General features: G+C 41.4%; 6 protein-coding genes across 6 annotated transcripts; 5 read left to right on the top strand and 1 right to left on the bottom strand.

Moving 5' to 3' along the window:
• Positions 1 to 5,981: 5,981 nt before the first annotated feature.
• On the bottom strand, positions 5,982 to 6,602 carry LOC147437282 (uncharacterized). Its single transcript, XM_086486540.1, has one exon. It carries the CDS (start codon positions 6,600 to 6,602, stop codon positions 5,982 to 5,984), a length of 621 nt encoding a protein of 206 aa, XP_086342666.1.
• A 107,089-nt stretch (positions 6,603 to 113,691) lies between these two features.
• LOC147437281 (uncharacterized) lies at positions 113,692 to 207,916 on the top strand. Its single transcript, XM_086486539.1, has 2 exons — positions 113,692 to 114,527; positions 207,676 to 207,916. Exons 1-2 carry the CDS (start codon positions 113,692 to 113,694, stop codon positions 207,914 to 207,916), a joined length of 1,077 nt encoding a protein of 358 aa, XP_086342665.1.
• Positions 207,917 to 208,550: 634 nt separating this feature from the next.
• On the top strand, positions 208,551 to 218,216 carry LOC147437280 (protein AUXIN SIGNALING F-BOX 2-like). Its single transcript, XM_086486851.1, has 3 exons — positions 208,551 to 210,617; positions 210,724 to 211,216; positions 217,354 to 218,216. The coding sequence occupies exons 1-3, from the start codon at positions 210,145 to 210,147 to the stop codon at positions 218,104 to 218,106; spliced, it is 1,719 nt and encodes a 572-aa protein (XP_086342977.1). The 5' UTR covers positions 208,551 to 210,144; the 3' UTR covers positions 218,107 to 218,216.
• A 4,200-nt stretch (positions 218,217 to 222,416) lies between these two features.
• On the top strand, positions 222,417 to 223,453 carry LOC147437279 (transport inhibitor response 1-like protein Os04g0395600). The gene is made up of 2 exons (XM_086485905.1): positions 222,417 to 222,503; positions 222,591 to 223,453. Exons 1-2 carry the CDS (start codon positions 222,432 to 222,434, stop codon positions 223,341 to 223,343), a joined length of 825 nt encoding a protein of 274 aa, XP_086342031.1. The 5' UTR covers positions 222,417 to 222,431; the 3' UTR covers positions 223,344 to 223,453.
• Positions 223,454 to 227,667: 4,214 nt separating this feature from the next.
• LOC147437278 (transport inhibitor response 1-like protein Os04g0395600) lies at positions 227,668 to 228,704 on the top strand. The gene is made up of 2 exons (XM_086485904.1): positions 227,668 to 227,754; positions 227,842 to 228,704. Exons 1-2 carry the CDS (start codon positions 227,683 to 227,685, stop codon positions 228,592 to 228,594), a joined length of 825 nt encoding a protein of 274 aa, XP_086342030.1. The 5' UTR covers positions 227,668 to 227,682; the 3' UTR covers positions 228,595 to 228,704.
• Positions 228,705 to 232,908: 4,204 nt separating this feature from the next.
• Positions 232,909 to 233,945, top strand: LOC147437277 (transport inhibitor response 1-like protein Os04g0395600). The gene is made up of 2 exons (XM_086485902.1): positions 232,909 to 232,995; positions 233,083 to 233,945. The coding sequence occupies exons 1-2, from the start codon at positions 232,924 to 232,926 to the stop codon at positions 233,833 to 233,835; spliced, it is 825 nt and encodes a 274-aa protein (XP_086342028.1). The 5' UTR covers positions 232,909 to 232,923; the 3' UTR covers positions 233,836 to 233,945.
• Positions 233,946 to 288,358: the final 54,413 nt, after the last annotated feature.

Below are 288,358 nucleotides of genomic sequence, written 5' to 3'. Positions count from 1 at the left end.
AATGATTTTTCTCTCTTAATTATGTTATATTTATGTTCTTTTGATTATTCCCTGCTCTAAATTGGGTATGCTAATTTATTTATTTTTTACTAGATTGGTAGCCGCATGGAGAGCACGATTCAAATTGAAAAGGCGTGGACGACGAAAGAGAATTTGATTTTATCATTAGAGTAGTTATGTTTTGTACTTAAATTTTTTATAATATCACAATTGTAAGTTCAAGCAGATGGTTGTATCAAATTTTGGCAATACACATTATCTTAAAGTTGTAGTGATGTGTTTTTTGAGTTAAATGATTGTAATTTAGTTTGTAAGTTTTTTATAACTTCTTGTTATTTGCGTTACTTTATGAAAATTGTTTAATATTTTAATTATTGTTTTTTTTTTTTTTTTGGGGGGGGGGGAGGGGGCGCGTGCTATATAAAGCCTCCTAAACCCTACCATTTTCACACTCTTTGTCTGTTCACACTCTCATTTGAGCTCCACTACTCTTTGCATTCCTACTTTAAGAGCTAGCATTATGGCATCCTCCTCCACCCCTCCCGAAGCCACGGCGTTACAACGCTTCCAAGCGTTTTTACAAACAACCGAGTGGCAAGATCGTGACGATCTTCACAATTTCTTCACCCAATTCCCTGATGTGAATGTAACTATTCACCTAAACAGCTAATCTTTTCAGCCTATCTTAGAATTTTTTGAATTTTACATCGACAAGTATGCTGTACCAATTGTCGGACAAGGGGAATTGTGGATTCCATGCGATTTGCTTCGCTACATACACAAAGGCGATTGGCCTTTCACCCAGCGACTTCAACGATTTTGTGCAATTGCGGGTGAGGTAGGTCAGTACATTGAAGATTCACGTTTGAAAAAAAAGAAAGTCGGCACCCAGTTTCTAAGTCGCTTGGTGGCTTTTGTGTTTCTTCTTGCGGAGGAGCCTGAAAGATCTGAGGTGAGTTTGCCTCATTTGCGCCTTGGGGGTGTCGTCAAGGACACAAAGGAGGCCATTACAACGCCTTGGGATGCAATCAAAGAGGGAAATATTCTTGCCCTAACCTACCCAGGAGGTGTCATGGATGCCGCCAAATCCATGGGTGATGAGGGTGCAGAAGCATCCTTTAAGCCCGTTGCAGATGCGCCGGAGGAGACATTAACTCCGGAGGTTTTTTTTGAACACCTCTCCCCAATTGTGATAGATGGGGAGGAATATTTTTTTTTACATGATCTTGAAAAGACTTTTGACATCCGCATGGATGAGTGTCTGTCCATCCTCTGTGACACTGTAGAGTCCTCTGCCATTGACCCCTCTTCCGATCCTTTGGATCGAAGCCTCCTTCCCCTTGGAGAGAGTGTGGTAGATACAGTGGAGTTGGCAATGGTGGCGGTGACAGATGCACCGCACTCATCTGTGTCAGAGGATGAGTTTGTAGCTACATGCGCATTGCTTGAAGCCCAACGCACTCCTATGCATGTTCATATAGATGAACTTGAGAGTGTCGCTATGGCTCCCAATTCATCTATTTCTCTTGACAGCAAAGGCATAAACGATGAAGATGACGAAAAACAAGAGGTATTAATTGATTTTTGTTTTGTGATTACGTTAATTTTCATTGTTGCATTCTGAAATCTTATTTACCTATTGATTTCTTTGTAGAATGTTGTGGAGCTGGATGAGCATGCAGGTCGGGGAGGAGATGGTAGGCGCCAAGCTTTTGGATGGCAGTTGTCTCTTGTGCATTACCTTGGCAAGCTCCCCTAGGACGGCTTTGCGATAATCCACAAGGGGTACACTCCTTGTGGTCAATTTTGGGTGTCAATGATGAAAGGAATGAGCCGCATCCTATGCCTCCCAAGTTATATATCTTGTAAATAAATCTCTGGCCAGTGCTGCATTTGCGACACACATTTGTGGTCGTGTGCTTTGTAACGTGGCCTTAAGCCAAGCCATAGGTCTAAGCAATGTGGAACAAATTGCTTGGGATGTGCTGCACAAACTGTTTCCTTGCGCCCAAGAGCGCCGAGAAAACATTGCTCGCCATATCTTAGATGGCTCAAGCAATCAATAGCTGCATAAATCTTGTAATTAACTCCTTCAAATATGTAATGAGATATATCACATCTTTGTACTTTGTTATTTCAAAATTCGAATGGAAATTGATTTTAACTGCTACTTTCCAACTTCTGTATTGAGTTTATGGTACGATAGATAGTATATGATTGGTTCTATCTTGTGATACACTTGTGTAATTCTTTGAATCAAAATATATTTTTTTTTAAGATAAATAGCATCAATAAAAACATAATAACATTGTATTCTTATAATTTTAGCATAAAAAAGCTTTAATTAGGCTGTCTAGAGGCCTGCCGCAGAGGCGCGCGAGAAGTCAAAAGTAACATTTACTTTTGACTTCTCGCGCGCCTCTGCGGCAGACCTCTAGACAGCCTAATTAAAGGTTTTTTAAGCAAAAATTATAAGAATACAATGTTTTTTTTGTTATTCAATCAACCAAACTTGGTTGACAGCTCTTTTATCCACATCTCTCTCTCTCTCTCTCTCTCTCTCTCTCTCTCTCTCTCTCTCTTTCCCTCTCTCTACTTAGTTTTACTTATCACTTAAAACAAATGTACACGACTCGTTATATTTCAAAAAGATATCTTTACATTGGCAAAATTGCCTAAAAGTCAAATTCAATCTCTTTGTCCTCTGATTCGACGCGCAAGAGCTAAATCCTTGGGCATTATTGTCACCCGTTTTGCATGAATAGCACACAAGTTGGTGTCTTTAAAAATAGAAATTAGATGATATTCTACCGCTTCTTGCAGAGCTTCTACGGCGATACCTTGAACTCGAAACGCCATTCGATAACTTTGCATGATCTCTTTTACCAAACGTGCGAATGGTGCATTGCGTATGAGAAGGTCTGAAGTTTTTTGATAGTGACGAATCTCTTGCAACGCCTTTGGAATGCGTCGCTTCATAGCAGGGGACCGTTGTTGAGGGATGGTAGGATCTGGGACATGGGCCTTGCGAGGGCGAACCTTGAAAAACTTTTTCTTTTTACGAGAGAGCTTGCGAGGGGGAGCTTGCGCATCTTCAAGGCCACCATGTGCTTCGACTGGCTCTTCAACTCCACCCTGCGCTCCAACGGGCTCGTCTGCTACATCCTCAAAATCCTCTTCATTTAGTAACCCATGATCACCTCCAAGATAATCTGACGGCAGAGCGCCGAAGCCACGTGGTAATGTCTTCCCAGCCGGAACTCGATGATTGCTTCGGATCTCCTGTCCGCTCCATGGTGGGCTTTGTGCTTCGTTGTCCGTTTCGGTTTCTGTGTCTGATGTCACTACCCGTTTCTTCTTGCGTGAAGGTTGTCCATCTTGTTGCTCTTCACCTGACCATTCTCTCTCCATCTCTTCTAAAAGCTCTTGTTCGTGTATCCAAGGTGGTTTTTGAGCACCTTGGACGGTTGAGTGACGGTGAGCAAAAAAATGTTGATCTTTTCTTGATGTTTTCTTTGTGCGTGCCATGGTGTAAGAAGGGGCAAGATTGAAAATGAGACTCCTTCTTCTCTAAAAGCCCTCTATTTATAAAAACAAAGGTCTCTTCACACTTGACCAAGCCACTTAAAAAAACTCTTAATATCATCAAAATATAAAAAACAAAAAATAGATAAATGGAGAAGTATTATATGCAACTCAACAAAGACATCTACAAACATAAACATTACATTGCATAGCATCATTTGTTTTACATGTTGGGTAACAAACGTTTGCCCACTCTATGGCGATTTTCACACCACCTAGCATGATTAAGGGGTCCGGTGGAGTTTCTCCATTTCTCTTTAGCAATAAGTCGAGATTGTCTCCTAACCTCCTTGGAAAGACTTGACTTTCGTGCTCGCTCTATGGCATGACATCTCCCCAAAGAACAACGAAATAACCAATCAAACATCTCCTTCATGTAGTTGGATCTCGTAGTTCCACCACCGTGACGTGTATTTTTAAAGTAAAGACCTTTGGCTCGATAATGTGATTTTTCCATTCCTTGAGTGCTCCACATGTCTAATGAACCATATTTTGACATAAAGAATGCTCCATGCGCAAACAAAATATGTTGCATCAAGAAAAAATGCTTAGATCAAATAAATATTTATGTATAGCATCAAAATTTGAACTGAACAAAGTAACTTACCATGTAGTGTGTGATATTGCTCTCTCCCCACGCTTGCACAAATGCTTTAGTGAAATTCGAAATGTGATCTTTGAAAAAATTTTGTTGCTCGCTCGTGGTTTGGGGTTTCCACATGATTTGAAGCACTAACTCCAAGTGGTGCCACACTTGCCTACGCAGATTTACAAGCACGGGATTTGAATCTTCATCGATTGTACACTTGCAAAGCGCTTTCCATAGCTCCCATGGAGCATCCTCTTCACCCCTCTCCTTTCGCATCTCTGGTTTCTTGAAAAACCTACGTGCTTTCACACCATTCATAGATACTTTTTGTGGCACTTCATGCATATTATCCACCTCACCGATGATAGAAACATTGCCACCATGACATCCAATTGAATTTAGAATTGTTTCAACTATTCCAATGGCTTCCACGGATCTAGAAAGTGGTTTCATTGTGAAAGTGTACTCTATGTGAAGCTTTAACAAGCGATCAAATATACGCATAAAGGCATGCAAAGTGTAAAAGTGTACATTTGTAAGTGGAAATTTGATAATGGGATGCCATGTTTTATCTTTTGTCGACCGATTGGGGACCTCCATGATAGGACACTTCAACACTGAGCACACCCAATCCCTTGCATCATCATCCATTGACCCTGTTGCCTGACTTCCCTTGACATTTTTCTTTGAAGACGTGGAGCCACGAGTACTCTCCTTGTATCCTCGTACACAATATGAACAAGGAATAAGTGATGAAGCACCTTGTTTACACCCAAGTATACATTTGATTGTTTTTAGATCACCTCCTAAGTGCCACTCAACATCAAATGTACCTACTCCATCTACTTCTAGCTTTTCTCCCTCTAGTTGTGCCTTAATAACCTCTGTAATCCACGAGATTATAGAGAAGACCCATGCCAACACCTCATGAGTCTCCTTCGGAACTTCAAAACCTTCTAACCACCATATTTCTTTTTCCGATTGTACACTAAATGATGGTTTTTGAGAATGATCACCGATACATCGACTTTTTCAAAAAACATTGCCTCATTCATGAGTGTCACACCCATACGTTCCAATCTCCGTCCTTTGACAATTTGACATTCATCTAGCTTAAGAATAAATATGAGCTTCTCTCCAAGTACTGAAACAACACAAGAATTGAATTGTTATACTAAATGATATTCAATACAAATAAAAAACGACATTACAATTTGTATTACCTTGTGGAGACAAAGCATAAAATTTAACCATAGCTCGTTGTAATCGTTTCAAGTCAACAAAAATATTGTTGAATTGATGATAACTAAAAGACTTTGTCCCATTAGGAATAGTATTGCCTCCCTTTATATTACCACGTGACTTGGCACTCGTGGAAGAGTACACCATGGATCCTTCAATGTGTTTGTATTTGCCAAGGGATTCCCGAACGAGATCATTGTTTGCTTTTTTTGCAAGTCGGACCCTATGTGGAATAGGAAATAAATTCTCACTGATGCCTTGCACTTGTAATGCATCTTTCATCAATCCATGAAGTGCATGGTATGCATTTGTGTTGATCCCAACCTCATCACAACCTCTCTGGACATCATCCTCAGACACAAGGTTAGAGATCTTTTTTAGGATCTCCTTTGTGATGGCATCTTTCATGTGTTTGTCCTTTTCACAACCTATGATGTAAAGTATATCTTCCTTTGAGATGCATCCTAGGAGAAGGTTGCAACAGTCCTCTTGTCTAAAACTTCCACACACATCTTGTATATATGTCCTATTTCAAAAGGTGAACCGAGTTACAAATTGATGAAAATTATTTGAGAGTTATGAACACTGTGAATTTTAAAAAATACCTGGTTGTCGTGATCCTCTTCTTACGTGCCCCTCCATTAGATGCTAAGTTTTCAATGGAAGAGAACTCCCTCTTACGCTCACGCATGCCAAATGGAGTGTCTTTTAGGTGCATCATTGCAATCTGTAGCTTAGTTACCTCTGTTTCTGTAGCTTTCATCTCCTCTTTAAGATCTTTGAGTTGTTTCTCTGTGGAATGTAGTTGTTGTTGGAGATTTGTGGAATGAATGTGTAACACTTGACATTGTTGTCGGAAATATGCCGATACACCTGCGTGATTGGAGTCCAATCTCTTACAATACCCAAGAAGACCACGTTCTCCTTCTTCCACATATTTGATTAAGCTTCGGAGTGTACGGAATGTTGGATGACAGCCCACGAGCAGATCTTTTGGATACAACCCTCCATCAAGCCACAAGTCAACATTGGTTTCTCCTCGAAACTGTCGTACGGATGCCGGTTGAGATGCTTTCTCGTCATTTTTTTTTGTGGGAGCAAATTTGATCGGTAGACGCAGACTGACATTAGTTGACCTAGTAGATGACGGTGCAGGTGATTCATTGGTTATGTCGTGAAGAGACATGGTGAAAAGTTATGATGGGGAAAAAATTTGATAAGATATACTTTTTGGGATAAAAAGACTTAAAAATATATTTTTTCATATATAGGTTCAATTTTTGAGTCAAAGGAGGGAAATTTTAAATTTTAAAAATTTCAATTTTTAGTCTTTATTAGATGGACATTTTGATGATGTGGCATTATCTATTTATTCTTGGAGTTAATGTAGAGAGGGACCCAAAGAATTTTAGATTTGGAGGTTATAAAAGCTAGATTCTTCTAAAAAAATACTGTTATATATATATATATATATATATATATATATATATATATATATATATATATATATATATATAGGGACCTTTTGAAAGCTTAAAAGATCTAATTTGAAGATTTTATTAAAAAATCATTTTTTGGGGGTAAATTGATGCACGAACTGAAAAGTGACTTTTGTCATAACTAATTACTCTCTTTGTTTGGTGATAGGTAAAGAGAGAATGGTTCTTCTCTCTACTTTTACTCCTCTCTCTCTCTTTTTACTCCCCTCTCTCTCCTACTTTATCCCCCCTATTCCTCCTACTTTACCACCCTCATTCCCTACTTTCCCCCCCTCTCCTATCTAGAGAGAAGTTAGAGAGAGAGCTACAAAAGTAGCCCTATTTATTGTCTTTGTTCCCTCCATCCCCTACAAAATTAGCTTTAATTCCTTAAAATTAGGGATCCTTACATGGCCCAAAGGGGGTCCAATTTTTTCCTAATGTTGTAGTATGATTATTTTGTAGTACAGGGGTGCTCTTTAGCTCGGGGTCAGAGATCTTACATCATCCCCAACGTGAAAAATTTGAGATGTCCTCATCTCAAGAATTTATTAGGTTAATCCTTTCTGAGCGTTGGTTCTTCCTCCCAAGTAGCGTCTTCTTCAGGATAATCTTTCCATTTCACAAGGTGCTCGGTAATTGTCCTGTTTCATAGCTTTCTTTCTCTTGATTCAAGGACGTAATCAGGTTGAAGTTCGAGAACTCCTTGTGCTGGGATAACTATTTGATCTGAGTCCAAGAGTTGATCGGGGTTAGGAATGTAGGGTTTGAGTAGGCTGACGTGAAATACATCGTGAACCTTTACGCTTCCGGGTAACTTGACCTTGTAGGCCTGGTCACTCACAACCTTAGTGATTTCGAAGGGTCCACAATATCTCGGGATTAATTTCTTGTACCTTCCTAATGATAAGTTGCTTTTCCTCGGTCGGACTCGTAGAAAAACTTTTTCTCCTTCCTTGAAGGTCCGTTCTGATCGATTCTTATCTACGTAATGCTTTTGTCTATCCTGAGCGGCTTGGATATCTTGGCGAATGGCTTTAGTCTGAGCTTCCATGTCTTCTAGCATCTTCTTAGAGGCTTCTACCCTGATGGTTGGGTCTGAAAAGTTAAGCGTCTGAAAAGTTAAGCAGTGCTAAACATTCTTGTCCATAAAGAGCTTTGAAGGGTGACATTTCAATGCTTCTGTATTTGGAAGAATTGTAAGCATACTCTACCAAAGGAAGATATTGTAACCACTTCTTTGGCTCTTGCGAACAATAGGCCCTGAGAATGTCCTCAATGACTTGATTTACTCTTTCAGTCTGCCCATCTTTCTGTGGATGATACGCTGTGCTGAAGGCTAATTGTGACTCAATAGATTGGAAAAGAGAAGTCCAAAACTTTGATGTAAAACTTGGCATCTCTATCACTGACGATACGCTTGGGTAAACCATGTAACCTAAAAATTTCCTTGATGAATACTCGGCTAATGTCCGAAGTAGTGAAGGTCGTCTTCACAGGTATTAGATGAGCCACTTTTGTGAGCATATCAACAACCACAAATACAGAGTCATAACCTCCTAAATAAGGTAATTTCATCTCGGGTATGTCAAGAGGTTGAAGTTGCCCTGGTAACTTGATTCTTTCGGCTTTTATCCGTTGACAAGAAAGACATTGCCTCACATAGTGAAGTATGTCTCCTTTCATTCCGGACCAAAAATAACTCCTCCCGATAGCATGAAGAGTCTTAGCATAACCTGGATGTCCTGATATACGGCTATCGTGTGCTTCATACAGAATAGTCTTCTTTAAAGCTAGGTCTCTGGGTACATAGAGTCTATGTCTGAAGTAAAGACATCCTCCCATAAGAGAGTAATCTTTAGCTTCAGGCATCTTATTCTGTTGGACCACTGATACTGTTGGTATTCTCGATCTACCAAAGATGCTTCTTTAATTCTATCCCAGATAGGGTTATTTGGAATAGAGATAGCTTCGAGAAAATATTTTCAGCTAAGTCCATCCGCAACGGCATTTTCCTTCAATGGTCTATACTTTATGTCAAGGTCATATTCTTGTAAGAGTTCTATCCATCGATGTTGTCGCATATTGAGAATAGGTTGAGTAAAAATCCATTTTAAGCTCTTGTGGTCTATAACTAGCTAAAACTTGTGTCTGAGAAGATAATGTCTCTACAACTTCAGCGCATGTATAACCGCTAAAAGTTCCAAATCGTGAGTAGGGTAATTCTTCTCATGATCCCTCAGCTTTCGTGAAGTATATGCCACCGGTCTTTCTTCTTGCGTAAGAACTCCACCCAAAGAAAATTTGCTAGCATCGGTCGCTACTTCAAATTCCTTACTGAAATCTGGAAGTTTTAAGATAGGAGCTGAGACCAAGAATTCTTTTAGCTTAGTAAAACTAGACTCATGCTCGGTCTTCCACTCGACCCTCATTCCTTTCTTCAAGAGTTCCATCAAAGGTGCAGCAATACGTGCATAGTCCTTGACAAAAATCCTGTACCATCCCGTTATTCCAAGAAATCCTCTTACTTCGCTGACGGTGAATGGTTGAGGCCAATCAACAATATCCTTGACTTTATCTGGGTCCACTGAAATCCCCTTCGGCCGATATGATAAATCCAAGATAATTGACCTTTGGTGAGCAGAAGGTACACTTGCTCGCTTTAGCATAAAGTTGGTGCTCTCGAAGAAGATCAAGTACTTTGCGAACATGTTTTTCATGATCTGCCTCGTTCATAGAATAGATCAGAATGTCTTCAAAGAAAACCAGGACAAAATCGTCCAGATAAGGTCTGAAAATATCTTGCATAAGTCGATTGAAGCTTGTAGGAGTATTTGTTAGACCAAAGGACATTACTGTGAATTCGTAGTGTCCATACCTAGTGTTGAAAGCTGTGAGATCCCCAACCCGCCAATACCAAGATCGGGATGGGATCCTTGACAGGTCTCTAGGTCTGATAAAAATCAGAGTCTCTAAACAAGAAAAATCCAAGGAGTAGACCTTTACCATTGACAATGGCTTGGGTCTATAGCCTTAGAAGAAGACCTAGTCCTGTCTCGTAGCAGAAACGCGACAACGTATTAAAAGTCCAAAAAACTATTTCGGCTCTAGAACTTCCACAAATTGGCTAAGGTATTCTCAACCAACGCTTTTTTCCCTCTAACATATGTGAGGGCACAGCCGCTGGTACACTACTCTTCCAAGTGAAGAAGTTTTCTAAATATTTTAACGCACGGGCATGGATAGTTAACTACCTGACTAATCAGGTCCACCCATCCATGATTGACAACCTTAGTCAATCCCCACTTACCACCCCGCACTCACACATGATTCTTTTGTTATTTAATTACTACCACGTTCTTATCACAATTAAAATAATGATTCTTTTTATCCTTCATAACAAGATTTTATTAAAACAACCGTTGAAAACAGTATTGAAAACATTCTTTTAGCAAACAGACATCTTTAAACTTAAGACAGGGTACTGTCAATCAAAACATTGTCCATAATAACCATGACCAGTACTCTTCTAGTCTCAAGACCACCTAAGGGTGAAAAAAAAACGGCACACATTCCTTATTCATAAATCCGGAGTGGATAAACCCCCACCCAAGGTTCCGGGTGCCCATACACCAAACCAGTTGCCCATACAACCGGGCGGCTCCCTTAGGATTAAAAAAAGTATCCTAACTTATGTAGAAACATCATGACACGAAGTAGAAACTCAACGTTCATGGGGGTAACCGACTTATCCGTGGCTAGAAAGCCAATCATTATCATCAATTTACACTAAGGAGTTGGAGGTGTCTTGAGACAAGCTGTCTTAAGGATGGTCAATCATATCTTTCCTAATTCAACCAGTTTTAACCCAAACAATTTTTTCCTACTTTATAAACAAATTCACGTTGGAAGTTACCTTCCGTTTTTGGTCAATTATTCCTTTCTTGATTCTTACTCACTCCTTACGTATGCAATGCTAACTTATAAAAGAACTTAAACTATTTAAAGACTTAATTGAATAATGGCAAACCCACCTAGGATTGATCGGCCATCGGCTGTTGTGCTGGTGCCTGGAGACTCTCCTCCGTAGGCTTATTACTAGGCCAAGCTTCATCGTCGTGCGACACTCTAGATCTTTTTAGAGTTCTGCCCTCCTCATCAGATGTAGGATTGGCTTGGGTCCTTTTAGGTGCCATAACTTCTTATCTTTATAAAAAGGACGTCTAATCATTAGGTAAATAATTCAAAATCTAGACTTAACCTTTGTATTCAATCGTAACCCATCCAAGGTTAAATTTATAGTCTTAATTGATAAATTCTTGACCTAGTAATTTCTTATTTTCTTATATAGGCATGATAACTCTTTCCAAAGCTTCCTTAAGGGTTTTCTAAGCTATCCTAATTTTTCTTATAATTTTGTATATCTTTTTCCTAATTTTTCCATCGAATTTTAAGCTTGGAATCTGCTTATTTTGAGCTTAATATTTATTCTATTTATTTTCTCTCAAAGATTTCATTTCCTCAACTTTATATCCTAGGTTGACACTTACTATAATTTTTCTAAAAACTTTTGACCACAAAGTTTATTTACTTTAATTAATCTTTTGCTAAAAATAGGACTTTTGGTCAAGTATAATTTCCTAATCTCACTAATTAACTATGGTATAATTACCACAAGTCGATTAGAACTATTTTGACCTCTGGTAATTATCTTATTATTTCCAACTTAATTATATAATTTCCATCTTCAATTTTCAACTAAAATTAGGATAATTTGACTTAAATAAATACTTATACTAATTTTCTAACCTTGACATAATTATCACGGCCTTTTTATTATGTAATCTAGCTCAAATAAATAGCATGTAATCATATAGCATGATTTACTAATTTCCCCATTTAGTTTTTAGCTAGAATTAGTATAATTTGACTTAGATAAATATCTATACTACTTTTCTAACCTTGACACAATTATCACAGCCTATTTACCCTATAAACTAGCTCTCATAAATAGCATATAATCATAGCACATGATTTACTAATTCCCCTGTTAATTTACCCTCAATACTATATACTAGGATAATTATCTCAAATAATTCTCTGTGCTTAAGATAATTATCACGAGTTAATTAAGATGTAATTTATCTTTGATAATTATATCAAATGTTTTTGGGTTAATTTACTAATTTCCCTCTTTTATTTTCCCCTAAAAACAGTGTAATTCTGCTAAGATAATTAGGTAAACTAATTATCCAAGGTTAAAATAATTATGACAGGTTTACTAAGATGTGCTAAACCTTTGATGATTATCTTAAATCATTTTCAATCAATCTGATATTTTCTCCCTTTTAATTTGTCCTACAAATAGTGTAATTCTACTAAGATAATTAGTTAAACTAATCATCTGAGGGTAACATAACTATCACAGGTTTCTTAAGATGTAATTTACCCCTAATAAATAACTCACAACATTTTGAATCAATTTTCTATTTTCCCCCTTTTAATTTGTCCTTAAAACAGTGTAATTCAGCTAAGATAATTATGTAAACTCATTATCTGAGGTTAACATAATTATCATAGGTTCCCTAAGATGTAACTAACCTCTCATAAATAATGTCAAAGCATTTTCAATCAGTTTCTATTTTCCCCCTTTTTATTTGTCCTAAAAACAGAGAAATTCTTCTAAAATAATTAGTTAAATTAATTATCTAAGCTTGAAATAATTATCACAAGTTTCCTAACATATAATTAACTTCTGATAAATAACTCAAAGCATTTTGAATCAATTTGCTAATTTTCCCCTTTTAATTTGTCCTAAAAACAGAGTAATTCTGCTAAAGTTATTAGGTAAATTAAATATCTAAGCTTGACATAATTATCACGGGTTTTCTACCATATAATTAACCTTTGATAAATAACTCAAAGATTTTTGAATCAATTTGCTGATTTCACCCTTTTAATTTGTCCTAAAAACAGAGTAGTTCTGATAAAGTAATTAGATAAATTTATTATCTAAGCTTGATATAATTATCACGGGTTCCCTAACATATAAGTAACCTCAAATAAATAAATTAAAGCATTTTGAATCAATTTGATTATTTTCCTTTTTAATTTTCTCTAAAAAATAGTGTAATTTTGCCTAATTAATTATGAAAATTACTCAAAAAATTATAAGATAATTTTTTTAGCTTAATGCAGCTTTGATAGTTATCTCAACTTAATCTAAACTTAATTAATATATTTCCCATTAATTTATGGTTAATTTGGATAATTTCAACCCTAATATGATGTAATCATTAATTATCTTAATAACCCTAAGCTTAATTACCACATTCAGCAGAGAATATTTAATTAAGAGAGTATTTTTTATTATACATAGGCCTAATCTTTAATTTATTAAGAAAATAGATTAATCTAGCCTTGCTAATTAAGAAGGATTAGGCTAATTACCGTTTAATATAATCAACTAGAGCTTAATCTTTAGTGATTTCTGCGTAGCGGTCTCTCTAGATGAGAGAGAGAGTGTCAAGGCTCCGAGTCTGTTTGAAATTGTGAAGCAAGGGTCATATTTATAGGTTTTTGGGCACTCACAGGCTGGAAAATGGCAATAACTTACATCCCAAGCAGCCCTACAGGTCAAAAAATGCCCCCTGCTGCTAAATCTAGTCCGGGAGAGTTCATCATCATTACCCCACACAGTCCCCCCAGCTAAATCTAGTCTGGGAGAGTTCATCATCATTACCCCACACAGTCCCCCCAGATACACAGAATCGATTTTTACTAATTTCTCTAATTTTTAATGATGAAAATTGGAAATATCAGTAATTTCTAGAGCCTTAGGATAAGAAAGTCTTTGTTAATAATAATTACTGAAACCATACAATTTTACTTAACTAATTAAATTCATAGTGTAACCTTTCAGAGCTCGTAACTTTTCCAGATTTTATTGGAATTCTATTCTAAAAATTTCTAGCCCGGGGTTTGCTGTGCTTAAGATTCCAAAAATACCAATATTTGCCACGGTCGGCGGACAATTCTACATTGGTTTTTCAATAATCATATCAATTTGATTAAGCTTTATACAATCTTTAAGGTTTCAGAAATTGAAAACCTTACAAAAGCTGTCTTTGGAATGTCTGATTCCGTGATCCTGATTTGGTAATATCCTGACCTTAGATCAATCTTTGTGAACATTTTGGCACCATGGAGTCTATCCAGGAGTTTGTCAACCCTTGGAATTGGATACTTGTTTTTGACAATTACCTGGTTCAGTCCACGGTAATCTATGCATAGCCTTAAGGTCCTATCCTTCTTCTTATGAAAAAGAGCTGGTGCGCCCCAAGGAGAAGTACTGGGTCGAATGAATCCTTGTTCAATGAGTTTCCTAAGTTGTTCTTTGAGTTCTATGGCCTCTGGAAGTGACGTTTATAAGGTCGCTTTGAGATAGGTTCACATCCAAGAACAGTCTCGATCTCATGATCTACCTCTCTATGTGGTGGAAGATTCGTAAGGTCTTCAGGGAATACATCATCATACTCCCTCAACCAGTTTGGCGTCTGATTGGCCCACCTTGTTGAGCTTTACCACATAAATTTGATGCCCCTTTCTCAGTCCCTTCAAAAGTCTGTTGGCCTTAACTAGAGTAGCCCTAGGTCTCCCATTTTTCCCCTTGATTAAGACTTCATTACCCAAGTTATCTGTAAAGGTAAAGTTCCCTTGTGTACAATGGATGTGGGCCTGATTCTACTTTAGCCAGCTCATCCTTAGTATCCCATCAAACAATCCTAAAGGTAGGGTTCGAAATTGAGAAGACGTTGGGTGTCCCCCTAGATCAAAGTCGATTATACCTGCAAAGTGTTGAGATACTACTTCCTTGCCGTTTGCTAAATCTACAACTAATTTGCTTGTTGGGATACTTATCTAGCTTTAGCTTCCTCATGCATCTGGGTGAAAGAAATGAAAGAGTACTACCACAATCTATAAGGAAGTTAACTTGTTCACCTCTTAGAGATCCTAGCGTATGAATGACTGCGTATTGCTCGCAACCATTGGGGTTGTCAATTGCAGCATGCAAGGTTGCTCTCTCCTCTGCTTCATCTCCCACAGTTGGTTGTACCATTGCGGCATTCACTCTGGCGGTAGCTCCACACCCTCGCCCCCTGTTTACCCTTCCACGTTCTCCTTTTCCATTAGGTTGTCCTCGCCCATAGACATTTAGAGGTATGGCATTGGCGCTGGTTTCTTGAGTCTTCTTGGGGCATTTAGATCGGTAATGCCCGAATTCATTGCACTCATAACAACGTACATTTGGAAATTCCATAACTGCGGTAGTTGCTCCTATTGGGCGCTGTTCGTATGCTTGGTTGGTTGGTCTATTATTCCAAACATTTGTCCTTTCCCTTTTCTCCAAATGATTCCTCTTATTCTGATTGACCTTCTGAATTTCTGTAGCTAAGGGTTTAGCTCTTAGCAAGGCATCGTGAAGAGTTGACGGCTGGGAGCTTCTAGCCGATTGTTCAAGGGGTCGATGAGCCCTTGGCAGAATCGTGCTACTTGCTGATCCAGGGTCATTCTAGGAGCATATCTTCAAAGAGTAAAAAATTTTGAGTAATACTCCTCGAGTGAAGAAGTCGACTGAAGAAGGGAAAATAACTCATTCATCTTCAAGGTTTTATACGCGGGTGGTAAGTAACGCCCCATCACTACAGCCTTGATGTCTTCCCACGAGTGAGAAGATCCCTTCATGTTTAGATCTCTACAATGCTGTTTCCACCAAATCTTGGCATCGCCAGAGAGGCGGAACATTGCGAGCATGGTCTGGTTCTCGGGTTGAGTCCCTGCAACCTCAAAATAGTCATCCATCGCTTCCATCCACACTTCCGCATCTCTCTCCACATTAGCTCCCTCGCCCCTAAAGGTCGGAGGTTGGGCTTGTTTAAGGAGGGGCTTCTTTTCTTGTGCTGTCGAATACAAAGCGACAGGTGGTGCCTACATACTTTACACGGAATTTGATATGATTACTAGAGTTCAAGATTTAAATAAACACGAGACTTTAGTAAAATCCAAGTTCCAAATCACCGAGAGACAAAAACTCTTCCTTTATTGATAGAAATTTTATTACAATCGTAATCTTTTGAGGTTTATGATAACTTTTGGTCAATTTTTTACATGGCATTTGGGATATCTATACGATACGTCTGGCAGGGTGTCCTGGGATATAATGATACATACGATGTTTATGTGTTGTCACATTCTTACAATCCTCTATTTCTCCTGAGAAATAGTCCCTATACTTATCCTTAAGCGGGTAGTAAATTATGGTGTTCATACTCTTGGATAAGTGTCTTGGAACACCAAAATTTCTAACTCTATTTGCTGGAATTACATCAGTGACCTTGTCCCAAAGCCACTCATTGAGGGTTTCCTCGTTGCCATCAGAAGTAGTAACAGTGACGCCTGAATGTGAAGGCAACAAGTAGTATAAATGCACTACTCTCAATTCTTCTCCCCAACGGATTTTCTTTAAGTCAGTAGCCAGGCATCCTAACTTTCGAGCGTTGATGTAGTAAATCCCACCTTCGTGGGTCAAGTCGATCTCCCATCCTTTATCAATGCGAGTAGAGTTCAGTGTATTGACCTTTAGCAGCATCTCCATCACGTCTCGTCGAAAACTATAATTTGGGGAACGACGTGCTTGCTCGTAAATAAGCTTAAAGACTTGAAACTTTTGGTATTCAAGTGCGGGATCTTCCTGCAACACCAATGCAACTGAGTTCGGATTAGCTACCTAGATTTCCTTAGTTCTGAAATTTTCAAACAGTACGAATTTTAGTTCCCAGTTTATCCTAACCTTGCTCTGATACCAGGTGTGAGGTCTCCACCCCATCATCTCAAGCGACGGTTTTGATGGTAAACCTGGTGGCCACTAGATCTAGCAAACAAAGTGGTTTAAGGGATCAACTAGCGGACGAGCTCTCATCACCAAGTGAATAGAGTCGAGCCTACTAGCAACTGGATCTAGTTCCACCCCGCAGGGAGAAGCGTGTCTAACCAATCATTGGTCCTAAGACTCACCTTCCAGAACGAGAGAAGTCTCGAGTGCCTTTTTTTCCATTGCTTTCAGAGGCACGTACACTTGGGACTTCATTGCTTTTGGTGCAATGAGCAATTCTAATGTCATTTACCGTTCTATAAGGACAGAGGGTTCCCGACCAATCGGGGCCACCCTTCTCATAGGCATTGGCAACTTGAGCCAAGTCCCCACTTTCCACATCCAAACTCATACTTTGTCTTATGTGTCCTAATTACTAACACATTTCTTGTTCAACATATATATTCATTGATTAATTCCGATTCACAGGTTGTGTTAAGACAGCCCTTCAAACAGTTTTTTCAAAGCGGCACCAAAACAATCTTTCTAGTAAAAATTCACTCAATAACTCATTTCATTTAAACTTCCAATGTCCAAGAGGCACGAAATTCCCAGCGAGTGTTAACTCCACCCGTTGTCACCTAGTTGCCCATACAACTAGATTTTTCCACCGCATAAAAAGCACGACATGGACATCCCACCGCAAAGAACGCAAGTCGTGTGTATCCACTGCAAAGAACGCAATACGTGGATCAAAGCCCTAAGCTAGGTAATCCTAGCTACTGCGAGAACCTCGTGAGCTGCCCCTGTGATCAAGAGGGGGATCATGACTAACACTAGGTTGGTAATGGGACACTTTTATGTCCTGGGACACTTTTATGTCCTGTTAAGTGACTATTTTCCTTGAATTATGTCAAGAGTTTCAAAATGGATTTTGAGGTGCTATCTGTCTAGAAAGTTGTCTCATGAGCTGAAAAAAACTCGACATTTTTTTGGAATATCAATTCCATCTCTAACCTTGTCCTTGCACAACATTTCACAACCTAAACTGTGTGAAAAAACGGGTCCTGTTTTTGGTTTTTTTCAACTTTTTGCAACTATACCACTCTAGAATTCATGTTTGTAAGGTCTATAATGCTAGAGAACTATCTTTAGTAGTCCTCAACATGTCCTGATGCTTCTAGGGAGAAATAAATGTTAAAGTTGTAAGTTATGACCAAATTACAAAAATTGTCAAATCCTGTTTTTTAGCCAATTTTAGCTCTTCTATGATTTTTTTGGTGGCTTTTATGATATCCAAATGAAGTTTTGATTTTCTATGTCACATATTGTAACATAAAGCTAATATTCCTTGAGTTTTGGGGCACCTAATACCCTATTTTGCATAGTAAACAACGATGGTTGATTTTTTCAATTATAGAAGAAAACGAAACATTCTAGTATATCAAGTATAGCTTTTTCAATATTGTTAGTTTCTTGTGACAACTACATGCATTTTGTAGGTAGTAACCATATCTAGTCATAAGGATCAAATTTGGCTAGATATTGAATAGTTTCTATGGGATTCTACAACTCATAATGTTGAACCCAGTTTTTTCATGTTTGCTGTATTTAGCACTTCATCTTTGTCCCCAAGATTCCCCTTGGTAAGAGATGTATTATTCTTTTGACATGCTCCATGGCTCCTTATGAACCTAAAGGACAATAGGGAACTAAGAAAACATGCATATATTATTTGTATTGAGCGTGGCTATAGAAACTTTGATGATAGGTTTGCAGAATGGTAAAAATTTAACTTTTTTGTACCTATATCTTTTGGCAAAACAAAACTAGTGAGTGAGGAGCAATCATATGTTCTGATCACCAACCCATTGAAGTTAACTAGGGAATTTATCTCAAGTCCTACAAAAATCCCTAATCTTATTTTTATGCAACAAAACGTAAGAAATGACTGTTTTGATGAAAATGTACTTGTCCATCAACTTTGGAGGCTTGGTGTGACCAAAAGATGAGAAATTTTACAAGTTTCTTATTTTTTCCATGTGTAGTAGGCCTTGAACTATAACCTCATGAAAGGATTTTACAAAATGAGTGGATCTACTATGGTTTTGGAGGTTTTTTTCAAAACCTTGAAAGGACACTTTTATGTCCTGTTAGATTACCAACCTAGTGCTAAATCAACATTGGAATTAAAAATGAACTGGCCGAGTTAATTTTCCCTAGCAAACAGTCTTTCCTACTTCAAACAGTCTATTCCAAAAACATCATTTCCTACTTGAATTTAAATACGCTAATTAAAATACCATGATCTCCATTGGATTACCAACATGTTTGGGGTAATGATATTTTCCTATTTTATCGAGATGCAATGTTATTAAATTGTACTTGGATTAAAATTTAGGTCTACCTCGATTATTTCCTCCTCATTGCTTCGTGAGATGACCGGTACTTGCTTGACCATGGGAGCCTTCCCCTTTCCGTTGGTGTTGCTCGTCCCGGCCTCATGGACGTGAGATCCACCAAAACGGGTCCTCTTTGGGGCCATTTTTACTCACTACTTAAGAAGATGATTTCGGAAAAGAGACTAGAGTACAGTATACCATGACAATCCACAGTTGGTCAGATAACAACATGATTAACTCTAATAAGCATTTCTTCTTATACGGAAGAAACAAAATCATTTCAAGGGTATGATAATTACTCCTCTATCATAATCTATCTTGGGAAAAGTTTAGATGAACACATTGACAGCATCTTCACATGATCTTATGAGAATTGGCCTTAAAATTAGATGTTTAGCTCGGCAATTGGAAAATTCAGTTTCCTGTGATTACTTGCTTAATTAGAGTAATTGAATGATGAATTTGCTATACTAATTGCTTCTATAAGGTGAACAAAAAAGTACAGAATTAACTTGTGCACATGCGGAAGAATTTCCTTTTCTACAATGACAATAATTGAAGAGGGTGATTAGTTTTTCTAATTTACACATTAATCTCTTGTAATTAGAGTTTAATCCTTCTTAATTAAATTCATTCCTAATGCAATGACCGATTGAAGTCGTTCAAATTGCTACTTTGCTAGAGATTAACTTATTTCCATCATTCATGCATTGATCTAATTAGCTGGCAATTCACTATTATTAATCATGGATTAATTGATGATTAAGGAAGTTGATTGGATGCATAATTAACTAATTGGATTAAGATAGTGAAATAGATTAATCACATATGTGATTTAGAGAGTTTACTACTAGATAGAGTAGTTAGATTTTGCATAGAATTAGCAGGAGATAAGGAATTCATAGAGAAATCGAGATGAAAACATAAAATTGACTTTGGATTACCGTAACTAGGCCAGAAATGCTGATCCGATGAAGCCTAATTGACGAGAGATTGGTAGCACCTCCCCCTCTTAATCCACTTCTAGAGATTGTGAATGCCGGCAGCACCTCGCCCAAGGTGTGTGTGTGAGGGAGTGTGTGTGTGTGTGTGTGTGTGTGTGTGTGTGTGTGTGTGTGTGTGTGTGTGTGTGTGTGTGTGTGTGTGTGTGTGTGTGTGTATTGAATATATGTGTGTGTGTATGTGTGAGCAGGTGCTTATATAGTGCTTAGTCGCATGAAAATCGAAATCTGCTACTAAATGCATCTGAGTGAGCACTTGGTCTTGCATAGGCAGCTTGGGTGAATGGCTTGCAAAGTGTCCAGCTAGCTTTTCCAACTACCTCTCACACTCTCTCTCAGGCTTGGTAAGTCTCCCACAAGCTCCTAGATGAGTGTGGGAACCCTCTAGCTGCTAAAGCAAGCCTCCAGTGGCCTAGAGTCTGTGCACACACCAGCCCCCGAGTGCCGGTGCCCCCGCTAGTCTTAGAAAAAACAATATTTGTAAACTTAGACAGTCGTTACAGCTTGGATTTTAATTCTGAAACTTTGTGTGCTAAGACGGAACTAAGGTGCATCATCCCAAGTACCTGCCATATTTAGCGCTCTCGGTGTCCGAAAATGCCTTTTTTCTTAATTCTGGGTACGAGTGCAGTTTGTCGAGCCGGTCAAAACTAGACGGGTCGGGTGACCAAAAACTTACTATTTTAGGAAAATTTTCACAAAAATTATTTTTATTCATTTTTGAAAGCTCTATAACATTCTAAACATCTTGGTACCGACAGATTTAGAAAAATTGCCAAAAATAGTAACTCTTTGCAGTATGATTATTTTGTAGTACAGGGGTGCTCTTTAGCTCGGGGTCAGAGATCTTACAATTCCAATATGTATTTATCAATGATATCCCTATGGAATTACCTCCAAAACAAGGGGATGATGACCATCACATTGAGCTTCTACCAGTGAGCTTCTACCAGGAAGCTCAGCGCCTAGCAAGCTCAACAAGAGGAGATCATGAGGCACGTACAAGAATTGGTATCCAAAGGGATGGTGAGGGCTAGCTCCTCTCCCTTTTGCTCTCCAGTCCTTTTAGTGCAAAAGAAAGATGGTACATACCATATGTGTGTGGACTATTGAGCACTAAACCATATCACTATCAAAAAAAGATTTATTGTGCCTCGGGTAGAAGATCTATTGGATTGACTCTACCTACTTTAGTAGGATTGACCTTAAAAGTGACTATCATCAAATAAGGGTAGTGGATAAAGATATCCTAAAGATCGTGTTTTGTACAAAGCAGTGTCCTTAACACTACTTGTGAGGCACTTATAATTGGGCCTTTAGCATACTTTTGTAGATGTTCTTGTGAGACTATGTTGAGTTTTTTTTTTTGAAACATTGGCTCCTATCACTTTAACAAATTCTTGGTTTTTGTATATCTGTCTGCCTTTAACATGTGTTGTTGTAGCTAAGCATCTCTCTCTCTCTCTCTCTCTCTCTCTCTCTCTCTCTCTCTCTCTCTCTCTCTCTCTCTCTCTCTCTCTCTCTCTCTCTCTCTCTCTCTCTCTCTCTCTGCTTGCATGTTGTTCAAAAATCTACCTCCATCTCTCCTTCTCTTGAACCAAGCAAGCATGGGTTGCACAACCATCTGCCTCAATGTCTATCGGGCTTGATTACAGTTTCTTCTTTTCCTACCCATTTCAAGTAGAGATTACAGTTTCTTGAGCCTTGAGAAACATGTTTGGAGAGTATCTGCAATAGGGTATTGATGTGGCTACGATGTGGAAGTAGGAAATTCAAACGCAGTAGCCTTCTCACTACTCTCAAGGTGGATGGATGCCCATGAATAGAAGCATCAATAGTTTGGGAAAGGAAATTCAGCAGCAACATTTTTGGGTGGGTATAAGCAGCTTGGAAGAGGGGGTTGTGTTGCACCAATAGTATTGGAATCCATGATTACAAGTGTCGATAGGTTGGGAGAATAAATTTAGCACCAGCTCATGTGCTCAAGTGTGAATAGTTTGAAAAGAAAGGGTTGTGCTACACCAGAATCATTATCTACACAATCTTAAGCTTGGATTGCAACCCATGTCTGTGGAAGTAGAAAATGGACACCAAAAACATCTTCCAAATGATCGCCACATTAGATGACAGCCCATAAATGTAGACAATGGTTTTGGGTACTATTAGCAAGCTTCAAATCCAATGGAATGGTCTCATTCATCTCAAGATTATGTTGAGGATAATCCAAGAAATGATGGGTTGTGCCCTCATGGACGCATTGAGTACTCAACCATGATTTTCCAGGAAGCCACACATTGGATGCAGCAGTACTGGGCCATGATGAAATGAGATATTTATCAAAGGAAAAGAGAATGTGATGCATCATGCTTGTCAACGCCTAAAGATGTGAGTACAACTTGCAAAATAATGGTGATTTGTTGGAAAGAAACTACAAAAGGCATGAATTCTAAAGCTAAGAAATCCACCTTTTGATTGCTTCTAGAGAAGCCAGTTTTGTACGGTTCCACTGTGGATTAGTGAAGTCTATACTCTCCAACATACAAGGCACAATCATCAAATTCAAAGCATCCTTATTTAAAGAGGATCTGATGCTAAAAAGAGTTGTATGCATGATGTTGGTGAATAGCAAATGGGATCCATCAAGGTCTCTAAGAAATTCAAAGATGGCGAGGTTCACAGACTTGCATCGATGAAATTTTGCAGCAGCTAATTCACGATTAAAATAGGCTGAGGCAGGAGAATTTCCATTATAATTATGCTGACACCAGCAGCCTCAAAGTCATTGCATCACACAAGAGAAAAGAGATATTGTTTTTTCTTTTTGGCCAATGAAGACGTAGTTGGGAAACAAGCAAACTGAAACACCTCTATAGCGATGTCACCCAAGAGCGTTGAAAGAGAACTACAAGAACACCAAAAGATTTGGAAAAATCCCTTTGAAACACCACAAGTCCAACAAGAGTAGTCCCCTTGGGAATTTACTGGCCGTCGCCCACCCAAGAGACTATGTCACATAGGAGCAAAACCCTGCCAAAGTATGGATTTACAGCACATGCCAACCAATGCATAAGAAGACAAGGGCCTCTCCTTTCATCATTAGATATCACAAATCCACAACTTCAACATCAATTCCACAATTCCTAGATACATACCCTCCCAATCTGCCTGCGCACAATTTGCCACTAAGCTGCCATAGCCATAACCCTGCAGAGAACTAGTCGTAACCTGAAGAGCACAACTCCAATTGGGGCACTTTAAAGCTTGGGAGAAATCTTGCAAAATGACTGGCGAGAAATCTGAAGATGACCCAATTTGAATCCACACGCCGCTACATGCAAAATTGATGCGAACAGGGAGCTGTCCCAACACGACTACACGTAGAGTAGGCAAGACGAGGGCAAAAACTGCAACAAAAACCATCAAGAAGGCACAACGAGCACAAACCTGCAATTTTCTGATCTTTGGCTGAAATGTTTTAAGTTTTTACATGAGTTTAAGTTATGGACAAGTCTCACTTCAAAAAACTCACTCATGGGCACTTATAGTAGCCCGACATCTGCTGTCACTAGACTAGCGACTTGCAGTGCATGTACATGTGCTTGCTAAAGCAAGATAAAAAAACCCACAAAAATAAATCCCACACGCTCTTTTGACATCAGGCGTCATGTTGCACCCAACATAGTTTGCCACACCCCAGCCTGCTAGATCATTCATGATTAAGAGCACAAAAGAGATCCTGTAAACCACATGAGGGAGCCTTCACTTCATCTTCATCATTAGCCACATGATCAGAAAATTCTTCGAAATAAGTCTCATTTTCAATCACAGTCATCAACCTTGCAATATACTTCTTTAACCTGTAGCCATTCACACGTGCTTTATGTGGGATACCATCCAAGTCAGCAAGCTGATATGTGCCATTTGGAAACCGGTTTAAGACCAAGAAATGACCTTGCCACTTGATTTGAAATTTCTTTTGAAAAGTTCTATCAAGCTTACTATTGTAACGAAGCACCCTTCTTGATGTCCTTGTACTTCACCTTCTCATTTGCCTTTGCTTGATTCTTCTTCAAGACCTGCTCATAATGCTCAAAAGCCAACAACCTATCCAACTGTACACATTGCAAATATAGAATCCTTTCCTTGAATGCATCATTGGTCTCTTCTTCAAGCTTTAGCATCATCTTCAAGGCTGGTATCTCCACCTCAATAGGAAGTAAAGCCTCTTTGCCAAAAACTAGATGGAAGGGAGAGAAACCAGTACCTGATTTGATGGCAGTCCTGTAAGCCCATAGAGCACAAGGTATCTCTAAATCCCAAGTCTTCACATTGTTTCTTGTCATCTTTGTAAGCATCCTTATGAGCTCTCCATTAAACCTTTCATTAATGCCATTGCATCGGGGATAATATGGAGTAGTAAACCTGCGATGCACATGAAACTTCTCACATAGATAGTCCACTAGCTCTCCCCTGAAACCTGGACCCTTGTCAGAAATTAACTACAATGGCATGCCAAATTTGCATAAATATCTTCATATATAAATAAGGAAACATCTTTACACATGATGTTCTTAACAGCCTTGGCTTCAGCCCACCTGGATAGATAGTCAACAGAAGTAAGTATGTAACATTTGCCTCTAGCTGTCATAGGTAGAGGACCTATTGCATCAATACCCCACTTCTCAAACACATCATAAGCCATAATGGTGCCTCTAATATATTTTTGATTTGAGAACCCTATTTTTCATGGTTTGACACTCTTTACAAGACTTGCACCAATGATGAACATCACGTGCTTGGCCACACATACCCCTCCTGCAAGACTTTATGCAAACTAATCTTTGAAGCAAAGTGACCACCACAAGAACCGTCATGATTCTCCTCTAAAATTTTATAAATTTCCTCTATCCAAGGAACTTTTCTCATCACAAGATCATCCCCTTTCATATATAAGGCATCACTAAGTAGCACATACCTTTTGGCACGACGTAAGGAGTACTTTTTTGAATTCTCCAACTCTGATGGAAGCATGTACCTCTTTGTAGAAACTCTTCCTCCCTCTCTAAAGCTTCCCTTCCCAAATAAAGAGGAGAATCATCCCTTATCACGTACAATTGCCCAATTGAAGCTTGCGCTGCACCATGTGCTTCTTCATTTTGAGACATGTCCGCATGCCTTTAACTCCAAGCTTCAAAATGCTTAAGCAGATTCTTCACTTGAAAACACATATTTTTCAGCCTTGGATTCTTACTTTGCCACACCCCAAGTACTTTCTTAACCACCAAAAGAGCATCACCTATTTCCCTCACACGACGGATGCCAAGCTCAAGACAAAGGTTGAGACCTTCCTCCAAAGTAGCATACTCAGCTTCATTGTTGCTTTGTGCTGTAAGCTTCAAAATACTTTTAGTTACCAACACACCTTGACGTTCATAAATTACCACACCTCCTGAAGCTTCACCATGCACTTTCTTGTAAGAGCCATCAAAAAACAATAGATAGGCATTGTCTATGTCAGGAGCTTCCATGTGTTGCCTCTTCACTGCATCCTCCTTAAGAAGAAGAGGGCTTTCCTTATAAGTAAGAAAATCATCCAATGTAGCCCTCGTACTCTCCTCAACAAGAAAAGAGAATTGGAATTCCTGTAGCTCCACAATCCACTTCATGAGCCTGACAAAGTAGGGCTGTTCACCAATTGAGGTAAAAGAGTGTAGCTAGTGAGGAATGTGAATGGTTTAGGGAGAAGGTAGTGCCTAAACCTTCTACATGCATAAATCACACTTACCATAATGATCTCGACCTCAGTATAGCCTCTTTCCACCTCTAGCTTCACCCTGCTAGCACAATAGATACCTTGAAAACCCTCTTCACATTCATTTGTCCATTGGAGAGGATCCAACCTTGCTACTTGTTGTAGAGGATAAAGAAGTTGAGAGGACAAAGGAATGAACCTTGCCATATACTTCACCTTTTGAATAAAAGTAGAAAGTTGCTTTGTATATTTAGGTGATGGGAGGAGCACCAAAGCCTTCACTTTGTCAGGATCCACTTCAATCCCATTCTCTGATATCATATGCCCCAAAAACTTCACTCTTGGTTGAGCAAGATGACATTTCTTTGGGTTGAGTTGACCTCCACTTTCATCATATTGCTTCAATGCCATCCCAAGATTTACACAATGATCCTTTCTAGAGCTATAAACACAAAAGTCATCAATAAGATACTTCACAAACTTGCCAAGAAAGGGAGAGAGCACCTTATTGACGCGCTTTTGATACCACGCATAGCCATTCATAAGACCAAAAGGAAGCACACAATAACAAAAGCATCCCCATGGTGTGATAAATGTGGTTTTCTTTTGATCTTCTAAAGCCAGGGTAAGCTGAAAATATCCAGAGAATCCATCCATACACTATACCTCTCATGCCCTGCAATAGAATCAAGTATGTCATCTATGAACGGAAGAGGGTATGGATCCCTCTTCATGGCTGCATTTAGAGGCTTAAAACCAACACATATCCTCCACTTTCCATCCTTCTTGGGTGTGACAACAACAGGACTCACCCATTCTGCAGTACTCACAAGAAATATGAAACCTGCTTCAAGAAGCTTGTCTACCTCTTCCTTTATAGCATTAAGTTGTACCTGTCCCATTCTCCTTAGCTTTTGGCATACGGGCTGAGATCCTTCCTTGATTGTAATGTGGATTTACTCTCCCTTAAAGCCTCTAATTTCCTCATAATAAGTGATGAATAAACGGGAAAATTGTTGTATCATATGTAGGTACTCACCCTTCTCATGATTAGTCAAGTCGGGAGACAACATACCTTGTATCAGCTCTTGTTTGACATTAGGTTGAACTTTGGGTTGCATCAGCTCTTCAATTTTCTCATTAGGACCAGAAATATCCTTATTCTCCATAAGGCCAACAAATCTTTGTTTCTCATCATGCTCTTCTTCAAGAAACAAGGAGGAAACATCTAGATCGCTATCGCTGCTATCTCCACTTCACTGCCATCATCCCCATTGTCTTATTCTTCACTTGAATACTATTCTTCATCACTTTTCTCATCAAAATCAGCATCAAAATATTGCTTGCTAGCCATGTCAAACCTCTTCTTATCACCCCTTCTATTGTAGAGAGTGATGGTACCATGTCCCCAATCCTGTACAGCTTTGGTTGCCTGTAACCATTTTTCTTCCAAGGATAAGAGGGAAAGCACCAATACCTATAGGCATAACATGGAAATTGACTATTCTTCACCATGTTGAGTCCCAACTTTGATACACACGCTTGAGTAATAACACATACATGTGCACATCCATCAATATAAGCCTCTCCAATGCACTTCCTCTTATGCCATGCATCCATAGTAGGGCATATATCAGGTAGCTCATTCAAAGATAGGACTCTCACTGACCCCCTTGCAGGCTCCTTCTTCATGGGGTTGACTACATGCTTCCATTGCCGCTTTAACTTAGGACACATCTCAATGAGTTTCCCAAAGGTAGCATCAGCCTTTCTACTCACCAAATCAGCCCATAAACTATAATTTCGTTGCCCTTCTCCCAAAGGGAAGTCAAATGCATTGTAATGTTTCTTTGGTTTTCTCTCTTCTTCTCTTTACCTGTACCTATTTCAACCTGTTTCCCGCTTTTATGGATGGGACTTGCATCACCCATATCATGATCTCTCGTAACCTTCTTACCTACAGGCATGACAATAGCTCATGAATCATCCTCTTTCTTCTCCAAACGGATTATGCTTACCACTTTTGTTTTTCCCTTCTCTTCAGCTGTTCTGTCAAACCACTTGGTCCTGCTTCCCCTTTAATCTCAATACCATAATCTTGAGCTCGAGAAGGAATTTGTGGAGGAAGAGAAAACATGTCACCACCCATTCTCTTTGGCTTGTCACATTGAGGGCTTTTATGACCCCATTCACCACAATTGTAACATTGAAACATATCCCCTCTTGCAGCCATGCCTCTTCCTCGACCACCTATAAAACCCTCATTGTTTCCATAACTACGTCCATATCCACATCTTTGACCTCTTCGGGCCTCCCATCATATGCACACTAAGATTCTTCATAAGAGCTACAACCTCTTGCATCTCCTTGCGAAAATCATTCACATCATGAGAAGCTTCTTGATCATAACCAGGCTCCCTAATGAGGACCCTTGGTTGCTCTACCGCTTTCACTTCAACCTTTGGCTCGACATTGACTCCAAGTTGATGAAGACGCTCTGCTTTCCACTCTTTATTCTTTGCAATTTCAACTGCCTCCTCAAAGGTCCTTGGCTGCTTAAGCTCTACCTTCAAGTGTATATTACTCCTCAAGCTTGCCAGAAACCTGTCCTTCTTCAACATGGTTGGATGAATTTCAGCCCCCAAAGATGTACACCACTTTGCCTAGAACGCATTGAATACCTTCACAAAGTCTTCTATGGTATGGCCTTCACCCTGTACCAAGCCTTGAATAGACTGACATACCTTTTGTGGGTCTTCCACCTGTTGAAAGTGTGTAAGAAAAGCATGCCTTACCATTTCATAAGTCATAACTTGAGGAGGTTGGGCTGATTGTAGATCCTTTTTGTAACCTTCCAACCATTGCCTAGCATCTCCCTTCAAGTGTAAGGCAAAGGGAACTGGAACATGCTAATCTCCACCCAGCCATGCCCTATGTAGGTCCTTGGCCTGCTAAATATAGGGACCCCCTTGACTGCATGTCCATCCTGGCCATGACTGGTCCTACCCTTTTCCTGACATTACTCCCCCCTTGGAGAAGCATTTTTTTCCACGAAAACACAAGTGATGTAATCTTCATAAGAACACTAATGTTTGCTACTGTAACATCCCTCATGGATCCAACGGCTCATTTGAGCGGAACCCGGTTCAGTAGGAGGTTCAATGAAACCAAGAGTAACATCTTGATTTTCTACATTATTGTCCATTTGTAACCATCTGACGGTATTGGTTCCTATCCAAACATAGTGTGTAGACTCCATTTACAACTCTCATCAGCATGGTAAACGAGTTTATCACAACAAAGATGTACCAAAAAGAGTACCTCTTGTCACTTTCCATGAAAGTAACTTGCTAACATAACTCATCAGCCAAGTTTAAGTCTTGACTTGTTTCCAATTTTCATCATCAGTAAACAACCCCACCCTATTGAGTGTTCAAGGTTGAGAACCTAAGTTATACATGAAGAGACTACACCTAGTCGCAAACATGTTGTAACTTATAGTAAGCAAACTCTAAGTAGAGCAATAAATGATTACTGATTGGATCGCTTGGTGCTAATGTACGCACTTACATATCCTTTAGCACAAGATTACACTTTGTAATCTACATATCCCCTTGAATAATCGATAATACTGAGGTGTGTTTCCCCCACAGTTTACAGACAGTCTTTCCAGATGGCCGGTAAACAGGTATTGAAGATGATGAAACAGGAAACAGAAGGAAGATAGCAACTCAGAGTAGGAAGAAGATGGAGAAGGAGAAGACACAGAGCTTGCGTACGAGATCTATGTAGTCTACCTCTGTGTATTAGAATAATAGAGTATATACAAACTCAGAGCTACAAAGCTTATATGAGACCCTAAGAGATAAGGTGTCCTTTCACACCAGATGTCTAGGGGGAAAAACCCAGTGGGAGAAAAGTGCCCCTGGTGAAGCGCGTATACACACTAACACTACTACATGTCCACAAATCCCCCCTGTAGTGATAGTGTGAATCCGTACAAGGTAGCAGATCATCATGTGTATGAGAGTAAGCCCAAAGCTTTTCGGAAAGCTTCAAACTTTTCTCGTGATAACGCCTTCGTAAATAGATCTGCAATGTTATCCTGTGTAGGACAATAAGTTAGTGTGATCTCCCCTACATGTAGCCTTTCCCTGACATAGTGGTAGTGAACCTCTATGTGCTTTGTTCTTGCATGAAATACTAGATTCCTTGCAACTGCCATAGCACTCTGACTGTCAGTGAAAATGGTAGTGGGTGCCTGTTGACACTCACAAAGATCTGCCAATAACCTGCGTATCCATATACAATCAACTGTTGCCGTGAAAGCTGCCCTGTACTCAGCTTCACAAGTTGATGTAGCCACTGTGGGTTGCTTCTTGCTTAGCCAAGATATACATGCATTTACCAAGAAAAAACAATTGCCACTTGTGGAATGTCATGTGTCAAAATCACCAGCCCAATCTGAATCGTTGTAACCAAGAAGCTGCATAGAACTGTGCTTTCCATACATCCCCCCTTGGAAAGAACATGGAAAGATTAGGGGTACCTGAAAGGTAACGAAGTATGCGCTTCACAGCCTGCCAATGATGCATACCTGGGCTGTGCATAAATCTGCTTGCTTGTGAAACCCCAAATTGAATGTCTCGACGAGTGTTGCCTACCAAATATATCAAGCAACCAACCATTGCTGCATAAGTATGTACATCAAAAGGTTCTCCAGCATCGTGTATGCTCAACTTTGATCCAGTTTCTACGAGTGTAGAGATTGTTTTACAATTTTGCAGACCAAACTTGGCCAAAATTTTATGCAAATATTTTTCCTGCAACATGTATATGCCATCCTCTGATTGCACAAACTGAATACCCGAGTAATAATGTAGCAAACCAAGAGCAGACATCTCAAAGCATCTTTAAACGCTTCAATTTCATATGCAGTATTGCCTGTAAGAAGCATATCATCCACATAAAGTGTTAGCATAATGAGAAATCCATCTCTCTTTTTTACATACAAAGTACTTTCTGTTGGACTATTCTGAAATCCCTGGCCAATCAAATAAGTATGTATCTTCTCATACCATGCTCTTGGAGCCTTTTTGAGACCATACAAAGCTTTACGCAATCTACATACCTTTTACTCTTGACCTTTTACAACAAAACCACTTGGTTGACTTACATAAACTTCTTCCTGCAAATCACCATTCAAAAAAGCAGTTTTCATATCCAACTAATGCACTTTCCAACCATGATGAGCAGCAATTGCAACTAGTGATCTAATGTGGATGCACGAGAAGTAGGAGCAAAGGTTTCATCATAATCTATGCCTTTCTGTTGCGCATCGTCTTTTGCCACAAGCCTTGCTTTGTACCTGTCAACAGTACCATCTTGTTTCCTTTTTACCTTAAAAACCCACTTTGTACCAATAGGCTTTTTACCTGTAGGCAAGTCCACTAGATCCCATGTATGATTCTTATGAATAGAATCAATTTCTTGTTGCATAGCATCTTTCCACTGAACACACTCTAAATCTTTTTCAAATGAATCAGGCTCATCTGCATCACAAAGAGTGCTAAAGCAAGCCAAATCTACTTGCTCTCTGCCAAAAGTAGTACCAACACGTGTTTTTCGTGGCAACGGTGCATCCAACTTGCTATCCTGCAAAGTTTTTTGAACCCATTTAGGCAAGGTTCTTTCTTCCCTGAGAACTTCTTGCTCTTCACGCACAATTTTCTCTACATCATGAGGTGTTGCATGCTGATCAAAAGATTGATCAAGATTATCAACCTATTGTGATTCTTGATTCTCCACAAAAGAAGGAAGCAAACCTTCAAATACATCATGTGTCTGCATATGAGGTACATCAAAAGCAACCATAGGTTGAGCAGTAGTTTCTGCAAAAATTACATCACGACTTTCAAAAATCTTGTTTGTAGCAGGATTGTAAAGTCTATAACCTTTACTTCCACTACTGTACCCCACAAATATACATTTGATTGCCTTATCATCAAGCTTCCCATGTAACTGCTAAGGGATGTGAGCATAAGTAAGACAACCAAAAACACGAAGGTAACTGACTGAAGGTTTTCTGTCATACCAAGCTTCATATGGAGTAATGGTCTTCAAGGCACGAGTAGGACACTTGTTCAAAACATGTGCTACACAAGCAATTGCCTCCATCCATAGCTTATGAGGCAAACTCTTAGCCTTGAGCATACATCTAGCCGTCTCCATTAAAGACCTGCTCTTCCTTTCTGCAACACCATTCTGTTGTGGTGTGTATGGCATAGTGCATTGGTGTTTAATGCCTTTCTTTCCCAAAAAATCCTTAAATGCACCTGACATGTATTCACCTCCTCGATCGGTACGAAGAGTCTGTACTTTGCAACCTGTTTCATTTTCAACCATGGCGACATAATGTTAAAAAATTGCAAATACATTTGACTTTGCTTTGAGTGGATACACCCAACAAAACCTGGAAAAGTCATCAATGAAGGTCACAAAATAAAGGTTGTTTCCCAAAGATGGCATCCTCATAGGACCACATACATCACTGTGTACAAGCTGCAACTTTCATGTCCCTTTAACTGAACCATCCTGCAAAAATGCAAATCTATGCATCTTTCCAAGAACGCAACCTTCACATACATGTCTTGGTGGCATCTCCAATAAAGACAAATCATGCACCATATTATGACGTTGTAAAGTCACAAACTGCCATAACCAACATGCCCAAATCTAGCATGCCACAACTCAGCATCCTGCATGGCCTGAGTCTTTGTTTCTGCAATACATACCTGAATCTGCTTTTCATAACGATCTAACACAAATAGTCCATTTTCCAGCGTACTGTAGTGATAAGAGAATAACCATTCTCTCGATCTTGTACAACACATCTGTCATCCTCAAAAATGACCCGAAGACCATTTTTTGCAAGAGAGGATACAGACAACAAATTCTTCTTGATCCCTGGAACATATAAGACATCTGGCAAGCATAAATCTGAACCATCTGAAATGGTAATCAAAATCTTACCAACGCCTTTGATTGGATAAGAAGCATTATTTGCACATGTCACCTTCTTTCCTGTTGGAGCTACATCCAATGAACAAAACAAATCCTTCCTTGAAGTAATATGCTTGGATGCACCACTATCAAAGTACCAAATCATTTGTGTCTCGTCAACACTGTAAGCAAAAAAATCGGAACATACTATGAAAGCATAAGAATCCTGCACAAAGTTTGCAGACTCTTCTTTAGCTGTAGAAGAATCACCAGAAGCTGAAATAACCAAACTTGACTCTTTCTTCTTTTCTTTAGCAATTCGCTTTTTACACTCACTAATGTAGTGACCAAGTTTCTTGCAGTAGTGACATTTACCTTTCTTCTTGGACTTGTCGGAATCACCTTTAGACTTCTCTGAAGACTTTCCTGCACCAGACTTGGAGTGATGAGCACTCTCTTTACCCTTGTTTTTTTTCTGTACAACAAGAGCATGATCCATACCATCACCTGTAAAGACTTGTTCTTACGTGATTGATCCTCCTGCAATAGCAAAGCCACTAACTCTTCAAAACAAAGAGGCTCAGGATTAGCTCACAAAGACAGAGTCAAAGAAGTCTGAAAAGTCAAATAAGATGGTGGTAGTGAATTGAGTGTTTTGGAAACCAAGTCCTTCTCTGGAATCACTTCATCAATGCTAAGCAATTGCTCTTTAAGATCCCTGATTTTTGTAAGATGCTCGACGATATCGTCACCTTCGTCCATCTGTATTTTGTCAAGTTGTTTCTTCAAAAATTCTATTCTGGCAGTGTTTCTTCCTCCAAACATAGCTTGCAGAGTGTCCCAAGCATCCTTAGAATTTCTGCAAGATTTGATATGTGGTGTGATTGTCTTCTTTATGGTTAAGGCAATCATAGCCATACCTTGTGCATCTTTAGTATCCCATTTCTTTTGCTCTGGAGTGACTTGTGAGGGTCTTGCACCAACAGCTGCACCACGACCAGGCGTGGCAGGTGCAATGCTACCTGGACGAAATTCATCTCCAGATACATAATCCCACAATCCTTTACCAACCAAAACATTTTTGTCCATAAAAGACCAAAGAGAATAGTTGGTACCATCCAATTTGTCTTCGGATGTAAACGCACCAAAAATCTCTTTCTCCATAGATTGAGCCATACTGTGGATGCACACAAAAGAACCTCCAAGAGATTCACAAATCTCCTCTCCAATGCAAGAAAAACTCTACACAAAATCTCAGCACAAAGCTAAGACAAGCTGCTTCCCAAAAGAACTGTTTACCTGAAGAAAATCTGTCAAAAAGCACACCCTCTTTATCTAAACGCCTCCGAAAAGTAACTTCTGCTACGCTGCTCACAACAAAATTCTGAGCGCTCGAACGGCTTTAAAAAGGGGGTAAAACCCTAGGTCACCTACTAAGAATACTTCCGGAACGTCGAGGATGATCCCACGAGCAAATTTTCTGAAAACTACATGAAAACTGCGATTGTATGCGCGGACGTGAAAACGCAAGTAGAGGCTCTGGAAATCACCTTGCTCTGATACCAATTGTTGAAGATGACGAAACAGGAAATAGAAGGAAGATAGCAACTCAGAGTAGGAAGAAGATGGAGAAGGAGAAGACACGGAGCTTGCGTACGAGATCTCTGTAGTCTATCTCTCTGTATTAGAATAATAGAGCATATACAAACTCAGAGCTACAAAGCTTATATGAGACCCTAAGAGATAAGGTGTCCTTTCACACCAGATGTCCAGGGGGAAAAACCCAGTGGGAGAAAAGTGCCCCTGGTGAAGCGCGTATACACACTAACACTACTACATGTCTACAACGGGGATCACAATATCATACCACATTGCTGAAAAATCAACAATTGGATAAATAACCATCTAGTGAACTTTGAGAGATCCACAAGCACCCAAACCGAGCCATGACCTCTATGGGTGATTGGTAGACTGAAAAGTAAACTCATTGAGATACTGCACATAGAGTGCAAAATGCTTCATAAGCAACAACTTGAGGAATATGCATGCCATTCCAAATCAACCTTTGCTAAACACTAGGGCCCATAACACCTAGTGTGCATGCATTTAGCAAAAAATAGATACGAACATGTATATCCATGGTGATCCTTGGCAATACTTATGGCAAATGTGATGCGCCTAGCACACAATAAAAACGAATGTAAATAGTTTTGAAAAGAAACTAAATACTTTCAGTTGCAATCTTTTGCAAGCCTTACTGAAACGTCTGAATCACAATAGAAGGTGAAACATTGATCACTTCTAGGTACAGACAATGAAACTTGTTCATTAACAACTTAGAGCCTTGCTATATGTATAAACAACCATCTATAATGTTGTTTAGCAGTACTTGTACGTGAACAAGTCATTCTAAGTATCCGACAATTTTTGGCCACCGAAATTGTTCTTGATACGTCGTGCTGAAAATGGTCTAGAAAACAGATTTGACCAGCACCTAGGGACTTTTTCATGACACATATTTGAAATAGTGGGCGCCAGTGTCAGTCCAAAGACTCATATTCTCCACATGTGGAATATGTCTCATGTAAGGATGTTTAAAAAAGAACATCATGCAAGTACAAGATGTACTTGTGTGTGGAGGTAACACTAAACACTCCACGACAAGAGTGAGAGGGACCCTCATTCATTGCTCCACACTGGCTAAACCGAAGTCCTTGAGTCCCTAGACCATGTTGTATCCCATGTGACAACATGTGCCAAATCGAATCCTACAAGTGGATTCATAACAACATAATGGACTTTGGACACTACGATCCAAAATACTTGTTTTGACATGCCCTTGGCATGGCCCTGGGAATTGAACTGAAAGTTCAGCTACCCGTATTCAAATGCATAGGAGTACGTCTCTCACCTGTGAAAGAAAAACAAGCAACATTGCACTGGGAACCCAGGGTGTTGCCTTCGCAATCCAAACCTGTTGGGTGGAATCTACGTAGTCAAGCCACTTGGTAAGACCCTTTGTAGAAACTACTCAACTAGTAGGTAACGGTAACCAACATAGTTAACCGTGTACATAATTATGAGAATCAACTTGAAAAGTTGAATTTTTCCGCTACCGCATGATACATTGCAGAATTCTTTCTTTGAAAGTATAACAAGAATAGATCAAATTGTGATCCTCAATGTCTATGGGGTGATTTAGTATGCACCCACTGGGTCGTACCCCAAAATTGTGATGCCATAAACACTCGTAGTGCTATAGAGAGAGCAAGCAATCCACACAAGTGAGATGCCTAGCTCGTATTAACAGCCATGCTATCTCAACTGTTTGCTGCCTCTAGACTCCATGGTATAGATCAGCTGGTGTGAGTGCAAGACTATCAAAGACTCAACTTGAGCGTCGCACTAGAAACATGTAGTGCAAAATGAGACCCTAATCATCCAAAATGACAAGACTCTTGCTCGTCCATTAACGTCAATGTATTCGATGTGTATTCCCTTGGGTAGATCTATTCGGTCATAAGAACAATCACCCAAGTAATGCCAATAGTTGGGTCCTACGCAAAATCTGACAATGGCTCTTAGCCAGCCTATGTGTGGCTTGTAGATCTTATGGCAATTAGTGTTCAATCGATAAACCAATGAAGACTAATGTGAATGGCATCTTGGCCAATTGCTAGCTGAGAGTTAGAGCACCTTAGCTCATGATGACTCCCAAAAAAAACATGTATCAAAAGCTTCTTAGAAAGTTTTCATTATTCTTGAGAGAATTAAGAAAAAGAGAGAAAAGAAGAGCATGTTGGGCTGATGAATTTTCCTTGAATTTCTAGAGTGTGTGCTCAGAACATGTGCTCTTAGGAATCTTATGCCTGATTTGCAGCTTATCCTTGAAGCATACCCCAGTTTTCTGGTATGACGCTCTCATCAAGCGAGGTAACATAAAAACACAAATCACATCTTGACCATCTACTGTGTATGGGGTCATGATTGTACTAGGATGACTTGAATAGGGCACTTTGCCAGTGAATAAATTCCAAGTGTTAAGTTCTTTTTAGTAGTGTTGTGCGTGGACAGCAAACAAAAATCATATCAAACAATCTTTAACTCATCTTGTCCATGTCAAAGTCTCTGGTGTTATAGCGGAAGCTTATTGCATAAGGTGGAAAAATTGAATCTACCTAGCTAGCATGTCGTGCAAGTAGAAACCGAAGCCCTTGGCAAAAGTGATGGCCTCAAACATGAGAGCCAAAACCATAAGTGCCTTGCACCGATGTACTGGAGCGAGTGATATGCCATATTTTGGCGGTTCCCCAAACTTGTGTGCCACTGTCCGTGATGCCAAGTCATTGAGCAGTACCTTGGCACAAGGGAGAATCCTTGCTTCGTATTAAATTGTCAAATTGCTGGGGTATAAAGCCCAATGTAGTCGCCCAGGTAAGTGGGCGGGCCGCCAGTTATGTACACATATTCTTTTGTAAAAACCTAATAAGAACTCACTATGCTCTACACATTACAGTAGAGAGATTTCACCATATCATCGTCCTCTTCTTCTCGCACTCTCTCTCGCGTCGCACTTCCGCTCGTACTCCTTCAACTGGTATTAGAGCTCAGATCGAGGCTCGGGGCAGCATTTGCAGGTAGCCAGAGTCACCTGCTCAGATTGGAGTGAGATTCGACAGGCGAAGACACGGCCCCAAATCCTGTGGGAAAGCTCGAAGGGCTTGGTGTTCTCAAAATTTCATTTTGAGGTCATCTCGACCACCGTTCGGCTTCGACAAAGTTCTGCGCAGGCCATTTTCGACTACGTGGTCTCGACAGGTGCAGATCCGACTCTGCAAATTTGGGGTTTGGCCTACGACTACAAGTGCTGAGGATATCTGCACTTCTAGAGTGTTGATTTGTGGTTGTCTACACAACAAAGGACGGCTCACAATTCTTGGAGGCGTGTCACATACGACACGGACGCATCTACACACAGATTGTAGGCGACATCCACTAGTTCATCAGGTAGCTTGTGTTTGCTGCTTGATATTCCAGATTTCATCCTGACATTGTAGGTACTTCCACATGGGATGTATTTTCAGAGATGATGTATGTCTGTTGAGGGTTTGCTGGCTGTGAGTCACGCAGCAAACAACCACTGCAGCGGTTACAACATACAGTGGGAAATTTGTGGATGTATGACTTTGTGGGAAGTCTATGTATTGTCAGATTTACTGCAGCCTTTGTTGAGGATCGAGTGAGGTTTTATTGAGCTGGGGGATTCTCGAATATTGAGATCCTTTCGGTGATACAGGTCTTGGAGCGATCCCTCGAGCACCCTTAGGTAGGCAGCTATCCTTTCAGTGATAGGGGTCTTGGAGCGATCCCTCGAGCACCCTTAGATAGGCAGCTAGGATGTATTGAGTGTGAGTTAGACAATTGGGATTGCATCTTTGCATTACTGCCATTGAGGCATTGTCGCAGTCTATGCTTACAGGACAAGTTTACCCACAGCTTACAGTGTTAGAGAGATAGTGGTTTTTTGAGCTGTTTTTGGTCTGTTTTTTAGTCATCAGAGCCATTTTACAAAGGAGACTCTGCCGAAATTTCTGCAGAATCTAAAGCTTTCTTGGTTCATTTGACAAATTGATATTGGTTCAGAGGTTAGTTTACAGGGGAAACTCTGCCGAATTTTTCCCAGGAAAGTAAACTACTGTGAAGCGTAGCTATGGCTGGATCACAAGACACTGCTCTTTACAATATCAAGAAGCTGGATGGAACCAATTTCCCATTGTGGAAGAAGCAGATTTGGCACGTGTTGGTACAAAAGAAGCAGATAAAACCTATAAAGCTCAAGGGGATAAAACCAGAAGATATGGACGAAGATAAATGGAGCAAAATGGATGAATTGGCACTTTCTACCAGCTGACTTTGGTAGAAAGCGTTTACTTCAATGTAGCAGACGAGATGTCGGCTTATGAAGCATGGACAAAGCTGAGTGATCTTTATGAGAAGCAGAGTGCAGCTTCACAGGTATACTGGCTTAAGAAGCTTGTTGACTTGAAGATGAAAGAAGGGACACCTATGTCCAATCATCTGAATGAATTCAACACGATCTACATTCAATTGTCAGCTCAAGGTGTCAAGTTTGATGAACCTGTTAGAGCTATGTTCATGTTGATCACATTGCCGAAAAGTTGGGACACTTTTCGCACAGCTTTGAGTAATTCTGCACCTCCAGATGGTTTGACCATAGCAGGTGTAGAAGGCAGTTTGGTTACTGAAGAAACCAACAGAAAGACAATGGAAAAAGGCAAAGGAATAGCCTTAGTTGTCAGGGGAAGGACCAAAGAAAAGTACAAAGGTGGAAAGAGGGAACAGTCTCGTAGCAAGTCTTGCAGTGCTGAAGGCAAGAGTGACATAGAATGCTACCATTGTGGCCAGAAGGGTCACATGAAAAGAGACTGCAGAGAATGGAAAGCAGAAAAAGGCAAAGAGAAAGCATAAGACCATGGTGAGAAGAGCAAGTCCTCAGTGAAGATTCAAGAAATAAATGTGACAAACGTTGTTCTAGAGGATGACAGTCTAGTGTCAGGAGACATCTACTTCTTGAAAAATACAATGGACTCAGCTCTTCTTACAACATCTGATGGAAATGCACTGAGTGACTGAATTATAGACTCAGGGGCATCACTTCATGTGTCTCCAAACAAGGAATGGTTTACCTCTTATGTGACCACTAAAGATCATGTTCGGCTAGGCAATGGGCAGACATGTGAGATCTTAGGTGTTGGAGATGTTCAATTGAAGTTTCAGAATGGCTCTTCTTTCACACTGAAGAATGTGAGACATGTTCCTGCAATTACAAAGAACTTGATCAGCACAGGTTTACTTGATGATGTTGGCTACGTCACCACTTTTGGACAGAACATGTGGAAGATATCCAAGGGTTCTGTGACAGTAGCACATGGAGTAAATTTTGGTGGACTTTACATGATTTATGTATCAAATGTATCTAAAAATGTAATCAATGTAACGGAGCAGCCGAACGTTTCTTTGTGGCATAGCCGGTTAGGACATATGTCCAAGAAGGGAATGGAAATCTTGTTATTTGCCTGGCTTGTCATTTAATGATTTTGAATTCTGTGAACATTGTCTGTATGGTAAGCAAACACAGCAGCCACATAAGCATAGAAGCAGTAGAAGAGATACACAGTTGGCACTTGTTCATAGTGATTTGTGTGGACCTATACCTAACCTATCTCTAGGGGGAGCTTCTTACTTTATGACATTTATAGATGATTACTCGAGGAAAGTATGGGTTTACTTTCTCAAGCACAAGGATGAAGTGTTTAGTGTTTTCAAAACGTTTGTGATACTTGTGGAGAATCAGAGTGGCGAGAAGCTTAAATGCTTACGCACTGACAATGGTGGAGAGTATGTTTCAAAGGCCTTTCAGGACTTTTGTGAGTCAAAAGCTATCAAACGTGAACTAACTGCTCCTTACAATCCTCCTCAAAATGGTGTTGCTGAAAGGATGAATAGGACTATACAAGATAAGGTCAAAAGTATGTTGTCTAATGCACAACTGCCAAATGGGTTTTGGGCTGAAGCTGTATCAACAGCTGTTCATCTTATAAATAGATCTCCTAGCAAGGTTTTGCAGAAGGATTCAGTGCCAAAGATGGTATGGTCAGGCAAAATGACCTCATACAAGCATCTCAGAGTCTTTGGCTGTGAGGCATATACTCACGTTCCAAAGGAATTTAGGAACAAACTTGAGCCAAAGAGTAGAAAGTGCATCTTTCTAGGCTATGGTGATTCTGGTGAGATGGGGTACAGAGTTTGGGATCCCGAATCCAGAAAGTTTATCCGCAGCAATGATGTTCACTTTAATGAAGCCAAATATCATTCTAAACCAGAGAGGGTTGAGGAGATTAGAAGAGTTGTCTTCCAAGAAGATGGACCTCCACAGGTTTTGGCTGAGCTTGAGCCACCTATTGTGCGTAGATCTGGACGTATCACGCGACCTCCTGATAGGTTTGTTCCATCTATGAACTATGTCATGTTGACTGATTGCAATGAGCCTTCATGTTACAAGGAAGCAGTGCAAATGAAGGACTCTAGGCATTGGCAATTGGCCATGCAGTCAGAGATGATAGCTCTGCATAAAAACCAGACATGGAAGCTAGTTAAATTACCACAGGGCAAAAAGGCTCTACCTTGTAAATGGGTTTACAGGTATAAGATCACTGCTCATGATAGTTAGCCAAAGTACAAAGCCAGGCTTGTTGCCAAGGGCTTTAAGCAAGAACAAGGCATTGACTTTGATGAAGTCTTCTCTCCGGTGGTCAAGATGACTACATTGAGATGCTTTCTTGCATTGGTTGCCATATTAGATTTGGTGTTGCACCAAATGGATGTCAAGACAACGTTATTGCATGGTGATTTAGATGTGGAAATTTACATGCAGCAGCCAAAAAGGTTTGTTGAGAAAGGCAAGGAAGATTTGGTATGCCAGTTGTTAAAGAGTCTTTATGGCTTAAAACAATCACCGAGGGCATGGTACCATAAGTTCCACAAGTTTATGCTTTCTCAAGGCTACAAACGTAGTGAGTTCGATCACTGTCTATATACAAAGAAGGCTAAGGATGGCAGTTGGCTGATCCTTATTTTGTATGTGGATGACATGTTGATTGCTGGCAAGCACTTGGAAGAAATTTCAGCTTTGAAGTCAAAGATGGCAAAATCGTTTGACATGAAAGATATGGGTGAGTCAAGTCATATACTTGGTATGCGCATTGAGAGAGACAGATCAAAGAAGTTGATTTGGTTATCTCAAACAGAGTATATTGACAAGGTTTTGCAACGTTTCAATATGGAGAAGGGAAAGGCATGGAGTGTTCCATTGCCACCATATGTGAAACTTAGCAAACAAGATTGTCCAGTGTCTGAGGAAGAACAGGCTGAAATGGATAAGATTCCATATGCGTCTACAGTGGGTAGTTTGATGTATGCAATGATTGCTACTCGCCCAGACATTGCATTTGCAGTGGGAGAAGTAAGTCGATACATGTCAAACCCAGGCAAGAAACATTGGGAGGCAGTGAAAGGAATATTAAGATACCTGCAAGCTACAAAGAGTATGTGTATATGCTATGAGAGTCAAGAGCTAAGTGTAAAGGGTTTTACAGACTCAGATTATGCAGGTGACTTAGACAACCGAAGGTCTACTTCAGGGTATGTCTTTACATTGGCTGGTGGAGCAGTATCATGGCGTTCTAGATTACAAGATTGTGTTAATCAGTCTCCTACAGAGGTTGAATATGTTGCAGCATCAGAGGCATGCAAAGAATCAATTTGGCTTAATCGACTAGTAACAGATTTGGGAATCAAAGAAGAGATGCATGTGTTATATTGTGATAGTCAAAGTGCTATACAATTGGCTCGCAATCCAGTTTATCACTCAAAGACAAAGCATGTGGATGTGAAGTATCATTTCATCAGGGAAATGCTCGAGGATAAGCAACTTCAGCTTGTCAAAGTTCACACCACAGAAAATCTTGTTGATCTACTTACAAAAGGACTTCCCTCGGAGAGCTTTGCGCATTTTTGCAAGCAGTTAGGTGTAGGGTGGTACATCACTTCTCTACATCTCTTGTATATTAGCTTGTATAGTAGCTTCTCTCACACTTAAAGTACCACATTGGACTTTAAGTGGGAGGTTGTTGGGGTATAAAGCCCAATGTGGTCGCCCAGGTAAGTGGGTGGGCCGCCAGGTATGTACACATATTCTTTTGTAAAAACCTAATAAGAACTCACTATGCTCTACACATTACAGTAGAGCGAGTTCACCATGTCGTCGTGCTCTTCTTCTCGCACTCCCTCTCGCGTCGCACTTCCGCTTGTACTCCTTCACAAACCACTTTGGTTTGCACAAAAACAATAATTTCCAAGTAAACATGGAAAAATAAGAAGAACTTAAAATTGGCTAACTTGGTCGTTGCGGTAACCAGTGGTCCAGAGATTTGGAAGGAAAAAAATCATTCCAAACCAGCTCTTAGCCATTTCTGCTTTGCAAGAGATTGTTGCAAGAGAGTTACTGTATATACACATACACCCCTTTGTATCATATACGTCTGTCTTGTACGTAATGAGACAACTTGCAAGCATATTGTCAAATCCTTCCCAAGTGTCTATGCTCATAGCATATGCCAAAAGTGGGAAGTCTCAATGAAAAATGAAGAAATGGAAGCCTTGCTTCACATAAGGAAGGATTAGTTAGTCAACAGATGCTGCTCTCAACATACAGATATCCTGGTAAACAAAAATTGACCTTGTCAATGGAAATTGGTTAGTGTTGTGTGGCTAGCATCTTTGCCGGTTTCTGAAAGTAGTGACAAGAAGTTGGCCATGTTGACCCATATGTACCCTTCATCAAGTCAAGTCACATGGTGTGTCGATCGCCTTGAGAGTCCATTGGCACCAAAAAAAATGAATTGTTGATGATCCGTGTAGTAGATCAATGCGGCAGGTACCAAGCCATGCTTGAGTCGATTTCGCAACATAAGCATTGGGGTGATTTCAACAATGAATGCCAAGAGCACCATGCTAGGCGCATACCTTACTAGGTGTGGAGATACCTCAACTACCACGTATCACTTGAGGAGTCAATACAAGCCGTGCTTGTAAAAGACAATCAAGCTGTGCTTGTTACATGTCAGCGAACCATAATAAAAAACAATTTATTGCATAACTAATTCAAAAAGTAATGCCAAAATGTAGATAGACTTACCTGGAATCATGTCGAAAATATGTGAAGGCAACAAAGTACGGGAAGATTCCTGCTCTTAATCGAGCATGCCAAACATCTTCTCTGTCTTCATGAATCCTTGGAAATATCTTTCTGATGAGATGCGGGAGCACTTTGCTTCCTCGCTATTGCCATAGCCCCTTTGCCGAGGCTCGAGAATGAGCATGCATGACAGGACATGCATACCTTGGAAAATCCGCCTTTGCCTCCCATCGAGACATCCTGGCAAACCAGGCAAGGCGTCCGTGCATGGCGCTTCTGCCCCTTCAATCCTTTAGCCTTTGGCCGTGCCTTCAATCCTCATGTGCAGCCAGGGTGGCCTGGCATGCGTCTCATGGTGAGGCGGGCCGCTTGGATAACGTAAGGTTGTTTTCTTTTAAATAAAAAATAAAAAAAATTTCACTTACTCTGTTGTGAGGGATGGCGGCCCTGTTGCGTCGAGCAATAGAGACTTACCAAGGACGCCACATGCCGAGTTTGGCCTGGCTGATGAGACATGATCTCCTCCGGGGCTTGGGGCACATCTGACAAGCTCCTTATTGGCAGGTTTCAAACAGGTCGACCTGCGTCCCCTTTTCTTGCTAGCGACCGATCCGCGGTAGCTTGTCGCATCCCCTTGGCCTCAAGCAGCCCGTCATGGCTGCGGCTTGAAGAAGAGATCGGGATTTGGAACCGCATGCATATTCCTCAAGTGGTTCCTTATGAAGAATTTTGCACTCTATGTGCACTATCTCTATGAGATTACTTTTGGGTCTACTAATCACCAATGAAGGTCATGGCTCGGTTTCGGTGTTTGTGGATTTTTCATGTTAACCACGATGGTTATTCCGGACATTGTTCATTCCTCAACAATGTTATACACTCTTGTGATTCCCCGTTTACCAGTCGTCTGGGAAGACTGCGTGTAAACCGCTAGGGAAACACACCTCAGTATTGTCAGTATCCAAGGGGATTGGCAAATTACAAAGTGTAACCTTGGGCTAAAAGGATATGCAAAGAGCGTACATTAGCACCAAGCAATCCAATTAATAATCCATTATTGCTCTTCTTGGAGTTTAATTACTATCAGTTAACGCATGTTGTGACTAGGTAGTCTCTTCATGTATAAGTGAGTTTCTCAACCTTGAACACTCGTTAGGGTGGGGTTGTTTATTGATGATGAAAATTGGCAACAAGTCAAGGACTTAAACTTGGCTGATGAGTTTTGTCAGCAAGTTACGGTTATTTGAAAGTGACAAGAGGTACTCTTTTTGGTACATCTTTCTTGTGATAAACTCGTTTACATGCTCATGAGCGTTCTAAATGGAGTCTACACGCTATGTTTGGATAGGAACCGGTACCATCAGATGGTTACAAATGGACAACAATGTAGAAAACCAAGATGTTACTCTTGGTTTCATTGAACCTGCTACTGAACAGGGTTCCGCTCAAATGAACCGTTGGATTCATTAGAGATGTTACGGTAGAAGACATTAGTGTTCTTATGAAGATACCATCACTTGTGTTTTCGCGGACGAAAACACTTCTCCAAGGGGGGAGTAATGTCAGGACAAGGGTAGGACCATTCACGGCCAAGGGCTAGGATGGACATGCAACCAAGGGGGTCCCTATATATAGCAGGCCAAGGGTCTATATAGGGCATGGCTGGGTGGAGATTAGTAGGTTGAGTCCCCATGCCCTTTCACTGGTATCAGTGAAAGGACAAGGGGAACTAGGATATGAGATTCCACCACCCAACCACCCTTTTAATAGGCAAGCCCTTGACCCTTTGCCCTAGTTGGACTCCCCGTTCCACACTGCCTAGCCCGGCCCTGCCCTTGTCTTGTCCGGCCTTGCCGGTGTCCTGACATTACTCCCCCCTTAAGAAGAGTTTTCGTCCTCGAAAACAAAAGTGGAAAGTTTCTTCTTAAGAACACTAATGTTCTCTCAAGTGGCATCCTTCATGGATCCAGCTGTTTGGTTGACCGGAACACGGTTCTGCAGGAGGTTCAATGAAACCAAGAGTAACATCTTGATTTTCTACATTGTTGTCCATTTGTAACCATCTAGTATGTAGACTCCATTTAGAACGCACATGAGCATACTAAACGAGTTATCACGACAAAGATATACCTGAAAGAGTACCGCTTTTCACTTTCTGTGAAGTAACTTGCTGACCTAAATCATCAGCCAAGTGTAAGTCCTTGACTTGTTCTCAAACTGCATCAGTAAACAACCCCACCCTAACAAGTGTCAAGGTTGAGAACCTGACTTATACATGAGGAGACTACCAAGTCGCAACATGCATTAACTGATAGTAAGTAAACTCCAAGAAGAGAAATAAATTCTTACTAATTAGATCGCTTGGTGCTAACGTACGCACTTTGCTTATCCTTCATCACAAGATTACTCTTTGTAATTTGCCTATCCCCTTGGATAACAGATAGTAGTTAAGTGTGTTTTCCTCACGGTTTACAGACAGTCGTCCCAGATGATTGGTAAACGGGGAATCACAGTAGTGTATAACATTGGTGAGGAATCAACAATGTCCGAAATAACGATCGTGGTTAACTTGAAAAAATCCACAAATGCCCAAACTGAGCCATGACCTCTATTAGTGATTAGTAGACCCAAAAGTAATCTCCTAGAGATATTGCACTTAGAGTGCAAAATGCTTCATAAGAAACAACTTAAGGAATATGCATGCCATTCCAAATCAGCCTTTGCTAAACACTAGGACCCATAACACCTACTGTGCATGCATTTAGCAAAAACCAAATCCAAACATATATATCCTTGGTGATCCTTTCCAGTACTTATGGCAAATGTGATGCGCCTAGCACACATTAGAAAGGAATGTAAATAGTTCTGAAAAGAAACTAAATACTTTCAGTTGCAATCTTTTGCAAGCCTTGCTGAAACGTCTGAATCACAATAGAAGGTGAAACATTGATCACTTCTAGGTACAAACAATGAAACTTTTTCATTAACAACGTATAGCCTTGCTATATGTATAAACAACCATCTATAATGTTGTTTAGCAATACTTGTAGCTGAACAAGTCATTCTAAGTATCCGACAATTTTTGGCCCACTGAAATTGCTCCTGATACGTCGTGCTGAAAATGGTCTAGAAAACAGATTTGACCAGCACCTAGGGACTTTGTCGTGACACATATTTGAAATAGACTCGCGCCAGTGTCAGCCCTAGAGACTCATATTCACCACATGTGGAATATGTCTCAACTAAGGATGTCTGAAAAAAGAACATCCTACAAGTACAAGATGTACTTGTGTGTGGAGGTAGCTCTAAACACTCTATGACAAGAGTGAGAGGGACCCTCATTCATTTCTCCACACTGGCTAAACCAAACTCCTTGAGTTCCTAGACCATGTTGTATCCCCTGTGACAACATGTGCCAAATCAAATCCTACAAGTGGATTCATAACAACATAATGTACTTTGGACACTACGGCCCAACATACTTGTTTCGACATGCCCTTGGCATGGCCCTGGGAATTGAACTGAAAGTTCAGTTACCCGTATTCAAATGCATAGGAGTACATCTCCCCCCTGTGAAAAAACCAAGCAACATTGCACTAGAAACCCTGGGTGTTGCCTTCGCAATCCAAACCCGTTAGGTAGAATCTACGTTGTCAAACCCCTTGGTAAGACCCTTTGTAGAAAATGCTCAACTAGCAGGTAACGGCAACCAACGTAGTTAACCGTGTACAGAATGATGAGAATCAACTTGAAAAGTTGAAATTTTCCGCTACCGCATGGTAGATTGCAGAATTCTTTCCTTGAAAGTAGGTGATTTAGTAAGCACCCACGGGTTCTTACCCCAAAACAATGTGTCCATAGACACTCGTAGTGCTATAGAGAGAGAGAGAGAGACAGACAGAGAGAGAGAGAGAGAGAAAAAGAGCATGAGGATACACATGTGTGTGAAGCATAGCTCTTATGGATAGCTATGCTGTCTCAATTGATTGCTGCATCGATACCTCCTTGTAGAGATGAGCTGCTGTGAGTTGAAGATGATCAAAAACTCAACTTGAGTGTCGCACTGAAAACATGTAGTTCAAATTATACTCTAAACATCCGTAATGAAAGGAATCTTCCTTGTCAATTAACGTCAAGGTGTACTCCACTGGATAGAGTTGTTCAATGCAACCAACAATCATCCAAGGAATACCAACAATTGGGTCTTACCCTAGATTTAACAATGGCTCTTAGCCAGCGTGTGTGGCTCATAGCCCTCATGGAAATTAGTGTTCAATTGTCGAACCGATGAAGACTAATGTGGCTGGAATCTTGCCCAATTTCTAGCTAAGAGTTAGAGCATCTTGGCTCAGGCGGACTCACTAGTGAAACATGTAGCAAAAGCTTCTTAGAATCTATGCAGTATTCTTTGAGAGAAATAAGAGAGAGAGAGAGAGAGTATGCTGGGCTGAGGAACTTTCCTTAATTTTTAGAGTGTGTACCCAAGCTGTGTGCTCTTACACATCGTATGCCTAATTGCAGCTTATCGTATAAGCATTCCACAGTTTTCCGGTATGACTCTCTCATCGAGAGAGGTAACCGAAGAACAGAAAACTCATTGCGACCCACCTACCATGCAGGGGTCGTGATTGTATGAGGATGACCGATCATTGGCACTTTGCCCGTAAAATAAGTCCTAGATTTAGGTTCCTTTTAGTGGTGTTGTGTGTTGATAGCAACCAACAATCATATTAAACAATCTATCACTTAGTCTATCCTTGACAAAGTTGTGAGTGTGATAGCGGAAGCGTAATGCATGAAGCGGTAGAATTGAGTCCACCTCACTAGCATGCATGCAAATTTGTAAGCCCTTGCAGAGAGTGATGGCCTCAACCGTGAGAACCAAAACCATAAGTGCCTTTCACAGTTTAGACTGGTAAGGAGTTTGTGAGCTGATATTCGCTATTTTGCCAGCTCCCTGAAACCTTACTTCGTATAAAACTGCCAAAGCACTTTGCTTTGCACAATGACAATAATTGACAAGTAAAGTGTAAATACGAAAAAACAAGAAAAACTTAAACTTGGCTAACCTGGTAGTTGTTGCTACAACCAGTTGTCATGAAATTTGGAAGGAAAAACTCATTTCGAAACGGCTCATAGCTATATCTGCACAGACACCCTCGTATATCCTATACACCCGTCTGGTACATAATGAAATAACCTACAATATGAAATAACCTGCAAACATATTGACTATTCCTTTCCAATTTTGTATGCTCATAGCATATGCCATACGTGGCCAGCCTCAATGCAAGATGTATAAATTGAATCTTTGCTCCATAGAACTATGTATGGCCTTATTGCCAATAAATGCTATTGACGACAGATGTCATAGCAAGGAGACTCGACCGTGTCGATCATGCAGAAAAAATCGACCTTCTCTACTTGTAGATCTGCTGGAAAAACAGAATTATACGTGCAATAAACAAATACCAACCCGTACCTCATGAAGTACACATGCCGATGAAATGGCCATCGTAAGAATCGAATGAGTTGGAATCAAGGTTCACAGCTGTTTGATTTCGTGCTGCCAAGGGCCTTGCCCGATTTGCAAGCAATTTCAAAGCTTGTGAGAAACTTCAATGCTCTAGTGGTGTTACACAAACCATCCTCATGACCATATTTGACGAGCCTTGCTCCCGTATAATCCCATTGAACTGCTGACAAGTGGTGCTTTAAGTCAAGGTGATAGAGACTCAAGCCATGCGTGAGTCTAATCGCTATGTCAAAAATGTATGCCAGTAAACGCATACATTCAACAAATACTTATCATTTGAAAAGGAAATACAAGCCTGGCTTGTCATCAATCGTCAAAATTTTAATGCAGTATGTCATGCATTAAACAAATTGTGCAAATGATAAGAATATTGCGGATGCATAAAACGTATGCATGTGCAAAGCTGTAAAATAATGATCAATCATACGTGACAAACGATGCCGAGAATCGGAATTGGCTAGCTCTAGTAAAATAGCCTTGCTATAAAGACATGCAAGCCATGCTTGAAAATCCAATACACCCCTTGGGCGACAATCACGGCACAAATTGGCATTCGCAACCCAACAAAGTGCAGATGATTTCATAACCAGATCAGCAGTAAAGTGTAAACAAGAAACCAGTACCAGAATCTCTTGTATCTGCAGCTTAGATTTCTAGAATGCGTCGTAGTATGCCAAAATACCATCAACAAGTATCAATTCCGCCTGAATTCTTGATTGCGCTATCCCTTGGATAACCATAATTAGAAATTCCCGTCCATATGTCGACTATTGCTATCTCATGCAACAGCTTGTCGCATGTTGTGCATGTGATACCAAGATCCTTGAGGACACGCGCTTGATATGCCCTTGATAGGCCGGGCATACCCGTCAATCGTTGTGAGTTGTCGATCCCCAAATTTTGCGGTGGGACAAGCCCCTGAGGGTGGTCTTCAAACATGCCCGCCTTGCAAGCTATGTAGTTATACATGTCATGCAAGTATTGCCTTGACAACATCTGATAAGATATGCATGCCTTGTGTTGGTACCCGTTAAGTGAATACCATCAGTCATACTCAAAGGCAATTATCTAGCCAATGCTATTGCATGTGGCTTGCAACCATTCAGTTCTTGCAGGTTATGTAGCTACACATGCCAGGCCCGTGCAAGCTATGGAGCGATACATGCCTTGCATGTATGCCTTGAGTTGGTGATGCATGCGAGGAGATGTTGACTACGGCCTATGGGAACCACATCATGCGTTTTAATATCGAAAAAAAAAATAATTTTTTTTAAAAAAACTTGTTGCAGCGATGGTAGGTTCGGTCGCCTACGCGCAGGAGATTGGCGAAAGAAGGAGAGCGACAGTACTCTGTGTAGCGTGACGAGCTCTCATCCTTGGCCCAAGGCGATCCCAGCCATGCCACCCTCATCAACTCCGATGCAGATCGGAGTTCCTTCTCTTCCCTGCAAGTAGCCGTGCACATGCTCTCCGACTTCGACCTCCTCCTTAAACAAGCCACCGATCCCACGCCTTCTCTCGGTCTCTTGATCGCCATCAACCTCCCCATAAGGGGTTACTCCTGCGGCTCCTCCCTTGGCTACTCCTTCATGCACGCCCTCATGCCCACACTGCGGCTCCCCTTTCTTCCCGACTTGCAAGGGTTTCTCTCCTCGGTTCTCCATGAACGATCGAGAGAGAGAGAGAGAGAGAGAGAGAGAGAGAGAGAGAGAGAGAGAGAGAGAGAGAGAGAGAGAGAGAGAGAGAGAGAGAGAGAGAGAGAGAGAGAGCAAGGGTTGCTTTCCACGATTCTCCATGAACGCCCAAGAGAGAGAAAGAGAGAGAGAGATGCACAAGCCATGCAAGGACCCCTTCCTCCATAGCTCTCCCCCCTGAGCTCTGATACCAGTGAAAGGACAAGGGGAACTAGGGTATGAGCGTCCACCACCCAACAACCCTTTTAATAGACAAGCCCTTGGCCCTTTGCCCTAGTTGGACTCCCCGTTCCACACCGCGTAGCCTGGCCCTGCCCTTGTCTTGTCCGGCCTTGCCAGTGTCCTGAGATTGAAATTGTTGGATACTTAGTAGTACTTGTACTTGAACATGTCATTCTAAGTATCCAACAAATGTCAGGACAAGGGTCAAACCTAAGGATTAGGATGGTCATGGACTTCGGCTAGGGGCTGGTCTAGACAGTGTGAACAGGGGATCCGTCTAGGGCAAGGGGCTAGGAGCCCGCTTATATTATGGGGGGTTGGGAGGAGGATCCTTTGTCTAGCTTTCCCTAGTTCTTACACTAGTATCAGAGCCACTCTTTTTTGGGTGAAGACATGCGTGGTCCTCTCATGATTTTGCATGTGCATGAACAAGGAACCGTGGAAGCGACCCCTAGGCAAGTGGGAGGAAGACGATGGTTGGCCGCGGCGTGTGCAAGGCCTCTTGAGGCGAGAGGAGATGGCTCGTCGACAGGCTCCAAACCGCTCATGGTCAGGTTGAATGGGAGTGCGAGGCGGAGCTGGAGAGAACCCGACTCAATGGGTGGGTGCATCCGAGCAACGCGTGGAGCCCGACCTCCCTTTCTCTCTTGCAGCGGCTCTGTGGAGAACTCCATCGCCCAACTTCATGATAGTTTCACATCAAGATGCCCTAAGGCCTCTGGCCTTGGGAAATTTACTTACGATAGGGTGCATGCCCACCTCGGCATACACCCCATTCCAATTACAACCACGGCATACACAGTACTTTGAGGTCATGCATCTTGACACATCCGACAACTACGAATTCAAGGAAATTGTAGAGCTCTGGAAAACCAAGTTTGGGCAAATAAGTGGCAGATTGTCTTCTTCCAACATTGCTATTGGGCAAGATGACTGAATGCAAAGCAAGGCCTAAAACACTTAAAGCTCGATAACAAGGAGCAAAAATTGAATTCATTGAATGTCCAAGGTGAGCAGCAATTGCAAAAGATCCAAAGCAAGTAAGCAGCCGTAAAGGCAATGAATAAGGGCAACAACAACTGATGTAGCTTTTGGATGACATGACTACAATTCGTCTTTGACCTTCAAAGGTAAAGTATGCATAGTTTTGGTTTTTGTTTGCCAAAATTTTTGAGTCATGCCATGAAACTCTCGTATGCACTAGCCGTATACGTGCATCCAGAAGCAAGGCTTGTACCACACACAAGGTGCTTCTGTGGTTAGCATAATCATAGCTAGGCACGATCAGATGTATTCCGTCATTAAGGTTTTGCAATAGATAATCCATGTAGCAGCAAATCCTTTAAGGTAGGATTTGTCTGCGCATTAGGATGCTTGTACTTTATTGTAATCTGTATAACTAGTTACACAATTCTGGCCGTATCTCTACATAAGGTAATGTATGAGACTGGCATGAGGCACTTAGCATACATCTTTTGATCTTCGACCATGAATTGATGTAATAACAGTAGGGCTGTCAATTGCTTATGAAGCATTTGACCTAGATGGAGCATGTATCACCTCTATTGCATATCTCTAACATGCATCAAAGGTGATGCACTTTCTCCACACCAAGCAGGCACGATTTCTGACAGTTCACATAATCACTCAAATTTTTTTTCATATATTGATGGCAAGCGCCAATTTTTTAGTATCTCAAAGAGACAGGCATGGCCTCTTACTTGACTTGTTGAAGGAAGCAAGTTGCTCGAAATGGCCGACTCCTTGTCACGTTTTCTACAGGCTGCCGCGGAGGATGCTTACCACATAGTTCTGGTTACTTTCAATTGAAATTGCTCAACACGGTTGATTCTCTTTGTCATGATATCTGCAACCACATCCATTGGCTCTCAGCACAAACATATTTATGTGAAGCAAGGCTTCATTTTATGACTCTTATATTGAGATTTTACCCATTTGGGGTATGCTATAAGCACACTCCTTTGGGGAATTTCTCCATATGCCTGCAGGATATTTTAGGCCAACTTTCTCTTGCGCAACAGAGATGGTGTAATGTCAGGACAAGGGTCAAACCTAAGGACTAGGATGTTCATGGACTTCGGCCAGGGGCCGGGCTAGACAGTGTGGACAGGGGATCCATCTAGGGCAAGGGGCTAGGAGCCTGCCTATATTATGGGGGGTTGGGAGGAGGATCCTATGTACTAGCTTTCCCCGTATACCAGTCGTATGGGAAGACTGTCTGTAAACAGTGTGGGAAACACACCTCAGCACTATCAGTATCCAAAGGGATTGGCAGATTACAAAGTGTAATCTTGGGCTAAAGGATATGCAAAGTGCGTACATTAGCACCAAGCAATCCAATTAATAAGAATTTATTACTCTTCTTGGAGTTTACTTACTATCAGTTAACGCACGTTGCGACTAGGTAGTCTCTTCATGTATAAGTCAGGTTCTCAACCTTGAACACTTGTTAGGGTGGGGTTGTTTACTGATGAAGAAATTTGGGAACAAGTCAAGGACTTAAACTTGGCTGATGAGTTATGTCAGCAAGTTACTTTCATGGAAAGTGACAAGAGGTACTCTTTTTGGTACATCTTTCTTGTGATAAACTCGTTTACCACGCTCATGAGTGTTGTAAATGGAGTCTACACGCTATGTTTGAATAGGAACCGGTACCATCGATGGTTACAAATGGAAAACAATGTAGAAAACCAAGATGTTACTCTTGGTTTCATTGAACCTCCTATTGAGCCGGGTTCCGCTCAAATGAACCGTTGGATCCATGAGGGATGTTACGGTAGAAAACATTAGTGTTCTTATGAAGATACCATCACTTGTGTTTTTGTGGAGGAAAACGCTTCTCCAAGGGGGGAGTAATGTCAGGACAAGGGTAGGACCAGTCACGGCCAAGGGCCAAGATGGACATGCAGTCAAGGGGGTCCCTATATTTAGCAGGCCAAGGGTCTATATAGGGCATGGGTGGGTGGAGATTAGCATGTTCAGTCCCCATGCCCTTTCACTAGTGTAAGAACTAGGGAAAGCTAGACATAGGATCCTCCTCCCAACCCCCCATAATGTAGACAGGCTCCTAGCCCCTTGCCCTAGACGGATCCCCTGTCCACACTGTCTAGCCCGGCCCCTGGCCGAAGTCCATGACCATCCTAGTGCTTAGGTTTGACCCTTGTCCTGACATTACTCTCCCCTTAAGAAAGAGTTTTCGTCCTCGAAAACACAAGTAGTAATATCTTGTTAAGAATACGGATGTTTTCCTTATTGACGTCCCATACGTGGGCTAGTTGTCTGTATATCCGATAATTGGTGCAGTGAGGAGGTTCAATGAAACCAAGAGCAATATCTTAATTTTCAACATTGTTGTCCTTTTGCAACCACTTGTATCGAATTGGTACTCAATTTGTAACTTACTTGAGTACTTGAAAGGAGTAACCACAACTAAGAGTTATTCAAAGGCATAACTTGTTTTCAAATCTTCTGAAGGTACTGGAATAATGCAAGAAAACCTTGGCATAACTTTCCATGCAGTTGTGAGCCATATTTTCTACTCGCGTGAGTATGTTGAAAAGTTCATAGCCTACTGAGGGATAGAATAGGGAGTGTCCTCTTGTCAGACTTCTGAATAGTTTGGAACACAAAGAACTACATGTTCATCCCTAATGAAGGTTACTTGCCAACATACTTTGTCAACACAACTGGTAAGTCCCTAGCTTATGAAACTATTGAAACAATATCCAACCCCACCACAACAGGTGTTCCAAGTTAAAAAACCTTACTTAAGCAAATTCTAGAATAGGGAGAAAATCATCTATTCAGAAATGCGTTGTGCTAATGTATGCTCTTAGCAGATCCTTTAGCAAAATAAATACTTGTAAGCTGCCCATCTAACCCAAGATGAATAGCAACAGTAAGAGTGAGGTGCTTTTCCCCAACCACTTACAGACAGTCTTCCATGACTGTCGATAAACTAGAACTCAATCATTGAGTATCCAGCCATATATTTGATATGGAGTGGAGACAACCAACTAGGTTGAAAGTGGGTTGGACTGGAGAATCTTATAGGGTTTAGACCATCCAATCACAAACATCCATCCTGAGCCAGTACCTTGTATGGCAGGGTGTAGACTCATAATAAAGCTGTAGTAGAGATTGCATTTGTAATACAAACAAGGTGCAGAAAGAATAAAGTCCATGAATTTGCATGCCGCTCCAAATAAATCAGTGTTAAACACTAGGGCCCATAACACCTAGTGTGCATGCATTTAACACAAATATATCCGAACTACAATTTCATGATGAGACTTTACACGATACGTACATGAAAGTCTTGCAAAAAAAGTTGGACCATAATAGAATGTGACAACCCGGTCACACCTAGGTACCAACCATGAGACATTCTCATGAACATAGCATACTTTGCTATATGTAGAAACGACCCTCCGTTAAGGTGGTTTCACAGCACTTGTAATCACAACAAGTCTGTACTTAGTACCTGACAATTTCTGGCCACCACTGAAATTGTTTCTGATACGGTGTGCTCCAAATGGTCTAATAAACGGATGTGACCAGCACATAGGGACTTCGTCGCAACACATCATTAAAAATCGGGCGCCAGTGTCAGTCCCAGAGAATCATATTCTCCACATGTGGAATATGTTCTCAAATAAGTATGTCAGGAGAAGTGACATCCTTCAAGTACTAGCAAGCCTCCCTGCTCTCGGCAGCGCGACAGAGAACGCCATTGCCGTTTTGATCTCTCTTTTTTTTTAATTTTTAGGGTCCACACATAGGCGCCCAAGTTTGGGCACCTTTATCTAAGGGCTTTCGCCCACGGCAGAAACCTCTAAGCCAAGGGCCGGCAAGCTTGCACCTTCGTACAAAAGTCGAGTTGCATTCGGCAAGGCCAAGGTGCAGAACTTTCAGCAGTACACAACCGAAGAACATGCAAGTCTTGATGAGGACACAATCCTCTACGGGGAATTTTTCACGGCTTCGATTTCTACTCACGGAAGATCGACATTGGCCTCGTATTGGTGTTCGGCAAGGTTACAAGACAATATGGTGATAGATCCACATGTTATGCACTCGAAGCATGGCCTCTCTTACACTTGACATCATGCAGGGAACATCAACAACATATGCTCTTAAGGTTTGAGATTCATACTTTTTTTTAATGAGTTTTTTAGTGATATGCATGCTTTCATCTTGCAGGAAATAGATCTACTTCCAGGATGACCATGGATACTTGGAACTGTTAGCAAGGCACGGCCTATTTCTCGCTTTCAGCAAGAGTATACAGATGCTCGGCATGGTCGCTTACGATGTAAGCCGCCAACAAGAGTCTCTCTTCCTCCATCTTTCATCTCTAGAATTTGAATTTTGGATGGGGCAAGCCTCCTAGGACGATCTTAATGACCAGTTCCAAGATTACGGAAGCTCAAACACATCAGCCAATGGTCGACAAGGTCGACGATTGTACATCATTGGGACAACGGAGCAAGGCTCCATCCAAACGTTAATTGTTACAGAGGCAAGACTTGTCGGTTACTGTACTTAATAAGGTCTTCCCGTACTTCAAGCATGGCAAGTAACGGTTGCCTTAGTTCAACAAGGGCAAAGTACGACAATTCATTCTTTTGTTATTTTCATCGTGGACATTAGCACATGTACTTAATACCAAGGGTAGCATCCAAAGTTGGGCTACTAAGCTATATCATACATTAGCATGTGGGTGCAAAAGCATGGAGACTCGAAAATGTTTTGGCATCTCCTGGACATCAGCATGGCCGATTGCTAGACTTGCAACAAAGGATTTGGAATTTTGCTTCAACATAGCTTCTCGGTTTTTACATCCCACGAGTGTATCTCATCCATACGCTCACTCACTTGAGCAGATTTGAGCGCACTACTAGGAACTTTGCCACAAGTGGGCGACAAGGTTAGTACATTTCAAGTTCTGTTTGTTCTTGCCTATGTTTTACTTTTTGTTTTAAAAAAGGTTTCTCTGCTATGCAAAGCAAAGTGCTTGGGCAGACTCCATAAGACGCTGCTGTACAAAGCAAAGTGCTTTGACCGACTTCATGTGATATACGGCTTCTCTTATGGGCCAAGGTATTATTGATTGACCTTAGATCATTCTCACGCACACATCTTTGGCACTATGCAGATATAAGCTCACAGTTTCCGCAACGGTACACTGTGATGTATCCATGCCAGTGTAATCGTGCACGGCACGTATACCAACGACTCCCAAGGTTGAGGCTATCATGGCATCCATGGGTTTTTTATTCTATTTTTTGCTAATAATGCATGGCGTACTAGTCTACTGGACGTCGGACACTCCATTGGGGTATACGCTTCCACTATACACCAGACACTTTGTCAAGGACAAGATAAGTTCTGGATTGTTTAACATGATTTTCGGGTTGTTGTCAAAATACAACAACACTAAAAAGAACCTAAAACTCGGACTTAATTCCAAGGCAAAGTGCTATTCTTAAGTCGCATTCGTGTCGTCACAACAACATACACGGTAGGTGGGTCAGACTGTGACTTGTTTGTGTCTTTCTGTTACCTCTGTCGATGAGAGTCGTAGCAGAAAACTATTGCATGCTTATAGGATAAGATACGCGTTAGGCATAAGATGCGGAAGAGCATGGCAATCCACTATACACGTCATAGTTGTTTAAGGAAAGTTCCTCAGCCCAGCATGCTCTTCTTTTCTCTCTTTCTTATTTCTCTCAAAGAATTATGAAAACTTTTTAAGAATATTTTGATACATGTTTTGCTCGTCAGTCAGCCTAAACCAAGGTGCTCCAACTCTCCGCTAGTAAGAGACCAAGACGCCACTTCAATTAGTCTTCATCGGTTTCTCGATTGAACACTAATTTTTTATTGGCGCAGGGGCTATGAGCCACACAGGCTAAGAGCCATTGTCAGACCTAGGGTAAGACCCAAAGCTGGTATTTCTTGGGTGATTGTTCTACAGCTTGAACATATCTATCCCATGGAGTTCCCACTGATGTTAATGGCCAAACAAGAGTCTTTCCATTCCAGATCTTTTGGTTGTTCTGTACGCACTACATGTTTCTAGTGCGATGCTCAAGTTGAGTTTTTGATACTCCTGAAATCACATCGGCTGATCTATACCATGGAGTCTAGAGGCAGCAAACAGTTCAGACAGCATGGCTGTTGATACGAGTTAGGCATCTCAATTGGGTGGATTTCTTGCTCTAGCACTACGAGTGTCTATGGCATCACAGCTTCGGGGTACGACCCAGCGGTGCTTGCTAAGTCCCCCCATAGGCATTGAGGATCACAATTTGATCTATTCCGTTTATACTTTCAAGGAAAGAATTCCGCAATCTATCACACGGTAGCAGTAAAATTCAACTTTTCAAGTTAATTCACATCATTCGGTACACGATTAACTATGTTGGTTACCGTTACCTGCTAGTCGAGCAGTTTCTACAAAGGGTCTTACCAAGTGGTTTGACTACGTCGATTTTACCCAACGGGTTTGGATTGCGAAGGCAACACCCAGGGTTTCCAGTACAATATTGCTTGGTTTTTTTGCAGCTGGGAGACATGCTCCCCTGCTACAGGTAAGTGACCATTAAGTTGAAATCTCCAGGTATGCATCTATTGATTTGGTGTTACTCCATTTTTTAGTATGCTTTGCTTGGTTCCTTCAAGTCGTATAAAGCTGTTTGAATATTCCTGAGTCATGCCTGGGGCATGTTGGAACAAAGTATTTTTGGGCCGTAGTGTCCAATGTACATTATCTTGTTATGAATCCACTTGTAGGATTCAATTTGGCACATGTTGTCACATGGGATACAACATGGTCTAAGGTTCAAGGAGTTCGATTTAGCCAGTGTGGAGAAATGAATGAGGGTCCCTCTCACTCTTGTCGCAGAGTGTTTAGAGTCACCTCCACACACAAGTACATATTGTACTTGTAGGATGTTCTTTTTTCAGACATCCTTAGTAGAGACATATTCCACATGTGGCAAATATGAGTCTCTGGGACTGACACTGGCGCCCACTATTTCAAATATGTGTCACGACAAAGTCCCTAGGTGTTGGTCAAATCTGTTTTCTAGACCATTTTCAACACGACGTATCAAGAGCAATTTTGGTGGCCAGAAATTGTTGGATACTTAGAATGACTTGTTCAGGTACAAGTACTACTAAACGACATTACAAATGGTTGTTTATACACATAGCAAGGCTCTAAGTTGTTAATGAAAAAGTTTCATTGTCTGTACCTAGAAGTGATCAATGTTTCACCTTCTCTCATGATTCAGACGTTTCAGCAAGGCTTGCAAACGATTGCAACTGAAATTATTTAGTTTCTTTTCAGAACTATTTACATTCCTTTTTAATGTGTGCTAGGCGCATCACATTTGCCTTAAGTATTGGCAAGGATCACCATGGATATACAGGTTCGGATCTGGTTTTTGCGAACTGCATGCACACTAGGTGTTATGGGCCCTAGTGTTTAGCACAGGCTAATTTGGAACGGCATGTATATTCCTCAGGTTGTTGCTTATGAAGCATTTTGCACTCTATGTGCACTATCTCTATGAGATTACTTTTGGGTCTACTAATCACCTATAGAGGTCATGGCTTGGTTTCGGTGTTTTTGGATTTTTCAAGTTAACCACGACGATTATTCCGGACATTCTTCATTCCTTAACAATGTTATACGCTATTGTGATTTTCCGTTTACTAGTCGTCTGGGAAGACTATCTGTAAACCGCGGGGGAAACACGCCTCAGTACTGTCAGTATCCAAGGGGATTGGCAGATTACAAAGTGTAACCTTGGGCTAAAAGGATATGCAAAGTGCGTACATTAGGATATGCAAAGTGCCCTTTCACTTTGGGGACTGAACATGCTAATGTGCCAATCCCCTTGGATACTGACAGTACTGAGGTGTGTTTCCCCCGCGGTTTACAGACAGTCTTCCCAGACGACTGGTAAACGAGGAATCACAATAGCGTATAACATTGTTGAGGAATGAACAATGTTCGGAATAATCGTCGTGGTTAACTTGAAAAATCCACAAACACCGAAACCGAGCCATGACCTCTATAGGTGATTAGTAGACCCAAAAGTAATCTCATAGAGATAGTGCACATAGAGTGCAAAATGCTTCATAAGCAACAACCGGAGTAATATGCATGTCGTTCCAAATCAGCCTGTGCTAAACACTAGGGCCCATAACACCTAGTGTGCAAGCAATTAGCAAAAAACAGATCCAATCCTGTATATCCATGGTGATTCTTGCCAATATCATAGTGTAAGGCAAAGGGAACTGGAACATGCTAATCCACCTAACCATGCCCTATATAGGTCCTTGGCCTACTAAATATAGGGACAGTGTAAGGAAAAGGGAACTGGAACATGCTAATCTCCACCCAGCCATGCCCTATATAGGTCCTTGGCCTGCTAAATATAGGGACCCCCTTGACTGCATGTCCATCCTGGCCCTTGGCCGTGACTGGTCCTACCCTTGTTCTGACATTAGGGAACTGGAACATGCTAATCTCCACCCAGCCATGCCCTATATAGGTCCTTGGCCTGCTAAATATAGGGACCCCTTGACTACATGTCCATCTTGGCCCTTGGTCGTGTGACTGGTCATACCCTTGTCCTGACATCAAACAGAAGTAGAAGATTCGCAGCACCAACGTTGGGTCTTGCTTGTCAGCAAGAAGGCAAGTAAACTCCATTCTCTCAATGAAACCTTTGGAATTTTTATTTGATTTCCCACTAAACTCCAGAACATTAAACGCCATGACTTCTAAAACGTGTAAACTGAAGGTAACTTGAAGCAATTCCGCGGGTGGGGGGCACCAAAACACGGTTGGGAAACAAGCAAACTGAAACACCTCTATAGCGATGTCACCCAAGAGTGTTGAAAGAGAACTACAAGAAATATTTGGAAAAATCCCTTTGAAACACCACAAGTCCAACAAGAGTAGTCCCCTTGGGAATTTACTGGGCGTCGCCCACCCAAGAGACTGTCACATAGGAGCAAAACCCTGCCAAAGCATGGATTTACATCACACGCCAACCAATGCATAAGAAGACAAGGGCCTCCCCTTTCATCATTGGACATCACAAACCCACAACTTCAACATCAATTCCACAATTCCTAGATACATACCCTCCCAATCTGCCTGTACACAATTTGCCACTAGGCTGCCATAGCCATAACCCTGCAGAGAACTAGTCGTAACCTGAAGAGAAAAACTCCAATTGGGGCACTTTAATACTTGGGAGAAATCTTGAAAAATGACTAGCGAGAAATCTGAAGATTACCCAATTTGAATCTACACACCGCTACATGCAAAATTGATGCGAACATGGAGTTGTCCCAACATGACTACACATAGAGTAGGCAAGGCGAGGGCAAGAACTACAACAAAAACCATCAAGAAGGTGCAACGAGCTCAAACCTGCAATTTCATGATCTTTGTCTGAAATTTTTTAAGTTTGTATATGAGTTCAAGTTATATACAAGTCTCATTTCAAAAAACTCACTCACGGGAACTTACAGTAGCCCGACAGCTGTCACTAGACTAGCGACTTGCAGTGTATGTGCATGTGCTTGCTAAAGCAAGCTAAAAAAACCACAAAAAAAAAGACCACACGCTCTTTTGACATCGGGCATCATGTCCATTGAATGTCCCCAAATAAAAAGGATGTGTGTTAGAAACGTCTGGGATGAAAATCTTAACAAAGCATCCAATAGATTTTCTTGACAAGTCACAAGTATGCTCCAAAAGTGGCCAAAATATTTTGTTCTCTTGCATGCTCTAGTATAGGTACCATGCATATAGGTAGTATTACATCGGGTATAATATTGTCTGTGAAGCCCCAAAGCTGTGTACGATCCAAAAGGCAATCTTTTGGTACTCTTGGAGCACCAATATAAACTCAAATATAGTTTACTATCACCATTGCAAGCACCATAGGTATAGTATATACGAACTCTTCAACCACCAACATATACTCAAGGATCTCTTAACATACTTGGAACCATGAATAATACCTTCACCCTGGGTAGCAGCTAGCATGAGGTCAAACAAGTACTTCAAACATACATAAAAGCAAACAATGATGCATTGGACCAAAGTGCATAGAATAGGTTCTTCAACATTACCAATTTTGCTACATGTGCCTTGTAGAAATATATTAGCTTGATTATTACGTAGAGTACCTACATGTCTTGCTAGTAATACTACTATGTCAAAGGGGTTGATGCTCAAAAGCACCAATGTAAACTCATAAGTTCTATTAGGTTCCTCTTGGACAACCAATGTACTAATGGTAGTTTGAAACCACCTTTTTAAATTTATAAGTCCTTTACCATTAGTACATTGGACAACCAATGTACTAATGGTAGTTTGAAACCACCTTTTTAAACTTATAAGTCCTTTACGAACATGACAATAGATACAAATAGGCTCTCTTGGGGTACTTGGAAGCTTCAAAAGTACCTAGGGGTTAGGTAGAATCTAGTATGAGACCAACATGTACTTCCAAACTACAAACTCTAGGTATATGGGTACTTTAGATGTACTCTTTGAGGTACTTATTAAAGTATCCATTTCAAGGACTTGGGTACTTTGCAAAAATTGGTACTTCATAAAGTACCATTTACAGTGGCTTAGGTACTTTAGTACCTAACAAAAGGCATAGAAAAGTACCATGTCAAATAGCACGTTCAAGTTGCCGATGAATTTAACTTTGTCTTTACTACAATGTTTTATGAGATTTACTTTTCTTTGGACAGGTGGAACTTTATAGGAGATTCCACATGCAATGTTCATACATCAAGATCTCTCTCAGATGTTTTGAGGGATTGAAGCCTTAGTTTGTTTGCAAGTTGAAGGATAGATACACTTGTTGTTGCATTGCTCACATATAGATGATATACCTCAAGGATGCATTCACCAAGATGATACAAAGTAAGAAAGGAGAGCACAGTGAAGGGTGTGGATGCAAGTGTGATGTATGCTTAATAGAAGAGGTCCTTGAAAATTTTGGAGCTGCTGGGTACACACACAATAGCATCAACAAATTGGTTGAGATGGTATTACATCCGAAGCCAAATGAGTCTACATTTCATAAGTTGTCTTGCTTGAAGGGAGAATGTGATCAATGTGGATCGCAGGGGTTAGTGCTCTATCCAAAAGAAGAATCTAAAAATGAATTCTAGATTTCAGTAAAGGTGTTTGAAGACGTTGCATCATCCCATCAATAGGGCAAGAAGCGTAAGGATCTAATAGTCAAGGAATTGGGATGCAAGGATTTTACATCCTTCCTTAAAAATCATCTAGCCACCTACATCAGACATAATTTTATTTCCAGGTGGCAATCTCAGCAATTCAAAGACTGCATTTAAAGGTTTCCTAGAGACATGGTAGTCTCTATTATAGATTTTGCTCCAACTTACTCTTTAAAGGACCAAAATGAAATCCAATCAATGCATTGGTGCTCTTCACAAGTCACAATCTTGGTGCACATCGCCTGTGTTCGAGATGAGGATGACAAGGTGTTGAAAAATATAAATTTTTATATCTCTAATTAGAAAGAGCATGACACATTGTTTGTGCAGCATTGCATGCAATTGCATAGTGTGTGGCTACATGAGAAAGATTCAACTCCTTGAAGCGGCACTACGTTAGACGGAAGTGCTTCTCAATTCAAGGCATCCATAACATTTTTCTTTGTGTCAAGGTATTCTAGCTTCTCTGATTTTGTGAACATGATTTCAAGTTGCTTTTTGCCTAGCTGCTATTGAGACAGGTCATTAATCTAGGTACTACTCTCTGACTGGCATTGAAATGCTATCGAGTTTCTTTGCATTGGGCCATGGCAAAGGAGAGCATGATGGGGTCAATGCAACTTTTAAAAGGGCTCTAACACATGAGCAATTAAGACCTGATGCATGGCACATGAAGTGTGCCAAGGATGTGGTTAGTTTCTTGAAACATAAATATCATGAGATGAAAACACCCAGTCAAAGGTGACTTGAATTTTTTGGGAAGTTGGACTAACTGATGTGACAAGGGAGAGGAAATGGAATTGTAACTGAGTGGAAGGGTTACTCTCTCATTGTATTGTGTGAATGAACACTACAAGTGTGCACTTCAATACAGAGCTCTCTCATGTTTTTGCTTGTTTTGTATGTCAACGTTGAAGGCGATGCCTTAACTACACACATGTCAAAAACTGATAGTACATCACCATCAAATTCTTGGACGATAATGATAAAAAAAAATTGATCAGCCAAGTGATCATATTTGCCTATGTATGGTGGACATCATGATGCAATTAGTGATGCTCTGCATGTAGGTGACAACTTTTCCACAAAGAGGAATGAAGATGGAGCAGACTTCTACCTCTTAAGGTGCTCAAAGGAGAAATACAAAACAACACAAGCTCTAAGAGAGTCTTGGGACAACTTCATTTTTCCAATTCCTATTTGGTTGAGAGCTACTACTAAGAGCTACTTACGGTATCAATGATGTTTATTACATACCTCTTGACCAACCAAAACTGTTGTTCACATCACACTTGGTTTGATCTACAAGAGACCTTTGGAACCCTTGCATGGTGACCCACATAAGTTTAGATTATCTCTAGAGGTTTATGAAAATGTGTACAAATAGCATGCCAATAGTGTTGTAGGTCTTTGTATCTTTGAGTCTAATAAATAAATGTTTTGTTGCAATTACTGCTTGTTGTACATGAGTCCTCCAAAAAACATCTAATCACAAATGTAGCCTCATGATTGCTATTTTTCTTTTTCTGTAGTCCATGTGTTGTGTGTTTCTCTCTCTCCCACTACCACTTCTCACATGATATCAAAGTGCTAATTTTCAACGAGCATATAAGGCATATGCATTAGTGTTTTCAGGTTGGTAAAGGGTGGGAGACCCTCTCTTTCTCTATAAAAGGGACTGAGAGACTCTTGGCTATGTTTTCAACATGTGGAAGACCTTGGTGGTGCTTGCATTTTTCAGCCCTCTTGCAGAGCATCGTTTGGAAAATTGCAAAGGAGAGGAGGTTGTGTTTGTGCAAGAGGCAGCTTGGGAGGGGGACCTTCCCTTGTCCGTGTTGTTAGTCTTTGTTCTGGACACTCTGACTTTAGAGACATATTTTAAAAAGGTTGACCTACATGAAATCAAATTGTCTATCCACCCATTTACTTAAAGTACCAATTACAGTAATTTTAGCTTACTACAGTGTAGGTTTCAGGTACTTAAAGGGGGTATCTAGGTAGTCTCAAAGTACCAATCATAGGTTTTTAGTGCATGTTCTACAATGTTGAAGTGTGCAAATTAGGTACTTAAAGTACCATGCATGGAACATATCTATAGATTAGGTAATTTAAGTACCATTGTTGATAGTCTCTCAACATTCTTCACATGTATTTGTTTGTAGATAGGGTACCCTAAAATACCATTGTGGGTGGTTTCATAGTTCCCTTTCAAAAAACATGCCTACACATCAGGTACACCAAGTACCTTGGTTGGTACTTGTATTTTTACTAGTGCTAGAATGCTAAAATACAACATGATTGTAATGACGAGAGGCCTCCAATATGTTGACACATAGCATGGTCTTAGAAGCCTTAACTTACATGTCTGAAACACAACATCCACAGCCACAACCAAACACACACTACCCACAACATAAAATGAGCCCAAAGCACAAAAACTAGAGTTGAAATCATATTAAACTCACATAATGGAATAGCTATAAATTTAACTTTCGTGTCGCCAATGAGTTACATGCTAATCACTCAGTACAGAGGGCATTCAAAATGTTGCCAAAAAAACCATCCCTCATAGGAAGTAGGCATATGCATGGCCTTGTAGAGAGCATTAGCTTACAAATAGGTAGCTATAATGACAAATATTCTTATATAAGGATTTTCTACAAAGCTTGGCTTCCAAAAATTACATAAGCATTTTACAAAATTCATAACAAGGATGAGATACTAGTGCTTAAAACCATTGGCATCAAATGTGTCCCTTTCAAGTATCCTTCATGAGTGGTCATCTTTCCACCTTGTTGGAGTGCATCTGTAACATAGTCATCCTCCGATATAGGCTTCACATTGAAGGTGAAAGCTTCAACTGACCGATCCGTAGCATCACGCCACTTGGAAAAAACTTCTTGCAAATTCTTGGAAAAGAATTCACTACGCCGATCCTCTAGGCTAGGTACTGTGATGTAGGAACTGGGAGGGGATTATAATGGCATTTATAAAGACTATTGTTGATCAATAGCACATTTTTCATATCATATCATTGAATCAGTTTCAAAACATTCCACACATTCTTGAAAAAAAAAAAAATCCACCTACCATTTTGAATGTGGTTACATCACACATCTATTGTCCAGTCCATACGTTGAAGTAGTCACAAAGCCCCCCAAAAGCTAGCTTGATTATTTTGTTCACTCTTTCCAGTATTGTTGTGTGTGGTTACATCACACATCTATTGTCCAGTCCATACGTTGAAGTAGTCACAAAGCCCCCCAAAAGCTAGCTTGATTATTTTGTTCACTCTTTCCAGTATTGTTGAACTTCATATGTAAATATTTTCCTAGCCGCCCACGGCCCAAGCTAAGAGCTGTTGTGCATCCTTGGGAACGTGGAGGTACGTGAAAACTACAACAATTCATGCTCGGTGGGCATGCATAAAACATACATATAGCAAAAATACTTCAAAGCCTCCATCAAACATGTCCCCCTTTTCGTTGACAAGGTTCAACTTACCATTTTCCTGATCAAGCGGCTGAGAATCCATGTTAGTAGGATCTTCAATCCATGAAGCGTAGAGGACACCGTTAAGAGTTGTGAGGGGATATCAAATGGCAGTGATGTGATGTGCTCTAAAATATAGGGCGTTGGATCTCTGATGATTATTTTTTCTTTGACAGGAAATTTGAGAGTCCCATTTCCACGAGATGTATAGATTTATGGACGGTTATAGTGCCTACAATCAACTGAAGGTCACACAAGAAGATCGCAAGTTATTTACGGATTCTATGCCAAACTTATGTTTTTGCCCTCATACTACATGTAAACATTTAAGGAGGCATTCTACAAGGGATTCTTCATTTTTGGATTACAAATTTTTGGCCCTGTAGTATAGAACCTCCTTGCAATGTTTATGGCTTACTCAACTATTGAAGAAAAGAAAAAGATCATCATGCAGCTCATCACCATAGTAGAGAAAGTGCTTCAAATAAAGTACCACAAAGCTTTGGAAGACCTCTACAAGTGCCATCAGTTTGCGAAGGCTCAAGCACTACATAGCTATTAATTAGTTGTGTTGCAGATGACCTAGAATCTAAGGGGAGGAAATGTTAGCTGCACCGCTAAGCAAATGGGTCTTTGTAACAACCTACATTATAATTTCCTTTTCTTTTGAGCAATTTGGACGTTGGAAGGGGGCACAATGTGCGCCTCTCTACATCCCATGGTAAACATGGCACCCCAATCCACTCGGATTCACCTTCAAAATCTACAAAATTTCACCTGCGCACACACTATTTTTGCTGCATCAACACACACGCACACGCTTTACAAGAAGCTCCAACACCTATCGCACACCCAATGCCTCTATTCCACACCACATATTCACACAAATCTCTCTCTCTCTCTCTCTCTCTCTCTCTCTCTCTCTCTCTCTCTCTCTCTCTCTCTCTCTCTCTCTCTCTCTCTCTCTCTCTCTCTCTCTCTCTTTGCATACATGTACTTTGATTCGGGGTTGCACTCAACCGCACCACAACCGGCGACACAAGAAAAAAGCACGAGTAGAAGAAGGGAGGGGGAGCAGAGTGTGGAATCAGCACCAAGAAGGGGAAAAATGGCAAGCTCCTTCTTACACAAGCTTACAAAATTTTTATGGCTTACACAGAGGGAAGCTCCGCTCACTTTCTCTCAAAAAACTTGTCTAGAAAAAAGTAAGGTGTGAGCTTTGTCCTAGAGTGTGAGTCAAGGAGAGAAGAGTGGATTTATCCCACATGCAATGGTGCAAGGATGTAGAGCTACTTAAAGCTCATTTCATGAATAAGAAAAATGCAATTCTATTTTACATTACATCTCCTTACCTAATTTGCTTGAGTAATAATCTAGCCAAGACACACTCACTTGTGTGCACGATGTTTCTCTTTCATCCACCTTAGCTAGCACGATCCCATTCCCATCAAGTGGTATCAGAGCCATGGTGTATTAGCTAGGGTTTGATAATTAGATTCTTGATTACCCTAAGGATAGTTATGTTTATTATGAGCTTGCTGCTACCATAGATTTTATACCCTAACATTGTGAGTAGCCCTTGTAACATTCCCTACCATAGATTTTATACCCTAACATTGTGAGTAGCCCTTGTAACATTCCTTTATTCCTTGGCATTCTCTCTACAAAATTTGTGTATGTGAGAGAGAAGAAGAGAGAGAGAGAGATGGGAGCTGTAGCTAAGTCGTCTCCAAAGAGGGCATCGATGATCATGGCTGGATGCACCCGGCAAGCCATCTTCTTTGCACAATTGATAAGCTGAGATGCAGTCAATTGATCGATAGGCTTCACTCAACCTTTGCCTCGGACAAGCCACAAGGTCCATACTCAAAGTCGGCAAGGCACTAGTCGTTGAGTTAGGAAAGCAAAGAGTGTCTTAAGATGAAGAAGATTCACAGTGGTGTAGGTAAAGCATTGCAAGCACGACGAGCTGCAGGGCTCTGTGTCATTACCCTACCTCGTTGGCTCGACTTGCGAAGTCAAACCATCGCCAAGTTTCGCAAAGGGGAGATACAAGTGACTACAGAAAGAAAGTTCGGTTGCTCGCGAACTTTTGTCTTCAACCCCTACAAAACTCACGGCACATCCTTCTCTGTGTGCCATATAGCGCCACCATCTCATGACATGCAGGGTACAATAGCCCTTAAGACGTGCAGGGTACGATAGCCCTCAAGACCAATTGGGAGCCAAACTTAATGAACCAACTGCAAACAACGCAAAGACTTGGACCTCTCTCCATTCTTGGAACGCAAGCATCACCAACCTTGTACGGAGTTCTTCAACATCGTCCTTGATGCCCTCGACCTCACCTTCAGCAGTGAATGCAACAGTGAATGATTTCCAAGTTCCAAGGCCACCATCCCACAATTGCCCTTGCCTGCAAGTCGGGAGTCCCTTTTTCGTTTTTTTAGCATCAAAATTAAAATGTCGATCAAAAAAATTAAAAAATTACTCAAGCACCAGTTGCCACACTCAAGAGCTCCCGCTTGTTTAAGCACGCTAACCAAGCCCTCATTCCCATGCCTCAAGGGCCTCCTATCTCCAGGTTGGCTCAAACTCCCCTAAGAACGCGTTCCAAGTTGAGCAAAACTGAAGCCATCAAACTTTAAAACTTCAACAAGTCAACTCGAAGGATTTTCTTGAGCATCAATTGGGCTCTTTTGAGCATCAAACACAAAGAATATCCTTACAAAGCTCTAAGCAACCAAAGATTGGGAAGGGTGACTTCACACAAGTGAAGAGGTACTTCACATTGAAGAGAAATTTTAAAGTACGCATTAAAATTGAAAATCTTGCATCCCATCACAACAAAACAATGTATGCCACATCTATCATCAAGGATATGAGCATGTGCTCATGTACGGAGTTCTAGACACCGGCCTTGGAGAGTCTCCAAGTGCAAATACCGCTCCAAGGCACCATGGGGAAAAATTCAGTTTTAAAGGAGGGAAAAATCAGCAATACCATCATTAGCATCCACATTAGTAGTTCTTCAGTATTTTTGCATTGCATTTGTTTTCAATCAAGAGTGATTGCACAACAAAAGTAGGGAAGAAGCGCTTGTTCGAGGGGAGGATCAGAAGACAAAAACCATGAAGCAATTGAAGACATAGCATTGAAGAAGATGAAGGTGCTCTTGGATTAGAGCGAAGCAAACATTTTCTAGAATTTTTCTCTTGGATTAGAGTGTTGTTTTTTGCTCCTGGATTGGAGTGTAGCTCTTGGGCTAGAGTGTTATGTTGATTGTCTCCTGGATTGGGAATGTATGTTGTTTGTGCTCCTAGATTGGAGTGTTGTCTTTTCTTCATCACGTTGTACACCAAAGTTCAAGGGGAGGATTCCTCTTGTATTGACGTCCTAAGTGGATAAAGAATCTTCCATGTATTCTTCCTAGTCCAAACCTCAAAGGGAGGATTGTAAGGTGTGAGTTTTGTCCTAGAGTGTGATTCAAGGAGAGAAGAGTTGATTTATCCCACATGTAGTGGTGCAAGGCTGTAGAGCTACTTAAAGCTCATTTCATGAATAAGCAAAGCACAATTCTATTTTTCATTACATCTGCTTTGTTTATGGTGAGCTTGAGATGGCTTAGCAAATACTCAAGATCGTGTTTATGAGTCCAAGTTAATTGATCTTTGAACCTAATTTGCTTGAGTCATAATCCAGCCAACACACACTCACTTGTGTGCATGATGTTTCTCTTTCATCCACCCTAGCTAGCACGATCCCATTCCCATCACAAAAGGCCCGTTAAAATTCACAATTATCCCCCTTAAAGGGTGGCTACATTTCAAAAAAAACAAAAAGAGGGGTTTTTCTTGACTCATGCAGCTCGTTGAGCTCACTTTGACCTTTTTTGCCCACTTTAGATCCCCTTGTCCTTTCATTTTTAGCATATTTGATAGCTTAGTGACAACTCGGCAAGTCTCCTCAATTCATCCCCATGTGAAGCACCTCAAGAGGCCCCTCTTGGTTGTCACGACGCCGTGACAACCCCAAGGGAGCCTTTTATCTTCAATAAAAGATGTTTTCCATTTTGGACGGCCCGCGGGTACCACCTTTAATGGATAGGCCACATCATCACTTGCACCGTGCAAGCGGTATCACCAAGAGGGCCGCCAATTCCACTAGAAACCGCCACCATCGCTAGCACACGCCGCGTGCAGTGCTCCCGCCCACGTGCCATGGCCACAAGCTTGTGGAGCTCCAAGGCCCACGCCTTGTGTTGGTTATGGGGAGTGTTTACTCCACTATATAAACATTGAAGAAATTGAGCCATCGTGTGCATGTGGGTCAAACCCCATGCCACATCGCAGCACTATACAGACTAGCCCTCAAGGGCCCGTTGAACTTCAACAAGATCCTTTAAAAAACCCAAGCTTTTTGCCCCTTTTCAACCCTTTGTAACTTGCCCCTCAAGAATTTGACTCCCAAGTTGTAAAGCCATGCTCGTAAACCTAGTCCTTGGCTTCATCTTGTGCAAACCACACCTCAATTTGATCTCCCCAGGTCCGCCTTTCAAGGCCGCAAAAAGACAAGAAAATCATATGGAAACTCCCTGTCGTTTTTAGGCACCAACTTCCGACTGCGATATCTCAATCCTCATGACTCCATTTGATGAGGCATCAATTCCACCCAACCCCATACACTGCATATGACATTCTAGAACCTAGTCATGGCCAAAAACTCTCAATAGGAATGCTTCCCAATGCAGGCAAGTTGGCCCATAACTGGCCCCCGTTAAATATTCAACTAGCCATAACTTTTCCTCTGGAGCTCCGATTGGCAATACGAGAAGACCGGCATGCTCGACAACTCAAGGTCTTCAATCCTATCTGCTGGCACTAGCCCTTGCCACATGTCCCCATCTACCCTACCCCTCGGTTATCTGCAAGGCCTTCCAACTTTGAACTTCAATAACTTTCACAGTGGGGCTCCATTTGAGGAGCCACCTAGACTAGCTTCTAGAGCACTTTGAATACTACATGCCGAGGCATTAGAACGGCACTTCAGAAACTTGGACCTATTTCCCCAAATTGGCCTTTTTGGAGTCTTTTTTTGTCCCAAAAACACATTATGTTGCATATATTTCCAACGGCCCTTGCTTGCCCAAGCATCACATACCAGCTTTAACAATTGGCCCCACACCTGTAGGCACCCTTTGCATTGTTTGGCACCACTTCTAGCTCGGACAAACTTTTCTTGCACCAGCGTCTCTAGCTATATGCTTTTGTAATTGATTGATTCATAGAACAAACATGTAAAGGAATATGTGATTATGAGCTAGATGAAGTAAGGCTAAATGCTTCTCAACTCTATCAATATATCCCTAAGATATAAAAGAGTTAGTAAGTAGGTTACCCATTTTTTACCTAAAACCTTTTCCTAAGGTATAAAAGCCAATTTTTTGTAAATTTTTTGTAAGTTTCATTTGGATAATAAGCACATGACGTTTTTGTAGAGCACTTTGTACTCTCCTTCTTCTTTCTCAAGCTCATAACTCCCTCACAAATGGTTTATCTGGAGCATCATCTGCTTAATTGCATTTGCAAGTGAAAGCTCTTCACTACATTGTAAGTTTTTGGTGATAAAACTATGTTTTTGTTGTAGCTAACCTCCTTATAAAACTGCTTATAACTCAAGATTTACATAACCAAAGTGCATTTTATGCATAGGAGGGGTGTTAGGGCATCATTGCTAAGCGTATTCAAGACTGAAAATAGTTAGGTCATATATGCCCTATAGATAATAATTGCATTTTTTGTAAGTGGTTCAAAGGGGGATTTGAGGCCATAGGTATATGTGTTTAGCCATTGTCTAGCCATCCTACAAGTTTGGTCATGATTAGACTTTGTTTGCTTAGTAAATCGACCAGGTTTGTTTGTGGATGTCGTAGTAGTCTATTGTTGCACATGACATGAAGCTGAGTGTACCTCCAATCCCTCTCATTAAGCCATGTGGCATCCATTTCTTTCTTTCTTGCCTTGGCTTCTACTCCCCCTCCAATCCCTCTCCTTGTGCCATGTGACAAGGGCCTCCACGGTGCACTAGGTATAGTTGAGAAGTTAAGAAGATGTTCAACCCACCCATACACTTTAGCTATTGTACCAAGAATGATTTTTAGTTTTTAGCGTGCCTAGTGTTCGACTACAAAGGCAATTTGGATGCAAAGATAGCTACCTCCTCGAGCATTATAGAATTTTCTTACACCCCACAATGACAAATCTCTAACTCGCTACAATAGACACTAGTGTAAATATGTCCTTAGATCTAAAATAATGTCCAACAATGGTTTTATTCTATATGAATTGGTCCTTAAAGCTCAGAATAACTCTTTTTTTGACGCTTCATTTTATGCAATCACCAAGCCTCCAAGCGGTACCTCCCTTCAAGTTTTGTAGTCAATGTTCGCAAAAAGTGCGTCTCAGCTTACAATCATGCCGCTTTGAAATTAAAAACGCCAATTGATAGGAGGAGGAAAAGGAAAAATCTAGATTTTGAAGAAAATTGTGTAAAATTAGTTCAAAAGTTCAAATTTTCCTCATGGAAAATCCATAAAAAGGAATTGTGTCTGATTGCAAAAATGATTTTCCCCAAACACTGTTTGTAGTGCTTTGTGTGGATCATTTCGGATCCACAAGTGCTCACAGCTGCCTGTAAAGGACCCATTCTCACAATTTTTGAAGTTATGGCCGATGAAAGTAGATGCAAAGCTCGTACCGCTTCTCTGTCTAATAAAAACAAATACAATATTTTTTTCCTAGAAAAAACAAATTGGCTCTTTATAGCATTGGAAAGCCACCTCCAAACAAAAGGAATCCACCCCAAGAACCACAACCCCACGGATACAAAGAGACATAAAATACATGACACTGACACCTAGAAACCCTAAAATCCATGTGCATTTGCATGTGATTGCCGGAGGGACAACAGACAAACATACCAAAAACACACACACATGCACACATTTACCTACATTGCTTTATTGAAAGAAAGTATTAGGCTTTGAATAATAACTTTTTGCTAGCATGCCCATCTCATCAATCAAATCTTTCCTTCATTCTTAACCCCATTACCACCCCCACTAGCCCTTTGATTCCATGTATACGTTCTTTCTTTAGGTCGCTTTATAATTTTCCTTCCCTTCAAGTTGTAATATCATTATCAACGTTTGCTCCCTTTTGCCAATAGTGTCATATTGATTAGCAACGTGCAAGTCTAACTATAGTCCTACTCACCTTTGTGTGATGCATCATTTCTTTTTATTTTGATTAAAACTTTTTTCCTTTAAAAAAAAATATCTAATTGATTATTGTCATAGTGACCTAATCTTATTAGACAATCTATTTTCAAAAAATTATATAAAATCTTATTAGCAAATTAAGTGTGCTTTACACATCTAAGCCCCATCACCTCCAAAGGATAGATAAAAGACAAAAAATATGCCCTATTTGCAATCATTTAGTCATCGCGGTATCGGTATCTCCTCTCGTGAAAAGATGTACCTCACGGTGCAATTAGCAATAAAGTGTGTGAAATTCCAATTATTTACAAAAAGAATGCTTAGAGAAACTAAAATGAGTGCATATTTAACCTTTGTGGATCATATCCAAAAAGTAGATATAACTAAATCAAACAACTATGCCTTGAAGTATCTTGTCAAAAGTTCTTTCATATACGTGGTGATAAAAGGTTTTCTGACTTTTCATGGGGTGAGAGCATACTTTTCAAAGCCCTAAGCTTTGCCTTCTTGGCTTTTTTGCTTAAAGAAGTGCAAGAGGTGTTGAAGGGGTGTTGTCATCTTGAAAAAGCATTGGACAAAGTAAAAAAATGAAAGGAGGCTTTTGAAAAGGAGTACCTTCTTGTTATGATGATTTGGAAAAACATAAATTAATAATGGAAAATACTTTATTTTATTGTACACAAGGGAGAATTTACACAAGGACAATCATTTTATTGTACACAAGGGAGAATTTACAGTGGCCTTCCAAAAAGGACAATTAAAGTATGGATGTAATAAACACAAATGATATCATATTATAAAATTTTGCATTAAAAGGGACATGAAAGATGGCAAAAAGTTTCAAAAGTCCACTTATATTCTATGCAAATACTATAAGTAATAAGAAGAATATTGGTCTATTTTGAGAAAAGTCCTCTTTTTGGTTTTATTTACTCTATCAACTCATTGGGGCCTCCCACTCTAGGAAAATAAAAATCCTTTCAAAACAACTTTTTTTTTCTTTTTGCAAAACCCGCAATTTGTGTCCTTTCAAAACATCTTAAGTTATGTGAGTATTGATAAAATAGAAACAATCCTCTGCATGAAGTGTGTATCCTTGGAAAATCATGGTGTCGACGATCGGCGGTGAAAAACTTGACACGGTTTCTATTTTTCTAGTTTGTAGCTCAAAAAGTATTATGTTGATCCACTAGCTGCATTTCTAGGTTGATATTCTTCTTTTTCCCTCCTCTTGGATTTAAAAAAAAGTGGCCACATGTTGGCCATGCTTGTGCATGGTTTAATCAACACTCATTGAAGTGCTTCAACCTTTTGGAAGATTCATGAAAGTGGTCGCTTATCTTAAACAGTATTAAGTTCTTTGTAAAAATAGAAAATTCCAATCTTGAAAGGGCATCAAAAGGTGAGACTTTCAAAAGTCAAAAAACTCTACTAAATAAAATTCTCTTTGACATCATTCGAGCCAAAAGGGTAAGCATGAGTATGTTGGAAATACGGTTGCACGAATGCGCATGAAGAAAGAGAAGATGAAGGAGAAGCTCAAACGCACACAACCTAAAAAGTAGTTTTACTAAGTGCTAATACAAAGATAATGCATGCCCTAAGCCAGTGGAAAAAAAACCTCCTAGCAAGAAAAAAAATTCCCTCGATGGTCCTAAGTGTGCTCATACACATCACTATCATGATATGGTAAAGAATGCCCACTTGGGAGTGACGCAATGAACATGAGCTAGCACTCATGTCTAGGGAGTGTTGAACTCTATGTGATCATTGCATAAAGGGGAGTAAGTCCAAAGCTTTGAACAAAGCTTCAAACTTTTCATGAGGCATAGCCTTTGTAAAACATCAACAGGGTTAACTTGCATAGGCACATAAGCCAAGTTGACCTCTCCCATAGAAAGTCTCTCCCTAACATAGTTATAATGCACTTTGATGTTCTTTGTGTAAGAAGGGAACAATGGGTTCCTCACAACTACCAAAGCACTCTGACTGTGAGAATGAAGGTAATGGCATGCTAATCTCCACTCAGTCTTTCCTTAAATAGCCTTGCTACTCAAGCCCATGAACTGCATGCTATGTGGGCTCATAGCCCCTTGCTCAATCCCTTTCTATGACACATGTCCTCACACTACTTCCCCCTTGGAAAAAAGTTTTTGTCCTAAAAAAAAAAAGTGGGAAAACATTTCTTAATCACACTAATGTTCTCTCAAGTGGAACCTTCCTCAGGTCTATCCTTCCACTTGACCAAACACTGTGTAAACATCATGAAGACATAGTCTCCACACATAGCCATTCTGGTTCAAGAGATGTGAACATGTAGTAGTAAGTCATAATGCTTGTAGCATAATCACTTCATAAGTGGAAGGTCTTGATAGACATGTTAAAAAGAACATTAGGCAAAGCTTACCAAAATGAGTATTGCTACCATACAACCACTCATAAGGTTGTCATACTTACTTCTTGTGCATGTTTTGTAAGCAGAATCATAATCATATCTAAATAGACAACCTTGGCCACGTTGTGATGCTCCGCGACCGCATTCACAAGGAGAAATTTAAAGAGGATGTCAATTTTTGGACAGTATCATCACTCAGGTGGATTATTGGCATCTATTACCGACTTCGGTGTAGTCTATTTTGGGAAAATATCCTAATTGTCGATGCTTTGGTTGAAATACATGCCCGACATTGCAAATGGCAATGCTTTCATTGATATGAATGCTAAATATTGTGCCTATTGTTGTCTAGCTTCAAGGGTGTTGAGGATACATGTTATGTTTAGCAATGCATTGGTCGATATTTATGCCAAATGAGGTGTACTTTAGCTCGAGCACAAAAGTCTTTCGAGGAGCTTAATGTCCTTAATGGCGTCCCTTGGAGTACATTGATTGCGGGATATGCTCAGCATGGTGGTGGCAAGAAAACTTGGCAATGATTGAGTTGGTATACAAGTTTGAGAAGATGTTTCTATTTGGCAAAGCAACAATGTGTGCTTGGGAATTTGGGCAATATTTCATTCATTGGTCACTATCAATGAAGGAAGTTTATTTTCCTAGGTATTAACAAAAAGGAATTCGGTTTGGCCACTATCACTTGGCCACCCATAATATAATAGAGAAATATGAAGTGAAAAGGGAAGAAAACAAAGAAGGCAAAATAACATAACAGCGGGCACAACAAAAAAAAAGATTTGGAAGGTAGCTTTAGGTAGTGTGGAGTCTACTACAAAGGGAGAGAGATCGTGGTGAATAAGAAGGAAAGCATGCCAAGCCAATGGTGAACATCTTTGACTGTTAACCCTCACAGCTCACGGACACCCTATCACCTACGAGACAGACGTTGTAACCTACGGTGGACATTGTATTATTTATTTGGTAGAGTCAAGTACCGGGCTTGTCGGTCCAATAGGAAAACGGTAAGAGCGATCGCCGATGAGAGGCGCAATCTAACTGGGACATTCAAGGGATTAGTTGGCTAAGCATGGGCGCCCAAGTGTGAATGGGGTGAGCTCATATAAAAGCCAACTAAACCTAAAATTCACTTATTCTCTCATTTGTGCAATAGAAGAGTGCTCTTGCTCCATCTCCATCTCCATCTTCTTCATCACCTCCTTGTGTGTGTGTGTATGAGTGTGTGTGTGTGTGTGTGTGAGAGAGAGAGAGAGAGTATACGATCGAGCATTGCGGCTGCAAGACGGCGGTGAAGCAGTTGAGCGCGACGTACCGGCGTCTCCTTCTTCTTCGCGGCGAGGAATCCTCCACGGCACGAGCATAGAGCGGTGAGTGGCACACCATTGCCCTCTTTTGAGCTTACTAGTTAAGCTAGTTGTGTGCTTGGAGCCGTTTGTGGCTCGCACACAGTGTTAGGCAAGGCCCTTTCTTCGACAGTGCGGCAAGGAGCGCACATTTTTGGCGCCACTGCCGTGGAATCGCCCTGCACTAAGCCCAAGAGGCACTTTGTGCTTCTCCTATGAGTTGTTTGTAGTAGGAAAGAAGAGGAAGAGGAAGAGGAATGAGTTATTTTTCTACAAGTTGTTAATTTCTGTATTGTCTACAAGTTCTGTGATTTCTGCATAATGTTGTGTTTTCTATTTGCACACAGTCTTTGCACAATTAGTAGTCGTTAGCTTGTTCGCAGTGAATGAATAAGTAGGTAGACAGTTAGCAATTTCTGTTTGCACACAGTCTATACACAATTTTCTGTCAAGGTTTGCCTGCAGACAGTCTTTGCACAGTAAGGTAGTGAGAGAGGAAGTAGGTGGACAGTTAGCCCACTGTCAGCAAGCAGTTAGCAGAGTGGTTAACAGATTAGTTAGTGGTTAGCAGCACTGTTAGCAAGTAGATAAGGTAGTGAGATGTTAACAGAGAGGTTAGGTAGGTGTTGACATTGTGTGTGGCCAAGAAAGGGTCACCTAAACCGCGATCGGTCGTCGCCTCAAAAAAAAAATCAAAAATATTTAAGCGTGAGTGCGTGAGTGACTCACTAAAATTTTGATCGGGATCAAGATCGGGATCATTTCCCCAAGCCCAAGCCCAGGCCCAGGCCCAGGCCTCAGTCCTATGATATATACTAGACTCACTCTTATATATATACCCTACCCCCTCAAGAGGGAATGAGAGCATGTGGGGCAAGCCCTCCACTCTCCTCCCTTCTCTTCCCACTTACACCCTTAGACTTTCTAATTTGGGCCTAGTTCCCTACTAGAAATTGACGGTTTTAGGGATTCCGAGGGCATAAAGTGACCAAACGGAGGGCTGTAAACCACGACATGTCCCTCTGATCGAGACGCTCGTTTTGAGCTATCATACGTTCTATTCTATAGCTGGGTCAGAAAAAAAAGGACCAAAAAATCAAAAAATAAATAAATAAGAATAGACTTGGGTTGCAAAACACCCAACATTACTAGGTGAGCAGCCTTCACGGGAACTCACTGACACTTCTAGGGGATCCAAGTCATATGAACCTACGCTCTGGACGAGTGTTAGAGCACGAGCATATTGGTAGTGCCTCCATTTACGCGGGCACCCATTATTCCTCCACCCTAGGTTCTGGACCTTCGGCCGGGACTCAAGGTAGCGCGACCCAATATCCTCATATCGCATCTAGTGATTCTTCCTTTGACTACAAAGTCATGGAGGGGTATCCTACACCAAACCCTCATAGTTCTAGTCAAGACATGCATGCCATGGGCCCACGGCCCGGGTCCAGCGTGTTTAGCCGCTCAAAAGAGACCCTTAGTAGAGATACTCACTCCGAACATGCGGTTAATGAAATAAATGAAGGGAGTGGGGAAGTAAAATCGTCATTCATGCCTAAAATAGACCCTATGCTTCTTGAGAGTGTGCATGTGAATGTTCCATCCACTACACCTCCCAATCCTTTAGAACTATCTCTCTCTGAGGTTTTACTACCCGATGGTAGGAGTCTTGCCGAAGTACAAGAGATCGAATGCTATATGCAAGCAACAAGGGAGAGGGAAATTGAGAACCTACGAAGGCTAGAACAAAGTCGAGCCCTGAAAGGTGAGGCTCCTATGACAACAATCATGCCAGCCGAGCAACCGAGTGCTCCCAAGGTAGCAGTCACGGAGGGGCAAGCGATGGGGAGCAATAATGCTTCCACTTCGAGGGAAACCTCCAGCACGCCAGGCCTAGATGGGATATTCCTAAATGAAAATTGGGAGTATAACCTACAAGCAGAAGCTTTAACTGATCGGTACACAGGACACACCTATCATGTGGGTTGGTTAGATGTTCTACAATCCACATCGGGTGCTACTAGCATAGATGAGCAACAACAGAAAGTCTGTGATGTCCTCCATAGGATTGTCGAGTTAGAAAGACAGAACACAGGGATCAACATGCCTTCAACAGGCCTAATGAGATTCTTGGATACAGGAAAGGCCAAACAACCAACCCTATCACAACTGGAGACTCCCTCAGTGAGCCCCATTGATCCTCTATATGTTGTTTCGCCAGGAGCCTCAGTACAATCTGAGCCCACAAGTGGCAGCTTTACCTTCCCAGATCCAGCTCATCTTTCTCTTAATGACACTACGGCTACCATGCATATCCCAGTGGTGAGCATGACAAGAAGTACACCATGGAGTTCATTTGTTAATACTGCGCCGATGCCTAGTAGGACAGTGCCCCCAACTATACCTACATGTATGTATCAATCATGTGCACCTGTTGTACCTCAGCCTCATGTAGCTCCTACACCTCCGATTATTCCAAGAGCTTACAATCCACAATGGCATTATCCAAGCTCTTATACAAGTGGAGCCATGCCATTTAATAATAACATGCCATATCAGGCACCCCCTATGCCTAGGGCCACGCTTGTAAACTTTGGACCACCGTCGGGTACACCACCATACGAAATATGGGACCCAAGAGCCGCGCGTATGACAAGGCCAAGGCCAACTGCCATCTCACATGTGGTTCCAAGAGCACATACACCCATTATACCTGCTCAAATAGGAGATTTGGCAGCATTTGCTCTATTGCGGAAAACATGCGTGGTGCACCTGATAGAGAGCCTAGGAGCAAGGCAGTTCAAGTAGCTAAGCTCACACAGAAATTCAGTGGAGACGGAGATGCTAGAAAGCATATGGAAGTCTTTGAACATGTGTGCGATTCCTTGGAAGAGCACAATGAGCTACATAAGTGTAAGGCTTTGAGTTTGACCCTAAGCGGAAAGGCTGGAGATTGGTAAAAAACCTTAAGAGTAAAAGAGAAAACGATCTACTCTACTCTTAGGAGACTGTTCTTAAAAGAATACATACGAGAGGGAGTACTTTGGGGTGTAGCCTCTCAGCTCCAGAACGCCCAACGAGAAGAAGGTGAATCCGTGAGAGACTTCATTAGTCGCCTAAAGAATTTGAATTCTCGATGCAATCCAAACGAGCGATTCAACAACAACCAATTGCTCGATAGATTCATTACGGGACTACGACATGAAAGTATCTATAATGGCCTAGTCATTAGAGGTATCACTAGTTGGGAAGCAGTCACCATGAATGCAATCCAATTGGAGGATAATTTAATGATTGCAGGAGAAAGAGTGTCCGCCGAGCCGAAGTCTAGTAGCTCGCAAGCGTCAGGGCATGAGCCAATGAAGATAAAGACAATCGTAGTGGATTCCTCGCCGCGATGAAGAAGAAGCTGCAGTCGTGCCGCGCTCAATTGCTTCGCCGCCGTCGGGCCTTCATAATGCTCGATCGCACACACACTCTCCCTCTCTCTCTCTCTCTCTCTCACATGCACACACACACACGGAGGTGAAGAAGAAGAAGATGGAGATGGAGATGGAGCAAGAGCACTCTTCTATTGCACAAATGAGAGAATGAGTAAAAATTAGGTTTAGTTGGCTTTTATATGAGCTCACCCCATTCACACTTGGGCGCCCATGCTTAGCCAACTAATCCCTTGAATGTCCCAGTTAGAGTGTGCCTCTCATCGGCGATCACTCTTACCCTTTTCCTATTGGTCCGACAAGCCCGGTACCTGACTCTACCAAATACATAATACACGTCCATCGTAGGTGATGGGGTGTCCGTGAGCCGTGAGGGTTAACATGCCCCCCTTCCTGATGTAGATTCCGTCCTCGAAAGCTATTGAGTTGAGGCTCGTTCGTCGAGGTGGAAGAGCATTTGAGATGAATGTCCTTAGCCTTCTTCAGTCACTACAAAATCAAACAACATTGGCACAGTAATTGCATTCTCATAAGTGATTAAAAAGCATATGCAGTTTTAGGTAGACAAATCGATTAGTAAAAGAATTTCAAACAATTTGTCAGCAATGAACATTAAATTGCAATGTAATCAAATGCATAAACAGATGGAAAGGTAAAAAATTAAACAAGTCTGGGGTCGCTAATTTGATGGTCGAAAGGCACTAGAGATCGAATATTAATACCATGGGTTAGCTTCTTAATTTTATGTGGTCAATTAAGTTGTTTAATCGCGAGAGCCAAGTATTCATGTTCGAGGGCTGATTAGAGGGTATATCCAAAAGACCTTGTAGTTAAGCTACCATAAAAGGAATTTCTCATGAAATCATTGCCTGACTGATTACTTTTTCTTTGACCCCCCAAGGTCTTTTCACAGTGATTCAATTTGATGTGTGTGCTTATTTTGTATGCCTTGGGTTTTTTGCTTTTCAAGGAAAAGCGCCCACACTGGGAACCTCTAGGGCTCTAGTACCATAGGCAATACAGTGAGTGAAGTACCAATTTAAGCAGGGATTTCTCTTCCAGCTTCAAATTTTACATTGTGGCACTTTGATTTTTTGTTTGTTCATTTTCAGCATTTTAATTTTGTCACTTTGGGGGGTCATATAACACTGTTACCCTCCCCAGGCTGATCACATTAGTAAACTCCCTTTATAATACTTAAGCTAAAGGTCACTAGGGTTAAGCCCACTAGAAAGCCCTAGTACATTTCATACAATGCTGCCTAAATCGGATTAAGAACCTAAGTAACCATTGCTTATTAGGAAGGCATTCCCCATGGTATTAAGAGAAGATTTCTAATATCTAGCTTGGTCAAACTAGCTTAGTCGGACTGCTTGAGTTGTAAACCTAGACAACTGATTATGACAAAACATTACATTGAATTAAATGTTTGATACTAAGCCAATGCGCTGAATATTATGCTACCAATCACAATCAAAGCAGACAAACATGGATGCAAAAAGATAAGGGGCAATGCTAATGGACAAGAAACACCTGTTTGTGTCGATGGTCGCGCTTGATTTGAAGAGTGAGTCGAGATAAAGATTCCATGAAGGTCCAAATCCTACCAATAGCAACACGCTCCTGTACACACTAGGAAACAAAAGGAATACCTCCAGGAGGCACATCAGTGGGAAAAGAGAACTTTGCTAATCACTCAACTCTAAAACAGAAACACTCCTATCGTACTAATCTTACCTACCCTCCATCACTCAAGTGATGAGGATCAAAGGTGTTTTATGGCATAGGTTTCTGTTTCACTGCACCAGATGTGACATGTGTAGGTCTGAGTCAATGTTTTGACTTTTAATGTACATATAAAGCCTTATACTCACAAAAAAAAAAAAAAGGAGCAAGAGCAATTAGCAAACGAGTATCACTCCCCCCTTCCTTGGGTAGATCATACTGTTTGAAATGAGCTTGTCACCCTTTGAAACCAATTGTTCCAGTTGGTAATAGGTGAGGATTTTTGCCAGTACTTTTCTATTACCCTAGGTGCCTCGTCAAGCTGCAAGGGTGGTAAGGTACTCTCCCAGGATCGAACTTGAAGTGGTTCATCAGGTGATTCTTGAACACTGGGAGGTGTGGATTCTTTTGTAGCTTCATGGAGGTCCACTACTATAGATGGAGGCTGTGTAGAAGCTTTTACCTCTATGGATGTATTACATGAGGAGCTAGAAGCTTCATGGGACTCCCCTCTTCCTGAGCTAGGTGGAACAAATCGTTCTTTCTTTGGTACCCAAACTAGCTCGGGAGCGGGTGTGTAGCAGTCTGTGATTTTTTTCTTTCCACGATCATTGATTCGTTTTGGAGCTACGGGATTGGGCTCACTTGGGTCAGGTGATAGGTAAGAGCACAATCTACGTTTTGGCACCCAGATTTGATCATTTCCTTGATAGTAGCCTTGGGCTTCCAATAGTCGTTTAGGGATCCATTGCAACATTTTCTTACTTTTCTTGGAGCGAGTGGTACGTTTCTTACAAGGCTTCTGTTTTTTAGCACTAGTTATGGTCACTAAAGAAGCTTTAGGGACCCACTTGTATGTTTTCTTCGTGACATTAGGATGAGTCTTGTCGGAAGCGATATGCATTGCTTGTAGCATATTTAAGGGTACAGGCATTTCATCCCCCTCAGGTGTTACCCAGGTCGTCCCCCTATTTCCCCAAGTGTCTATGGTTGATGCTAGGTGGACCCAATCCACATTGTCCGACTCAGTCATCCCAGGTAGGATATCCATATAAGGAGAATCTTGGCCAATGTCTGTATCCTTCTTACAAGTGTAACAATATTGTAGTGGGGCCGAGTGAACTGTGGTGTCAGAGCGATGATCAATAATGGTTTTACTCCCTAAGGGGTGTACCTTACCAGTCACCAAATCCACTCTAAGGACAGAGTCTTGGAATTGCAAATAGACATGATTTTTAGACCAATCATGAACCATTTGTGCTTCCCTCATGAATGGTCGTCCTCAAATCATTTCATATGACATAAGGTGTTTAGAGAAATCCATTACAATGAACGTATGTCGTACCTTGTGTCCTAGAACTTTGATCTTAAGATCCTTGAGCATCCCCATAGGTTTGGCTATGGTACCATTTGCCATCTTTACCACAATGTTAGTAACAATGAGGCGGGGTTTTCCCATGGATTCCCAACAATCTTTTGTAACGATGCTAACTCCCGCACCACCATCAAGAATTCCCTTTATAGTTAATCCCTTGGTAGTGATGGGTAGGGTCGCATTCGACTCCTCGCCTTCAAAATACTTCCCTAATTCGTTAATGGGTACTTCAATTACAGATTCATGTCCCGCTAGGTCAGATGGTGGTGCTAAATGTTCCTCCTCATTCATTACCGAGTCAGGTTTGTTCATATGTGCAAACTGTGGTAATCCGGCCTGTAATTCTTCATTGAGGAAGGCTCGAAGAGCTGAGACTAGCTCGGGGTCTTTATATAGTTTGGACATGATGGTGGTTCTAACTTCTGAAGACATGAAATCCATCAATTTGGCAACATTTAATGGCATCTTGTGGGACGTAGGACCCTGACAAGAGAATGGTGAAGATGGAATCTCCACTTCCTCAAGGGGGTCGGGCATTCCCTCACCAAACATTCTCTCTAGTAGGAAAGGTGTGTGTCCACTTTCAGATGTCCTACCCACACTCTCTTCCCGAATGATACTGGGTATAGCTAACGCCCTGTAGTTCTTGTGAGGTTGAACTTGTGTGGGAGACACTGTGTCCGACATCTGGATATGTTTGGGTTCAGGTTCTAATGTTCGTTGAGTTTCTTCCACCAAGCCCCTCAATTGTTGGACTCGTTCAATTTCCACTGTTGCGTTTGGATAGGTTCCAATCTTTCTCTTGCAATCCTCATATTTTGTCTCTCGTGGCTTATCTTGGGGGTTCACAAATGGGTAGTTTAACTTTGAATACTCTTTTGGTGTTCGTCGTAATTCCCTCTCGTGATCCTCCTCACTGGCTTTTTCCTTTGTAGTAACAGTTTTGGTCTCCGTGGTCTCTATCGAATCTGAGTCATCCTCAGGGTCATTCATATACACGGGATCCTCTCCTGTCCCTATGTTAGTCTTTGAACTAGGTTTTGAGCTAGAAGCATTAAGGGATTTCTTTCTTCGTGTTTTCTTCTTTCTCGCTCGGCCAATGGACAAAGCATCTCTCTCTTCGAGGATGTAATTTTGCTTTTGGAGCATTGACCGTGTGAGTGCATTCACTGGTGCTATGTTTATAGTTGGTGGTGTCCCATCAACAATCTCTATTATGTTCAATGGTGTGATTTTCGGTGCGTTTGGATTGTTAGGACACTGTGCGATCAAATGATCTATGCCACAACAATTACAAGTGAGTATTGGCATTGCCAATGCACTCCCTTGACTGGTTTGCATTAGTGCGGCATTCTTTTGTATTCTAATGGGGCACTCAGCTACTCGATGTGGTCCACCACATTCGTAGCACTGAAGAGGTGGTCTCCTGGCAAAACTATTAATGTTTTGGCCTCTTGCTGCTAGCGCAGTAGCTTGATATACCGGTTTGATTTGTCCCCAATGGTCTTCCATATAGTACATGGGACACTCCTCAAGCATGTCGACTCCATAGGTGATACTAGAGTCTATGTCCTCTTCGCAATCTACATAAGTACTAGATGACTCGCAACCTATTTGGTTCATAGGTGTAACTCTTGGATGAGGGGGTTGCGGTCCTAGCACTGGAGGTGGCAACGGTGTGGTTTGGACCACATTTTGGGTTCTAGGGACCATGTGCTATAATGGCAACTGTTGCTCCATGGGTGGGCTAGGCATCAATGCAGGAACTCAAGGTGAGTCTGCCCAAGCTATAGGCGGTTTATTTTCCATGATGCGTTTAAGCATTAGGCAATCCTTCGCTTGATGGCCATACCTACCACACGCGTTACAAGTCCCGTTAAACTTTACTCTGAAAGTAGGGCATTCACTCGTAGTATGTGGGCCCAAGCAAATTGAGCACCATTGTTGCTCCCTTCCTTGATACATATGAGTGTTTTGTAGAGCACGATTACCCCTAAGGCTTTCTTGGATGGCCTTTGTGAGATCTGCCAAAGTCATCTCAGATATCGTTTTCTCTTTCACGATTGGCTTTATCTTCATTGGCTCATCCCCTAATGCTTGGGAGCTACTTGACTTCGGCTCGGCAGACACTCTTTCTCCTGCAATCATTAAAGTATCCTCCAATTGGATTTCATTCATGGTGACTGCTTCCCAAGTAGTGATACCTCTAATGACTAGGCCATTATAGATACTTTCATGTCGTAGTCCCCTAATGAATCTATCGAGCAATTGGTTGTTGTTGAATCGCTCGTTTGGATTGCATCGAGAATTCAAATTCTTTAGGCGACTAATGAAGTCTCTAATGGATTCACCTTCTTCTCGTTGGGCTTTCTGGAGCTGAGAGGCTACACCCCAAAGTACTCCCTCTCGTATGTATTCTTTTAAGAACAGTCTCCTAAGAGTAGAGTAGATCGTTTTTTCTTCTACTCTTAAGGTTCTATACCAATCTCCAGCCTTTCCGCTTAGGGTCAAACTCAAAGCCTTACACTTATGTAGCTCATTGTGCTCTTCCAAGGAATCGCATACATGTTCAAAGACTTCCATATGCTTTCTAGCATCTCCGTCTCCATTGAATTTCTGTGTGAGCTTAGCTACTTGAACTGCCTTGCTCCTAGGCTCTCTATCAGGTGCACCACGCATGTTTTCCGCAATAGAGCGACCGATAGTTTGAGCAAATGCTGCCAAATCTCCTATTTGAGCAGGTATAATGGGTGTATGTGCTCTTGGAACCACATGTGAGATGGGAGTTGGCCTTGGCCTTGGCATACGCACGGCTCTTGGGTCCCATATTTCGTATGGTGGTGTACCAGACAGTGGTCCAAAGTTTACAGGTGTGGCCCTAGGCATAGGAGGTGCTTGATATGGCATGTTATTATTAAATGGCATGGCTCCACTTGTATAAGAGCTTGGATAATTCCATTGTGGATTGTAAGCTCTTGGAATAATCGGAGGTGTAGGAGCTACATGAGGCTGAGGTACGACAGTTGCACATGATTGATACATACATGTAGGTATAGTTGGGGGCACTGTGCTACTAGGCATCGGCGCAGTATTAACAAATGAACTCCATGGTGTACTTCTTGTCATGCTCACCACTGGGATATGCATGGTAGCCGTAGTGTCATTAAGAGAAAGATGAGCTAGATCTGGGAAGGTAAAGCTGCCACTTGTGGGCTCAGATTGTATTGAGGCTCCTGGCGAAACAACATATGGAGGATCAATGGGGCTCACTGAGGGAGTCTCCATTTGTGATAGGGTTGGTTGGTTGGCCTTTCCCGTATCCAAGAATCTCATTAGGCCTGTTGAAGGCATGTTGATCCCTGTGTTCTGTCTTTCTAACTCGACAATCCTATGGAGGACATCACAAACTTTCTGTTGTTGCTCATCTATGTTAGTAGCACCCGATGTGGATTGTAGAACATCTAACCAACCCACATGATAGGTGTGTCCTGTGTACCGATCAGTTAAAGCTTCTGCTTGTAGGTCATACTCGCAATTTTCGTTTAGGAATATCCCATCTAGGCCTGGCGTGCTGGAGGTTTCCCTCGAAGTGGAAGCATTATTGCTCCCCATTGCTTGCCCCTCCGTGACTGCTACCTTGGGAGCACTCGGTTGCTCGGCTGGTATGATTGTTGTCATAGGAGCCTTTGCTTTCAGGGCTCGACTTTGTTCTAGCCCTCGTAGGTTCTCAATTTCCCTCTCTCTTGTTTTTCGCACATAGCGTTCGATCTCTTGTACTTCGGCAAGACTCCTACCATCGGGTAGTAAAACCTCAGAGGGAGATAGTCCTAAAGGATCAGGAGGTGCAGTGGATGGAACATTCACATGCACACTCTCAAGAAGCATAGGGTCTATTTTAGGCATGAATGACGAATTTACTTCCCCACTCCCTTCATTTATTTCATTAACCGCATGTTCGGAGCGAGTAGCTCTACTAAGGGTCTCTTTTAAGCGGCTAAACACGCTGTACCCGGGCCGTGGGCCCATGGCATGCATGTCTTGACTTGAACTATCAGGGTTTGGTGTAGGATACCTCTCCATGACTTCGTAGTCAGAGGAAGAATCACTAGACGCGATATGAGGATCTTGGGTCACGCTACCTTGAGTCCCGGCCGAAGGTCCAGAACCTAGGGTGGAGGAATAATGGGTGCCCGTGTAAATGGAGGCACTACCAATATGCTCGTGCTCTAACACTCGTCCAAAGCCTAGGTTCATATGACTTCCACACTCTAAGCACATTGGTGAGTACCCGTGAAGGCCGCTCACTTAGTTTTTTTTTTTTTTTTTTTTATAACCCATGTTTTTCGTTATTTTTGGTTATTTTTTGTAACCGAGCCACAAAATATGGCGTGTAAAAGCTCAAGACGAGCGTTTTAGCTAAAGGAACGTGCCGTGCTTTACAGCTCTCTATTCGGCTACGTGAAGCCCTCGAAATCCTAAAAATAGTTTTTATAGTCCTCGAAATCCTAAAAATAGTTTTTAAATATAAAAAGGTGTATAAACTATTTTTTAAAATTGAGGACTAAGGTCTGGGTTTGGGCTTGAGCTTGGGGAATGATCCCCAGTCCGAAAATAAATTTTTGAAATTTTAAAAAAAAATATTTTTTTTTTTTAAAAAGTCACCGCGCACGCACACACACACTTAACCTACACCTAACTTATCTACTTACAGCTAATGAAGATACTGCCACACACACTCTAACACTGTTTACACAGTACTACAGTAGCTAACAGATCTACAAAACTAACCTTACAGAACTAACATTGAACCTTACAGAACTAACATTCCATAGCTAATACCTTAATTCTAACAGTACATTGCAAAAAAAATGTAACTCCTTCTTTAACAGAAAACAAAAAAGACAGTACAGAGTAACAAAAAACCTTCTCCACACAACCACACACCTTCCTTCTTCACAAATCCTTCTCCACACAACTACACACCTTCCTTCTTCACAAATCCTTCTCCACACAACTACACACACTCATTCCCTACCTTTCCTATGATAGAAATTGCACCACAAGAAAGCGTAAAGTGCTTAACCGAGCTTAGTGTAGGGCATTTCCCCGGCAACGGCACCAAAAATTTGCGCTCCTTGCCGCACTGTCGAAGCAAAGGACTTGCCGATACACCGTGTGCGAGCCACAAATGGCTCCAAGCACACAACAAGCCTAAACTAGCAAGCTCAAGAGAGCAAAAGGTGTGTCACTCACCGCTCTACGCTCGCCTTCGTAGTGGATTCCTCGCCGCGATGAAGAAGAAGCTGCAGTCGTGCCGTGCTCAACCGCTTCGCCGCCGTCGTGCCTTCGTAATGCTCAATCGCACACACACTCTCCCTCTCTCTCTCTCTCTCACATACACACACACACACACGGAGGTGAAGAAGAAGAAGATGGAGATGGAGATGGAGCAAGAGCACTCTTCTATTGCACAAATGAGAGAATGAGTAAAAATTAGGTTTAGTTGGCTTTTATATGAGCTCACCCCATTCACACTTGGGCGCCCATGCTTAGCCAACTAATCCCTTGAATGTCCCAGTTAGAGTGCGCCTCTCATCGGCGATCACTCTTACCCTTTTCCTATTGGTCCGACAAGCCCAGTACCTGACTCTACCAAATACATAATACACGTCTGCCGTAGGTGATGGGGTGTCCGTGAGCCGTGAGGGTTAACAGACGACCTCATGTGCGCTCCTTGCCGCACTGTCGAAGCAAGGGCCTTGCCTAACACTATGTGCGAGCCATAGACGGCTCCAAGCACACAACTAGCTTAGCTAGTAAGCTCAAAAGAGGGCAATTGTGTGTCACTCACCACTCTATGCTCCTACCGTGGAGGATTCCTCGCCGCGAAGTAGAAGGAGACGCCGCTAGGTCGTGCTCAACCGCTTCACCGCCGTCGTGCCGCCCCAATGCTCGATCGCACTCGCTCTCTCTCTCTCTCTCTCTCTCTCTCTCTCTCTCTCACATACACACACACACAAGGAGGTGAAAAAGAAGAAGATAGAGATGGAGATGGATCAAGAGCACTCTTCTATTGGACAATTGAGAGAATGAGTGAATTTTAGGTTTAGTTGGCTTTTATATGAGCTCACCCCATTCACACTTGGGCGCCCATGCTTAGCCAACTAATCCCTTGAATGTCCCAGTTAGAGTGTGCCTCTCATCGGCGATCACTCTTACCCTTTTTCTATTGGTCCGACAAGCCCGGTACCTGACTCTACCAAATACATAATACACGTCCATCGTAGGTGATGGGGTGTCCGTGAGCCGTGAGGGTTAACATGCCCCCCTTCCTGATGTAGATTCCGTCCTCGAAAGCTATTGAGTTGAAGCTCGTTCGTCGAGGTGGAAGAGCATTTGAGATGAATGTTCTTAGCCTTCTTCAGTCACTGCAAAATCAAACAACATTGGCACAGTAATTGCATTCTCATAAGTGATTAAAAAGCATATGCAGTTTTAGGTAGACAAATGGATTGGTAAAAGAATTTCAAACAATTTGTCAGCAATGAACATTAAATTGCAATGTAATCAAATGCATAAACAGATGGAAAGGTAAAAAATTAAACAAGTCTGGGGTCGCTAATTTGATGGTCGAAAGGCACTAGAGATCGAATATTAATACCATGGGTTAGCTTCTTAATTTTATGTGGTCAATTAAGTTGTTTAATCGCGAGAGCCAAGTATTCATGTTCGAGGGCTGATTAGAGGGTATATCCAAAAGACCTTGTAGTTAAGCTACCATAAAAGGAATTTCTCATGAAATCATTGCCTGAGTGATTACTTTTTCTTTGACCCCCCAAACTCTTTTCACAATGATTCAATTTGATGTGTGTGCTTATTTTGTATGCCTTGGGTTTTTTGCTTTTCAAGGAAAAGCGCCCACACTGGGAACCTCTAGAGCTCTAGTACCATAGGCAATACATGTGAGTGAAGTACCAAATCAAGCTGAGATTTCTCTTCCAGCTTAAGATTTTACAGTGTGGCACTTTGCTTTTTTGTTTGTTCATTTTCAACATTTTAATTTTGTAACTTTGGGGGGTCATATAACACTGATACACCTCCCCAGGCTCATCACACTAGTAAACTCCCTTTATAATACTTAGCGAAAGGTCAATAGGGTCAAGCCCACTAGAAAGCCCTAGTACATTTCACACAATGCTGCCTAAATCGGATTAAGAACCTAAGTAACCATTGATTATTAGGAAGGCATTCCCCATGGTATTAAGAGAAGATCTCTAACACCTAACTTGGTCAAACTAGCTTAGTCGGACTGCTTGATTTTTAAACCTAGACAAGTGATTATGACAAAAAATTACATTGAATTAAATATTTGCTACTAAGCAAATGTGATGGATATTATCCTACCAATCACAATTAAAGCAGACAATCATAGATGCAAAAAAGATAAGGGGCAATGCTAATGGACAAGAAACACCTGTTTGTGTCGATGGTCGCGCTTGATTTGAAGAGTGAGTCGAGATAAAGATTCCATGAAGGTCCAAATCCTATCAATAGCAACACGCTCCTGTACACAATAGGAAACAAAAGGAATACCTCCAGGAGGCACATTAGTGGGAAAAGGTACCAACACTTATTGAACACAACAAAAAACATAAGGAACCCTAACCTAATTATTTGCACTCCCCTAGAGAGTCAAGGGAATAGGATATTGTAGAGGTTGGGGGGAAACCCTAAGGCTAAACCCCTATCTTCGTCATCGAGATAAACAAAGTCATCATCCATGAGACCATATGTGCCATCCGTGCAGTCCTGTAAATTTTCTTCTTCATCATAGGTGCCCATGTTTACTAAGAGGGTCACTAGACGCCTATAGTCATCTTGGTCAAAAGGGTAGGCTTGTGCAATGGGAGAAATGCTCTCTACTAAGTATGGATCAGACGTGGTCAAGAGACGTATTAGACATTCTAACTCCTTAAAATTCCTCTCACATGCTAGCGTACCTATCAAATCCCATTCACTTGCAAGCACTGAGTAACGAGGGTACCTCTCACCCAAGTCAGGAGTGGATGACTCTAGCATACTAGCCATATCTGTACACGCAAATAGATGATGGTTAGAGTGCAAATATTACAAGGATCGTGTTCTTGTGCATAATTTGTTTTTATGATTTGTGTTACGGCTCTTGCTCTTTTACTTTTTTATCTTGTTTTTGTGAGTATAAGGCTTTATATATATATTCCCTAAGATTGGAGATTAAGAGGTCAGGGAGAAAGGTTGAGAGGGAAGCAAGTGAATGATGGATGTCCACAAACACTCCCCCCTTCCTTGGGTAGATCATACCGTTTGAAATGATGTCGTCACCCTTTGAAACCAATTGTTCCAGTTGGTAATAGGTGAGGATTTTTGCCATTAGTTTTCTATTACCCTAGGTGCCTCGTCAAGTTGCAAGGGTGGTAAGGTACTCTCCCAAGATCGAACTTGAAGTGGTTCATCAGGTGATTCTTGAACACTGGGAGGTGTGGATTCTTTTGTAGCTTCATGGAGGTCCACTACTATAGATGGAGGCTGTGTAGAAGTTTTTACCTCTATGGATGTACTACATGAGGAGCTAGAAGCTTCATGGAACTCCCCCCTTCCTGAGATAGGTGGAATAAATTGGTTTTGCCTTGGAGCCCAAACTAGCTCTGAACTAGGTGTGTAGCATTCTGTGATCTTTCCCTTCCCACGGTCTGCCATTGGCTTTAGTGTTACACTGTTTGACTCATATGGATTTGTTGTCGATAGGGAAGGACACACTTTACGTCTAGGTACCCAGATTTTCTCATTTCCATCATAGTAGCCTTGGGCTTCTAATAGTCGTTTTGGAATCCATCGTGATTTGGTCTTGACTCTCCTAGAGCACGCTCTTGGTTTTCCAGTGGAATTTTTTCTTGGAATGGATGGGAGGGTTGAGGTAGGAAGTAAGGCCTTGGGGACCCATTGATATGTACTCTTAGGTCGTGCAGGTTGAGTACTTGCCTTATTACTGCTTGCTGCAACTACAAGTGTTGAAGTGCTAGGTTCATGGGTAGTCGGCAAAGACGAGTTACCACCTTGGCTTGTGAATGTTGGCTATCCTTCAACTTTGCTAGAGTTTGCAACGTAGGTGACTTTGCTTGAATGATAGGGGTAAGAGTCGATGGTCGCGTCGTGACACTAACAGTATCCCAATCAATAGTGCATTTGGTTGCCAACATCCACGTGCGTCCCATGTTTACGTTGCCTTCCATAGCTCCCGCGGGCATGACTAGAAACCTCTGCACTATGCTTCCATTGTCATAGACAACAGGGGTCTGAAGGACTTGAAGAATCGCAGTTTTCTTTTTATTAATGCCCTTGACTTGCATCATACTCGGGGATAGGGTCGGTTTCCCTAATTGACACCAAACTCCATAGGATAACAAATTGTGTTTAGCTCCCATATCTAATAAGCCATTGTATAGTACTTTCCCATAGGGGCTATTTAGCTCAATTGGGTATCGTAGGGGTGGCTCAGATTCTAATGAGTCGTCATCTGTGTCCTCGAAAAATGCTTTCGTGATTCCCAGATTAGCCTCTCGTTGGCGTCTAAGACGTTGTTGTCGTTTTCGAGCCTCAACTCTTGCTTGGATTTTTTTAAGCTCTGCTTGTTCCTTGGCAACCTTCTTTTGATGGATGGCTTGCAACTCTTCCTCGCTTAGAGGATCATAATATCTTTTGAATTTACTCCCATTAAGGAATCCAATGGTTTCAACTCCATCTAGAGTCTCCAAACGAATGGTACCTTGCGGGGTAATTTCACACACTCGATATGGTCCCTTACCAGCGTATTTCATTTTCTTATTTTCATTACGTACCCCGTACATAAGAACTTTATCACCAACCTTGATGTATTTATCCTTTAAACGGCTATTAAACCACTTCTTTCTCCTGTCCTTCTCCACTAGAGCATTTCGCACAGCTAATTGCCTCTCTTCATCTAGCCTTTCCAGGATATATAATCGCTCCACTAAGGGGTTACCATCCCAACCTTGTTGAGAAGCTACTCGAAGACTAGGAATGACAAACTCCCATGGCATAACTACTTCTTGGCCATACACCATCTTAAACGGTGTGCAATTAATAGCAACTTTATACGCAGTACGATAAGCCCATAAAGCTGATGTAAGCTTTAGGTCCCAATCAGTGCGATGAGCCTCCATTGTCTTTGTCAAAATGGAGATGAGAGTTTTGTTGGTACTCTCAGCTTGGCCATTTGCTTGGGGATAATAGGGTGTAGACTTGTGGTGAGATATTGTCATAATAATCAATATCTAATTCTCCTAAATGATTTTCTCATATTAAACTGATCATTTAATGTGGGGAAGTGCCAAGGGAGAAAAAGCTAGAATATTGGTTAAGTTAGCAGACCGGCCACAGTAGGGATCCAAAGGAGGGAAAATAGGGATCCAAAGGGGGGGCCATCTGCAAAAGAGCCATGTGAAACAATGGGCCAAAAAGACCCAAAGGTTCAGCCCATTAAGACTTCCAAAATGCTAAGGTTCCAAAATTCAAAGGTTGTGTCCAAAGGTCAACCCTAGGGAAAATTGGATGCTTAGTGTGTGCCCAAAAAGTCTTTCTACATCCCTACATGGGAGGGGGCGAGCCCCAAGGCTAGGGGATGAGAGAGAAAGCCACACACACACACACAGGCTCCCTTTACACAAAGGGAATGAGGGACACATGTCAGCTCCCTAGGCCAGATGCCCACAAGGTGTGCCCAATTCCTATTGGAAGACCCTTGAAGTGGACCAATGAGAATTAAGCTAGAGTAAATCTAGTTTAATTAATTTAAAAACATTTAATAAAAGAAACCAATGAGAATTAAGTCTCCTAGAAGACTATTGGGCAGTCTCCCAAGGGGTCCAATGAGCATTCAGGAGCCCCATGGCTTGCCTGATTCCTATTGGCTAGGAGGCAAAGGAGTCCAATGAGAGTTTAGTTTAATTATTTAATTACCTAAAGCTCTCACAAAAGGGGAAAGGGGGACACATGTCTAAAGGCTATCACTTATGCTGCTTAATTCCTATTGGCTTGACCTGGGGAGGTCCAATGAGGCAAAGGCCAGACTTATTTAGCAGCTAGGGCTCGCCCAAGAGAGAGGGGGGGCTGATTTTTGCTTGGCATTGACACACACACTCTCACACTTGACCATGTGTGAAGGTAAAATACTCTATCTCCTCCCAAGCTTTAATGGAGAGCTCATCACCTACTCCAAGCTTGTGAGATAGAAGCCTACATCAACACTCTCTTGGCATGTGGATGCAAATCCAACCAAGAGCCAAGCTTCAATGCATGCTCATCTTCTCTACCAAGCTAATTACTAAGCTAAGCTATGCTAATATGAGTGATTATGTGAGGAGATGTACTTCTTTCTCGTAAGATACTTCTTTTTCTTCTCAATCTACTCTCATACCCTGCTAGCTCTCACCATCTTCGAAGGTGTGTGAGGTCTTGGGTCTGAGAACGGGGATAATTCAAGTTGTGTTTGATTAAGTGTTTTGCTTGGTGTATGAAGCTTCCATCTTCATTGCACTAGCTAGTCTTGAAGGAACACAAAGAATTGTATTGTACAATGTCTCTCTTGATGGGAGAAACCATAATACAAAGCCTTTTGGAGGGGGGACCGGCTCCATGCAAATCCGGTCCTCAACTGTTGTCAATAGTTTAATTTCTCTCTCTTTTGAAAGTATTATCGATGCTATCTAACTAGGTGTTATGCTTTTTGTTGCTCTCTCCACCCAAGCACTCTTGTAATTCTCATTAGGAATCTATTCTAATGAAATGCCCACTATGTTCATGCTAATTTCCGCTACACATAAGATCTTAGGCCATTAAATGTTACATTGGTATCAGAGCACAAGGTTTCTCTTTTCTTGCTCAAGAAGGGAGGTCCTCAAGCTAGCTACAAATGGTTGGTATTATTAATTGCCTGTGAGTAAGTAGAATAGGGATTTTTGAGCCTTGCAGTGCGCTTGCCTTTGTGCAGTTAACGGGGCATCACCGTCGAGAGCTATGGTCTTAATAGTGGAGTCCTACGGGGCTTGCCTACGGCTTAACCACTATTGAGCTATTAGAAGCTTGACAGGAGCCGGTGCTGTTTTGGTGTCGAAAGACCCTCTCTTCTATTCCTTGCAATTAATGGTATTCGAGCCGCGGGTACAGTAGCTTGAGTGCTTTTTCTAAAGGGGTAAAGAGGAGTAGCAACTAGGGCTTGAAGTGCCAAAGTACACCTAAAAAGTTTATACCTAAAAGTTGTTAGAATGGCTGACAATAGTAAAGAGAGTGAAATTAATGTTGATAACTTTGATTTTGCTCATGAGCAAGCTACTAATGATGCTTCAATGCTTGTTAACTATCTAGTTTCTAGGCTTCAACAAGCCATGGGCAATCCATCTCTCCAAAGTGAAGTGCAACGGCAGCTCCGTGCTCACGGAATTCTCCAAGCTCATCACCATGACGAGAGAACACCTAGGAAGCCTCCTTGTGAGACTACCAAAAGAGGTCTCTCTCCGATTCGGGAAGAAGAAGAGAATCCATATGAAGGGCTCAAGAACTTACTTCTTGATGATGCATCTCCTTCCCAAAGGAGAACTCAAGAGCCTCCACCGAAGGAACGAGAAAGAAGTGAGTCTCCCGCCACCTCGACGGAGATGGCTCCACGAAGACGGCGGGCTAAACGCTCTCCATCACCACCAAAGCGGAGAAGACCATCACACTCTTCTCCACGCCATAATTCAAAGAGGGATGATAAAAAGCAAGAGAAGAAAAAGGCGAGAAAGAGGACACCCTCTTCTCCATCTTCTTCATCCTCTTCCTCTTATGAAAGATATGGTGAAGACGACAAAGATCAAGACAAGAAAAAGGCGAGAAAGAGGTCACCCTCTTCTCCACCGTCTTCAAATTCTTCATCTTCTGAAGCAAGTGATGGTGCAACTTTTGAACCATCAAAAAGAAGAGGCCATAGGAAATCCTATGCCGCATGGAAGAGGTCGTCCAAGCTGAAGAAATTCAAAGAGGGAGGGAAGAGCATCTCTTTCCTTACCTATGATGGCACCTTCGGTGCTACAGACAAAGTTTTGGCCTTTATCCAGCAATTCGATGCGGCGTTTGGAGATGAGGGCTTCACGGAGTCCTCTAAGCTACGCCATGTAGCTATGCACTTTCAAAAGTCCGCCAGACAATGGTGGTCTAGCCTACGAGCCAACGGTGAAGCTCCACGAACATGGAAGGCTTTAAGAGCTTCCATTATGAAGCAGTTTTTGGCCACCGATGCCAAAGACAAAGTACTCACCGAATGGCGAAGCTTAAAGCTCTCTCCCAATGAATCCATCCACAAATATGTAGACAAGTTTTGGGACCTACAACTCAAAGCCACTGTCTTCAAAAAGTTGGATTTTGGAGAGCAAAAGCAACAATTTTGTGCGGGCTTAACCGAAGAAATGGCGGAGTATGTCAACTCCCAAAGGCCACATACCATATCGGCGGTAATACACCATACTATGGTGGCCTCGCGAATCAATTTCCAAACGGGGGGTAAAAGAAATAATAAGCCCCCGGAAAACAAGGGTTCCAATGAGCCTAAGGGGAAGGACAATGTCCAAAAGTCTCCTAAGGGCAAATTCAACAAAGCTAAAGAGAAGGGAGTTTACAAAGGAAAGAATAAACTCTCTCCTGAAGAGCTTGAGCGTTATCGTAAAGATAACCGGTGTTTCAAGTGCGGCGAACAAGGGCATGCATACCGCGCTTGTCCCCAAAAGAACAACCGCCAAGATCCTCCTAGAGCTTCTTTGGTTGAAATCCAAGAGGAGGAGATTCACCAAACTCACCACAAAGGATCTTCTCTATGCCATGCTTGGGGAAAGGTAAGAGAACATGATGCTTTTATTCTCTTTGACCCTGGTTCTACTCACAGTTTCATATCTATGGAGTTAGCCACCAAGCTAGGCATACAATCCTACGAGATGGGAGATATCCTACCCGCAGACAGTGCCTTCAAGGGGCAAGAAGCTTCAGTCACTCCCTTAATCGGGAAATTGAGGCTTCATGTCCAAGGCTATGTGGACAAAGAGGACTTCTTTATCTGTCCTCTCAAGCATGAGGATGTAATCCTAGGGGCACCATGGTTTGACCGTCTGGCTGCCCATATTAAATTTCCTGAAAGGAGAATCTCCTTTAAGTTCAGGGAAAAGGACATGTATATAGATGCTAAGGAGATGGGTAACACCATCCCCATTGTACATACACCAGCTTTCAACAAGTCAATAAAGAGCTCTATTTCCGTGTACATGATTTTTGTTAAAGATTCTCAAAATGAACCTAATGCTTTAGCAAAAGAAAATAAAAGCAACCAAAAGGAATTAGAGTTATCCAATTTTCTCAAGGGGTTTCAAGATGTCTTTATTGACGACATCCCTTGTGAGCTACCTCCTAAACGAGGTAATGACGACCATGCAATTGAACTTCTTCCAGGAAGTTCACCGCCTAACAAACCTCCTTATAGAGTTTCTCAAGCTCAACAAGAGGAGATTATGCGGCAAGTGCATGAGTTAATTGAGAAGGGCATGGTTAGGCCTAGCTCATCTCCATTTTGCTCACCTGTGCTATTAGTGCAAAAGAAAGACGGCACATATCGTATGTGTGTCGACTATAGAGCACTAAATAGGATCACTATCAAGAATAGGTTTCCCGTTCCACGGGTAGAAGACCTATTTGATAAGCTACAAGGATCGACCTACTTCAGTAGGATTGACCTAAAAAGTGGTTATCATCAAATAAGGATAGTTGATCAAGACATTGTAAAGACCACATTTCGTACTACATTTGGTCTTTACGAATACATTGTCATGCCTTTTGGCTTGACTAATGCACCAGCCACATTTAACCGCTTGATGGAGAAGCTGTTCAGGCCTCATCGAACCTTCACTGGAGTGTTCTTTGATGATATTATCATCTACTCTAATTCATTGGAGGAACACAAGCAACACCTCCAGGTAATATTTCAAGTTTTAAGAGAGAATAAACTTTATGTTAATCGAAAGAAAAGTGAATTTTTCTTGCAAGAGATTCAATATTTAGGTCACATTATCTCTCAAGATGGAATCCAAATGGATCCATCCAAGTTATAGGTAATAAAAGGATGGCCTAAACCAAGGAATCTTCATGAACTAAGAAGCTTTATAGGTATGTGTGCATACTATAGACGCTTCATAGAAAAGTTCTCACAAATTGCGGGACCATTACATGACCTAACAAAGAAAAATGTTAGGTATACGTGGTCTGCTAAGGAGAACAATGCTTTCGAAAAGCTTAAAGAAAAGCTTATCTCTCAACCTGTGCTTACACTACCGGATCTCTCAAAACCATTTGAGGTCCAATGTGATGCTTGTGGTGATTGCCTTGGGGCTGTTCTGCTCCAAGAAGGGCACGCCATAGGCTATGAGAGTCGAAGGCTCGACCCTGTTGAGCAAGCTCTAGGCATATACGAAAAAGAACTCCTTGCAGTTCTACATGCCTTAGACTCATGGAAGCACTATTTATTGGGGACTCCTTTCATTCTGCGAACGGATCACCAAAGTCTTAAGTACTTCATGACGCAGACCAAGCTCTCCGACAAACAAATGAGGTGGGCAAATTTTCTTTCGCAATTTCATTTTCATATTGCTCACATTGCTGGCAAGCATAATCAAGTAGCCGATGCACTCTCAAGACGACCGAGAGTGAATGCGGTTTCCATAGCAACTCACAATGATCTATCTTCAATGATAGATGAGTATGCTATTGATCCCAATTTTAGAGATGTGATTTCAGCCCTTGCATTAGGGAAGAAAGAAGAACCATTTACTTTACAAGATGGTTATCTTCTCTATGGCAATAGACTATGCGTTACTAACTCACTACGTGAGAAAGTAATGTATGAATCTCATGCTCCCCCATATGCAGGGCATAGAGGGATTCAGTCTACCCTAAAGGGAATTGAAACATATTTCTATTGGCCTACCATGAAAGTGAACATACACGAGTATGTTTCCAAATGTGTGGTATGTCAAAAGACAAAATTTGATAGAGGGAAGCAACTTGGATTGCTTCAACCCTTGCCAATCCCTAATTCACCGTGGGAGAGCATATCCATGGATTTTATCTTTGGATTGCCTAAGTCTATCCATGGGAATACAGGAATATGGACGATAGTAGACAGGTTCAGTAAACAAGCTCATTTTATACCTGTCAAAAAGACTATCAAAGCCCATCAAATGGCAACCCTCTTCATTTCACAAATTTTCAAGTACCATGGCTTGCCAATGTCCATAGTGTCGGATAGAGATCCTAGAATGACCAGTAATTTCTGGAAGGGTCTCTTTGAGAATTTAGGAACAAGGCTAAACTTCTCTTCGGCCTATCATCCACAAACTGATGGCCAAAGTGAAATATCTAACCTAACCATTCTCGATCTACTAAAAGCCTATGTAACGGAAGTAGATCAAAGATCCCAATGGGAGAAGTACTTACCCTTAGTAGAGTATGCTTACAATAACACTGTACATACTTCTACAGGAAAAGCACCTTTCGAGGTAATTGAGGGAAGATCAAAAAGTCCCTTGCTACTTAAGGTACATGGGAAGATCTTCGCTGCAGATGAGTATAGCCGAGACCTACAAGAATCTTTCCAAAAGATTAAGGATGCTATCTCTATCTCACAGCAAAGGCAAAAGGCTGTTGCTGACAAGCACAGAAGAGCCCAAGCCTTTAAAGAAAACGATTGGGTCTTGTTAAAGTTTCCCAAGGCTCGATTAAGGCACACGACGGGCAAGAATCCTACGGGCCACCAAAAGTACTATGCTAAACTAGCAAAAAGGTATTATGGTCCCTTCCAGATTCTTAGGCCAATCAATGAGATGGCCTATCAACTTAAGTTGCCCAATCATTGGCTCATACACAATGCTTTTCATGTGAGCCTCTTAAAGCCTTACAAAGGAGAGCCACCTCAAGAACCAACTATTGAAGACCCACCGGAGATCGAGGACCACGAGGAGGTGCTGCAGCCCGAGTCCATTCTCCGACATGAAGACAAGGTATTAAGAGGCGGTAAGACTATCCGACGATATCTTATTAAGTTTAAGAATTATCCTTTTGAAGATGCTAGATGGATGCAAGGCATACAATTAAAGGATAACCTAAACCTTGTCAATGCTTACAATGCTTCCCAAGAGTAAGCAAATGTACAAAATGTTAAAAATGAACAAAAATTTTTGTCTTATAAGACTCTCTTTTTCTTGATTTGTGCACAAAAATGAAGTAGTATGCATGCTTAGATCAAGTTTGTGGAGACGACGTCTCCCAAACACCAAGTAGAGCTTGTCACTCTACTATGGAAGACTGATAGGACTAATGTGCAGACATGCTTGCGGCAGCCTCAGGCTCTCAAGCGCCAAATGGACTAGTCATCCATTATGGAATGATGTCGTAGGGTAACATAGGGATCCTCTACCCACTAAGAAAAGGACTCATGCATATGCTTTATCTTCTCTACACCATAGTCGAGGACAACTATGATTTCAAGAGAGAGGTAATGTCATAATAATCAATATCTAATTCTCCTAAATGATTTTCTCATATTAAACTGATCATTTAATGTGGGGAAGTGCCAAGGGAGAAAAAGCTAGAATATTGGTTAAGTTAGCAGACCGGCCACAGTAGGGATCCAAAGGAGGGAAAATAGGGATCCAAAGGGGGGGCCATCTGCAAAAGAGCCATGTGAAACAATGGGCCAAAAAGACCCTAAGGTTCAGCCCATTAAGACTTCCAAAATGCTAAGGTTCCAAAATTCAAAGGTTGTGTCCAAAGGTCAACCCTAGGGAAAATTGGATGCTTAGTGTGTGCCCAAAAAGTCTTTCTACATCCCTACATGGGAGGGGGCGAGCCCCAAAGCTAGGGGATGAGAGAGAAAGCCACACACACACACACAAGCTCCCTTTACACAAAGGGAATGAGGGACACATGTCAGCTCCCTAGGCCAGATGCCCACAAGGTGTGCCCAATTCCTATTGGAAGACCCTTGAAGTGGACCAATGAGAATTAAGCTAGAGTAAATCTAGTTTAATTAATTTAAAAACATTTAATAAAAGAAACCAATGAGAATTAAGTCTCCTAGAAGACTATTGGGCAGTCTCCCAAGGGGTCCAATGAGCATTCAGGAGCCCCATGGCTTGCCTGATTCCTATTGGCCAGGAGGCAAAGGGGTCCAATGAGAGTTTAGTTTAATTATTTAATTACCTAAAGCTCTCACAAAAGGGGAAAGGGGGACACATGTCTAAAGGCTATCACTTATGCTGCTTAATTCCTATTGGCTTGACCTGGGGAGGTCCAATGAGGCAAAGGCCAGACTTATTTAGCAGCTAGGGCTCGCCCAAGAGAGAGGGGGGGCTGATTTTTGCTTGGCATTGACACACACACTCTCACACTTGACCATGTGTGAAGGGAAAATACTCTATCTCCTCCCAAGCTTTAATGGAGAGCTCATCACCTACTCCAAGCTTGTGAGATAGAAGCCTACATCAACACTCTCTTGGCATGTGGATGCAAATCCAACCAAGAGCCAAGCTTCAATGCATGCTCATCTTCTCTACCAAGCTAATTACTAAGCTAAGCTATGCTAATATGAGTGATTATGTGAGGAGATGTACTTCTTTCTCGTAAGATACTTCTTTTTCTTCTCAATCTACTCTCATACCCTGCTAGCTCTCACCATCTTCGAAGGTGTGTGAGGTCTTGGGTCTGAGAACGGGGATAATTCAAGTTGTGTTTGATTAAGTGTTTTGCTTGGTGTATGAAGCTTCCATCTTCATTGCACTAGCTAGTCTTGAAGGAACACAAAGAATTGTATTGTACAATGTCTCTCTTGATGGGAGAAACCATAATACAAAGCCTTTTGGAGGGGGGACCGGCTCCATGCAAATCCGGTCCTCAACTGTTGTCAATAGTTTAATTTCTCTCTCTTTTGAAAGTATTGTCGATGCTATCTAACTAGGTGTTATGCTTTTTGTTGCTCTCTCCACCCAAGCACTCTTGTAATTCTCATTAGGAATCTATTCTAATGAAATGCCCACTATGTTCATGCTAATTTCCGCTACACATAAGATCTTAGGCCATTAAATGTTACAGATATCATGAAGTTTGATGTAAGTTCTTTTATTACTTCATTTATAAAATGAGTTCCATTGTCACTCACAAGTTCAAAGGGGCTTCCAAAACGTGTGATAATGTTCTCAAAGAGGAACTTAGCTGTTGTTTTTGCATCCGCCTTCCGTGTTGCTTTTGCTTCAGCCCATTTGGTTACATAGTCGGTAGCCACAATGATATATCGTGATTGCGTGTTACGTGCAGCCGGAATAATCGGTCCTACAAAGTCTAAGCCCCACTTTTCAAATGGTTGGGTTACCTTGATGGGATGTAGAGGCATCCTATCACTTCTTTGTGGCTTCTTGAAGCGTTGGCATTCATCACATCCCTTTGCAAAAAGTGATGCATCCTTAAACAAAGTGGGCCACCAATAGCCTGACTGTAAGATCTTTCGGGCAGTCAAGTCTCCTGAAAAGTGACCACCAGCTACGCCCATGTGTGCCTCTTGTAGAATATATAAATACTCATCCTTGCGGGCACAGCGTCTAAGAACATCATCTTTTCCTCTCTTATAAAGAGTTCCAGCCAGTAAGCAATAGGGTTCGCATTCCTTGATTAATTTTCGAGCTATATCTTTTTGCAGTTCTTTGGGTGGAAAACCATTAACTAAGAAGTTAACAATCTTTTCACTCCATTCAGGCATTGTCTCAACAATGAACAAAGGAGTATCAGGCAATTCATCATCAACCTCCGTAGGAGCTTCACCATTAGGGATACGAGATAATTGATCCGCCATGACATGTTTCCTCCCAGGCCTCACAACAACGGTGCAGTCAAACTCAAGAAGAATTAACAACCATCCTGTAATTCGACCTGTGGAACACGGCTTGTTTACCAAATATAGCAATGCTTGATGATCAACATAAAACGCTAACTTGCTAGCAAGAAGGTAATAGAGAAATTTGTTTACTGCATAACTCATAGCTAGACCTTCGCGCTCTGTAGTAGTGTAGTTCATCTCGGCATCATTTAATTGGCGACTTGCAAAGCTAATAGGGTAGTCCAATTTATGTTCTCCTGGTTGAGTTAGAACACACCCAATAGCAAAATTTGATGCATCAATATGCACATGAAAAGGTACATTCCAATCAGGTATTCGCAAGATTGGAGCACTTGTTAGGGCCTTCTTTAATAACTCATAAGATTGATGACATTCTTCCGTCCAGTGAAACTCGATAAGAAGCTTGTACAATGGACATGCTATCTCGGCAAAGTTTAAAATAAACCTTCGATAATAACCAACATGGCCCATAAATCTTTGAACTCCTTTATAGTTAGTAGGTGGTGGCAAATCGGCAATGGCTTTAATCTTACTCTCATCTGTGGATATCCCGTTCTTGGACACTATATGCCCTAGAATGACTCCATGCTTAACCCAAAATTGGCATTTGAAAGGGTTCAATGAGATGCGATAAAATCTGCACCTTTCAAATATTTTTCGTAGATATAATAAATGCTTCTCCCAAGAAGAATAAACACAAAGGTCGTCTAGGAAAGCTTCACAAAGCTCCCTTAGAAATTCTTTAAACGCAGTGTTTATTAATCGTTGGAATGTAGCAGGGGCATTCGTTAAGCCAAAATCCATAACACGAAATGCAAACACTCCAAACTCTGTGATAAAAGAAGTTTTAGCTTGGTCCTCTAATGCAATTGTGATTTGATTGTAACCACAGTACCCATCTAAAAATCTATAAGCTTCCTTGCCCGCAACTCTTTCAAGCACATGTTCTGAATATGGCAAGGGATAATGATCTCTCCTAGTGGCTGCATTAACTTTCTTCAGGTCCACACACACTCTTAGTTTCCCATTCTTTTTTGGCACAATGACTATTGGTTAAACCCATTCTGAGTGCTCAATAGGGTATATGAATCCACATTGGATAAGTTTTTCAATCTCCTCTTGTACAATTTTGGCGTACTTAGGATTCATTGGATAGGGTCGTTGCTGGACGGGTTTAGCAGTGTTGATCATGGGAATTGTATGTTGCACCACAAAAGGTGGAACGCCCTTCATGTCATGATATGTCCAAGCAAAGATATCCTTGTATTCCTTGAGTAGCTCCTTAAGTACAGCCTCTTCAGTTTCGGTAAGGTCTTGAGCAATAAAGACTGGTTTAGACTCCTCACCTAGTTCTGCTAATTCTATCTCTTTAACTACCGCTGGACCATCATAGACTCCACTGCTTCCATTGGTAGGTATTCGTTGGGCTTTGGCATACACAACCTTTCGCTCCCCTGTGGTATAAGATTTAAAATGTTCAGGAGCTGTATGTAAGTCAGCAGGCTCTTGTCTTGACAGAGACCTTTCTTTTAGTTTTGCCTCCTTTTGTTGTTGTGCTAACTCTCGGTTTTGACGTCTTCTTATAGTTCGACTCAATTTTGGCTCTGTAACCTCCAATTGAGCGAGGTCAATGGGTCGCGGGCTGCACCACATGACACTCTGGAGATGTTCACCCCAATTGTCTACTAGCTTTCAATGAGCATCACATGCCCCTAGATAGCTAAGCCATTCTGCAGTAGATCTTTCCTTGTTTATCCTAGCTCTCAGATTTGCTCGATATCGTCGTCTCTTATATGACCTTTGTTTCTTGTTAAGGTTTTGATTTTGGTAAATGTTTGAACTCGACTCGCCTGATAGGTCTTCGCTTGTATCTTCTTCACTCTCATATAAATTACCATAGATGGTCGTACTAGGCCTTGAGTGTTCAGTTTCTATACTTGGTTCACTCGATGTTTCTTCAGGTTATGAATCCATTTCTCCCTGAGATTCTGTTTCTGATGTGTATTGGCCTGAAGCCTTTGAGGAATCATCGGTTTCACTCTCAGGTAGGTGTGCCTCTTTCTTATCATAGGATGTTACAAGCGCTACACCTAACATGTTTACTGGTGCAATGTGTGGTATCTCTTTCCCATCTGGTGTTACCCAGGTTGTTCCTCTAGCTCCCCATGTATCTATAGTTGCCGCTAGGTGTACCCAATCAACATTGTCTGACTCAGCCATTCCGGGTAGGATATCCATATAAGGAGAGTTCTCCCCAATATCCGTGTCTTCGTTACACGTGTAACAATACTGTAATGGAGCTGAGTGAATTGTTGTGTCTGATCGATTATCAATGATGAATTTATTTCCTAGAGGATGCGTTCGACCACTTAAAAGATCAACTCGAATGACAGAGTCTTGGAACTGTAAGTAGACGTGGTTTTTGGACCAGTCATGCACCATTTTTGCTTCCCTCATGAATGGACGCCCTAAGATCATCTCAAATGACATAGGATGCTTGAAAAAATCCATAACAATGAAAGTCTGCCTTACCTTGTGTCCCAAGACCTTGATTCTGAGATCCTTTAGCATTCCAATACGCGTAACAATAGATCCATTAGCCATTTTTACCACTACGCTTGTGGCTTCAAGGTGAGGTCGCCCCATAGACTCCCAACAACTCTTTGTCACCATGCTGACTCCCGCACCACCATCAAGGACCCCCTTTACAGTTATTCCTTTAGTAGTCATTGGTAGAGTAGCATTAGATTCATCACCTTCAAAGTATTGCCCCAACTTGTTAACGGGTACTTGAATTACGGATTCATGTCGCGCTAGGTCAGATGGTGGTGCTAAATGTTCCTCATCATTCATTACCGAGTCAAGTTTGTTCATATGTGCAAACTGTGGTAATCCGGCCTGTAATTCTCCATTGAGGAAGGCTCGAAGAGCTGAGACTAGCTCGGGGTCTTTATATAGTTTGGACATGATGGTGGTTCTAACTTCTGAAGACATGAAATCCATCAATTTGGCAGCATTTAATGGCATCTTGTGGGACGTAGGACCCTGACAAGAGAATGGTGACGATGGAATCTCCACTTCCTCAAGGGGGTCGGGCATTTCCTCACCAAACATTCTCTCTAGTAGGAAAGGTGTGTGTCCACTTTCAGATGTCCTACCCTCACTCTCTTCCCGAATGATACTGGGTATAGCTAACGGCCTGTAGTTCTTGTGAGGTTGAACTTGTGTGGGAAACACTGTGCTTAATATCTGGATATGTTTGGGTTCAGGTTCTAATGTTCGTTGAGTTTCTTCCACCAAACCCCTCAGTTGTTGGACTCGTTCAACTTCCACTGTTGGGTTTGGATAGGTTCCCATCTTTCTCTTGCAATCCTCATTGTTTGTCTCTCGTGGCTTATCTTGGGGGTTCGCAACTGGGTGGTTTAACTTTGAATACTCTTTTGGTGTTCGTCGTAATTCCCTCTCGTGATCCTCCTCACTGGCTTTTTCCTTTCTAGTAATAGTTTTGGTCTCCGTGGTCTCTATCGAATCTGAGTCATCCTCAGGGTCATTCATATACACGGGATCCTCTCTTGTCCCTATGTTAGTCTTTGAACTAGGTTTTGAGCTAGAAGCATTAAGGGATTTCTTTCTTCGTGTTTTCTTTTTTCTCGCTCGGCCAATGGACGCAGCATCTCTCTCTTCGAGGATGTAATTTTGCTTTTGGAGCATCGACCGTGTGAGTGCATTCACTGGTGCTATGTTCATAGTTGGTGGTGTCCCATCAACAATCTCTATTATGTTCAATGGTGTGATTTTCGGTGCGTTTGGATTGTTAGGACACTGTGCGATCAAATGATCTATGCCACAACAATTACAAGTGAGTATTGGCATTGCCAATGCACTCCCTTGACTTGTTTGCATTAGTGCGGCATTCTTTTGCATTCTAATGGGGCACTCAGCTACTCGATGTGGCCCACCACATTCGTAGCACTGAAGAGGTGGTCTCCTGGCAAAACTATTAATGTTTTGGCCTCTTGCTGCTAGCGCAGTAGCTTGATATACCGGTTTGATTTGTCCCCAATGGTCTTCCATATAGTACATGGGACACTCCTCAAGCATGTCGACTCCATAGGTGATACTAGAGTCTATGTCCTCTTCACAATCTACATAAGTACTAGATGACTCGCAACCTATTTGGTTCATAGGTGTAACTCTTGCATGAGGGGGTTGCGGTCCTAGCACTGGAGGTGGCAACGGTGTGGTTTGGACCACATTTTGGGTTCTAGGGACCATGTGCTGTAATGGCAACTGTTGCTCCATGGGTGGGGTAGGCATCAATGCAGCAACTCAAGGTGAGCCTGCCCAAGCTATAGGTGGTCTATTTTCCATGATGCGTTTAAGCATTAGGCAATCCTTCGCTTGATGGCCATACCTACCACACGCGTTACAAGTCCCGTTAAACTTTACTTTGAAAGTAGGGCATTCACTCGTAGTATGTGGGCCCAAGCAGATTGAGCACCATTGCTGCTCCCTTCTTGGATACATATGAGTGTTTTGTGGAGCACGATTACCCCTAAGGCTTTCTTGGATGGCCTTGGTGAGATCTGCCAAAGTCATCTCAGATATCGTTTGCTCTTTCATGATTGGCTTTATCTTCATTGGCTCATGCCCTGATGCTTGCGAGTTACTTGACTTCGGCTCGGCAGACACTCTTTCTCCTGCAATCATTAAATTATCCTCCAATTGGATTGCATTCATGGTGACTGCTTCCCAACTAGTGATACCTCTAATGACTAGGCCATTATAGATACTTTCATGTCGTAGTCCCCTAATGAATCTATCGAGCAATTGGTTGTTGTTGAATCGCTCGTTTGGATTGCATCGAGAATTCAAATTCTTTAGGCGACTAATGAAGTCTCTCACGGATTCACCTTCTTCTCGTTGGGCTTTCTGGAGCTGAGAGGCTACACCCCAAAGTACTCCCTCTCGTATGTATTCTTTTAAGAACAGTCTCCTAAGAGTAGAGTAGATCGTTTTTTCTTCTACTCTTAAGGTTCTATACCAATCTCCAACCTTTCCGCTTAGGGTCAAACTCAAACCCTTACACTTATGTAGCTCATTGTGCTCTTCCAAGGAATCGCACACATGTTCAAAGACTTCCATATGCTTTCTAGCATCTCCGTCTCCACTGAATTTCTGTGTGAGCTTAGCTACTTGAACTGCCTTGCTCCTAGGCTCTCTATCAGGTGCACTACGCATGTTTTCTGCAATAGAGCGACCGATAGTTTGAGGAAATGCTACCAAATCTCCTAGTTGAGCAGGTGTAATGGGTGTATGTGCTCCTGTAACCACATGTGAGATGGGAGTTGGCCTTGGCCTTGGCATACGCGCGGCTCTTGGGTCCCATATTTCGTATGGTGGTGTACCCGACGGTGGTCCAAAGTTTACAGGCGTGGCCCTAGGCATAGGGGGTGCATGATATGGAATGTTATTATTAAATGGCATGGCTCCACTTGTATAAGAGCTTGGATAATTCCATTGTGGATTGTAAGCTCTTGGAATAATCGGAGGTGTAGGAGCTACATGAGGCTGAGGTATGACAGGTGCACATGATTGATACATACATGTAGGTATAGTTGGGGGCACTGTGCTACTAGGCATCAGCGCAATGTTAACAAATGAAATCCATGGTGTATTTCTTGTCATGCTCACCACTGGGATATGCATGGTAGCCGTAGTGTCATTAAGAGAAAGATGAGCTGGATCTGGGAAGGTAAAGCTGCCACTTGTGGGCTCAGATTGTACTGAGGCTCCTGGCGAAACAACATATAGAGGATCAATGGGGCTCACTGAGGGAGTCTCCAGTTGTGATAGGGTTGGTTGGTTGGCCTTTCCCGTATCCAAGAATCTCATTAGGCCTGTTGAAGGCATGTTGATCCCTGTGTTGTGTCTTTCTAACTTGACAATCCTATGGAGGACATCACAGACTTTCTGTTGTTGCTCATCTATGCTAGTAGCACCCGATGTGGATTGTAGAACATCTAACCAACCCACATGATAGGTGTGTCCTGTGTACCGATCAGTTAAAGCTTCTGCTTGTAGGTCATACTCCCAATTTTCGTTTAGGAATATCCCATCTAGGCCTGGCGTGCTGGAGGTTTCCCTCGAAGTGGAAGCATTATTGCTCCCCATCGCTTGCCCCTCCGTGACTGCTACCTTGGGAGCACTCGGTTGCTCGGCTGGCATGATTGTTGTCATAGGATCCTTTGCTTTCAGGGCTTGACTTTGTTCTAGCCTTCGTAGGTTCTCAATTTCCCTCTCCCTTGTTGCTTGCATATAGCGTTTGATCTCTTGTACTTCAGCAAGACTCCTACCATCGGGTAGTAAAACCTCAGAGGGAGATAGTCCTAAAGGATCAGGAGGTGCAGTGGATGGAACATTCACATGCACACTCTCAAGAAGCATAGGTTCTATTTTAGGCATGAATGACGATTTTACTTCCCCATTCCTTCATTTATTTCATTAACCGCATGTTCGGAGCGAGTACCTCTACTCAGGGTCTCTTTTAAGCGGCTAAACACGCTGGACCCGGGCCGTGGGCCCATGGCATGCATGTCTTGACTTGAACTATCAGGGTTTGGTGTAGGATACCCCTCCATGACTTCGTAGTCAGAGGAAGAATCACTAGATGCGATTTGAGGATCTTGGGTCGCGCTACCTTGAGTCCTGGCCGAAGGTCCAGAACCTAGGGTGGAGGAATAATGGGTGCCCGCGTAAATGGAGGCACTACCAATATGCTCGTGCTCTAACACTCGTCCAGAGCGTAGGTTCATATGACTTGGATCCCCTAGAAGTGTCAGTGAGTGCCCGTGAAGGCTGCTCACCTAGTAATGTTGGGTGTTTTGCAACCCAAGTCTATTCTTATTTATTTATTTTTTGATTTTTTGGTCCTTTTTTTTCTGACCCAGCTATAGAATAGAAAGTATGATAGCTCAAAACGAGCGTCTCGGTCAGAGGGACGTGCCGTGCTTTACAGCCCTCCGTTTGGTCACTTTATGCCCTCGGAATCCCTAAAACCGTCAATTTCTAGTAGGGAACTAGGCCCAAATTAGAAATTCTAAGGGTGCAAGTGGGAAGAGAAGGGAGGAGAGTGGAGGATTTGCCCCACATGCTCTCATTCCCTCTTGAGGGGGTAGGGTATATATATAAGAGTGAGTCTAGTATATATCATAAGACTGAGGCCTGGGCCTGGGCTTGGGCTTGGGCTTGGGCTTGGGGAAATGATCCCGATCCCGATCAAAATTTTAGTGTAGCTCCCCAGTCACTCACGCTTAAATATTTTCGGTTTAGGTGACCCTTTCTTGGCCACACACACTGTCAACACATACCTAACCTCTCTGTCAACAGCTCACAGCTTACTACCTTATCTACTTACTAACAGTGCTGCTAACCACTAACTAATCTGTTAACCACTCTGCTAACTGCTTACTGACAGTGGGCTAACTGTCCACCTACTTCCTCTCTCACTACCTTATTGTGCAAAGACTGTGTGCAGACAAACCTTGACAGAAAACTGTGTACAGATAGTGTGCAAACAGAAATTGCTAACTGCCTTCCTACTTATTCATTCACTGCGAACAAGCTAACGACTACTAACCGTGCAAAGACTGTGTGCAAACAGAAAACACAACATTATGCAGAAATCACAGAACTTGCAGACAATACAGAAATTAACAACTTGCAGAAAAATAACTCATTCCTCTTCCTCTTCCTTTTCTTTCCTACTACAAACAACTCATAGGAGAAGCACAAGGTGCCTCCTGGGCTTAGTGCAGGGCGATTCCCCGACAGCGGCGCCAAAAATGTGCGCTCCTTGCCGCACTGTCGAAGCAAGGGCCTTGCCTAACACTGTGTGCGAGCCATAGACGGCTCCAAGCACACAACTAGCTTAGCTAGTAAGCTCAAAAGAGGGCAATGGTGTGTCACTCACCGCTCTATGCTCCTGCCGTGGAGGATTCCTCGCCGCAAAGAAGAAGGAGACGCCGCTACGTCGCGCTCAACTGCTTCACCGCCGTCATGCCGCCGCAATGCTTGATCGCACTCTCTCTCTCTCTCTCTCTCTCTCTCTCTCTCTCTCTCTCTCTCTCTCTCTCTCTCTCTCCCTCTCTCTCTCTCTCACACACACACACACACAAGGAGGTGAAGAAGAAGAAGATAGAGATGGAGATGGAGCAAGAGCACTCTTCTATTGCACAAATGAGAGAATGAGTGAATTTTAGGTTTAGTTGGCTTTTATATGAGCTCACCCCATTCACACTTCGGCGCCCATGCTTAGCCAACTAATCCCTTGAATGTCCCAGTTAGAGTGCGCCTCTCATCGGCGAACACTCTTACCGTTTTCCTATTGGTCCGACAAGCCCGGTACCTAACTCTACCAAATACATAATACACGTCCATCGTAGGTGATGGGGTGTCCGTGAGCCATGACGGTTAACACCTCACCTTGAAGCCACAAGCGTAGTGGTAAAAATGGCTAATGGATCTATTGTTACGCCTATTGGAATGCTAAAGGATCTCAGAATCAAGGTCTTGGGACACAAGGTAAGGCAGACTTTCATTGTTATGGATTTTTCCAAGCATTCTATGTCATTTGAGATGATCTTAGGGCGTCCATTCATGAGGGAAGCAAAAATGGTGCATGACTGGTCCAAAAACCACGTCTACTTACAGTTCCAAGACTCTGTCATTTGAGTTGATCTTTTAAGTGGTCAAACGCATCCTCTAGGAAATAAATTCATCATTGATAATCGATCAGACACAACAATTCACTCAGCTCAATTACAGTATTGTTACACATGTAACGAAGACACGGATATTGGGGAGAACTCTCCTTATATGGATATCCTACCCGGAATGGCTGAGTCAGACAATGTCGATTGGGTGCACCTAGCGGAAACTATAGATACATGGCGAGCTAGAGGAACAACTTGAGTAACACCAGATGGGGAAGAGATACCACACATTGCACCAGTAAACATGTTAGGTGTAGCGCATGTAACATCTGATGATAAGAAAGAGGCACACCAACCTGAGAGTGAAACTGATGATTCCTCAAAGGCTTCAGGCCAATACACATCGGAAACGGACTCTCAGGAAGAAATGGATTCAGAACCTGAGGAAACATGGAGTGAACCAAGTATAGAAAATCAATACTCAAGGCCTAGTACGACCGTCTATGGTAATTTATATGAGAGTGAAGAAGATACAAGCGAAGACCTATCAGGCGAGTCGAGATCAAACATTTACCAAAATCAAAACCTTAACAAGAAACAAAGGTCATATAAGAGACGACGATATCGAGCAAATGTGAGAGCTAGGATAAACAAGGAAAGATCTACTGCAGAATGGCTTAGCTATCTAGGGGCATGTGATGCTCATCGAAAGCTAGTAGACAATTGGGGTGAACATCTCCAGAGTGTCATGTGGTGCAGCCCGCGACCCATTGACCTCGCTCAATTGGAGGTTACAGAGCCAAAATTGAGTCGAACTATAAGAAGACGTCAAAACCGAGAGTTAGCTCAACAACAAAATGAGGCAAAACTAAAAGAAAGTTCTCCGTCAGAACAAGATCCTATTGACTTACATACGGCTCCTGAACATTTTAAATCTTATACCACGGGGGAGAGAAAGGTTGTGTATGCCAAAGCCCAACGAATACCTACCAATGGAAGTAGTGGAGTCTATGATGGTCCAGTGGTAGTTAAAGAGATAGAATTAGCAGAACCAGGTGAGGAGTCTAAACCAGTCTTTATTGCTCAAGACCTTACCGAAACTGAAGAGGCTGTACTTAAGGAGCTCCTCAAGGAATACAAGGATATCTTTGCTTGGACATATCATGACATGAAGGGCGTTCCATCTTCTGTGGTGCAACATACAATTCCCATGATCAACACTGCTAAACCCGTCCAGCAACGACCCTATCCAATGAATCCTAAGTACGCCAAAATTTTACAAGAGGAGATTGAAAAACTTATCCAATGTGGATTCATATACCCTATTGAGCACTCAGAATGGGTTTCTCCAATAGTCATTGTGCCAAAAAAGAATGGGAAACTAAGAGTGTGCATGGACCTCAAGAAAGTTAATGCAGCCACTAGGAGAGATCATTATCCTTTGCCATATTCAGAACATGTGCTTGAGAGAGTTGTGGGCAAGGAAGCTTATAGTTTTTCAGATGGGTACTCTGGTTACAATCAAATCACAATTGCATTAGAGGACCAAGCTAAAACTGCTTTTATCACAGAGTTTGGAGTGTTTGCATTTCGTGTTATGGCTTTTGGCTTAACAAATGCCCCTGCTACATTCCAACAATTAATCAACACTGCGTTTAAAGAATTTCTAAGGGAGTTTTGTGAAGCTTTTATAGACGACCTTTGTGTTTATTCTTCTTGGGAGAAGCATTTGTTATATCTATGAAAAATATTTGAAAGGTGCATATTTTATCGCATCTCATTGAACCCTTTCAAATGCCAATTTTGGGTTAAGCATGGAGTCATTCTAGGGCATATAGTGTCCAAGAACGGGATATCCACAGATGAGAGTAAGATTAAAGCCATTGCCGATTTGCCACCACCTACTAACTATAAAGGAGTTCAAAGATTTATGGGCCATGTTGGTTATTATCGAAGGTTTATTTTAAACTTTGCCGAGATAGCGCGTCCATTGTACAAGCTTCTCATCGAGTTTCACTGGACGGAAGAATGTCATCAATCTTATGAGTTATTAAAGAAGTCCCTAACAAGTGCTCCAATCCTGTGAACACCTGATTGGAATGTACCTTTTCATGTGCATATTGATGCATCAAATTTTGCTATTGGGTGTGTTCTAACTCAACCAGGAGAACATAAATTGGACAACCCTATTAGCTTTACAAGTCGCCAATTAAATGATGCCGAGATGAACTACACTACTACAGAGCGCGAAGGTCTAGCTATCATTTACGCAGTAAAGAAATTTCGCTATTACCTTCTTGCTACCAAGTTTGTGTTTTATGTTGATCATCAAGCATTGCTATATTTGGTAAACAAGCCGTGTTCCACAGGTCGAATTACACGATGGTTGTTAATTCTTCTTGAGTTTGACTTCACCATTGTTGTGAGGCCTGGGAGAAAACATGTCATGGCGGATCATTTATCTCGTATCCCTAATGGCGAAGCTCCTACGGGGGTTGATGATGAATTGCCTGATACTCCTTTGTTCATTGTTGAGACAATGCCTGAATGGAGTGAAAAGATTGTTAACTTCTTAGTTAATGGTTTTCCACCCAAAGAGCTGCGAAAAGATATAGCTCGAAAATTAATCAAGGAATGCGAACCCTATTGCTTACTGGCTGGAACTCTCTATAAGAGAGAAAAAGATGATGTTCTTAGACGTTGTGCCCGCGAGGATGAGTATTTATATATTCTACAAGAGGCACACATGGGCGTAGCTGGTGGTCACTTTTCAGGAAAGTTGACTGCCCAAAAGATCTTACAGTTAGGCTATTGGTGGCCCACTCTGTTTAAGGATGCATCACTTTTTGCAAAGAGATGTGATGAATGCCAACGCTTCAAGAAGCCACAAAGAGGGGATACGATGCCTCTACATCCCATCAAGGTAACCCAACCATTTGAAAAGTGGGGCTTAGACTTTGTAGGACCGATTAGTCCGGCTGCACGTAACACACAATCAGGATATATCATTGTGGCTACCAACTATGTAACCAAATGGGCTGAAGCAAAAGCAACACGAAAGGCGGATGCAAAAACAACAGCTAAGTTCCTCTTTGAGAACATTATCACACGTTTTGGATGCCCCTTTGAACTTGTGAGTGACAATGGAACTCATTTTATAAATGAAGTAATAAAAGAACTCACATCAAACTTCATGATATCTCACCACAAGTCTACACCCTATTATCCCCAAGCAAATGGCTAAGCTGAGAGAACCAACAAAACGCTCATCTCCATTTTGACAAAGACAGTCGAGGCTCATCGCACTGATTGGTACCTAAAGCTTACATCAGCTTTATGGGCTTATCGTATTGTGTATAAAGTTGCTATTAATTGCACACCGTTTAAAATGGTGTATGGCCAAGAAGTAGTTATGCCATGGGAGTTTGTCATTCCTAGTCTTCGAGTAGCTTCTCAAGAAGGTTGGGATGGTAACCCCTTAGTTGAGCGATTATATATCCTGGAAAGGCTAGATGAAGAGATGCAATTAGCTGTGCGAAATGCTCTAGTGGAGAAGGATAGGAGAAAGAAGTGGTTTGATAGCCATTTAAAGGATAAAGACATCAAGGTTGGTGATAAAGTTCTTATGTACGGGGTACGTAATGAAAAGAAGAAATTGAAATACGCTGGTAAGGGACCATATCAAGTGTGTGAAATTACCCCGCAAGGTACCATTCGTGTGGAGACTCTAGATGGAGTTGAAACCATTGGATTCCTTAATGGGAGTAAATTCAAAAGATATTATGATCCTCTAAGCTAGGAAGAGTTGCAAGCCATCCATCAAAAGAAGGCTGCCAAGGAATAAGAAGAGCTTTAAAAAATCCAAGCAAGAGTTGAGGCTCGAGAACGACAACAACGTCTTAGACTCCAACGAGAGGCTAATCTGGGAATCACGCAAGCATTTTTCGAGGACACAGATGACGACTCATTAGAATCTGAGCCACCCCTACGATACCCAATTGAGCTAAGTAGCCCCTATGGGAAAGTACTATACATTGCCTTATTAGATACGGGAGCTAAACACAATTTGTTGTCCTATGGAGTTTGGTGTCAATTAGGGAAACCGACCCTATCCCCGAGTACGATGCAAGTCAAGGGCATTAATAAAAAGAAAACTGCCATTCTTGGAGTCCTTCAGACCCCTATTGTCTATGATAATGGAAGCATAGTGCAGAGGTTTCTAGTCATGCCCGCGGGAGCTATGGAAGGCAACGTAAACCTGGGATGCACGTGGATGTTGGCAACCAAATGCACTATTGATTGGGATAATTGTAGTGTCACGACGCGACCACCGACTCTTACCCCTATCATTCAAGCAAAGTCACCTACGTTGCAAACTCTAGCAAAGTTGAAGGATAGCCAACATTCACAAGCCAAGGTGGTTAACTCGTGTTTGCCGGCTACCCATGAACCTAGCACTTCAACACTTGTAGTTGCAGCAAGCAGTAATATTGCATGTACTTAACCTACATGACCTAAGAGTACATATCAATGGGTCCCCAAGGCCTTACTTCCAACTACCTCAACCCTCCCATCCATTCCAAGAAAAAATTCCCTTGGAAAACCAAGAGCGCGCTATAGGAGAGTCAAGACCAAATCACAATGGATTCCAAAACAACTATTAGAAGCCCAAGGCTACTATGATGGAAATGAGCAAATTTGGGTACCTAAACGTAAAATGTGTCCTTCCCTATCGATAACAAACCCATATGAGTCAAACAGTGTAACGCTAAAGCCAATGGCAGACCGTGGGAAGGGAAAGATCACAGAATGCTACACACCTAGTCCAGAGCTAGTTTGGGCTCCAAGGCAAAACCAATTTATTCCACCTAGCTCAGGAAGGGGGGAGTTCCATGAAGCTTCTAGCTCCTCATGTAATACATCCATAGTGGTAAAAGCTTCTACACAACCTCCACCTACAATAGTGGACCTCCATGAAGCTACAAAGGAATCCACACCTTCCACTGTTCAAGAATCACCTGATGAACCACTTCAAGTTCGATCCTGGAAGTGTACCTTACCACCCTTGCAAATCGACAAGGCACCTAAGGTAATAGAAAACTACTGGCAAAAATCTTCACCTATAACAACTTGGAACAACTGGTTTCAAAGGGTGACGACATCATTTCAAACGGTATGATCTACCCAAGGAAGGGGGGTGTGTTTGTGGACATCCATTATTCACTTGCTTCCCTCTCAACCTTTCTCCCTAACCTCTTAATCTCCAATCTTAGGGAATGTATATATAAAGCCTTATACTCACAAAACAAGATAAAAAAGTAAAAGAGCAAGAGCCATAACACAAAATCATAAAAGCAAATTATGCACAAGAACACGACCCTTGTAATATTTCCACTCTAACCATCATCTATTTGTGTGTACAGATATGGCTAGTACGCTAGAGTCATCCACTCCTGCCTTGGGTGAGAGGTACCCTCGTTACTTTTCACAAATATTTCACATGGTCTTTCCAGTGCTTGCATGTGAATGGTATTTGATAGGTACGCTAGCATGTGAGAGGAATTTTAAGGAGTTAGAATGGCTGATACGTCTCTTGACCACGTCTGATCCATACTTAGTAGAGAGCGTTTCTCCCATTGCACAAGCCTACCCTTTTGAGCAAGATGACTATAGGCGTCTAGTGACCTTCTTAGTAAACATGGGCACCTATGATAAAGAAGAAAATTTACAGGACTACACGGATGGCACATATGGTCTCATGGATGATGACTTTGTTTATCTCGACGACGAGGATAGGGGTTTTGCCTTAGGGTTTCCCCCCAACCTCTACAATATCCTATTCCCTTGAATCTCTAGGGGGAGTGCAAATAATTAGGTTAGGGTTCCTTATGTTTTTTGTTGTGTTCAATAAGTGTTGGTACCTTTTCCCACTAATGTGCCTCCTGGAGGTATTCCTTTTGTTTCCTATTGTGTACAGGAGCGTGTTGCTATTGATAGGATTTGGACCTTCATGGAATCTTTATCTCCACTCACTCTTCAAATCAAGCGCGACCATCGACACAAACAGGTGTTTCTTGTCCATTAGCATTGCCCCTTATCTTTTTTGCATCTATGATTGTCTGCTTTAATTGTGATTGGTAGCCTAATATTCACCGCATTTGCTTAGTATCAAACATTTAATTCAATGTAATTTTTTGTCATAATCACTTGTCTAGGTTTAAAAATCAAGCAGTCCGACTAAGCTAGTTTGACCAAGTTAGGTGTTAGAGATCTTCTCTTAATATCATGGGGAATGCCTTCCTAATAATCAATGGTTACTTAGGTTCTTAATCCGATTTAGGTAGCATTGTGTGAAATGTACTAGGGCTTTCTAGTGGGCTTGACCCTATTGACCTTTAGCTTAAGTATTATAAAGGGAGTTTACTAGTGTGATGAGCCTGGGGAGGTGTATCAGTGTTATATGACCCCCCAAAGTTACAAAATTAAAATGCTGAAAATGAACAAAGAAAAAATCAAAGTGCCACACTGTAAAATCTTAAGCTGGAAGAGAAATCTCAGCTTGATTTGGTACTTCACTCACATGTATTGCCTATGGTACTAGAGCCCTAGAGGTTCCCAGTGTGGGCGCTTTTCCTTGAAAAGCAAAAAACCCAAGGCATACAAAATAAGCACACACATCAAATTGAATCACTGTGAAAAGACTTTGGGTGGTCAAAATGAAAGTAATCAGTCAGGCGATGATTTCATTAGAAATTCCTTTTATTGTAGCTTAACTACAAGGTCCTCTAGGTATAGCGTCTAGTCAGTCCTCGAGCATGAAATACTTGGCTCTCGCGATTAAACAACTTAATTAACCAGAGAAAATTAAGAAGCTTACCCATGGTATTAATGGTCGATCTCTAGTGCCTTTCGACTGTTAAATTAGCGACCCCAGACTTGTTTAATTTTTTACCTTTACATCTGTTTATGCATTTGATTACATTGCAATTTAATGCTTATTGCTGACAAATTGTTTAAAATTCTATTACCAATCAATTGTCTGCCTAAAATTGCATATGCTTTTTAATCGCTTATGAGAATGAAATTACTGTGCAATGTTGTTTGATTTTGCAGTGACTAATGAAGGCTAAGGACATTCATCTCAAATGCTCTTCCACCTCGACCTACGAGCTTCAACTCAATGGCTTCCGAGGACGAAATCTACATCAGGAAGGGGGGCATGTTAACCCTCACGGCTCACGGACACCCTATCACCTACGAGAGGGACGTTGTAACCTACGGTGGACATTGTATTATTTATTTGGTAGAGTCAGGTACCGGGCTTGCCGGTCCAATAGGAAGAGAGTAAGAGTGATCGCCGATGAGAGGCGCACTCTAACTGGGACATTCAAGGGATTAGTTGGCTAAGCATGGGCGCCCAAGTGTGAATGGGGTGAGCTCATATAAAAACCAACTAAACCTAAAATTCACTTATTCTCTCATTTGTGCAATAGAAGAGTGCTCTTGCTCCATCTCCATCTCCATCTTCTTCTTCATCACCTCCTTGTGTGTGTGTGTGTGTGTGTGTGTGTGTGTGTGTGTGTGTGTGTGTGTGTGTGAGAGAGAGAGAGAGAGAGAGAGAGTGCGATCGAGCATTGCGGCGGCACGACGGCGGTGAAGCGGTTGAGCGCGACGTAACGGCCTCTCCTTGTTCTTCACGGCGAGGAATCCTCCATGGCAGGAGCATAGAGCGGTGAGTGACACACCATTGCCCTCTTTTGAGTTTACTAGTTAAGCTAGTTGTGTGCTTGGAGCCGTCTGTGGCTCGCACACAGCGTTAGGCAAGGCCCTTGCTTCGACAGTGCGGCAAGGAGCGCACATTGACCCATAGCCGACAGAGTTCGTGATGGTCCAGCCACCGACTACCACATCATCAAAGGATTTTTCCCATGTAGGGTTTGAAGCAAAAGTACTTGATATAAAAAGGAGTGGTGGGAGCTATTTCATGAAAGTAACATGGAGGAAGGGAAACAAAATCCTATGATGTGACTGCGAGCAACAAAGAAGGATTATTAGGAGTAGATTTCACAAGGAGAAGACAAAGAGATAGAGAAAGTTTTTGGGACGATAAAGAGAGGTATTTGTAAGCAAGAAGAGAGGAATTTTTTTCTTGATGAGCAGCAAAAAAGAAAAGTTCTTCACGGATGTAGAGAACAATCTTTAGGAGGAGGATTTTGGAGAGCTTGAGAAGGGGAGAAGGCAATTTTCTCGATTTTCCTCTCGCTCTCTCTCATGACATATGTAAGCTTGGCTGTGTTGTTCAAGAATATAATAGAGCAAGGGATGATAGGGGATGAAGTGTAAGCATTAAAGCAAAGGGTCAGAGCAAGGGCGAGAGAAGAAGGTTATTCCTTCATTGGTTATGAAGTAGAAAATAAAAAACAGTCGCAGTTAAAATTTGTATTTGATTTCATAATTCATTAGCAATACATATCTTGGTTCCAAAGCATCAGTTCAACATAGTTTTTTTGTGTTGTAAGTGTTCTCTCATTCTTTTTTTCCATAGCAAGTAGCCCGATGCTGACTCGGCTCACCTCTCCGAACACAAAATCCTTAACATCTTTGGTGAACCCGATGTGAAGCTAGCCAGGGCAAGAAGATTGTGCCTAAGAAGATGGCTATGCCGCAAGAACAGATGGTGCATCAATTTGCTGCTTTCATGCAACAACAGGAGATTACTCAATATCACATATGTTGGGAAGGAAGAATTTTTAAGTAAAGCAGTCTATAGTAGACAAAATAAGTGGATTTGAAGAGGAGGATGTTATAATTTCTTTTAAATTATCGAAGTCTATTATGGCAAAAAAGGAGTTTGATGAGCCAGAAAGTTGGAAGCACGAGATGATGCAATAGTTACCTAACATTCAATTTTTGACAAGCAAAGAATCTTCAGTGGCTATGATCTAGCAAGATGGCTTGACTACTATGAAGAGGAATTGGATTTGCATTGAGTATCAAAGGTAAATTACATTCTTTATCAAATGTTGAGATCCGAGTATGTAGGATGATGAACTGGATTGACTGTGTGAGTAAGCATGTTTACTCTAGCACAAAGAAAAATAATCTCTATTCATAATACGTATCCATCTTCAAGTGTGATTATATACTCCAACACAATGATAGACAACTTAAAATCCTTATCTTCTCCTCTTTAAGTGCGAGAGAACTCGAACACAAAAAGAGCAAGCTTGTTAGTATATTAAATTATTAAAATAATATTAAACTTAAAAACTAAAAAACAAAAGACAAATTCTACTACAACTTATAATTAATTAATTAAATTTTGTAATTAATTAATTACAAAATTTAAATATACAATTAACAACTATATTTAAAATCTAACCTAAAATTTTATTTTTTTTAATAATATTTTATTTCTTAAAACTTTTAATTGAGAGAGAGAGAGAGAGAGAGAGAGAGAGAGAGAGAGAGAGAGAGAGAGAGAGAGAGAGAGAGAGAGAGAGAGAGAGAATTACTTTTCCAAAGTACAATGATATTTGTTTGTTTGAAATGGTGTTGGCCAACAACATCTTTTATAACAAAAAACATTCGATCAAAGATTTTCTTCTATCAAAAAAAACTTCGATTGAAGTGCAAAGAAATAATTTAGTGGGCCGATTTCAATGACGTGTTCTTGTATTATACTCCCATTTTATTATGTCAAACATATTATATGCCCATTCAACATGTATAATACATTTAACATATTACGCATAATGCAACTTAGGAATGACTCACCTACTCATAATTTTGTGAAAAAACTAAGTTGTCATACCTCCTTGTGTGATGCACACTGGAGTCCACCATGTAGATATTATTGTCATTTCATCTAGACACGTTCCCAAACCACTTGCACTCAAAGATGTAGGTATGAAATCTTCTAAAATGACCTTTAGTATCTTTTCAATAGTTCCACGGTACTTGGCCTCATCACTATCTGTGTCAAAGTTGCCCATGATTCCACAATCCATGGTGGTTTGATGCTCGTCAATGTGGCGTGTAGAAAAGTATCGACCCTTTGACCACATAGCGTTAAAGAAAAGACATTATAGAGTAGAAAAAAGTATACAACTATAACAAAGATAAAATCAAGTAAGAACTAGAATACGGTTTAGGCATATGAGTACTCTATCTTTGGCATGCAACCTCCTGCATATTCCCATTCTTTGTTGGTGATGTCCTCTCCATGTGCCTTTGCTTCGATCATTGTCTCATGGATCCACTTGAGATTAATGAGATTTGGAAAATATGCAAGTTGTCAAAGAACCGGGAGTGCTCACTTGCCTCCATGAGCCTACTTCCATGCCTTCCTCTCTTGAAAATGTGTTGCCTTTGCCATTGTCCACAAGTCCACCCACTTGGTCATAACCTTTGCATTGAGGATGCAAAAATTGTTTACCACTTGGCGTAGATCCATGTCCATATTAATTAATTTTTCCTTTCCACTTGAAAAGTGTGAATTCATCCTTGCATCCTCCTCATCTGACCACATGAAGGCATAGAGGGATCAATAGATGTCAATACTTTGAGATATATACAAATGCCTCTTGCACAATCCATCCTTCGGCCATGTATCCCTCTAGCTTGGACCATAATCGCACAAAGTCTTTGAGATTTTTTAAAAACCTCTAGAAAGAACATCCACCATTGTGCATGCACTACTCTACATCTGGCTATCTCCTCAACCACATGAACCAGGAGGTGGACTTGACTAATAAGAACGAATCAAGGAATGCATCCTCAATGGCACACACTATTTCCTCGGCAAGCATTGAGTAGCAGTAGGGATGGCATATCTATTTTTATTTCTTTGGAGCTTACAAATATACAAATAACACACAAAAGTACTCTAGGTTCATTTTGAGGATTTAATGTATATAGAATACTTTAGTGGAATAGAGACATGATGTACCTTACTAACTGGTCGAGTTTGAAAAAAGCTTCCCTCACTTTCTTGTCCCCACACCCGTACATACTCATGGGAAAATTAAACTACAATGTCAAGAGATTAAGAGAAGATATTGCTTTAGTCATACACAAAATTCAAGATCTAAACTAAATGAGGGACAACATAAACATTGAAGAATTACCTGTAACATCTTGTGCCAATTGTGAGACTTTAGCCCATGCAATTGAATACTTCTACCTTTCTTTGCCTTTGTGAAATCTCCCTTTAGTTATCTCATGTATCATGTTGGTGTGCAAATAGAGGCAATGGAACCCTTCACTCGATCAAGCTCATGTATCATGTATCATGTTGGTGTGCAAATAGAGGCAATGGAACCCTTCACTCGATCAAGCTCATCTTTGGTTCAAATCCATGGGGCTTTAGGAATCACAATGTTTGCATTGGGGCCTCGATGTGGAGTTGTGGGAAACATTTTGTGGCCCTTAAATCCCCCCCCCCTCCCACCCAATGAGTCCCTTTTTCCCGTAAAGTGGTCACAAAGGGTGTGAGCAACATTCTTGAATATGTGAGTGGGATCCAAGAGGCATCAAATTTTAAATTCCTTTCAATATGAAGCCTTAAAAATATGGAGTACCTTGACATCCCTTTTGGTGGAGTAGATGGAGGTGGATCACTAATGTAGTGCTCTTCCCAAATTCTTTCTCAATCTTTCATTGTACACTTTAGAGGGGTCTTCCCATTTGTTGGATCCTTATATTTTCTATGACTTTAAGGTACAAAATGATGGTTTTTGGATAGGCTACCTTGTGTATGATATCTAGTCGCTTCGTCCACCAACGATGGCCCGCAAGTAGGACAAGCATTGTTGCAAAACGTGTACAACCCTACACTCATATCATTAGAGATAAGCTCTACTCTTTAAATTATGAAGCTCCATAGAGGGATGAGTAAATAATAGAGGAGCATAAGGAGAGAAGTATAGCATTGTTGTTAGATGAGCTAGCTATATCTAAAGATAGAATCATGCAAGTGTATGGCTGCAGCCATATACAACGACATATGGAAGAGGGTAAGATTAATTCTAATGATTTTGATGTTGATTCAAATTCTAGTTTTGCTCCTTGAGAACTCTTCACAGATACGGTTGTAGAGTCTTTTCCTATTATGAAGGGCTAGAGTATTCACTTGATGCAGAGATTCTAGTTTTTCTCTGTGAAGACTCTTTGCAGATATGACTATAGAGTCTTTTCCTTTATGAAGGGATAGATTATTCACATGATGAAGACATCTTTTGTAATCTTGACTCTCAATCGATAGTAAGTGAAGTTGAATCACTCAAGTATGTAGACCACTCATAGCTTAGTGCTATCTATTCAAAGGATGAACTGCAATCTCTTGGTGTTATAGATGAGTGTATCTATTAATATGGCAATGATATGGATAGGGAAATAGGTGCTATTTTCCATATGCATGCAAATTTTTATGCTACAAAATTTCATAGATATTTGGCTGAGGGCAAGATAATGGAAGAGTAGACTACAAAGAATATAGCTAGTATGTATGCTATATGTGGGAAGGCTAGCTTGTAGCCAGAGTTGCAAATGGTATCAGACTCCTTTGAAGATCATTAGACAACAAGCTTATGTGTCTATTGGACAAAGCCTTCAAAGAATTCTCTACTACAAATGATAAGGGTTCCCAGAAATTCAATTTTGTACATGATCTAGTATATCCAAATGTGGTTGGATATTGAGCTTATGCAATTGCTTCATGAGGCTTTATTAGATTTTGTGTACGTGAAAAAAAGAGTCTTTTTATGATGTTCCTTGGGAACCAAATAAACAAGTTTATGCCAAGGAATTTATGTCAGGTTTTCTATATGCCATTTGATCCAGGGGGATGCATTGATGTTTATAGTTTATGGTACAAAACCTGACATAAACAGGTTTATGTCAGGTTTTCTATATGCCATTTGATCCAGGGGATGCATTGATGTTTATAGTTTATGGTAGATGCTTTGTATGCCATTTGATTTGGGATGGTATTGTGATATACCTATTCAAGGGCGGCTTACTTTATATGCCTTGGTATCCAAGAGGGCTCTATGATGAGCATACTTTGTGGCACTATGCTTATATATAGATTGATGCAGTAGAATCACTTATTTGTAGGAGCTTATGCCAAATTTCAAGCAAGTTTTTGTGTTTTACTTTTAATCCTGGAGGTTTATTCTAACATAAAGCCAAACTTCTTTCATGAAGTTTTTACAACATGCTTATAGTGGGGTAGTGCTTGGATGAATACACATTTATATTTGCAGTTTCTAATGGATGGTTGACACATGCCAGAGCCTATGTGCAAGTTTAGAGGGGGGGGATGTCATGACGCTCCATGTCCACAAGGAGAAATTCAGACAGCATGACAATTTCTAGATAGTATCATCACCACGTTGATAATTGGAATCTATTACCAACTTGAGTGTAGGCTGTTTGGGAAAAATGTCATGATTGTCGATCCTTTGATTGAAATGCATGCCTGGTATTGCGAATGGCAATGCTTTGATTGATGTGAATGCTAAATATTGTGCCAAATATTGGCTACCTTTGAGGCTGTTGAGGAGACATGTTGTGTTTAGTAATGCTAATTTGGCTTATATTTATGCCAAATGAGGTGTACTTTAGAGAGCACAAAAGGCTTTTCAGGAGCTTATTGTTCGAGATGGAATCTCTCAAGATACATTGATTGTGGGATATGCTTAGCATGGCGATGGCAAGGAAACTTGAGTTTTTTTGTTTTTACCAAGGCCATTAGAGATCAATGTTGTGTTTGAGGATGCCTTAGTTGGTATGCAAGTATTAGAAGATGTTTCTATCAGGCAGAGCATTGGCATGGGAGATATGCCAAAAGTTAATTTTCCTGGAGTATTTACAAAAGGAATTGGTTTTGGCCACTATGAGTCGGCCGCCAATAATATAATAGAGCAATATAAAGTGAAAAGAGAAAAAAATAAGGCAAAAATAACATAGCAGCGCGTGCATCAAAAAAACGAAGGCAATGGAGATTATTTTTAGGTAGTGTGGACGCTACAAAGGGAGAGAGATCATGGTGAAGAAGAAGGAAAGCATGCCAGGTCAGGGGCAAACATCTTTGAGCCAAACCACTAATTGCCATGTCATTAGGAGAGCTTTCCCATGCAGGGTTTGAAGTAAAAGTACTTGATATAAAAAGGTAGGAGCTATTACGAGGGAGTTCATGAAAGCAACATGGAGGAAAGAAAAAAAATTCTCTGAGGTGATTGCGAATAGCAAAGAAGGATTATTAGAAGTAGATTTCACGAGGAGAAGATAGAGAGATAGAGGAAATTTTTGGGATGATTAAGAGAGGTGTTTGCGAGCAACAAGAGAGTTTTTTTCTTGATGAGCAGAAAAGAAAATTTCTTCAAGGCTACAAAGAACCATCTTTAGGAGGAGGATTTCAAAGAGCTTGATAAAGGGAGATGATGATTTTCTTGAGCTTCATTGTAGGTTGCTTCTTGCTCAACCAAGATATACATGAGCACGAGACTGGTGAACACTCATGTGTCATGTCAACCAACCCAATCCAACTCTAAAAAAAGCATGTAAAGCTGGAAGCAATGATCTCCCCTTGGGATAAAACAACCCACCATGTATATGGAATTCAATCAGTGAAAGATCCACTTAACTATCTTCTAATGCATAGAACATGGGCTATGCATAAATCTGCTCATCTACAGGACTGCATAAGTTAGCAATCTAGATCATAATGTATACATAAATTAGGCAACCAATAGCCTATTGATAGAGAGTGACATAAAAATTATCTCTAGCCTCATGAAGACTAAGCTCCAGACCTATCTCCATTGAAGTAGCAATAGGCTTGCAATCTTCAAGGCCAAATATATGCAATAATTTCTCAATGTACTTTGTCTCACACAAAGCAATAACTCCATCAACTAAATTGTATCCCTAAATAATGATGCAAGAGCCCTAAATTTTCCATTAAAAACGAGGCATTCAAACCACCCCTAAAATTACATTTGGTATAGTGAGCAACATGTCATCAACACAAAGAACCGTCATAAAAAATACATCATCAACATGCTTGGCATACACTGTAGTTGGACTTTTCTAAAATTATGTGCAACCAAGTGAGAACCTAGTAAGCATGAATCTTTTCGTACTAAGCATGCAAAGCTTGCTTCAAACCATACAAAGACTTCTTAACCTAAGACACCTTTATTTCTTATTGTTTTGAAAAAAAAGGATGAGGCTATGCTACATACACTTCCTCATCCAAATCACCAAAAATGTAGTCTTTATGCCCAAGTGATGTACATTTTCTCTCTCTCTCTCTCTCTCTCTCTCTCTCTCTCTCTCTCTCTCTCTCTCTCTCTCTCTCTCTCTCTCTCTCTCTCTCTCTCTCTCTCTCACACACACACACACACACACACACACACACATACAAAAAGTGGGAGGTAAAAGTCCGATCAAAATTGATGCCCTTTTATTGAGCATACCCTTTTGGGGCCCTTTTGCCACAAGTCTAGACTTAGTGATCAACACTACCATCAAGATTACATTGTAACTTGAAAACCCACTTAGTAAAAATGGATTTTTTTCCAAATGGAAGTCACACAAAGGCCATGTGCCATTATTCACAATAGCATCATATTCATATTGCATTGCAGCCAATCAAATTTTTTAAATTTTGTGCTTCATCAAATGAAAAGGGTTCTTTCTCATCATACATACTACACACAACCAAAACATAATAATATGATGCATAAGAGACATGTTTAGAATGTGAAAAGTCTATTGACTAGACAAAGGTGCACCTACTTGACTATCATGGAAGGTTTCCACCATCTATTTTGCTACCTTGCTCATTTTTTGACCTATCCCCATCAATTACATCATATAAATTTGTAGTAAAAAATGGCTGATTTTTGCACATGTACCTCATTAGGACTTACATTCATACTCACACAAAAAAGAGGCAACAATGTATCATATAGGTTATGTGAGCTCATATATGTATCCTTGGTACATGATAACAATGCATTAACTACATATTTCCCAAAAACAATATGTAGTTGATGCTAACAAGGCATCAACTACATATTTCCCAAAAACAACATCTCATCTAATCAAGCTATGCTTTGCTTGCCAATGGTACAATCTGTAACCTTTTCTTTCTAGACTATAGCCGGAAAAAAAAACATTTCAGAGCCTTATCATATAATTTTCCACATTGGCTCTCAAGCTCCAAAGCATAAGCCAAGCAATCAAGAGACAATCAAACACACACACGTTACCAGTATATGGCTTCTTGCCATGCCAAGCCTCATATGAATTGAAAGAATGCAATGCCTCTTTTTGTGGGAAACTTGTTCAACACACATGATAGCCTCAAGCCAAAATGCATGTGACAAAGCTTGGATTTGGACCATACATCATGTTGTCTCCATAAGTGATGTTTTTCCTCTTATCAATTCCATTTTTCTAATAGTATCACCAAAACTAAGATAATGCATAATACATTTGCCATTCACAAACTTGATTACAAGACCAAGTTTTGAAAGTGTAAATGTAGACAAAAAGATCATCTTAATCCCAGGTACATACAAAGCATAACAAAGTGTGAAAGAACTATAACGTGTAGTGGTAAGCACAATCTTTCCAACTCTCGTAATTGGATAATAGGTGTTGCTTGCACTTGTGAGAGTATCATGTTAGCAACAATCTCAATAGAAGTGAACAATCACAATGAGATGTAATGTGCTTATTTGCAATGTTGTCAATACTACACGTGATCCATAGATTTTGCAATATGTGCTTTGTGAAGAGATGGCTCATATTAACTACACACTAAAATCACATTCTGAACTTGCACAACATTTGTTGAATCTTCATCTGAAGAAGCATCCATAACGGTTACATTTGCCTCTTTCTTATGAGCCACTTTAGCCTTAAGCTTAGGGCATTGTTTGATGAGATGATCATTGCCTTATAGTAACAAAATTTCATCTTTATCTCTCGATTTTTAAGACCTACATCCATTTGAAGAAGCAATAGCTAGAGAGGTAGGTCTATTGCATGCAAAAGCATTGCAACGTGCATCAATTGTATTCGTCTTTCGCTATGTAGCAATAAATGCCTCTTCAATAGCATGTTTCTTAGCACTATATCTTCTAGAGTGGGCCTCTTCCAAGGGAGCCTTAGCATACACCGAGCAAACTTTATCGAGCGAATGGAAAAACCGAGCGAGACCCACATGTAGCGCACGCGCACACAACACACACACACACACACACATGGAGAGAGAGAGAGAGAGAGAGAGAGAGAGAGAGAGAGAGAGAGAGAGAGGAGGGGGAACTTCGTGCAATTTAGGAAAACAAGGGTTTCTAGAAATAAGAGGAGACTAAAATTAACACATCAAAGAAAATCAATAGAGAAAAAATAGTGTAAATAAAGTGAGCACAGCTTCACTCAAAACTACCATTTACCTGCTAAGAGCTCCCATATCATGGTAATAAAGACACAAGGCTTGTAAAACCAAAATGTATGACAATAGAGAAACACAAAAAATGACACATGTGAAAATGTTCCTTGCATAAATGTCCATGAGTATAAGGTGGAATGCTCAAAATTCAATGAATGGATTTCCACCCAATGTGTCTCCCTCATCCACCACATCTGTAGATGTTGATGCGTTATGTCTCTTTCCCTCAAGACTAGGAACAAAGAAGAGGTAGCACAAATGATGAAATCAAAGCCTCATCACTATCCAAGGTTGTACATGCACTAACAGAGGATAGACATACCAAAGAATAGGAGAAATCCCACAATCCAACTGGATTGAACTCATTTGTACCGCGTGTATATCTCTCTCACAAATCGGCAGATATTGCTCCTTCATGTATATCCACCATGGACAATGTTATAGCTGCCACGGTGGTCAATGCTTCTTAGCAAGAGGATATATGGATCCATCTCTGCTACAAAGCTAGGCCCATGATTACACAAGCGAGATTGATAAACAATAAGAAAACATTGATAGTGGTGGTCACCCATAAAGAAGCCTTTCAAATGACATATGATATAAAGAAGTTAGTCTTCTTTAGAACTTGTAACTCCACATCATTATTTGTGCTCTCCATTGACACCTCTAATGGAGATAAAGAGTTCCTTGCATCTGCAATAGTCTCGGAGATTTGATTCTTTCCAACAAACAAAGAATATCTTTTGAGAAAGGTGTTCAAACGCAGGATTTGTAGCAAGTTCATCTTCATTGTCTTGGTTGATTCGTCCATATAGGATCCCATTCCTCCATATGGCCTCTTAATACAAAATAAGAAATATAAGTTCATAGAGAATTATAACCAAATATTAGTGTAAAGGTCACTTGTTTCACCTCCTTTTGACATGTGGCCAAAGATGCAATGAATGCTCCCTTCTCCTCGATATACCCTTCTCTAGAAAGTGTAGAGTTCAAATCTATGACATCAAATCTCAAGCCCTGAACTCCAGCATGTGAAATGAGCATGCAAAGTGGCACATGAGGACACCTAAAGCAACTAAAAACTCTAGTTTTAGACCAAATATTATCCTCTATATCCATGTGTAATGTGCTATCATCCTCATCAACAACACTTTGTTGGATTTTGGGTCTCATTGCAAAGGCTACTATCTCCATTGATGTTTCAATTGTTGCCTCCTTGTCTAAATCATGCGACCCTAAACCTATATTGTGATTGTCACTGTCGCCATGAAGCTCTTTCTACTAACTTGGTCACTACACAAAGGCAAAGGAGATGATGCACTCCGACCATGTCTTCTAGAACCACCTCAAGAGGAAGAGGGACAACGTACATAAAATATCATATATCATTAGATTAGACAAATCAAATAGCTCAATCAAGTGCTTAGAATCAAGCAATTGATACCATGGACAAAACGACTTTTAAGCATGTCATGTGGGAGCAGGACGCATGCATTGTGAGACTGTCTGCCTGGTTTTGTGCTTGAAACAGTACCGTGCGGATGTAGTATACCTACAGACACAGTAGAGGTCTCAAACAACGCCTACTAGAGATGGGAAAGGACTAACATGAAAAACACCTCCTTCAATGATGCACACATCACGAATTCGTTGTGGCATGCTTTTGGATAGGTAGTCATGGATGGCACAATGGCTAGACATGCATATGACCTTGGCACATTTGTCCATGGGAAAATAGAAAAATGGAGAGATTTATTCATATGATTGACAATATCACAGTGGCCAACAATGCACCTACGAATTGATCAAAAGTAACCTCTAGCAAGCCATGTTTCCGCTTCTACCAATCGTGGGACTCTACATGCAATAGTACGGTGCCGGCACGGTACTATTTCATGCTATGCCCTCAAGCAGAGAAATGTTAAGTAGTCTACCTTGCAGCAAGAGAACTCTTGCCAAAAACTCATCACATGTTGCCCTCATCATCCACCCTTCAATCGAGGTATCAAGCAACCCTTTCGCCTCCACCAAGCATGGGACACTGCATGAAATGGTACCGTGTCGGCGTGGTACCATTTCATGCAGTGTCCTATGCTTGGTAGAGGTGGAAGGGCGGACAAAGAGGGAACAGTGAAGGCAAAAGCATCTGACAAGGAGCGTAGCGCATACGATGGTTTGGAGCATCCAGAATCGGGTTGATCAAGGATTTGCCGCTTTGAGGCCATCTCAAATGGAACAAAGATTCCAGCATTGGTGGTCAGCAGTGAAGTGAAGCAACGCCAATATGGTTGAGAATATCATAGTGGCCAACAATGCACGTATGGTCTTATCAAAAGTAACCGCTAGCAATGCACGTTTCCGCCTCTGCCAATCGTGGGACTCTACATGCAACAGTACCGAGCCAGCGCGGTACTGTTTCATGCTATGTCCTTGACCAGAGAAATGTTGAGGATAAGTGGTCTACCTTGCAGCAAAGAGAACTCTAGCCAAAAACTCATCACATGGCCTGCCCTCATCATCCACCCTTCAGCCGAAGTATCAAGCAGCCGTTTCGCCTCCACCAAGCATGGGAGACTGCATGAATGCAGTGTCCCATGCTCGGTAGAGGTGGAAGGGCGGACAAGAGGGAACAGTGAAGGAAAAAACAGGTGACAAGGAGCGCAGCGCATACGATGGTTCGAAGGGTAAATCCAGTGCTTGCTACTTGACGACTTGCATGCCTCATCCAAAATCGAGCTGATCAGGGATTTGCCGCTTTGAGCCCATCTCAAATGGAACAATGGTAGCAGATTCGAGCATTGGTGGGTCGGCAGTGACGTGAAGGCAGCACCAAGTGGCAGTAGCTTCCAGCATTGGTGGGTCGGCAGCTTCCAGCATGTGGGTCGAAGGCGATGGCGACGTAAAGGCAGCGCCAAGTGGCAGCACACAAAGCTAGAGTGGAAGTGGTATGATCAGCTAAATAGGTTGATCTAATTTCATAGCTGCAGTGAAACATAAAGAAAAACAAAAATACCCCTCAAATTTCAAAATTCCCAAACTACCCCCTATATTTTGTCATAAAAATTCCCAAAATACCCCTGGTCGTGAGATTAAATTTCTCCAAAGGTAAAATATCTTGTAGCGTTTCATAAGAAGACTAATTGTCTTTCAATACAAGATGCTAAAATTAGAATTTGAGTTGGTTTTGTAGGCTTTGGAGATGAGTCGCTTCATTATTTCTAGATATAATCGACTTTTTTTGCGAGGTAACTTGTGACAAATTACATGCTAAGCACTTTAAACAGGTCTCAATTGTCAAAAGGAAGGAAGTCAAAAAATCTTAAACAACTCGACCAAAATAGATACAAGGGTATTTTGGGAATTTTTAAAATTTGAGGGGTATTTTGGGAATTTCCACAAATTAGAGGGGTATTTTGGTAATTTTCCCTCACACAAACATACCCTAGAATTGACATTTTTCCATCAGCCGAAGACTTTTCAACAAATTTTGGTCTAGGTCAAGCTTGCCTCATCGAACGGGGACAGCACAAGTTTAACTGCTATTGTACTATTATCAAGAAGGATTCTCATCCTCTTTCAAAAACTTCTTCCTTGTACTCAACGACGTCTTCTTTTCTTTGCAAGAAGCTCACGTCAATGTCGAATGGGTCAACATATTACTATCTTCATCCCTCCACATACGCTTGGGTGTTTATGTTTGACAGTCAATATGAGAGCATCCTATAAGTAGTTCAAGAATTGATAGATCATTTCAAACTAGGAGCCTTCAATTTCTCATTGTAGCCACTAGCATTGCTTGTAGTGAGCAGGTGAGGCTTGAACGGGACTGCAAGGAAGCAAATGAGTTGTTTTACTCATTAGACCATGACTTGTCTCATAGTTTTACAAGGTTGATGGCATTGAGCATCAAGCTACACGTTTTTCTAGCTCTAAGGTATATCCAATCATTATTGATGATGGAAGTTTATAGTTAGACCTCGCAAGCACCAAGCTGAGCCTGTTGGATGTAAAAAATCGGAAACCTTTTTGTATACATTGTCATCAAATGCCAGTCTGCATTGACACTTGTCTACCGGCAGTAAATTACTATTGCATTCCTTCTAAAAAGACATGTGTCAATAAATGTGTGTACATTGACACTTATCTACCATCAGTAAATTACTATTGCATTCCTTCTAAAACGACATGTGTCAATAGATGTGCTATACATTTAGGTTTCCATAAACAACCCGTTATTGAAGGAAAGAGAAACTGTCGACCAAGCTATATTTGATGTCTTGTTGCATAGAGCCACCTTTGATCCTACAATTAGAGATAACAATAGCCAAACAAATTAATGTGGATAAGCTTGTGTCAGAATCATCGATTATTGGCACACTAATGGCAGATGAGGAGTTCTCAAGTTTTTGATCCCTATGTAAGAAAGCTATTGATTGTTACCATCCCAGTTAATGGCATAGCGCATAACAAGCTAGCTAATTTTGCAGCATCAAATATGTGCCCAGAGAAAAAGCTACCTAGAATAGTTTGGACAATTTGACAAAGTCTAGGACTCGCAAAAAATGAGTGTTCTTGTTGGTGAGAAAGCACGTTGTGGCAGACTTATAAATGAGAATTCAAGAAATGTGAAAAATGCCATTGTAGCACCTTGCTTTTGCTGAAGGTGGAAATATTTAACCGTAGGCACAAAACCAAGCAGGGTTGTAGAGGAATTTGTGTGGTTTTGCAACACTAGCAACAATCATGATTGGAATATTGATGAAATATTTGTTGGAACTCCTGGGTCTGCCCCCGAGACTCGGATTGTGGATGAAGGAACTTGTTCATGGGAAGTCGGGATGTTGCAAAAATGTGGATGCAGGCAGCCACCCTTCAACGCAAAGTGGAACTCAGCCTAGTTCTTTTCATGCTAAATTTAGGGATGGAAAATAGGTGAGGAGGAGGTCAAATCTAACCAAGAACTTCCATGACAAGATTGTGTTGGGAACAATCATGCAAGAAAAGCTACTAAGGGAAGTGTTATTGGTTCCAAATGTGTCACATGTGTTCCATGTTAGCAATGTTGTTCAAGTTGTCAAAAGGGAGTGACTTATTCCATGATCATTGCAGACTTTCCTCGATGTACTTGTGAGGACTTCAAGAAACAAGACAACTAACACCTCACGTATATCCCATGCAAATTATACATGTAGTTTGTGTTCTTTTGTGTCCTTGGGTTAGGCTTTGTAGCTCATGAGTTTGTGCATCAAGCTTCTGTAACAAAAGTAGAGTTATTTAGGGACCAAGAGAAGCTAAAGTAGAATAGCATTCCCTTGACGATCTGCCTTATTCAACATTATCTAGATTGATGTTTTGTACCAACTTTTGATGGCCAATTTTTTTGTGTTGCTTATAGTACTTGTTGCATTTTGTTAGTCATGGCTTAAGCAAGTACGCATTTTATATCAAGTTTTTGAAAAGATTCGCTCGAAAAAAGTCCTACTCGGTTTTTCTCACTCGAGATATGGCTCCCCCCCTTCCAGAGGTAGAGAAATAAGACCATCACACTTCACATGTTCAAGTCTATTTTGTGTCACAAGCATAAAGATGTGAGCAAAAGTTTGATAAGAATATGACAAAGCTATTACCCTATACATGTGGTAGTGATGTGTTTGAACACACTTAGGACCGTTGGGACATTTTTTCCCTCTTTAGGAAGTTTTTCCCCGTGCATTGTATATACACCCATCACTCTAGGACTATCTATCTTTCCATTGCACACTAAGTAAAACACTCTCTATTGTGTGCCTTGAGATTCCTTCGTCTTCTCCAAGTTGTCTGTGTTTTTATGCAACCCTAATTCCAACAATTTGTATCAGAGCAGGTTGCACCCTCTCGGGCTTACTCGCCAATAGCTCCAGCACATTCCTACTCACTTTCTCCAATTTCAGTGATCTTTGGTGAGCGTTCGCAAGTCGACACAAATTTCGGGCTCATTTCGGCCTCCGTTTCCACTAGAGGTCACTGCACATGCTATTTCATCATTTTGTGCAAAATTTTTGTCAATGCTGTTTTCTGCATAATAGGTCTCTTACAGTCTTGTACAGTTTGTACTATATAGCACGTGTTGTTCTCGCTTTGTTTCTCCTCTTTTTGGGCATTTTTCACATCAGGTACAGGCATTTGCAATGGCTGACAACAACACAGATGTGTTCAAGATGTTTGTTGCTGAGGACAGATTGGATGGGGACAATTACCCTATATGGGCTTACATGATGCAACATGTTCTTGTGTTAAGGTCATCTGGAATATTGTGCAGGGCATTGATGTACATCCTAGTTCTGAGGATGTAGGCGATGTTGAGGATGTTGCAGGTCTTGCTGCAAGGATTGTTGATGTTAGAGTTGTTTTGCATACGGTAGAACAAGCTCGTTGGGATGTAAAGGATGTGCAGGCTCATGTGTTGATTGCATTGTTTGTGAAGCACACCATTACTCCTCACTTTCATTCAGCAAAATCTGCAAAATAGGCTTGGGATATTCTGGCTGGTCTTTATGCAAGCCACAATAAGGCAAAAATTGCATTGCTGCGTAAAGAGCTAGAGTCAAAGATTATGCATGAGGAAGATGATATGGACACTTTCCTTGCTGGTGTCAAGGATAACAATGAGCAACTTATTTCCGCAGGTAAAGTCATTTCAGACAGTTCCCTTGTGCAGACTATTCTTGATGCCTTGCTAGACTCTTACCAGACTTTTGCTAGTACTTGGAGACTTATGACCCAAGGAAATCCTGAAGTTGTCAAGTTTGATGCATTGTGCACATTGTTGTTGCAAGAGTCACTTTCCAAAAAAAATAAAAGTAGACAGCGTGCAGTTGAACAGACTTTTATTAATGCTCAAAGAAAGGGTGGTAACAACAATGCAACCACTTCTTATGGTTCTTTTAAGTGGAAAATCACATGTTCCTAATGTTTCTATTGGAAGCAATACATCTGGAAATTCTGGTGATAAGGGCAAAAAGAAGATGCGTTGCCATTATTGTAAAGCTAATGATCACTTGATCAAGTAGTGTCCTAAGTTGAAGGCCAAAGAGGCTAAGAACTTGATCAAGTAGTGTCCTAAGTTGAAGGCCAAAGAGGGTGGTTCCACTGCAAATGCTAGTCCACTACAAATGCAGTTGTTGTTGAGTCCTCTGTGAAAGGAGATTGTGATGTTGATGTTGATGCAGAATGGGTTTTAGTGTAGAGTGCACTTACAATCCTGCTATCCATGATGCACGCATGTCAGTTGCTGCAGATTCACATGTGTGGTATTTCAATAGTGGTGCTACAAAGCACATTACCTCACGTCATGAGTTGTTCATCTCTCTTGAGTCTGTCCCTCATGGAAATTCAGTCACTTGTGCCAACAATGCCTCTTATCCGGTTCAAGGAGTTGGAAAGATTGTGCTTACTGCTACAAATGGTAGTTCTTTCACACTTGTTGATGCACTTTATGTCCCTGGGATCAAGAAGAATCTTTTGTCTGTATATGCACTTGCTAGACTTGGACTTGTAGTCAAATTTGTGGATGACAAATGTACAGTTCATGATCTCAGTTCTGGTGATGAAATTGTTGCATCTGGCCTTTTGTGTCGTGGGCTATAGAAGCTCACTTGGTATAACAAGTGCGGACAAAATTTTGCAAATGCTGTTGCAGATTCAAGGGTTGTTTCAAAGGCAAAACTGTGGCATGCACATTTTGGGCATCTGAATTTTTCCAGTTTGCTGCGTTTGCAAAAATCTAATATGATTGCTTCTTTGCCGCCTCTTAAAGCACCTGTCGAAGATGTTTGTAAAGGATATATTTTGGGTAAAATGTAGCGTGCTAAGTTTCCAAAGGATGGGTCGGTTCGTGCTAGATGCAGATTGCAACTTGTGCATAGTGATGTTTATGGGCCTATGCTTGGGAAATTACTTGTACTTTGTGACTTTCATTGACACTACTACAAGAGGTTGTGTGCACTTGTGACGTTTTTAGCGACGGAAAAACATTGGGTTTTTATACTCCCCGGCGTCACTGAGACCGTCGCAAATAGCGTTGCTACGGGAACGTCGCTATATAGCGACACTTATAGGCTACCTATAGTGACGCTCATAGCGACGTTGAAGAGCCTTATATAGCCACACCTGAGAGTAAAATTTTTTGGTGGCAGGGCATTGAATCAACCATACTGAATGTTTTAATAATAGAGTAAACCTAAATGAATCCAAGATAAGCCCAAATTCACCTTTGAAAGAAAGTGCAAGGTATTGACCCAAAGTAGTCACCTATAAGATAATATAACCATTAACTCCATCATCCATAGTATTGTTTGTAAAATAAAGATACAAAACTGACAAAAGTAAATTGATTAAAGTAAATCAATGACAATTGTACACATCATAGGCAAAATCACTTGATTGTTAAGCTTTGTGAATGCAATAGTTACAACACAATTGTCATTATTAAGAAAATATACATGGTTTTCCAATAGTTACAAAAAGACATATACACGTCATCTCATTATACATATGCTATGATGAAAGGAAATTAATGCTATCTAGCTACGGTTAGACTGACGTCGTCTAATCAGACGTCTCATCGCGTCCAAGCGGCGTATCTGTCGGATTCTGCAAAAAAAACAATAAGACAGCTTTCTGTAAGTATAAACATATAATTTACAAAACAATACAACAAATAGAAAAGAGTAAACCCTAATAATAACCATGCCGCCGCGAGAACTTAGAATGTCCACCAGGACGTTTAAGCCCTTTCTACCTGTGTACTCGCGCTCGTACGGTGTGGGGTCACATCCTGTCATCGACCACTGTTCAAAACACACAAAGAATCCATTATGTTAGAATTTAAAAGTACAAATAGACATAACTACCAAACCTAAAGAGCAATGCAAAAACACTTACATAATCGGCCTCAAATGATGCCCACCTGGCGCTCCCCAAGTGGTGCAAGCTCCCTTCCTCTACTCGAACTTTGGTTGCCTCCTTTTGTTGCTTCCACTTGTCAGGATTCTCGCGTGCTACTTGCTTTGCATTCTTTCAATCTTCTTTGGCTAGCCAATATGGTCTGTTCCACCCATGCTTTATTGCTTTTTGCACTTCAGAACGCTTGGGCTTCGGAGCGCGCTGCACTTCTCATCGACATCGAAGCTTCGGAGCGCGCTGAATGCTCCAAAACAAAGGGGGGTGCTAAAGGAGTAGAACGACATGATGGTGCTCCAGAGCGATGACGATCCTCGTACCACTGCCTCTACTGGGGTGACAAAGAAGAAAGAAACTCATCATCATCCATACCTGCATTAAACACACAAAAATTTAATCTTAATATTGAATGGAGAAGAAAACATGGACAAGTAGAGAGAGAGAGAGAGAGAGAGAGAGAGAGGACTCATAAAGGGGGAGGGATTCCTATGTTGAGAGATTCCTATGAAATTCTTGTGAATTTGTCTCCCGTGTGCATTCTACGTATCTTGTAAAAGCACTGCGCTCCGAGTGCGATGGAGACTTAGGCTGTAATCACGAAGGAGGTGATCCATCTCTATTCATAGATGCTGCTCGCCCCTCCACTAGATCTAGTTGATCGGGTGAAAGAGACGCTATGAAGCAGTAGTAGTGCTTCTTAGCGTCTCTTTCATCCGATCAACTAGATCTAGTGGAGGGACGAGCACCATCTATGAGCAGAGACGGATCACCTCCTTCGCAATTGCAGCCTCAGTCTCCATCGCACTCGGAGCGCAGTGCTCATCGGCATATCAAACTTTCACGACACACCGAGGAGTGTCCCTGCTTGTGAGAACATACCTGGAGCATACGTACCTGGAGTGGAAGCAATGACGATTAGACACAATTTAAATTTCTCAAGTATAGCCACGTGAATACAATAATATTATAAAATGGAGCAAAATTGTTCAAATACAATGTTTATGGCTTTAAGAGGTCTCTCTCTCATCCTCGCATAGCTCAGCATAACTCCCTATATCTATATAGAGCTCCTTGTTTAGGCAGATGTCCTCCGTTTCATTTGTAGATCCTCTGCATGCACCCCATAGAGAGTAGCAGCTTGATGCTCGTATGGCACCACCTCAACGGCTTCTGACTAAGCATCTTCTCCAATCTCCTCCATTGATGCCGTTGTGATTGGCACATGGTAGCCCTCATACGTACGTGCACTACGAGGGGCTACGTCTATGACGTACCACGAGTTTGATGCAGACTTTGTAGGATGAAATATCACCTGCCAGAGCCACAAAACTTACATGAGAGCTTCCAAGCACATAACTTCTAAAACTGGATTCCAAGCACATAACTTACTTGTTCGCAATGCTCGGGTAGTACGAAAGTGTCTCTTAGGTCGGTCCATTTTTTAGTTGAATCCACCTCAAGGAAACCAGAATCTCCTCTACACACAATAGCATTGCAACCCTCCATGTTTATCTTGAACCATTGCACGTTGAACAAGTCGACAAAAAATCCTCTATAATTGATCCTCAAAATCTCTTGAAGCGTGCTGAAGTAAGTGAGTTCCGCCACCACATGATCTGCATCATAGCAAAAAAAATACGGTACACTTGTGTAAGTAATCTATCAGATCATTATACATCTAGAGTTTTTTATTAAAGTAAACACATTGTAATAGATCACGTGAAAAGCATTGTGATGCTAGTGTCACTCCATCCAAACTTTGCCTGCATGTTGAGAAGAACCAGGAGCGCCTTCAATCTATACACACGTGCTCCATCATACTATGGCGTATCGGCTTCACTTTTCATATCATCATAGATAAGCCTTTCTGAATCCATGATCGTCTCGATCATTTCATTGATCTCAGGCTCAAACATTGCCTTGTTGGTAATGTGGTCTACATGATCATCCTCCGAGCTGTCAGAGGCTACATCTTGTGGCCTCACGTATGCTTGACCAAAGCGCCTACGAATACGTCTATTGGGTTGCAAGTTATAATTGGCAACAAATCGATCTATAATAGAGGGATCAAACTCGCCAGATTCACGAACGTGCTGCAAAGAAACGCATCTTGTCCATCGCACGACATGCTTGCATTGATTACAAGGACATAAGATCCTTGTTGAGAGATAGGTGTATTGGTTGGACGGCCCCACATCCCCGTCACTACTCATAATGAAGGTAAAAACCTTATAACCTGGACATAGATTTAATCTTCTATTGGCATCCTCCGTCTTTTATCTCTCTCTCTCTCTCTCTCTCTCTCTCTCTCTCTCTCTCTCTCTCTCTCTCTCTCTCTCTCTCTCTCTCTCTCTCTCTCTCTTTTCACACTGTAAACTACCTCACATTCTCTAGTTATATCCAATCCCCGCACACCTCGGTCTAGAAATGCACGGAGTTCAGAACCACCGGGTTACAATCTCGTCTTCATTGGTCAATGCCTATATTTGTGGGTACGAGAAATGTACACACCCACGTCTACATGATAGTGCATGTAGTGGACAAAACCCCTTTGCCTCTTCTCTAGCTGTAGCAATTCACAACATCTTAACATCTCTTCACAACAGATCTTTGTTCGAGGGATTACTTAGCACATTACATGTTGGCCTTCAATATGAGTATCATGCCGTTGAAAGCTTTCCAACTTAAGGTCGCATCCGTAGAGAGGAAGAGAGGGATCACCGTTCGCCTAACTCTAATTTTTTTACCGTAATCCCGAAGGTAGACTCTAATAAGAAAACCCAATCCAAAATCTAATTTTAAATCTAACCTAATTTAACAAGTGGTGATTTGCGGCTAATTGAATATAGTTAGTGTGTGAGTTAATAGGTGTCAGATTTTGATGGGAATATACGTATTGTTGTGTAACTAGTGTTTGCTCTTTGGGCAAAGCGCGCCTTCATTGACATGCACTAAAATCTAACTTAAATCTAATCTAATTTTAAATCAAACATAAATCTAGATCTAATCTAATCTTAAACTCAACATAAACATAAATCTAATCTAATGTTAAATCTAACCTAAACCTAAACGTAATCTAACTTAAATCTAAATTTAATTTAGTTAATCTTAAATCTTGTATTAATTTTAAATCTAAATCTAATATAATCTTAAACTCAACATAAACCTAAATCTAATCCAATGTTAAATCCTAAACCTAAATGTAATCTAACTTAAATCTAACATAGCTAGCTAATCTTAAATCTTGCCTTAATTTTAAATCTAACATAATCTTAATCTAATGTAAGTTTAAATCTAACATAATCTTAAACTCAACATAAACATAAATCTAAATGTAATCTAGCATAATCTTAAATCTAATTTAAATCTTAACATAATCTCTCTTTCTTTGTTTTCTCCCCTTACCTCTCTCTTTCGTCTTCTCCCTCTCTCTCTCTCTTTGGTTTTTTATTCTCTCTCTCCCTCTTTCTCCCTCTTTCTCTTTCTCTTTGTTTTCTCCTCTCTCTATCTCTCACTCTCTTTCTCTTTGTTTTATATATCTTTCTCTCATTCTCTCTCTTTATTTTATCTCTCTCTCTCTCTCTCTCTCTCTCTCTCTCTCGTGTATGTGTGTGTGTGTGTGTGTGTGTGTGTATGGGGGGGGGGGGGGGGGGGGGGGGAGAGGGAGGGAGAGCGCGGGTTACCTCTTTCGCTTGAGCGCCGAAAACTTAGACCTGAGATTTGAGTTTCTGGCGCTCTCGGTTTTTTTTTAACCCCTGTTGGCGTCGCTATGCAACAAATAGAATAGCGACGCCTATAGCAACGCCCATAGCGACGCTCATAGGGATGCCATGGATTTTCACTTTTGAGCGTCGCACTGCGAACGTCGCTAATGTGAAGTACCTCTTGTAGTGTGATGACTACTCCAGGCATACATGGGTATATCCGTTGAAAGCTAAGTTTGAAGTGTTCATGTGCTTCAAGCAATTTCTTGATATGGCTGAAAATGTCTCGAAATGTACTAGGGGCACCCTCCATTCCGATCGAGGGAGGGAGTATATGCCTCATGAATTTAATGCATTTTAGTCTATTCATGGAATAAAACACCAATGAACAATGCCATATACGCCTCAACAAAATGGTATTGCTGAGAGGAAAAACAAGTCTCTTACGGAAATGGCAAGATGTATGGTCGAGAGTCAAGCTTTACCACATTCGTTTTGGCTTGAGGCTGTCATGTGTGCCACTTATGGACTAAGCAGGTGTCCTATGAAAGCATTGCAGTCTATGACTCCATATGAAGCATGGCATGATAGAAAGCCATCTATTGAGCACATGCGTGTTTTTGGTTGTTTGGCTTATGGTTTGGTGCCACAAGTGCAGCACATAAAATTGGATGATAAGGTTATCAAATGTATTTTTGTTGGTTATAGTGTTGAAAGCAAAGGTTACAGGTTGTACCATTCGCAAACAAAGCATATTTTGGTCTCATGTGATGTTGTGTTTGTGGAAGATTCTGTTTAGTCTTTGTTGTCATGTACTAGAGACAGTAATGTAAGCTCAGAGGACATTTATGACACTTTGTTGCCTCTTTCCAGTGGTGGAAGTACGAATGTAAATTCCAATGAGGCAAATGTACAACCTATGGGGGGTTTTGAAAATGTTACAGATCATCCTATTACTGATGCAGATGTACATGATGTACTTGATGAGGAAAGGGATGAAAATGAGTAGGCTAGAGGTATGCCAAAATGACTGGTGCACACTTTGCATGACAATAAATTGGATGCACCTTTGTCTAGTTGTCTCATTCAGGTTCTTGCCATGCCTCTTGCGTATCAGATTGTTATGCTTTGGTTGTGTCTAACTTACATGATGTTGAGGAAACTCGAAGCACAGAATTCAAAAAATTGGATGGCTGCCATGCAATCAAAATATGATGCACTTATAGAAAATGACACATGGACTTTATGTGATTTTCCTCCTGGAAAAAGGTTCATTGGTACAAAGTGGGTCTACAAGTTGAAACGCAAGCCGGATGGTGAGGTTGATTGCCATAAAGCTCGACTTGTTGCAAAAGGCTATGCGCAGCAAAAAGGCCTACATTATGAAGAAACTTTTGCTCCCACTTATGGTATGACTATTGTTCGTTTTCTATGTGCATTGGCACCTCATTTTGGTTGGGATGTACATCAGTCAGACATTGTTGCTGCTTTCTTGAATGGTGACATATTTGAGGAAGTTTATGTAATGCAGCCTCACGGTTTTGTCAAGAAAGGACAAGAGGACAAAGTGTGCAGGTGTAAGAAGGCTTGTATGAGTTCAAGCAATCTCCTCATGCTTGGTATGAGAAAGCTAACACTCATTTTGTCAAACGAGGCTTTCGTATAACAGTCCAACAGAAAGCACATAGTATGTCAAGTGTGAGGGCAATGTAATTCTCATCGTTGTTCTTTATGTGGATGTGTTGGACGGATACGCCGCGACGGACGTCAGCACAGCGAGAACTCACCTAACATATAATGTCAGCTAAGGACGAAGCTCGACTCGCAGGGGCATGGAAGCAAGTATAAGGTGTCAACCTACACTCGACCGACTCCTAACTAATTCCTACAGAGGTCTCTACCAATTGTTTAAGTCATAGCCTTCAAGAGTGCATAAGAGAAAACTTCCTACAACGCTTTCTAGAGCCGAACACCCATCAAACAATCTCGAAACACCATAGAACTTGAAGGAGACCCTACTAATACCAATAGGTTGCTCTCCCTAAGGTCTATGAACCAAAACCCCAACCCAAAACACCCTATGCAAAATCACGTACGATGTCTAGCCGAAATTTGCAGGTCTTCGTTTCCAAAATCTAAAGTGCCTAATGTGTAGTTCTACTCAATGTGAACGCGTGGATATGCTGCAATGCAAAATCGAACAACGTATGCTCACCAAATCACCATATGAAGCTCGTAGAAGGAGCTCGCAAAACCGGACCGTACGCGCAAAATGTAGGTATCGGCGCATAGCTCTCGTCGGGGGCAACACGCTGCACTTCTCCGCACTCGATTCCGACCACCGGTGCACATGTAGCGTCAAGATGAAGCTCACACTCTCTCTCGTACACAATACGCTCACTCACAAAGTTCAAAACTTGTTTTTAAAAATGACAAAAAGGTTTTTTTATTAAGGTCAAAAAGTGGTATATATACCTTACAATTCTCAAACCCTAAAGTTCCAAATCAACCATCTACTCAATCTAACTATCAAAACTGGGATACAATCTGGAAGCTTCTGTAAGCCCCAATATTTACAAGGTGAAAATTCAGGTTTCCTCAATAAATGAGTAATTACAAAAAATGATAATCTTCCGAGTAGTTAGTTTCCGTGGGGTGTGTCCAGCTTCTAACACTCCCCCCCTCCTTGCTCATGTCGTCCCCGACATGGCCGCTGATCTGCTTCTTCATCGTATGCTTTCATGCATCTTGATCAGTGATTCGTATTAAGGAAAGCTTTTCCATGCATGGGAACCCCCCCATATATTTTTGCCTTTTTATCAAAATATTTCCCATTATATAAGTTACTTTTGATTTTTTCTTCCTTTTTCACAAACGTTTTAGCCTTTATTAAATAAATAATACTTATGCTAATCAATCACAATGTAGCATAATAAGTAAGCTTTCTTTGTTGATCTCTCTTTTGACCTTAAAACTATTAAATATATATAGTATTTTCTAATATATTTTTTTCATGTATGTATATTATTCCACTCTACCAAATATTTTATTCACTAGTTTTCATTTTCAAACCTCAACCCCACTTTCAAATTTCAATAATACCTCCATCTAGATGATTGCCAATCTTTTCAACACTCTAGGTCATGTTTTCATACACATGAAGGAGCTTACACTTGAAGGCAAGAGAGAAGTCCACTCAAAGGGGACCACCAAAAGACTTTTGCAGCCACAAATAATACATTATTTGGCTGAATTTTTTAAGTAAAGAAGAACCCCGAATCTGAAGGAGCGTTCAACATGAAAGATATAGCTCGTGATCTCAACTTTTAGCTCAATTTTTTTCAGAATTTTTGGAGTTATGAACACGGAGATATGATTTTTGTAGTGGACCCCAGTTTTCTCGTGTAATGGTGACACAGGCCATCCCCACTTTTCTTCCTTCTAGAATGGCTATGGTTCTACAAGTTTTCAAGCATGATTACAAGAGACAAGGCTCTTTTAATGAGGTCTTGGCTAGTCTAGATTAATTCTATCACCATTTTTTGGAGGATCCATCCTCATCAACAAATATCCACCTTCGACAACCTCTCTTATAATTTTCTTACCTCTCTCTTCTCTCCCTAATAAGCCTATGTCTATCCAAAGCTAGACTATTGTAAATATTTCCTATCCTCTACATCCTACCCACATTCTCTCTTCTCTCTCTATTGACTCTGGTATTTTAAATAATGAGGAGACAAGATGGGAGCCACAGTCACATGCACCCCATTTTCCTAGTCACCAAAGTGGGACACTCACCTCAAATAGAAATATTGCTAAATCCTTCCCTCCTTCCCTATATAAGGAGGCCATGAGAGCTCACTTGGGGGGAGAGAACACTCACACACACACACACACACCTATCCATACACACTCTTGTGCTACATGCTTGTAGCATGAACCCTAATCACATAATCACAACACCATCATCATCACCATCACCATGCACAAAAGATGAGCACCACACCTCCAACCACTTGTAATTAAGGGTTGAAGGCACAATTTCAAGAAGAAGAAGGGTGGACACACTCATGATATTCCTCGCCATCAACTCTCATCTCTCCATTATGCCTCCTACGATCGTGTTCCCATCTCATTTTCTTGCCATGCGCTACCTATTGTATTCATCTTTTGCAAGCAATCAACACACTCCATCTTGGTGCCATACTTTGTGTCGCTTTGGATACATCTCATTGTGAGTATGGCATATTCTTGTTCCTTGCCATTTTTTTTCGGCTTATGTTAAGGTGTGCGGATTCGCCACCACACACACACACTCTCTCTCCCTCTCATATTCCTATCATCTTGCTACTTCCATCTTAAGGTGTGCGGATTCGCCACCTTTTGTATGAGAAGTGAGCATACTTGCATGTATCCCTGACCTCGTTATCTTCCTTACTACATGCACGCGTAGCGAGCCCATTCTCACTCACTCACCACTCCTCTCACCTTATTCTCCGACCACCCCATTCCACATTTGGGCGTGGATCTTGAAATTGTTTTCCATGCATGCTTCATTGTGTATATGTATGCGTCCTAGCCGCATATCTTGCTAGGTGGTGCCCCTATTGTGTATTCCCCATGATGAGGCCATTGTGTATAGTCTTGGTGTAGAGGCCACCGGGTCTATTTTTTTCACTTCCGCCTCTCATTTGGTGCCCCCACTGAGGAGGGCTCTTGAAACCCTTCAGTTTACAAGACTGAAAACCCTAAACTATTGTGAATGGATGAATGAGTATGAAGGATTTTCTAACTGGACAACAGAAGAAGAAGAGCTCCAAGCACAACTAGACGAACTCCGCATCTCCATCGAAGCTCGAGTGCCAGGCGTAACGGTAATCGATTTGAAGTGGGAGAGTCAACAAACGCGCCAAACCCAGTGGATATACATAGGCCAAGTGCCAAGAAGAAGAAGGAGAAGGTGGAAACCATTTCCGCAACCTACAACCAACCAACAACAACAAAATGGAAGGAGCTCTGCACAATAGAGAATCAACACTATTCTACTTTGAGAATCGGGTAACTCAAGTCAGCGAGGAAAGAACACCACCCTCTCCTACAAGCTTGGACAGTGACTAAGCACCTTTAAGCTTCACATGAATCAGTACAACCTACCTCAAGACAGATCACACATACCAACACGTGTACGCTCAATCAAGGTAATATTGGACTTGAAGATTCACTACCAGCACGTCATTGACACCATGCCGGGTGGGGAGCGGTTTTTTGAGGTTCTGGCATCAGATCAGCCATTTGTTTTACTTTTGGTACAAGAAAATGTACCGTTTGAAGTTTTAATCTATGTCCTAGTATAATAGGGTATACACGCCTCCTTGTAAAGAAGAAAAAAAATTTGCAAGTTAAGAAGTGTGTCTTTCTAGCTCTCTCTCAGTAATCATGGCAAGTGTAGCATTTCCAACCTTTACTGGTAAGGTGGGCGAGGATGCGGCAGACTTTCTAGACAACTTGGAAATAGCATGTGTCATCTCTGCGAGAGATGATGATGCTTCGCGCTTGCGCATCTTCCCACTTCTAATGAAGGTGTAGGCAAGATCATGGTACAATCCCTTGGCACAAGAAACCAAGGAACGGTGGGACTTATTAAGGGCAACCTTTGTCAAGCGTTTTGGAGAGGGCACAACATCAGCAAAGCTATGGCAATTGTTGACAGAGTTGAAGCAGGGCAGTATGCTGGAATACACATCATATGAGTCAAAGTTTGTAGATTTATGGGGGCAATGGGTTGAATCGCTAAGAGAGGATGAGGGGGCACCTGATTTCCTAAAGAAGGATCGGTTTGTGGCTGGGTTATGGCCAACTCTTAAAGAGAAGGTGAAGGGAAGGTTTCCTGCTACGTATGAGCTAGCAGTTGAAGTGGCCCGCCTTAAAGACAAGAAGTTGCGCCTACAAGCCAGGAATATCGATGGAGAGGAAGCCGTTAGGACCCCACCACCTCTAGCACCACCTACAACAGTCGCCCAGAGGATTCAACCACAAGAACCAATTGAAGATCATCAAGACCTGCTCAACCGAATCACCAATCAACTTGAGAATCTCTCAGTCCATTTGATACAACAATCGCAAATCGCAACCAAGAGCAAGGGAGAGGACAATGAAGGCAAACCAAGAATACCACTGCTACAATTGTGGGGAGGATGGCCATGGCATGTACTACTGTCCACAACCAAGGAGGCAGAATTTCAACAGAGGAGCCAGACAAAACCAGGTTTCACCACCAAGAGCAAGACCACCACCACCGAGGGCACCACGACAAGCACCACCCATGCAAATCCTACAAGCACCAATTCAACCACAACCACCACCACCACCACCACAACTTCTCATTCCACCCTTACCCCCACCACCAGTTGGCAATCAAACAGTAAGCGTCATCAGTCTTGAAGGTAAGGGAAAGGAGAAAGTGGAGGAGGATAAGACCAAGGTTAAAAGAGTAGATGCCATTGGGGTTAAACGCGCTAGGCATGGTGAATCTTCTCAAAAGGAAGAAAAGATGAAGAATAAATGGGAATCTAGCAAAAAGCCGTCCAAGTCACGACGTAAAATTGACATTGTAGATTTCTCTTTGGGTGAATGTTCTAAACCATATGATTTGGTTCAAGATGTTTCTGTGCAGGGCCCAAAAATCACCTGGCCCCAGTTACTCCACCTAGCACCTAGGGTGAGGAGACAATGGACAAAGATGGTTAACACGAGGCGACCAAAGCCAAAGATAGCTGGGGCTATCTCCGAGAGGAATCTAGACGGCATACTACCAGTGATGGATGCTTACATCAAAGGGCAACACATCTCCAATATCACATCGATGGTGGCGCACAAATATGCGTCATGAGTGAAAAAATGATGCACCGTTTGGGTTTAGAGGTGAGTCGGCCGGCACCATGCCGAGCCAAAATGGCAAATAATTTAAAAGTTCAATGTGTTGGTGTCATAAATGCAGTTAGGATAAAGGCATTCAACACCGAGGTAGATGTGGACATCTTTGTCATGCCACACAAAGGGGAGGGCTATCCTATCATTCTAGGGAGGCCTTGGCTTATGGCTATGAGAGCTAAGCAGGACTGGGACATCGGCATAATCCAGATGAAGGATGCAAAAGGAAGGCCAATACTTTACGACATGAAGATAGGTCAACAACGCGACATGGATCTAGAAACCTCCGAGGATGAGTTTTCTAGTGGTGACTCTTCAACCACTTCAGAGGAGGAGTCAACAGTGAGTGAAGAAAGTGACAGTAGCATTGAGGTGATGGGGATCATTCTCAAGGACCCTAAGAAGATGGAGCAACCTGATGCCTCATCATCAAGCCAAGGGGAGACACCAGGTATACAACCTTTGGTAGAAGCAAGTAAGCTACATCAAATGCTCTCTAGTGAGTTGTGTGGGAAGGAGCGTGAAGATTATATTTTGATGCTAAGTAATTTTACCACATTGTTCATTGATGAATATGATAAAATCACTGGCATCACAGTAGTTCAACATCACATTAAGCTCAAGGAGGGAAGTAAACCTGTAGTGCAGAAGCTCAGGCAGCTAGGAGTAATTCAACAAGACGCCCTACTCAAAGAGGTGAGGAAATTGCTAGAAGCCGGTTTTATCTATCCTGTTGAAGACTCAGAGTGGGTTTCTCCAGTGGTAGTCACACCAAAGAAGAATGGTAAGTGGAGGGTTTGTGTTGATTACAAGCCTCTTAATGCAGCCACAAAGAGGGACCATTTTCCTCTTCCTTTTCAAGACGAAATACTCAATGAGGTAGCAGGACATGAGCGCTACACGGTATGTGATGGCTACTCAGGCTACTTCCAAATTAGCATCGCTGAAGAAGATCAAAAGAAGACAACCTTCATCACACCATGGGGATGTTTTGCTTACAGAGTTATGCCTTTTGGTCTCACTAATGCTCCAGCCACTTTTCAGCGATATGTGACATTTGTTTTTCAGCCATTCTTTGGAAAATCAATCCGTGTTTTTATTGATGACTTTTGCATCTATAGCTCTCGCTCTCTTCATTTGGAGAAAGTTTATGAAGGTCTAGCTAGGCTACAAGCTTTGGGTGGCCAACTCAATGTGGAGAAATGCCACATTGGTGAAAGCAAGGTTACTCTTCTTGGCCATGTGATCTCGGCCAACGGCATTGAAGCTGACCCAAGCAAGGTTCAAGCCTTGGTGGCTTTGACCTCTCCCACCACAACAAAGCAATTGGTCTCTTTTCTTCAAAAGGTGAGGTATTTGAGTAGGTTCATTCACTTGCTCTCCCAAGTGCTTCTCCCTTTATAACAAGTTACCCATCAAGAGATCTTCACTTGGAGTGAAGAAAATGAACAACAATTCAATGAGGTAAAACAAATTCTAGCTTCACTTCCCACCATAGCACCTCCAAAGTGGGACGAGCCATTTTATGTAAACCCTAGTGTTGGCAATGACACACTTGGGGCTGTATTGATGCAAAAGGATCCTCAAACTTCTTTCATGCGTCCTATCTACTTCTCTAGTCGAATGATGACCCCATCAGAAAAGGGATACACGGCAGTGGAGCACATGGTGCTTGCATTAATGTTTGCTACCACCAAATTTCGCTCTTATTTATTGTCTAGACCATTCATAATCTTAACAATGGAAGAAGTATTTCCTTATGTAATGCAGCACATGGATGTTTCTTCTAGGATTTCCAAATGGCTCACAAGGCTACAAGAGTTTGACTACACAATGCAAGTGGAGAACTCCACAAGGGCCAGTCTAGGAGGTATTCTCACTCATCGCCACTATGAAAAGAAGCTAAAGATAAAGCCAAATGATCAAGATATTACACCTGTGCTGGAAGTCCCTAAGGTAGAGGAGGCTCACTCTCTTTTCTTTGATGGAGCCTACAAGAGGAAAGTGGACAAAGCTGCAGCAGGCATTGTCATCTTCAACGAGCAAGGGGACAAGGTTTTCTCCATTGGGAATCTCTTGGATTCTCACTCTAACAATGAGGCAGAATATGCAGCTTTAACTCTTGGGTTAGAGTGGTGTGTGACACAGGGCATTCAACGGTTAAATGTATTTGGTGATTCCATGCTTTTAATAAAACAAATACAAGGAACTTGGGCTTGTAAAAATCATATCTTGCTAGGCCATTTGCGCAAAGTCAAGGAACTTTTAGGGAAATTTCAAGTTGTACAATTACATCATGTCCCTCGAGCAGAAAATCAAGAAGCAGATGCTCTAGCTAGAGAGAAGTTGCAAGATGTTTCAGTGGTGGGTGCTATCAAGTTGAAGCTGCCTCTCTTCCAAGGTAGCGATGCTATGCTTGACATCATGATTTTCTTGGACACAGGAGAGTGTCCTAAGGATCTTACTAAGGGCCAAAAGCAGTGGCTTGTGCGCAAGGCAACAAAATACCCCCTTATCAATGACGACCTCTACTGCAAGGGTAAGGATCAAATTCTTAGGCGTGTACCTCTCTCTAGAGAGATCACTGAAATCATTTCAAGTTGCCATGATGGTGTTTGCGGAGGACACTTTGCACTTGACATCACTAGTAGAAAGATTCTACAAGCCGGGTTTGTATGGCCTAGTCTACATAGGGATGTGCATCATTGGTGTAAAACATGCAAGGAATGTCAAAAGGCAGGGGATAGGAGGCTCACATATGAGCCACAGACTACTATAATCTCATATGGACCATTTGAGAAATGGGGAATTGATGCTATTGGGCCTTTGCCAAGGAGCCAATCAGGTAAATTTTATATCATCATGGGTGTGGACTACATGACCAGGTGGGCTGAAGCAGTTGCCACCACCCGGATTACAGCTAAGGAAGTAGCTAAGTTCGTATTTGAAAACATTTGTTGCCGTTTTGGCACTCCTCTTGAAATAATTTCTGACAGGGGACCAGGTTTTAGAGGAGACCTTGTAGGAGATCTAATGGAGAAGTTAGGTATCTCACGACGACACTCAACTCCCTACTACCCACAATGCAATGGTTTGGTGGAAAAGGTAAATGGTATGATCTGCAAGATCATCACTAAGCATGTAAACAATCACAAAAGTGATTGGGACAAGCATCTTATGGCTGCACTTTGGGCTTATCGCACTTCATTTCGCACATCCCTTGGGTTCACACCATATCACTTGGTGTTTGGTAAGGAAGCCATTTTACCCATTGAAGTACAATTGGCTAGTCTCAGGGTGCTAGCTGGGCAGGTGGAACGTCCTAATTCTCATCTCCACAACCACATTCTTGATCTAGAGAGGCTTCAACTAGACAGAGAAGATGCTATCAACTATTATGCAGCACAGGCAGAGCAACGTCGACTTACCTTCAACAAGGGACTTAGGGCAAAAGGTCTCAAGAAAGGTAAGTTGGTCCTACGGTATGATAACAGGTTTGACACTAGGAAGGATAAAAAGTTTTCACCCAGATGGGAAGGGCCATTTGTCATTAGAAAGCGCTACGCCAATGGCAGTTACCGATTGATGGATGCAGATGGTAGGCTCCACAAAACACGTGTCAATGGATGGAGGTTGAAGCAGTACTTTTTGAGATTAGATCAAACACCTATGATGGAAATCCCCGAGGAGGGAGACTCCTCCACCTCAATTGAAGAAGAATCAGGTACAACGCTAGAGGCATGAATACCTCTAGCCTTAGGGGGAGGGCTAATGAGGAAAGCTTTTCCATGCATGGGAACCCCCCCATATATTTTTGCCTTTTTATCAAAATATTTCCCATTATATAAGTTACTTTTGATTTTTTCTTCCTTTTTCACAAACGTTTTAGCCTATATTAAATAAATAATACTTATGCTAATCAATCACGATGTAGCATAATAAGTAAGCTTTCTTTGTTGATCTCTCTTTTGACCTTAAAACTATTAAATATATATAGTATTTTCTAATATATTTTTTTCATGTATGTATATTATTCCACTCTACCAAATATTTTATTCACTAGTTTTCATTTTCAAACCTCAACCCCACTTTCAAATTTCAATAATACCTCCATCTAGATGATTGCCAATCTTTTCAACACTCTAGGTCATGTTTTCATACACATGAAGGAGCTTACACTTGAAGGCAAGAGAGAAGTCCACTCAAAGGGGACCACCAAAAGACTTTTGCAGCCACAAATAATACATTATTTGGCTGAATTTTTTAAGTAAAGAAGAACCCCGAATCTGAAGGAGCGTTCAACATGAAAGATGTAGCTCGTGATCTCAACTTTTAGCTCAATTTTTTTCAGAATTTTTGGAGTTATGAACACGGAGATATGATTTTTGTAGTGGACCCCAATTTTCTCATGTAATGGTGACACAGGCCATCCCCACTTTTCTTCCTTCTAGAATGGCTATGGTTCTACAAGTCTTCAAGCATGATTACAAGAGACAAGGCTCTTTTAATGAGGTCTTGGCTAGTCTAGATTAATTCTATCACCATTTTTTGGAGGATCCATCCTCATCAACAAATATCCACCTTCGACAACCTCTCTTATAATTTTCTTACCTCTCTCTTCTCTCCCTAATAAGCCTATGTCTATCCAAAGCTAGACTATTGTAAATATTTCCTATCCTCTACATCCTACCCACATTCTCTCTTCTCTCTCTATTGACTCTGGTATTTTAAATAATGAGGAGACAAGATGGGAGCCACAGTCACATGCACCCCATTTTCCTAGTCACCAAAGTGGGACACTCACCTCAAATAGAAATATTGCTAAATCCTTCCCTCCTTCCCTATATAAGGAGGCCATGAGAGCTCACTTGGGGGGAGAGAACACTCACACACACACACACACACACCTATCCATACACACTCTTGTGCTACATGCTTGTAGCATGAACCCTAATCACATAATCACAACACCATCATCATCACCATCACCATGCATAAAAGATGAGCACCACACCTCCACACCACTTGTAATTAAGGGTTGAAGGCACAATTTCAAGAAGAAGAAGGGTGGACACACTCATGATATTCCTCGCCATCAACTCCCATCTCTCCATTATGCCTCCTACAAGCTTGTTCCCTTCTCATTTTCCTGCCATACGCTGCCTATTGTATTCATCTTTTGCAAGCAATCAACACACTCCATCTTGGTGCCATACTTTGTGTCGCTTTGGATACATCTCATTGTGAGTATGGTATATTCTTGTTCCTTGCCATTTTTTTTTCGGCTTATGTTAAGGTGTGTGGATTCGCCACCACACACACACTCTCTCTCTCCCTCTCATATTCCTATCATCTTGCTACTTCCATCTTAAGGTGTACGGATTCGCCACCTTTTGTATGAGAAGTGAGCATACTTGCATGTATCCCTGACCTCGTTATCTTCCTTACTACATGCACGCGTAGCGAGCCCATTCTCACTCACTCACCACTCCTCTCACCTTATTCTCCAACCACCCCATTCCACATTTGGGCGTGGATCTTGAAATTGTTTTCCATGCATGCTTCATTGTGTATATGTATGCGTCCTAGCCGCATATCTTGCTAGGTGGTGCCCCTATTGTGTATTCCCCATGATGAGGCCATTGTGTATAGTCTTGGTGTAGAGGCCACCGGGTCTATTTTTTCACTTCTGCCTCTCAGTATCTTGCATGTAGATTCATCATTGTTGGGCCAAAAATATCAGTGTTTATTGTGAAGAAGCCGGGGTAGAACGCTTCTTCAAAGGCCTAGAGGTGATAGGATGGTAGAAACATTATCCTTTGATACAACGCATGTATCACCTCCTTGGAAGGCTGGCCAGACAGATCATAGGCACATCTGTAAGTATCTTGAAAGAAGAAGATACTGTCTATCACCTTGCCTGGCTTGAATGTCTCAAATACTGCTAAAAGGGTTTTGTAGATTTTCTTCATCATGATGCACGTAAGGTCAGGTGAGCCAGTGAACAATTTGATGGCGCCCGTTAGGGTTTTCACCATGTATTGGACACTTATTCTCTCACCTGCACTTATTCAAGCCCGGTAGCTTAGGATAATTCAGCCAAGTGGGTTGGCTCCTTTGTAATATTTCTTGGGCCTTCCACGTCCTGATCCTTGGTAGAGAACAAAAGTTGAGGTTGTCTCTGATGTTTTTCGGTGCCTCTACCAAGTAGACTAGGTATTGTGGATACTTTGTGAGCCAAGCCTTCCTCCATTTGGGCTGAGTGTCAACTATTATCCTGACCCCTTCTGGTTGGGAGATGTCTGCGTTGCAGAGTGGTACGGTTGGCTCTTCTCTAATCCTCTTGTTGATGGTGGCTGCTTCATATTTTAGCAAAGGATATGGGAGAGAGGGTTGAAGCCATTCACGCCTGAGGTTGTTGGCGTCGATCTTCTGGATAGTCATGGATTTGAAAACCCTCTGCTCCCACTCCAAGGCTTCCTTTATTGTCTCTCTGATCTCCACCTCTATTGCCTTACGCAGCTTTTCTTCCTCCTCCTGTGTTAGATCTTGTGGCTCTTGAGAGGATCCTTCTAAGATTTCCTCTTGCATAGGTGTGTCCACCGGCTCTACCACATTTTCTAAATCTATGCCTTCATTGGATGCTGGCCATGTGCCCTCTTGCTCTCTGGCTTGCTGTCCTCTGAGCTCCTCAATCTGCTTTAGGAGTTTCTGGTTTTCTGTTTCAGCTTCTTCGCCCATATTTACGAGGAGGTCGTTCAATTCGGCGTTTATCTTCTCCGCCTCCTCAAGCTTTCTTTTGATACTTTCTAATTTCTCTTGCATGGCTTTTTGTTCTTCTTCCATTCGTGTTTGCATGACAATAGACCCTTCTGCCATCATCAATCTTTGCTTTTTCTCTAGAGTCAGCTCCTTCTGAAGTTCTTGCATCTGTTCTTAATAAAGTTGACTTTCCGTAGCGGTGTGAGTCGAGCTAGTAGCTCTGACTCTAGCAGGAGATGCCCACAGCCTCTGGATGGTTTGATCTTTCACTTTGAGCTGGTCCTTGAGCTCAAGGACCTCATTCTGGCTGGCTTCTTGATCTATCTCCGCCTTTTCTTTGGCGTTTCGCATGGCTTCGACTTCTTAAGATTCCTCAGCCAGCTGTAGGGTCAGGTTATCCCTTTCCCTCTCGGCATCTATCAGTGATTTGCTGAGTTGCTGACATTCCTCTTCAACTCCTTGCATTCTTTGTGTTGCTACCTGATTTTCCTTTTCCATTTCCTGGCATCTTTGCAATGCCCTTGCTAAACTGGCATGTAGCTCCGCTTCTCTCTCTTTCTGCCTTTGACTTTGTCCTTGTAGAGAGTCTACTTCCAGCTTTATCTTTACTTCCGTGGCCTTGAGAGCTGCCATCTCACTTTCTGAAGCCATGGACTGCGCTCTTAACCCAGTTAACTTTGTCATCACCACATCCCAGTTGTTAGAGAGCGGGTGCAGATCCACTGTATCTGTGGCCATTTCTTTTAGTTCTGCTAGCCTGATGCTTTGCATTTGTTCCTTAGGCCCTGTGCTTGCCAAGTTGAATGCGACTGTGGCAGCCTCTTCTTTCGTGTATCCTGCCGCTAGCAAGTCCAAAAATGTGTTATATGAATCATTTGGCTCTTGTTGCCCACTTCGAGGCTTAGCCTCTTCCTTTGGTTCCAGCTCTTGGCTCTGCTCTTGCTTGGCCTCTTCTCGTTCTTCTGGTTTTTCTTCAGCCTCTGTATCTTCTTGTGGAGGGATGCTAGGAGGCGTGAGGGTGGTGGTGAGGGCTGTGGGCTGACCGGTAGAGATGTAGGCTTTTCCTTTAGATCTCGGTCTGCCTTTGTTTTTCTTTCTCTCTCTTGGCTCTCTTGCTCGTCTAGCAGTTTCTACCGTATTTGCTCCACTTCCTCCTCTGTGAAAGGTACCTGCGGGATATTTTCTGATGCGGCATCAAGAATCTCAAAATTTTTAATGTAATCTTTGAATCTATCCCTTTGCACCCTTTGGGATGATCCAGACATTGCTTCTAGAGACGGCTTCCAGAGTTCACTCAAATCACCTTTAAGGGCTCTCTCTACTCTGAAGCTCTCCATCAGCTGCTCTGATCTTGCCGCTTTTTGTGACTTTGTCTCTTTCACCGGCACTTGGGCAAACTCTTTCTTTCCTTTCTTTTGCTCTGGCTGCTCCTCTTGAACAGGCTCTAGCCATCTTTTCAATCTTATAGCAACCCTTGGTGCTCTTTGTGGCTCGTCTTCTTTGTCTTCTTTGAGCCTCAACCAGTCGTTCTGAGACGGGGGGTCAGGCCATATTCCTTTTGCGTGCAATGCCCCATAAATCACCTTAGTGATTAGTTCTCCTGGCACAATATATGTTGGCTTCTTGTTACCTATCTTCACTAGGTTGTCATGTATATACGCTGCATAGTTGATTATCTTTAAAGTGCTCTTCATCATTGCCCAAGTGAACGTCATGGCAATTGCTCCTAGCGGCATTCGGTACTTTTGTGGCCGCTTCGTGCACATATGAAAGTATTGGTTGTACAACTGACTCATGATTGCCACTCTTGGGTTGGAAATATCTTCAAAAGTGTAGTTTCCTTTCTTCTCATTGTACACCTTGACATCATCCCTTCTTTTAGTTACACTATCCCCCTTGTTGGAGAGGTCTAGTGCATCTGCAACAACTTGCTCAGTGATGATTATTTCTATTTCTAGCCTGCCTTGTAGATCGGTTACTCTGGCCACTCTGTCTTCTTTGATGGTCGTCACAAACTCCCAGACTCTCTTTATGTCAACCCCTGCCGGCACTGCTTCAAAATAGTTGTGGAGATCAATCTTCTCCAAGTACCCGGCTGTGAGGTCCCCATCCCACCGTATCAAACGGCGGATCTGATGGTGAACCTGGTGGCCACTAGATCTATAGTGGAAGCAAACAAAGTGGTTCAGGGTTCAACTAGAGGACGATCTCTCATCACAAAGTGAGTCAAGTTCGAGCCTACTAGTAATGAGATCTAGCTCCACCTCGCAGGGGAAGCGTACTTAACCTATCTAGCGATCCTAAGACCCACCTTCCAAGAGGAGAGAAACCTCGAGTGTCTTTTTCCCCATGTTTCAGAGCCACGTACACGTGAGACTTCGCCTCTCTAGGGGCAATGAGTATTACTAGTATCGATTTAAACACTATGGGGACAGAGAGTTCCCGACCAATCGGGACCACCCTTCTCATAGGCATTGGCAACCTGAGCCAAGCCCCCACTTTCCACCCCCACACTCACACTTCCTTGTGTGTCCTAATTACTACCACAATGATTGTTCAACATAAACATTCCTTGATTAAATTCCGAATCACAATGTTCATTAAGACAGCCCTTCACTCAGTATTGCAAAGGGGCACCAAGACAGTATTCTAGTAAAAATTCTACTCAAACTTATTCATTAAAATTCCAATGTTCTGGAGGTACAACATCCCCCCCCCAGCGAGAGTTTACTCCTCCCATTGTCGCCTAGCTGCACATACAACTAGGTATGTCCACCGCATAGAAAGCACGACATGGACACTCCCACCTCATAGAAAGCAAGACATGGGTTCCCACCGTATAGAAAGCAAGTCGTGGGTATCCACCGCATAGAAAGCAAGTCGTGGATTAAGAGCCCTTAACAAGGAACTCTACCCCCTGTGTGATCAGTAGGGGGATCATGACTAATTCAACATTGGAAATAGAATGAACATGTCAAGTTAAATTTTCCCTAGCAGACATTCTTTCCTATTGCAAACAGTATATCCATCAATCATTTCTTTCCTACCTTAGACTTAAATGTACAATGAATTCAAATGCCGAGATTTCCGTCGGCTTTCTCCAACATGTTTGGGGATATGTTCTTTTCTAGCTAAATGTGTGCGATGTTAATTAAACAACTGAATAAAATTGTGACCTACCTCTTCCATTTCTTCGTCAATGGCTCGTGAGATGGCCGGTGCTTGTTCATCCATGGGAGCTTTTCCCTTTCCATTCACATTGCTCATTCCCGCCTCGCGGTCGTGGGCACCACCGAAGCGAGTTCTCTTAACCGGGGCCAGTTTATACTCACTACTTTAAATGATAAACTTGAAGAAAAAGAGCTAAGGTCCAAGAGCATCATAACAAACCAAATGGTAGATGAGAATCATTGAAGGGTCCTTCTTATGCAAGGGTTTAGATTTTTCCTTCCAGACCTAGCAATTTTATGGGTAATACTTTATTTATCCTATGGGAACCGGATCTAAAGTTAATTACTTGGCTTAGATGATTAAGGAATTTCAGAATTTTACTAATTAATTTACAAGAGAGATGGATTAAACAAGCTCAATCACTTTACTAGTGTAATAAGAAAGATGCAGAGTTACCGCATGCATAGGTGTTAGGAAATCTTCTTCTTAGTGGCCTAATGAAGGATTAATTTTACCTTAATCACATCTTAACGTGTGAGAAAATTGAATCTAATTTAATTACAACACTATTGAGTGGTAAAAGAATGAATTTCATCAAATCTACATTGTTACCGGCTGACAATTAATTAACTATGCTGCCTAGAGAGAGAATTCTCTTCTAATCATGTATTAATCATTGATTAAGAGTGATGAATGGATGCATAAATTAGCTAATTGGATGATGATTATGTAATGGAATATAGCTATGTAAATTTAGAGAGCAGCTATTGGGAATTATAGTTAGGATTAAGCATAGTAGACGAGGAATTTGGAGAATAATGAAGAGAATTAAGAAGAGCAGGAATTAAACCATGATTACCGTGATTAGGGCTGAGAATCCTCTTGATTTTATGATCCAAATGAATCCTCAAGATGAGAATTTCGACAGCACCTCCCTCCTTGCTTCTCCTTCAAAAATTGTGTGTCTGCCGGCAGCACCTCCCAAGGTGTGTGTAGGTGTGTGTGTGTACTGGGTGTGTGTGTGAGCATGTGTGTGTGTGTGTGTGTGTGTGTGTGTGTGTGTGTGTGTGTGTGTGTGTGTGTGTGAGCACACCTTTAAATAGGCTCCTCAATGCTGAAAATCAATCTGGGTTGCTATAAGCATCTGAGTGAGCACTCCCTCCTTGCATTGGCAAGTCTAGTTGCCTACCCACCAAGTGTCCAGTTGGTCAGTTTAACTGGCTCTCACACCCACTCTCTAGCATGGAAACTCTCCTACAACTCCCACAAGGCAAGAGGGCACCCCCTACCTGCTAAAGCTGGCTCAGAGTGGCCTGGAACCTGCTCCCACACAGCCTCGAGCCCCAGTGCCTCCCGGACAATTTTTGGAAAATTTGGTTTTAGGCTAAAACGGGTCAAACGAGTCGGAATTTGATGCCGAAAATTGTTATACCAAGCCCTAACTAAGGCGTACTAGTCCGAGTACCTGCCATATTTAGCAGCCCCGGGGTTCGAAAATGCATTTTTCAAATTTGGGGTACCAGGTATAGTTTTTCGAGACGGTCAAAACTGGACGGGTCGGGTGACCAAAAACTTACTATTTTTGGAACTTTTTTACAAAAAATATTTTATTTCACATTTTGAAGCTTTAAAAAATTCTAAACATCATGGCACTGACAAAATTCGGAAAACTGCTAAAAATAGTAACTTTTTCCATTATGTTCATTTCATGGTACAATGGTGCTCTTTTTGGGTCGGGTCAAAGACCTTACACCGGCCATCTTGGTTCTTACAAAATCATTGAGTTCTCGCGGCAGCATTGGTAGCTCGATCACATTCCCTTCAGTGTCTTTGAAAACTCCTTAGTAGATCTTTAGGTCGTTCGACTCTAGCAGATCTTCTTGGATCCATGTGCTGGTGGCTTCAGTGTTCCTTCCGGTATGACGAAGGGCTCCACTTCTTCTAGGTAATCCTTAATGGTCATTCTTTTCTTCTTTGTCGATGACTTCGCGGCTGCCATAGATCCTGTTGCACTCAGTAGTCTGAAGTTAGCTTTTTTTCCATATTAGCTGAGAAACTGAGTTTTAACTATCCAAATGACTTGAAAATTGAAAATAAAGCTTAAAAGGAACTTGTGAAACTGTGCATGTGCTCACAATGAAAATCTGGCCAAAATTTTCCATTTAGATATCCTACGCGTAGGATGTCTTTTTCATCAGAATTGGTTGATACTTGACATGCTGATAGTGCATGGCTTATGGAACATGGCTATGTACTTGGATATGGATTTGGGCATCAAAAAGTGGATTTTTTGGCTGATTCAGGCTTTAGGTCACAAATTGGGTAGAAAGTCCATAACAGGTAGCAATTGATGTCCAAATGGGTTGAAAATTGGATATGGGCTCATTGCACCATGGTATTGGCTCCCATGATGTCACTCCTTGCACAGAAGGTCCAAATTATGCTGGAGACATCCTACGCGTAGGATGTCTATTTCATCAGAATTGCATGAGATTTGTTCTGTGGGTAGTCCTTGGCCTATGGAACATGGCTATGCTCTTGGATTTGGATTTGGACAAGGATTGATGCTTGCAAGAGCCTGTGTAGTGTTTTTTGGGCTCAAAAAGTGTATCTTGAAGGTATTAGGGGTCAAAAATGATTAGAATGGCTTCAAAATTGATATACGAGCTCTTGATGATGAGGTGATTGGATCTGGAATGGACAAACATCCTCTGTAGGCCAAAAATGTCAAATAGACATCCTACGCATAGGATGTCTACTTCACCATTTTTGCTTCTGACCACACAGATTGGTTGGTGATGCGTTGGTGAATGTGTTGTGCAAGTTTATGTGATTTGGATAAGATTTGGTAGGTCCATGGTCCCATTTTTGCATCTATGCCCTAACTTTGCGTTTTTCATGCATATGAGGTCAATTTTGGTCCAAATGTGATGAAACTTGGTGGATAGGCTGTAAAGGTCATTCAGAAAATGTGTGTGATGAAAAATGTTGGGATCTTTGCCCAGAATTGCCCTTGAGACATCCTACGCGTAGGATGTCTTCTGATGATTTTTTCATGGATTGTGCCCCTAGTGCCGGCCCTTGGTTCCCCTGAGTCCCTTTTAAGCTTAATTTCAACAAAAAAGTCAAATGGATAGAAATTAACTCCCTGTGTGGACTTCAGAGCCTCCGAGTCGTTTTCTGACTTTGGAGTGCTTTTTCGCGATGAAATTTCTTGATGTTGGTCTCCATAGCTTCCCGATCCCTTAGGGATCCTTGCCGTATGGTTTTTGTCGACTTTGGCTTCACCGGAGCTTCATTTGGCAATTTGTCGCTCTAGAAGCACCCGTGGTTGCGTTTACATATCTTCGATGATTTGTGGTGGTCTACCACTATAGGACTTGGTTGTTGATGGTCTAGGAAAGCCGCTCATGAAGTTTGGTGGCAAACGGGCATGCGGTTTGGCCGCGAGAGCAATTTGATGCTTTGTGTGTCTGATGCCGTTTCTGAAGTTTAGTGCCGCTTCGGGTCACTTTATGCTCCTACCCATGAATTTTGGTAGCATTTGGGCATTTGGGCGCCTTTTCGCCGATTTCCCATTTGGTGGCCTCTTGCGGGATTCTAGGAATTAGGGTTTTTTTCCGATGGTTTTTTACTGCCTCTGGACATCCAGGACTGGTCTCCTATGCTAGGGTAAGCTGTCGATGAAGTCTCGTTGCTTTTGGGTTAGCCGTTAGGTCGCCGCCTCTACTTGTAGGTCTCTACCGCCCGCTTTGTGTGTGAACCTTACGCTAGTTTTTGCGACAAAACGACAAACATGCGCGAAAAGCTCAAGGTGGTGAGCCTACCTCTCATGTCTGAAGCCTGTCGGGTAGTTGTGCGCGTCGTAGAAGCTGCTGGAAGGTCCGTTCGCTCTAGGTGGCAGAAGCTCTCTCCACAAGGTCAATAGTGAAAATGAGCTAAAAATGAGGTGAAAATTTCTTATAATGGAGGTCTCCGAACCACTTTTCATGAAATTTGACATGCGCTCCCATCTTCTTGCGAGATGCGGTTTAGGCTCAAAAATTTCTTGATTTGGACTCCATTTGGCCTGTTTACCAGAAATTTGGCATTTCGGTCAAAACCTGGCCAAAACATGCTTTCCGTTCCAGTCTCATAACTGCACCCCCACTGTACCATAGGTTTTCCTATAGTCACTGATCATCCCCATATTTTTTGTTTTTCATTATGATCATTTTTCACCCGCTTTTTGTATTTTTGAAATTTTTCTACAAAAATTAGCAAAATTAAAAGGAAAATAGAAAATCAAACCCAGAAAATCCCCAAAAATCATAATAAATCACAATCATCACCGCAAAACATTATATACACTCTCATGCAATTTTTATGATCGGATTTCTCCGTTTTATCAATATTTTGCCCAAAAAATGGCTATTTCTACTTATATACACACACCTAGGGGCTTGATTTGGCGTTTGGCCCCATATACCTATAGATACATGCTGTATAAGGGAATATGTACTTGGGTTAGTCCAGAAAATTTCACAATCAAACAACAACCCTTAAAATAGTCAAAAATCATGCCCTTTTTTGCTCTTTCTGCTATTGGTTCCGCATTTGAGAATGCCTCTCCCCCTCCTAGCCGGAGTCCTCCCGGACGACAAGGTATCGCCTCGGAGTATGTGCCGTGCATAGGTTGAAAAATTTGTGCTAATGCTTGGCCGATTAATGTGGCCCTAATTGATGCATACTCAGTCAATGCATGGAAAAATTAATGTTGTGCAAAAGAAGGGAATAAGCAAGATGCTTATTGGCATTCGCCGTCGAGGTTTCCTATTTTCTTTGCAAGTAACAGCTGTAACTCTACTGCTCTCTGTTTAATTGTCTTTTTTGCAAAAGGCAATCGCGTTGCCGCTTCTGTTGAGATAGCCGTAGTTGTTTTTATGGTTAGGATTGGCTTGGCCGGAATGGCCGTGGACCGTATTTCCTTTGCTTTCCATTGGTAGCTTGTTTTTGTCGATTTTTGTAGATGTTTTGGTACTTCCTTGGTTGCCATTGGTTTGTTGCGGATTGGCATCCACATAAGTTGGTTGCCTTTTTCAAATGCAGCTGTCTGCCTTCCGTTGTTGCTTGTACTGAAGGAAGTTCCTTTTGCTTTTGTTTTGGTATCCAAATGCAAGTAACCTTTGGGTTATTGCTGAGCAGTTTCTTTGGGATCCATATCTGTTTTATGCCCTTGGTTTTTGGTTGAACTATCTGCTTCGGTTGAATTCTTTCGTTGCATTGTTGTTTGTCTGCCATGTCATTTCTATCCTTCCGCATCCATACTTGTTTCCCTTGTTTTGGTAATCGAGATCTTTGCACTGCGGTTGGGGACTTCGTATGTATGTAGTTAGCATGGTTAGCTTTTACCTATCTGTTGGCCTTGGGTATCATGTTGTTCTTTGGTGGCATTCTTGCTTTTGGCTCTTTTTCCAATGATTGCCTTGCTTGCAGCTGATTATTCCGATATTGATGAGCAAAAGCTATTACCTGTTGTTCATGTGCATGCTGAATTTTGAATGCATTCGCATTCCAATCTGTCTACACATTGTACTATTTTTGCCAAGGTTGTCCCAACATCATTGGGTGTTGTGTGCTTTCATCCTCCACCACATAGAGTTTATGTGGGTAAATAGTGATGTATTTGAACATGCAATATAGTCCATCCCAATGTTTTCAACGAGTGTGATGTACTACTTTCCAGCACTTGAGGAGTAGGATGAAGTTGACCTGCGGATTTGAGCTGTTGGTATAATCCGTAAGAGATCAAATTTGCTTGAGCTCCAGAATCAAGCAATGCCGTCGATTCAACTTGATTGCTACCCACTTTGACTGCAATTATTGGCTCCACTGTGTCTTCATCCAACTTCGTTAGTCGAATGGCATTGATTCGCAATGGTGCTCCACTTTGTTGTTGTTGTCACAGAAGTCTTCTTTTTGCAATGCGTTCGTGTGCTTCTGCTTGAGCTTCCTCTCGTACTCTCTGTTTTTCCTTCATTCGTTGTTTTCCTTGATGGATTTGTTGGAGCATCTCCTGTGTGAGTGGTAGATGATATTTCTTCAATCGACATCCACTAATCCAGTTCAGCATATCTTCACCTGCTAATGTAGCAAGCTTGACAGCTCCGTTTTGTGATAGATTACTAACCACAAAGGGTCCCATCCCTCGCTTTTTAAGTTTCTTGGCATGTTGCTTCAAAGTATAAACAAGTACATAATCACCTGTTTTGAACTCCTTGGTGCACACATGCTTGTCAAAAAACTCTTTTTGTCTTCTCTTTTTAGCATAGATTGAAGCTACAGCTCTCAAGCGGAGTTTATCTAGCTTTTCAAGATCATCTATTCTTAAAGAGAGCTCATGCCCTGTCCATTCTAAGCGTTTCGCTACTCGTAGAGTTGGAATAAAAAACTCTATGGGTAGTATAGCATTTAGGCCAAACACCATGTTGTACGGTGTTGTTCGTATCGATGTTTTGTAAGCTACCCTGTATGCCCATAGTGTTGAGTGTAGCTGATGATCCCAATCTGTTCTTGACTCTGATACTATTTTAGTGAGAACCGTGCATAGTGTTTTATTGGTGGCCTCGGCTTGTCCATTGGCCTATGGATAGTATGGAGCAGATTTCCTATGTATGACCATGAATTCCTCTAGCATATATTCAATGACTTCATTAAGAAAATGTGTCCCACGATCACTGACAATTCCTATTGGTAACCCGTATCGTACAAAAACATTCTCATACAAAAAGTGTGCAGTAGTTCGTGCATATGCTTTTTGCGTTGCCTTGGCTTCCGCCCATTTTGTGAGATAGTCCGTAGCCACGATGATATATTGGGTATGGGTGCGATATGCAGGTGGTGAGATAGGTCCCACAAAATCAATGCCCCATTTTGCAAATTCTCTTGCTCCCATCATTGGCCGTAGTGGCATCTCATCTCTCTTTATCGGCATCTTGGTGCGCTGACATGAGTCACAACGCTTTACAAACTCTTCAACATCCATATGCAATGTAGGCCACCATATACCTGCGGTTAAGACAATTTTTGCCGTCTTATCGCCCGAAAAATGGCCTCCACTTATTCTGCTATGTGCATGTTCTAGAATCAGCAGGTATTCGCTTTCACTTGCACAGATTCTAAGTTGATTGTCCTTTCCTCGCTTATAGAGTTGGTTCCCAATCAACTGAAAGTCACGAGCTTCCAGCTCTATAGCCCTTTTTCGTGCTCTTGTGATGTTCTCAGGAAACGTCCTGGTGGTTAAGAAATCAATGATATTGACTCCATGCAGGTGCAATGTTTACCTGAAACAATGTTGCATGATCCACTGGTCGTTTGGTACTACATATAGTACAATTGGTAACATAAGAATGTGTGTCCGCATACATACTTGGCCAATAAACCCCTAACTGTCTCAGTCTCTGGTGTGTTTTCACTGTTGAACAATGAAATGCACAATCCTGGATATGTGCTTCTTCAAGGTATCACTCGAATTCTTCCGGATTTATACATAATAGTAGGATTTGGTCCGATCCTAGATGATACAGCCTTCCTGCTATCAACTGGAAGTCTTTTGTTTGTCGAATTTTTTGTTGTTTGGATCTGTACTCCGTATTTTCAAACCTACTTCCAAAGGAAAGAATGCTAACAATTTCCTGTGACCATTTGCGTATCATTTCAACATTGAAAAGATAAGCATCTGGTATGTCATCATCTACTCCTTCAGGAGCCTCCCCTTTGTGTATCCTTGAAAGATGATCCGCTCTTAGATGGGTTTTATCCTTTTTGACCACCGCTGTGAAATCAAACTCTAGCAATATAATAAACCAGCGTACAATTCTCCCTGTATTGCATGGTTTATTTACCAGATACAAAAGACCTTGATGATCTGTGAAGAACACAAATTTATTTGTGAGCAAATAATGCCGAAATTTCTTTACAGCATAAATCATTCCTAACCCTTCTCGTTCAGTGGTTGTGTAGTTCTTTTTCGCACTGTTTAACTGTCGGCTTGCATAACACACTGGAAAATCCATTGTTCCGTCTCCAGGTTGAGCCAGAATACTCCCGATTGCATATGTAGAAGCATCAATGTGAACATGGAATATCTTTTCCCAATCCGGTGCTTTAAGTACGGGTGCTGATATAAGGTTTTCCTTCAGCTTTTGGAAAGAAGTTTCACACTCCTCGCTCCAATCGAAATTGACTAGCAAATGATACAGAGGTTGTGTGATAACCGCATACATGTATATGAATCTCCGATAATATCCACAGTGTCCCATGAAGGATTGCACTTGTTTTGCATTAGTAGGCTTGGGTAGGTCTACTATGACTTTGACTTTGTCTAGGTCAGTGGTTATGCCATTTCTTGAGACAATGTGTCCTAAGATGCGACCTTACTTAACCATAAATATACACTTTTCCTTGTTAAGACAGATTCGATATGTCCTGCATTTTTCAAAGACCTTTTGCAAATGGTCAATATGTTCCTCTCGTAGAAGAGAGTGTACACAAAGATCATCCATGTATATTTCTAAGAATATTCTCAGGTATTCTTTGAACACGTGCGTCATTAACCTTTGGAAGGTAGCGGGGGCATTAGCTAAGCCAAACGGCATAACTCGATACACATAATTTCACATTTTATGGCAAACGCTGTTCTGTGTTGATCCTCCCTCGCTATTGCCAGTTGGTTATATCCTGAAAACCCATCCAGAAAGGAATAAGCTCGTTTTCCAGCCACCCGCTCAAGTACATGTTCTGTGATTAGCAAGGGATAATTATCCCTTATGGTGGCTGCATTTACCTTTTTGAGGTTTACACACACTCGCAGTTTGTCGTTCTTTTTGGGAACTACCACAATGGGTGACACCCAATTTGTACGTTCAATTTCATAAATGAATTCAGCTTCCATCAGCTTATCAATCTCCTCTTTGATTCGTTTAGCAAATGTGTCATTATAAGTATAAGGACGTTGTTAGCTAGGTTTTGCATCCGATTTCAAAGGAATTGTATGTTGGCATATCGATGGATCAACTCCTTTGAGGTCTTTATAGGACCATGCAAACACATCTTTATATTTCTTTAGTAGTTGTGTTAGCTGTTCTTCTTCTTCAGGCTCTAAATCGTTTGCTATATAGACCGGCTGAGGCTTTTCACCTGGTTCTGCAAGGTCTATTCTTTTTGCATTTTCTGGCCTGTCGTAAGATTCTTGGTTGGTTTTTTCCCTGACCGGTGGTGTCATGATGATTTTTCTGTCCTGTATGGTAAATTTTCGATAGTGTGATGGTACATTCATGTTTCCTTTCTCTGACTCCCCTTTACCATCACTATCCTCTTCAGTAGTCCATATCTTACGTAAATACCGATCTAGTTCTTAGTATTTCTGTTTACGCTCCAGTTTTGTCCACTCTTGGTCTTTTGTTGTTTCTTTGTTTGATTTTTTAGATTTTTGTGATTTTGTTTCTGTTTTAGCTTTTCGTACCTGTTTTATTTCCTTTCGCATTCTTTCTCTTTGATCTTTTGAGAATCTTCCTGATATTTGATCTTTTACACAATCCTCTGCTTTTACAAGCATCAAATAGTGAGTTTTACCTTTTATCCTGGGCATCAGGTTCTCTCTCGCTTTGTTTCCTGCTCGTTTCCTCCTATAGCGTTCCTAGCATCTAGGGTGCTGATTAGCAAAATCATAAAACTTGATATTCTTGGTTTCCCTTCCATGCTCACTTGAGGTGTCTGAACACTCATTATCTGCATCATCATTTACTTCCAGATGTTCAGAGGAGTTCTAAAACTCTTCTTGTGCTGGTGGTTCCATCATCTCATCTTCTCCTGGTATAATGCTTACAATGTAGTAGGGTAGCACATCATAGCCATCCTTATCGCAAAATTTTGTTGTTGGACTATCTGTAATGGTACAGACATCCAATGTTGCTAGTATGTGTTCCCATTCTAGAGGTTCTAAGGCATCTTCAGGGAAAGGTTCCGAAATATACTCCTTGTCCTCTATCGCTCTTTCTAAGATGCATTCCTCTCTTCTTAAGCTTCCACAATGTGAAGCTCCGCACATCCATAGCTCTTTTTGTTGCCCTAACCATGCTAGGAGTTCTGATCCTGCTACTGTAGCTGAATCAAACTCCTCCACAGGTGTTTGGTTCACATCTTTGTAACTATGGTCTTTCAGGTGTATTTTAGTTGTTGTCTCGCCATGTCTGAGGTATATGTGGTCGTAACCCCAATCTTGGACCATCTTCAATTGTCGCATGAATGGTATTCCCAAGATAATATCATAATTGTTCTTTTTGTCGAAATCGACTATCGCAAATGTATGCTCATACTCGATCCCGCACAAAGTGACAATCACTTTTTCTAAGAGTCCTAGAGGCTTCTCCATGAACCCGTCTGCCAATTGCAATTTCATTCTGGTAGCTCTTAAAGCTGGTTTTCCCCACTTTTTTCAGATTTCCTTGGTGGCGATAGCAACTCCCGCTACACTGTCAAGAATAGCTTTGGAAACTACTCCTTGGAATTCTACTGATAGCGTGGTGTTTCCATCTTCTCCCTCGCAATACTCTCCAACCTTGTTTAATGGTACTGGCCTAGTGTTTAGTTGAGGCCTGTCCAACTCTTTGATCCCTTCCTGTAGCCTCAAGGTGGGTTCTTTCACTCCAAATTTTTCTAGGCATTTACCTACTGTGGTCCACATGTTTGGTCGTAACCTTAGGAGTTCGGCTAATGTGATTGTGCATGCCACTGGGGTGGACAATAACTCAATCAATCCTTGCGAATCCATCACTTTGTTAGAAGAAAGTCTTTGAGATGGGATTGCTCTCACTTCAGACTTGGCTTTATACTCTCCTAGGTAAGAGGGTAAAGTTCTCAGCGAGTCTGGTTGGCTGTGCCCCGAACTAATTGATCCTTGGTCTCCCCCTTGTGAATGTATCTCAAAGTTCATTTGTGACCTTGCCTCAAATTCTTCAATAGGAGGTAAGATTACATTCTTTTCTTTTCTCGTGCTATTCATATGGTTACTCATCCTCTTAGCCTCATTAGCCTCACGGATTTGCTTCCACAGATCGTCTAGACCGTTACAATCCTTACCCATTTCTGTCAATGTTTTAGGTTGGAACCCGTCACTTGCCTCATCTGTTGTATTTGGCACTATGATAGGCTCTCCTCTAGACTCATAGGCATTAGTGATTCTTTCCTTTGTTTCTACTTGTTCCTCTAAAGTTGGTTGGATAGGGGTTGGAGCTGGTGCCTCATTCCAATTTGCAAGTTTACCAAGCGGTTCTTCCATCAATGATTAAGCTGTTTCGATCATCTTTTTACACATTTCCGACCTTTCTTTTTCTATTTCCGCATATGGATAAGTCTTCCACCTTTGCTCTTGGGTTTGGTTCTTTTTTAGTTTGGATTCATAAGCCTTTAGAAGTGCATCCAACTGCTCACTTACCTTGTCTGCCAGTACAAATCCTCCTGATCCTGCACTTTTGGGCTCTGCTATTTCCTTGGGTGCTATGGTTGCCGTGGTGTGTGAGCTTAAGCTAGCTAGATCCTCTAACCGCTCTAATCTATCCTTTGTATGTTTCAACTCCTTGAATAGAGCTATTTGCTCTCGTTCTTTCCTGGCTTTCATACGCGCTTTTCTAGCTTTCCAAGTGCTTCTCTGATTTTTCATTTATGAACTTTGGGCATCGGTTTTTGGCTCTTCAACTATGGGTTCGTTCGTCATTCTATGAGCTTGGGCTTGTGTTACCGCCTGAATAGGTATGATTGTTTCATTTTCTGACCCTCCACTGGAAGGTACTGTTTCTAGCATGTTCAAGGTGATTTTTGCTCCTTTGCTCGGGTTTTTAGGGCAATTGGGAATCAAATGAGTAACTCCACACTCGGTGCAATATGCGTTGACTCTAATGATTTCATCATGAGGACAGTCTCTTAGCCAATGGTCTCCACCACAGTTGTAGCAAGGTCCCTTGGGTTGTTAAGGTGCTCCTTGAGCTCCCCTTTGTGGGTATGCATGTCTCTGTTTTCCCATGCCTCCGTTGGCTATGAACAACAATGTTCGTTCATCTAAGCTATATCTTCCTTCTCCTCCTGCCTGTGCAGCTGTTGGTGGTCCTGTACTTCCTATCATGCTTCATGGTTCTAGTGTCGAGGGTTCTTCCGGTGGATAATAGACAGGGTTTGCCGCATATCCATTGGGATCTTCATAATATGCATGCATAGGCACCAAAGCCTTATCCTCTGATTCGGTTACAGTTGGTGTATATCTTATACAAACTGGTCATAATCCTGGTAGGGGTGGTTGTTGCCCCAACACTGGTTGTGGTCTTTCTACACCTACAGGTCCTGGTAGGTTGCCTGCTTGATACCTCGGGATCGGTGGAGCTTGAGGAGAAGCTACCGGAGCTTGGGGAGCGTAAGGTCTCTCTCTCACATATCCCTTGTTATAATAACATTCCTCGGTCCCATGGTTTGTCCATTTTTGTTCAATAGCACACCACTTGGGCTGTTTAGCCTGAGATTTGGCGTACAAGTTAATCTTTTTTAGCACTTCATCTACAAGCTTCTCTTGGTTTACAGCTACTTCTCCTTTCGGTGTTGTCTTAGAAGACTTGCTTCCACTTTGTTGTGAAGATGAATCGTCGTCAAGGTCATTGAACTCCCCCTCTTTGTAGACCGCACAATTGTCCACAAGGTAAAGAGCCTCCTTGGTCAACTCATTCAACGTCGTGCTCCTCTTCATATGTAAGTCTTTCTGGAGATCCACATTCCTTAGTCCTTGGATGAATATAATCATAAGTCTAAATTGAGTTGGCAGTTCTTCCACAGGACAGAACTTAACATATATTTTTAGTCAGGGCTGCCTTTCGTTAAGATTCCCCATCTTTCTGTTTGAATTTATGGATTTGTGAGACGGTATTATGAGCTATCCCCCTTTGTGAGAATTCCTCGATAAATTCGTCAAACACTTCCTCCATAGACTCAAAGTCTCTACGCCCTACAGAGTCAAACCAAGTAGCAGCGTCATCCTCTAGGGTTAGTCCAAACCCTGCAAATTGGATAGGGAAGTCTAACACCTCTTCGGCTCTAATTACACGCACAAAGGTTGCTACATGATCTCTTGGGTCTCTGCTTCCTGTGTATTTCTTGTTTACCCATTTTTGCACTTGAGAAGGTCTAATTCTCTGATGGTCTACAAACCTCATCATTGGATCTCCACGTCCTAATCGATATACCTCCTCAGGTCTTTGGTAGTAGGCTGGTTCCTCTCCCAGTGGTGCTCCTAAGCCATAATTTCTAATAGTTCTCGCCAGAGATGGTTCATCTCTTCGAACTCGTTCTAAGGGTGGCCCTCCAGGCTCTGTTGACCCTTGAGTCTTTGGCTTACTCTCTCCTTGATACCTTGAATAGAGTGGTGGTTCTTGCAAATCCCTTAGCCCTCGTGTGGCTTGATAACCATCTCGGCTTCAATCTTGTTCCATTGTAGCACTCTGTCGAAGCCATGCCTGCAATGATGGCTGGTTTGTCGGTTGGTTTTGGTTGTTGAATGCCTGCGGTCGAGTGGAATGTGAGGTGGCGTCATAATCTTCTGAAAAAGGATTCGTTGACTTGCTTGGGGTGTAGGTGGCTCTTGGCACTTCCTCAGGGCCATATGCTAATGCTCCTGGACTTGTTGCCCTTTCTACCTCCTCTGGGAGAATACATTGGTATTCTCGCCCGTATCTATCAACAAAAACTATACCCTTCCCCATAGCAGTTTCATAAGAGAATAAGTAAAGAACCTTGTCTTTGCTTAATTCGTTTATGTATGGTTCTTTGCTGCGAAAGTAAGCGACTATACCCTCACTCTCATGCTTGTAGATTCCCACATTCTCCTTATAAGTTGGAACCCTGGTTGTTTTCTTATCATACATAAAAATAGCTCCGGGCCGATCAATGTTTGGTGGCGGTTCTTGAGCTTTTGAAACCATTTTCCCTTTCGCCACATTATCTCCATATCTAGTGTAATCTTCAGGGTTACTGACTATTAGATAGTGGTTCCCCTTTTCGTCTCGGAATCTATCTCCATCATCATAGACTCAGATTATCTCCAATCTGTGAGCTGGCCTCTGTTCGATACAAATGCACTTGCGTCCTCGATAGTCAGAATAAACTAGGGCTCCCCTCGAGTTTGTTCCCTCTAAAAAGATCACAGTGAGTTTGGAATCATTCAAATGGACACTAAGCTACCTTGGTCACCTGCCACCTTCTGGTCTCTAACAATGTATCTTCCTTATCTTAAATTCATCAAACTTATCAATGCAATTTATCACAAATCCAACCACTCACCTGACAAAGGATCAGTCTCCGCACAACTTCTTGCTTTGTTGCTGAATATATCTGTACACAAGCGTTTAATTTCGGCAATCGAATCAAAGAATTTATCTATTAGAGGTTATCTTAGTAATGATTGGTATAACTGGAGAGTTAATCTCAACCACTACTGTATTTTATACACTGCTGATGTTCTGGATAGGTCTGCCAATCTGGAACTGTACTTCCCTCGGATGTTGGTCAATTTACGTGAAAAAGTCTGAATTCATTCTTTGCTCCGCCAAATGGACAAACAAGGTCCAAATTCACTTCTGAAAGAAGTTCTGGAACCCTTAAGCCAAATGGAATCTCACTGTCTAAGCCCAGTCAGTTGTTCTCTTCAATAGGCCACAATAGACATCCTACGCATAGGATATCTCCTGCTTTGTTTTGCCTGGATTTTTGCACTATGGATTCCCCTTGATGTGCTGAGTCTACAGTTGTTTTTACTTTTTGATTTGGACACCTATAAGCTGGTCAATGAGTCAGAAATCTGTTCCGACAGCCTGTTGCTGATCTTGATTAGTCTAACCAACTCCAATTTGGACCAAAATTGACCAGGAGGCCTGCCTTAGGCTATACAACACCTTGCTATGCCCCCAGTCAATATCTGGCTTCAATTTCTTGCTCTAGACATCCTACGCGTAGGATGTCTCCTTCATCAGAATGGCTTCAAACTCAAAACGCAGGCTCCCCTTGATGTGATGATCACTTGGTATGCTCAAAATTTGGTTTGGAGTGCAAAATCACACAGAAGACATCCTACGCGTAGGATGTCTTTTTGGCCTGTTTGACCCCATACTTGACCCACAGCTTCCCCTTGATGTCAGCAACCCAATGGTATGCTTAGATTTTGGTTTGGATTTCAAAAGTCCCCAATTTTAGGTGTTCTTGTCTTTTTCAGTCAAAAGTACTAAACTCTGCTTTGAACCCAATTTTCTCACCCAAATGAGATGAAACCCCTCTCAGTCACTCAATACATCATGCAAGACATGCTCATGCAGCCATCTTATGGTTTTGGTCTTAAAATAATGCTTTGGCACAATTTGGGTAGGATGTCTAGCAATTTCAGTCTACCTGGCCTTATCCTGTCAAGATATGGTCAAATTTCCATTTTTCAGTTGAAAATAGTTTAAACCCCACCTTTTGAACACATTGGTCAACTCAAAATCCCACAATTCCCACCAAATTAGCATGTAGACATCCTACGCGTAGAATGTCTCCTGGCTTGAAATTAATTTTTTTTCTGACAGAAATGCTCCTGATGCTTTGTAGCTCTATCAAAAACACTCACAATAACTTTTGGACTTCACTTAGGCTTTCAAACACACTTTTGCGTCTTTTTGCGTCTTTTACAAACTTGTGATGAATTTACCAAGCAAGTATACATGCTGATGGGGGCTTTTCACAAGCCAAGCTCCCATACCCCTCTTCTCTCGTCCCCACCCCATGAAAACCCCCTCTTAGGGAGGGAGTGATAAAAGGCATTGGAAAAAGTAAGAAAAATATAAAGTATGATTATGTAAATATATAAGAAAGGTAAAATAGGCCACCTCATGCCTGCGGGGTAGCCCATCCCCACCTTGCCTCCTTTTTCTTCAGTGTTGTCCCGCCGGGAGTCCCTTTTCCTCTCCTCCACTCAAAAGGTCAACCCCCTCTCTCTTCCCCTTGTCCTTTCTCCTTTCTCTCTCCCCTCAAGCTACCCCACCTCTCACCAATAATGCATTATAACTCACATGCAACTTACCCTATCTTCCAAAATAGTATACCCCACCCCCTCTTTCTCTCTCCTATCATATCCCATGACCCAAATACCCCCCTCTCTCTCTAAAGGGCGCCATGTCTCTTGTCTTGTAGCTAAATAACCTCCCCCACACTCACACACACACTCAATTTCACTGAAAAAGGTGCCCACAGACCCATCCCCACCCGGTGGTTACTTGATTTTTCTTGTGTTCACACACATCTGCACACAGATTCACCTCTGAACACACTCCCCTCTCTCCCCTCTTGTAATAACTTTATTCTCCATGTCACCTCTCACTTTTTTTCATCAACCCATCTCTCTCTCTTAGTCTCTCTCTCATGAGACTGCTGTTCTGGCACGTATACACACAGCCAGACAAGTGGGGCCCACAGTCACATGGCCTATGTAGATAATGATTTCTTCATTTCTAAATTCTAGAATTTCTCCCCCCTCCTCCCCTATATAAAGAGGGGTCACCATCACACTAAAGACACACAACATCACCAAAGAACACACTATGCACTGTGTGTGCCTAGTGCACACACACACACCCACACCATCACCATCACCGCAATCACCATGCTTGTCTTGAGCATGACCTCTACACCCTTGGCTATGGAAGATGAAGGGCAACTAAATGAAGGATGATGGCCATAACCCTCGTGCGAGTCTTCGCCATCAACTCCCACCTATCCGCCATGTGCTCTACCACTCTCTCCCTTCTCATTCCCCTACCCTATGCTCCCCATTTCATCGCCTTATTCTCTAAATAAAGCTTGAGGTTTTGTGAGTATGTTTTCTTGCAATGTTTTGCCCATGTGAGGTGTGCGGAATCGCCACCTAGTTTTGTGTTTGGAGTGAGCTTGTGTATGTGTGAAGGGTGTGCGGATTCGCCATCCTTTTGTGGTGCCTAAGTACTAAGCCGCTATACCCCCTCCCTCTCTCTCTCTCTCTCTCTCTCTCTCTCTCTCTCTCTCTCTCTCTCTCACTTGATCTCATTCCCTTTCCTCTTCATCATTACTCCCAAGCATCCATCTCTCTTGGATGAAACTTTGTTATGGTGGTGTGTTGTTTTCGTCCTAGCCATTGAAGCTAGGTGGTGCCCCCTGTTTGCTTTACCATGACAGGCTCGAGGCGCGCCATTCGGTCCCCGGTGTTTTAGAGGCCGTCGGGGTTCGGGGTTCGCTTTGCTCCCGTCATTTGGTGCCCCCACGGAGGACCTTTTCATAAAACCCTTCAGTTTACAAGACTGAAACCCCTAAACTATTGTGAATGGATGAATGGCTAGCGGGATTTGCTAATTGGACGACAGAAGAAGAAGAGCTCCAAGCACAACTAGACGAACTCCGTATCTCCATTGAAGCTCGAGTGCCAGGCGTAACGGTAATCGATTTGCAGTGGGAGAGTCAACCAACACGCCAAACCCAGTGCCAAGAAGAAGAAGGAGAAGGTCGAAACCATGTCCGCAACCTACAACCAACCCACAACAACAAAATGGAAGGAGCTCTACACAATAGAGAATCAACACTATTCTACTTTGAGAATCGGGTAACTCAAGTCACCGAGGTAGTTATCATAGTCAGTTTTCAAGTCGCACCTGATGCTGCACCACAGATAACGGAATCATTGGCTCACACTCTCACTAGAGAAACTAGGGATCTACTGAGTTTGTTTCAGGAAAGAACACCACCCTCTCCCACAAGCTGGGACAGTGACTAAGCACCTCTAAGCTTCACATGAATCAGTACAACCTACCTCAAGACAGATCACGCATACCAACACGTGTACGCTCAATCAAGGTAATACTGGATTTGAAGGCTCACTACCAGCACGTCATTGACACCATGCTGGGTGGGGAGCGATTTTTTGAGGTTCTGGCATCAGATCAACCATTTGTCCTACCTTTGGTACAAGGCAATGTACCGTTTGAAGTTTTAATCTATGTCCTAGTATAAGAGGGTATACACGCCTCCTTGTAAAGAAGAAAAAAACTTTTGCAAGTTAAGCAGTGTGTCTTTCTAGCTCTCTCTTAGTAATCATGGCAAGTGTAGCATTGCCAACATTTAAAGGAAAGAAGGGGGAGGATTTGGTAACAGACATCCTAGATGACTTTGAAGTAGCATGTGTAGTGAGCAACAAAGATACGGATGAATCCCGGGTTAGAATCTTTAAGCATCTCATGAAGCTAGAAGCTAGATCATGGTACAATGCACTTCCACAAGCAACCAAGGATGACTGGGAACCCTTAAAAAGCGCTTTTAAGAGGCGCTTTGGGGGAGGTACCACTTCAGAAAAGTTGTGGGACAAGTTGAGAGACTTGAAGCAGGATGGTCTTTTAGAATATGCCACCTATGAGTCCAAATTTGTGGATTTGTGGGAACGGTGGGTTGAGTCACTAGCAAGGGGGGAAGCTGCACCCGATTTCCTAAAAAAAGATCGGTTCACGCATGGCTTATGGTCGCTTCTCAAGGAGAAGGTGAAAGGTAGATTCCCGGCTACGTACAAGTTAGCCGTTGAGATTGCTCGCCTTAAGGACAAGAAGCTGCGAATGAAAGCCAAAGAAACCGAGTCAACAGAAGCAGGAACATCGCGTCGACCAGCAACTACGACAACCACCATACCACCACCACAGGCTCTTGGGGTAAGAGATGACCAACAAGATATGTTGGCCCATATTACTGACCAACTGCAGAATTTGTCTGTCCACTTAATACAGCAAGGGAGGAGTCAAGAAAGAGATCAAGACCTTGGAAGAGCACGATGACAAAACAGGGAGTATCATTGCTACAACTATGGAGAAGACGGTCACGGTATGTACTACTGTCCCAAACCACGACAAAACTATAATAGAGGAGGTATGAGGAACCAATTGTCACCCCCTAGAGAAAGAACACCCCCACCCCGAGCACCACCCCCACCAACACAAATTCTACGTCCACCCCAGACACCACTACAAGCATCCATCCCACCTCTTCCACCAGCCCCACCACCTGATCGCCCTGTAAACATCATAAGGCTAGAAGAGAAAGGAAAAGCCGTAGTAGTGGATCCACTCAGAGCAAAGGAGAGGGACAAGGGTAAGGAGAAGGTAACCTTTTTAGAACCACTTGAAGCCATGACTGTGAAAAGAGCTAGGAGGGAGAAAGCTACACAATCAGATGATGAGAGAAGCATGAGAGGAGAAACTAGCAAGAGGCTATCCAGGCCACGATGAAAATTGGGCATCACCGACTTCCAGCTAGGGGAAAGTTCTAAGCCCTATGATCTAACATTGGATGTGGCAGAGCAAGGACCGAAGATTACATGGCCACAGTTGCTACATCTTGTACCTAAAGTAAGGCGACAATGGTCTAAAATGGTAAGTACAAGACTCTCCAAAACAAAGGTAGCCGGAGCAATTTCGGGATGCAACATGGATGACATCCTTCCAATTGTCGACGTAAACATAAAAGGAAAGAGGGTTGGAAACACCTACATTGATAGAGGTGCACAAATCTGTGTAATGAGCGAAGCTATGATGCTTCAATTAGGGCTCGAGGTTGACAAGCCTTCTCCATGCAAGGCAAAGATGGCAAACAACGCAAAAGTAAAGTGTGTGGATGTGGTAAGTGCCATGAAAATCAAAGCTTTCAACACTGAGGTAGAGGTAGATGTTTTTGTAATGCCTACTAAGGGGGAGGGCTATCCACTAATTTTGGGAAGGCCATGGTTGATGGCCATGAAGGCAAAACAGGATTGGGGTACTGGCCTTCTACGCATGACCGGTAAGAAAGGGGAGACAATCTACTACGACATGAGGATTGGCAAGCAGAAGCAAATGAATCTGGAAACATCGGCAGATGAAACCACTAGCAAATCTTCCAGTTCTGAGGAGGAGACCACATCCACCGACGAAAGTGACAGTTCCATTGATGTGATGGGTATCATTATGAAGGATCCACAAAGGGTAAGCACAACTGGTGATCCATCACCAAAAGGGCAACCCAATGAAGAGGAGAGCAAATCACCTGGCCTAGGAGGCAGTAGGTTGAAGGGTATGTTGTCTACAGAATTAACACTTGAGGAGAAAGATAGTTTTTTGCAAATGTTGATGGGATTTCCTAACCTGTTCATTGACAACTATGAAAGAATCACAGGCATTACAGTGGTGGAACATCATATTAAGCTGAAGGAAGGGATAAAACCAGTTGTGCAAAAGCTACGACGACTGGGGGTCATACAAGAAAAGGCACTCTTGGCCGAGGTAAGGAAACTGCTGGAGGCGGGATTCATCTATCCTGTAGAAAACTCAGAATGGGTGTCACCCGTAGTGGTGACGCCTAAAAAGAATGGTAAGTGGAGGGTTTGTGTTGACTACAAACCACTAAATGTAGCTACAAAGAGAGACCACTTTCCTCTCCCTTTCTTGGATGAAATTCTGAATGAAGTAGCGGGTTTTGAATGCTATACCGTCTGTGATGGTTATTCTGGATACTTTCAAATACGCATAGCCTTGGAAGATCAACTAAAAACCACTTTTATCACGCCATGGGGTTGTTTTGCATACAGGGTTATGCCATTTGGTCTCACAAATGCACCTGCCACATTCCAAAGATATGTCACATATGTTTTTCAACCGTTCTTTGGAACATCCATAAGAGTATTCATTGATGATTTTTGTATATATAGCTCCCGTATTTCACATTTAGAAAAGGTAACTGGAGGTTTGACCAGGTTGCAAAGCCTAGGTGGGCAATTAAATGTGGATAAATGCCACATTGGGGAGAGTAAAGTCATTCTACTAGGCCATGAAATTTCAGCAAAAGGTATCAACGCCGACCCAAGTAAGGTGTCCGCACTCATAGCCCTACCTTCACCAACGACCGCACGTCAACTGGTCTCTTTTCTACAGAAGGTGAGGTACTTAAGTAGATTCATACATCTACTATCACAACTTGTTCTACCACTGCAACAACTCACTCAAAGATCAACTTTCACTTGGGACGAGGAAAGCGAACATCACTACAACAAGGTAAAGGAGGTCTTAGCCACTCTGCCAACTATCTCACCACCTAAGTGGGATGAAAAATTCTATGTCACCTCAAGTGTTGGTGATGACTCATTGGGGGCTATGCTACTCCAAAAGGATACGACGACATCTTTCATGAGGCCAATCTACTTCTCTAGTCGAATGATGACAGTAGGAGAGAAAGGTTTCACCCATGTGGAACACTTAGTCCTAGCTCTTAGATTTGCAACTACAAAGTTTAGGTCATATTTGCTGCCTAAGCAATTTGTGATTCTAACCACGGATGAAATATTTCCCTATGTTGTACAACACATGGATGTGTCTGCTAGAATTACTAAATGGCTAGTTCGTATGCAAGAGTTTGACTACACGGTACAGGTAGAAAGCACGACAAGGGCAAGTTTGGGGGGACTCATGACCTACCAAGTCTTTGAAAGGAAGGAGAAGCAATCTAAGGAAGGAGAAGTCCGATTACCTCCAGTACCACCGATGGTAGAAGGAGCATACTCTCTCTACTTTGATGGAGCCTACAATCGAGCGTCCGACAAAGCAGCTGCAGGCATAGTGGTCTTTGATGACAAAGGGACAAAGGTATTTTCGTTGGGCCAATTGTTAGATTCACATTCTAACAATGAAGCTGAGTATGCAGCACTAACCAAGGGTCTACAATGGTGCGTCTCGCAAGGTGTACAACGCCTTAATGTATTTGGGGATGCTCTACTTCCGGTAAGGCAAGTAAATGGAGCATGGACATGCAAGAATCCTAGTTTAAGGACTCACTTAAGTGGTGTAAAAACCTTGTTGGGTAAGTTTGAAGAAGTTCAAATACACCATATCCCAAGGGCTCAAAACCAAGAAACAGATGCCCTAGCAAGTGAAAGACTACAGGAAGTGGTGGTTGGAGCAATAAAACTAAAGCTCCCTCTATTTCAAGGTAGTGATGCCTTGCCTGACATCATGCATTTTTTGGAAACAGGGGAATGCCCATCAGATTTAACAAAGGGACAGATGCAATGGCTGACGCGGAAGGCCACAAGGTATCGACTCATCAATGATGGTTTGTACTGTAAGGGTAAGGACCAAATACTCAGGAAGGTCCCTCTCTCTCACGAAATCACGGGAGTAATTGCTAGCTGTCACGACGGGGTTTGTGGTGGTCACTTTGCCCTAGACATAACAAGTAGGAAAATCTTGCAGGCAGGCTTCATATGGCCTAGCCTCAACCGTGATGTACACCATTGGTGCAAAACGTGTAAGTTGTGTCAAAAGGCCGGCACTAGGTCACTTATGCCTGAACCACATACACCTATTCTCTCGTATGGCCCATTTGAAAAATGGGGTATCGATGCCATTGGGCCATTACCTAGGGCCAACTCAGGAAAATTCTACATTATTATGGGGGTTGACTACATGACTAAATGGGCAGAGGCTACAGCCACCACTAGAATCACAGCGGTAGAGGTAGCTAAATTTATCTACGAGCACATATGCTGTAGGTTTGGCACACCTTTAGAGATCATCTCTGATAGAGGGCCAGGTTTCAGAGCAGACTTGGTAGGAGAATTAATGTAGAAATTGGGCATTACAAGGAGGCACTCTTCACCATATTACCCTCAATGTAATGGCCTAGTTGAAAAGGTAAATGGAATGGTTTCTAAAATTATTACCAAGCAGGTAAACAATCATCCCGGAGACTGGGATAAGTATCTACTACCAGCTTTATGGGCCTACAGAACTTCATTTCGTACATCCTTGGGATTCACACCGTATCATCTAGTATTTGGTAAGGAAGCAATCTTGCCCATTGAAGTGCAACTACAAAGTCTCAGAGTAATGGCAAGCCAACTTCAACAACCCAACATGCATTTGAGAGATCACATCATCAACTTGGAAAGACTGCAGCTGGACAGAGAAGAAGCAATAAATTATTATGCAGCACAAGCAGAGCATAGACGGCTTAGCTTTAACGAGCATCTCCGGAAAAAAGAATTGAAGAAAGTAATGTTGGTGCTCCGCTACGACAATCGCTTTGACATGCGCAAGGATAAGAAACTCCTGCTCCGATGGGAAGGCTCTTTCATCATCAGGAAAAAGTATGCCAGTGGAAGCTACCAGCTTATGGAGGCTGATGGAAAACTTCATAAAAACAGGGTAAATGGTTGGCGACTTAAACCTTATTTTCTTCGATTTGACCAGGCTCCACCAATTGACATTCCAGATGAGGACACACCATCAGCCGCCACCTCCGACGATATTGATCAAACAGATGAGCTAGAGACATGAATGCCTCTAGCCAAAAGGGGAGGGCTAATGATGGGGGCTTTTCACAAGCCAAGCTCCCATAGCCCTCTTCTCTTGTCCCCACCCCATGAAAACCCCCTCTTAGGGAGGGAGTGATAAAAGGCATTGGAAAAAGTTTTTTTAAAAAAAAGTATGATTATGTAAATATATAAGAAAGGTAAAATAGGCCACCTCATGCATGCGGGGTAGCCCATCCCCACCTTGCCTCCTTTTTCTTCACTGTTGCCCCGCCGGGCGTCCCTTTCCCTCTCCTCCACTCAAAAGGTCAACCCCCTCTCTCTTCCCCTTGTCCTTTCTCCTTTCTCTCTCCCCTCAAGCTACCCCACCTCTCACCAATAATGCATTATAACTCACCAATAATGCACCCTAACTCACATGCAACTTACCCTATCTTCCAAAATAGTATACCCCACCCCCTCTTTCTCTCTCCTATCATATCCCATGACCCAAATACCCCCCTCTCTCTCTAAAGGGCGCCATGTCTCTTGTCTTGTAGCTAAATAACCTCCCCCACACTCACACACACACTCAGTTTCACTGAAAAAGGTGCCCACAGACCCATCCCCACCCGGTGGTTACCTGATTTTTCTTGTGTTCACACACATCTGCACACAGATTCACCTCTGAACACACTCCCCTCTCTCCCCTCTTGTAATAACTTTATTCTCCATGTCACCTCTCACTTTTTTTCATCAACCCATCTCTCTCTCTTAGTCTCTCTCTCATGAGACTGCTGTTCTGGCACGTATACACACAGCGAGACAAGTGGGGCCCACAGTCACATGGCCTATGTAGATAATGATTTCTTCATTTCTAAATTCTAGAATTTCTCCCCTCTCCTCCCCTATATAAAGAGGGGTCACCATCACACTAAAGACACACAACATCACCAAAGAACACACTATGCACTGTGTGTGCCTAGTGCACACACACACACCCACACCATCACCATCACCGCAATCACCATGCTTGTCTTGAGCATGACCTCTACACCCTTGGCTATGGAAGATGAAGGGCAACTAAATGAAGGATGATGGCCATAACCCTTGTGCGAGTCTTCGCCATCAACTCCCACCTATCCGCCATGTGCTCTACCACTCTCTCCCTTCTCATTCCCCTACCCTATGCTCCCCATTTCATCGCCTTATTCTCTAAATAAAGCTTGAGGTTTTGTGAGTATGTTTTCTTGCAATGTTTTGCCCATGTGAGGTGTGCGGAATCGCCACCTAGTCTTGTGTTTGGAGTGAGCTTGTGTATGTGTGAAGGGTGTGCGGATTCGCCATCCTTTTGTGGTGCCTAAGTACTAAGCCTCTATACCCCCTCCCTCTCTCTCTCTCTCTCTCTCTCTCTCTCTCTCTCTCTCTCACTTGATCTCATTCCCTTTCCTCTTCATCATTACTCCCAAGCATCCATCTCTCTTGGATGAAAACTTTGTTATGGTGGTGTGTTGTTTGCGTCCTAGCCGTTGAAGCTAGGTGGTGCCCCCTGTTTGCTTTACCATGACAAGCTCGAGGCGCGCCATTCAGTCCCCAGTGTTTTAGAGGCTGTCGGGTTTCGGGGTTCTCTTCTCTCCCGTCAATGCATGAAGTGCTCTAGATCCTGAATCATGATGTCCTACTTACTCTACTCCTACTTATCACGTGAAATGGTGATAATGGTGTTTTGGTTGCTTTTTGGCCTCTCTGGACTCTCAAGCTCTCCTCTCACCGCTTCTGCCACTCCAACTCCTACTCACGAACTCGATTACTATCTAAAAATATCTTAGTCTACCTAAATCTACCTAAGTCAAAGGATCTAGGCTAGACACACGCTCCCTAGACTCCCTCTAAAACCTAGAGAGTCCTCCACCCTCTGATCCTATCTAAATGTAAAACGAGACTCTTGGCAAGCCAAAAATCCCTATCCTCAAGGATTAGTCTCGGTCACCTACCTAAGGTTTTCGTCCCCGGTAGCGGCGCCCCTGCTGGATGGATACGCCGCAACGGACGTCAGTACAACGAGAAATCACCTAACATATAATGTCAACTAGGGACGAAGCTCGACCCGCAGGCGCGTGGAAGAAAGCATAAGGTGTCAACCTACACTCGACCGACTCCTAACTAATTCCTACAGAGGTCTCTACCAATTGTCTAAGTCACAGCCTTCAAGAGTGCATAAGAGGAAACTTCCTACAATGCTTTCTAGAGCCGAACACCCATCAAAATATCTCGAAACACCATAGAACTTGAAGGAGACCCTACTAATACCAATAGGTCGCTCTCCCTCAGGTCTGTGAACCAAAACCCCAACCCAAAACACCCGGTGCAAAATCAAGTAGGATGTCTGGCCGAAATTTGCAGGTCTTCGTTTCCGAAATCTAAAGTGCTTAATGTGTAGTTCTACTCAATGTGAACACGTGGATATGCCGCAATGCAAAATCGGACAACGTATGCTCATCAAATCACCAGATAAAGCTCGTAGAAGGAGCTCGTAAAACCGGACCGTATGCGCGCAATGTAGGTATCAGCACGTAGCTCTCGTCGGGGGCAATACGTTGCACTTCTCCGCACTCGATTCTGACCATCGGTGCACATGTAGCGTCAAGATGAAGCTCACACTCTCTCTCGTACACAGTACGCTCACTCACAGACTTCAAAACTTGTTTTTAAAAATGACAAAAAGTTTTTTTCATTAAGGTCAAAAAGTGGTATATATACCTTACAATTCTCAAACCCTAAAGTTCCAAATCAACCATCTACTCAATCTAACTCTCAAAACTGGGATACAATCTGAAAGCTTCTGTAAGCCCCAATATTTACAAGGTGAAAAATCAGGTTTCCTCAATAAATGAGTAATTACAAAAAATGATAATCTTCCAAGTAGTTAGTTTCCGTGGGGTGTGTCCAACTTCTAACAAGATGATTTGCTAATCACTGGTCCCAATGAGGCACATATTGTTGAATTTAAGGTTGATTTGAATCCTACTTTCAAGATGAAAGATTTGGGGTTGTTGCATCATTACTTGGGCATACAGTTTAAGCAGTGTGATGGTGGTATTGTCTTGTATTAGAAAAGTTACTTAGAGACATTGCTATGTAAGTTTGGACTTGAGGATTGTAAACCTATTGCCACTCCCATGGAAATAGGTTTGACGTTAAGTCTACATGATGATGGTGATCCTGCTGATGTCACTCTTTAACAAACTAATATTGGTTGCCTCATTTATGTATGCAACACGAGGTCCGATATTTAGTTTGCAGTCTCACATGTCAGCAAATTTATGCATAGCCAAGAATCTAAGCATTGGCAAGCTGTCAAGAGGATTTTCCGCTACTTGAGTGGCACTTTACATCTTGGCTTGTTTTTTACCAAGGGGGGATCATTGTCACCGACTTACATGCTTTTTCATACTCAAATTGGGCTGGTTTTTTTGACACGCGAGTGTCCACAAGTGGTTTTTGTTTCATGATTGGCAGTTCAAGTATATCATGGTTCAACAAGAAGCAACCTACTGTGGCCACAAAAAATGTTCCAAAATCCTTTTGAAAAAACAAAGCAATATTGCATGATGTATGTCCAAAACTGATAGTTGTTTCCATCCAATCTATCCTCAAGAGACAACATGGTAAGCCATTATTGTCATTAGTTGTGGCCAAAATGAGCAGTACTACCTGGTGTGGATAAGTCCAAATATAAATTTTGACAATACTTAGTCTATGAGCTATCTTGGAGATGATGTTGCGTTATGAACGCTCACCAAAAATTGCCTCAATCTGAGAATGTGGTCCAAGAGTGTACCGATGATGTTGCTCAAGAATCCAAAGCATGATCTGATACCAATTTTTGAAAATACAACTACAAAAAGTACACAAAGATGGGGAAGATGAAGGAGAAACTACAGAGAACACAACACAGGAAGTAGAACTACTAAGAATGCTAACACAAAGATAAGAATTGCCCTAGGGTGATGGGTGTATGTACAAGATAAGGGGAAAAAACTCCTAGCAAAGGAAAAAAATGCCTCGATGATCTTAAGGGCCTTCACACGTAGTACTACCCTCGAGGAGTGCACCTTGTAGGTATGTAGGTGTATCATGTGTGCTCGATAGAGGAGGGTATATTATAGTCTATATGAGTTGAATATTTACACTTCAGGGCATTGAAATTTAATTTTCAAAAAAAGTTACAGGTTTAATTATGAAGGAAGAGGGGTAGTTCTATTCCAAACCACAAAAGTAATGGGAATAAGCGGGAGAACTATGAAATCACCCATATCAAAAAAGTTCTCACGATTGCATTGAGTGCAAGTTATGCCAGATTAGTATTGTATTTGGTCCTGACAAAAGAAAGATTCAAGAAAATCATAACGTACATTATTATTAAGGTTTTTTAAGCAATAAATTTTTTTCTAAAATTGCAAAACTATGAGATACAGCTACGGTATCTCGCCATCCATTGGTTGTGCAACATTATGATTATTGATTATTGTACTCTTCTATAAATACATCATCCACCTCCAATGGTGTGGTTGTGACATATAGTTCAAGATACTACTTTTAAAGTCGTCTTTGCCAGGCATAGATTTTTGTCTTCCTCTCTGCTCAACAAGCCTAGGGGAAATGTCGGCATATTTTTTGAGGTAGCCCACACTTGGGTGAACCACATATATCTTGTGTGTACTCTCTCTCTCTCTCTCTCTCTCTCTCTCTCTCTCTCTCTCTCTCTCCCTCTCCCCTTCCTTCTCTCTCCTTTATTATCTCTCTTGTGTATATTTTATCTCCATTAAGTACACTGCTCTAATTGCTACTTAGTAGCTCATTAATCCTAACATCTGATATCAGAGCGAGATTTACTAGTAGCTAAAATATCTAAAGGAAAGTATTTCTTGAATTGACTGGGAGTGATGGCAGAAGAGGGTAAGTTCAAGATTGAGGAGTTTAACGGCAAGAAATAACACCATTGGACAATGCAAATCAAAGATTATTTCTATTGAAAGAATCTATATTTGCCGTAAGGGGTGTCTTACAAAGAAGCCCACAACAATGGCTTATGAAGCTTGGAATATCCTTGATCAAAAAGGCATTGGGAACAATTTGACTTTGCCTAGAGTTAACGATGGCATTCAATGTTGTAGAGATGAAATCAGAACGACCTCTATTAACGACCTCTATGAGAAACCATCCACATCAAATAAGGTATTTCTCATGAAGATATTGTTCAATTTAAAAATGGCAGAGAATGGTTCAGTTGTAGTTCAACATTTGATTGACTTTAACGCCAACATAAGGCAACTTCAATTATGAAGTTTGATCTCTCTTAATACTATCCTCTTTTCTAGATAGTTGGGACAGCCTTACGATGGCCATAAGAAATTCAATATTTGGTACACATACTCTCAAGTCTGATGATGCTATGGGTGTTCTCTTAAGTGAAGAATGTGAAGGAAGAGCACAGGCAAAGCATCAATGAGAGAAATACCAAAGGAGAGATTCAAGGATCAAAGGAGTAGAAATGAGAGAAATACCAAAGGAGAGATTCAAGGATCAAAGGAGTCATGATCGCTCAAGGTAGAGCAATTCACAAATAAAGTTAGTTTTTGAGCATTGAAATTGCTAAATTGCCAGTAGAAATGAGAGAAATACCAAAGGAGAGATTCAAGGATCAAAGGAGTCATGATCGCTCAAGGTAGAGCAATTCACAAATAAAGTTAGTTTTTGAGCATTGAAATTGCTAAATTGCCAGTAGAAATGAGAGAAATACCAAAGGAGAGATTCAAGGATCAAAGGAGTCATGATCGCTCAAGGTAGAGCAATTCACAAATAAAGTTAGTTTTTGAGCATTGGAATTGTGGCAAGAAGGGCCACATAAAAAAGGATTGTTGGTCCAAGAAGAAGGAGTCAGAGTCTTAAGACAATAAGCCAACATCAAAGGCCTACATGGCACGTTAAATAGAGGAAGATGCTCTAATTCTTTCATTGGAGAATGTGTCAAACTCTTGAGTGGTAGACCTTGGGGCTTTATTCCATGCAACACCCCACAAAGAGTATTTCCAAGGTTACACCAAAGTTAATTTTGTGCACATGTACTTGGGAGATAATGAAGCTTATGAAATCGTCAATAAAGTCACAACTTTTGTTAAAATTGAAAATGGAATATAAGCTTAAAGATGCTATGCATGTTCCCTCTCTTTGCAGAAAGTAATCTCTATAGGTCAATTGGATGATGAAAACCAAAATGTTGCATTCAATCTTTGGTGGTTGCAAAGGGAGACAAGGTGGATACACTCTACTTGCGTATCAATATTACATAATCGTTCACTTGTGTAGCATCTATGGAAGTTTATAGTGCAATATGAAACTATCGACTTGGGCACATGAGTGCCAAAGGAATGTAAATCCTTCAATCAAAAAAACTTCTACCAGGTTTGAAAGAAGTAGACTTGGAGTTCTGTGAAGACTGTGTTTTTTATAAGCCAAGGAGGGTAAATTTTCTTAGCAAATGAAAGGAAAAGAAATAGGCTTGAATTGGTTCAGTTTGATACATGGGGTCATGCTAGTATACCATCCCTTGGTGGCTCATTGTATTATGTGACATTTATGGATGATGTGATTAGGAAGATATGGATTTATCCAATGAAACATACATTCAATGTGTTTTCTATAATTCAAAGGTGCAAAGCCTTTGTGGAAAAAGAAATGAAAGGAAAAGAAAAAGGCTTGAATTGATTCATTTTGAATACCATCCCTAGGTGGATCATTGTATTACGTAACATTTATAGATGATGCAATTAGGAAGATATGGATTTATCCAATGAAACATAAATTCAATGTGTTTTCTATAATTCAAAGGTACAAAGCCTTTGTGGAAAAAGAAACACGTACTAAGTTGAAATGCCTTAGATCCAAAATAAAAGCAAGTATTGTAGCCAAGCTTTTGCAAGATTTTGTGCTATCAATGGTATTCCAAGGTAGAAGACAACACCAAGGACACCTCAACAAAATGGAGTCTTAAAAAGGATGAATATGACAATCATGGAGCGAGCAAGAAGCTTGAGGCTACACGCAAGTTTTTTGCTTGAGCTTTGTAAGTACATACATCTACTTGATAAACCAATCACCCTCAACCTTGGGGGGGTTACTTAATAATTATGTGACTATCATGTGAGTGCAGCAGAGGGATTATTAAATTTTATTTTTCCTCACATTTTCACATATAAAAGCATACAGTAAAATGGAACTGGGTTTACTGATTGAATAGGAAAAAGGTGTATTTTATTTATTAAAAATTCACAAATGAGGAGTTTTAGAAATAGTCCCTGAATGCACACAATATACACAAATTAGAATTAGTGAACCCCCCCCCCCCCCCCCCCCCCACCTCCCCCCGTCGGAGCCCTCAACCTCAACAACATTGGATGGAGGAATTATAGAAGAGACGTGAACTATATGAACTACGCATTTCTCAAAGTATTTGACTGTGAGGCCTTCATGCACATAGATAGAAGTCTAACATCTAAATTAGATGCAAAGTCCAAAAAATGTTTTTCGTTGGTTATGGAGAAGCGAATTCTGGATATCTCCTTTGAGATCCTAAAGATGATAAAATATTTAGGAGTAGAGATGTTATTTTCAACAAAGATGATGTGCATAAAGATTACTTGGAAAGGTAAAAAACAAAGAATACAGGTGATGAGTGCATAGAGCTTGAGGACAATGAAGACTCAAAGAGTATAAGTGGTGACAACTTGCAACAACTCCAACAACTTTAGGAACCTCAACATAGACCCCAAAGATCTACAAGAGTTAGTAGAACTCTAGAGAGATGCATTCCTTTCTTCAACCATCTCTTGGTCACATATTCTAGACAGCCAAAGTCATATGAAGAATCCATGCAACATCAATCCGAAGAGGAGTAGACAAAGAGCATGCAAGCAGAGATGGAATTATTGCATCAAAATAAAATCTAGGAATTGGTTGATTTGGCTAAAGTAAATGGGTACTACAAAATAAAAGGGTGTAATAGCTAAAGGAGGAAGAAGGTGGGAAAAAGAGATACAAGTTTATGCTTGTGGTGAAGGGGTTTTCTCAAAAGAAAGGTGTTGATTTTGATTGAAAAAAATTCTCATGTTACAAAAATGAATTCCATTAGTCTTGTTTTAAGCCTTGTGAATACTCAAGACTTGAATCTTGAGCAAATGGGTGTGAACATGGCATTTCCTCATGGCGACTTGAATCATGAGCAAATGGATGTAAACATGGCATTTCCTCATGGAAACTTGGAGGAGGAGATTTACATGATTCAACCAAAGGGTATGAAGAAAAGGGTAAGGAGAAAATGATATGTAGATTGAGAAAGAGCTTGTATGGTTTAAAGCAAGTATCAAGACAGTGGTACCTAAAATTTGACTGATGGATGCTAGATCATGGATTCAAATGATGCTACTCAAATCACTGTGTATACACGAATAATTTGGAGGATGGAAAATACATCATCTTAATGCTATATGTTAATGACATGCTAATTGCAAGTGCTAACATGCAAAACATAAGAGAGCTAAAGGAAGAATTGTCTAAATCTTTTTCAATGGAAGATTTAGGTGCTGCAAAATGAATACTTGGTGTGAGAATATCAAGGGACTGGTTAAAGAAGAAATTGACACTATTTTAAAAGGATTACATCAAGAATGTACTAGAAAGGTTTGCAATGCGAAATGAAAAACAAATGTCTACACCTTTGGCTAGTCATTTTAAACTCAACAAGGATATGTGTCCAAAGACATAAGAGGAGATAGTTTATATATCTACAGTTCCATATGCTACAACAATAGGTTCTCTAATGTATGCAATGGTCTAGACAAGGCCAGATATTGCATATGGAGTGGGAGTTGTGAGTAGGTTCATAGAGAATCCAAGTAAAGATCATTGGCAAGCTATGAAATAATTATTTAGGTATCTAAAAGAGACAACCACAAATGCTTTCTATTTTGGAGGCACCGACATTTTTTTGCAAGGATATGCTAATGTAGATATGGTAGATGACAAATATACTCGAAGAAGAACCATAGGCTATGTCTTCAACATCGGAGCAACAACGGTTGGAGGAGCTTGTATATGAGCAAGACAAATATGTCTTGTACAATGACAATTAGAGTGCCATTCTCTTTGCAAAGAATTCAACCTTTCACTCAAGGACAAAGCATATAGAAGTGAGGTATTACTTCATATGTACTCCTTTGGAAGAGGGATAACTAAATCTTGGAAAGGTGCACACAAGTCGAAGCCTATAGACATGTTAATAAAAGTGGCTACCAAGGACAAGTTGAGATTTTGCTCATCTTCCATTGGTATTCAAGGATAAGAAGCCGTAACAGAAAGCAGTCATAGGTTTGGTGGAGACTAGTCTCCAAGTGGGAGATTGTTAAGTATGGAGCCTGATTTACCCTTGTATATTTTATTCTAGAAACACACATTTGTAAGGGCCCTATTATCAGGAGAAGTCATCGTGCATGAGAAATTAAGTTTGCCAAAATATTTCATGTTTCCAGAATATCATAGCCGGATGACGATCGAAAAGTGATCAGAATGGTTAGTAGAGGTAGACACATGGCTAGTGACTGATGGGTAGCGTTTAATGGCCAGTGGCTAGCGCTCAATGTCCCGTAATAGATGTGGACCTGCATTGTGCACTTGATTTGTGAGAGGAGTACTTGTGTTTGGCATAGGGTTTGTTTGGCCGCTACACTCCAAAGTAACTAGTGGCCTATGGTCTTTCACAGCAAACCACACCATGGAGCAATCAGGGAGGGACTCCAAATGTCCAAAGCCTTGCACAAAAAAACCTCCTTCTATTGCACCTTCTTATCAATCCACCCCCCTTCCATTGCAAGGACCCATACCATTCCATTCTACTCTTGCTTTTCCTGATCCTCATTGGCGGGTAAGCGGAGGCATGGTACCGAGTGATTGTGGCATTAGCTCTACTTTGATAGCTCCTCCATATGCCTATCAAGGCCGCTTTGAGTTTAAGGATGAGCACATGCTTAACATGGTTGATAAGTTTTTGGCACATGAAGCTGCCATGTGCAAAAAGGATTGTAGACCGTGAACTAAATGGGCACAAGCAATGGAGGATAATATTCTATCGAGTGCTAAAACACCTCTTTACAATGGTGCACAATACTCGATACTCTAAGCATTGATGGAAGTCCTTAGTTGGAGCGATACTAGTATAGATGCACTCCTCAAGTAATTTCTATTTCCACCTTTTTTTTAATTTCAATTTCTTCTTGGTTGCTTTATGGATTTGTATTGATTATGATTGTAAATTGATGGACAAAATGCTTCCTAGAGATCACCACATGCCTTTGAATCATTGCCGGGCAAGATTGTATGTCACTGCACTTGGCATGGCATATGAGCACATCCATGCATGTATCAACAATTGCATACTTTACCACAATCAACATGCACATGCCACCACTTGTCTTGCGTATGGAGAGTCATGCTACAAGACCGGCATGACTGGGGCTCACTTACCATGTAAGGTATTGAGGCATTTTCCACTTATTCCTCTGATCCAGCACATGTAAAAGTAGTTCTATGGTGAAAAGTAGGTCTACGGTGAAAATTCTCACATGGCATGCCAACCACCACTCAAATGATGGAATGATACGTGTCTATGGATTCACCTACATGGAGGCACATAGAGACTCACTGGCCAGACTTTATGCTAAAGCCTCAACACTTGAGGCTTGGGTTGGCAAGCGAAGTTGTCAATGCCTTTGGCATCAAGTCTACATCATGGAGCACTTGGCAAGTGGTGATCATCAACTACAATATTCCACCATGGGAGACAACCAAGAAGGACACTATACTTCTTTCTTTGCTTGTTCTAGAGAAGTATAAAGTGGCAAATATTGATGTCTACCTCAAGCCCCTCATTGACGAGTTGGAGAAGTTATGGAAGGGCATCTCTGTTGTGGATGTGTCACTTCCTAAGGAGAGAAGGGATTCCATTGTGAAGGGTATCCTTGTGTAGACTATGCATGACTATCTTGGCCTCGGAGATATTTATGGTATGTTGTGTTCATTCCTCTCACTCTTTGGTGCTCTGCTTTTGCACATGCTACTCCAAGCGCACGCACACACACACACACACACACACACACACACACACACACAGAGAAGGTGCTCAACAATGCTCTGTAAACACACACACACACACACACACACACACACACAGAGAAGGTGCTCAACAATGCTCTGTAAACACACACACACACACACACACACACACACACACACAGCAAGCTATAAATTCCCAATAGGTCGTACCCGCGAGAGAGAGAGAGAGAGAGAGAGAGAGAGAGAGAGAAGGTGTTCAACATTCGAATTTTGGCATGGCTTCTTAGGTCATAACAGACTACTTTTGGTGATAGCCTACATACCTAATGAGGAATATCATTACCTCTTTACAATGGTTCTAATAACAGGTGACTTTGGTGTAGGAGAGTCCACCAACCTGCTTTAGCGCTCCTCACATAATGAGTTTGCCCTAGAGTCTAGCTCCACCATTAACGTCAAGTTTGCTACTTGCATCACCAATGTCGATGGCAAGACCATCATATCACATATATGGGATACTATCTGGCCAAGAAAGATAGCGAGCAATCACCAATGCATATTACTGGGGTGTAGTACATGCTTTGCTCATGTTTGACATAACCACACATATGACTTTTGAGAGTGTGGAAAGGTGGCTAAAAGAGCTCAATGAGCACATTGACAAGGCCCCAAAGTGAAAACTACAAAGTCCCACCCCCTACCTGTGGGACTTTGTACTTTTCACTTCTTCTGATTATAATTCATCTTCCACTCTTTCAAAAGAAAAAAAAAAGAGCACACAGAATGCTTATGAGAAACAAATCCAATCTTTGATACTCAAGGGAAATTTGAACAAAACATCACCAAATATTTTTCACACACATGAACACACACACATAGTTTACTTATTATGGAGTCCTAAGTAATAAATGTTGATAATGAATTCATGCAAGTCCTTACACATACTTCCTCACCAGAGTTCGTATATTTCCTGATGGCGATGATAGTTCTACTACTTTACTTAGCAACTTCCATTGTGTTCTCGAAGGATGCGTTCCTTGCCTTCCAAACATGTTTGAAGTAACATAATCTCATGATTTGTGTTGCGATGAGAAAAGCATGGCTCTTAAACACCTTCCCTCCAAGAAGAGATCGTTCTTAAATAATCCTATTTTCCAGGTTTTTTGGACCCATTTGCAAATATTTCTTGCTAGGCCACAGATTGTCGGGCATTCCTTGAAAAAGTGGGGCAGGTCCTCACTAGCCGTTCTGCATAGCGAGCATCTATTCGGACCAATCCCCCTGATGCAGATATTCACCCCTGTTGGCATGGCTCCCCATAACACCTTCCATAATAAAACCTTCATTCCATGATGCCATTGTGGCTGCCAAATGTTAAACAGGGTTGTCTCCCATCTTGACTCTAGCCAATGTTTGCCCCATTGCTTGCTAAGCAGGGAGAACCAATCCTTCAAAGCCATAAGGGAGATTTACACTTCCTTAGTTTGCGATTTCAGGAAGTGTCTATTCTTGGGCCACTGCCATGCTTTCCACTTGAACTTGGAATCACAGTTCGACAGACACCACCTGTTAAGCCGCGGGCTAGAGCTCTGCTGACCAATAATCTTTCAGTCCCAGTGACCTCTAAAGTGTTACATATCTAGCATAGGTAGTTCTTAAGGTGTTTTTATGCTTCTGTAAAATGGAAAGCCTATGTATTGGAAATTATGGCCCATTTACCAAAAATATTATGTGCTGAATTACTAGTAAAATTCACATTTTGATGAATATTTTGGGTGGAAGTGTCTTTGTACTCGAAAGACAATATTGAGTGTGTTTATTGACTATGTAACTCTTCTTCCTTGAGTTTTGGGAAACCTAATACCCTAAATAGGTTTCCCATCTTAGCATAATCACACTCATTTTGGGTTAATATTATGTTGGCTTCAAATTGCTAAATTTCACCCTGCAAATGTGGTACATTTCAAGTTTAGGTCCAAATATAGGTGTACAATTCCAATTTGGGGCCAACTAGATAAGTTTATATGCCATACAAAAGGCCACATTGTGGAAGCCAATTTTTTCATCCTTGCAATTTTTGAACTTCATAGGCATGTTTCAAATTGTCTTAGAAAGACATGTTTTGACGCTTTTGATACTTTTTGTGCTTGAACATGAAAGTAAATAACCAAAGTGTGTAAACTGGAAGCATTCATAAAGATAATGAAGGGTGTACACATGGAAACATTGATGATGGGTTAGCAGAATGCAAAAAAATGTACCTTTTTTACACTTAATACTATGTTCAAAATAAAAAAATTGGACCTATAACAACCACAGAATTTGATCAAGAGCTCATTGATGTTTATGGGAAAAATAAGCTCATTGTCTAGAGTTTTTTTAACCTTGTGTAAAATGGGGTTCACCTAGCAAATATGCTGGGTTTTTTGTCAAATTGAGCACTCTTTTGGTTTTGAGAGCTCCTCATGACCATATAGTCAAGAGTTGTATGTGTTTCTTATTTTTCCCACATAAATTGTGGTGTTAGCTTTGAGCTAAAGTAAGGATGTCTAAAAACACATACATATTATAGGAGTATTTGATTTTTTTCCAAAACCCTAAAAGAACACTTTTATGTCCTGTTAGGTTACCAAACTAGTGTAAGCCTTCCTTGAGAGAGAGAGAGAGAGAGAGAGAGAGAGAGAGAGAGAGAGAGAGAGAGAGAGAGAGAGAGAGAGAGAGATGCAACCCCACATGTTCCATAAACTTTGTTCACCTTCCTAGTCCAAATACAAGGTAATTTTTGATATTTTGTGATGATACCTTTTGAGACTACTTGGAGTCGAATAGAGGTAGAATTCAAATATGAATCTATGTCTGTGTCACATATACATGCATATCTAATAGGGGAATGAGGAATGTTTAGCCTCTATTAGCCTTTGATTGGTTGGTTCTTTACCGTTTTGGTCCAAATACAAGGTTTTTTTTTTTGGTTATTTTGTGGTGATACTTTGTGAGACTATTTTAGAGTGAAATAGAGGTAGAATTTAATTGGAAACACACATCATTATTTTGGTTTTTTTTTCAAATCTCACAATTTGAGTAGATTATATTAGAATAGCAAAAAATTACAAGTACTTGTCATGCCCATGTCGAGCCATGACAGCTTCCCAAGGTCATCATTACATCGGCTGATAGGGGAGCCACCCGATGGCAAGGGATGAGCTCATTTGTTCACCCAAGAGTGTCAGTCATAATGGTGCCTACGACCTTGTTCCATTCATTTGAGTTTACCCGTTTCCCAATGATGATGATTGCCTCCTTACTTTTTTGGATTATCTTCATGAACTTAGTTGTTTCCAATGTGCTCTCAAATATCCGATTGTTCCAAACATGATGGAAACAACAAAACCTCAAATATCCAATTGTCTTCCAAACATGATGGAAATAGAAAATCTCACAATTTGTGTGACGATGAGTAGTGCTTGACTCTTAAACACCTTCCCTCCCAAGAAAAGGTCATTCTTGAAGAACCCTATTTTCTAGGTTTTTTGGACCCATTTGCAGATTTTTTCTCCTATGCCACAAATCGCTAGGCACTCCTTGAAAAGGTGAGTGATGTAGATGCGAATGTAGAGTGCAAGAGAGGGAAGGAGAAGGGGGTGGGGATGAGCAGCATACATAGGATATTTGGTAGAGCTTTAGAGAGTGTGGACTCCCTTCTCCTTATTACCTATATAACCAAAGTGAATGTAATGGGTGGGTGCCCGGCCATGGACACCGGCCACTTGGCCTAAAACCTAACAATCTACCACTAGAAGGCCAACGTGGCCCAAGTGGCTAAAGAATGTAGGAGCTAGTATGTACAAATGTAAGGAATGTGAAGCATGACTGTAGCTTCACCCTACGCCCATCATCTCTATGCAATGTGCGAACCACTCTGAGGCTAAGCTCTTTGTTAGAGCATCCGCTAGGTTTTCATCCGTATGAACTTTGACTAATTCAATTCATTTGCTAGCCAAAGTATCCCATACCACATGATACTTGACCTCTATGTGTTTCGACTTGGAGTGAAACATGGGGTTCTTTGCTAATGCAATCGCACTCTGACTATCGCAATGTAGCATTGGAGTTTGGTGTATACCAAGTCTCCCACTAGACGAGATAACCACACAGCTTTCTTATTGGAACTAGAAACTACAACATACTCTGTCTCAGTGGTGGAAGATGAAGTGCAATTCTGGATACATGATCTCCAAGAAACTACCACTCCAACAAACAAGAAAATGTAGCTAGATGTGGATCGTCTAGTGTCCACACAACCTGCATAATCCAAATCAGTGTATCCAACTATGGATGCATCAATATTCCCAAAACGTAAGCACTTGCTAGCTGAACCCTTGATGTGTCTCAAGATGTGCTTCACTACTTCCCAATGCTTTCTGCCTCGATTTTCCATAAACCTATTGACCACTCCCACTGCATATGCAATGTCTGGCCGTGTGCTAACCATGGCAAACATGAGATAGCCAAATGTCAAAGGATAAATGGCACCTTTGCCATCTCTGCCTTTTTAGCGTCCAATTTGGGACAATCATGCTTGCTAAGTTTTTCGTATGCATCCATTGGGGTACTCAATGCTTTCCCTTCTTGCATATTAAAACGTTGCAAGACCTTGTGAATATACTCTTCCTGCGAAAGTTCAAGTATATCATGTTTGAGATCCCTCTTGATATGCATACCAAGAAAGTGATGTGCATCACCCAAATCTTTCATAGAAAACTGCTTGCTTAAGGCATCCTTGAGAAGTTCAATCTCATCTTTTGACTTCTCGGCTATGAGAATATCATCCACATACAAAATTAGAATGATGAGGGAACCACCATTCAACCTCTTTGTGTACAAGCAGTGCTCTTGGCTCCGTACGTAACCCTGGGACTAAATGTACTTATCGAGCTTGATGTACCATTGCCTTGAGCCTTGATTTAATCCATATAAAGCTTTCTTGAGTCTACACACTAGTTCTGCCCTTGTTGGCTTCTCAGGCTTTATCGGGAAACCTTCTGGCTGTTTCATGTAGACATCCTCTTCAAGATCCCCATGAAGAAATGTTGTCTTCACATCCATTTGGACCAATTCCAAGTCCTCGATGGCTACTAGACCAAGCATAAGATGCAATGTAGTCATCTTGACCACTGGGTAAAAGATTTCATCGAAATCCACACCTTTTGTTTTCTTGAACCCTTTAGCAACCAATCTAGCCTTATACTTAGGCTCGGGATCATCTGTGATGTACTTCTTCTTGTACACCCATTTGCATGGCAATGCGTGTTTACCCGCAGGTAACTCTGTCAATTCCCAAGTTTGTTGGCTAAAATCGAGTTATTATCAAATTTCATAGCCTCTTCCACTTCACGCTATCATCCATTTGAATGGCCTCTTTGTAGCAAGTGGGTTCACCACAATCAGTGAAGTGCAATTAGTCTAATCCTGGCTCACTAATCCTGGCTCAAAATACTCAGGTGCATGAGATGTACGAGTAGACCTTCAAAGTGCATGACCGTTGGATTCTGCTCTCTATGGAGCATGTGTACTAGTGGAAGGTGCATCACTAGCACATCCAATATCCATCCTCAAACCATACTTTGCGATACTCAATGTCTTTCACTGGATTTCTATGCATCTTAGACTCGTTGAATATTACCTGTGAGCTTCGTATAACCTTCTTTGATTTCGGGTGCAAGAGACAATATCCCATCTCTCCGTCTACACCATATCCAATGAAGATGCACGTGTGATTTGTGTATGTTGCTCATCCCCATCTCCTTCTCCTTCCCTCTCTTGCACTCCGCACCCGCATCTACAAGTGAGGCATTCGCTAGATGATCTGCATTGTGGACATCTATCCGGACCAATTCCCCTAGTAAACACCTTTACCCCAGTAGGCATGGCTCCCCACAGAACCTTCCACACAAATATCTTCATCTTATGCAGCCATGGTGGGCACCATATATTCTTTACAACTAGCTCCCATCTTGACTCCGGCCAATGCTTGCCACACTGCTTATTAAGCGAAGAGAACCTAACCTTAGAATACATTAGCGTACAACACACTTCCTTGGTTTGAGGTTTAGGGAAGTGTCTGTTCTAGGTCCTTGGGCCACTGCCAAGCTTTCCTCTTGAACTCAGATTCACAATCCAGTAAACATAATTTGTTGACCCTTTCAAGAGCTCTACTGATCAGTAGCCTTTTTGTCCCATTCAAGTTATATTGGAGAGCCAGATGGTCCATTCCTTTCCAACTACAACTAGTCTAATCGCAAATTTGACCAAGACGTTTAATACCTCCGTTATTAATTTTCCTAGCCACTTCTCTCCAGAAAGGGGTTAGCAAGATGTTTCCAGCCCTTAGAGAGCCAAGGGGACCGGTGAGTTATGGAATTATGAAAGTACCTAAACAACTCTCCCCATTCCAAGGACTTTGTTGCCTTGTTGCTGTGAGTTTACCCATTAAACCCCCAAGTTTAAGGACGGCCCAACGAGGGACAAGCAGCTTGTCATGCACTTCAAGCCCTTTCCACTGACCACCTTTCGAGCATACCTTAGAGTTATAAATCATCACCTTAACCATAATAGCCCAAGCATGGTCCTGTTTTGCGAGCGTAACCACAAGCTTAGCGCACTAGGTTTGTGCATGAATGCTAGTGTTAAGAATCCTGAGACCGCCTTGCTCCACAGGTCTGGCAACGATCTCCCCATTTAGCCCACTACCAGGGCGTCAGTCTTTAGTGTTGTTCTTTCATAGGAGTCTCTTCACTAGTTTCAAGAACTCTTTCCAGTTGCATCTGGACAACTTAAGCACCGGCCCATTGAAGGCTATATAAGGGAGTAAGAAGAAATTGATAACCTTTATTCTGCTTCGAAAAGGGAGGAGCACATACTCCCACCTTCGCATCTTGCTCTTCACTTTCTCCATCACCCATAAGAACCTTTGCTTGTGGGTTACATCTATCCCCAAAGGGGCTCCCAAGTGTCAAAAAATTATCCCTGTAGTTACAATCTCCCCTGTCCACATCGAAGGATCAAATGAGTCATTTTCGGAAAGAGAGACCAATCTCGACTTTTCAATGCTACACTTTGACCCTGATGCTAAGAAAAATGTTTGCACAATTTCAAGGGCCTTTCTAATGACTTGAGGGCATGCTTTGAGAAAGAGTAGGGAGTCATCTGCAAAGAGCTTAGCCAGAAATTGATCGTTGTTAGGTAGAGAGATTCCTTGAATCTCCCCTTTAGCCGCCTTGTCTTTGAGCAGTGTTACGAGAGGATGGGATCCAATGGCAAACATTAGAGGGGCAAGGTGGGCAACCCTGATTGATAGATCTTTTTACCTCGAAGGCCCCCACACTCCTTTCATTGAAGAGGAGCTCCGATTGGCTACCAACACAAAGAGTACTGACAAATCGGCACATTTAGGGCCCAAAATCATAGCATAATTTCGTATAATTGAGGTGGTGACTACCAATGGTTTTCTCAACCACACTAAAACAAAAGAGCATCAATGCAGAGACCGTTTTATGAATTGCTCTTCCAGTAATGGGTTACAAAATTTCTATAATGGTCTAGATATTTTGACACAATTATTGGTTGTTTTATTTTCTTATTGCATATAAATAATTTCAATGAATTTCAAAATTATAAACTTTGCACAGAGAAGGTATCACAAGAGGCTACCTTAGTAGCATTGCATATGTCATAGCCTTGTACATAGGGTAGCTTAATCATGTTGCATGTTGTCAATGTGTGCTACTAATTCTCCAAAGTGAATGGATATAAGAATCCATAAAGGGGTTTAAGGCTACATTGCTTTCAATTCACCGTAGATTTGATTCCTAAAAGCCATTTTTATGATTATTGAAATTTTTTTGATCCAATAGATAGTCAAATATATAGACATCATTGATTATTCTCTCTTTTTGATTCCTATTGAAGTGTTATGCAATGCACCAACTTAAAGCTTTTGTAAGATGCTTGGAAGAACATTTCATGAAGTCACAAGGCATGCATGTCAAACAAAAAAAGATAATTAGCTACCCACACGCCAAAAGATTATGACTTGCACACGGACCCAACATGATGTTGAATAAAATTTGGGAACACCCTTAGTCAACATTGCTCCTTTTCTTCTACAAATCAATCATAGATCAAATCTTGCAAGGATGGATCTTGAAAAGATAAGATACACATTATTTGTTGTGCTTGAGGGCGATTGAATATATGTTAAAAGGTTATTCTTAATGACTTCACACAGTAAATATATTCACTACCTATATTTACTACCTACATAGTACAAAGACACTCTACATAGAAAAAAACTTTTTAAATTAAAAAAAAAAAACACAAATGTAAATAGTGCACCCTACTATCTCTTTTCATTTCATGCAAACACAAAAAGTCTTTTGACTTTCTACTTCCATTGGTCTTTTCATTTCCTAAGCTCACCCTTCGCTTATTCCCTTTTGATGTATTGAAAGGATTTTTAATTTTTTGAGATTGAAGACACTTGATTCTTTTCGAGTTAATGTGATTTCTCTCCACTCACAATTGTGAATATGGCCAAAAAAAGAAAATGCTAAAACTAGCATTCACATTAAGCTTCATGATCTAAAAGATTGCTCCCTCACGGCTCATCCCGTTAGGGTAAAGGGATCGGTACAAAGACGATTAACTTGTACTAGCCATTCCTCTCATTTTCTTCATGGGAGTACAATGGTAACAAGCGGAGAAGATGCACATTAAAGAGCAATAATTGCTAAAAAAATTTGAGCAACGATAATCGATTTTTCTATAGAGAAGGGTGATTTTTAATGCAAATTGACGTCTCACAGGCATTAGAGATGATGAACCTCTAGTGATGGTACTTTTTTCACCAAACAGGTTGCCACATCAATGATATTCCAATCAATGATATTCCAATTGTTTGCCTCTAAATTGGGTTGGGGTCTAGCCTTCTTCTGGTGACCATCTCCTAATCGGCCCCTTTACCCTATGGCAATTTGTTTCTGGCTATTCATTCTTCCATTGGTGGAATCTTCATTAGGCTATGCACACTTTCAATAAGTTTGAGGCTACTTTGTACATTTCTTCAAGGTTCTTTTAAAAGTGCTCACATGAGCTTGAATTGCATTAACATCAGAAGGTTACAATTTTCCCTGTGCAAAGAATAGAGTCCTTCGAGGTTTTAATGCATACACCCACTCACAATTGTGAGTTTGGCCCAAAAAAAAAGTGCTCAACAGGAAGTTCTTTCCAAAAACTTGGCAAATCTACATATGAGAAATTTTAGAGGTAAACTAACTAAGTTTGAACATTCTTACACTTAATTTCTCTAAAATTTGTAGGTTTTTCACCTTCAAATTTAAATTTAGAGGTTAATCTCAAAATTTGTAGATGAGATTACACTAAATCTAGGTTTTTGAGCTCTCTCTCTCTCTCTCTCTTTCTTTTGTATCTTTGTGGTAAAATATCGCTATTACTTGTTTGAAGTTGAGTAGCAAAGTTGGTAACTTTTGCACTTTCCAAGTGCTATATGGTTTATGTGACGGTCATACTTCTAGCATATTAAAAGGGATTTCAGAGTTCTACACATAGCACTTTGTAATTCTTTAGCAAAACTTTGGATAGAAATCTCATAGTGTTAGCAACGTGCCCCAGTAGCCCTTCTTGAGCAATGTCATTATGACTTCGTGCATTAAAAAGGTAAAAAGAAAAAGGAAGCTAGGGCTTGTTCTTTCTTGCATGAGGATGCTCCATCTTGTGCACAATCCTCGACCAATCACCCCTCATAGTGTGAGTTTGTGGGATGGGACCAACATTGGTACAATTGTATTACACACTTGGAATCCAAACACATCACCACATAGTTGAGGCTTGAAAGTTTCCTAAGCCAGCTTTGCCATATATGTATGTAAGAGGTGGCAACAGCCTAAATTTCATAATCAGAGACGATTTTTAGTTAGAGTTTGGTTAGAACAACATGGCGTAAAGCTCAACCATATGCATAGATGGGGCCTCAAATGACTAAGGAGCAATTTTCGCATTTGGCCCATACATGGTCTCATTTTGGAGCTAATCATGGTTGTACTACAATAAACAAAATTGGCTTAGGCTATTTAACTCCACAAGCAAACATGACAATGCTTAGTCTATACAGAGAGCTCATTGCCAACACTTGAAATCTCTAGCTTGGCTACTAATCCAACCTTGACATTTTCATTGCTCTAAAACTTGGTCCTCTATCCAAGAAATATTGGTAGACCCATACTTATAGGAGTTGTCCACACTCAAGAATACCCTTCGCTTTGCTCAGGCATTCAATAAAAGAGATTGTGCTATTTAGCGCAATGAAAGCACATCTATTAAATTACTAGTATAACTCTCTAGATTGGCGATAGTTGGAAATTCATTACTTTAGACATTTGGTCAATAAGGCGCCACCCGTATCGGTATAACTACCTTGTTTTCTTTGACACAATCATGTTTGTTGCTATATTTATGCATATATTTGACACAAAGAGTCCTTAATGTAGAAAGAATAAAAGCACATTTAGCACTTTTGATGACAACTTGGTTTGAGCACATTGGTGCATTGCAAGTTTTTAGGAATGAGTAATTGTGAGCAATTTTGTGTCTTCCAACTTCCAAGATTTAGCTAACTTTTGCTATAATTGGCATATAATTTGACAAATAAAGAAAATCTCCATAAATAGCTAATGCCAGTGGTAGAGGGGGATCTTGATATGGGTTTCTCATCTTCATCAAATCGTGCGTTGATGTCGCAAAAAATAGCTAGTGTGGGAATGTTTCCTTGTAAAAGGATAAGTACAAATTGTGTGTGTGATATGACATCTACATAGAAGATAGAGCCTAAAGGATTTTCAACCATAGTCGTCTTCATGTAATTTTAGGTCAAACCTTACCAAAGTTTGTGCAGAGAGATTGTGACGGCCTTACACCTCCAAAAACTGAAAAGAATGAGATTTTTATTATAGGCTTGTGCAACTTGCACACATCTTCTCAAGGTCTCATGGCACGTTTCTTTAGAAACGTCTCCTTTAGGAGCTCAAGTTAGGGCCTACTACCTTCTAAGTACTAGGTCCTATAGATTCTCCCCATTCTCATATTTTAATTTAACCACCCATTTTAAGTTTGCAACTTTGCATTACCATGGTTATGATGTTTTGCACCAAATGCAAAATGCATGCAATTTGTGTATTGTTCAAAGGAGCTAGCTTGGTTGGTTGAGTACTTGTCCTCTGTGATTCTGATCATGGGTTTGAGTGCGGCCAAGCAACCTTCATCAACCCTGATAGCACTCGCAGACGATTTGTGACACTTTGCATGAGAAAGTGCAATTTGCTACAAAAGAAGACATGTTTGTGTATTCTCTAGAGTGGCTCCCTATAAAGCCTGTTTATCTTGGGATGTTTGTGGAAATTGTTGTATTGCCTCTGTGTCTTCCATGGGTTTGTTGGAGCATGGAGTTATTGAAGGAGATGCTCTATTTTGTTGAATTATGCATTTTTTGACAAATAACCTTGCTTGTCAAGGAAAAGCTCTATTTGAAACATCTCATAAGCAGCCTCCTTACAAGAAATCTTGCTTGCTAAGGGCAACACCTAGTTAGAACAATCTCACACAAATGGTTTTATCCTTTTTGTTTTCATCAAATAATGTTTAAAGAAATCGGTTGGATTCTAACATTATGCATCTGTTTGTAGACAAAAAAATCATAATTTAATTTTCCTTAATTTTATTACTATCTGTGTGTCTACTTGTCTCTCTTTTTCGTTGGCTTGTTTTGAGTGATATTTATGTGTCTGTTTGGATCTCTCTTTCTTGGTTGGCTTATTACAAGGATGCTTATTTCAAAGTATAAAAATTCCTAATCCACACTGGCATATTCTTATTACCATTTGTGTGTCTGTTTGCCTCTCCTTCTTAGTTGGCTAGTTTTGAGAGCTATCTGTGTCTCTCTCTCTATTTCTTAGGTGGCTTACTTTGAATGCTATTTGTGTGTCTGTTTGTCTCTCTTTATTTATTGGCTTGTTGGACAACTCTCATTTTATCAATGAGAAATCAAGGCTTTTAATATGGACAATGACCCTTACCATTCTAGCACATTTAACAAGAAGGAGCAATCTTCCCCCACCAATTTTGTAACTTGGTTTCTTGTGGTGTAAGCATGAACAATGAAGCCATATGCCTCTAGTTTTGAGTTGTTTTTTCTTTTGTCTGCTTCTACAAGTTAGCTCTTGAAGGTACTATTCTTTGTAGAAACTGCACAACCCTAGTCCCTAAACTTAATGCATAATTTGCACAAAAAAGGGGGTATAGGGATTTTTACCATGTAAATTGTTCCAATAAACACAAAGGGTGAGAAGTAAATGAAAACTTATACCCTTCTTGTTGTCATACAACATAGACAAAATTACTATATTGATAGATTGTACCATCTCTAATAGGGTGGCAAACATGGAGAATTACTCCTAGTTGGACATCTCGCTATCTCACTGTGTGAGAAGGTGAAAGAAACTTTGATGGAAGTTTGTAAGCTTCATATAGAGTAGGGCAAATGTAAGTTTTGAAGCTAAAATTGAAGGTTTCCCTTTACCCATCTTCAGAATGCCTTGAGATCTTGCTTTCCCACCACGACGTCAATACATATGGAGATTGTAAAGAAAACTTCATGGATCGATGTTCTCAAGAAAGGGCACATACTTTTGTGCCTTGGGAAGACTTGAACCAACAACATGGCTATTTATCAAATGCCTTTACAGTTACATGAATGAACAATATCTTCCTACATGGACCTTTATGTCAGTTTAAGTCGAGTGAGGTGGTTGTGAAACTCTTTTACAGAGTCTTCTCGTTGCCATGCCTTATAATATGGATAGATGCAAAAAGCTGGGCATTTGGCCAAGAGGAGGGCCTGAGAGAGGATGTAAAAGGCTACAAATTTGAAGAGCAAGATGGCTTAGTTACTACTAGGAATGAATTTGCACTGCTTGATGATTTGACGTTGTCCGACAATAATCTTCTTCTAATGCTACAGTCTACTATTACTCTTGCTCTGCAGAGCAAAGAGGGATCTATTGAATAACCTTTGCAAAACATAGACCTGTCTACAAGGACATGTCAATGCAGGTCAAGTGTTGGCTCTTTGCGAAATGATGTGCCTCATGCTACGATGTTGGTTAAACCAATCACTTCAAATCCTAGATGAGTCAAGATCAAGACTAGAAAAAAAGAGAGATCAATTGTGTGGTGCATTCCTTCATGGAGTAAATTATAAACACCAACCATGAAGGGGAAGTCACTTTCTTTCAATGCCAATTTGGTCTCGTGAAATGGCGAGGCATAACGCTGTGATCTCGAGGGACGTTGAAGGGGAGATAGTTCAACTTGGGTGAGAACCAAGTGGAGCGAGTGAGGGTAGAGAACATGGCACGAGAATGAGATTCAAGATTGCTTTGACCTTTGCACAACATGGGAATGATGGGGCCAAATGACAAATGAATTGGTGCATTTGGATCACAGGATTTAGGTCACAAATGCACACATAAAATGGGTCATGTGAGGCTCGTCTCCCCCTCCCTCTCTCTCTCTCTCTCTCTCTCTCTCTCTCTCGCACGCGCGCACGCACACACATACCCAAAAGGCAACTTGATACAAGGAGGCTACTTAGTAGGGCCTATAATCATAACCCCTATGATCCTATCACACTTGTGATGGGTAGAGTACAATGGTGACAGAGAGGGCATCCCCATCCTCCCACATCCCTCCACCCATTGTCCAATGCTCTACCTTGCCCTATGCCCATCCGAAGGTCTTGCTTCTATCACTAGATTCAGTACAATTCAATAAATGGGACTACTCCCCTTCCTGATATTGCTTTTGACCTTATGGCCTGCGTGGCCTCCATAGCTTTTCTCTGCAACTCCTTCTGTCATGCTGCCTTGCGGCTTCCCTAAACCCAGGCCCCTGTAGTGTGCAGGACGGGAAGCTGGATGCAGCCTGGCATCACCCATCATCATGCCATCCATGTTTGCTTGCTGCCCTTTCTTTCCCGCTAATTCTGCTCACCTTTGCAAGGACAATCTGTGCAGCTTGTGCGTATGTGTATGTGTCTTGTAGAGAGAGAGAGAGAGAGAGAGAGAGAGAGAGAGAGAGAGAAAGAGATGTAGAGAGAGTGAGAGATACCTCCCTGCCTTAGCTGTCATCAACAGTGACCGCATTAGGGTTCCAGGTTGAAGCTTTAATGGCGATGGGGAGGCTCTATGCAGAGCTTTGCAGAGGTGCATTAACTATTGAGACCAGGGAATGCGCGTATCAGAGCCAAGCTTTAAGCAACGTGGCTGCTCCCATTGCCAATTGCACATGAAGGAGCCTCATGGCAATGGCGCTGCTGCAGTTTGAACAAGATGAGAGCGGAAAGGGCCAGGATGAATGCACATTTAGTATGCGTAATTGCACAGAGAATTAGGGGGTTTTTGTGATATCGCACACCGGAAAGAAGAAGAAGAAGAAGAAGAAGAAGAAGGTGGAGGTGTCACCCGGATGGTGCAGATACCACCTGATACTCTTCATTATCAGCCGTCTTTCTTTCATGTTTTCATGCCTGTTCTTTCCTCCTTTTCAAGAGTCTAGTTACGGGGCAGGATTGCACCTTGATTTGGTTCCTCTTATTTGTAGTACGGAAATGTCCTTCAAGGTCTCCATAGTCATCACGAGGCCTCTCTGAGCAGTGTTGAGGAATACGGATAATTACTCCTTCCCAAGGCTTCTTCTGTTCCCCTTGTGTTCACACGTAGCAAAGAATCGAATTCTTCAGCGCATGTAGATCTCTGAGCCCGTGGTTATTTCCTTTCAAGCTGGCCAGTGGCTCCAAACCCTTCTCAGAGCTCTCCTCGCTCAAACTTGTTATCAGAAAGCTGCAACAAATGTTGTTCCTTGCTGCTATGGCCATGACCGTAAATTTGTGCCAGCCGCTTCTCTTGGAACAGCTTGTTTCTGAAGGACAGGATCTGTGAATGCATTCTATGTTGTGGATATGCAGCCGATGTTCCCTAGCTGTTTTCTGGTGGAAAGAATCAGCATAAAGCCGATGTCTTTGTGGCACTACACTCTGATGCACGTGCATCAAGGCCCTCATTCAAGTTTGTGAGTTGTGTGAAGGAGATGATTTTATTGTCTGTTGTTGTCCATTTACTCGCATCTGCAGTTGTAGCTGTGGAAAGAGGCAATTGTCTATGCACTTAGTAGAGAAGCACCAAGATTTGCAAGTGTCTGTGCAGCATTAATGGGGCAGTGCCAACCGCTGTGCTAATCATGAGGGGTCGAGAAGATTCATTGGCTCCCTTTCTAGATGATCTACTTGAGCACGTGCTTAAGTTCATTAGATCTGATAAAGACAGAAATAATGTCTCTTTGGTCTGTAAGTCTTGGAGCAAGGTGGAAGCAGAAAGCAGGCGTCACATTTTTATAGGCAACTGCTACTCCATCTCGCCAGAAAGGCTTGTCAATAGGTTTCATAATGTAACGTCAGTCACACTGAAAGGTAAACCAAGATTTTCGGACTTCGATCTCCTGCCCAGTGACTGGGGTGCCTACGCTCTTCCTTGGGTAGAGGCCTTTTGCAAAGCTTACCCACATTTAGAGGAGCTCAAATTGAAGAGAATGACCGTATGTGATGTCAGCTTGCAGAAGATTGCCACCCATCTTCTTCATTTCAAGAGATTGACGCTTATCACATGCGATGGGTTTAGCTCAGATGGCCTTGCATCAATTGCAAGACATTGCAGGTATGTTTATTCGGTTTTACATTATGGGGCTAAGTTTTTAGGATCCAGACTTGAAGGAGCACATCTTGCAATTGCTTTGCTTATTTTTTGCATACATGTTGTGCAGATTTTTGGAATGTCTGGATTTGACTGAGAATAAAGTGGAAAGTCTGTCAGGGTCTTGGTTGGATCAATTCCCTGAAGAGTGCACGTCTGTCATGTCACTCAACCTTGGGAATGTTAATGGCGAATTAGGTTTTGAGGTTTTGGAAGGACTGGTGGAGAGATGTACAATGTTAGAATCTCTCAAACTAAACAGCTCAATATCATTGATTCAGTTGCAGGGTTTGCTGCACAAAGCGCCTCAACTGAGGGAACTGGGAACAGGCTCATTCTCTCAAGAGCTTGCAGCAGATGATTTTTTAAAGCTTCAGAGCTCTTTCAGCACTAGTAGGAAGCTGAGATCGCTGTCTGGCTTCTGGGAAGTTGGGCCAGGGCAACTCCCTGTTATCTACCCTGTATGCAAAAATCTGATATGTTTGGATCTGAGTTACACCTCCATTGGCGATGCTGAATTTATGGAACTTATAACTCAATGCCAGAATCTTGAACGTTTATGGGTATGCTCTAACTCTGCCTTGATTGTCTTGGTTAGAATTGTATGCTCTTTCCGGCTATCTTTTCGTTCTTGGATATGTCTAATTGCTTCAAGTTTGCCCCATTGTTCTTGTTTGCACAATTACTTTGTTTTTATACCAGATTCTTATCATTATTCTACCTTTCATTTCTGGTTGTGGAGGGTAGCATTGCTCAATGGGCTCACTGGCTTACATTTGCTGTGTTGTGTAGAGGCTGAACCCTTCTTTCTCATTGAGATCACCACTGGGTGACGTAGTTATCTTCTTGCGTAGGCATAGTGCGGCCATTACAAAGGACCCAGTCCCTGTTGAAGGAAGCTTCTTGCGTCTTCACAATATGGACCAAGTCTTTTTCAAGTGACAAGAATGCATGTGTAGCCTATCATTCGCATCTGTACTTACCTCTGAAATGAAGTCATAAGCACCGTATTCTGTTGGCAGGTTTGGGCAGTCTGATCAGCAGTTTCCATGAGAGACCAGATGGCATATACTTTGGGATAAAAAAGATGAGGCAAATTGGCTGTTGTCTTGTAAATTGCTTTATGAATCTTGGATTGTTGAGAAACATCCTAAGCACATAACTGGAGTGGTTGATTAGTTTATTGGCTAGCTAGTGGGCTTGACCTTTATGGCTTCGAATATGAACGTTTTCTGAAGTGGCTGGAATGGCCTTCTGAAAGAATGCCTTGGGAGACTAAAAAAGCTTCTTCCTCAATCAGAATAGAGCTGAGATTATCAGAATCCAGCTTTTCCTTCCTGATTTGCAAGTGTAACGCCTTTGCAACCATCCCATACTCCTTGGGCGACTTCGTAAATACCAAGTTAGCAAACTAATTACTAGTCAATACACTTTCTAGCGAGAGTTGATCATGGATGACCTTTTCCTTCATATAAATGACTGCATGGAAGTCCAGGCTTCAAACTTGGTGAAAAATAATTGGCCAAGAAGGGTGACCGCTCGCAACGTAGAGTCTTGATCAAACATATCTCCGAGCTTTGATCACATTTTACTAGCAGTTTACAAAGTTTGTACCTCAGGAGAGACTTCCTTTGTGAGTGAGTGAACAATGGCCAACATGGCCTTTGCATTGCTCGCTTCCTAATCAAAGCATATTGAAAAAATCGTTGTCTTGAAGTTGAGTCCTATTATTTTCAGACCTCACGGGTCTTGTCTTAACACTGCTGATGATGCCTCACAAGCCTTTAAATAGAAACCACAATGGCATGATCATTTTCCAATGAGTATAGTTGTCTCTGATAAGTTTGCCACTGTTGTTCAAACACAAGGGAGCGATCTTGAGGTCAAAGCCTTGCAAAAAGAGGCACTTCTGACAAGAAGAAAAATGAACTTGCCGGTAATTGTGGGGGAAAAATAAGAGATCCTTCTTGGATATTAAAATAACCAAGGGGTCCGCATTAAAATTATCACACATTGACTTATTGTTGATCTCCCATAAAAGTGCGAATTCCAAAAAAATCCCAAAAAAACACAATCCTCTTTTGTGCGGGCGCTTGTGTTTGTATCTGTCGTTTGACCTCCACCACTCGCTCCTCTTCTCATGAGGCTCTTCGATGAACATCAAGCTGATGGCTCTGATACCATGTCAAACTAGAGGATGCGGAAGCGTAGAGATAGAGAGAGATTGCATTAGAGAAAGAGATTGTTTGAACCAACCAACCAACGTAACAATGAATTATATGATTGATACGATGGGGGTAGAGTACTCTCGGGGTACTTGTATGCCCCTCACAAAAATTGCCCGACCGACTCATGTCAAATAAATCAAAGAATACCTTAAAATACAAAATAAATAATTAGGATCACAAAGAGCATTCTCTAAATCACTTGAGGTGCATGACATTTGGGCAAAGCTTGAGGTGCATAATGGAGCGGAATAGGCAAAAGTAGCCATTTGGAGGCATATTTGGGGTTGTTTGGAGGTAGATTTGGGGTTGTTTGAGGGCAGGTTTGGGGCTAAGCTGAATAGAGGCAGTTCAAGTGTTTCTTTCGTTGACCGTTCTGGCCCCATCCACGACCTCCCCCCCTCGGCCCTGTTCTGGATCCTCTTCATTCCTCTTCCCCATTCCGATAGCCGTCCTATTCTTGACAACCTTATCAATTTAGCTAGAAGGAGTGCCACATGAAAACACATTTCTCTCCCTCGAAACAGAGGGAAACACAAAATGCTTCAAATGTCTCTAAACAAACTTAAGACAGGGGTATGAAACGTGTTTCTCAAGTTTAATAAAAGAAGGTCTAACTTTCAAGATTGAGAATTAACCATATAGTGTGTGAGGTTCAATATATTTTACCTCATGTGTGACACCTACTAGACTCCTAAATATTTTGTTTCATGTAACCTCGAGAACCATGTATTTTGTACTATGTTTCGTCTTGCCATTTTCGAAACGAATTGAAACGAAACGCCTCAAAACAAGAGGGGATCTTATAGTTGGACACTCGAGGAGCATTTGCAACACCTTCAAGATTGAGATTTAACCATATAGTGTGTGAGGTTCAATATATTTTACCTCATGTGTGACACCTACTAGACTCCTAAATATTTTGTTTCATGTAACCTCGAGAACCATGTATTTTGTACTATGTTTCGTCTTGCCATTTTCAAAACGAATTGAAACGAAACGCCTCAAAACAAGAGGGGATCTTATAGTTGGACACTCGAGGAGCATTTGCAACACCTTTGCCTCGTCTTACGTATTTTATGATAGGAGAAGTTGTATGCAATCCAATCAAAGTGCGAATTTTTTAGGATGAAGCTGGTTTATTTAGGTCATGTCATCTTGGTAGATGGAATCCGAATTGATCCCTAAAAGGTGCGAGTGGTCTTTGAATAGCCTACCCAAACCATACAACGAGTGAAATCTTTCCTTGCTTTTTAGGGATTCAATTAAGGGACTATACTAAGGCCGTCGAATCCTTTACTAGCTAAAGGGAGTTGGAAGCAAGAAGCATAGTTAAAGGGAGTTAGAAGCAAGAAGCATATTGTAGTCTAGCTATCACGTGGACCGATGAGCTCGATCAATGTTTTCCAACATTACAGCAACTAGTTACATCCACATCAATGTTGTAGGCAGTGGATCCGAACAAACTCCTTGTGGTGGAAACGGATGTCAGAGATTATGCCATGGGTGCTGTCACAAGACGGGCACCACGTGCCAATCGAAAAAGAACAGACTAAACAGACTTTTAGCTCTTCAATAACAATTGAACTGAAAGAGAGAGAGACGACACGCGACACGGAGTGGCGGAATTCCACCCCAGAGAGTATTGGCCCCAAACCTTGGCGCCCCTTTCGGTATTTCTTTATATTGCATCAAGACAGTACAAGCCATTACTCCACACTCTGCACCTTCTCTAAGAAGCATGCCAGAGAATGAGCCCTAACCTCATTTTAAAAAGGCCCTAGGCCCCAAAAGCAGTTTACAGTAAAAAGCCTTCAAATTCAAAAGCTCCTAGTCCAAAAGCAATGCCAAAAAGCTGCCGGCGTAATTTATGGAAATCTGTACAGTTGCCTCAGCAGTCAATGCAAAACGCGGAAATCCGTACAGCCTGCCACGTCATCAATCAACATATTTTTTCGAAAATTTGCCAAGTCATCAACATCTACACAATTTGTGTGTGTGTGTGGGTCCTGCTTTATTTCCTTTATGTCACTTAGGGCCCCATCGGACGATGTCCCCATAAGTTGGTAGGACTTTTTCTTCTGTTACTTGTGCTTCTTCTAGGGTTTAGGCCCCTCGGCCGTTAGCTCCGTTCTTCAGTAGGTCGACACGTTAGCAGTTTGTTACAGGTGCTATCCTCTATCAAGAGGGTCGACATGTAGCATTTGAATATGAGAAGCTCACAGACATGCAATCTCATAACTCCATGAAGTGTTGGCGGTCATCCATGCTTCGAAAATTTGGCGTCATTACCTCTATGGTGCCTGCTTTGTGGTATGGATTGACCACCATTCATTGAAGTACTTTTGTGATCAGCCTTTGAGGTCACGAGGCGATGCTCTTTGTTAGGATCTCAGAGGTGAATCCTCTTTTGTTTATCGAAATCTCGACTAAATTCTATCTTTATCTCAGAGTTGCTAGACATATCCTCGCTTGGTTAGATTTGGAAACAAGTCCCAAGAGGGATTCCGTGACACGTAGCTTGGAGAGCAATGGCAGTTCGAATGTTTTCGGCTGGCTAGAGAGTGAAAGGTAGCAGAAAAGTATTCCATCTGTGGTGGATTATTTTTCAATCAACCCGTTGATGAGGATGTTTGCAAGAAGATTTTATTGGGGTGTCATGATGTTCCCAGTGCCAAACACCCCGGCATACATCGTATTTTGGCCTTGGTGAACCGGTATTGCTATTGGCGGCACACGAAAGCCGGTGTTTTATTCCCTCTTATAATTTGTAAGTTCATGGTATTCTAATCTTATAAGGTATTGGACGCGCATGAAAGCTTTCACTGAGAAGTAAGTGCAAGAATGCACGCAATTTAATAAGTATGAATGTCAGAAGCGTGTAGAGCTCCTACATCCTCTACAAATTCTCGACAAGAAATGGACTAGCATTTCTATGGACTTTGTATCTCAAACCAACCGTGGTTATGGTGTCATTGGGTCGTTGTTGATTGACTCACGAAGATGGAAGATGGCATTGTTTATTCATACTCACATCACCGCAAAGAGCCATGAGTGCGCTCAACTTTTCTGGCGCACTTACATAAGCTCTATGGTTTTGCCCAAAGAAATTGACAGCGATCATGACCCCAAATTCTAAGTGACGCGATCCTAAATTTTCTGTTTAACTTTTGGCAAACAGTCTTCCAAAAATTGGAGACCTGTTTGTGCATGTCGTCCTTGGATCATCCCAAAACCGATGGTCATATCGAATGTACTAATCAAACAATGGAGGACATGCTTCGCACATGTCTCCGATGTCAATCTGATTAGCAATGTTATCTCTCACAGATAGAATTTGCTTATAAGAGCACTAAGCATGATGATAGTAAGCTTTTGACTACTGGTGATAGCTCGTTCATGTTTATGTATGATTACGAACCAATCTATCAATTGTCAATGGACTCAAAGGCGGCAAGGTGCAATCCGTAGCTGATTTCTTGCATGATATGTAGGAAATGCTCATGATTGCTATGGAAAGCATAAAGACTGAGATCGGGCGACCTTTTTGCAAACGAGCATAGCGAACCTCGTGACATCAGTGGGTGTACCTATAGGTACCAAAGGATTTTGAAACGATTCGTGTATCAACTTTGGGATGACACAATGTCATTCCTGGGGTATGCTAGTTCAATAGATGGATTTGGCATCATATGTTTTTCATGCTTAGGACCTTGGGCTACAGAGGGAATTCCTAGGTATGCTTCCTTCTATTGTGCATGAGTTTGATATCCATTCCTGAGGTACTGTGTTAGCTACGATTTTTACATCACTCTTGAATGTCGGAAGACTCATTGTGCTCATATAACAGGCTGACAGCCTTCTCCCTATCGCAGCCACCTTGGCGGACATTTGGTTGACGGTTGGAGTAGTTGCATACAGTTTGCAGCCAGTGGGATATACTTCAGCGGGCCCCTCCAGGGCAGTGGAGCGGCGTAGACATTCATTGCTCAGACTGTGGCCACGCAGTTCAGTTTTCTTCAGTATGGATTGGGGGACACATCACATCCAATTATGCACCCCCTTGGTGGTTCGTATTGTACTCCTCACATATACCACCTTGATACATGGGTAGCCCTCACTGCACTCTTTACTTAGGCACTTCCTCTGGGAGGTACGCTCTGTTGAGCATTCCAAGAGGTCTCTTGTATAGAGAATGCAGCTCCCTATTTGTGACCAAAAGGAAAAGGGATTGTTCAGTTCAGCAGGCTGGTCTTGGAAATATTCAAGGTTGATGGCTGGTCTTGGTGAACCATGATTTATTTGCTGGCTGGTTTATGCCCCTTCCCTCACAAAGACCACTTGCCTACCCCATTTTGTCCGTATTAAGTAGTTGTGTCCAGTGTCTTGTAAGTATTTGCCTGTATTAAGATGCTCTGTCCAGTATCTCATTAGTTTTAACTGATTGAACAAATTGCGCATTTTCTTGATTGCAGATCTTGGACTCCGTTGAGGATAGGGGACTGAGAGCAGCTGCCTCAACATGTAAGGGTTTGAAACATATTCGTGTTTATCCAAGTGAGGGAGATGGACAGGGTGTGTCTGAAGAGGGTTTACTGGCAATTTCAGAGGGTTGCCCGAATCTCACATCGATCCTGTATTTCTGTAGAAGGATCACAAATGATGCTGTTGTTACTATGGCAAGAAGGTGCCCATTGTTGGAAACCTTTCGGCTAGCCCTCATCAATCCTTTAATGCTAGACCCAACAACCAATCAGCCGATGGATGAGGGCTTCGGAGCTATTGTAAGAAACTGTAAATGCCTTCGTCGATTGTCTTTGTCAGGAATGCTGACCGACAAAGTATTTGAGTACATTGGATATTTTGGGAAAGAGCTGCAAAGGCTGTCCATTGCTTTTGCCGGAGGAAGCAACATTGGAATGCAATGTGTTTTACGGGGTTGTACAAACCTATTGAAGCTTGAGATCAGGGATAGCCCTTATGGAGATGAGGCTCTCCTTGCTGGAATCGATCGCTATGAATCTATGAGGTCTCTTTGGATGTCAGGTTGCCATGTTACCATGCAGGGCTGCATGTCCCTAGCAGCTGCAAAGCGTGGGCGATTGGTTGTTGAGGTCATCAGGAAAGAGGGGAAAGAGGAAAGTGAGGATCTAGTTGAGAGTGTGTATGTGTATCGTTCTACTGTAGGTTGCAGGAGTGATATTCCTCCCTTTGTCATAGCACTTTAATGTGCATACATAGTATTGAGGTGAAACTTGTGCTGGAATTGAGGCACAAAGTGTTTTTGTCGGTTGGAAAAATGGAATTGTGGTCATTGTGCTCCAATTGAGAAGGAAAACCTCTCTCTCTCTCTCTCTCTCTCTCTCTCTCTCATGCCATCATTTTTTCAAAATTTCTGTTCCACCTTCAGATGCCTGTGGTTTGTTTTCATTTCATCAAAGCGAATCATGTCGGAATTTAAATATTTCATGGCTTGCACAAATCCTCTCTTCTGACCCCTGTTTCTTGAGGCATGTATAGCAGAGGCCTATGTAGTAGTGGTGGTGAGCAGTCCTAGGTCTTGGAGAATACGATCAATTAGATTCTGTGTAGAGGCAGACGATTGCACCCCCTTGGCACTTAGTAACACCCTTATTAAATGCGGGGTGGAGTAATGGGATCGACGATCCGGGTTCAGGGATGGGATCTCGAGGCGCACTAAACAAGACCTAGAGGCAAACAATTGCACCCCCTTGGCACTTAGTAACACCCATATTAAATGCGGGGTGGAGTAATGGGATTGATGGTCTGGGTTGAGGGGCGGGATCTCGAGGCGCACTAAACACGGCCTAGAGGCAAATGATTGCACCCCCTTAGCACTAAGTAACACCCATATTAAATGCAGGGCACCCCCTTGGCACTAAGTAACACCCATATTAAATGCAGGGTGCAGTAATGGGATTGACGATCCGGGTTGAGGGGTGGGATCTCGAGGTGCACTAAACATGGCTGGACAAAAAGCGAGGCATATTATACTCGGCCAGCGGAAAAAACGAGGCGCGTTGTTGGTGTTTGAACCAGTGGCCTTGCAATCTAGGTTGTCGCATAGGCTAACCACCTCACCCACGCGCGCATCATGTATGTCCTAATATTGTGAGGTGACATGCATTCCCCAAGCTGTCCAGGTTTAGTATATGTTCAGGTTTAGTTTTTGATTTGATTGTTGCAGTTGCGATCTCCTTGGCTTTGCGTGTGAGCTTCTCCGCCTTTGATCCCATTCCTCCCCCCTCTTAAATATGGGTGTTACTTAGTGTTGAGGATTGCACCCTTATGTTTCTATTCTTTGTCTTCTCAAAAGGCCATTTTAACTCTGCGCTTTTCACCAATTTATGTCAAGCTTAAGAGGTCTTGGTACAATGCCTCAAGCATGTATTGAGATGGTATTGTGATTAGGATCATTGAGAGAAGAATGCAAATTCTTGCACAGGTCAAAGCCCATATGACTTATTGTTTGCATCTCGCCTTATTTACTCACTCCTTTGTATTTTTTGTAGAAAAATCCCAATTCACAATCTTCTATATAATGACTTGTTGTATGCATCTTGCCTTCTTTTAATCACTCCTAGCATGAGGTAGAGCCGATGACAAGATGAGGGGACACCTAGCCCGCCATGTGACACCATGTCTTAGGGGAGGCATGATCGGGGAGTAGGCCACTGTGTATTTTTTTTTGTTTTTTGTAAAGGAGACAACAAAGTCACATGAACTAGATGGTTAGGGCGATGAGTGCAAAAATCATTTGACAATGTTTGGATTCAATTCCCATCAACTTGTGGGCATTTTGTGTTCCTATAGTGCTTCGAGGAAAGGCTCAAGGAGAGAAGGCTCAATAGTGGAATCTTAGTGAATCTACTAAGATTTGACCCAGTGAAATTGAAGGGAACCAGTAGTAGGAGGCAACTTTACATTCCTTAGGGCAACAAAAACATTAATCCATTCCGGCTTATCCTCACACACACACACACACACACACACACACACACACACACACACTTACTTTTGTGTATGTAGTTCCTTAATCAAGCATTTGCACTCACTCATTCATGCACACCATTTTCTTTTTGTACTCATGCAAACATCACTTACGCTTTCACTCTCACATACACACTGATATTGATTTCAACGATTTAGGCCACGACTTGTCCAATGAAAGCTCTCCATTTCAAATAAGCTATCCATTTGCCCTCAAAATCTATTCTCTTCTTTATTCAACTTAAACATTTCTCAAGCAAAGAGGCATGCCACGCGTTGGCAAGTTTCTTCCCCCTTGAACGTGCGAACATGGCCTTTCATTGAGTTTGAAAAATACTAAGCATAGTGTAGGGTTGTAACTAGGTGTAGGGAATGGGTAGGCTATTGGAAGTGGATGGTGCACACAAGGTTAAAAGAGTACATTGAGGCCGATGCATAGGGCATAGACTTATAGCTTAGAGGCGGCAATTGAAGTAGAAGGGGTCATCTTGAGGATAGCGGTGAGTGAAACCACACACATGAAGGACAAAGGCAAAGAAGAGAGAGGAGTATGGGGAGAGAGAAAGAGAAAGAGGGAAGAAAGAGATGGAAAAAGGGAGAAGAAAGAGAAAGAGAGGGGCCTTATTCTTCTTGATGGTGAGCAAGCAAAAAAACTAAGGTTTAGTCTATTTTTAATGGGAAAAAAATATGTATCATTGCTATAGGATCATACCAATTTCAACTCTTGTAATGGTTTTTGTTGATTTTTTAAGGTGTTTACATACCTCATGCCTACTACTGCCTCTCATTACACAGTTGGGCCCATTTTGCCAACTTGGGCAACATGGTATTGAGAGAGCTTGATTCACATGCCTAACATGTCATTGAAGGTAAGTAGATTATCCACACTCATGAAACCACTAATAAAACACATTAGTATTGATCTGTGGTAGGTGGGAACCCAACATACCAAAATGTTAGTTCCAAAGGGCCAATGTCAACCACGATAGGTAACTTAGGATGCATTCATGTTGGTCATATTGTTGAGTTATGGTGGAAATACAAGTGAGCCATTTATGGAGAGAGAAACATAGAAGAGTTTGATTATTGATATAATAAAAATGACTACAATGGCTACTTGCTATAGAGGCTTGAGCTAGAGGTTTATGCTTACATCATGGATAAGATATGAGAGAGCTCAATGATTAGGCCAAAATGAGAAATTCAAGTTGAGAACCCGTACGCTTTCTTTTAGAGTCTGCTTTGACTCATCTCTTGTTTTCATATGCAACTGGAACATGTGTAGAAACACCAATGGTCCATATAATAATGTATGTGTATTATTTGGAAAAGCCTAGCATGAATAAGTGGCTAGGGAGAGGTTCCATAGAAGGTGCGAAGTATGTCACACACTCCAATAATCCTCCCCGTGTGTGGCATATGGAGCACTCAACAAATATAAATGGTCCTCCCCTAGAACTTGAACAATAGGGCGTAGGAAATCAAAATCTATTTTAGAGAATTTAACAATAGGAATAGATGCAAAATGCCTCCCCTTGATGAGTGAATTCCATCAAGGTTTTGTCTACAAATGTTGGTTCTTCAAAGCATGTCATCGACGTAGCAAGTTTTAGCCTCGCCCTTTGTCATCAGAATCTTCAGATGCCATATTGACTTTGCCTTTGTTGTTGGGGTTTCTACCTCCATGTCTGTCTTGAAAATTGCTTGTGTTGCTTGTTACAGCATCTTTGTCTTTGTAAAAGTAGAGCTTTGATGAGTGTGTGTTCTTTCCATATTTTTTGCATGGGTTGATCTTGTAGCAATCCTTTGACGAATGATTATTTCTTATACAGTGACTCCAAATGCTCCATTAGAAGTTCTTTTAGTATTTTTGTTGTGCATCTTCCCTTCCTCTTGTAGCGATTATAAAAAACTTTCAAAGCTAGGTATGAGTTTCTTTTCTTTAAGCAAAATGGCAATTTAATTATATTCATCAGGACGAGCTTTAAGGAGAATTGTTATTTTGTCTTCTTCATTAACTGGTGCTTCTATGTAAACTAGTTGGGTGGAAATACTCTTTAATCTATTGATGAGACTAGAGAGATCTTCTCCCTCTTTCATCATCAAGCCATACAATTGCATTACTAATGAGGTTTTAGAGTATTTTGTTTTAGCATCAACCATGCATTCAAGTGTTTGCCAAGCATTGAGTGCAATGGTTGCTTCATCCATGTAGTGCACAAAATTATCATCTACTATGGCGAGAATTATACCTAGAGCGTGCTCGTCTTTGCTTTGAAATTGTGTTGTGGATGCTCTGGTCTGTACGGTCTCTCCTTGCCCTAAGGGTTTTACCACTCCCCATAGTTGCTTCTTCATTAGATATCCCTTTGATTTAACTTGTCATGTGTGAAAACTTGTATCGTCAAATTTGTCGAGGTCTCCTTTCCCCATGCTGCACCCTTTCGTGTGTGAGGAGAAAGTCTTACCACTTTTGTGTTGTGGAAATATTCAAGGTTGATGGCTGGTCTTGGTGAACCATGATTTATTTGCTGGCTGGTTTATGCCCCTTCCCTCACAAAGACCACTTGCCTACCCCATTTTGTCCGTATTAAGTAGTTGTGTCCAGTGTCTTGTAAGTATTTGCCTGTATTAAGATGCTCTGTCCAGTATCTCATTAGTTTTAACTGATTGAACAAATTGCGCATTTTCTTGATTGCAGATCTTGGACTCCGTTGAGGATAGGGGACTGAGAGCAGCTGCCTCAACATGTAAGGGTTTGAAACATATTCGTGTTTATCCAAGTGAGGGAGATGGACAGGGTGTGTCTGAAGAGGGTTTACTGGCAATTTCAGAGGGTTGCCCGAATCTCACATCGATCCTGTATTTCTGTAGAAGGATCACAAATGATGCTGTTGTTACTATGGCAAGAAGGTGCCCATTGTTGGAAACCTTTCGGCTAGCCCTCATCAATCCTTTAATGCTAGACCCAACAACCAATCAGCCGATGGATGAGGGCTTCGGAGCTATTGTAAGAAACTGTAAATGCCTTCGTCGATTGTCTTTGTCAGGAATGCTGACCGACAAAGTATTTGAGTACATTGGATATTTTGGGAAAGAGCTGCAAAGGCTGTCCATTGCTTTTGCCGGAGGAAGCAACATTGGAATGCAATGTGTTTTACGGGGTTGTACAAACCTATTGAAGCTTGAGATCAGGGATAGCCCTTATGGAGATGAGGCTCTCCTTGCTGGAATCGATCGCTATGAATCTATGAGGTCTCTTTGGATGTCAGGTTGCCATGTTACCATGCAGGGCTGCATGTCCCTAGCAGCTGCAAAGCGTGGGCGATTGGTTGTTGAGGTCATCAGGAAAGAGGGGAAAGAGGAAAGTGAGGATCTAGTTGAGAGTGTGTATGTGTATCGTTCTACTGTAGGTTGCAGGAGTGATATTCCTCCCTTTGTCATAGCACTTTAATGTGCATACATAGTATTGAGGTGAAACTTGTGCTGGAATTGAGGCACAAAGTGTTTTTGTCGGTTGGAAAAATGGAATTGTGGTCATTGTGCTCCAATTGAGAAGGAAAACCTCTCTCTCTCTCTCTCTCTCTCTCTCTCTCTCTCTCTCTCATGCCATCATTTTTTCAAAATTTCTGTTCCACCTTCAGATGCCTGTGGTTTGTTTTCATTTCATCAAAGCGAATCATGTCGGAATTTAAATATTTCATGGCTTGCACAAATCCTCTCTTCTGACCCCTGTTTCTTGAGGCATGTATAGCAGAGGCCTATGTAGTAGTGGTGGTGAGCAGTCCTAGGTCTTGGAGAATACGATCAATTAGATTCTGTGTAGAGGCAGACGATTGCACCCCCTTGGCACTTAGTAACACCCTTATTAAATGCGGGGTGGAGTAATGGGATCGACGATCCGGGTTCAGGGATGGGATCTCGAGGCGCACTAAACAAGACCTAGAGGCAAACAATTGCACCCCCTTGGCACTTAGTAACACCCATATTAAATGCGGGGTGGAGTAATGGGATTGATGGTCCGGGTTGAGGGGCGGGATCTCGAGGCGCACTAAACACGGCCTAGAGGCAAATGATTGCACCCCCTTAGCACTAAGTAACACCCATATTAAATGCAGGGCACCCCCTTGGCACTAAGTAACACCCATATTAAATGCAGGGTGGAGTAATGGGATTGACGATCCGGGTTGAGGGGTGGGATCTCGAGGTGCACTAAACATGGCCGGACAAAAAGCGAGGCATATTATACTCGGCCAGCGGAAAAAACGAGGCGCGTTGTTGGTGTTTGAACCAGTGGCCTTGCAATCTAGGTTGTCGCATAGGCTAACCACCTCACCCACGCGCGCATCATGTATGTCCTAATATTGTGAGGTGACATGCATTCCCCAAGCTGTCCAGGTTTAGTATATGTTCAGGTTTAGTTTTTGATTTGATTGTTGCAGTTGCGATCTCCTTGGCTTTGCGTGTGAGCTTCTCCGCCTTTGATCCCATTCCTCCCCCCTCTTAAATATGGGTGTTACTTAGTGTTGAGGATTGCACCCTTATGTTTCTATTCTTTGTCTTCTCAAAAGGCCATTTTAACTCTGCGCTTTTCACCAATTTATGTCAAGCTTAAGAGGTCTTGGTACAATGCCTCAAGCATGTATTGAGATGGTATTGTGATTAGGATCATTGAGAGAAGAATGCAAATTCTTGCACAGGTCAAAGCCCATATGACTTATTGTTTGCATCTCGCCTTATTTACTCACTCCTTTGTATTTTTTGTAGAAAAATCCCAATTCACAATCTTCTATATAATGACTTGTTGTATGCATCTTGCCTTCTTTTAATCACTCCTAGCATGAGGTAGAGCCGATGACAAGATGAGGGGACACCTAGCCCGCCATGTGACACCATGTCTTAGGGGAGGCATGATCGGGGAGTAGGCCACTGTGTATTTTTTTTTGTTTTTTGTAAAGGAGACAACAAAGTCACATGAACTAGATGGTTAGGGCGATGAGTGCAAAAATCATTTGACAATGTTTGGATTCAATTCCCATCAACTTGTGGGCATTTTGTGTTCCTATAGTGCTTCGAGGAAAGGCTCAAGGAGAGAAGGCTCAATAGTGGAATCTTAGTGAATCTACTAAGATTTGACCCAGTGAAATTGAAGGGAACCAGTAGTAGGAGGCAACTTTACATTCCTTAGGGCAACAAAAACATTAATCCATTCCGGCTTATCCTCACACACACACACACACACACACACACACACACACACACACACACACACTTACTTTTGTGTATGTAGTTCCTTAATCAAGCATTTGCACTCACTCATTCATGCACACCATTTTCTTTTTGTACTCATGCAAACATCACTTACGCTTTCACTCTCACATACACACTGATATTGATTTCAACGATTTAGGCCACGACTTGTCCAATGAAAGCTCTCCATTTCAAATAAGCTATCCATTTGCCCTCAAAATCTATTCTCTTCTTTATTCAACTTAAACATTTCTCAAGCAAAGAGGCATGCCACGCGTTGGCAAGTTTCTTCCCCCTTGAACGTGCGAACATGGCCTTTCATTGAGTTTGAAAAATACTAAGCATAGTGTAGGGTTGTAACTAGGTGTAGGGAATGGGTAGGCTATTGGAAGTGGATGGTGCACACAAGGTTAAAAGAGTACATTGAGGCCGATGCATAGGGCATAGACTTATAGCTTAGAGGCGGCAATTGAAGTAGAAGGGGTCATCTTGAGGATAGCGGTGAGTGAAACCACACACATGAAGGACAAAGGCAAAGAAGAGAGAGGAGTATGGGGAGAGAGAAAGAGAAAGAGGGAAGAAAGAGATGGAAAAAGGGAGAAGAAAGAGAAAGAGAGGGGCCTTATTCTTCTTGATGGTGAGCAAGCAAAAAAACTAAGGTTTAGTCTATTTTTAATGGGAAAAAAATATGTATCATTGCTATAGGATCATACCAATTTCAACTCTTGTAATGGTTTTTGTTGATTTTTTAAGGTGTTTACATACCTCATGCCTACTACTGCCTCTCATTACACAGTTGGGCCCATTTTGCCAACTTGGGCAACATGGTATTGAGAGAGCTTGATTCACATGCCTAACATGTCATTGAAGGTAAGTAGATTATCCACACTCATGAAACCACTAATAAAACACATTAGTATTGATCTGTGGTAGGTGGGAACCCAACATACCAAAATGTTAGTTCCAAAGGGCCAATGTCAACCACGATAGGTAACTTAGGATGCATTCATGTTGGTCATATTGTTGAGTTATGGTGGAAATACAAGTGAGCCATTTATGGAGAGAGAAACATAGAAGAGTTTGATTATTGATATAATAAAAATGACTACAATGGCTACTTGCTATAGAGGCTTGAGCTAGAGGTTTATGCTTACATCATGGATAAGATATGAGAGAGCTCAATGATTAGGCCAAAATGAGAAATTCAAGTTGAGAACCCGTACGCTTTCTTTTAGAGTCTGCTTTGACTCATCTCTTGTTTTCATATGCAACTGGAACATGTGTAGAAACACCAATGGTCCATATAATAATGTATGTGTATTATTTGGAAAAGCCTAGCATGAATAAGTGGCTAGGGAGAGGTTCCATAGAAGGTGCGAAGTATGTCACACACTCCAATAATCCTCCCCGTGTGTGGCATATGGAGCACTCAACAAATATAAATGGTCCTCCCCTAGAACTTGAACAATAGGGCGTAGGAAATCAAAATCTATTTTAGAGAATTTAACAATAGGAATAGATGCAAAATGCCTCCCCTTGATGAGTGAATTCCATCAAGGTTTTGTCTACAAATGTTGGTTCTTCAAAGCATGTCATCGACGTAGCAAGTTTTAGCCTCGCCCTTTGTCATCAGAATCTTCAGATGCCATATTGACTTTGCCTTTGTTGTTGGGGTTTCTACCTCCATGTCTGTCTTGAAAATTGCTTGTGTTGCTTGTTACAGCATCTTTGTCTTTGTAAAAGTAGAGCTTTGATGAGTGTGTGTTCTTTCCATATTTTTTGCATGGGTTGATCTTGTAGCAATCCTTTGACGAATGATTATTTCTTATACAGTGACTCCAAATGCTCCATTAGAAGTTCTTTTAGTATTTTTGTTGTGCATCTTCCCTTCCTCTTGTAGCGATTATAAAAAACTTTCAAAGCTAGGTATGAGTTTCTTTTCTTTAAGCAAAATGGCAATTTAATTATATTCATCAGGACGAGCTTTAAGGAGAATTGTTATTTTGTCTTCTTCATTAACTGGTGCTTCTATGTAAACTAGTTGGGTGGAAATACTCTTTAATCTATTGATGAGACTAGAGAGATCTTCTCCCTCTTTCATCATCAAGCCATACAATTGCATTACTAATGAGGTTTTAGAGTATTTTGTTTTAGCATCAACCATGCATTCAAGTGTTTGCCAAGCATTGAGTGCAATGGTTGCTTCATCCATGTAGTGCACAAAATTATCATCTACTATGGCGAGAATTATACCTAGAGCGTGCTCGTCTTTGCTTTGAAATTGTGTTGTGGATGCTCTGGTCTGTACGGTCTCTCCTTGCCCTAAGGGTTTTACCACTCCCCATAGTTGCTTCTTCATTAGATATCCCTTTGATTTAACTTGTCATGTGTGAAAACTTGTATCGTCAAATTTGTCGAGGTCTCCTTTCCCCATGCTGCACCCTTTCGTGTGTGAGGAGAAAGTCTTACCACTTTTGTGTTGTGGAAATATTCAAGGTTGATGGCTGGTCTTGGTGAACCATGATTTATTTGCTGGCTGGTTTATGCCCCTTCCCTCACAAAGACCACTTGCCTACCCCATTTTGTCCGTATTAAGTAGTTGTGTCCAGTGTCTTGTAAGTATTTGCCTGTATTAAGATGCTCTGTCCAGTATCTCATTAGTTTTAACTGATTGAACAAATTGCGCATTTTCTTGATTGCAGATCTTGGACTCCGTTGAGGATAGGGGACTGAGAGCAGCTGCCTCAACATGTAAGGGTTTGAAACATATTCGTGTTTATCCAAGTGAGGGAGATGGACAGGGTGTGTCTGAAGAGGGTTTACTGGCAATTTCAGAGGGTTGCCCGAATCTCACATCGATCCTGTATTTCTGTAGAAGGATCACAAATGATGCTGTTGTTACTATGGCAAGAAGGTGCCCATTGTTGGAAACCTTTCGGCTAGCCCTCATCAATCCTTTAATGCTAGACCCAACAACCAATCAGCCGATGGATGAGGGCTTCGGAGCTATTGTAAGAAACTGTAAATGCCTTCGTCGATTGTCTTTGTCAGGAATGCTGACCGACAAAGTATTTGAGTACATTGGATATTTTGGGAAAGAGCTGCAAAGGCTGTCCATTGCTTTTGCCGGAGGAAGCAACATTGGAATGCAATGTGTTTTACGGGGTTGTACAAACCTATTGAAGCTTGAGATCAGGGATAGCCCTTATGGAGATGAGGCTCTCCTTGCTGGAATCGATCGCTATGAATCTATGAGGTCTCTTTGGATGTCAGGTTGCCATGTTACCATGCAGGGCTGCATGTCCCTAGCAGCTGCAAAGCGTGGGCGATTGGTTGTTGAGGTCATCAGGAAAGAGGGGAAAGAGGAAAGTGAGGATCTAGTTGAGAGTGTGTATGTGTATCGTTCTACTGTAGGTTGCAGGAGTGATATTCCTCCCTTTGTCATAGCACTTTAATGTGCATACATAGTATTGAGGTGAAACTTGTGCTGGAATTGAGGCACAAAGTGTTTTTGTCGGTTGGAAAAATGGAATTGTGGTCATTGTGCTCCAATTGAGAAGGAAAACCTCTCTCTCTCTCTCTCTCTCTCTCTCTCTCTCTCTCATGCCATCATTTTTTCAAAATTTCTGTTCCACCTTCAGATGCCTGTGGTTTGTTTTCATTTCATCAAAGCGAATCATGTCGGAATTTAAATATTTCATGGCTTGCACAAATCCTCTCTTCTGACCCCTGTTTCTTGAGGCATGTATAGCAGAGGCCTATGTAGTAGTGGTGGTGAGCAGTCCTAGGTCTTGGAGAATACGATCAATTAGATTCTGTGTAGAGGCAGACGATTGCACCCCCTTGGCACTTAGTAACACCCTTATTAAATGCGGGGTGGAGTAATGGGATCGACGATCCGGGTTCAGGGATGGGATCTCGAGGCGCACTAAACAAGACCTAGAGGCAAACAATTGCACCCCCTTGGCACTTAGTAACACCCATATTAAATGCGGGGTGGAGTAATGGGATTGATGGTCCGGGTTGAGGGGCGGGATCTCGAGGCGCACTAAACACGGCCTAGAGGCAAATGATTGCACCCCCTTAGCACTAAGTAACACCCATATTAAATGCAGGGCACCCCCTTGGCACTAAGTAACACCCATATTAAATGCAGGGTGGAGTAATGGGATTGACGATCCGGGTTGAGGGGTGGGATCTCGAGGTGCACTAAACATGGCCGGACAAAAAGCGAGGCATATTATACTCGGCCAGCGGAAAAAACGAGGCGCGTTGTTGGTGTTTGAACCAGTGGCCTTGCAATCTAGGTTGTCGCATAGGCTAACCACCTCACCCACGCGCGCATCATGTATGTCCTAATATTGTGAGGTGACATGCATTCCCCAAGCTGTCCAGGTTTAGTATATGTTCAGGTTTAGTTTTTGATTTGATTGTTGCAGTTGCGATCTCCTTGGCTTTGCGTGTGAGCTTCTCCGCCTTTGATCCCATTCCTCCCCCCTCTTAAATATGGGTGTTACTTAGTGTTGAGGATTGCACCCTTATGTTTCTATTCTTTGTCTTCTCAAAAGGCCATTTTAACTCTGCGCTTTTCACCAATTTATGTCAAGCTTAAGAGGTCTTGGTACAATGCCTCAAGCATGTATTGAGATGGTATTGTGATTAGGATCATTGAGAGAAGAATGCAAATTCTTGCACAGGTCAAAGCCCATATGACTTATTGTTTGCATCTCGCCTTATTTACTCACTCCTTTGTATTTTTTGTAGAAAAATCCCAATTCACAATCTTCTATATAATGACTTGTTGTATGCATCTTGCCTTCTTTTAATCACTCCTAGCATGAGGTAGAGCCGATGACAAGATGAGGGGACACCTAGCCCGCCATGTGACACCATGTCTTAGGGGAGGCATGATCGGGGAGTAGGCCACTGTGTATTTTTTTTTGTTTTTTGTAAAGGAGACAACAAAGTCACATGAACTAGATGGTTAGGGCGATGAGTGCAAAAATCATTTGACAATGTTTGGATTCAATTCCCATCAACTTGTGGGCATTTTGTGTTCCTATAGTGCTTCGAGGAAAGGCTCAAGGAGAGAAGGCTCAATAGTGGAATCTTAGTGAATCTACTAAGATTTGACCCAGTGAAATTGAAGGGAACCAGTAGTAGGAGGCAACTTTACATTCCTTAGGGCAACAAAAACATTAATCCATTCCGGCTTATCCTCACACACACACACACACACACACACACACACACACACACACACTTACTTTTGTGTATGTAGTTCCTTAATCAAGCATTTGCACTCACTCATTCATGCACACCATTTTCTTTTTGTACTCATGCAAACATCACTTACGCTTTCACTCTCACATACACACTGATATTGATTTCAACGATTTAGGCCACGACTTGTCCAATGAAAGCTCTCCATTTCAAATAAGCTATCCATTTGCCCTCAAAATCTATTCTCTTCTTTATTCAACTTAAACATTTCTCAAGCAAAGAGGCATGCCACGCGTTGGCAAGTTTCTTCCCCCTTGAACGTGCGAACATGGCCTTTCATTGAGTTTGAAAAATACTAAGCATAGTGTAGGGTTGTAACTAGGTGTAGGGAATGGGTAGGCTATTGGAAGTGGATGGTGCACACAAGGTTAAAAGAGTACATTGAGGCCGATGCATAGGGCATAGACTTATAGCTTAGAGGCGGCAATTGAAGTAGAAGGGGTCATCTTGAGGATAGCGGTGAGTGAAACCACACACATGAAGGACAAAGGCAAAGAAGAGAGAGGAGTATGGGGAGAGAGAAAGAGAAAGAGGGAAGAAAGAGATGGAAAAAGGGAGAAGAAAGAGAAAGAGAGGGGCCTTATTCTTCTTGATGGTGAGCAAGCAAAAAAACTAAGGTTTAGTCTATTTTTAATGGGAAAAAAATATGTATCATTGCTATAGGATCATACCAATTTCAACTCTTGTAATGGTTTTTGTTGATTTTTTAAGGTGTTTACATACCTCATGCCTACTACTGCCTCTCATTACACAGTTGGGCCCATTTTGCCAACTTGGGCAACATGGTATTGAGAGAGCTTGATTCACATGCCTAACATGTCATTGAAGGTAAGTAGATTATCCACACTCATGAAACCACTAATAAAACACATTAGTATTGATCTGTGGTAGGTGGGAACCCAACATACCAAAATGTTAGTTCCAAAGGGCCAATGTCAACCACGATAGGTAACTTAGGATGCATTCATGTTGGTCATATTGTTGAGTTATGGTGGAAATACAAGTGAGCCATTTATGGAGAGAGAAACATAGAAGAGTTTGATTATTGATATAATAAAAATGACTACAATGGCTACTTGCTATAGAGGCTTGAGCTAGAGGTTTATGCTTACATCATGGATAAGATATGAGAGAGCTCAATGATTAGGCCAAAATGAGAAATTCAAGTTGAGAACCCGTACGCTTTCTTTTAGAGTCTGCTTTGACTCATCTCTTGTTTTCATATGCAACTGGAACATGTGTAGAAACACCAATGGTCCATATAATAATGTATGTGTATTATTTGGAAAAGCCTAGCATGAATAAGTGGCTAGGGAGAGGTTCCATAGAAGGTGCGAAGTATGTCACACACTCCAATAATCCTCCCCGTGTGTGGCATATGGAGCACTCAACAAATATAAATGGTCCTCCCCTAGAACTTGAACAATAGGGCGTAGGAAATCAAAATCTATTTTAGAGAATTTAACAATAGGAATAGATGCAAAATGCCTCCCCTTGATGAGTGAATTCCATCAAGGTTTTGTCTACAAATGTTGGTTCTTCAAAGCATGTCATCGACGTAGCAAGTTTTAGCCTCGCCCTTTGTCATCAGAATCTTCAGATGCCATATTGACTTTGCCTTTGTTGTTGGGGTTTCTACCTCCATGTCTGTCTTGAAAATTGCTTGTGTTGCTTGTTACAGCATCTTTGTCTTTGTAAAAGTAGAGCTTTGATGAGTGTGTGTTCTTTCCATATTTTTTGCATGGGTTGATCTTGTAGCAATCCTTTGACGAATGATTATTTCTTATACAGTGACTCCAAATGCTCCATTAGAAGTTCTTTTAGTATTTTTGTTGTGCATCTTCCCTTCCTCTTGTAGCGATTATAAAAAACTTTCAAAGCTAGGTATGAGTTTCTTTTCTTTAAGCAAAATGGCAATTTAATTATATTCATCAGGACGAGCTTTAAGGAGAATTGTTATTTTGTCTTCTTCATTAACTGGTGCTTCTATGTAAACTAGTTGGGTGGAAATACTCTTTAATCTATTGATGAGACTAGAGAGATCTTCTCCCTCTTTCATCATCAAGCCATACAATTGCATTACTAATGAGGTTTTAGAGTATTTTGTTTTAGCATCAACCATGCATTCAAGTGTTTGCCAAGCATTGAGTGCAATGGTTGCTTCATCCATGTAGTGCACAAAATTATCATCTACTATGGCGAGAATTATACCTAGAGCGTGCTCGTCTTTGCTTTGAAATTGTGTTGTGGATGCTCCGGTCTGTACGGTCTCTCCTTGCCCTAAGGGTTTTACCACTCCCCATAGTTGCTTCTTCATTAGATATCCCTTTGATTTAACTTGCCATGTGTGAAAACTTGTATCGTCAAATTTGTCGAGGTCTCCTTTCCCCATGCTGCACCCTTTCGTGTGTGAGGAGAAAGTCTTACCACTTTTGTGTTGTGGAAATATTCAAGGTTGATGGCTGGTCTTGGTGAACCATGATTTATTTGCTGGCTGGTTTATGCCCCTTCCCTCACAAAGACCACTTGCCTACCCCATTTTGTCCGTATTAAGTAGTTGTGTCCAGTGTCTTGTAAGTATTTGCCTGTATTAAGATGCTCTGTCCAGTATCTCATTAGTTTTAACTGATTGAACAAATTGCGCATTTTCTTGATTGCAGATCTTGGACTCCGTTGAGGATAGGGGACTGAGAGCAGCTGCCTCAACATGTAAGGGTTTGAAACATATTCGTGTTTATCCAAGTGAGGGAGATGGACAGGGTGTGTCTGAAGAGGGTTTACTGGCAATTTCAGAGGGTTGCCCGAATCTCACATCGATCCTGTATTTCTGTAGAAGGATCACAAATGATGCTGTTGTTACTATGGCAAGAAGGTGCCCATTGTTGGAAACCTTTCGGCTAGCCCTCATCAATCCTTTAATGCTAGACCCAACAACCAATCAGCCGATGGATGAGGGCTTCGGAGCTATTGTAAGAAACTGTAAATGCCTTCGTCGATTGTCTTTGTCAGGAATGCTGACCGACAAAGTATTTGAGTACATTGGATATATTGGGAAAGAGCTGCAAAGGCTGTCCATTGCTTTTGCCGGAGGAAGCAACATTGGAATGCAATGTGTTTTACGGGGTTGTACAAACCTATTGAAGCTTGAGATCAGGGATAGCCCTTATGGAGATGAGGCTCTCCTTGCTGGAATCGATCGCTATGAATCTATGAGGTCTCTTTGGATGTCAGGTTGCCATGTTACCATGCAGGGCTGCATGTCCCTAGCAGCTGCAAAGCGTGGGCGATTGGTTGTTGAGGTCATCAGGAAAGAGGGGAAAGAGGAAAGTGAGGATCTAGTTGAGAGTGTGTATGTGTATCGTTCTACTGTAGGTTGCAGGAGTGATATTCCTCCCTTTGTCATAGCACTTTAATGTGCATACATAGTATTGAGGTGAAACTTGTGCTGGAATTGAGGCACAAAGTGTTTTTGTCGGTTGGAAAAATGGAATTGTGGTCATTGTGCTCCAATTGAGAAGGAAAACCTCTCTCTCTCTCTCTCTCTCTCTCTCTCTCTCTCATGCCATCATTTTTTCAAAATTTCTGTTCCACCTTCAGATGCCTGTGGTTTGTTTTCATTTCATCAAAGCGAATCATGTCGGAATTTAAATATTTCATGGCTTGCACAAATCCTCTCTTCTGACCCCTGTTTCTTGAGGCATGTATAGCAGAGGCCTATGTAGTAGTGGTGGTGAGCAGTCCTAGGTCTTGGAGAATACGATCAATTAGATTCTGTGTAGAGGCAGACGATTGCACCCCCTTGGCACTTAGTAACACCCTTATTAAATGCGGGGTGGAGTAATGGGATCGACGATCCGGGTTCAGGGATGGGATCTCGAGGCGCACTAAACAAGACCTAGAGGCAAACAATTGCACCCCCTTGGCACTTAGTAACACCCATATTAAATGCGGGGTGGAGTAATGGGATTGATGGTCCGGGTTGAGGGGCGGGATCTCGAGGCGCACTAAACACGGCCTAGAGGCAAATGATTGCACCCCCTTAGCACTAAGTAACACCCATATTAAATGCAGGGCACCCCCTTGGCACTAAGTAACACCCATATTAAATGCAGGGTGGAGTAATGGGATTGACGATCCGGGTTGAGGGGTGGGATCTCGAGGTGCACTAAACATGGCCGGACAAAAAGCGAGGCATATTATACTCGGCCAGCGGAAAAAACGAGGCGCGTTGTTGGTGTTTGAACCAGTGGCCTTGCAATCTAGGTTGTCGCATAGGCTAACCACCTCACCCACGCGCGCATCATGTATGTCCTAATATTGTGAGGTGACATGCATTCCCCAAGCTGTCCAGGTTTAGTATATGTTCAGGTTTAGTTTTTGATTTGATTGTTGCAGTTGCGATCTCCTTGGCTTTTGCGTGTGAGCTTCTCCGCCTTTGATCCCATTCCTCCCCCCTCTTAAATATGGGTGTTACTTAGTGTTGAGGATTGCACCCTTATGTTTCTATTCTTTGTCTTCTCAAAAGGCCATTTTAACTCCGCGCTTTTCACCAATTTATGTCAAGCTTAAGAGGTCTTGGTACAATGCCTCAAGCATGTATTGAGATGGTATTGTGATTAGGATCATTGAGAGAAGAATGCAAATTCTTGCACAGGTCAAAGCCCATATGACTTATTGTTTGCATCTCGCCTTATTTACTCACTCCTTTGTATTTTTTGTAGAAAAATCCCAATTCACAATCTTCTATATAATGACTTGTTGTATGCATCTTGCCTTCTTTTAATCACTCCTAGCATGAGGTAGAGCCGATGACAAGATGAGGGGACACCTAGCCCGCCATGTGACACCATGTCTTAGGGGAGGCATGATCGGGGAGTAGGCCACTGTGTATTTTTTTTTGTTTTTTGTAAAGGAGACAACAAAGTCACATGAACTAGATGGTTAGGGCGATGAGTGCAAAAATCATTTGACAATGTTTGGATTCAATTCCCATCAACTTGTGGGCATTTTGTGTTCCTATAGTGCTTCGAGGAAAGGCTCAAGGAGAGAAGGCTCAATAGTGGAATCTTAGTGAATCTACTAAGATTTGACCCAGTGAAATTGAAGGGAACCAGTAGTAGGAGGCAACTTTACATTCCTTAGGGCAACAAAAACATTAATCCATTCCGGCTTATCCTCACACACACACACACACACACACACACACACACACACACACACACACACACTTACTTTTGTGTATGTAGTTCCTTAATCAAGCATTTGCACTCACTCATTCATGCACACCATTTTCTTTTTGTACTCATGCAAACATCACTTACGCTTTCACTCTCACATACACACTGATATTGATTTCAACGATTTAGGCCACGACTTGTCCAATGAAAGCTCTCCATTTCAAATAAGCTATCCATTTGCCCTCAAAATCTATTCTCTTCTTTATTCAACTTAAACATTTCTCAAGCAAAGAGGCATGCCACGCGTTGGCAAGTTTCTTCCCCCTTGAACGTGCGAACATGGCCTTTCATTGAGTTTGAAAAATACTAAGCATAGTGTAGGGTTGTAACTAGGTGTAGGGAATGGGTAGGCTATTGGAAGTGGATGGTGCACACAAGGTTAAAAGAGTACATTGAGGCCGATGCATAGGGCATAGACTTATAGCTTAGAGGCGGCAATTGAAGTAGAAGGGGTCATCTTGAGGATAGCGGTGAGTGAAACCACACACATGAAGGACAAAGGCAAAGAAGAGAGAGGAGTATGGGGAGAGAGAAAGAGAAAGAGGGAAGAAAGAGATGGAAAAAGGGAGAAGAAAGAGAAAGAGAGGGGCCTTATTCTTCTTGATGGTGAGCAAGCAAAAAAACTAAGGTTTAGTCTATTTTTAATGGGAAAAAAATATGTATCATTGCTATAGGATCATACCAATTTCAACTCTTGTAATGGTTTTTGTTGATTTTTTAAGGTGTTTACATACCTCATGCCTACTACTGCCTCTCATTACACAGTTGGGCCCATTTTGCCAACTTGGGCAACATGGTATTGAGAGAGCTTGATTCACATGCCTAACATGTCATTGAAGGTAAGTAGATTATCCACACTCATGAAACCACTAATAAAACACATTAGTATTGATCTGTGGTAGGTGGGAACCCAACATACCAAAATGTTAGTTCCAAAGGGCCAATGTCAACCACGATAGGTAACTTAGGATGCATTCATGTTGGTCATATTGTTGAGTTATGGTGGAAATACAAGTGAGCCATTTATGGAGAGAGAAACATAGAAGAGTTTGATTATTGATATAATAAAAATGACTACAATGGCTACTTGCTATAGAGGCTTGAGCTAGAGGTTTATGCTTACATCATGGATAAGATATGAGAGAGCTCAATGATTAGGCCAAAATGAGAAATTCAAGTTGAGAACCCGTACGCTTTCTTTTAGAGTCTGCTTTGACTCATCTCTTGTTTTCATATGCAACTGGAACATGTGTAGAAACACCAATGGTCCATATAATAATGTATGTGTATTATTTGGAAAAGCCTAGCATGAATAAGTGGCTAGGGAGAGGTTCCATAGAAGGTGCGAAGTATGTCACACACTCCAATAATCCTCCCCGTGTGTGGCATATGGAGCACTCAACAAATATAAATGGTCCTCCCCTAGAACTTGAACAATAGGGCGTAGGAAATCAAAATCTATTTTAGAGAATTTAACAATAGGAATAGATGCAAAATGCCTCCCCTTGATGAGTGAATTCCATCAAGGTTTTGTCTACAAATGTTGGTTCTTCAAAGCATGTCATCGACGTAGCAAGTTTTAGCCTCGCCCTTTGTCATCAGAATCTTCAGATGCCATATTGACTTTGCCTTTGTTGTTGGGGTTTCTACCTCCATGTCTGTCTTGAAAATTGCTTGTGTTGCTTGTTACAGCATCTTTGTCTTTGTAAAAGTAGAGCTTTGATGAGTGTGTGTTCTTTCCATATTTTTTGCATGGGTTGATCTTGTAGCAATCCTTTGACGAATGATTATTTCTTATACAGTGACTCCAAATGCTCCATTAGAAGTTCTTTTAGTATTTTTGTTGTGCATCTTCCCTTCCTCTTGTAGCGATTATAAAAAACTTTCAAAGCTAGGTATGAGTTTCTTTTCTTTAAGCAAAATGGCAATTTAATTATATTCATCAGGACGAGCTTTAAGGAGAATTGTTATTTTGTCTTCTTCATTAACTGGTGCTTCTATGTAAACTAGTTGGGTGGAAATACTCTTTAATCTATTGATGAGACTAGAGAGATCTTCTCCCTCTTTCATCATCAAGCCATACAATTGCATTACTAATGAGGTTTTAGAGTATTTTGTTTTAGCATCAACCATGCATTCAAGTGTTTGCCAAGCATTGAGTGCAATGGTTGCTTCATCCATGTAGTGTACAAAATTATCATCTACTATGGCGAGAATTATACCTAGAGCGTGCTCGTCTTTGCTTTGAAATTGTGTTGTGGATGCTCTGGTCTGTACGGTCTCTCCTTGCCCTAAGGGTTTTACCACTCCCCATAGTTGCTTCTTCATTAGATATCCCTTTGATTTAACTTGCCATGTGTGAAAACTTGTATCGTCAAATTTGTCGAGGTCTCCTTTCCCCATGCTGCACCCTTTCGTGTGTGAGGAGAAAGTCTTACCACTTTTGTGTTGTGAGGGCAATGTCTAATCCCCAAATTAAAATGCAAATAACCTCATCTCAAGCGTTATTCTTACAAAAGAAAACATTTTTTGAAGTCACCCTTCACCTTTTTGTGAAGCACCTCTTCACAAATTCGAAGTTCAAGATCAATAGAATTGTTGAGACTTAATGGATTTTCTTCAATAACAAAAAATATTCAAAGGGTTAAGGCTTGGGGGTGCACTATGTAATCATGTTAATTTATAACGTGAGTTTAATAGGAGGGGTTTTAAAATGAATAAAATTTAGGCAATTTAACAAAGATACATTAAAATAAGGGGTTTTTATATTCAATTTTGGAAAAAAAATCTTAAAATAAGGATCATTTTATTCATTTAGACATGTTAAAAGAGGGTTTTTTTAATGCACATTATATAGGGGGGTATTGAATGGTGGATACCCATGTGGCAAAGTTGTCCTAGATTTGATTGCCACTATGTGAACAAGGTCTCAAAAAGTAGTGCGAGAAATCCCTCCAAGTAGTGTGATAATTCTTATTATAAAGGAGGTGGTGCCAAAAGTTTTTGGGCAAGGATAGTTGGTGGATGTGGGAATGGGCCCTTTGGTGGTGGTTCTTTAGTGGAAAATACGTGTGAAGAAGCCCTTAGGAGGATTTAGCTAATTAGCTCAAAACAATGGAAACAAACTCCAATTATGGAGATAAAAACTAATGAACTTTTGTTGGTGGATGTGGGAATGGGCCCTTTGGTGGTGGTTCTTTAGTGGAAAATACGTGTGAAGAAGCCCTTAGGAGGATTTAGCTAATTAGCTCAAAACAATGGAAACAAACTCCAATTATGGAGATAAAAACTGATGAACTTTTGTTGCTGCAAGGTCGATGGTGCAATTCGGCCAAGGTTTGCAGCTAATTGTAGGATGAGCACCAACGATGGTGGCAAGGGTTCAGATGGTGAGGAGGTGATGGGGCAATGAGGAAAGGTGATTCTGTTGGTAGGTATAGAGTGGCCAGATGGCATAGGGGCATACACATGTAGAAGAGACACATAGGTAAAATCCGTGTGCACGTTGGTGCAAGGGATAACTATGGTGTAGCTAGATGCCAAAAGTGATGCAAGGGCTAATTGAGAAATCTTGTTGCATACTAGCAAGAGACAAGCTTTGGGCTTGAGGTTGCGGGGCACAACAAGTTGAGGTAGAGGCAATTGAGAACAAGATGGCTCCAAGAGGGGCTCGTGTATAGGCAATTGAGAATGGGATGGCTTTAGCAAAACAGTTGGCAACATAGGCAATGTTCACTACACCAGGCAACATGGGTACATGGCTCTGCCATTAAAAGAAGACGACGGATGTGAGAGAGATTTTAGAATAATACTGAGCGTCGATGGGGAGTGGAACCACTTGCACAAATGGTAGTTGATGCGAGAAAGCCATAGCCTTTAGATCATGTGCTTTGACCAAGTGGCTCACAAGCTTTCCACGTGGGCTATCATCCAAAGTAAACACTTTAAATTTTGTGCAGTCTTTCCTCACACACACACGTATACTTAGGTGTAGATTATATGGTTCTAATAAATCCGATTTTCAAGCTTAAGTGCTTATCGCATAGCTGGAACAGAAGGCTATAAGGTCATTCATAAAAATCAAGATCGGATTCTATGAAGAACTAAATAGGACAAATACACTCTACCTATGGAAAAATTGCTAGTGATGACGACCAAGTGTGTATGCATTAGGTCTACCATAGATATATGAGATTTAGATTGATGGGAGTAAATAAGAGATGCTAATTTGATAGCAATTGTAGAGTTATGGAGGAAATACAAGTGAGCCATTCATGGAGACAAAAACATATTAGAGTTTGATTATTGATATAATAAAAATGACTATTGCCTCCTTTATAAACTTGAGCTAGAGGTTTATGCTTACATCGTGGATGAGATATGAGGGAGCTCAATAATTAGGCCAAAACGGGAAATTCAAGTTGAGAACCCATATGCTTCCTTTTAGAGGCTACTTTGACTCATCTCTTATGCAATTGGAACATGTGTAGAAACACCCATGGGTCCTATAACAATGTATGGGTATTATTTGAAAAAGCTAGGCAAGCATAAGTGGCTAGAGAGAGGCTCCGTAGAAGGTGCAAAGTATGTCACACACTCTAACACATATCATGCATTTTAAAGATGATTGGGATCAACCTTATCATCAGCTGTGTAGTAGTGACCTTATGGCCCCTTGACACGGTAGAGAGTAAAGGTTAGTTTAATTCATACAAAGAGTGAGACAAGAAGGTTGGAGTAGCATAATCGACACACAAACGATGTTGTTGAGGCGGTCTAGAGCGGGCAACAAGAAAAGGGACCTCTAAATACTCCTAAAGGATCCCATGATGCTCAATTTTGGGACTGGGAAAACCACAAGCACAAAACAAAACAACAAACCCACAATCAAACCCAAACAAGAAAGGGTCACCACTTAGTTATGGGATGCCAACTTGGATGCAAGAGGGATTTTGTCACTACAAGAAGAAGCACAACAAAACACACACAAGAAATCTTACACAAACTTGCATATCAAGTGGAACAAGAATGATGTAGAGAAAAGGGAGATAGAGAGGAATGGAAGAAGAAAGGGGCACCACTTAGTTATGGGATGCCAACTTGGATGCAAGAGGGATTTTGCCACTACAAGAAGGAGCACAACAAAACACACACAAGAAATCTTACACAAACTTGCGTATCAAGTGGAACAAGAATGATGTAGAGAAAAGGGAGATAGAGAATTTGTGCAATGCTTGGTTTGAAACTTACAAAGTGATATTGTTTGTTATGACGCTATCATCATGGAGCTTACATAAAACTAAACCAACGTTTAGTGAATGCTAAACATTGCCATCACACACACAATCTCTTAGGGTTGTGGGACAACTCTCACCACATTACCCTCTTACAACGGGCAAGAAGTAGGCAATGAAAACACACTAAAACGCTTTCTCTACAAGCTTACTTAACACAATTGTAAGATACAGATTGCCTTGAATTTGCCAAACTTTAAGTATGTTACATAAATGAAAAAACAAAGATTCTAAAGCCAAAACATGCATTTGAAGCACCCAAATCTCAACTTGTTGATAATGGAAGAACATGTATAATAGTGGTTTTGAGATATGGCCCTCACACTCTCTCACTTGTAATGTGAAGCATCAAGCTTCCCACCAAGTGTGAAGCTTACAAAGTGGTCACTACACTCAAGTCTCTCATCACACATATAGTGTAGGGGTGCTATGTGTGAGATTAGAGATGATTTACAAGAAGAAGAGGAACCTATTTATGGTTAGAGACCCCTCATTAAGGTTATTGATAATCCTATTTTACAAGCTAAATCAAGATTATGATTTTTTTGAATATCAAAATATGGTGGGTCTTCTTTGTCTACTTGAGTCATGGATGTGGGCTCAAGAGAAGGGCATTATTAATAGATAATCTGAAATTAGAGTGTTAAGAGGGGGGAGTGAGAATCCTCAATTTTTAGAGGTTAAGCATGGTCTATATGCTGATTTTTTAATGTTTTTCAAGAAAAGGTAAGATAGAATGTAACTTAGAAGTGATAGAGAGAGACATAAAGGTGGTGTATGTTTGTAGAAGTTCATATGAGAGCTAAGGTTAGAGGGGAGGGTAAAGGTGAAGAGGGTGAGAGAGTCCATGGAAGGTTTTGGTTTGAATGAGGGATAGAGAGGAATGAGTGTGTGTGTGTGGAAGTGTGAAGGAAGGTGAGAGGAGGTTAGAATGACTTGTGAGAAAAAGTGGGCAGATTGGGGTCCACCAAAAAAATCAAATCTCAAAATCAAATGCTCCAAAAGTCATGAAAGCCTTTGAGGATACTTTTGAGCTTGTGGGCTATATTTTTCATATTGAGTACTTCTTTAAAATCGAAGTGAAAGTGGACGCCAAAAATTCCAGCAAAATACATGTCTTTTAGTGGTCCCCCTTTTGTTGAATTTGTATAAAGCTCCAAGAGTGAACCCACTATGTATGATATCATGACCTAATAGATTCTTAAGAGTTTGAATACATGCATGGAGAAGGATTATGATGAATATAAGATATATACATGATAAGAAAAAATAATTTAGTGCATAGACTTTTCATAAAATATGTAATGATGAACACATGGGGTCCATGATGGTGAAAATAAAATACAAAAATAAAAATAAGAACAGAGAATCATGTGAGAAGGGATCCTCATTTGTTTCTATTGATGCAATTTTATTTACTTGAAGTAAGAGAAAATACACGAAGGAAATACTTAAAAGTGACCGAATGAAAAGTATTTTTTGTGCATTTTTCTTGGAGTGGACTCACACAAATATTTAGATTGCTTGCATGAATACACCCATTTATAAAATAGGTGATATAAACAATGGTAAGGAAAGTTATGATAGCGGTGAGTTGATGTACGTAACATACTTAGACAAATAACACACTTAGCTATAAATATTTAAATAAATACCAAAATAGTAATAATTAAAAATACATATATTTAGATCCTCCATACAATGAAATACTTACACACAAATGACCCATAATATATATTTTATTTTTTATTTTTTTTGCCCAACTATCCCAGTGACTAGCTAGCTGAGGGTTTTGAAGGAGATATAGGCAAAGTCTCCTAACTCACACACGCCTATGTACAATGAAAAAGTGATGATAGCCATAGTGTTTCGATGATTTTGCATGGGCAAAATAGCTCACTATGGTGTGTATGGATAGCCAAAAAATGGCTATCATTGTCAATCAACAGATGCTTCCAAATTTTGAATTTTGATATGCCTTATTATAAATCATTTGTATACTCTTGCATTGATATGTCTTTCGATATGAAACCATCTGCTAAAGCAAATTGTGATTGCTAGGAACAAATCACTCACACCTTCCTTGCTTACGAGAGAATTTGATCTCGAGAACCAACCTTCCCTCCTCTGTTGTTTATCACGGCTATGGCTTACTCAAAAGTGAGAACTGTTTGTATGAGGGAGAACATGAGAGCGAGTTATGACGATTTGGCTATGGGGCTCAATTATGATGGCAAGGACAAAGATGTCAAACACAGGCAGCACTGCTGTGCGCAACGCCCATGTGAGGGAGGGGAGCAAGTCACCATGGCTGTGTCCCAAAACCTCTCGGGGTGCCCACTTGGGATATATAGCCCACTCTCCCCTGCTTAGTTTTTGCATGTGGGTTTATTCTTAGCTGCTGAACCTCCAAAACTACATTGCATTTTGGCAACCTAACAATCATGAATGACGGTATCAAAGAACGAGAAAAACCACGTGCAACCACCTCCCCGCTGCTAGTTGCTAGCTTCCAACTTTAATATCTTGATGCCCGCAACTCCGATTGACAAATTGACACTTTTGGCTAGCTTCAAATGCTTCATTCTACCTCTAGAATCCCTTCCGAAATTGAAAAAACATTTGAGGGTACAAATACTGAGGCAGTCCAAAAAGTGCAGACCTGGCCTCCAATTTTTTTTCATTTGTCCATATCTTGATCATTCGGTATCCAATTGCCAATTTGAAAAGACCAAAATGGTGAGTGTGTCAAGCACTACAATTTTGGCAAATAAAATTGCATTTTTAACAATAACTCCACATCCTGAAATACATGCATCATAACTTATTTGATGGCCCCAAAACCCACAATCACCATACATTTCAATCAACTTGATGTCATAACACATTCTGGCATAAATCATAGGTTTAACAAAACTATAAAAATGAATACAAATTTTCATATTTCATCCATACCTACATAGAAAGACGATAGCGGATTACAAGTACTGGGATAGGCTCACACATGTATGTGTGTGTGTGTGTGTGTGTGTGTGTGAGAGAGAGAGAGAGAGAGAGAGAGAGAGAGAGAGAGAGAGGTGAAAGCCAATGAAACACTAATTTGAGATAAAAGATGAAGAGGATTTCTTAATGTCAAAGGAGCAATCCAAAGAGATCTCAAAAGTTGAGGAGATAAGACTAGAACTCAAAACTTGGGGTAGGGGCGGGTGGAGATGATTTACTCTATGGATGGTAATATAGTGCTACCCATGCCATCAATGGGGAGAAGCATGTGTGGGAGATATGGGAAATTAGTTACTCAAATTGGATTCCCAAAAGGCAAGTTTTCTCTTGGAAGCCACGACAACGCATGGGTCAAATACTAGTATGTTGTTTAGATTTGTACTACTAATGAGGGTAGGTCTATGCCTCCTTTCTTAGCCTCTCCTTTCTTAGCCTCTTATTGATTCCTTTATCCTACACACACTCTCTTCCTCTGACTTTATGAATCTCTCCCTCTTAGTGATTAGGTTCAATTCCCTCATGTTTCGAGTTTTCTTGGCAATTTGTATATATGCCTCCTTTCTTAGCCTCTTATTGATTCCTTTATCCTACACACACTCTCTTCCTCTGACTTTATGAATCTCTCCCTCTTAGTGATTAGGTTCAATTCCCTCATGTTTCGAGTTTTCTTGGCAATTTGTATAAAAAATAGTGACTTGTTCACATGCAATAAATCATCCTACACTTTTTTCTCTATCCGGCACTTCAATCATCCCTCCGACTTCCTCGGACCCCTTGTTTAATTTGCATGCGACATTTCTCTTTCCGGCATGCCTCCCACCGCCTTTGAATCTTGCTTTTCATTGGCACTCATTAGCAGCCCTACTGTTCGAGTGAGGGCCTAGCCTTGGCACTTTTTTTATGTGGGTTTTCAAGTTTTTTTGAGGCCCCAGGGGAGGATCAATGTAATGGAAATGGCCTATTAACTTTGAGAGTAGTAGAAATTAGAGAAAGTACATTTGTGGAATTACTTTGTGAGCATAGCATGTGAACTTACATAGCATTTAGTTAATAGCATACTCATCTACCATAAAAGATAGATCATTGTGCGTTGCTATAGACACCACATTTACCCTTGGTCGTTGTGAAAGTGCATCAACCACTTGATTGTGCTTGCTAGCAATGTGAGCAATATGAAATTTAAATTGGAAAATAAAATTTGTCCACCTCATTTGTTTGTTGGAGAGCTTGGTTTGCATCATGAAGTTCTTGAGACTTTGTGATCCATTCGTAGGATTAATGGAGCGCCCAAGAGATAGTGCTTCTATGTGTCTAGGGTGTGTAGAAGAGCTAAAAGCTCTTTTTTGTATATGTCCAAGACCCGTTCATCGGCATTGAGCCTTTGGCTCTCATATGCTACGGCATTCCCCTCTTGAAGCAAGACTGCTCCAAGGCAATCACCACTAGCATCACATTGGACCTCAAATGGCTTTGAGAGAGTCGGAAGCATGAGGACTGGTTGAGAGGTAAGCTTCTCTTTGAGCTTGTCAAAAGCATTTTTCTCCTTAGCACTCCATGAATACTTAACGTTCTTCTTTGTTAAGTCATGTAATGGTCCTACTATTTGAGAAAATTTTTCTATGAAGTGTCTATAGTATGCACACATACCAATAAAGCTTCATAGCTCATATCGATTCCTTGGATTAGGCCATGCTTTTATTATCTCCAACTTTGATGGATTCATACATATACCATCTTGAGAGATAATGTGACCTAAATATTGAATCTCTTGTAGGAAAAATTCACTTTTCTTTTGATTAATGAAAACCTTATTCTCTCTCACAACTTGAAAGATAACCTGGAGGTGTCACTTGTACTCCTCAAGAGAATTTGAGTGGCCTGAATATTTTTGTCCATCATGAGTTTGAATGCTGATGGAGTATTTTCCAAGCCAAAACTTGTACCTTATCAAATAGATCTTCTAGCCGTGACACGGGAAATCTTTTCTTTTTATATTGATCCTGCTTAGTACTCTATAGTCGACACACATGTGATATGTGCCATATTTCTTTTGCACTAAAAATACTGGTGAACAGAATAGAGAGGAGCTAGGCGTCACCATCCCTTTTTCCACCCATTCATGCAATTTCCTCATGATCTCCTTTTGTTGAGCTTGTGAAACTCAATAAGGAGCTTTATTAGGCAGTGAACTTCCTAGTAGAAGCTCTATTGCATGGTCATCATCCCCTTGTTTTGGAGGTAGCTCACTAGGGATGTCATTGATGAAAACATCTTGGAATCTATTTAGGAAATTAGAAAATTAGACAACTCTAATTCCTCTTGATTCCCTTTATTGCTACTTGTGAAAACATTAGAATCATTTATGATTCTCTAACCAAAAATCATATACGCAAAAATAGAGCTTTTCATTGACTTATCAAAAGCAAGCATATTTACTAGGGATATGGTGTTTTCCCGACTCATTAGCATCTATGTACATGCTCTTTTCCCTATAGGTGAGGTAGATTATCCTTTCAGGGAACTTCATGTTGGCAGCCATGCAGTTAAACCATGGTGCCCTAGGATAACATCCTCGTGTTGGAGAGGAGAGATAAAAAAATCTTCTTTGTCGACATAGCTTTGGACATGAAGCCTCAACTTGACAATCAAGGGAGTAACGGAGGCTTGCTATCCCTTGAAAGCTCCATTAGAAGTTACAGTATCTCCCATCTCAAAATCTTGAATGCCCAAGTTAGTGGCCAACTCTGTTGATATGAAGTTGTGAGTAGAGCCAGGGTCAAAGAGAATAAGGGAATCATGCTCCCTTACTTTTCCCCAAGCATAGGAGAGGGATGAGCCTTTGCAATGAGTATCCTCTTTTGGAGCTTCAACCATGGAATCTCTAGGAGTGTCATTGCGTACATATCTTTTGGGGCAAGAACGATAACCATGTCCTTGCTACCCACACTTAAATCATTTATGGTCTTTATGAAAGGCCTCTAATTCTTCAGGAGAGATCTTATTTTTAGCTTTGTAAGCTCCTTTCTTCTTAGCCTTGTTGTTGTTGGTGTTGGTGTTGCCTTGGGAAGAGTTTTGAGCATTGCTCTTCCCTTTAGCTTCATTTTGATCCTTGTTTTCCATGGGCTTGAAATTTCTTCTCACCCCTTGTTGGAAATTGATCCTTGAAGCAACCATAGTGTGGTGGATGACTTTGGTGATAGTGCTAGGCCATTGTGATTTGTCATACTTGGCCATTTCTTTAGGTAATCCCGCACAAAATTGTTGCTTTTGTTCGGCAAAGTCTATCCTTTGAAAGAATGTAGCTTTGAGATGTAAATCCCAAAACTTGTCTACATATTTGTGGATAGACTCGTTGAAGAGCAGCTTCAAACTTCACCATTCCATGAGCACTTTGTCCTTGGCATCGCTTGTAAGGAATTGCTTCATGGTGGAAACTTGCAGAGTTTTCCATGTCTTTGGGGCTTCACCGTTGCCACGAAGGCTAGCCCACCATTGATGAGCCGATTTTTGGAAGTGCATAGCTACATGGTGTAGCTTGGAGGACTCCATGAAGCCCTCGTCTCCAAAGGCCGCATCAAATTGCTGGATGAAGGCCAATACTTTGTCGGTGGCACCAAAGGTGCCATCGTAGGTGAGAAATGAGATACTCTTTCCTCCCTCTTTGAACTTCTTGAGCTTTTGTGATCTTCGCCATGCAAGGTATGATTTGCGATGTCCTCCCCTCTTGTATTCTCTAAGAGAATAGCCATAGCTTTTGTCGGGAGATGAGGAAGGTGAAGAAGAAGGAGAAGAGGGTGACCTCTTTCTTGACCTTTTCTTCCTTTGTTTTCTCTCTTCCCTTTCGGAGTGATGAGTAGAAGGACCGTGTGTTGACCGTTTCCTCATGGGAGGAGTTGTCGATCATCTAAACCGCCATCTTCGTAGAGCCACATCTTCAAAGGAACTTAGGGATTCATTACTTTCTTGTTCTTTGGATTCCTCCTCTCGTATGGGAGAGAGTCTTTTTTTGGGGGTCTCATCAAGAGGCTTCCTAAGCTCTCTCTCCTCTTGGAGAGGAAGGGAAATCCCTTAAGCACGAAGTTGTTGAGTAACTTCGGCTTGCAAAGTAGGGTTGCCCATAGCTTGATGCAACCTAGTAACAAGATAATTGATAAACATGGGGGCATCATCATTAGCACCTTCATGGGAAATCCCTTAAGCACGAAGTTGTTGAGTAACTTCGGCTTGCAAAGTAGGGTTGCCCATAGCTTGATGCAACCTAGTAACAAGATAATTGATAAACATGGGGGCATCATCATTAGCACCTTCATGAGAAAAATCAAAGTTATCAATGTTCATTCTACTCTCTTGGTTATTGTTAGCCCTGCTAATTATACTTATGTGTTTACTTAGTGTATTCTTTGGAAATTCAAAACCTTAGTTGCTACTCCTCTTAGCCTTTGAAAATAAGCACTTAAGTATCTACACCTACGGCACGAATTGGTTAATTATAGAGAGTAGTGGGGTGGGTCTAACATAGCAAAATTGCCGAGGGATAGCTTCTTTTGGACTTCTTATGGCTCAATAATGGTAAAGCCGTAGGCAAGTCTAAAAAGATCCCATTATTAAGACCAATATTCTCGAGGTGTGCACCATATCCCACATAGTGGGCTCAACAAAATCGATAATATATCCCAGTCCCACTTACCCTTATATAATTAACAAAATCAACCATTAATAGGCTACTTAAGTACCTCTCTTCTTAAGCAAGAAAAGATAAACCTAATGCTCTGATACCAATGTAATGGGAATGGCCTATGAACTTTGAGGATAGCGGAATTAAGAGAATTATAGTGAGTATTTTTGTGAGATTACTTTGAGAACATAGAGGGTGAACTTAATTGATGTTAGCAACATAAACATAGTACTTAATTAACTTGGCATGAACAAGACTTTTGCAAGAGAGAGAGTATTAGAGAACATGACAATAGTTGAGGATCGGATTTACTTGGAGTCGGTCCCCCCTCTAAAATGCATTTGCATTATAGATTCTCCCATCAAGAGAGACTTGTTACAATATAATCTTTGTGTTCCTTGTGACCTTGGTGATGCTATGCTTCATGCATCATGATCATAACATAAAATTTGCAAAAAGCATTAACTATCCCAAGCCTCAGTCCCAAGGCCTCAAATACCTTTGAAGGTGGAGAGAGCTAGCGGGGAATGAGGGTAGGGAAGAGGAAGAACCATCCATATGAGAAAGAAATAGTTCCTCACTTATCATCACTCTTCTTGCTTAGCATAGTATAATAACATAGTAATGAAGATGAAGAAGATGGAAAGCTTAAGCATTGAAGCATGGCTCTTGGTTGGATTTGCATTCCATAGCCAAGAGTGTTGGTGTAGGCTCTCCACTTCTCAACAAGCTCGGAGAAGGAGATGGAGCTCTTGCACTTTGCACTCCACACAATGAGAGAATGTGTGTGTGTGTGTGTGTGTGTGTGTGTGGGGGGGGGGGGGGGGGGGGGGGGGGGGGGGGGGGGGGGGGGGGGGGGGGGGGGGGGGGGGGTGGGGGGGGGGTGGGGGGGGGGGGGGGGGGGGGGGGGGGGGGGGGGGGGGGGGGGGGGGGGGGGGGGGGGGGGGGGGGGGGGGGGGGGGGGGGGGGGGGGGGGGGGGGGGGGGGGGGGGGGGGGGGGGGGGGGGGGGGGGGGGGGGGGGGGGGGGGGGGGGGGGGGGGGGGGGGGGGGGGGGGGGAGAGTATAACCCCCTCTCATACTGGGTTCACACCTCTCTCTCTCTCTCTCTTGTATAATTTAAATATTTCATTTGGGCATCTGTCCTCTTTTTCCTCTTTGAGAGAAAGAGCTTAATTATTTATTTTTTATGTATCTAAATTCTCATTGGACCCCTTTAAAACCTATCCGATAGCATTCAAGCACATCAGGAGGGCCACATGTGGAGGATCATTTGAACATGTGTCTTTTATACTTATTAAGTCAGTTGGTTTGAATTGGCATAAAAATCACCTCAAGCTTTGGGCAAGGTTCCCATAAACATTTTAAGCACTTTAGTTAGCAAGCCGACAAGCACCTCATGTTTGGGTGGGATTCACACCTCAAGGTCAGCCCTAGCTTGCGTAAGGTCAAAGGACTTTTTAACACTAACTTTTGGAGGTCTTTAATGAAACTAACCCTGGTCCCTATTGAGATAAGTCTAGAAGCACATATCTATATCCTAACTCTTGTTTCCCTTTTATCTTCCCTTATTAAATGATCAATTTAATATGAGAAAATCATTTGGTAAAGCTAAATATTATATTTTATGACAAGGTTCATGAAACCTATCTCAACAGAAAGAGGAATTTCAAAAAAGAGAAGCAAACCAAAATCAGAACTCAAGAAGAACGCCTCTGAAAAATCAATGAAATTGTCAAAACAGAGTGCAAACAAAGATACAAAGAATTGAAACAAACTTCGAAAGAAGTTTGGACAACGGAGTTGGAGATTGAGGAAGAATCCGACAATGATAAGTTTGACACACCTTCCCACTACAACAGATACACTATCCAAGACAAAAAAAATTGTAGTTTAAAAGCCAAAACAAGACCCCAAAGAAACTGGAATCTCATAGGATGGGCCATAAAAAGCCAAGTGTATAGACCTAGCAGAACCAGGAGAGGAACCAAAGCCAGTATACATTGCTATTGACCTTATGAAAGAATAAGAGCAGCTATTGATAGCAACACTCTGACAAATAGAGATGCGTTAACATGGTTGTACAAGGATCCTAAGGAAATAAATCCAGAAATCTATCAAAACATGATACCCTTTAAAAGGGATGCCAAACCTTTCAGACAAGGTCCCTATACATACAACGAGACATTTTCCAAAAAGATTAAGGAAGAGATAGACAAACTAAAGGACGCGGAGTTTATCTATGAGATTGAACACCCCAATTGGGTGTCTCCGATTGTTGTAGTGCCCAAGAAAAGTGGAAAATTATGAGTCTATGTGAATCTAAAACAGGTAAATGTTGCTACCATCAGAGACAACTATCCCCTATTGATAACAAATCATGTGATAGAGAGAGTTGTAGGGAAAGAAGATTATAGTTTTCTGGATGGGTTCTCATGCTACAATTAGTTGACCATAAAACTAGAGGATCAACATAAGACAACCTTTGCAACAGAATGGGGCATATTTGCATATAGGGTGATGCCTTTTGGCTTGACCAATTCACCTTCCACCTTTCAGAGACTAATGAGTCATGCATTCAAGGAGTATCTTAGACAATTTTTGGAAATATACATGGATGATTTGTGCGTGCATTCTCAATTGAGAAATAAGCAAATAACACACTTGGAGAAAGTCTTTGAGAAGTGCAGATCTTATCGTATTTGCTTCAACCCTGATAAATGTGTCTTCATGGTAAGGTAAGGTAAAATCGTGGGACACATTGTGTCCAAAAATGGGATTTGTACTGATCAAGAGAAGATACAGGTGATTGCTGCACTTCAAGAACAACCAAAGTAAAGGAGGTACAAGACTTTATGGGCCATTGCATATATTATATGCGTTTCATATACATGTATGCTATTACAACTAAGCCTCTTTATACTAAGTTTGAGTGGACAAAAGAATGCGAGAAGGCTTTTCAAAAATTGAAGCAAGGGCTAATCATTGCTCCAATTTTGTAAGCCCTTGACGGGAACAAGATATTCCATGTCCATGTGGATGCATCAACCTATGCCATAGGATGCATATTAGCTCAACCTAGAGAGAAAAACATGGATTTTACCATTTGTTATTCCAGCTAAATAGTGCAAAGAAGAACTATACTACTACGAAAAGAGAAGGCCTAGGGATTAATTTGTCACTCTACTTTAGAAGTATGATATGGACTAAAGAGTAGACATGCTTGAGGCAATTGAGTCTCTCAAGCACCAAATGGATTAGTCATCCATTCTGGAAGATCTTGTAGGATAGAAAGGATCCTTTACCAGCTACGAAACCATCGACTAATGACGAGGCTTTACCTTCTCTTATCTCATAGTCAAGGATGACTATAATTTCAAGAGAGAAGTAATGTCATAGAGTATAATATCTACCTATCCCAAACAATTTTCTCATATTTAAATTATCATTCAATATGGGAAGATAAATGGGAACAAGAGTTAGGATATGAATATGTGCTGCTAGACCCATCCTCAGTAGGGGACCAAGAAGAGAGATGAGCTTATCTCAATAAGAGTCCAAATGGAGGGAGGTCTACCAAAGAGAAATGTACATTTAATGGGGCTGTAAAATACCTTAGGTTAAGCCTCATCAAAGCCTCCAAAGGCTAGTGTTAAAAGTCCTTAGGCCTAGAACCTTTATGTAAGATTTTGGCCAACTTTAAGTGTTTGAGGTGCTTGAGCACAAAATTCAATGCAAGTCCTAGAAAGGAGGGGGAGAGCCCTATTAGAAGGATCATGAGAGAGAACACACACACACACACACACACACACACACACACACACACACACACACACACACACACACACACACACACACACACACACACACACACACAAAATAGTCACCCTTCCACAAGAGGCATAAAGTACACATGTGAGGCCCACTAGAAAAAATATGAACCCCAAAAAGGCCTTGTAAGGATCCCTAATTTTAAGGGATTAAAGCTGAAAATGTGTGTGGTTTAAGAGACAAGGCCATTGAATGAGGGTATTCTCATAGGCTTTTTTTAAGGCTGTCATAGGCTTTTTGTAGGTTGAAATAGAGGCTAAGTAGGGAGGATAGGTACATTCTCTCTCTACCTAAAAGAGTGGTGGTCCTTATGACAATAACTGCCCTCCCCCCCTTTCTCTTGTCACATTATCAAGGGCATCCATAGCTTCAGCCCAAAAAAACACTTTTTTCAAAAAAATTCAAAAAAACCTTACTTTTGCTCAAAACTTCTCCCCAACCAAAATCAATTTTCTCTCTCAAAATCTCACAGCTAGACCTGCAAAATATGAAACTTCCCACCTTTTTTAATTTCCCTCCAAATTCACTCCTCTCTCTCTCTCTCTCTCTTACTCCTCTTCATCTCTTCTCTCTCCTACTTTTCAACACACACTCTACCTCGTTTCCTCTCTATCTCCTCTCCCTCCCTCTTCTCTCTCTTACTTTTCAATACACACACTTCCTCCTTCCCTCTCTTTGTTTGCAGGTCCACTCCATAGATTTGCTGCAACTCTCCCCCCATTGGCTCTCCACTCCATAGCTTCCTCCTGCCCTCTCTTTGTTGTAGGTCCACTCCATAGCTTTGCTGCAACTCTCCCCCCCATGGCTCTCCACTCCATGGCCCTCCTCTCCACTGCATAGCTCTCCTGTAGCACTCCACTCCATAGCTCTCCTATCCACTCTTTAGCTCTCCTAAAGATCTCCATCCCATAGCTCTTCACTCCGTGCCTCTACTACAACTCTCGACTCTTTCTTGAGGCTAGCTTTATTCTCCTTGCCATGGAGCTAGGCTACATTACAAACCTCCCATACACAACAAGATTGTCAAGTTCGGAAATGGTTTCTCTACATGTTCGGTTGCCAAAGGACTTAGCACCCTCAAAGCGTCATTACTTGCAAACTGCACAACAATGCCGTGCTGCAGGTCACACCAATGTGGACCTTTGGGTGCATGGTTTCCTCTACCCTAATGATCTAGCCATCAATGTGTACCCAACATTCAATAGCCTTGCTTCATTCTTACAATATGTAGGTAGAGGGGAGCAAGGTCTTCTTGGATACTGCAAGCGTTTGTCGACTATTGGAGTTGATAGTGCACAATGGTCTTTGCATCAATGTCAACTTCTTTCCCATACTACTAGGGGATTTCACGAAAGGATCTTTCATGCGGAGGAGGAAGTGGAAACTCTTAAGCTACAGGTGGAAGAGAAGGATGGTAAGATTGTGAAGCTTGAAGATAAGCTCCTGCATCTTAAAAAGACGCCCTTAGGTGCAAGGGAATGTAAGAGGAACTTCAATGCCATAGAGATTTTAGCCTCCGAAGGTGGTGCTAGAAAAAGAAGGGTTACAACTACAAGGTACATTTTGCTATGCTCCAATCTGTGTTTCTGTGGTAATGTTTTTGTCCATTCTTGTAGGAATTTTATCCAAGAGCTGTGTGGTGGACACAGCCAGGAGGAGCATATCCATTTGTTAAATTTGTGCCTCAAGAAATCGGATGTCGTAGCCCTTTTACGAGCACCAAATGTAGAACATTGAAACAATGCTGTCACAAAGGAGGCGATGCAGAAGTTTTCAAATCTTGTGAGCGATGTTGATGTACAGAAGGCTTGTGATAAAGTTGGAATTAGTACTAAGGGATACATTGCCTTATATGGTCGCCTGAAGGATGCTTTAAGGGAAAGAGAAATTACTGAGAATGTTTTTCCTATACCACTTAAGGTCAATCTTGCTAAGAAGGCCTCGAACAAAGACATGCACTTTCGAATAGGAGCCTATTTGCACATAGAGGAGATAATGCCTTCATCTATCTTTACCAAGCAATCCAAAGGAGTTAAGAAACATACCAATGCAAGCGTAGGTGCAGACAGGGTGGACAAGGGATTTCCTTACTCAGTGTCAAATAATATTTTTGTTGATTTGAGAAGGCTTCAAATGGCAATGATACAATTTTGTGGTGTACCACCTAATGGTGAGGCTACAATAATGCGGTCTTTTTTTTTTCAATTAAGGTTTTCTTTATGTTATTTTGGACATTTTTCAGTTCTAGGCTCAAAGTTGGTGTTTGTGCTCAAGCTAGACGAGTGTCAGATTGTGAAGAAACAAAGATTAGAAAGGATAAGTATTACTCTCATGAACGAGGCACTATTTCATGCAAAACGTACAACTATGAATGAGGATTGTGCACCATCTTTTAGTGTGCAGTCGAAGAAAGAAATTTGGTGGCTTGGTGCTATTGAGGTTCCCAAGGAGACCCATGGAGTGCTTTCTTGGAGTTTTGAACGCATTCCGTGGATAACAGATGTCATTAAGGCACAACTAGCTGAGGAAAAACTCCAAGTAGATGGCATAGGGGAGTTTGAAGTTGACTGGTACTTAGGTGGCGATTTGAAAACAATCAAGTGCATTCTAGGGTGCAAACAAGGGGCAGGAGCTCTATATCCTTGTCCATTTTGCATTAAGGGTTATAAGGAGAATGCACGCAAGATCGCAATGGTCAATGAAACAGAGGAAGATGACAATTCACAAATTACACGTGTGTGGGAGCATTCGGTTCTATGATGTCCTATGCTAGAGGAGCCCAATCGTGCCGCAAAAGACAATGAATGGAACCCTATAATTAACTTCCCTCTCAAAAATGTGCATTTTTGCACACTTCAAGCTTTTATGTGCATCTTTGATTGTTTATTAAAACTTCATATTGATTATGCCTTTACAATGAAGCCTGCAGAGAGGTCGTTTGACACTATCTCAAAAGTGGAAGGGCTCTTAGATTCAATAGGTTGTCATGGGACCAACACCTCCATTGTTGCACAGAAGAACAATGCGCTTTAAGCACTCAAGAAGTGGCCCAACCAGTGTCCATGAGTGGAATAAAGGCAAGGCATTTTTTGAAGAGGGTTCGGTCCAAGGAAAGTGGTGGTACTGCCGGAACATCAACATCTGAAGGTGGATGGGAGTTGTGGAATGATCTCTACAAGTATACAACGGAAAATGATAGCAATGCAAGTGTTGTGCTTAGCCGACAACATGTTTGGGCGGTATTCGACAAGATGATGACGATACTACGACTTGCAAGCACAAACAGTGAGCAACGACAAGAATTCCAAAATTTGGTGGTGGAGTTCATAAAGGCAGTCGTCATTGCATGGGGTGAATCGAAAATTACACACTATATGGTGAGTGCTTGCTATTCCAACTTGGTCTCTACTATGCTTTAGTTTTGATCATCAATGTGTTGTGGCTTTTTGGGCAGCACATCCTCTATGCCCATGGTGCATACTTTATGAACATGTATGGTTCATTGGATCTTTGGAGCATGCAAGGTATGAAGAAGTCACACTATCATGCCAGGGATGTCTACTTCAAGAATACAAGACATTGAGGAGGTTTAGTGCGCTCATGCTATCTTCAGGAAATGTTCAACTGGTTTTATCGCACCAACTTTGGATGCAAAGTGTCAATTGAATGTGCAAGGTCATCGCACTTGGCAAAAGAAACCCGTTGATGGCTGGCCCATGTTCGTTCCTCAGAACGCTAAAGATCCTCACAAGGTCCAACACGGCATGCAGTGTGGCAAGCATCAAGGACTAGGGTTGGAAAAGTTTGGGTCAGGTGGTAGTAGTTGTATTTAGAATCTCAAAAAAATGAAAAATCTACTACATTTAGATCCTCTCTTTTTTTGGATCAAGCGTTTGCATTGTTTGATTGTTTATGCAATTTTAGAAGTGTATGTTTTGCTTTGTGTGTTTGAATAGTTCTCCAATTTCATGTGGTTTTAAAATTCAAAGATTATTTTCTCGTGCTTTTAGCGGCTCTTTTCCACCATGTGAACCTGCCCTTATATGGCCACCCTATATAAAGAGGTAAACCCCCCCCCCCCCCCCCCCCCCCCCCCCCCCATTCTCAAACACATAACACTCCTTCCCTCACCGAACACCACAAGCTCTAAAAAGGCCCCCAAATGCACTTTCACGATGGCAAGGACAAAACAAACTGCAAAGAAGAATCCAAAGACCATTGAGGCATGCAGAAAGCAGAAGATGCGTGCAAATCGACCACTTGAAGAGCTAGCTGACCCAGATCAAACAGAGACGGACACGTCCGATGAACATTCGCTCTGGGAAGGGGAGGACATCCCAGTGAACCATAGGGCGGGCGGGAAGACATATCCACGCCAAATGGGCTCGATGCCATCTGGCCCAAGTCGCCATACTTTGGCCGGCAAGTGACTGCCCAGAGGAATGGGTGCCATGCCTTCTGATCAACCCAATAATGATGAGCGTAGCAGTGAAGATGAGGATTATGATTTAGATGAATATGCCCCCAAGTCACCTCCCAAGAACCGTTGAAAGTCAAAATTCTACAGGAAGCTACAAAGAGAAAATCCACAAGGAGCTCAGAGGCCCCCACAATGCCCACCTCAAAAAACACGACGATTTTGTCGAGCGTTTGCTGAGATTCGGCATTGACAGAAGACAACAGACCTGCTTATTCGGAAATGACCTTTTGCACGACATGTAAATAAGTGCTACAAAGCTACAACACAGAGCTTTGGATGTCTACAATTGCCCTCAAATCAATTCAGGAGGCTTCAGAGGCTTATTTGGTCAGTCTCTTTGAAGACACATTCTTATGTGCTGTCCATGCCAAGCGTGTAACTATCATGGCCAAGGACATGCAACTTGCATGTTGCCTAAGGCACGACTGATACCTCTGATGTCAAAACCTTTTTTTGTAACTAACTTTTGTACTGAAATCAATTTACTTTGGAACCCTTATACTGGATTCAAGTTTTTTTGAGAACTCAATGTATTTTCACTTTGTGACAAATACAATCCGTCTCCTTTTGTCTCTCTATGTTACCTTAATGTCCAATTTTAATGTCCATTTGTCTACATTTATTTTGTTGAATGGTTGAAGGTGAGATGCTAATCAGCTGTACAAAAGGCTAATCAAATGGCAACCTAAGCTAAATAAATTTTTTTGTTTGGCTTGAAATTGTCCATTAGGTAAATTTTTTGCTTTGTATTTGCCAAAAACTTGCAACACTCGACAAATTTGGGCTGTCCACAAGACAATGAGGATTGGCCAGATAGTAGTCTTGCAAGGCCAAATCTCGCTGCCTTGTGGACACATTGAAAATTGCATGAAATGTCAATTCAGGGCACAACTAGTACCAAAAAAGCTATTATATGCAATTTTTTGGACAAATTTTTTTCAATGTACAAAATCAACTTTCAAACAGTTTGCCTTGCCACTGAACATGAACAAAATAGTAAATTGAACTTTGCAAAGATCATGGAGAAGAGAGATAATTTTCATTTGAAAGCTTGTACATCTGACGATATTTTGATAGGAGGCACTTTGCAACCTCTCTACGATGTTCTACAGTGTTGGGTAGAATAGATGTAAGTACTGAAACAACTATAGCTTGGGCACTGTCAACCCCCAGGGCTTGACAAAGAGCTATGCGTGTCATGACCTTGCCATGAAAGCCAGTGCCAAAAGTGGCAATTGCAAGTGATATTTTCACAAGAATAATTACATGGGATGTTTGAGGGATGGTGGCTAAACATAGGAGTTTACTTGCGGCCTTAAGCACCCACAAAACAAAATGGCCATTCGGGGAGAAATCCTTGTGTTGTATGATGCACACATCTTTCATTGGTTGTTTGCCAATGTAATGTGCTAGGGTTGCTTGAGGCCCAAACACCATGCGCTCTCCCCCCTTTCGGCTAGCCCAAAGGTCCATGTCCAAAACATCCTGCAAAATTGTAATTAACCAAAAGAAAAGAAGAAAGGATGAATTATCAACATAGAAGATCCTTAGTATTACCTCTTGTTGCTTATCCTCATCATCCATTGTTGGTGTGGCTTCAAGGTTGATAGAGGATTTGCTCTCATCAACCTTGTGGAGGCTCTGTGAACCAGGAGAATCGGGGCGGATAGGAGTTTGTTTGGCAACAACTTTGGCTTGCGTGGCAATGAACTCCTCGTTTGTGACTTTGCTATGCTCTGCAGCAGCAAGAATATCCGCTATCACTAGTGCAATTGTGTCAGCAACAGAGTCCCCCAATGGAAGCAGCTAGAGCTTCTGGTGTAGGATAAAGGGGGAACTCCATCTTGGTGCATATGAGGCTAAGACACTCATCTAGTCGGACACCAAAATCCTTTTCAAGATCATGTAATAATAAATAATCCTCATCTTCTATAATTATGTTGTTGAGACGGCTAATCTCCACTTTGGGAATTGCAGCAGTAGGGTCATGGCACTCAGGGTCGGGCACCTTTGAGGTGCTGGCAATCTGCTCTCTCGCTGCAACTGCTTCTTCAAAACCATGGGGATATTTGGCAGCTTGTAGTCTTTGCTCACTTTGGACATCTATAGCGCGGCCTTGGGATCTTTACGATCCGCTAGCACCCCACCCACTGCCAAATGCGGGATCTCCATCTCCTCCAAGGAGGGCTCCTTATTGACGAGGAAGAAGAGAGTGGCAATATTGGACAAGAAAGATTGCCCAAGTTTGCGCTTCTTGAAGGAGTCTGCAACTTTGTCACTTGACGGAAGTGGTTCGCCTCTTTTGCAATCGCTTCAAAGCAAGCTAGTCTCTTTGAAAATGCTGTGTCACCCTTGTGGATGTAGCGAAGTAGATCACATGGCAACCACAGCATGGCATTGTCTTCAAAGTTCATAGCATACTTGAGTCTATGTGCATGTATATACTCTATGATGTCATGAAAAGTGTCATTGTGGAGTTGCATGGTTTTTTGTAAGTCCACTATGCGGGTGAAGAAGCCATGAAGATCACTGCATCCAACATATTTGGTGTCCTGTAAGAAAAGAAGAAACCACGAAACGGGGGTGTGTATCTCTTTCGATGCTGCTGTTACGTGGGAGGAGGATGCGCTAGCATGTGCTACCATGGTTCTGTGTGTGTGTGTGTCTTCTTTCTGTCTCTCTCAAGTGTTGACAAAAAAATAAGAAGCCCCCTCCCCTTTATATACCCCCCCCCCCGGCAGACAAAGACACCATCCCAAAGCTCTTTGATATACATACAAACACACATGGGTGCGCACACAAACACTCAAACAAAATCTAAAAAACTTAATCAATGAAGGTGATACTATAATGACAAAAAATGTTTTGAATTTCCATTAAATAGAAGGCTTTACAACATGGCATTAGAGCCGGTTACATTGATCTATCAGATCAACTTAAAGACAGTGCACCGCCAACCCTCCACTCCTCTTGCACTTTCATGGCTGCCTAGATCCGCTTACCAATCTGAAACAACAAAAATGCTTTTAATAAGACTAAGAATCAGCACACGTAGACAACATATAAACTAAACTGACCTTTTACCGATTGAGACGAAAGTAAGCATCTTTGATTTCTTCGTAGCCCAAGATAATCAAGTGTTCCCGTATGTTTGTGAGTGTCCAATGTTCACTGACTTGCACAATCTCAAAAACATCATTTGAGAAAGTAACGGGCATGTCAAATGTCACAAAATTAGCAACACTAGATTGCAAGGGTATCCACTTTCCACTCTTACACATCCAACGCTCATAGTGAAAACGTAAGTACAAAGTAGTGTGCACTTTCAAATATTGTATCCCTATACCTGAAGCGCCCACCTTACACTTGTATTTATCTCCATGGTGTACTCCCTCAACCATTTCCCAATTATCTCTAAATACCAGTTTTAGTGCTTCATACATGACATTCTTGCTACAAAACATAGTAGGTGTGACATAGAATGGAAATGTATTGAACAGGTGTACAAAAACATGCACAGAGCAGCACCAACTAAGCCCTATTAATCTGGAAGCCTTCCCGAATTTTAATGAGGAGCAAATATCAAAAAGCATCTTCTCCTTCACTGAGAAAAGTGACCATGCATCAGGTTGTGGCCATTCCGGACTCAGTAATGAAGGTTTGTCAACAACAATGATCTTACCATATCCATCCTTTGAGATCAGCACTACATACGTATGTGAGTACTAGAAGATTCTACATTGCGGCAGAATCAAAGGTGACGAGTTGGGAAGCATCATAACACCAATGTCTGCATGAAGAGCGTTGAAGGTTCCTGTGAGACTCTTGATTGGTTGTGCCTTAGCAATGCTGGATGGGAATATATCTATGACAACACCAAAAACTATTAAATTAAAAACAAATAACAAGCATTTACAATCAGCAAAACCAACAATGTTTTACAACTTACAATGTATTGGGAAATCTCTTGAGCTTCCATTTCTCAAGCACATGCAACGCCAAAGAGTACAGGTGTTGAACAATGGCCACTATGCCATTGACTCTATGGTTTTTGAAACCAAGAAGTCACCCCTTCCAATGTTCATCAAGGTTGTCACGGTTTTGAACTCGATGAGGCCCGATGGCTGCAGGTTGTATGAAGATCCAAGATCCTTTAGAAAACACCTGCGGCACGCATTCCCCATCAAAATCCCTAGTGTTATGCAAGAAAACCGCCTCTATCTCATCCTTTGGCTTCCTTGAAGTGGAGGGGGTTGAAATGGTAGCACTAGAAGTAAAAGAGTTGGGGTGTTAGAGAGAGAGGACTGTTGTTTCAGGAATGAAAGGAGAAGGAATGGTTGAATGGGAAACAAAAGGGAGAAGAAGTAGTTCAAATGTATGGTGTGGATGAAAGGGGGAAACAGGTCATGCAACTATGGAAAGCTTCATTTGTGATGCAGCTATGGAAAGCTTGGCGGGAGGGGGAGAAGTGGCTAATGGGGAGCAAGGGGAGAAGAAGTAGTTCAAAGGGATGGTGTGGACGAAAGGGGGATACAAGTGGTGCAGCTATGGAGAGCTTCCTCATGTGCTGCAGCTATGGAAAGCTTGGAGGTAGAAAGAGAAAGAGAAGAGAGAAGAGGTAGAATAGAGGGTATTGCTAAGAAATGCAGATTTTGGTCAAAGGAAATAGTTTTTTGACCATGTATTTGCTTAGGAGAGCTTTTGGAGAGTGAAAGGATGGTTCAGTTAGGGCCACATGCAGGTTGCAGCTTGTGCATAGTGATGTTTGTGGGCTCATGCAAACTCCGTCCTTGGGGAATTACCTTTACTTCATGACTTTCATTGATGATTACTCCAGGCATGCATGGGTATTTCCGCTTAAAGAAAAGTCTGAAGTTTTTATGTGCTTCAAATTTTTTTTTGGCTAAGGCTGAAAATGTATCGAAATGTACTATGGGCACCCTCCGTTCCGATCGAGGGGGGGAGTATATGTCTCATGAATTTAATGCATTTTTGGCTAGTCATGGGAGAAAACACCAATGTACAATGCCTTATACACCTCAACAAAATGGTGTTGCTGAGAGGAAAAATAGGTCACTTACGAAATTGGCACGATGTATGGTCAAAAGTCAAGCTTTGCCACATTCTTTTTGGCTTGAGGCAATCATGTGTGCCACTTATGTACTTAACAGGTGTCCTATGAAAGATTTGCAGTCTATTACTCCATATGAAGCATGGCATAATAAAAAGCCTTCTATTGAGCCCATGCGTGTTTTTGGCTGTTTGGCATATGCTTTGGTGCCACAAACACAGTGCAGAAAATTGGATGATAAGGCTGTCAAATGTATTTTTGTTGGTTATAGTGCTGAAAGCAAAGGTTACATGTTGCATCATCTGCAAACAAAGCGTATTCTGGTTTCATGGGATGTAGTGTTTGTGGACGATTCTGTTCAGCCCTTGCTGTCATGTACTAGAGACAATAATGTAAGCTCATAGGACATTTATGAAACTTTGTTGCGTCTTTTCAATGGTGGAAATACAAATGTAAATTCCAATGAGGCAAATGTACAGCCTACGGGGTTTTCTAAAAATGTTACAGATCAGCCTATTACTAATGCAGATGTACATGATGTACTTGATGAGGAAAGGGTTGAAAATGAGCAGGCTAGAGGTATGCCAAAATGGGTGGTGCATACACTGCGTGACAGTAATTTGGATGCACCTTTGTCTAGTCGAACTCGTTCAGGCTCTTGCCATGCATCTTATGCATCAAATTGTTATGCTTTGACTATGTCTAGCTTACATGATGTTGAGGAACCCCTCTCTTTTGATGAAGCACAAAATTCAAAAAATTGGATGGCTGCCATGCAATCAGAATATGACGCACTTATAGAACATATGTACTTTGTGTGATTTGCCTCCTGGAAAAAAGGCCATTAGTATGAAGTGGGTTTACAAGTTGAAACGCAAGCCGGATGGTGAGATCAATCGCCATAATGCTCGACTTGTTGCAAAGGGTTATGCACAACAAAAAGGAATAGATTATGAAGAAACTTTTGCTCCCACTTATCGTATGACTACTGTTTGTTTTCTATGTGCATTGGCAGCTCATTTTGGTTGGAATGTACATCAATTAGACATTGTTACTTCTTTCTTTAATGGTGACATATTTGAGGAAGTTTATGTAACGTAGCCTTGTGGTTTTTTCAAGAAAGGACAAGAGGACAAAGTGTGCAGATGTAAGAAGGCTTTGTATGGGTTGAAGCAATCTCCTCGTGCTTGGTATGAGAAAGCTGACACTCATTTGGTCAAAGGAGGCTTTCGTAACAGTCCAACAGAAAGCACATTGTATGTAAAGCATGAGGACGATGTACTTCTTATTGTTGTTCTTTATGTGGGTGATTTTTTGATCACTGGTCCCAATGAGGCACATATTGCTGAATTTAAGGTTAATGTGAATGCTAGTTTCAAGATGAAAGATTTGGGACTGTTGTATCATTACTTGGGCATATAGTTTAAGCAGTGTGATGGTGGTATTTCCTTGTGTCACAAAAGTTACATAGAAACATTGCTATGTAAGTTTGGACTTGAGGATTGCAAACCTATTGCCACTCCCATGGACCGAGTCTACATGAAGCTGGTGATCCTGCTGATGTCACTCTTTACCAAACTGTTGTTGGCTACCTTATTTATGTATGCAACACAAGGTCGGATATTCAATTTGCAGTTTCAGAGGTCAACAAATTTATGCATAGCCCAGGGTCTAAGCATTGGCAGGCTGTCAAGAGGATTTTTTGCTATCTTAGTGGCACTTTACATCTTGGCTTGTTTTATCCCAAGGGGGGATCACTGCCACCAGACTTACATGCTTTTTTGAACTCAGATTGGGCTGGTTGTTTTGACACACGAGTGTCCACAAGTGGGTTTTGTTTCATGCTTGGCAGCTCATGTATATCATGATTGAGCAAGAAGAAACCTACTATGGCCACTTCAAGTTGTGAGGCTGAGTATAGGGCAGTATTCACAGCTACGATTGAGTGTGTATGGCTCAAATGCCTTATGACTGATTTGGGTATTGGATAGGACAATGCCAACACTATCTACATTGACAGTTAGAGTGCATTGGTAGTTGCGAGGAACCCAGTTTTTCATGCTCGCACAAAGCACATTGAGTGCATTACCACTATGTCAAGGAGAGGCTCTCAGCAGGAGAGGTCAGCTTGGCTTATGTGCAAACACAAGACAACCTTGCATATCTTTTCACAAAGGCATTGTCTTGTGAGAAGTTTGAAGCTTTCCAAAAAGCTTTGTGCTTACTCCCCTTTGTGGACTGATCATGTCCTCAGGGCATGGAACTTCCCTTTACTCATGTGCAAGCTCTTGTTCACTGCATCACTCCAGGGGGGATTTGTTACCATATACACGTGGTAGTGATGTATGTGAACACACTAGGACCATTGGGGATTTTTTTCCCTCTTTAGGAGGTTTTTTTCCCCCTGTGCATTGTATATACGCCCATTCATTCTAGGGCTATCTATCTTTCCATTGCACACTAAGTATTATACTCTCTGTTGTGTGCCTTGAGCTTCCTTTGTCTTATCCAAGCTATGTGCATTCCCTTGCAACCCTAATTCCAACACACAAAACTCTAGCTCTAAGCTCTCTTCGCATCTTCTTCTCAAACGAACCCATGGCAACGTCTACTTATGCACCTCTCACACAGTTAGAAAAGGTAGGACTTGCAGTTCGAGCACATGAACTACTCAGTGTGTTTGAGGGAACAACTGACATGCAGGCCACTGCCAACCTTCATGCAAAGGCATTCAAAAGCTTTCTTGACTACATGGCATAGCACATAGAAGAATATGCCATAATCTTTGAAGGATCCAACATGGCATGGTTGCTAGTGGATTTCTTGAAGCATCTCTATGCGGCCAACAAAAACTTTTGGTTTCTCTTGTTGAGGTTTATTAAAGGCCTCAAGGAACGGGACTATAAGACAGAGGATAAGGATGATCTCCTAGATTTCAACATGGGGTGCATAGGAGCCCAATTCATTTCTTGGGACATGGTTCTGGTCTTACTTGTGCTTGAGGGCATGGATAAGGGAAAATCAAAGGAAAAGGTCAAACAAAGACCACCTGCGACCATTGTGGAGGAATCAAATGAAGCTATCAAAGAGATTGATGAGCAGACTGAAGCATCTATGGCACTCATTCTCTTGCAAGATCCCAGCTCCACTGAGGAGGAAGATCGAATGATAGAGGGAGGTGAGGTGCTGGAAGAGGTTCCAGACCTCCAAATTCTCACTTTTATTCCTTACTACAAGTGTTAAAGTCAATTAAAATGCTTTGCAGACGGCATATCATGTTGATAAGTTTGCATTGTATATTGGAGGTTCACACAACGTGTCCATGGGTAGGGATAACTCGCTTTTGGCACTACCTCAGCTACCTAGGGTCATCGATTCTTATAGTTTCTCACACAGAGTTCTCCAAGAATGGTTCTATGGAGCTGCTAAATTCCAAAGCATTAAGTGCCATACTCGTTGAAGATTCTCTCATCGTAAATGCTCACAAATGTATATTGGTGGATCGAGAGGCAGCATTGTATGCCTTTACAGGCAAGCACCTAGGCTCGGTCCTCTCCCACTACGCCTTGAGCCTAGGTCAAGGATTGCAAAACCGAGAGGAAATTGTAAAATCCCTTGGCGTCGAGTTGACCATTTGCCCCATATCCATAGATGTAATTCATAGAAATCCTAGTTTATCATGATGTAATATCCAAATCAATACAGCATAAGTGATTTTGTCAACGATTTCTGTCAACATTTAGTACTTGTTTTCTTTTCTAATCATATTTTTCAATAAATTTCATTTATGCAACACATGCATAGAACCTCAAACATGTAGCCACTGGACGGTTGGGGGCACATCTTGGTGATTCTTTTGCAAAACGGGGCGAGGGGGGGGGGGGGGGTACGGGGTCAATCGGACCACAAATGGCCACGACGACGCTTGACGGTCAGACGGGGCAAAAAAATGTGTCCCACGGCACACAGGGGCTTTTTTTGCCCCGTCTGACCTCGTCAAGCCTCATCGTGGTCATTTGTGGTCCGGTTGACCCCGTACGTCCCCCCCCCCCCCCCCCCCCTCCCTCATTTTGCAAAAGAATCACTGAGACGTGCCCCCCGAGTGGATGCATGTATCAGGTTTTGTGCATGTTGACACCACCGGACGAGCCATGTGCCATAGTGGTCAGTTGAAATTTAACATACCCAACAATTCAAATACTTATAAAAAACAATATACAAAATAAAGTTGAACAATCGCACGGAATGGTATAAATTCGACATTTGATGTTATGGGAAAAGATTACAAGTCTCATCAAGAGAGAGTACATGGGATAAACTATTTCTTATGAAGGCACCCTTCATTTTGTAAATTGATTGCTAAAGCTAAATCCATATTTTTCAATGTTACACTTACACGTTTAGCATGCACCATACAAGAGACGCCATCCTAAAAAAGCTGCACCAAAATGTCTTCGGCGGCATTTTGTACGGCTAGTAAAGCTCGTTGTATACACGTGTAATAGAATTGCTATATTCGTCCATCATCTCTCTCATTAACCGAGAGAAGGCCACTTTGGGTATAATTGGCTCAATGCTCTTTTGATATTTCCTGATCTCACGTAGAGCGACTGTGCTTGGCTTCCATCTCCGCTTTTTCTGTGCTGTTGGTGGTGGTGCAGGAACCGCTTGCCTGGCCCATTGAGGAGGATCACCTTTATACTTTTTCCTCCTGTCCTCTTGGGCTTGTTTCTCTTCACGTGTCACCTTGTCCTTTTTTCGCTTTGCACATTGCTTGGCTCTTTGAGGTATTTTTGAAGGCCTTGAGCTCCCAACCTTTGCTTTTTGGGTGGCTTGAGCTCTATCCTGTACCGCCTTTCTCTTTGCCTCTACTCGTGCTTGTGAGTTTGCTTAATGAGCTCTCTCGACCTTGGCTCTCTTCCATTCCTCTTGCCTCTCTATCTTCTTTTCTCTTCTTGTACTCTCTGTGCTTCCTTCTCAACTGCCTCTTTCTTTTCCATCTCCCTTATTCTTTTCCTCCTCTTGGAATCTCTTGCTTTAGAAACTGGGTCGCTTGGTATTACCTTGATTACTCTTTGTTTGATTCGCGGTGGAAACTTTTGCGGCATGGTTTCCGTGGTGGCCTGAGCACCAGTTTTGCTGTGAGCGAGGGCACCTGATTGTCAAGAGATTTCTTGCATGGCTCTTTGTAGAGTTGAAATTGGTAGGGGATCTAGCAAAGGTGTGCAATTTGCATGGTTTAATTCTTAGAGATATCCAAAAATATATCGCACGGTGGTTAAATCATCTGGATTTGATGGTTGGGGAGTCTCTTGTGGTCTGGAGTGGGTTGGGGCACTGGGTTATCCACTTGTGGTTGTGGATGTGGATTTGAAGCTGTAGATTTTGCATGGGGTTTTGGCTATGGATTTTCTGTGGTGTGAGTGGCTGTGGTGGTATTGTTGTGCGTAGTGCCAATCTGCTTGTGTGAATCGTCCATGTGGTGCAAGATATGAGTGCATGCGCGTTTGTGCTGTGGATCTTCTAGAATATGCAAACAAGAAATGAACTTCAAGTTGTGAGTTTTGACTTATATAGTATTTAATTTTAAAGAAAAAACTTAAAAACTCAATAATACTAATAAAAATTTAAAAAACTCCAAAATTGTCGAAATTCGATCCATGGAACCACTGATTGGGGCGTCAACAAATCACGTGGCATTACATTGTATGTTTGCTATAGAAGTGATTAGTGTAAAAAATTTATTGGTTTTTCACCCAACACCCGCAATTTCATCACCTTGTCTCCAACCATTGTTCGAATCAATCTTTTGTACTAGAAGCATGATATGATTGTGATTGCCTCACGTTAACCAGTTTCTCTTTTGTGCATTTCAAAATTCTTTGTACTCTAGTCTTCTTCCTTTCTTTCCCTGCTAAAAGTCTGTAGAACCAATTGAACATTTTGTGTAGGGCATTGCTCCTTTTCCTCCCACCTCCATGCCGTGTATTTTTAAAATACGTTGCTTTTGCTTGATAGTGTGAGCGCTCCATTCCTTAGCTACTCTAGATGCCCAATGAATCGAATGTGTCAAGAAAAAATAACTGAGGATACCTTGAAACCATTGTTGTAGTGCTTTACCCACTGTTTGTGTGATGGTAGGCTTTGATTAACACCATAGCTACTTACTACAATACGGGAATAGGTGAACGTGTTGATAGTAAAAGTTTATAATGTGTTGTCCACAACACTCTCCTCCCAGTGGGGCACATAAAAATTTTGTTATTTTTTAGAAAGGTGGGATGCTATGGCCACCTTGGTGGGTAGGATGTACACTACTTAGGTCATTGCATAGTGTGCAAATATACATCTACTGGTACACAATGTATTTCCTGCAAAACAACAACGGTATTCAGCTAGAGACACCATTGACAACACTATGCAAGATGGTAACAAGCATGTTACTTTAGATATTTCTCTCCCCTTCTTGGTGTATGTGCTAAGCATGAAAACAAATAAGTTTCTATTTTAACATGGGTACCACTAGAGCAGTTGAATCACCAAGTAAATTCAATTGCAAGAAGAGTAATATCTCCTTGATTGTTAAGCACTTGCTGAGCTGTTCTCAGTGGGGTAAGAAACTTGCTTTTGTGTATCCTCCTATATTACATGTGGGGATGTTTCTCCTATTGAGCATGCATTGAAATAAAGGTGGAGGAGGAAGCTAGGGTGTTCTTATTGGGGCAATATCAGTAATATTAGCAGTAAGTAAGATCAATTTTCACTTTTTGGTCCTTGATGGGGAGTATTTTTGTGAAGCTTCCAAAGAGGGCTGGGTGTTCATCCCCATAGGTCTACAGTATCCTTTGTTGGTGGTATTACTGCAAAGTATGTGATGCATGACTTCCAATGGTAAGTAGATTTGAATAGTTTTGAAGCCCTTAGATCCTTCTTGTCTTGCACCTATGGTTGAGAGTTGTCAAGAGTGCCTGATTTGGGCATGTCTTCAATTAGTGTGTCTCAAGAGGTTGCATCCCAGAGACAAACCTCCTCAATCAATTTCTTTTTCTTTCTAATGTACACCACATTTGGCATACAAGTCATCCAAGGCATTGCCATGCACTAGGTTTCTTTTCAATAGCCCCTAACTAACTACATCATCATGAATTCTTATGCCCATATTAGCATCTTGCCTAATCCCACATGCTGAGGAGATGCAAGCATAGATGATTGCATTTGGAGAGACACACTCAATTTGCATCCATTGAAAGCAACCCATAGCTTCGTAATTGTACCATTGTTGGGCATATCCTACAACTAGTGTGTGTTAGGAGATAGCACCCTAGAGATGAACCTCCTCAAGCACTTTTTGTGCTTTTTGATGTACAACACATTTGACATACAAGTCGTCCAAGGCATTGCACAACGCTAGGTCTCATATGATGAATTCTTATGCACATATCAACATCTTGTCTAATGCCACATGCCACCAAGATGCAAGCATAGGTGATTGCAATTGGAGAGATGCCCTCACTTTTCATCCATTGAAAATAGTCCAAAGCTTCTTGGCATTTTAGGGAATATCTTGAAATTAGTGCATTCCAAGGGATGCAATCGGTGAGAGGAACCTCCTCAAGCACGCCACAATTGGAATATATGTCGACCTAGGCACTACCAAACACAATGTTTCTTTGCAATAACCCTAACATTAGCATCACTACATGCCTATAAGATGCAAGCATAGGAGATTTCATTTGAAGAGATGCTATCCATTAAAAACAGCCAAAATCTTCTTGGTTTCATTCACATATTATATAAAAAAAAAGAGCGGACGGGGGGGGGGGCTTCTTCGCCCTTTTTTTTTCCATATGTGTATATCAAGGATTCCGGTGAATTCTCTCTCTCTCTCTCTCTCTCTCTCTCTCTCTCTCTCTCTCTCTCTCTCTCTCTCTCTCTCTCTAATCTCTATACATGCCCAATCTCTAACCGTAATGAGTCAAGCTTTTCCCAAAGATTCCTTCGTGAATCTCCAAAATTAAATAATGTTTTTGTCCATGTTAGAGCACCCCAATGGAAGGAAACAAGTGGTGGTGAACTAATTCCAATAGCATTTTCTTGGCATTGGAGCACCTTAAATAGATTTTCTTGCTTGTTGAGCTCCAAACTAAGAAAAAGAAGAGGGGCAAGAGCTCCTCTATCATCCATGTGCAAGAACATGATCATGAGCGAGCTCTTGTCCGGTTTTTTTCTTCTGGGATGCTCTTGCTCTCCCTTTTCTTTCAACTAGATCTCTAATAAAAGGCAGCATACCACTATTAGGGGAAACCTTTTCCTAGTGTAAAAGCCTTAAACTAGGTTTGTCTTGGCTTATGAGCCTTAATCTTGGTTTGTCTTGGCTTATACGCCTTAAGCTAGCTCATTAAGAGCATAAAAATGTTGGAATAAAAAAATCAAAATTCTACACACATAATAAAAACATGGTCTTACATTTTTCCTTATGTTGAAAAAAACGAGGGGAGCAGGAAAAAAATCAAAGGCAAAAAATCAGCCAAGAGAGGCCTCCCACACAGCTTTGATAGGCCCCAAAATGTGGTCGAAAACTCATGCAGCAGCAACTGGGAATTATGGCCGACGTGACCATCATCTCAAGAGGAGTGCTAGGCATAACACGACGAAGCCTACGGAGGAGGGTAGCCATCTCTTGGTGGTGAACCTTCTTGGAAGCATCCATATTGCTCTAATTAGGGGAGAAAATGTGCTAGTTGTAGAGTTTACAGAGGGAGCGCTAGCGGGGGCTCTATATTGATATGAAGGCAGATCTCTAAGAGTCATGGAAGGTGAGGTGATCAAAGTGGGAAGGCAGGGATGTACGCAAACACGTGGTCATGCAAGTGCAGAAACTCTTTGATTATAAGAGCGGGGGTGGTCTGGGATGCTCTTGCTCTCCCTTTTCTTTCAACTAGATCTCTAATAAAAGGCAGCATACCACTATTAGGGGAAACCTTTTCCTAGTGTAAAAGCCTTAAACTAGGTTTGTCTTGGCTTATGAGCCTTAATCTTGGTTTGTCTTGGCTTATACGCCTTAAGCTAGCTCATTAAGAGCATAAAAATGTTGGAATAAAAAAATCAAAATTCTACACACATAATAAAAACATGGTCTTACATTTTTCCTTATGTTGAAAAAAACGAGGGGAGCAGGAAAAAAATCAAAGGCAAAAAATCAGCCAAGAGAGGCCTCCCACACAGCTTTGATAGGCCCCAAAATGTGGTCGAAAACTCATGCAGCAGCAACTGGGAATTATGGCCGACGTGACCATCATCTCAAGAGGAGTGCTAGGCATAACACGACGAAGCCTACGGAGGAGGGTAGCCATCTCTTGGTGGTGAACCTTCTTGGAAGCATCCATATTGCTCTAATTAGGGGAGAAAATGTGCTAGTTGTAGAGTTTACAGAGGGAGCGCTAGCGGGGGCTCTATATTGATATGAAGGCAGATCTCTAAGAGTCATGGAAGGTGAGGTGATCAAAGTGGGAAGGCAGGGATGTACGCAAACACGTGGTCATGCAAGTGCAGAAACTCTTTGATTATAAGAGCGGGGGTGGAGATGACAATCATGGGTTTGCAGCCAAGGTGTAGTAGGAAAATTCAGTGCATGGTGTTGTGCGGGATAGCATCCAATATATAATATGCACATGGCAGATGAAGGGAAAACCTAGGGGCCCGGGGGGAGGGGAGCCTGCATCACAAGAAGTTTTGGACAAATTCTTACAATATTTCCTACATTGTGACTTACCTCAACATCTTGAGCGTCTGTGAGGGAGGCACCCCATACCTAGCTAGGTACGATTGGGGACAGGGGACCGCCGGCCCGGTGGGGGGGCCATTGGTCCCCTGCCCCCAATTGTACCTAGCTAGGTATGCAGTGCCTCTCGAGCAGAAGCTCATGATGTTATGCATTGTATGAAAGTGACACTAAGAAAAACTCCCCTTTTCGACACGAGAAACTTTCTAAATCTTCTTGTGCATGAGGATGCCATCATGCATGAGGATGCCATCGCATCTGCATTTGAATGAGTATAAGCTGTGCCACAATAGCTGCATTCACATGACGCAAGATGTGAGAAGAAAAACTAGCAAGGTCAAGTCACTAACTTCCACATTAGAAACGATGTAGATAAGATTATGAACTAACTAGCTTGACATTTTGTTTGCAAAGTAGTTAATTGCAGTAGTTGACTTAAACTTACTCTATGCTGCAAGAATATTGATCCTGATGATCCACCCCTGCAGGTGTGTAATAGTTAATGTATGAAAGAGAAGTTTTGGCCTACCTTGCTAGGAGTTGTGAGGGCATCCATTTATATGGGCTTTAGATTCAAATTTCTCAAATTAGCGGGGTGCATCTCTATTGACCTACGTACAAGAGGGAGGAAATTTCTTCTCTTGATCTGAGTCCTGCATATTCATAGATTTGGTGGTTGAGGATCAAGCTGCTGCTACAATTGATGCTATATTGATATTGAGATTTATTGCAAACGTTTCCCAAGAGAAAGTCAGGCTTACCAAGCACTAGTAGTTCCGTGTGTGATCCATTAGATCGTCCCCCTACCATTACCTCATGATGAATATAGCCATATGGAGAATCCAGGGGAAAAGGTTTCCCTATCCCACATCGAAAGACAAGAGAAACTCCCTATCATTGTGGATTTTGGGGGAGGGGGGTGGACTTTGTCAAAGTTTCTCTCTAATATTAATGATGATAGGTTCTGAAAAAACATATAATGGCATACTCATGTCCACGTGTAAGTAGGCTGCAAATGAAGGTTGTAGTGAAAGATTGGGTGGTCTCGCTTCTACTTGCACAGTCAAACTTGCAATTAGTGAAAATTGGCAAGTATATTGACAACATTGCATAATGCAGTATGCATGTAAATTCTCAAGGCATGGCCATTGATCAAAAGTACCAAGAGGAGCCAAAGATCTTTTGGCGGAGAAACCCTAATCAAGAGATCTAAAAACAAGGCCAAATGGACGATCTATGCCAACCAATTCTCCTCTCTCTGTCTCTCTCTCTCTCTCTCTCTCTCTCTCTCTCTTTATTTCTTTCTCCAAGTCAAGACACAAACACCATTGCTTGATCTTACTTCCCATTGCCCAAGTTTGGATCATGTACATCCCATTGATGTTATGGGTATAGAGAGAGTCGTGGAGTACGTGTCGAGACTAGGAGAAAATTCCTAGGGACTTTTGAGGGTAGCATTATTCTTTTAGCAACCCTAGGTCATGAAGTGCATGCATTTGAAACTCTCATCCTTTTTTATTTGTATTCTATTTAAAAAAGCCCTAGAACGGCCTATAAAAGACAACCATCTAGCATGTTGTGATGGGCTAGCAATCCCTCTCTCGTGGATTGCTTCCATCAGAAATGGCTCCAATCATCGTACAATGCATGAATGTAATATATTAGGACTAGTATGAGGTTTGTAGCATCCATGATTTACCCCAAGCGAGTGAGTTAAGGAGCTAATTTATAATGGAAGGTAGCCATGTGTAACAACATATTGGGTTTATTGTATATTTTACGATTGCTAAAGATCTTTCTCTGTGTGTGTGTGTGTGTGTGTGTCTATATATATATATATTGATAGCCATTTTTTGGCTCTCATAAAATAATTTTAAGAAGACACTTCACCCCACAAAAACACCCTAGCACAATGACTAGGCTCGCTTTTTCATTATAAATAGTGTACGTGTGTTTAGGTTTTTATTATATTTTTTCATATCAAATCATTGAGCAGCACATGGGGCTAGGAGACAAAAAAATAAATTTATAATATTATGGTCCTCTTTATATGTAAATATTTTCTATCAAATAAAGGACCTAAGTATAAAGGGTTTTTTTTCAAAATTTTTGTATTTATATAAATACATATTTCTAGGTGTGCGTTATCAGGCCTAAGTATGCTAGCTTCCATCTTGTGTCATTCCTTATACATATTTTACTATCATTATATCCCTTAAGCTCTACTCACACAAGCCTTGAAAAACCTTTATGTGACTTCATTGTAAAAATTCACCAATAACCTTATCGGCTCCGTCATTTTTTTTTCCATCCCTCCCAGTTAAATATTCACAAGTACATAGATTTTATCTTTAAATAAATTTCATGAATTACTCAAAGTAGAGAATAACTGAGGGTCCCTTCCCTCATGATTTTCCTCCTTTTATTTTATATATTTTTTGCCACCATGCATCCCATGTGTTCATTTTTCATGACTAGCTAGCCTATCTTCTTACCCCACAAGTATATATTATGGCCGACTTCAAAACTGCCACCTCATACACCAAAAACATCTTCCTATTTCTCTCACCCTTCCACACACCTACTCACTCTTACACACTCCTCCCTCTCCTTCCCACTCCCAAAATTGCAACTCCCATGTCCTAATTCACCCTCTTCACCATTGCCACTTCTCTCACACCTCCATAGCCTTCATCCTCCATTTCTACACCCCTAGATGCTCCTCGTTCTCTCTACATATATGTCCATATTACCATACCCTCTTCACCTTTGTAAAGAACTTCAAAAAATCAGCAAAAATCCAAGGTTAACCTCTGCAAATGAAGGCTTTTATCATGAACTTTCCAAGGTTTGAAGATAACATAGCTTCATCGACACGCGCTACTTCGCCATGCTGACTGCTTCTTCTACCGGTGCTGTAACGAGGTGAATTTCAACTTCTCCAAAGCTTCAACCTTGCTTTACAAGCTTATCCCTTCTCTAACTTTTCTCATCATATATCTCACCATTTGGTGAATGATTCTGTAAATATTTTGTAGTGATAATTACTAACTACTAACCACTAACCACTAACCTTATTGTAAAATGTACTCTCTACTAGAGTAGGCGCTCCCAAATTATTCACTCAATCCTCTCTCCTTTCATCCTCAATAATTCTCTTCCCTTGAGCCCAAAGCCATGTGACTCAAAGGACAAGAGAGACCCACCCTCATTTAAAAAAGTAAAAACTATGCACAATCTTTTATTTTTTCAAATAAACTTGATTAGGTCTAATCTTAATCGGGGCTTCTAAAACCTATAAATAGAGCCCTTCTCTCCCTTGGAAATGATCACATGATCACACTACACCACACCATTCTCAACACATAGCACACCACTCTTCAAGCCTAGTTGTGTAGAGTGTGTGCATTGTGAGTGCTCTATTCCATCACTACACATAGGTGCATGGAGAAGCTTGAAGTTAGTTATGCCATCTAGAGGAGTGGAGTGATACCATACTCTGCATCACACTTGTAGCCTACTCTTGTCCATAAATAAGATTTATAGTTTTGGGTGCAATTGTATGCTGCAACTACGACTCTTCTCTCCAACTTGACTTGATAAGTTGTCTCATCAGGTGGTTGAAGTTATATTGTCCTTGAAGTCTGTTGTGCTATTTCATGCTTGTTGGTTTGAGGTCTTATTGAATTGTTTGCCTAAAAAGTAAATTGTAAGAGGGTGCTTGGTGAGAGGGCTCCCGTGACCCTAAGACAATTTGTGTATTGGCAACAAGGTCAAGTTTTGTGTTGTCTCTCTATTTCTCATCAAGCTTTGTGTGCATCTAGTCTTTAAGGCTAAAAGTGAGTTGCTCAAGTTGATTTGTGCTCTTTATCTCTCTCTGGCGTGGTGAATGCTTGTGTTTGGTGTGTGTGTGTCTATTTTGCATTCCCCTACCTTTGTGTGTTTGATTACAAGGAGATATCGTGTGCGTCCTAGTTTGCATCTACAACTAGGTGGTGCCCCTTTTCTTGTATTGGTTTCTGGCTGTGGGTTGTTGTTATCTTTGATTGTGCTTGCCCCAGCCCCAATTGACCAGCACGGGATCCTTGAGAGGTGTTTAGAGGTCGCCTCTCTTGTTGCCCACCCCGGACCGCCTCAAATTGGTGCCCCCACTGAGGATGGCTTGTGTATTTTTGTGTAGAATCAACCTTTAGCATAGTCAAGTAGTTTGCATGAATCACGAGAATTTGTATGATCCTTTTATTCCCATTGCAAGGCAAAATGTGCATATAATTGTTAGTACTAAGTTACAATTTCAACGAGTAATTCGTAGAATTTTGGGCCCTTGTAGGTTAGCCGAGATAAACTCTTCAGTAAATTCTTTTATTTTGCCTCTTATTAGGTACAACCTTAGTTTGGACGTCTATATTTTTGTTTTGTTTTAAGAATTAGGTCATGCATAGACCATGGATAATGGCCCAAGAATAGAGGTTTTTCCCTTCCATTTCACTCCACACATTAGAGTAAACATTGCAATTAGTAGAAAAATCCATTTTCAACAACGTATAGTGTTCATATTTGGTGCCCAAAGAGTAGGAGAAATTATCGCGTCACGAAACCTTGTCATCCTACCTCTTATTGATTATCATAGGTCATTTGATGTGAATATTTTTATTTTGTTGTAGAATAGATTGCAATTTAGAAAATATTATTGAAAAAACAAAAACATGCGTCACTTTGAAATCAGTTCAATGGAGAGCCAACGCCAAATGTCTAGATATCCTCTTTTCTTTGGAGATCCTGGAGAGGATGCATAATTATTTTTAGCGAATTTCAAGATGTCTTGCCGTATCAAGAGGATAGTAACTGATCAAGAACGTGTAGAAATGTTTGAGTTGGTCCTTAGGAAAGATGCTAGCACTTGGTTTGACTCTTTGCCTGAGGAAGTTAAGGGGGAATACACAGAAGTTTTGAATCGTTTCAAGAAATACTTCTTTGATCCCCAAAACACTCAAAAACTATGGCAAGACATTGTTTCTCATAAGCAAAAAGACTTAGATGACTAGGAGTGGAAGGAGTGGAAGGAGTCTAGTCACAAAGGCCAAATGGAGCAAGACCACCTCCACAAGGAGTGGAAAGAGTTCCACCTTTGCCAGACCAAAACATGCATGTGGTGGAGGTGAAAAATTCAAGAGAGGTTGACATGGAAGCAAATGGAATTAAGCGTGACCAAGGAAAAGGTAAGGAGAAAGAAGGGGTTACATCACAAAGTGACTATGGACGAGAAAAGAAGGCAAAGGAGACCAAGGAAGCTAAGAAGACTCGACGTCGTATCAACCTCCAAGACTTCCCTCTTGGACATGGTATGGCTCCATACAACCTATTGGAAGACATGAGAGGCAAGGGTCCTGATATCTCATGGCCTCAGTTTCTTGCATTATGCCCACAAGTTAGGAGGGATTTAACGAAGGCAGTTAGCACTAGGAGAAAGATAAAAGAGAGTGTTCCTGTTGTAAAAATTGCACATGCTAAAATGAATGAGGATATTACACCTGTGGTAGATTGTTACATCAAAGGAAGATTGGTTAGGAAAGGTCTAGTGGATAGGGGTGCACAAATTTGCATCATGACAGAGGGACTCATGCAAAGACTAGGCATGCACATTCATGAGACACCTGAAATCAAAGTGAAGATGGCAAACAGTAGCAAATCTAGGTGTGTAGGCATTTGTAAAAATGTTTTTGTAGAGGCCTTTGGAATTAAGAAGGCGGTGGATTTTTATGTTATGTCGACCAAGGGAAGTGGTTATCCATTTATCCTAGGAAGACCATGCCTAATGAAAATGCGAGCTTTGCAGGATTGGGAGAGTGGAAAATTAATTTGCAAGAATGACAATCATAAGAAGGTTGTCTTTGACATGAAGGAGCAACGCCGAGAGGAGCTCCATGAAGAATAATCTCAAAGTGAGACGGAGGAAGGCTGGACCAATAGCACTTCAAAAGGAGAAAGTAGCGGCAGCATTACTGAAGATGAGTCTTCCATCAAAGTCATGCGGGTAAGGTTTAAGCAAAACAACCAAGAGACCTCTTGCCCAGGTTTGGAAGAGGTAGGTTCCCAAGAGAACCAAAATGTGCAAGATGAAGGAATGTTAGAAGGTATGTTGTTTACAACACTTACAAAGGACGAAAGAGAGGAGTTCAAATGTGTGCTAAGGAAATTTCTTAGGCTTTTTTCTAAAGACTACACTGATGTGCGTGGAGTAGATGTTGTTCAATACAAAATTGAGTTGAAGCCAGAGGCCACACCTAAGGCTCAGAAGCTACGAAGGCTAGGAGTCATCAAGGAGTAGGCTTTACTCAAGGAGGTAAGAAAGCTTCTAGCAGCAAGTTTCATTTATCCAGTGGAGAATTCAGAGTGGGTCTCTCCCATTGTTGTCACTCCTAAGAAAAACAACAAGTGGAGGGTGTGTGTGGATTACCTTCCACTCAATGAGGCAACAAAAAAAGATCACTTTCCCCTCCCATTTCAGGATGAGATACTAAATGAGGTAGCTGGTCATGAGAAGTACACTGTGTGTGATGGCTACTCAGGTTACTGTCAAATAGGTATCACATTGGAAGATCAATTGAAAACAACCTTTATCACTCCTTGGGGTTGTTATGCTTTTAGAGTCATGCCATTTGGTCTGACAAATGCTCCTGCAACATTCCAACGTTTCATGAACATGGTGTTTCAAGAATTCTTTGGAAAGTCAATTAGGGTGTTCATTGATGATTTTTGCATTTATAGCTCAAAATCATTGCATCTACAAAGGGTAAAAGAAGGTTTAAAGAAGCTCTATGACATGGGAGGTCAACTCAACCCCAACAAATGTCACATAGGTGAGGATGAAGTGATCTTGCTTGGTCACAAGGTTTCCTATAAAGGCATTGAGATGGATCCTTCAAAGGCAAAGGCTCTTATTGAGCTCCCATCACCCAAGAATCTCAAAGAGGTCATCTCATTCATTCAAAAGGTGAAGTATATGTCACGCTTTATTCACTTAGCTTCGGAGTTGCTTCATCCTTTGCAAAAGTTGACAAAACAAGTAGAATTTGCATGGTCTGATGAGCTTGAAGAGTACTTTTTTAACATTAAAGTCATTTTGTCAGAGCTACCAACACTCATGCCTCCTTGTTGGGAGTACACATTCTTTGTTAGCTCTAGTGTTGGGAAGGAAACAATTGGTGCTGTGTTACTACAGCAAGATCCCCACAATACCGGGACAATACCAAAATGCGACCCATCTACTTTGCTAGTAGGGTCATGAATGCCTTGGAGAGAGGCTACACGGAGGCAGAACTCATGATGCTTTCTCTCATGTTTGCGGTGAGAAAGTTTAGATCCTACTTGCTACCAAAATCTTTTTTAATTCTCACTGCAGAGAATTTGTTCCCTTGGGTGTCATCTCAAATGAATCTTGGTACTAGGATCTCAAAGTGGATCATGGAGTTGCAAGAGTTTCAATACTCCTTCAAAGTAGAAGATAGTGTGCGTGCACAATTGGTAGGGATCCTTACTTATAGGGTATATGAGAAGGAGATTAAGGTTCCTGAAGTAAAGACCTTACCATTGCCACCACCTAAAAGTATTCCTAATGCTTTTACCTTGTTCTTTAATGGAGCTTTTCGATGAGTCACAGGAAAAGCAGGGGGAGGGCTAGTATTGCTCAACCCAAGTGGAGAGGTGGTCATGAAAGAGAAGGTCAATCTACCAGGTTCAACTAGCAACAATGAAGCAGAATACGACACACTACTTCATGGTTTAAAAATGTGCATTGGCCAAGGTATAAGACATCTCATGGTAAAGGGAGATGCACTTTTCATTGTGAAGCAGATTTTAGGCATTTGGGCATGCAAGAATGAAAACCTAAGGACAAAAGTTCATGCCATTCGTAGGTTGTTTAATCAATTTGAAGAAGTGCAACTATATCATATCCCTAGGAAACAAAATGAAGATGTATATTTACTTGCACAAAAAGCAGTTGCATGTGTTGAGAGTGAAGTGCAGGTCATCATGGCAGCAACAGTGATAAAGCAACCAAGGTACCAGGGGATGGAGTCATTGGCTCCCATTGTGAGCTACATTTTAGAGGGCGAGTTTTCAGAGGGCTTCACAAAGGCTCAAAAGTGGAGGCTCATTAAGAAGGCAAGTTCATATTTGTTTTTGGAAGGTGCCCTTAACCAAAGGGGAAAAGATCAAGTTTGTAGGAGAATACCAACAACCAAGGAGATTCCAGCCATTCTCGAAGGTTTGCATGAGGAAGCGTGTGGTGGTCATTTTGCACAGGAACTCACTGCAAAAAATATTTTGCTTGCCGGATATGTTTGGATAAGCTTGCACATTGATGTTCAACATTGGTGTAAAATCTGCCACAATTGTCAGATTAATGGAAACAAGCGTCTGTTACATGGTCCATGTCAGTTAGTCCTTGCAAATGGTCCATTTGAAAAATGGGGCATTGATGTTATGGGTCCATTACCTAGGACTAAAAATGGAAAATTGTATATCTTGGTGGCTATAGACTACATGACTAGGTGGGTAGAAGCTCAAAGTGTGGCAAGAGTGAATGAGAGGACAGTTAGCAAGTTTGTGTACACTCACATTTGTTGCAGATTTAGCACACCTTTGGAGATTGTTTCTGATAATGGTCCAGGGTTTAGGAAGAGCTTGCTCACGGAAGTTTGTGATGAGCTTCACATTATACATCGGCATAGCACACCCTACTACCCTCAGTCAAATGGTTTGGTAGAGAAGGCTAATGGTATCATTGAGGGAATCATCCGGAAGATGGTAAAGAACAAGACAAAGCTATGGGATGACTTCTTGGATGGAGCATTATGGGCCTATCGGACTACCTACAAGGAAGCGACAGAGTTCATACCCTTCCACCTAGTCTATGGTCAAGAAGCTTTGCAACCCATCGAGCTCAACATTCCAACAATGCGACTTCATGGAAAGGTGGCACAAGGAGAAGAAGCAGCATGGGAAGATCGACTTCTCACCCTCGCAGAACTAGAATGGAAACGGGAGGCGGCTTATGAGTGCTATAAAAGAAAGGCTACGCAAATAAAGGACAAGCTCGACAAAAAGGTGAAAGACAAAGGAATCAAGGAAGGAGATTTGGTGCTAAGGTACGATAATCGCCTTGACAATCGCTTTGATGTGAAGTTCAATACCAGATGGCAGGGACCATACATTTTCAGAAGACCTTCAACTCTAGCTACTATCAACTCATGGATTTGGATGGCAAGGAGCACCCCAAGAAGGTGAATGGGTATCGATTAAAGCCTTACTTGAGTCGAGTTCTACCAGAGGATCTACAAGAGCATGGAACAACTACAATACCATGTAAGTCTTTGATCTTGGCACTACAAGATGAAGATTCAACTAAGCCACCAAATATCACGAAGGATCAAAAAACACTCTCATTGGAAGATATGTCTTTTGATGGTACATGAATGTACCATCATCTAGGGGAGGGCTAAATGATAGCCATTTTTTGGCTCTCATAAAATAATTTTAAGAATCCACTTCACCCCACAAAAACACGCTAGCACAATGACTAGGCTCGCTTTTTCATTATAAATAGTGTGCGCGCGTTTAGGTTTTTATCATATTTTTTTATATCAAATCATTGAGCGAGTCATTGGGCTAGGAGACAAAAAAATAAATTTATAATATTACGGTCCTCTTTATATGTAATATTTTCTATCAAATAAAGGATCTAAGTATAAAGGTTTTTTTTCAAAATTTTTGTATTTATATAAATACATATTCCTAGGTGTGCGTTATCAGGCCTAAGTATGCTAGCTTCCATCTCGTGTCATTCCTTATACATATTTTACTATCATTCTATCCCTTAAGCTTTACTCACACAAGCCTTGAAAAACCCTTATGTGACTTCATTGTAAAAATTCACCAATAACCTTATCGGCTCCGTCATATTTTTTTTTCCATCCCTCCTAGTTAAATATTCACAAGTACATAGATTTTATCTTCAAATAAATTCCATGAATTACTCAAAGTAGAGAATAACTGAGGGTCCCTTCCCTCATGATTTTCCTCCTTTTATTTTATATATTTTTTGCCACCATGCATCCCATGTGTCCATTTTTCATGACTAGCTAGCCTATCTTCTTACCACACAAGTATATATTATATTTGATACTTATCCTATACCATATATGTGTGCAAGCTCCTTGGCAATATTAGGTCATGATTGATGTATGCGGGGCTCACTTGGAAGACTACAAAGGAAAAAGAATCAAATAGTGGCCCACTTCAAGCTTTATTAGGTGCTGCAGGGACAACTTTTTGCTCGAATTTTGGCACCTCCTTATGATCCGATTTGAGGATACTTCCAAAAGACAAAACGTAGCTCGTGAGCTGAAGTATTTTCCATAATTTTTTCAGAAATTTTGAAGTCAAGGGCGATTTTACATGAAATTTATGGCCGACATCAAAACTGCCACCTCATACACCAAAAAAATCTTCCTATTTCTCTCACCCTTCCACACACCTACTCACTCTTACACACTCCTCCCTCTCCTTTCCACTCGCAAACCTGCAACTCCCATGTCCTAATTCACCCTCTTCACCATTGCCACTTCTCTCACACCTCCATAGCCTTCATCCTCCATTTCTACACCCCTAGGTGCTCCCCTTTCTCTCTACATGTATGTCCATATTACCATACCCTCTTCACCTTTGTAAAGAACTTCAAAAAATCAGAAAAAATCCAAGGCTAACCTCTGCAAATGAAGGCTTTTATCATGAATTTTCCAAGGTTTGAAGATAACATGGCTTCATCGACACGCGCTACTTCGCCATGCTAACTGCTTCTTCTACCGGTGCTGTAACGAGGTGAATTTCAACTTCTCCAAAGCTTCAACCTTGCTTTACAAGCTTATCCCTTCTCTAACTTTTCTCATCATATATCTCACCATTTGGTGAATGATTTTGTAAATATTTTGTAGTGATAATTACTAACTACTAACCACTAACCTTATTGTAAAATGCACTCTCTACTAGAGTAGGCGCTCCCAAATTATTCACTCAATCCTCTCTCCTTTCATCCTCAATAATTCTCTTCCCTTGAGCCCAAAGCCATGTGACTCAAAGGACAAGAGAGACCCACCCTCATTTAAAAAAGTAAAAAATATGCACAATCTTTTATTTTTTCAAATAAACTTGATTAGGTCTAATCCTAATCGGGGCTTCTAAAACCTAGAAATAGAGCCCTTCTCTCCCTTGGAAATGATCACATGATCACACTACACCACACCATTCTCAACACATAACACACCACTCTTCAAGCCTAGTTGTGTAGAGTGTGTGCATTGTGAGTACTCTATTCCATCACTACACATAGGTGCATGGAGAAACTTGAAGTTAGTTATGCCATCTAGAGGAGTGGAGTGATACCATACTCTGCATCACACTTGTAGCCTACTCTTGTCCATAAATAAGATTTATAGTTTTGGGTGCAATTGTATGCTGCAAGTACGACTCTTCTCTCCAACTTGACTTGATAAGTTGGCTCATCAGGTGGTTGAAGTTATATTGTCCTTGAAGTCTGTTGTGCTATTTCATGCTTGTTGGTTTGAGGGCTTGTTGAATTGTTTGCCTAAAAAGTAAATTGTAAGAGGGTGCTCTGTGAGAGGGCTCCCGTGACCCTAAGACAATTTGTGTATCATTAGGGGAATTTTGAGGTCATTTTTGTGCCTTTTAGCATGTAGAGAGAGAGTGGTCTCAACCGATGGTTGAAGGCTTCCGTTACGGAACCTCTATTTTTGAAAACTCACAAAAAAAGTAAATATTCTATCTTTACCGCAACTTTGAGCTGGTGAATAGCAATGTAAACAAGTAAAAGTGCAAAGGCATTCAATAGCTGTCGCTTTTAGAAAGACGTACTTCTCATATTATATTGTTTTCATTTTGCACGTCGCCATCATAAAACAACGTTTGGATTCTATCTCATGATCTTTTCCAGATTTGAACCGTTTTTTGCACATTCTGCTTATTCTTCTCTTGAACTCAAACTAGACTTCTCTGCTCATTTCTTTTTTCACCATGGAATCTTCATCACGATCAAAACGACCAAGAACTTCCATTGAAGCCATTGTCACTTACAACACGACTGATCAAAATTGACAATGGATTCCAATAACTATACACAAAGGAACGTGGATACTGATGCAACAGAACAAGAGAATAAAGTCTTCCACCAAAAACTCTTTCTTGGAGGGATGGAAGGGTATTGTTAAAGATTTCAGCTTTGGCGACAACAAAAAATCAACCGAAGAGGTGCTAGTGCAGCATGTGTACATGCATAAAGATTTGCATATTGACTCAGAGAGTTCTGCTTTGCCATTACATAGACCAAACTGTAAGTCTCTTAACTTAAATCCTTATTTGTAATGCATGTTGTATAAGGTTATTTGTTGTACAGATTTGTATCCTTCAAACATTATGGAATGGCAGCCAGTAGAATGTGTTATAAATATTCTGGATGTGTTTCATAGATCCATTGGTGAAGAAATATACAAGGGAAGGACTAAGGGTTCACTGGCAGAGAATGGAATATTCTTCTTTGACCATTATTATGTTCCACCTAGAAGGACTGGAGAACTTGGAGCCACAACCAAGCTAGACTTGCCTGATTTCAAAAGTGGAGAATGGTCACTCCCTAACTCAAATACAAGTGAGGGCTACAGGTGAAAACTGTTTTGTGAGATTCAAAAGTGTTTGAAAGCAAACATAGCAAGCAAACAGAGTAGAATTTCTGTATTCATGCCCATTACAGTTTTTGTAGAATTCTTCTCTAATGCTGAAGTCAGAAAATCTAGAACAATGTTTTTAGTGAAGACTTTAGACTCAGCAAATGTACTTGAATTTGTGGATGAGGGTTGGAACACCAAAATAGTGAATGGAATCACTTGTAATGTGCAAGCTGGCTCAATTGCTTGCAAATACATGATAGGGACACAAAACTTCATTATGTCATTTAATTACAGAAGATGGCACTATGTTGGTGGTCAACTAACTCCACTTGATCAAGACATGGAGGACTTCATTGACAGCCCAATAGAAGACATTGATATATGGGTAAACAATGAGCATCTGTCAATTGTAAAGATAAGAGGCATGTGTAGCTTACAACAATTGAGATTGGACCTGCAAAATGATGAAATTGAACGGCCCACAACATTCTGCTTTCAAATAAATGGTGGAAAGGTAACTGTTATGCCTAAAAGTCTCTTGTTCTCTTATTGGTTCTTTATTTAACTTGGACTGTTTTTGTAGGTATCAAAAAGGAATGAAAAGAGGCTACAGTGCAAGGACATCTTGTATGGCATTGTACATTTGGTGCCTTAAACATCCTTCAAGGCAATTTTGTAACACATCCTTCAAGGCAATTTTGCAAGGATCTTATTTTGTATCACATGACCTGCAAGGATCTAAAAGGATCTTTATTTTGTTATTGAAATGCAACTTTTACAAAAATCCAATGATTTGATTTTACTTCAATGATTTGATTTTGTAACAGAGTCTTAAAACAAGGTGATCAAAATGTATTCAATTTCAAATATTTGCACTTACATACAAGGGTCCATACAAGGGCCAATTGGTTACAAGTGGGCTATAGAATAGACAATTGGATACAATAGAGAACTGGGAAGCTTGATACAAGTGGGCTACAATAAGCTAGAATAGTTTTCTGCCAGGATTTTTCCTGTCCCTAGGGGACTTCCTTAATGGGGTTGGTGCTTTTGCAGGAGATTTTCTTTTTGAAGTGGGCTCTTTTATCCTGGGAGATTTTCTTTTTGAAAAGGGCTCTTTGGCAGGTCTGGCTCATATGTATGCATCATTAACCTGGTACAAGATATTGTTATATAAAGAGTTCTTGCTATAAACAAAAATATAGAAGAAAACAAAAACAACCTGAGGCATGTGATAAGGAGTGGAGAATTTGTAGACATGTAGTAGTGTTAGTGTGTATACGCGCTTCACCAGGGGCACTTTTCTCCCACTGGGTTTTTCCCCCTGGACATCCGGTGTGAAAGGACACTTTATCTCTTAGGGTTTCATATAAGCTTTGTTGCTCTGAGTTTGTACACACTATTATTCCAATACAGAGAGACAGACTACAGAGATCTCGTACACAAGCTCTGTGTCTTCTCCTTCTCCATCTTCTTCCTACTCTGAGTTGCTGTCTTCCTTCTGTTTCCTGTTTCATCATCTTCAACAATTGGTATCAGAGCTTGGTGATTTCCAGAGCCTCTACTTGCGTTTTCGCGTCCGCGCGCGCAATCGCAGTTTTCAGGCAGTTTTCGGAAAATTTGCTCGTGGGAGCATCCTCGACGTTCCGGGAGTATTCTGATCAGGCGACCCGGGGTTTTACCCCCCTTTCGAAGCCGTTCGAGCCCTCAGAATTTTGTTCTGAGCAGCGTAGCAGAAGTTACTTTTCGGAGGCGTTTAGATCAAGAGGGTGTGCTTTTTGACAGATTTTCTTCAGGTAAACAGTTCTTTTGGGAAGCAGCTTGTCTTAGCTTTGTGCTAAGATTTTGTGTAGAGTTTTGCTTGGATTGGAGAGGAGATTTGTGAATCTCTTGGAGGTTCTTTTGCTCTCTTGTGTGCATCTACAGTATGGCTCAATCTACGGAGATAGAGATTTTTGGTGCGTTTACATCCGAAGACAAATTGGATGGTACCAACTATTCTCTTTGGTCTTTTATGGCCAAAAATGTTTTGGTTGGTAAAGGATTGTGGGATTATGTATCTGGAGATGAAGTTCGTCCAGGTAGCATTGCACCTGCCACACCTGGTCCTGGTGCAGCTGTTGGTGCAGGACCCTCACAAGTCACTCCAGAGCAAAAGAGATGGGATACTAAAGATGCACAGGCTATGGCAGTGATTGCCTTAACCATAAAGAGGACAATCACACCACATATCAGATCTTGCAGAACTTCTGAGGATGCTCGGAACACTCTGCAAGCTATGTTTGGAGGAAGAAACGCTGCTAGAATAGAGTTTTTGAAGAAACAACTTGACAAAATACAGATGGACGAAGGTGACGATATTGTCGAGCATCTTACAAAAATCAGGGATCTTAAAGAGCAATTGCTTAGCATTGATGAAGTGATTCCAGAGAAGGACTTGGTTTCCAAAACACTCAATTCACTACCACCATCTTATTTGACTTTTCAGACTTCTTTGACTCTGTCTTTGCGAGCTAATCCTGACCCTCTTCATTTTGAAGAGTTAGTGGTTTTGCTATTGCAGGAGGATCAATCACGTAAGAACAAGTCTTTACAGGTGGATGGTATGGATCATGCTCTTGTTGTACAAAACAAAAACAAGGGTAAAGAGAGTGCTCATCACTCCAAGTCTGGTGCAGGACAGTCTTCAGAGAAGTCTAAAGGTGATTCCGACAAGTCCAAGAAGAAAGGTAAATGTCACTACTGCAAGAAACCTGGTCACTACATTAGTGAGTGTAAAAAGAGAATTGCTAAAGAAAAGAAGAAAGAGTCAAGTTTGGTTGTTTCAGCTTCTGGTGATTCTTCTACAGCTAAAGAAGAGTCTGCAAACTTTGTGCAGGATTCTTATGCTTTTGTAGTATGTTCAGATTTTTCTGCTTACAGTGTTGATAAGACACAAATGATTTGGTACTTTGATAGTGGTGCATCCAGGCATATTACTTCAAGGAAGGATTTGTTTTGTTCATTGGATGCAGCTCCAGCAGGAAAGAAGGTGACATGTGCAAATAATGCTTCTTATCCAATCAAAGGAGTTGGTAAGATTTTGATTACCATTTCAGATGGTTCAGATTTATGCTTGCCAGATGTCTTATATGTTCCAGGGATCAAGAAGAATTTGTTGTCTGTATCCTCTCTTGCAAAAAATGGTCTTCGGGTCATTTTTGAGGATGACAGATGTGTTGTACGAGATCGAGAGAATGGTTATTCTCTTATCACTACAGGTACGCTGGACAATGGACTATTTGTGCTAGATCGTTATGAAAAGCTGATTCAGGTATGTATTGCAGAAACAAAGACTCAGGCCATGCAGGATGCTGAGTTGTGGCATGCTAGATTTGGGCATGTTGGTTATGGCAGTTTGATGACTTTACAACGTCATGATATGGTGCATGATTTGTCTTTATTGGAGATGCCACCAAGACATGTATGTGAAGGTTGCGTTCTTGGAAAGATGCACAGATTTGCATTTTCGCAGGATGGTTCAGTTAGAGCGACACGAAAGTTGCAGCTTGTACATAGTGATGTATGTGGTCCTATGAGGACGCCATCTATAGGAAACAGCCTTTATTTTGTGACCTTCATTGATGACTTTTCCAGGTTTTCTTGGGTGTATCCACTCAAAGCAAAGTCAGATGTGTTTGTAGTTTTTCAACATTATGTCGCCATGGTTGAAAATGAAACAGGTTGCAAAGTACAGACTCTTCGTACCGATCGAGGAGGTGAATACATGTCAGGTGCATTTAAGGATTTTTTGGGAAAGAAAGGCATTAAACACCAATGCACT

Source organism: Adiantum capillus-veneris, chromosome 17, assembly GCF_014529385.1.
Source record: "Adiantum capillus-veneris isolate H3 chromosome 17, ASM1452938v2, whole genome shotgun sequence".
NCBI classification, from domain to species: domain Eukaryota; kingdom Viridiplantae; phylum Streptophyta; class Polypodiopsida; order Polypodiales; family Pteridaceae; genus Adiantum; species Adiantum capillus-veneris.
Note: the sequence above shows the minus strand (reverse complement) of the source record. Positions and strands in the feature narration are given on the sequence as shown.

Excerpts from the sequence above, each read along its gene's own strand:
- LOC147437282 (XM_086486540.1), bottom strand. The coding sequence starts at position 6,602 with ATGTCTCTTCACGACATAACCAATGAATCACCTGCACCGTCATCTACT.
- LOC147437279 (XM_086485905.1), top strand. The coding sequence starts at position 222,432 with ATGCCCCTTCCCTCACAAAGACCACTTGCCTACCCCATTTTGTCCGTA. Across the intron at positions 222,504-222,590 it reads GTAGTTGTGTCCAGTGTCTT|ATCTTGGACTCCGTTGAGGA; the intron begins GTAAGTATTTGC and ends TCTTGATTGCAG.
- LOC147437280 (XM_086486851.1), top strand. The coding sequence starts at position 210,145 with ATGAGGGGTCGAGAAGATTCATTGGCTCCCTTTCTAGATGATCTACTT. Across the intron at positions 210,618-210,723 it reads TCAATTGCAAGACATTGCAG|ATTTTTGGAATGTCTGGATT; the intron begins GTATGTTTATTC and ends CATGTTGTGCAG. Across the intron at positions 211,217-217,353 it reads AGAATCTTGAACGTTTATGG|ATCTTGGACTCCGTTGAGGA; the intron begins GTATGCTCTAAC and ends TCTTGATTGCAG.
- LOC147437278 (XM_086485904.1), top strand. The coding sequence starts at position 227,683 with ATGCCCCTTCCCTCACAAAGACCACTTGCCTACCCCATTTTGTCCGTA. Across the intron at positions 227,755-227,841 it reads GTAGTTGTGTCCAGTGTCTT|ATCTTGGACTCCGTTGAGGA; the intron begins GTAAGTATTTGC and ends TCTTGATTGCAG.
- LOC147437281 (XM_086486539.1), top strand. The coding sequence starts at position 113,692 with ATGGATTCAGAACCTGAGGAAACATGGAGTGAACCAAGTATAGAAAAT. Across the intron at positions 114,528-207,675 it reads CCCTATCCAATGAATCCTAA|AGTCTTCTCGTTGCCATGCC; the intron begins GTACGCCAAAAT and ends ACTCTTTTACAG.
- LOC147437277 (XM_086485902.1), top strand. The coding sequence starts at position 232,924 with ATGCCCCTTCCCTCACAAAGACCACTTGCCTACCCCATTTTGTCCGTA. Across the intron at positions 232,996-233,082 it reads GTAGTTGTGTCCAGTGTCTT|ATCTTGGACTCCGTTGAGGA; the intron begins GTAAGTATTTGC and ends TCTTGATTGCAG.